This window comes from Cervus canadensis, chromosome 1 (assembly GCF_019320065.1).
Source record: "Cervus canadensis isolate Bull #8, Minnesota chromosome 1, ASM1932006v1, whole genome shotgun sequence".
NCBI classification, from domain to species: Eukaryota; Metazoa; Chordata; class Mammalia; order Artiodactyla; family Cervidae; genus Cervus; species Cervus canadensis.
Genome location: NC_057386.1, coordinates 64381523 through 64669880, shown reverse-complemented (window position 1 = coordinate 64669880; position 288358 = coordinate 64381523). Strand labels below are relative to the sequence as shown.

Genomic DNA, 288358 nt, shown 5'->3' with positions numbered 1-288358 from the left:
AAGAGAGAAGTGGACATGGGCTCGTACTGGCTTGAGGAGCACTTCAGGGGCTATTGAAAGAGCAACTCTAAGTCCTGGACAATTGTCTGTTAGTCACTTGTTGGATTTGTAGGTATCAAGACAAAGAAGACTAAGGACAAGAATCTGATGAAACCCTTGAGGAGAATTGTACAAACACAAGGCAGGACATGACTGGACAAGAACAGTCATGGGTAAAGGGAAGATGGGCCTGAAGAAGGGACTTCCCTGATGGTCCAGAGGCTGACTCCACACGCCCAATGCAGAGGCCTGAGCTCAATTCCTGGTCAGGGAACTAGATCCCACATGCTGCAACTAAGAGTTTGCATGCTCCAACTAAAGATCCCACATGAGGCAATGAAGATCAAAGACCAAAGACCCCACAACCAAGACACGGCACATCCGAATGACTATCAGGAAGAAGTCTGAATGAACCATGACCTGAACCTGGGCTGGCACAGCATGCAATTCCACCAAAACTGAGCAACACAACACAGAAAGTATATGTCCCAAAATCTGACAATATCTTCCTCTGGGAGGTTCCACTGTGGGCTGTTTTTTACTTTTGTGTTTGAAAATAAAATTTTATCCAATGAAAATCTTCTTATTTTGTAATCATAAAAAAAATAGCCTACTTTTTAAAGGTCACAGTCATTTTAGTGGGATTATGAGGCTAGCAAGATCATTTTTCCACCTGAGCTGGTAGCTTAGGTTCCCTCAAGAACACTAGACCATATATTCATTCAGCAGATTCATTGAGAACCTATCAGGGATTGTTTTAAGTCCAGTTACAGATTCTGTGATAGAAGGGACATGAACAAGTTGGGAAAGTTTGAGAGAAGGGTCACTGGAGAATCGAAGTTTTATCAAAGAAGATAAGCCAGACTAGTGCTACTCCCTTTGTGGTCCTAGATGAGCCACATCAGGATAAATTGTTAGACATGCAAATTTTCAGCCTCCTTCTCCCCAAAAGTGCTTATTCAGAGTCTCTGGGGCAGGGCTCTGAAATCTGTATTTTAACAAGCTTTTTAGATGATTCCAGAGCAAGCCACAGAATCGGAGGGGCATGGGGCTAGGACGTGCTACAGTAACAAGTAACCCTCACATCTCAGTGGCTCACGGTGACAAAGGTTGCTTTCTTGCTCACAATCCCTGTCCACTATGGGCTAGTTGTGCTCTTCTCCAAGACCCAGGCTGGCCTGCCACTTCAGTCTGGAAAGCTGCCAGTCATCATGGCAGAGGGAGATGAGAAGGCAAACCATGATCTCTCTGTTAAAGCTTCAGAAGTTCAGCACTGTCTTTACACACATTTCATTGACTAAAGTAAGATATGACCAAATCTGCTATCAATGGGGTTGGGAAATACGAATTTTTCCCAGGAAAGGGCAATGAATTTCCTTTGAAGTTTTTGTTTTGAGATAATTGTAGATGCACATGCATTGTAAGAAATAATACAAACAGATTCCGTGTACCCTTCGTGCAGTTTCCCTCAATGATAATATCTTATACAGCCATAGAACCATAACCAGGAAATCGACATTGAGACCATCCACCAGTCTTATTCTGTTGTCACCAGTTTTACATTCTGTCATCTGTGTTTGTGTGTGTGTTTAGTTGTATGCAATTTTATTACACAGCAAATATTTTTGAAGAGTAATCCAGTCAACCCCACCAGGTAAAGGGTTTGACAATTTAACTGGAAAAGTAAGGTCAACAATCTCTTCACTTAGTATCAGTAGGATTCCTGTCTTTGAAAAATTAGTTTATGGAGAACAATGGGACCAACCAGAGAAAACAAGAAGTTTTTCATCTGTCCTGAGGAGTCTATGAATGCAGCAGGCACTTGTAGATTTGGTGTCCCAGCAGCCATCTCATCTTCTGGTGGCAGAACTTGGGTTTTGCTTGGTGAAACCTTCCTTCCCCCAATCTCAGGCCCCATGTGCAAGTGGTTGGCCCCATTCTCAGCTTTGAGGGGGAGCGATTGGCTCAGACTTGGCCTATCTATCAACACTGGTCAGGGATGGACACAGTAGGGGCAAGCCACTCAGGGTGACTGTTCTCTGGCTTTCTGTCCTTCCCCTGCCCGACCAGTGCCTGTATCCCCTACACCCTAACTCACATGGCTGACCTTCCTCAGTACTTGCCCCAGGCAAGTACTCCTCTACTGCTTTCCCTGGTAACCAAGGAGCCAACCTGATGTCAATTCCTCCCTCTATAACTTGTAACCTCCCTCTAAACCCAAGAACAAAGCCTGCCTACCTCATCCTATCTGCTATCCACCACACACTGTGAGGTGTCGCTCCAGGACCTTACTTTAGACTTGTAAGTTCCCCTATCCATTAAACCACTGATGTCTTTGTTGCTGACTCCGAACTCTGTCTTTGATCTTGAGGCTAGGCAAGCACAGGCCTTGTAAGCCTGGGAGATCAGCCCAACAGACAAAGACCAAGCTGAACTCAGGACTTTTTAATTAAATCTATTGAAAATGACACTCTCCTTTTATTGGAGTGACTAAGCTGGTAAGTGATTACACTAGGGCCTTCTGGGAGCCACCAGGTAAAGAAAGTCTGGCTGAGAATGAAATCAACAACCAAAGACCAAGAAAGCTGACCAAGCCTTGTGGCACTGTATGATTATTGTCTCCTGTCTAGCCATGCCTGAAGCTTCACACCTTTTAGACTCTTCAGTTAAAAGAGCTAAAGAGGTGTGACTTTTTCTTTTCACTGTTGTTTACGCTGGTTTGAATTGGGTTTCTGAACATGTGCTCCTAAAGTCTTCGAATCCTGGCTTCCCATAATTCCCAGTGCTAGAGAGCTGTGGGCTTAGTTGCCCAGTCATATCCAACTCTTTGTGAACCCAGGGACTGTAGCCTGCCAGGCTCCTCCGTCCAGGGAATTTTTTCCAGGCAAGAGTACTGGAGTGGGTTGCCATTTTCTCCTCCAGGGGATCTTCCAACACAGGAATTGAACCTGTGTCTCCTGTGGCTCCTGCATTTCCGGCAAATTCTTTACTGCTGAGCCATCAGTGAAGCCGGGACACCCAAAGGAGGGAGGGGGTAGTTCTCCTCTTCTGGAGTGTTTAAATGAAATAAGTCCTAAAGAGGGACACACATGTACATACACACACATATGTGTCTGTCCATATGTATTTTTCCTACCTACCTAAGCCCTGTTCAGAAACTACCTAAAAAAAATCAGACAACACTCCCAAGAAAATGGAATAAGCCCTCTTCTTGCCCTTTTCTTTGTTTGGTTTCCCCATACCTGTGAGAGAACTTTCAGATCTGGGGAAAAAAAAAATTGTGTAGAGGGACTCTACATGACTAAATGCTGAAGATGAGACAGCTGATTTGACTGGGCAAATTTTGAGTCTAGTAACTAGGAAGGCTATAGAGAAGCCTCAAAAATAAACTTTATTCTCGGAGTTTGCGGTGTTATTTTGTCTCCAAGAGGTTTCCAAAGCAATCTAAGTTTTCACACGGTGACACAGCCCAGACTGACGTTTTTTCATTTTTGAAAGAAAACCCATATGTGTGTGGGATCAATAAAATATGCAAACAAAGCCTCACACTTTGGAGCATGTAGATGCGGTGTTTTAACTTCCCTTGATGTGGCAAATGCAGCTCTGAGAGTTTCTTTGGGAGTTTTGTTGAGGGCTGTTTGCAGAGAGTAGGAAGTTAGGCAGGAATTAGTCCAGGAGAGGGGAGTATCAGCCATCAGCCCACAAAGACCCTTCCTCAGAGTTCAAGGAGGCTGCAGATTCCTGGAAAGTGTCAGCATCAGCCACCTCCAAGCGCACAGATCCTCCCAGAAAGCTACTTGAGAAATGTAAAACGTGAGGTCTACATCGTGAAAGTATACTTGGTTCTTCCACTTGCTCTCAAGAGCAGCTATTTGGCTGCTATTGTGTTTTTGAAACTCATTGTAAGGAACATTTATGCCACTGTAAACTTAATTGTGGCCTGTTTTGAAGACACATCCTTTTGTGGGAAATTACAGCTGAGCTTTCTGAGTCCTGTTTTCGAAGCTCTATTAGTTAAGCAGGGTTTTTCTCCTCACTTGAGCCGTCGGGGTGGAGACAGCAGTGCTGTCGTGGCAGATGTTCAAGGCCCATGGTCTGAGGATACCCAGGCCCAGCCTGGCTTTGCCACTTACAGCTGTGTGATCATGACATGCTACTTACCGTCTTTTTTTTTTTTCTCTATCTTTTTCTTCAAAATCTGTTCCAGGACATTGCAAGGATTTGTTTTTAATTTATTTATTCCTAATTGAGGGATAATTGCTTTACATTACTGTGTTGGTTTCTGCCATACACCAACATGAATCAGCCATAGGTATTCATTTTTTGAGCCTTGATTTTCTTATGTGTAAAATATGTTAATAATACTCTAATACCTATCTCATAGATTTGTGGTAAAGATTAAGAATAGCAAATGGATTCATGATCCCTTTGTAAACAAAAAAGCACCATAGACACAAGAGATATTATTTTGCAGACCCCTAAGGTCATGTTGTAGAAGGTGCCTAGTAGATTTTCATGCACACCCACACACACCCACACACCCCGTGAAACCAGCCATATGTGGGGAGAATGTGATTTTCTATTATGGAGTAAATTGACTAAAAATGTAATGAATGGATAGGGACTTTCCTAGTGGTCCAGTGGCTAAGACTCTGTGTTCCCAATCAGGGGCCTGGGTTCCATCCCACATGTGGCAACTTGAAAAAAAAAAAAAAAAAGATCCCACGTACCACAACTAAAGCACAGTACAGCCAAAATAAAAAGTAAATAAATATTTTTAAAGATACATATATAAGAGGTAGACTTTTATATACCTTAGGGCTCATCTATTGAAAATAATCCAAAGGGACTCAATTTTGAAGGAGCAGAAGGATGCAAAGTGCTTCCCTGGTGGCTCAGATGGTAAAGAATCTGCCTGCAAAGGATGCAAAAGATTTTGAGTTCTTCCAAATGCTGAAAAGGACTAGAGGAAGTTTTGGAATTTACTCTTGTGTTCCTTGTTGTTGGCTAGCTGTAGAACAGTTGTGAGTGCACAATTTTTGGAGCCAGAACAATCAGAGTTTGAATGCTTGCCTGTGTGGTCTTATGCACATTTCCTTCTATGCTGACTCTGAGCTGTTTTCTCATCCATAATGCTGGAATTCAAATACATACCAGTGAGGGTCAGTGTGAGGATTAAGTGAGATAATGCAGGGAAAGCTTTTAGCTCAGTGTTTGGCAAGAAATAAATGCCAAGAATGGGTATTATGTGAGGAAACTTGGGATTTCAGGAGAGTTAAAGAAAAGTAGTTTTTTCAAGGCAAGGGAGAAAATAGAGACACATAAAATCTATCCAAGGGTTGTCAGCAGATTAAGCTCTATCTTTTCTGCTTTTGAGCTACTGATTATTTTCTCTCTCCTTCATTGTCCCCTCAACTGCATGTTGCTCTGATTTTCTATAAACCCTGGATCCCAACAGGGGCACCCTGTGGAAATGAAACACTTAATGATATGTCCTACTTTCAGAAAGATTTCAGTGAGGGCAGCTCTGCTCTGAGTGATGCACTGAGTTAATCTGCTGGATGAAGAATCTATTCCCAGCATTGAGATCGTTAGAGGAAAGGTTTGAACAGAGGAGCAGGCTAGGGAAACTGGATGGATTCCCAGATTCTACTGAGTCAAGTTTTTCCAATTCTGCTTCATCATGTTGTTTGAAATAAATTCCCAGAACATAAGATGCTGCCACACTTTTTAAAAAAGTCTCAAATTCCCATATAAATGTTGTTTGACTGATCAGCTTCTTGAAGATGGTCAGAGCTTTTTTCCTTGCAATCAGGGAGGAAATAATCAAGAGTTAATGCTGGTTAAATGGGGAATATTTTAGAAATTCCATAAATAGGATTTTTAGCATTCAATCTACCCCATTTTAGGATGGCCAAATATCATCTCACTTGCTTTCTTTCTCACTCCATGAACGAGCTAGACATCAAATTTATATATAGTAAAATGACAGGTCTCCCCAGTGGTTTAAGGAGGAATGAAAACTGTATCTTATTTAACTTGATATGCATAGCCCAGCACAGTTGCTTGGATGGATAATAATCTGTGTAAGCAGATAAAAGAACAGTTTTACCTTCAACAAAAATATTATTTAGAAAGAGTTGTATACAGGTAAGCATGTATAGATGACTAAAAGAGTTCCTCAAGCATTTATTGAAAACCTACTTACTATGCGCTACAACTGTGCTAAGCATGCATGCATGCTAAGTCACTTCAGTCATGCCAAACTCTTTACGACCCTTTGGATTGTAGTGCACCAAGCCCTTCTGTCCATGGGATTCTCTAGGCAAGATTACTGAAGTGGACTGCCATGCCCTCCTCCAGGGAATCTTCCCAACCCAGGGATAAAACCCAGTCTCCTACATTGGCAGTTGAGTTCTTTACCACTAGGTCCACCTGGGAGCCTGTGCTGAGTATTAGGGATACAGAGACAGATCTGGCATGGTTCCCGCTCTCGTGAGGTTCAATCTGATAGAAAAAAGGTCAAGGATCTTGGTTGCAGACAATATGATCCACTCTAGATAGCTTAAGCTGAAAGGGGTTAATTAAGGTTTATAAATATCTCACAGAATCTTTGGAAAGAAACAAGCTTCGGGCTGGGCTTCCAAGACTCCACCAAAATAGATTTTGCTAAAAGACAGGCTATCACTGACACAGACAAGAACCTCTGAATTGGAAAACCATGGCCACCACTGCTGGCTCTCTCACCACATCACATCTGTCATTATTTGAAGCAGTAGAATGAATGGCCCATGTTCTGCTTCTTGTCCCATGAAAGTTAGATCCGAATCCAAGTCTTGCAGGAGCGTATCTGACTGGCAGGTCATAAATCAGTAGCTGTATTCTACTGTAAGAGTTTGGGAAATGTAAGACATTCTTTAATGAAACATTGAGATTTATACCATGGGGAATCAGCAGAATATGGAGAAGCAGTTCAAAAGATCTGAGGTCATTGTAAATGAGTCACTCACTACGACGACTGAATAAACCACGACAGTACAAGGAGCGAACATGTGACTGATGCACACCCACAATGCACTGGGGCTCCAGAGAAGCTGAGATGACCAGGCATGATGGCGGCAGCTGGAAGCTCATCTGCTGAACTGGGCTTTGACTGAGCAGGACTTGGCCAAGCACAGAAGCACAGGGAGAAAACCTTCCAGTGGTGTTCAGTATTCCAAAAACTATTTCCGTGAAAGTGAACCAATGGGTTTTGTTCTATAAAATGAGAAGCAGATGAGAGTTGGAGGACCCACGCCTGGGCCTCATGGACCTCAGTCTAGCGTCTCACTAGAAAACTTGAGTGTTCCTGACATGGACCTGACTAATTTCTGGGACCTGACTAATGGTACTGGGCTTAGGGAGATGCCAAAGATGGCTTTATTGTCTTCTGACCTGTGGAGTGGGTGCTGGCCCAAGAACAGCTAATCCATATGTTGGCCTGTAACCTCCGAAGTGACCCAGAGCAGAACATGTCCCAGGCAGAGACTAGTGACCAGCTGCTGAAATCTGAATATCTCTTTGCCAGGATTCAAATGGGAGAAACGAGATAATTCATCAGTGGAGAAATGGAACTAATGCCATATCCAGCCTCTGTACCCTGACATCGAATTAAATCTCAGAGACAGAGTTTTGGGGGTGCCTCAGTGGTAAAGAATCCATCTGCCAATGCAAGAGATCTCTGGGTCGGGAAGATCCCCTGGAAAGGAAACAGCAACCCACTCCAGTATTTCTTGCCTGGGAAATCCCATGGACAGTGGAGCCTCGCAGGCTACAGCCCATGGGGTCACAAGAGAGTTGGACATGACTTAGAGACTAAGCTACAAAAATAAGAAAAGAATAGCATTATTGCTTTGTCAAGCAAAGGTGGCCACAGCAGGCTAATTCTCTCAAAACTGTGTATCCCAACCTGGAAGGGGTAGCGAGGAGTTTTATTATAATGGTTCAAAGAGGAGGCTGTGATCAGCTCATGGACATTTTTCTGAGGGGTTGGTTGGTGAGGTAAGTGGGAGACAGCATCATCAACCTGGTTCCAACTTGTCTGAAGTCCACAGGCTGATGGGCAGCATACAGTTAACTTCTTCTGCCTGGTGGGAGTTTTAGTATCTGCAGAACAGCTCAAAGATATTGTTCTGTGTGCATTTTGAGGGGGAAAGAGGATCCCACCCCAAGGCTGCACTATTGTTTCTTGACTGCTTCTCCCTAGTCTCTGCATCCCCTCCCTCCCTAATTAGCAACTGTTTGAACCTGCCCATTGGAACTCAGGGAAGGTCATGGAGGCTGAAGGAAGCCTATTTTCTGTAATCAAGAGACAGAGGGACACAGAAAGGCTTTGTGCCCAGGAGCCCCACAGTCGCAGAACCAGAAGCAGAAAAGATTCATCTGCAAATCACATAGCTGGGACTGAGAGGCCCAAGTTAGCGTAAAGAAAAGACACAAAATATGCAAGGTATCGGCTCTCCTGGCCGGAGGGCAGGGGAATTCAAGGGAAAGGCAGGAATAACAGACCCCGAGGCAGAGTGGGGCTGTCAGGCAGAGTGGGGCTGTCGGTAAAGGCAGAGGATCTGGAAACTCCTGCTGAGGAAGTGGCGAGAAGACCCAGTCTCAAGAGCTGTGCTGGACCCTGCCGTGTCCTGAGCTGCCTTCCAGTGTCTGCAAGATTTGGCTGTGTGGCTGGGCCTGAGCTACTGGGAGGTCCTGTCTTTCTAATTCCCACCTGCATCCTTTCCTGGCCATCCTGGGAGGTCGCTTCCCAGCATCTCTGTTCCTTGCATCAAAGAACACAGTGCAAGTTGAAAGGTCTGGAACATGGCCCATGCAGCATAGAAGGGTAAAAAGATTTTTCTTCAGATGAAAAAGGAAGTCAGAGTTAAGTATTAATATTACATTTAGTTGTAACTATATTGAATTGGTACCTCTGTGTTTATCTGTACCAAAATGCTGTATCACGTTTATTGAGTTGACATGAAAATGCTGCTAACCAGGAGTCAAATAACGTGTGCTGTGATCTCATTCTCCACTCAACTATCCTTAGACCCCTTGCTTTTTCAGGAGAGGATATTTGAGTGTATAAGGGAGCTGGGGTCACCAGTAAAGTAGAGAGCAGGAAGGCATGTTTTATTCTATAATTGTAAGGGAAACCTTCTTGATATTCACAACAATACAGTCCATCTTTCTTACCCTCAGCCTTTAGTGAAATGCTGAACACATATCTGGTGCTCTTAAATGCACATTGTTTGATAATGTTTAAAATCAAAGGACTTTCAAACAGAAGTTTTTTGCTTCTGTGTGAAGTTAGATGGGAGAAGGAAAGGCTCCAGGTTACTGTTCTAAACAGTGCAGCCTTATCCCATGCCTGGCCCTTTTTCCTTGGCATAGAGTGTGCATTGATCCTCTGCCATGACTGAGCTCAGTCTGGCTGCCTGGCTCCCACTCTTCCCCAGAACGGAGGGCGTGCAGGTCCCGGTGGAAAGCCGAAAGCTGCACATGGGCAACCAGGAGAGACGAGACCCCTCTCCCTGGAGGAATCAGAGCCCAAGGGACAGAGGAGAACGGGGCAAGCGCTGACCCAGCAGGAGTTAGAGAGAATGTGGAGCTGGGCAGAGTTATTTTTTGCATTCGTTCGTTCATTCAGCAGAAAGTAAAAGGCATCATCTCTGTTTTGAGTTGTTAAAAAACAGGGATCTGTCCATCGGGCTGATCTATATGAAGGGGTAGAGAGGAAGAGTCTGGCCTAGAGGAAGGGTGGGGGGATTGTGCTGAGATGACGCCTGGCGGGCTTGCTGTGTTCGTGAACAGGCTTCCGCATATGTGACAGCAGCCCATATGAGAGAGAGAGGTGAGTGGCAAACAATACAGCAAATAGGTACCAAGGATCCCAGATGGAAGGCAGTTAGGACATGTCAGTTACCGTCATCATTATTAGCTATAGGCAATGTTTTATTGAGCACTTCCTCTGTGCTAGTCACTGTGCAGTACAACCACCCTATGAGGTGGGGATTTAGCAGGGAGGTGAGGCCACAAGTCAGCGGCACGCAGCCTGCCAATGCTCAGCAGGAGTCTCCCAGGTCAGGCAGGCTCCCGTGCACCCCCGGGCCCACGGGCCTTTACAAGCACAGCTGGTTCTGATCCCCACTATCTGGTGAAAACAGCTACACTTTGAATATGCTATGGTTACAGATGGGCTTCCCTGATTGTCACAGAGCCTGGGATCAAGGGCAGCAGCAGCTGGGCTGGACGGGAAGCACAGGACAGTTTTTTGAGACCTCAGCTCCCGTCGTCAGTCTGTGCAAGATGTTTTGAATGTTGTGGCTTTGAACTGCATTCAGCCGATCAACGCAAAGCAGGGGGTTGAGGAGGAGCCTAAAACAAGCAAAGTTGTTCTAACTTCGCAGGATTCAGAGGCTGCCTTTCAACAGTTCCATTCCTGAAATGAAAGATCAAAGTGACAGAGAAGGCTGGGGAAATGAAGACTCATGTTGCTGAACAGGACACAGTCAAGTAGCAGAAAATTAAAGGGCTGGATGTTAATTACACCAGAGTTCCCAACCTTTTTGGCACCAGGGATTGATTTCGTGGAAGACAATTTCTCCGTGGACCATGGGGTGGTGGGAGAAGTGGGGAGAGATGGTTCTGGGATGATTCAAGCTCTTTACATTAATTGTGCACTTTATTTCTGATCTATTGCTGCTGCTGATCGGACAGGAAGTATCAGTCCGTGGCCCGGAGGTTGGGGACCCCTGAATTACACAAAGGAGCATCCTGCACTGGGAGCAGAAGGAAGCAGGGGGATGACCCCCTTGGAGGGACACAAGTCTTAGAGATGTGCATGGATGCAGTTAGTTTTACCTTTAGCGCTGACCATCTTCACTGAACTTTTCTTTTCTGCCATATTCTATTCCATAGGGATATTTTATTGAATGCCCACTGTGAAGAAACAGGTATGTTTAAATAAAATTTAACATTAATGTGACAACTGATCTTTAAACTGCGAACTCAAGGGCCAGTTTATCTTGGTCAGTCATGTTGGCATTCAAATGCCAATTTGACTGTGCTTTTTCTGTGCTTTTTCTGTGCTATTTCTGTGCTTTTTCATTCTCCTTCTCTCAAGTTCTATCTAACTAACCCTCTTTGCTAGGATTTCTTATCTGTTGCTCCTGCATCCCAGCTGTGTTCATCCTTTCCGTGGCAGGTTCCATTGCAGGGGTGGCAAAGGTGACTCCGGCCCAGATCTCCTTTCCTAGAAGCCCAAGAGCTTAGAACAGGATTCAGACAGAATGTCGTGGGCATTGAGCAAAGGGATGGTCAGAGTGGACTTCCTAGAGGGGAAGCTGATCATGTAGGGGATTATCCAGGGTAGGAAGATCAAATGTAAGTGCAGGAGGAGAGGAATGGGAGAAGAGTGGGGAACTTGGCGGGAGGGTGAGGGGAACGAGAGTTCAGGGAGACGAGCATTTCAGGGCTGCCACTTGCTCTGGCCATTGGATTTTTTTGTGGTTTTTTGGCTGCACCACACAGCTTGCAGGCCCTTAGCTCCCCCACCAGGGATCGAACCCATGGCCCCTGCAGTGGAAGTGCGGAGTCCTAACCACTGCACCCCTAGGGAATTCCCTTGGCCATTGTATTCTGACTGTGCACTTGGGCCTCTAAAGACAGAGGGGTCAACAACGTCTTTCTCCCAAGTCTTTCCCAAATGGAGCTCCACCAGACTGCTTCTTGCTTTTTTTGGTCTTTCCTAGTCACATCCACACATTTGTTTTCTAAAGTTCTTAGCAATTCGCTGTAGACTGCAGGCCACACAGCACATCTGATTTTCAGACTCAGCAGGTCTGGGGGAACCATGATGTGCTTTTCTGACAAGTTGATCCTGCTCGTCTGGGACACACTTGGAGAAGCACTGCTCTGAAGTCTCCTTAAAGAGGATAAAGGATCAACAAAAGGTCCAAAGAAAAATTATCTTTGTTTTGTCAAGATAATAAATTTATTAGTCTTTTTAAAGAAATCTCATGGAATTCGATGGGCCAACTGAAGTTCCAGGACCTCCTGATCCCACCTCCAAATTCTCAGACTTCAGATGACCAAGTTGGACCTAGAGCTCATCTCCCAGGTGAAGAACACCTGTTGGCTGGAGCCTTTGAGCCAAACAGGGCAGGATATGGGCACCCTGGAGTGCAGCCGTAACCGGCAACCGCTGTACTGGGACATCCCCATCTGTCCACGGGGCGTCAGTGGTAAACTTGGACTTAAACACCTCCAGCACCCAGGGGGCCAGGGCAGGGGCACCAAAGAAGTTGCCAGAAGCAGTATTGTGTCTGGGCCGCAAGGCTGCGCTGGCTCCTGAGAGGGGCGGATGCGGGCCCTGTGAGCCCGTCTAGAAACTTGCCTGCTGCCCGCCGAGGGGAACCTGCCCTCAGTCACCTTCCTCTGCTCCTGTCCACACGTTCTCCCGGATACCTTAGCCTCCGGGACTGCTCCCCGGGGATCTGATTTTCCTTCTGTGGTTGTTCAAGACAAGAAAGAATCCTTTCACAAAAACCTCCCAGAAGCATAGGAAGCGAGGGCCATCTGACAAATCATATCTGACAAGTCACATGATGAAAGAAAATCTCTGAAATGTCTGATAAGGTGGTCACTTCCTTCATGTTTATCACAGAGAACGTTCTCTAAAGCTGTCAGGCCCTCTCTTTCTCCAGTAAGTTCATGAATTTTCCACACACGTTTTATTTGGAGCACATGGGTAAAGGAGATGGAGGGGGAGGGCTTGGGAAGAAAGTTCCTTTAGAAATCATATTTTGAAAAGATAGGAAAACCACTAAGTATGTAGGTTATCTTGTTAGTCGTCCTTATCTCCGGTGGTGGAATTCTGTGCGTTTTTTCTTTCTTTTTTTTTTCTTCCTGGCTCTCGTGTGTGTGTGTGTGTGTGTGTGTGTAATTTGCAGTCGGTTAAAAATAAAAAAGCATGTTTTTAAAATCAGTCTTGGGTCCCACTGTCTTTGGGGTACAGGGCGTGTAGCAGCCCAAACCAGCAGGCAAGGGGTGGTGAGAAAAGAAATTTCAAATAGGAAAAGAGGGCCCAAAGCAGAGCCATCCAGAAGAAATGCATGCCTGCAGGTTCCTCAGACAAAACACAAAACATGTCCAATTCTACTTTTGAAATGAGAACTGGCCTTTAGTCCAGGAGAGGCAGGTGTGGATTGTGAAGTTTTGGGGGGCTTGGAGGGTGGTGGGCTGGAAGTGCCCTCTGACCTCCAAGCTGCCCTCTTCTCCTCTGGAAACGATTGGGTTTCTTTTCCTTCTCTCATCTTGTTCTTCTGTCCTTTTGGGGTCTCTCCATAAGGAGGAAGCGCACCATTCAGTAAAGCCTGCCCTCCTTCGTGTCCTGCCCTTTCCTCTTGGGCTCATCCCTTGCATGTCCCAGACCTGGCTCCACGCCCCTGGGAGATGATGCTCGTACCTGACTCACCTTCTCAGCTCGCAGGCATCCCCAAGAAAGATGTAGGAAGAGGGAGGATATAAAATGTAGTGTTTCACACACACAGCACATTTGGAAAATGCTAGAGTAAATCTAGGGAAGGAAAATCAGCAGCCCATAAGTAGGGTGACCAGCAGCCTGGTCTGTCCGGCACAGTCTTGATTTATACCCGTTACTCTGGCTCCATTACAATCAGCCCTCATATTCACTCTCAGGATGGTCCCAACCAGAATGCCAAATTATATGATCGCCTCCAGTGGGCTGGATGGAAGATTCCATGTTGCTTCATGTTGAATGGTGAAACACCAATCAGATCTTCTCTTAGAGGGTTGTGATTTTGAAACCTAGGAAAAAAGACAAACAGAAGCAGAAGCCATAGTGGCGGAGAGCGGGAGGCTGAGTCCTGAGTCTGATGGGTCACTAGAGGAGGAGCAGCAGAGGTGTGCTTTCCTAAGACTGATAGGGGCTGGAGGGTGGCGGTGTGAGGGAGACCTGGCACTTCACATGCTCAGACTCCCCTGACAATTGGGCTGCTGGGATGCCTTCCAGGAGAACTTACTTCCTGGGTTGCTTGCACAAGTCTCATGCTCAGAGCTCATCTGAGCACATCTGAACAGACCATGGTGGCCTTTCTCAGCGTGGTTCTCAACTCTGGCTGCACATGAGAATTACCCTCTATCCCCTGCCCCTGCTTTTTGATTTACAAGAAAAAATGTCTAAAAAAGTATTTTGAAATCAGGTTTCAAAAACCTGGTTTACTCTAGATGAAGAGATTATAGCATGTTTTAATATACTCTTTTTGGTTGTTTATCATATTTTCCAAAACTTCTGTGGTGAGCAAATATTTCCTATGTAACAAGAAAGTAATAGTTATTTTAAAATGAGGAAGTAGAAATAAACCCTTACATTTATGGTCCATTGATCATCAATGAGAGTGGCAAAATAGTTCAATAGAGGGAAAGAATAGTCCTTTCAACAACAGATTCTGGGGCAACTGGATATCCACAAGCACTGGAATGAAGTTGGATCCCTACCTCACACCATACACAAAAATGTACTTAACTTAAAATGGATCATAGACCTAAATGTAACAGCTAAAACTACAAAACTCTTAGCAGAACATGTAAACATAACCTTTCATTGTTGTTCATTCACTAAGTAGTGTCTGACTCTTTGAAACCTATGGACTGCAATATCCCAAGATTTCCTGTCCTTCACTATCGCCCAGAGTTTGCTAAAACTCATGTCCACTGAGCTGATGATGGCATCCAACTATCTCATCCTCTGTTGCCACCGTCTCTTCCTGCCCTCAATCTCTCTCCCAGCATCAGGGTCTTTTCCACTGAGTTGGTTCTTCACATCACGTGGCCAAAGGATTGGAGCTTCAAATTCAGCATCAGTCCTTCCAATGAATTTTCAGGGTTGATTTCTTTTAGGATTGACTGGTTTGAACTCCTTGCTGTCTGAAAGACTCTCAAGAGTGTTCTTTAGCACCACAGTTAGAAAGCATCAATTCTTTGGTGTGCAGCCTTCTTTATGGTCTAACTCTCACATCTGCACATGACTACTGGAAAAAACATAGCTTTGACCATATGGAGATTTGTGGACAAAGTAATATCTCTGCTTGTTAATTTGCTGCCTAGGTCTGTCATAGCTTTTCTTCCAAGGAGCAAGCATCTTTTAATTTCATGACTGCAGTCACTGTCTACAATTATTCTGGAGCTCAAGAAGATAAAATCTGTCACTGTTGTCACTTTTTCCCCATCTATTTGCCATGAAGTGATGCAACTGGATGCCATAATCTTAGATTTGGAAGTTGAGTTTTAAGCGTCTTCACTTTCCTCTTTCACCCTCATCAATAGATTCTTTAGTTACTCTTCACTTTTTGCCATTAGAGTGATATCATCTGCATATCTGAGGTTGTTGATACTCCTCCCAGCAATCTTGATTCCAGCTTGTGATCTATCCAGTCCTGGATTTTGCATGATGTACTATGCAGAGAAGTTAAATAAGCAGGGTGACAATATACTGCCTTGAAGTATTCCTTTCCCAGTTTGGAACCAGTCTATTTTTCCATGTCTGCTTCTAACTGTTGCTTCCTGACCTGCACACAGATTTCTCAGGAAGCAGGTCAAGTGGTCTGGTATTTCCATCTCCTTAAGAATTTTCCAGTTTGTTGTGACCCACACAGTCAAAGGCTTTAGCATAGTCAATGAAGCAGAAATAGATGCTTTTCTGGAATTCCTTTCTTTTTTAATGAACTGATGAAAGTTGGCAATTTGACCTCTGGTTTCACTGCCTTTTCTAAAGCCAGCTTATACATCTGTAAGTTCTCAGTTCACATATACTGAAGCCTAGCTTGAAGGATTTTGAACATTTCCATGCTAGCATGTGTAGTTGTACAGTAGTTTGAACATTCTTTGTCATTGCCCTTCTTTGGGATTGGAATGAAAACTCAGCTTTTATAGTCCTGTGGCCATTGCTGAGTTTTGCATATTTGCTAGCATATTGAGTGCAGCACTTTAATCGCATCATCTTTTAGGATTTTAAGTAGCTCAGCTGGAATTCCATCACTTTGTTCATAGTAATATTTCCTAAGACCCACTTGACTTCACACTCCAGGATATTTGGCTCTAGGCGAGTGACCACATCATCAAGGTTATCCGGGTCATTAAGACATTTTTTGTATAGTTCCTTTGTGTATTCTTGCCACATCTTCTTGATATCTTCTGCTTCTGTTAGGTCCTTGCTGGTTTTGTCCTTTACTGAGCCCATATTCGCAGGAAATATTTTCTTGGTATCGCCAATTTTCTTGAAGAGATCGCTAGTCTTTCTCATTCTTTTGTTTTCATTTCTTTGCATTGTTCACTTAGGAAGTTCACTTATCTCTCCTTGCTGTTCTTTGGAACTCTGCATTCAGTTGGGTATATCTTTCCCTTTCTCCTTTGCCTTTCACGTCTCTTCTTTTCTCAGCTATTTGTAAGGCCTCCTCAGACACCATTTCCATGATGTTGGGTTCAGCAGTGATTTATTACATACAACACATATAGTATGTTTGCATGCTAAATCACTTCAGGTGTGTCCAACTCTTTGCGACCCTGTAGACTGTAGCCTGCCAGGCTCCTCTGTCCATGGGATTCTCCAGGCAAGAATACTGGAGTGGGTTGCCATGCCCTCCTCCAGGGGATCTTCCTAACCCAGGGATCAAACCCTTGTGTCTTATGTCTCCTGTATTTGCAGACAGGTTCTTTACCACTAGCGCTACCTGGGAAGCCCAAGTACATAAATGATGGATCAGTTCGTAAAGAATCCGCCTGCAATGCAGGAGACCCCGGTTTGTTTCCTGAGTCAGGAAGATCCACTGCAGAAGGGATAGGCTACCCACTCCAGGATTTTTGGGTTTCCCTTGTAACTCAGATGGTAAAGAATCTGCCTGCAATGCAGGAGACCCGGGTTCAATCCCTGGGTTGGGAAGATCCCCTGGAGAAGGGAAAGGCTACCCACTCTAGTATTTTGGCCTGGAGAATTCCACGGACTGTATAGTTGGACACTGCAAAGAGTTGGACAAAACTGAGCAACTTTCACTTTCATCAAAATTGACAACTTCTGTGCTTCAAAGGACACTATTACAAAAGTGAAAAGACAACTCACGGAAATGGAGAAAATATTTGCAAATTAAATATCTGATAAGGGACATTTATATCCAGAATATAAAGAACTTTTACCACTCATCAATAAAAGACAGTACAATTTTTAAATGGATTTTTAAATGGATTTAAAAGGATTTAATAGACATTTCTATAAAAAAGAAGAACAAATATCCAATAAGCCCATGAAAAGATGCTCAACATCTGGTATGATGCAGCTGTAATTGGCTTGGATGTGATCATTATTTCACCATGTATATATAAATTAAAGCATTAAGTTATACATGTTACATATATATAAGTTTATTTTTCAATTATACCATGATAAAGTTGGGGAAAAGAAGGTATTCAACATTAATAGTTACTAAAGAAATGCTAATCAGAATCACAATATGATTCATACCCACTAGGATGGGTAAAGTAAAAAAGACAGACACTAACAAGTGTTGGAGAGGAGAAATTGTGACCCTAATATATTCCCAATGCAAACTCAAGTGGGCCTTAGGAAGCATCATGAAGAACAAAGCTAGTGGAGGTGATGGAATTCCAGTTGAGCTATTTCAGATCCTTTAGGATTTGATTATTAGATGATTCTGTGAAAGTGCTGCACTCAATATGCCAGCAAATTTGGAAAACTCCAAATTTGCCACACTCCAAGTGGCCACAGGACTGGAAAAGGTCAGCTTTCATTCCAATCCCAAAGAAAGGCAATGCCAAAGAATATTCAAACTACCGCACAGTTCCACTCATTTCACATGCTAGCAAAGTAATGCTCAAAATTCTCCAAGCCAGGCTTCAACAGTCTGTGAACCATGAACTTCCAGATGTTCAAGCTGGATTTAGAAAAGGCAGAAGAACTAGAGACCAAATTGCCAACATCCATTGGATCACTGAAAAAGCAAGAGAGTTCCAGAAAAACATTTACTTTTGCTTTATTGACTATGCCAAAGCCTTTGACTGTGTGGATTACAACAAACTGTGGAAAATTCTTCAAGAGATGGGAATACCAGACCACCTGACCTGCCTCCTGAGAAATCTGTATGCAGCTCAAGGCAACAGTTAGAACTGGACATGGAACAACAGACTGGTTCCAAACTGCGAAAGGAGTATGTCAAGGCTATATATTGTCACCCTGCTTATTTAACTTATATGCAGAGTATATCATGTGAAATGCTGGGCTGGATGAAGCACAAGCTCGAATCAAGATTGCCAGGAGAAATATCAGTGACCTCAGATATGCATATGATACCACCCTTATGGCAAAAACGAAGAACTAAAGAGCCTCTTGATGAAAGTGAAAGACGGGAGTGAAGAAGTTGGCTTAAAACTGAACATTCAGAAAGCTAAGATCATGACATCCAGTCCCATTACTTCACGGCAAACAGATGGGGAAACAATGGAAACAGTGAGAGACTTTATTTTGGGGGGCTCCAAAACACTGCAGACGGTGACTGCAGCCATGAAATTAAAAGATGCCTTCTCCTTGGAAGAAAAGCTATGACAAACCTAGACAGCATATTAAAAAGCAGAGACATTACTTTGCTGACAAAGGTCCATCTTGTCAAAGCTATGGTTTTTCCACTGGTCATGTATGGATATGAGAGTTGCACTATAAAGAAAAAATTGATGCTTTTCAATTGTGGTGTTGGAGAACACTCTTGAGAGTCCTTTGGAGAGCGAGGAGATCAAACTAGTTAGCCCTAAAGGAAATCAACCCTGAATATTCATTGGAAGGACTGATGCTGAAGCTGAAGCTCCGATACTTACTTTGGCCACCTGATGTGAAGAAATGACTCATTGGAAAAGACCCTGATTCTGGGAAGGACTGAAGGCAGGAGGAGAAGGGGATGACAGAGGATGAGATGGTTGGATGGCATCATTGGCTCAATGGACATGAGTTTGAGCAAGTCCCATGAGTTGGTGATGGACAGGGAAGCATGGTGTGCTGCAGTCCATGGGGTCCCAAAGAGTTGGACATGACTGAGTGACTGAAAGGAACTGAACTGAACTGAGCTGAATATACTCCTGATTGGATGACAAAACAATGCAACTACTTTGGAAAACAGTTTGCAGCTTCTCAAAATGTTAAACACAGAACTACCGCATGACCCAGTAATTCCATTCTTAGGTATATATACAAGAGAAATGAAAACATATCTTACACATAATTTGCACATGAATGCTCATAGTAATATCATTCACAATAGCCCCAAAGTGGGAACAACCCAAACATCCATCAGCTGATGAATGGATACACAAAATATGATATATCCAAATAACAATATACTATTTAGCCATAAAACAGGGAAGGAGTACTGATGCATACTACAACACACATGGACCTTGAAAACTTTATGCTACGTTAATCGAACCAATCACAAAAGATCATATATGGTATGAGTCCATGTTTATGAAATGTTCAGAATAGTCCAGTTCATGAAGTCAGAAAGTAGATTAGTGGTTGCCAAAGGGTGGGGGTGGGAGGAAGTGACTGTTGATAGGTACTGGATTCTTTTTGGAGTGATGGAAATGTTTTAAAATTAGTAGTGATGGTTATGCAATTCTGAGAATATATTAGGTGATTGTAGCCATGAAATTAAAAGACGTTTACTCCTTGGAAGGAAAGTTATGACCAACCTAGATAGCATCTTAAAAAGCAGAGACTTAGATAGCATATTAAAAAGCAGAGACATTACTTTGCCAACAAAGGTCCGTCTAGTCAAGGCTATGGTTTTTCCAGTGGTCATGTATGGATGTGAAAGTCGGACTGTGAAGAAAGCTGAGCACTGAAAAATTGATGTTTTTGAGCTGTGGTGTTGGAGAAGACTCTTGAGAGTCCCTTGGACTGCAAGGAGATTCAACCAGTCCATCCTAAAGGAGATCAGTCCTGGGTGTTCATTGGAAGGACTGATGCTGAAGCTGAAACTCCAATACTTTGGCCACCTCATGCGAAGAGGTGACTTATTGGAAAAGACCCTGATTCTGGGAGGGATTGGGGGCAGGAGGAGAAGGGGACGACAGAGGATGAGATGGCTGGATGGCATCACCGACTCGATGGACATGTGTTTGAATAAACTCCGGGAGTTGGTGATGGACAGGGAGGCCTGGCGTGCTGTGGTTCATGGGGTTGCAAAGAGTCAGACACGACTGAGCGACTGAACTGAACTGATACTTTAAAGTAGTGAATTTTGGGGTACATGCATTATGTAGCAATAAAGCCATTATTTTTAAAGAAAAAAAAAAAGCCATCAATCAAAGAAGTCAATGGTAAAAGAATGAACTGAGTGCATTCCCAGAATTGCTGAAGTCGCAAGCGTGGGAAGGGATGGGAACAGATCACAGTGAGTGGAGGTGGGAGGGTGGGGGTCGAATCCTGCCTTGTGTGATCCACTGGCCTGAATTCCTTTAACTGTCATGGTGCTCTGGGACATCTTTCAAAATCAGAAGATAATTGAGGGACCAATTATATTTTGCTAACTCATCTGCTCTATTTTTCAAAAATAAGCTATTGTTTTTAAAAAGTTTTAGATTTATGGAAAAATTATGAAGATGGTACAGAGAGCTCCTGTCTACCCTGCACATCTTAGTAACAGATTAGTCTGATACCTTTGTCACAATTAAGCCAATATTGATCCATTATTATTAACTCAAGTCTGTACTTTATTCAGGTGTCCTTATCTAATGTCCTTTTTCCAATCCAGGGTTCTTCTAGGATCCCACAGTTCATTTTACCATTGTCTCAATTTCTCAGGCTTCCCTTGTTTTTGATGACCAAGCATCATCATGAGTTTGAATAAACTCCAGGAGTTGGTGATGGACAGGGAGACCTGGTCAGTAAAGATTACTGGTCAGGTGTTTTGTAGCATGTCCCTCCGTTGGGATTTTTCCAATGTTTCTCTTGTAATTGGACTGTAGTTATAGGATTCTTGAGCAAGATCACAGAGGTGGAGTGCCATTTTTATCACATATCAAGGGTATACATTATCCGCGCGACTTCTCACTGCTGGCGTTGACCTTGATCGCCACCAGGATTAGCTATTATGCATCAGTTTCTCCCCGTGTAAAGTATTCCTTTCCCCCTTCTCCTACTGTTCTCTTTGGAAGAAAGTCACTCGTGCAGCTGACACCAAGCTGGGCTGGTGGGGTTATGTGCTGCTCCTGAAGGACAGAGTAGACATTAACACGTATCAGAATCCTTCTGCGTGGACTATTTATCTGCTCTCCTCATTTACTTATGCATTCAAACATTTTTAAATATCAGTATAGACTTAGGGAAATTTATTTTATACTTTCAATTATAATCTAATGTTACTTTTCTTTTTCTCAAATTGTTCCAACTTCAGCCACTGGACACTCTTTCAGTTAGCCTGATCCCATAATTGATGGTGTTTTGTTTTGTTTTTCTGAGCCCTTCTTTACTTTCTGACAGTACAAGATGAAATTTCATTTTTTTATTATTACAAAAAAAATCTCAAACAGAAGAGTGAATATTAATAGTATAAAGAAACTTCACATACTCACCTTTTAGACTAAACAACTGTTAACATTTTTGACATATCTACCCCACCTGTTTTGTTTTCATTTTTAAATCTAATAAAGACTGAAAAAACATAACATAATATTATTCACTATCACACCCAACAAAAATGAATAATGATGCCTGAATATCACCTCTTACAAGTCAGTGTTTACTTTTCTCTATTTTAACAACAACAAAAAAGCATTTTTACAGTTAGTTTGTTCAAACCAGGTTTACACTGGATTTGGTTAATTGTATCTTCATGTATTTTAAGATGACCCATACATCTATCTTCGGTGTTTCTTATAGAGCTAGATCTAGGAACTTGATTATATTTCCTCCAAAGATGAAAGCACTATTAAGGACAAGTTTGCCTTGGATCAGACCTTTCATGTTGATAGAACTTATCTCCAGTGGAAGCAAACACCCTCTGCTGCTGCTGCTAAGTCGCTTCAGTCGTGTCCGACTCTGTGCGACCCCATAGACGGCAGCCCACCAGGCTCCCATGTCCCTGGGATTCTCCAGGCAAGGACACTGGAGTGGGTTGCCATTTCCTTCTCCAATGCATGAAAGTGAAAAGTGAAAGTGAAGTCGCTCAGTCATGTCTGACTCTTTGCGACCCCATGGACAGCAGCCTACCAGGCTCCTCCGTCCATGGGATTTTCCAGGCAAGAGTACTGGAGTGGGGTGCCATTGCCTTCTCCGCAAAACACCCTCTAGGACCTGTATTTAGAAGAAGGAAGTGAACACCCCGGAGGAGGGCTTGAAGGCTTGCTTTGGGGAATCACAGCTGGGGATGTGTGTAAATGCCAGGGGACCCACAGCCAGGTGTGTATTTTATGAGGGTTGTGATTGTTTCTGCTGGTGGTCTGGTTACCAAGTTCCACAGATTTTCCCAGACTTCTCCAACTCTATTTTTCCCATAAGACTTAGCATTCTTTTAGCTTGCCATCTTGTAGCACTCAGGGTTTTTAGCAATGCATACATGACGATAGAGCAGAAATGTCGGCGCATTTTACTGAAGAGAATAATAGGGAATAGGACAGTCCTGGTAATCTCAGAACACTTGCCATCCCTATGACCAAGATGCCTCTGATTTTGTTTCCTCCTCTGTAGCTCCTGACTGTCTTCTTGGGGGTCTGCTGGGCCAGTGGTTTCCTGGCTGGTCCCCAAGGAGGGGTTCAGGCTGGTGATGCTCCTCAGGCCCTTCTTGGGGTCCCTATCCCAACTTCTCCAGCCTCCCCTGGTTCTACAGGCCCCCAGTCCTCAACTAGAGCTGCAGGACTGGTTTCTTGTACAAAATAGGATGAGTCAGCTGCCTGTCCTGATTCTCTCCAGGACAGAATCAGCTGTCCTGATGCCCAGGACAGCAAACTGAGCGACTCATCCGGCACAAAAGGGCCTTTCAGAAATGATGCAATGAGGCAGACCCAGTCTGAGAAGCAGCTCGTGTGGGCTAGGTGCTGCTGGTCGCAGGCCAAATAGCAGGTATATTGCTGCCTTGGGAATTTTCTTAATGATTCATTTCTAGAACTGGGAGAAAGGACATTTCCTTTGTCTTTTCCCTTGTCTCTTCTCTACTTCATTCCCCTGCCTCCCTGCTTACCCCCATCAGCATTTCAACAAGTGAACTCTGAGTGCAAGGATCTTGAGAGTCACTGAGAAGATGAAATTTAAAACATACACTTTAAATGAGACTTCCCTGGTGGTCCAGTGGTTAGGATTCTGTGTTTCCACTGCAGAGGGTGCAGGTTGGGGCACTAAGATTCTGCACAGCTTGGCCAAATATATACACACACACATGTATGTACATACTTTATAAAACAAATACAAAAGAGTTTATGATGCTCTTAGGTGGAGGGACTTTGGTTGGAATCAAACCACCATTAATGGACAGAGTTCCGCTTTCTGTGATCTGACCCTGGTGGATCCATTTCCTCTCTGTTCCTAAGGCCAGCATGGCCCTATCCCGGGGCCTTCTTTACAGCATGGGGTCAAGCCCACAGCCCCTGGGCGTCAGGATGGCTGCCTGGGGCTGTGAGACAGTGTCAACACGGAGTGCCTCCTGTCCTCTGGGGAGGGGAAACTCGGAGGAGGGTGTCTCAGGCTCCAGCTGGGGTTTAGTTGCCAGGCCAGTGGCCGCCCTACTGCCCTGTGTACCATGACGGAGGAATTTTTTGCATGGTTTGTGCCATGTCTCTCCAGATTCCAACCAGGCCATGGCCCCCATACTCAAATCTCCAGAAGGCTTCTGAGGTTCTTGACTCAAGCAAGACTGGGAGCAGAAGCAGAACTTGGGAGCATAAATTTCCTTTCCTTCCTGACAGCCCATGCTTTCCTTGAGAGCCTTCCTTCTTTTCATTCCTTCCTCACTTTGCTGAATCTCCACTTCTTCCATTTTTCTTCACATTCTTCTCCCTCCCCCAGAGATCATGTCCCAAGTTTCTTCTTGTGTCTTGAAAGTGAAAGTGTTAGTCACTCAGTCATGTCCGACTCTTTGTGACCCCATGGACTGTAGCCCACCAGGCTCCTCTGTTCATGGACTTCTCCAGGCAAGAATACTGGGGTGGGTTACCATTCCTTTCTGCAGGGATCTTCCTGATCCAAGGATAAAACCTGGCTCTCCTGCACTGCAGGCCATTTCGTAACTGTCCAAGCTACAATGTTTCCCAGGTTTCAGAACTTTCTAGAACTCTGCAGGGGTGGGGGAAGTCAGCTTTAGTTTCCTAGGTGGGAGGCTATCCTCCAAGCTCTACCACCCTCTGTTTGGGAGACTTTAGGCAAATGGAAGGCATGCACTTTGCTTCTGTTCACTCATTGGTGAAACAGAGATAAAACCCACCCACTTAAACTCACTGTAAAAAGAAGGTCTCGGAGAGGTAGCTATGATGTCTGGCATTGTTTTAGTTCCCATTCCTGGCTCATTCAGTCACAACAGCATCTTTCCTACCAAGTCAGACCTGGAGGCTGCAGGTCAGGGGTGATCTGTGTGTAACACCCTTGCTGAGTCGGCGCCCACTCCCTAGCCCACTCAGGCTCCTCTTTCAGCCCCTCCAGGGAGCCACCATGCTGCTGCTTCTCTTTCAAGGATCCATTTGTTGCATCCACACTTTCCCTTTCAGTCCAGACCAGCAGGTGCCCTTTTCCACTCAGCAGACCCAAGGAGCTGGGGTCCCAATCTACAGCCTGCCCTCCTGGCCTTCTGGTCTACCACTGCCTTCCAGATCCAAGGGTGGGACTTTCCCAAGCCCTTTCAACTCCCAGTGACTGGAAAGGGCTGATGGGAGAGGATGGTAGGTTGGGGCATGTTCTCTAGGTGCAAACATGACTCAAAATTTCTAGTTCAGCTGCCTGAAAATGAAGTTTTACGGGGTAGGGGGAGAACTGGGTATTTCATTCCTTATAAAACTCTTGGAGCTATAGGGTCAGTGCTACAATATGTCTCTTTGCAACCCCATGGACTGTAGCCCACCAGGCTCCTCTGTCCATAGAATTCTCCAGGCAAAAATACTGGAGTGGGTAGCCATTCTCTTCTCCAGGGGATCTTCCTGACCCAGGAATCGAAGTCAGGTCTCCCACATTGAAGGCAGATTCTTTATCCTCTGAGCCACCAGGGAAGCCCTACAATATGTTCCATGACATTTCTCTTCCTCTGGGAGGTCAATTCCCTTGTCTGTTTCCCTCAGGTTGTGCTTGGAATCCAGGGCAGCCCACATGGTGTGTCAGGAGTCACTGAGAACCACATTACTGCAGGATGGCTGGGTTCAGGGGACAGGGAGCAATGTTTTTTTCCAGCCAAATCAATTTTGCTTGAAGGATGGCATGCCTTCCCATCCTCTGATTTCCAGTAAGGTTCTATCGTGGGTCACAGCAATTTAGCGTCCACTTGATAAAAATAGCTTTTTAATTTATTGACTGGCAAAATACTCTATTTATCAACCCATTCCGGGTTCCTCTAAAGATAAAATGGAGGTAAAACCCAAAAGGAAAATTAAAGCTTTAATGCCGTCTTGCTGGCTTCTGCTTCATTTCATTGTAAATTGAGTGCGATAAAACACTGCATCGGCAGCCTGCATAAAAGCAGCTATATAATTTTCTTTTGTGGAAGGAACTAATTCCGAAGTATAAGACTCTCACCTAAAAGAAGTCAAATGATGGTGGATGGCTCCCATGCACTAATTATGTCTTCCTTTATATCTTTGGCTTGAACTCTAATTTGCTTACAGTTTAATGAACATCAGTTTCCTGCGGCGAAATATCTAAGGCCCTGTGAGACTGAACACTTGGGCAGTCAAATGCTCTCATTGCCAACACTAATCTTCAAACCCTTCGCATTCTCAACAGACTTCTAAAGGAGTGTGGCTCTTCAAAGGCTGGCGACTCACTTTTGAGCAGTAACCGCACACTTAAATTAAAAGCCATGATCCGGCAGGAGACTTGGGCTGTGCTGAAAAAAAAATAATCATTTTTACAAACCACTTTACTACTTTAGGTGCTGGCAATTCTTTGTTTCATGCAAAAGCTGCATGTTTTATGACCGTTTGTTTCCCCAACTTTGGTTCCCTCAGAAAGTCTTCATTACTTTCTTCAGGGGTTTTCTCTTCATCATTGAGAGTTTAGAAAATGAGCAACAATAGAGGCAGGGGAGGGGGTTTCCCACTTGGAGCATGTGGCTCATTTCCAAGGTCTAACACTTTCCCCCTGGAAGCGAGATGCTGAAGCCACTTGGATGGCAGATGATTGGACTTACATAATTACAACTAACAGTGATCATGTGTTTCTCTTCTAACTTCTCAGACTTCAGTATTTCTCATGAAGGACCTTTCAGGTGAATGACCCCGAGGTCATGCGGGTGCTGATCGGGCCTGTGTGGGATGGAGCCCAAGGCCTGCATCTTGGAGCAGTTCACTGGCGATGCTGCTCCTGCTGGCCTGAGAACGCCACTCTGAGTCTCTTCACAGTGATTCCTCAACATCATCTTCGTCACCACCTTTGAGGTAGATGCACTTTTACAGAGGAGGCCTTTCAGCACAAGAAGATGAAGGAATATACCTGAGCTCACCTGGCTGTAGACAGCAGAGCCTGGTTCACACCACCTGAAGCCTGAACTCACGGTTGCTGAACACACTTCCTCTCTTTGTCAGGGGGTGTGCTCATGAAGAGAAAGCTAGGAAGTGAATGTGATACCTTGATCTTCATCCAGAGAGTTCTGTGGTGAACCCTTGTTATAGAAGCCATGATGTCGTCTCTGCGTCATCCTCCCTATGGTCAGCGTCTGCCTCCATCGAGCCCTGACAGTGATGCACTGAGGACACACACGGGCTGCCAGCTCCGGGCAAGGCAGGGAGAATCAGCGGCCATCAGACAGCTCCGGTCACATCTCAGTAACACTTTCAGCAGCCCCCACAGAAACCAACCTTCTCTTGGGGTCAGATTAGTCAGAAGTGATGGCTGACAAGAGATTAGCTTTTGCACTTCAATTTAAAGGTTTCAAATGGCACAATATACCTTCTAGGTGTTGCTTCTCCATTTTGTGGAAATAACCCACCATCCTCTATGGAGTTGAGCCCAATGGAAGAACAACGACATGTGGCAGTGAAGTCCTGCCAGACTGCCTTGGTTCAAATTCTGACTTAACTAGTTGTTCGGAGCTCAGCCAGCTTGCATAATCTCTCAGTGCTTCACCTTGGAGAGGAGAAACGCTGATGTCCACTGTCTGGGAGGAAGACTTATTCTTCTTCCCTCCTAGCACCTTCTGGCTGATCTAACAATTAAACTGATACAAGACAGATGACTAGGAGAAAATCACACCAAACTTTAATAACATGTATACATGGGAGGGACCCAGAGAAACTGAGAATCTCACCAAAACAGCTAGAGTCCTCACATCAAATACCATGTTCAGCTAAAGACAAAAGAGAATGTTGGGGCTACAGGTTTGAGACTTCAGAAGAGGGAGGCAATTCACATCGAGATGGAAAAGCAACTGTTTGGTAAATAAATGTTTGCTGGGGCCTGCAGAGAAAATGGGACACAGAGTGGATCCCGATTTCTAGGTCATGCCCAAGATTTTACACCACACCTCACCCACATTCGTGGCAGAGCTCTCAGGAGATAGTTCTCTCCCAAGACGGCCCTCTGTATAGATTTCTTTAGGCAGTTAAGGGAAAGGTCAAAATTTCTTTCTGAGTCTTTGGACCTTGATTGTTTTAAACTTGAAATAATCTGCATGCCCAAGGGACATTTTAGGGTGGCAAGTGTTGCTCCCTACACTGCCTCCTAAGCTTATTGTAAAGACTACACAAACTGCAAAGCAGGAGACCCCCCCGTTCAAGTCCTGGGTCGGGAAGATCCCCTGGAGAAGGGATAGGCTACCCACTCCAGCATTCATGGGCTTCCCTGGTGGCTCAGATGGTAAAGAATCCACCTGCAATGTGGGAGACCTGGATTCGATCCTTGGGTTGGGAAGATCCCCTGGAGGAGGGCATGGCAACCCACTCCAGTATTCTTGCCTGGAGAATCCCATGGACAGAGGAGCCTGGCAGGCTACAGTCCATGGGGTCTCAAAATGTCGGACAGGACTGAGCAACTCAGTACACACAAGCAAACTAGGGATTCCAGGGCTTCCCTGGCAGCTCAGACAGTAAAGAATCTGCCTGCAGTGAGAACACCTGGGTTTAATCCCTGGGTCGGAAAAATCCCCTGGAGGAGGGCATGGCAACCCTCTCCAGTATTCTTGCCTGGAGAAGTCCATGGACAGAGAAGCCTGGCAGGCTACAGTCCATGGGGTTGCAAAGAATCAGACACGACTGAGGGACTAACATGCAAACTAATTAATTGGAGGTGCCTGCCATGGGCTAATCCCTCAAGATATGTAAGCTGCCACTATTCACAGAGACCCGGAACAGCCTTGCTGAGATTGTCCCCTGAAAATATAGGCGATGTTCCTTTTTTCCTGTTTATATATTTAAGGCCAGGTAGCTAATTTTACTGATTCTTCTCAACAGGGAATTAAGGGGAAAGACCTGCCGCTTGGCACTCTCCAATCTACAACATCTGAAAAGAACTGATAGTTCAAATAGTCCAAAGCAGAGAGAAAAATGTATAGATGGATGCTAGTACTTGTATGAATTATACTTCTGTTTACACACTGAGTCTTGAGGCCAAGACCGTGTTAGAAAACAAAATCCAACTGAGTAAATTTCAAAGATCTTATTGGATTTGATCAACAATTCATGAATCAGGCAGCATCCCAGCTAGCAAATAGAAAGCAGCTTTAAGGAGCTGTGTGAACGGAGACGTTTATAGGCAGAAGGAGGCGGTCAAGGAAGTTATTCTAGCAGAGTGGATTGTTCCAGGCAGGGTCCCAGGGGTGGCAGGGGTCTATCAGGTGAATGACCTCACTAGAGCCGACCAGGAAATTCCAGACTGACTTGGTTAAGATTACTTTGCTGCCAGAGGCTGAAACTGCAATTAGGTTAGGCATTAAGTCTCAGTCTGGTGATATAGGCTTAGCACAAGTGACTCCATTTAGGACCTGTTGTCTCTTTTTTTAACAGCCTCTCCTTTGACTACAACTGTGTGTAGAGGTGATACTTACTAAGCTCAGTTCCTGTGCTTTCAATGCAGGACTAAAATGCAAACATACTTGTAAAGTGGAAACACACTTTTATTTCCTAAGGGCCCTGTAATCAAGGCAAAAGCTATTACTTGATCGCATAATTAACCTTAGGAATAGAAGTGTAAACAGCACAATTCATGAATTTGTTAATTGGTCTTTCTTGCTACTGATATTAGCCCAAGTTGATCTGCTGTTCTCCTCTGTTGATCATCTTAAATGGGAAGTTTTCTAATTTGGGTTTCTCCAGGATAAGCGAGGGAAAAGAGTAAAGTAAGCTTTTCAACAATTTGTGTCTGTCCTGTAGGTGTTTTTTTTTTTTTCCCCCTTAGAGATGGATACAATTGAATTGTTGAATGCCACCCTCCATCTTTGTAGATTTGGACCTCTCTCCAGATTACTGTTCTGTGCGCTGATTAGCCAGATTGCTGGTTACTGATGTGGGAGGCCACCCCCCTGGGCAGTGGAGACATAAAACAACCAGTAATGCTCATCAGCAGTCATGCTTCCAGGACTCTGAATCTCTGTCTCATTTAGTTCTAATTTATTTTCCCCATTGCAGTGACTCCTTAGCTGAGTGGAAATAAATAGAAGCACTAGGGTGTGTGGAGACTCAGGCCCTATGGATGGAGTGTGTGTGTGTGTGTGTGGGTGTGTGTGTGGGTATGTGTGTGTGTATATGTGTGGGTGGGTGTGTGTGAGAGTGGGTATATGTGTGGGTGGGTGGGTGTGGGTATGGGTGTGTGTGTGTGTATATGTGTGGGTGGGTATGTGTGTGTGTATATGTGTGTGTGTGTATGTGTGGGTGGGTGTGTATGGGTATGGGTATGTGTGTGTGTGTATATGTGTGAGAGTGGGTATATGTGTGGGTGGGTGGGTGTGGGTATGGGTGTGTGTGTGTGTATATGTGTGGGTGGGTATGTGTGTGTGTGTATATGTGTGTGTGTATGTGTGGGTGGGTGTGTATGGGTATGGGTATGTGTGTGTGTGTGTATGTGTGGGTGGATGTGTGTGGGTATGGGTATGTGTGTGTGTATGTGTGGGTGGGTGTGTGTGTGTGGGTGTGGGTGTGTGTGGGGTTTTGTGTATGTGTATATATGTGTGTGGGTGGGTGTGTGTGGGTATGTGTATGTGTGTGTATATATGTGTGGGGGGGGTTTGTGTATGTGTGTATATATGTGTAGGTGTATGTGGGTGGGTGGGTATGTGTGTGTGGGTTTGTGTGTGTGTGTGTATATGTGTGGGGGGGGTGTGTGTGGGTGGGTGGATGGGTGTGGGTATGTGTGTATGTGATGTGTGTGGGTAATCAGAGATGTGAAGGCTTTTGCCAGCACAGTACAGGGTCCACCCCTAGGAGTTGTAAAGAATTGTACTCACCAAAGCGAAGGAACTGGTTTCTAAGAGAAGCGGAAACATCACCGCGTTTCTCGCCGTGGTTGTTTCTTTGCCAGCTAGCCGCACCTGTGTGGTAAGTGGGACTGATTTCCAGAAGCAGCAAGTCAATACTGAAGAGAGCCTTTCACTGGAGCCCAGTTATGAAGCAGAGTTGCTTAATTAAATTAGACCCCAGGCCTCTGATTACGGTGTTCATTTAAAATAAAAGCCAAACTCCTCACTGAGGGTAGTGATAGTAGGCCCTGTCTGCTCACACACCCTTAACATTTGAGGGCCTATGAAGCCCCTGATGACTTCAGAAAAGGAAGGAGCCACCCTCTGCAGCTGACAGCTGGTTTCAGTTGTCAATTGATGTCACAGCTCTCAGAAAAGAAAAGCTTGCTAACGGCTGAGTTGCTTTGAAAGCTCCCGGAATCTTGTTGGGTGAGAGTCTAGATCACCAACCAGAAAGCCACCATAAGATGCACCCCAGTGACTAGCCTGGAGCTCAGGGTCTGGTAACACAAGCTGCCAAGTGCGGACATGAATGGTCTGCGGTTGGGAGGTCTTCTGGCCATCTGCGATGTGCTCAAAAGGATCAGGTGGCCACAGTCTGTCACGTGAATCTTAGGACTTAGCCTGAAGTGGTGAACTGACAGGAGCCAGCCCACACCCCCGAGTCTCAGCCCCCCAGTCCTGTGCTTCTCTGAGACTTGCACTGGTTCTAGAGTCTTTAGAGAGAGCAGCCAGGGCCGATGAAGAACTCAGGGCACTGCTGCTGTCTGCTCTGGGCAGGCTTGGACGGCCAAAACAACTCCCAGTGACCACACACTTGTCACAGCTGTGCTGGGCCCAGTACACACCCAGACTGATTCCCGCTGCACACTATCAAGGGAGGAAAAAGCCTTTGGGCTTAGGGGGAATCACACCCACCCTCAGTTCTCCATTCAGCAGGACTTAATACAGACACGAAGTCTTTCTGAATATTCATTGGAAAGACTGATGCTGAAGCGGAAGCTCCAATACTTCAACCACCTGATGCAGAGAGCCAATTCACTGGAGGAGACTGAAGGCAAAAGGAGAAGGGGATGGCAGGGGATGAGGTGGCATTAGATAGCATTACAGACGCAGTGGTCATGAGTTTGAGCACACCCTGGGAAAGAGCAGAGGACAGAGGAGCCTGGCGTGCTGCAGTCCATGAGGTCGCAGAGTCAGACACAACTTAGCGACTGAACAACAAATCCTTCCAACTCAACGTTTCTGCTTTTCTTCTGGCCCCTCTCAGGCCTTTTTGAAACTTTGATCTAGAATTTTAAGGGAAGGGCAGAGTTTCCAAAAGAGATGCTCTGGACTTCACATGACAAAAAGTTTAGTCATTTTTGTTAGAGTATTTCCGAGTAGAGAAAGCGCTTCAGATACCTGAAGGGGAGAATTTGGAGGTAAAACCCAATGCAAGTTAAAAAGAGACGATGGAAAAGCAGGTTGGGGAGGGAAAGAGGGCTATGTACTCGGGGCTCCTGAAGGGACCCGTCCTCCTGATAGAAGATACAGGGAGCTACGACTCAGCTTACCCACCCACCCTGCTCAGAAGTCAAAAGCGCTGGATCCCACTAGTCCCAGATCTTAATGGAAGTTAGTTTCCCCCTTGATACTGAGGTCGGGTGATAAAAATAAATCTTCTTTAGTAAGGACTCACGAGCCTGGGACTTCGCTGTGATCCACTGGTTAACATTTCCCCTTCCAATGCAGCGGGTGCAGGTTTGATCTCTGGTCAGGGAACTAAGATCCCACATGCCTCAGAGCCAAAAATCCAGAGCAGAAAACAACAGAAGCAATACTATAATAAATTCAATAAAGACTCTTAAAATGGTGCACATAAAAAAAAAAAAAAAAAGAATTTCAAAAAAAAAGCCGCTGAGCCAGAGTCTCTGCTGGACACAGGACATGCATCGTGTCTTCAGGCCTCCAGCAGCCTAACAGTTGGGCCCCTAACTCCAACAGCCTTATCAGTGGGCCCCGTTTACAGGTGAAAGTTGGGGACAAAGAGAACCTAGGTCATTTGCACCTTCGTAGTTCTCACCTGTGACCCTCCTCCAGAGGCGCCCCTTACGCTCCTCTTTGTGCCATTAAACTAGTAACTCATGGTGACCAGCTTGATCAGTCCCTTGGCAATGGATGCTGGCTGACATGACAAAAATTTCCATGGGTTCTGAAATCTGCCCTACACATTTTTTTTTTTAGCATTCTGTTAAAAATATATTTTTTTAGCAAAATAATGCAAAAAAGTAAAGTGTATCAAAATGCTCCTTTCTCTGTGAGCACAAAAGCAAGCATTTGTAACTCTTTCAGCTAATTCTTCTGGTGGCTCTCTCCTATTTTTTCATCATATACTTATCTTCTTATTTCTTAGGGTCCCCCCCCCCATTTTATACATTGCCAACTTCTAATTATGACAGAGGAGAAGGATTTAATGATCTTTCCCTCCATCCCACTTCTCTCCCCTCCCCCACATGCATTTTATCACAGTCATCAATCAGTATTTACATTTTTATAGCTGTGTGAATATGGTTTACTGCAGAGCTCTGCAGTGTACTAACTAGGCTTCAGTGTTTTCACACACTATTTTGAACTAATAATTGCCTCATCTGGATGTGTTGCATAGCTTTTAATGTAAGAACCTTTAAAAATTTTTCCAAATTTGTTATTCAATGTCCTGAACTCTGAGAAGCGTTTTTCGCTAAACACTCCGTCAGGATAGTGAGAGGATCTACCATTTCTTTTTGTATTCCTGGGGCCTTTCTCTTCACTCCATCCCTGTGTCCCTGCTCACACCTCAACTGGTAGTTCTTGAGTCCAAATGCCCATCTTTCATCCTAAAACTCCCTCTCCTGTGTAGAAATCCTGATTTTCTGTGTACTATGTTTTCCTCTTTTGTGGTTTATTTCATTGTTCTGTTAGACCATATTGTCCACAGCTTAAGAAAGAATTTGTAAGAGGCAGGGTTTGAGTCCTTTGTCTGGAAATGTCTTTATTCTTTCTCTCTCTCATTTGGTCAATAATTTGGTTGGGTGTACATTGAAAATAATTTGCCTGTAGAATTTCAAAGATCTTTGTCTTCTAGCGTCTGATGTTGCTGTTCGTTACTGTTGTTCAGTTGCTAAGTCATGTCTGACTCTTTTGACCCCATGGACTGCAGCACACCAGGCTCCTCTGTCTTTATCTCCCAGGCTTTGCTCAAATTCATGTCCGTTGAGTCGGGATGCCATCCAACCATCTCATCCTCTGTCGTCCCCTTCTCCTCCTGCCTTCAATCTTTCCCAGCATCAGGGTCTTTTCTGATGAGTCAGCTCCTTGCATCAGGTGAACAAAGTATTGGAGCTTCAGCATCAGGCCTTCCAATGAATATTCAGGGTTAATTTCCTTTAGGATTGACTGGCTTGATCTCCTTGCTGTCCAAGGGACTCCCAAAAGTCTTCTCGAGCACCACACTTTGAAAGCATCAATTCTTCAGTGCTCAGTCTTCTTTATGGTCCAACTCTCACATCCATACACGACTATGGGAAAAACCATAGCTTTGACTAGATGGACCTTTGTCAGCTAAGTGATGTCTCTGCTTATTAATACACTGTCTATGTTTGTCAGAGCTTTCCTTCCAAGGAGCAAGTATGTTTTAATTTCATGGCTGCAGTCAACATCTGCAGTAATTTTGGAGCCCAAAAAAAGAAAAAGTGTCACTACTTCCACTTTTTCCCCTTTTATTTGCCATAAAGTAGAGGAACCAGATTTCATGATCTATTTATTAGTTTTTTGAATGTTGAGTTTTAAGCCAGCTTTTTAACTTTTCTCTTTCACCCTTGTCAAAAGGTTCTTTAGTTCCTCTTCACTTCCTGCCATGAGAGTCGTATCATCTGTAAATCTGCTGCTGTTGATATTTCTCCCAGAAGTCTTGATTCCAGCTTGTGATTCATCCAGTCCAGGATTTTGCATGATGTACTTACCCTGCATAGAAGTTAAGTAAGCAGTGTTGCTTTTGAAAAGTCCAAAATTCTGATTCTCATTCTTTCTAACCCTGATTTTTCCCTCTACAATTTTAAAAAAGTTTAATTAATTACTTATTTATTGACCACACTGTGCCACACATAGGATCTTAGTTTCCTGACCAACACTGAACCCATGTCCACTGCAGTGGAAAGTCAAAGTCTTAACCCCTGGACTGCCAGGGAAATCCCTCCCTCCACAGATTTCTAGGGGCTTTTGTTTAGCCCAGGTGTTCCAAACTTTCATAATGATGAATCATGGTATGGAGTTTTTTTCATTCATTTATTCAAAGGCCCTTTCAATCTAGGGGGTTTTTGTCCTTCAATTCTGGTATTTCTTTCTTACATCAATTTTTGAATAATTTATTCTGTGCTATTTTCTTTTTTGAAAAAAGAATAATATTTATATGTTGGATGTCTCAGACTGATCCTGTCTTTTATGTTTTGCTCTTTTCCATCTTTTCTTTTAACTTCTGTTTGATTTGCTCAATTTTATTTTCATTGAAGGTTTTTCTTTTTCTTTTAGAATTTCCATCACATTTTAATTTTCACGAGGCCTTTAAAATATTACATCCTGTTCCTGTATCATAAGATGCAGTATTTTATCTTTCTGAGGGTATTAATTACTATTCCAAGTTTATTTCACAGGTTTTTGGCATCACTTTTCAAATTGGAGGTCTTTCTCCAGTATTTGGGGATTCTTGGCTGTCTGTTCACATTTAAGTGTCAGATGCTGAGAAGTACTGAGGAGGCTCTCTGTGTTTGTTGGGGTTGCCAGAGGAGGAGTTTCTCCTTTAACTGGGCGGGGAGTCAGGTTTCACTGGAGGAACTCTTGTCTCTGCTGCCAGTGCCAGCCCAGGGAGATCTTTTCCCCTGTTGCTCACTTTTCTGGGAAGGCATCGTCTGGTATATGCCAGACTGTTGGCCTTCCGAGAGAAGCTGGAGGAGAACTGCAGGCTGTGACTTAGTCTCCACTTTCGTTTCTGAGCCTCACCCCTGCTGTCTCTGCCTCCGTCCGGGTGCTCAGACTGGGTCGTATCCCCTCATGTGCTGTGCTCAGGTGCTTCAGGCGTGCCCGACTCTTTGGAACCCCATGGACTCTAGCCCTCAAGGCTCCTCTGTCCAAGGGATTTTCCAGGCAAGAATACTAGAGTGGGTTGCCATGCCGTCCTCTGGGGGATCTTCCCAACCCAGGAATCGAACCCATGTCACTTATATCTCCTGCATTGGCAGGCAGGTTCTTTACCACCTGGGAAGCCCATATCCCTTCATAGTTCTTATAAACAGTGTGCTTGTTGGCGAGGAACTTTTGAGTGAAACCTTTGATCTACTTGGCTCTCCTCTCCTGCTCCCATTTTAGGGTTATGCCTGTTTAATTTCTATACTATTATTTATTAACTAGGTCTTTGGAAAGAAAAAGAGAATTGTCATCTTAAACTGGATTACTTTATAACAGGGGAGACGCTCTCTTAGGTTCCTGGAATATTTTGGATGGTAGCTGGGGCATAGTGTTCTAGAAGACTTAGAGGTCTGCTCTTTCCAGATTAAGCTTGAAATGATGCTCTGAAATGCAGTCACCATTATCTGCATTGTTAGAGGTAGAGATGAAACTAAAGATAACTGGCATTCATTGAGTACATAATTACCCAAGACTGTTGTTTTCAGTCGCTAAGTTGTGTCCAACTCTTTGCAACCCCATGGACTGCAGCACACCAGGCTTTCCTGTCCTTCACTGTCTCCCAGAGTTTGCTCAAACTCATGTCCATTAAGTTGGTGATGCCATCCAACCATCTCATCCTCTATCATCCCCTTCTCCTCCTGCCTTCAGTCTTTCCCAGCATCAGGGTTTTTCCAGTGAGTCAGCCCTTCACATCAGATGGCCAAAGTATTGGAGCTTCAGCTTCAGCTTGAGTCTAAGTTCTTCCAATGAATATTCAGGGTTGATTTTCTTTAGGATAGACTGGTTTGATCGCCTAGCTATCCAAGGGACTCTCAAGAGTCTTCTTCAGCATCACATTTTGAAAGCATCAGTTCTTTGGCACTCAGCCTTCTTTATGGTCCAAATCTAACATCTGTACGTGACTACTGGCAAAACCATAGCTTTGACCATATGGACTTTTGTGGGCAAAGTAATGTCTCTGTTTTTTAATATGCTATCTAGGTTTGTTATAGCTTTTCTCCCAAGGAGCAAGCCTGTTTTAATTTCATGACTATAGTCACTGTCCACAGTGATTTTGGAGCCCAGGAAAATAAAATCTGCCACTTTTCCATTTTTTCCCCCCATTTATTTGCCATGAAGCCAAGACTATACCAGGTGCTTTATGAGTTATCTCCTATAACCTTTACAACTTTTTTCTCTATAGAAGATGACAGAGGCTCAGAAAGATTAAAAAGAAATCTTTCAGAGTCACACAGTGGCTAAGATGGAATTTGACTACAATTGTCTTTATTGATAACAGCAACAACTGCTAACATTTGTTGAGGATTTACATTGTATCAATCCTGAGAGCCAGTCCTTGGTTCTTCTGGCACCCTGTCTATCAGGTATAATCCCGTGAGTCTATTGTCACTTCCACTATATAATTATAAAGAATTTGATTTAGGTCATACCTGAATGGCCTGGTGGTTTTCCCTACTTCCTTCAATTTAAGTCTGAATTTGGCAATAAGAAGTTCATGATCTGAGCCACAGTCTGCTCCTGGTCTTGTTTTTGCTGACCATATAGAGCATTTCCATCTTCGGCTACAAAGAATATATTAATCAATCTGACTTTGGTATTGACCATCTGGTGAGATCCATGTACAGAGTCGACTTTTGTGTTGTTGGAAGAGGGTGTTTGCTATGGCCAATGAGTTCTCTTGTCAAAACTCTGTTAGCCTTTGCCCTCCTTCATTCTGTACTCCAAGGCCAAACCCGCCTCTTACTCCAGGTATCTTGTGACTTCCTCTTTTGCATTCCAGCCCCCTATAATGAAAAGGACATCTTTTGGGGGGTGTTAGTTCTAGAGGGTCTTGTAGGTCATCATAGAACCATTCATCTTCAGCTTCTTCAGCATTAATGGTTGGGGCATAGACTTGGATTACTGTGATATTGAATGCTTTGCCTTGGAAATGAACCAAGATCATTCTGTAATTTTTGAGACTGCACTCAAGTACTGCATTTTGGACACTTTTGCTGACTATGAGGGCTACTACATTTCTTCTAAAGGATACTTGTCCACAGTAGTAGATATAATGGTCATCTGAATTAAATTTGCCTATTCCTGTCCATTTTAGTTCATTGATTCCTAAAATGTCAACATTCACTCTTGCCACCTCCTATGTGATCACTTCCAATTGACTTTCATGGACCTAACATTTCAGTTTCCTTTGCAGTATTGTTCTTTACAGCATCAGACTTTACTTCCATCACCAGTCATATCCACAACTGGGTATTGTTTTTGCTTTGGCTCCATCCCTTCATTCTTTCTGGAGTTATTCTCCACTGATCTCCAGTAGCATATTGGACACCTACCAACCTGGGAAGCTCATCTTTCAATGTCCTATCTTTTTGCCTTTTCATACTGATTATGGAGTTCTCAAGGCAAGAATACTGAAGTGGTTTGCCATTCCCTTCTCCAGTGACCATGTTTTGTCAGACCTCTCCACCATGACCTGTCTGCCTTGGGTGGCCCTACACTGCATGGCTCATAGTTTCACTAAGTTACACAAAGCTGTGATCCGTGCAATTATTTTGGTTAGTTTTCTGTGATTGTGGTTTTCATTTTGTCTGCTCTCTAATGGATGAGGAAAAGAGGCTTATGGAAGCTTCCTGATGGGAGGAATTGGCTGTGGGGAGAACTGGGTCTTGCTCTGGTGGGCAAGACCATGCTCAGTAGATCTTTAATCCAATTTTCTGCTGATGGGTGGGGCTGTGTTCCCTCCTTGTAGTTTGGCCTGAAGCCAAACTTTGGTAAGGGTAAGGGCAACCTTCTCCAAATGGACTTATGCCAGCATGCCATGCCTCCCAGGACTGCTGCTACCAGATTAGGTCTGACGGACCGAGTGCCAAAAGAAATGTGGGTGCAAGTCTGTACTATTGTGCAGAAGATGGCGATCAAAACCATCCCCAAGAAAAAGAAATGCAAAACGGCAATATAGTTGTCTGAGGAGACCTTACAAATAGCTGAGAAAGGCAAAGGAGAAAAGGAAAGACATACCCATCTGAATGCAGAGCTCCAAAGAACAGCAAGGAGAGATAAGAAAGCCTTCCTCAGTGATCAGTGAAATAAATAGAGGAAAACAATAGAATGAGAAAGACAGAGATCTCTTCAATAAAATTAGAGATACCAAGGGAATGTTTCATGCAAAGATGGGCTCAATAAAGGACAGAAATGGTAGGGACCTAACAGAAGCAGATGATATGAAGAAGAGGTGGCAAGAATATACAGAAGAACTGTACAAAAAAGACCCTAATGACCCAGATAACCACAATTGTGTGACCACTCACCTAGAGCCAGACATCCTGGAATGTGAAGTCAAGTGGGCCTTAGGAAGCATCACCATGAACAAAGCTAGTGGAGGGGATGGAATTCTTGCTGAGCTTTCAAATCCTAAAAGATGATGCTATAAAAGTACTGCACTCAATAGGCCAGCAAATTTGGAAAACCTAGCAGTGGCCACAGGACTGAAAAAGTTCAGTTTTCATTCCAATTCCAAAGAAGGGCAGTGCCAAAGAATATTCAAACTATTGCACTCATTTCACATGCTAGCAAAGTAATGCTCAAAATCCTTCAAGCTAGGCTTCAACAGTACATGAACCAAGACCTTCCATATGTAGACACTGGATTTAGAAGAGGCAGAGGAAACAGAAGTCAAATTGCCAACATTCCACTGGATCATAGAAAAAGCAAGGGAATTCTAGAAATGCATCTACTTCTGCTTCATTGACTATGCTAAAGCCTTTGTGTGGATCACAATCAACTGCGGAAAATTTTTAAAGAGGTAGGAATACCAGACCACCTTACCTGCCTCCTGAGAAATCTGTATGCAGGTCAAGAAGCAACACTTAGAATTGGATGTGGAACAATGAACTGATTCCAAATTGGGTAAGGAGTACGTCAAGGCTGTATATTGTCACCTTGCTTATTTAACTTATATGCAGAGTACATCATGTGACATGCCAGGTTGGATGAAGCTCAAGCTGGAATCAAGTTTGCTGGGAGAAATATCAATAACCTCAGGTATGCAGATGACACCACCTTAATGGTCCAAGACAAAGAGGAACAAAAGAGCCTCTTGATGAAGGTGAAAGAGGAGAGTTAAAAAGCTGGCTTAAAACTCAACATCTAAAAAAACTATGATCATGGCATCCAGTCCTATCACTTTATGGTAATAAGAAAAAAAATGGAAATAGTGACAGACTTTATTTTCTTGGGCTCCAAAATCACTGTGGACAGTGATTGCAGCCATGAAATTAAAAGATGCTTGCTTCTTGGAAGAAAAGCTATGACAAACCTAGACAGCATATTAAAAAGCAGAGACATCACTTTGCCTACAAAGGTCTGTATGGTCAAAGCTATGGTTTTTCCAGGAGTCATGTACAGATGTGAGAGTTGGACTATAAAGAAAGCTGAATGCTAAAGAATTGATGCTTTTGAATTGTGGTGCTGAAGAAGACTCTTGAGGGTCCGTTGGACAACAAGGAGATCAAACCAGTCCTTCCTAAAGGAGATCAACCCTGAATATTCAGGAAGGCTTGATACTGAAGCTACAATACTTTGGCCACCTGATATGAAGAGCTGACTCATTGGAAAAGACCCTGATGCTGATTGAAGGCAGGAGGAGAAGGGGATGACAGAGTGTGAGATGGTTGGATGGCATCACTGATTTAAGGGACATGAGTTTAAGCAAACTCTGGGAGACAGTGAAGGACAGGGAAGCCTGGTGTGCTGCAGTCTGTGGGGTCACAAAGAGTCAGACACGACTGAGCAACTGAACCACCACCACAACAAAATGCCTGAGAGCCTAGACGCTTGCTTCTCATTTGCCTAGTTGTTCTGGGGCACATCAATGGTGAGTCATAAAAAAATTGTATAACTAAAGTGTTCATCTTTTGTATAAAAAACATATTTTCCCCCTAAATAATCTAGAAACAATGTAGTTTTTTTTTAATAATACACTGTTTTACCCACTTTTCCTATGTGCTCCTCATTATATGACTCTCTTATACAAAGTCTTCTTTTCAGACAACTCACTCTCTTTTGAGTCTGCAGTTGGAAAAAGTGACTCTAATTTTCCAACAAGAAGGTATCTGTTACAGCCAAACCATAGCAGGAATATACTATGCACTGTTCTTCAGGTCTCCCTCATTGAAATCCAGGCCCATGCCTGCTTCTGTGGCTCTGTCAGTTCACAGGTCAACAGGCTGGGACTGAGACTGCATCGTTTTCTGGTTTGATCTATGACATATTACATGTTCCCAAATTTGCAGGGCAGTTGTGGGTCAATACATAATAATATGGTTAAGAGCTTGTCCTCTGTGGCCAGTTTCTCCAAGTTTTTTTTTTTTTTCCCTTCTGGACTTTGTGACCATGAACAAGTTCCTTGACATATCTGTACCTATTTCCTCGTCTATAAAATAGGGCTAATGATAAGACATCATGGGACCATTGAGAAGACTGTTGTTCTACTGTTGTTCTTGTCCTTTTTAGCCTGTGTTTGTTTAACCTTTTGGTTAAGTTCATATCTTTTAGGCACTGACAGTTTGAAGTAAGGCTCATGATGACCAAGGAATTAAGCCCATTCCAGGAGAAAGTGGCCCAGGTCCCTCCAGGTCCTTGGACCAGTTGGCGAGGGACTTCTGTACCCTGAGGGTAAGCTCGGGTCTGCAGTCCTTGTCTGCAAGGAAGAGCCTCAGAAGAAACCTCAGGCCACTCCCCTTTAAGAATAAGGCTGTGGAGTCTCTCAGGGGGAGTGGGACAGGCTGGGGCCTGGGTCCCTCCACTGCAGCGCTGCAGTGCTTGCACCTGGACACAGCTCTCCTCAAGCAACAGAATTCAGAGAAATGATATGGGACTGAAAACAACACGCCCTCTTTTGACAAATTCCGGACAAAAGAAACAGAGAGACTGAAAAGCCCAACTGCCTCTGCTGAAGAACCTAGAGCAAAACCAGGGTACTGCACATGCTCCCTGAACACAACACACCCAAGCCATCCCTGGACACACCCCTGCCTTCACCCCAAGTAAGGAAGCAGTGGGTCCGCCCCCTCCTTGGGGAGCGAGCAAAGGAGGGAAACTGTCGTTTGCTCTCCCTCTTATGTGCTGCAGCAGGGGTCCTTATAAAGCCTTGCCTGGAAATAAAGAGAATAGTAAATTATTCCTAATACATGTCACTATGCTGAACTTTAATAAGCTCATGACAGCAGCTGGCTATCATGATCACTGGTGATATCTACAGCCCTTCAATGAATCCTTACTACAGACCAGGTACCATGCTAAATGCTCGACACACAGTCTCATGTAATCCCCGTGACATGTTACCCCCTTTCCAGATGAGGGGACTAGAGTTGAGAGAGCCGAAAAAGATTTCCCCTGAAACTGATGAGGCTGAGCTTCAAGCCTCTGAGAGCTGGGGGAGATGGGGGGTGCGGGGCGGGGCTGGGGCCGGGAGGGAGGCTGCAGTCAGAAGCACTTCCATTAAGCAATTCTGGTAACTGCCTAGAGATCTCACAAAACAGGGATCCTCTTTACCAAGTCCTCAGTGAGTTGTTACAATGTTTATCATGCTAAATGTTCATTTTGGAATCTAATTTTGTGAGATGTTTCTTTTCTTTAAGAGGGTCCTTAAGTTTATGAGCTTCAGTCCCCCAAACCTAGATTTGATGCTCAAAAGAGGTGCGTTTGGTTTTACTTTTAACTTCTATTCCACATTGTATCCTTGCTAGATTGATTTTAGTGACACAAAATCCATTCACTTTACAGGAATGGAGAGAATCCTCAAATTGAAAGGCTCATGGTAGCTTGGAATTAGACTGTCTAGCTGCCTACATTTAGTAAGGCATAAGGGTTTGGTGAAGTCTTAATGGGCTTCATCAATACAAGTTTAAAAAGTCTTGCAAGTAACCTCCCTCTTACAGTGAGTAGTGGTTTGATGTCTCTTTTATAATCTATGAATCTCCTAGAAAAGTGTAAATTGGCAATATATTTCTGTGTTCTGTTTGAACCTTTGATTTGCAAGAGTGATTTCAACATAATTTTCCTTTTGCAGAGCATGACTGCTGAAGCAAAACAAAACCCAAGATAAACAGCCTTCATAGGTTTGACCACGATAGATTTTCCAAAGCAAAGAATAAAACATCAAAATGTCCGCTCAGTGGTTCCTTGTCCTTAAGAATCCTGGGGAGAATCAGATCATCTGAAATAGAAACTCTGCTATTTTTACACCCAATTGCAAACTGGGAAGTTGCCAGGCTTTGGTCTCAGCAATGAGTCTTCCCAGGAACTGGGTCTAGAATTTATTTATACTTTACACTTTGGAGAAAGGTACACTCTGAGTCATTTCAGCTTTTGGTACTTTTCCTTTTTTTGAAGAACCTTTGAAATTACTTTTTCATATTTCTGGTCTCCTCCACCTAGAAAGAGAAGGCGGCGGGGGAATGAAACCGGCAAGAACCTCCCTTGGTGGGGCTTCACTAGTATTAATGAATGGACAATAGGACGCATGGGCTAGTGAACAGTGCCACATTATGCTTGATGGCAATTCAGATCGATGGCTGGCGCTCCCCCAAAACGGGAGCTGGGTGCAGGCACTTTAGATCTAACTTAAAATCCATCTCCTGGGCAGTAGACAATGCCAAAATGTAACACTGTGCACCACCTTTTCAAATTACCACACGTTGTCTAACGCAGGACTTCAGCAACATCATGTGGACACACACTCCCTTCACACAGAGGTCACTGAGCTATCACAGAAGTCTTAGCAAACCTTCTCTTGGCCACTAACATCTTCTCTTCATATGGCCCATTCCTTTTTTTTCATGGATGAACCAGTGAAAGGCTTAACAGAAATATTATTATGCATCCCTGAGAACAAGGGCCTCTTCCCAGGATCCAGTATATTCTTTGTTTGTTTGTTTTTTGTCATGGTGCACGTGATCTTAGTTCCCTGACCAGGGATCAAATCCGGGCCCTGGGGCCTTCTGCAGTGGAATCATGGAGTCTTAACCACTAGACTGCTAGGGAAGTCCCTCCAATATATTCTTGTGTGTTGTACACACACACACCCCACAGGGGACATGAAAACAACTTGCGTCAGAAGCATTTATTCACATTCAATCACCAGCAACACTAAACCACTTTCACTACTGGTAGAATTCCAGATGGCTTTATAAACCAGTAGGTTCTCTGAAAATTGCTGCAAGGGACAAGGTTGAATCCTCTGTTGCCGATGAAGCTGATGGAGTAGAGGTTACAATGTGGACTAGTTTTACTGGGGGGGGCGGCGGGGGCAGGGGATGACTAACAGAAGGAAAGTGAATAAAGCTGTGTCTGAGGGAAGGCATCAGTCATTGTGATGCGAACCTAATCTCCTCGCCCTGCGCCAGTAACTTGTTTCTGGTTTCTATTAATACGGGCTGTTAGGAGTTACAGGAGCCGGGATGAAGCCAGGCAGGCGCTGCCAGGCAGCTTCCCCGTCCCCTGTGTCTCCATTTCACAAAGTGCAGGGATTGCATCAGTGAAAGTGCGTGGGAAACGAGGTGCAGCCTGGATCCAGGGAAGCCTTCCTGCGACCCGGTTCACTTTAGGGAAGGGATAGGCAGAGGTCTTCGTGTTGTTACTTGATTGTAGCCTCTAATCAATTCAGAGTAGAAAGGAGACTGAACAGGCTAGCTCAAAAGGCAGAGAGAAAATGGCTCAAACGTTAAATTAACACAATGAACTAAATGTCAATTACCTTTTGAAATTAAACAAGTAGGTAGGTTGAAATATCTGCTTCACCAATTGGTGTGTACTAGCTGTTGCAAATTAATGAAACAGCTTATGGTTCTTAAATAGCAATAAGGGAGCTTCCAAGTGTCAAAATTATAAACAATTCCAAAAAAAAAAAAAAATAAGCCCTCTTTGCTCAGTTCCACAAACTTACTGAGCACCTGCTCTGGGCGTTTATGGGTTACTCTGTGTCCTAATTTTAGTTTTAGTTTCAGGCATTGTTTGATCTTTGGGAACTTGTCACATCTAAATTTGGGGGCTGCCTCTCTTCTGGTATAAACAATTGAAAATTCACAGTTATATAAGGTGGTGAATTTCTTCATTAAGGAGGCCACAAGCAGGGCTCCCTTTATGACCTTTCTTATTTTAATTCCTTTAGGATGAGGTTAAGATTTTCCGTTTCCTGGAACAGATTCACTGTAATGAAGATTATTCATTTATTCATAAATAAAACTTAATGAACACCTAAGTATATACAAGAGCTCCATATTTGCCTTTTACAAGGTTTCTGTAAGACTCAATGAGAAATTTATGTGACTCCACTTTTAAAAAAAAGTAAATCGCTATATATAGAGAAATGCTATTTTTATTACATACCTGAATGAGTCACAAATACATTCAACTGCTCCCAAATATAGCAAGACAGAATTATCTGGGTCTCTTTTCTTAAAGTTTTAAGAGTAGGTACCACTTAGTGCCATTGGTATGCTTTGTAACATTCCATTTAATCCCTACAATAACCTTAGGAGGTGGGATTCTCTGCCTCCTAGAAGATGAGACGCGAGGTCAAGTGATCTGATGAAGGTCCTGTATCCAGACAGAACTGGGCTTTGGAGTCAGACCTATTGGTGAACTCATTCCATCCTATAATGCACATTCATTTTTATAGATGATGTTGTGCTTCAATTGTATTAGAGTCAAGCCACATTTACATTAGGAAAAACCAAGCAGTTTCAGGACTACCAAGCAGAATCACAACTTCTTGATCACGGAGTTGTCTGTGTGAACAGCAGCTGTGGCTCTGGGCTATGCCATGAGCTATAACATGGGCTATGCATGGCTATAACCCTGCAGCAGGCTGGGCTGCTCACCTGCAACTCATAGCCTAACGTGATTTTTGCCATGGGTCTTAACCATGTGGTTTTTCTATCTTTTCCCTTATCCTGTCACTTCTCTCTGATGTTCTCGTGCCTGTAATGTGTTGGGGACTAATACACCAGATAACTAGAGCAGTGGTTCTCAAAGTTGTGTTCACAACCCACCTTATGAGCTAGTTTAAATGCAGATTCTTGGGTCCCATTCATTCCCAGATGTTCTGATTCAGCAGCTTTGGGAAAGTGAGGCCCAAGAACTGCTGCCCTAGGAGTAAGAAATGTATTCTCAAAGTGACTGTAAGAAATGTATTCTCTAAGTAGCATCTGTATTTGTCAACTTTCTGATATGCATCTTGGGCCTGGCTAGCTGGGATTCCTGGAGATGCACCCATGGCAGAAACCTGCCATGGCTATGTAATTGCAGTAACCGAACCTCCTTTTTTTTTCACTTACTGTAAAAATGCTAGGCTTATTCAATAAAGCAGTGACAAAAGAGCCTAAAAGTACCACAAAAATGGCCCCTCATCCCAAAAAACCTCGCTTTAGTCTGTTTAAACTCCAGGTTTCTTTTTCCTTAAAGGGCATGGGTGTGAGTCCTGGTGCTTGGCCCAGTACCTGATTCCTGACAAACCCCTACCCCATGTGAGCCCCAGTTCTGCCCTCATCTGTGAAGTGGGGAGAGTGCTGCCTACTTCTAAGGGGTGTGGGGGCTTCTGAGAGATGTATATGCAAAGTTCCTGGTAAGCGGTCGACATGTGGTCGGACTTTAACAATGAACTTTTCACAGGAATCCTAGCTGTAACTACCACACAGGAGTCTGGTGGCTCTGTGAGGGGCCAGGTTTCATGTGTGTTCACCCCCGCGCACTAGAGGTGTGCAGAGAGGCATGTCTTCGCGGGCAGCCTGTCTGCGGGAGAGATACAAGCTGCTCCTCCCCGTGGTCCCTGCTCTCCCTCTGGCTGCAGAAAACACACTACAAGGGATCAAAGAAATCAGGGTTCTGCTCTTTCATCTGTTAGAGACAAACCCTAAATATTGATAATGAAGTGTTACCACCTCAGTAGAAGAAACAGGCATACTAACATGAAAAAACACATTTTATTGCACTTAAGTTATAAGAAAATAAAATTTCTAAGTGAATCAAACCATAGACACAATCCCTTTAAAGGTTGTTTTCCTCCATCATGTCAGGTTGTTACATAACTAAAATTAACCACTTGAATCTGATTGTTTTAAATCAGACTATAAATAAAACAAACAAAAAATAAACAGGAGGAGGAAAAAAAAAAGATCACTAGGATACAGTGTTAAACCACTTTCACAGTTCAGCTTGAGTTGTGGCTCCTGGAAAATGAGGCAAACCATTTGACTTTTCCATTCATTTCGCTTGTTTGCACGTGACGCCTTTACTACAAAAACTGGATGGTTTCTGCTTTGTCAGTTACTCAGAGCAATAAAACTGTAACAGTTGTTTTCCCAAATACTGTAAAACACTAAGACTGACCAGCAACTTTATTTTAATTTTGTGTTTTATATATTTTTAAAATATTTTGTCAGTTTTACTATGTACGTTCATCCATTCACCACAGCCCTCAAAAAGAAAAGTTTCTCCGCAGAACAGGAGGCAACAGCTCTGTTCCAAGGAATGTGTTTTAATTTTTGCCCAGATAAAAGAAAATAAGCTTTGCACACACTCTCGATTCTTTACTTGCAGGCAAACGTCACTCTTTATTTCCTGAAACTCTCCCATGCTCAGCCTCTTAGAGGCACAGATGGCTCAAGTTTCAGCGGCAAAAAGTCTTTTTTTTTTTTTTTTCCGTAACCAAACTAGAGCAAATTTGGAATTCAGTCTGGGACTAAAACGTCACAGCAGAAAAAAAATAAAAAAAAATAATTTGCTTTTTTTTTCTTTCTTTCATTTAGCAGCATAAATAAGTTTGGCCACTGGGAGTACAGTACAGGGGTGGGACACGATCCCATATTTGAAGACCTACTTCTAGCACCAGCATCAAGAATTAAATCCATCTCGGGACTCACAGAACCCAGGACAACTTGCCACCTTTGAGCAACATAGGCATTAAAGAGTGTATGTGGAAGCGACAGGAATAGATTAACAGAGGCTAATACTGTGATTGATTGACATTGGCAATGGTTTGGCAAAAAAAAAAAAAAAAAAAGCTTTTCATGATAACTGTACAAAAACAATTCACAGTAATTTTTTTCCTTTTTAGCTTTTCCACTCCAGAAAAATAACTTTTTTTGTTTCAGATGCTCTCGGTGAGACAGTCCACCGGTACTGTGTGGGTGTTATTGCAGCTTCCTTCTTGGTCTCAGTGGTAAGAGAACAGGCCAGCGAATCTGTAACGACGTCTCAGCAGTAATGCTGCCCAGCGACCACTGGAGAAGAAAATAAAGAAATAATTGCACCTGGTTTGATTTCGAAAGTCTCGTGTTGCAAAGCTGCCCTCAGTCCAAAGTGAAGCCTCTTCCGGGAAGAGCCGGCAGGCGCCTCTCTTGTCAGTTGCGGTTTGTCATCGCTTCCTCTTTTCCTTCTGCGTCTGTAGGTCTTTTCGCTCTGTTGCCCCAAGCCAACATCCTGCACCACTGAGAACAAGGGATATTTTTTCTTTTTTCTTTTTTTTTCTTTTGCAGGGGGAAGGGCAGGGAGTCCGTCGCCTACGAGTGGGGGCAACGCCCCCTTTCCTGCTCCTCACTTCATGTCCACATCAAAATCCAGCACCAGCAGCTTGGTTTCCTCCGTCCCGTTGCGACTCCCGACGGCACACACCAGCTTTGTGTTCGAGGCTCTGATCCGCCACACAACTCCCCCGCTGCCCCCACTCTCCAATGTGACTAGGTTGCGAATAAATTCACCCGTTTTCAAGTCCCACAGTTTTACAGTTCCATCATCTGAGCTGGTAATGACAAAGTTCTTGTTGAACTGTAAACAGGTCACAGCGCTCTGATGCTTGTTGGGACCTAGGCAAAACCAAGGAATCTCATTACTGGTTAGAAACCATGGTTTCGGGTCAGCTAGATTGTAATTTGTGGAATCTACATTGGAACACACAATAAATGAAATATTTAAAACACTGCACATTTAGAAACTGCGTTCTGAGTATTTTAGAATCAGCAGGGATGTAGGAAAACCTGGTAGCTACTTGTAACTGAAACGTTAGTCTTTGAGGGTTCTGTCTCCCAGGAAGCATGGTTCACTACCAGGCATACATCATGTGTTCTGGTTGTGCTGAAGAAGACCATCAACTCTACTACCCTACCACTCTGAACTGACCAATCAGGGGCAAAAGGCTGAATGAACCCTATTCCAAAACTCTGAGAAAGAGACAAAAATTGTCAATGAGAAAAATGCAGTACCACCTACCAGACGGCCTCACTGAGAACTAACGCTTTCGAAGGGCTCTGACCAATAAAAAGCAGTTAGTCACGACAGAAGAAGTTAACAGCGTCGTGCCTCATTTAGTGCTAGTGGCTTTCAGACGTTTCCCCCTCTAGTTGAGTGGGCACCGTGATGCCCTCCCATCCTACTTAAGCAGATGGTTAAGGGTCTAAGTCAAGGCCAAAGCAATTTCCTATCAGATTAGAGAGGCTTCTCCCCCCCAATAAGGCAGCTCTTTAATTTAAAATTGGACTACAAATTCAAAATAAATGATCACTCAACAAATAAAATGAGCATGCTGCTTCTGTGATACAGCTAAGATCTCTCTTCACATTGTTCTTTCAGGTTAGGTAGAGTTAACCATACATGTAGGAAGTGATTAAATACTTTTATATTAAAAACACAATTTAAAACACTTTCTTAGGGCAGCCTAGTTCTGTCAGTTCAGAGTGGAAATGCTCATAAACTTATCCAAAATCAGTTTTCATTTTGTATGAGGTTAATCATTCTGTGACAAAAAAGTTCCATATTTCTCTTTTGACCAACTCTCTTATTTCTAAGGAATGCAACTAAAGGTGGGTAGCCAGTATTTACCTTGCAATGTTTGTAAACACTGTCCTGTTTTGATATCCCAGATTTTAACTGTAGAATCTGCATTCCCAGAGACAAGAATGTTGTCTTTGAGTTCCATTCCACTTGTTAACGACTGGTGTCCTGTCAACGTGTGAATGCAGTTCCCCGTCTCCACATCCCAAACGCGGATTGATGTATCAAGAGATCCACTCACCACATGGATGCCATCAAACTACAACAGACACAGTTTATTAGACTACAAGTGTAGATATTCTTGATATTATCTATTGACCTTAACCCTAAAAAGGGAGGGGAGCAAGCATGAGAAACAGATAATGCCAGGTACAAAATGAGGTACCAGGATAAACTTCATGCAACCAAGCAGCTCTCCAGTGCATGTTCTCAGAAGCTTCTATCAGAAATGTGAATTTTTTATGAGCAGTGGCTTCAAACTAGATGCAGAAACAATTTTTAAAGAAGCACAATGAACATATTATTGTCAGACCATCTGGCCACTCTCAGTAGCTACATATTATGAATGATTCGATATGGACTGCCATTTGAGTTTTACTTCCCAACAGGAAGTTGAAACTACTGATGTGGTTTATGATACAAGGTGCGCTTATCCACATCTATGGCAAGAAAAGAGCTAGAGATAACTTTCATGATACTTCAAAGTAAGTTCCATTAAACTGTATGTAAAATAAAAATTTCATTTACAGGAACCTAATGATAGTTAGGAAATGTGCCAACAGATAATTAGTCTAGAATTAGAAGTGGTGGCATTTTGATAACAAAAGCAAACTATCTATGGCACCTCTTCTCCAACTTCCCAGCTAGACCAAAAGTCAACAAATATCTACCAATTCCCAGATCGATAATAAAGTTCCTACCTATTTTCTCAATCTAAGGGTTTATTTAAGTGAGGTTATTATATTCATTAAGGTTCTGAACATATCACAAAACATACAGACAACCATAGCCAATTCCCTCTCCTCCAAATTAATAACCTTTTCTAAGTTAACAGACATCTTTATTTTATGTCAATATTTCACGACATAGACATAATCCCATGAAGAAACAAATACTCCAAGGACAGAACTGTGAGCTCTAGGCCCATGTACTAATTTGCTGATCACTAGTGGGCAGTAATTGGTAAACAAGCTACATAAGTAATAATAATAGGAAATACAGCTGACCCTAGCATAACATGGGTTTGAACTGGGAGGGTCCACTACACTTACAAATTTCTTTCACTCGATACCTACTATGTTACTGCACAGTCCCAGGTTGGCTGGACTCTTGGATGTGGAACTGCAGACACTGAGGGACAACTGTAAAGCTATGTGAGGATTTTTGACTGGAGTGGTGGTGGGGGGTGGTGCCTCTGACTCCTACATTGTTCAAGAGTCAACTGTATTTTTTAATTGAAAATGCTGTCTTTCAGGAAACAAAACAAGACGTATTTTTTAAACCTGCTAATAATCGAGTTGTTTATGTCAAAATATGGCAGTCTATTCTAGGATATCAGGCTCAAACAAAAACAAATCAAAAACGTTTAAGACAAATTTCCTCCTTTATGACCACAACCCGGCAGCCCTGTGAGTGCAGAGCAGCTTTGTGCAGAAGCCCCACTTCCACTGTGAATGGGGACAGAATCACAATTACATGCTCCATCAACCTCCAGCTATCAAGGCAAAGGGGCAGCTTCCGGCCAAATTAATCCTGTGCTAAGGAGTTTATTAAAGTCCAGGTTATTTTCCTATGAGAGTATGTCCCCATTAACTAACACAGGAAAACTTAGGGCCCCCAAATCTCAGGTTCCAAGACCAATATTTGATTTTAGAGGAAAATGAATCATAGAAAAATGGAAACAAATCATTTAAATAATTTCAAAATGCATGCTTTCTTCGTGCCAATTTTAAAGTAAATGTAAACAGCAGAATAATTCCTCTGTTTCTGGGCTGTACAGGATCAGTAGTTTGGCAATTACTGAATGAGACAGTATGACGACTCATTACGAGAGCACCGCAGCAGCGCGAGCGTGAGGTCTTACCTGGAGTGAGTAGACCCTGTTGGTGTGGCCCTGCAGCGTGTGCAGACAAGTCTCTGTCTCTGGGTCCCACACCTTCACCATGAAGTCATACGCTCCACTCACAACCCTCCTGCCATCATACTGAACACAGCGGACTGCTGCTACATGACCCATCAACACATGTAAACACTGGCCTGTCTCAATATCCCAAACCCTAAGGGTGGCATCTCGAGAACCGCTAACAACTCTGTGGGTATAACAGAAAAAATATATGAGAATTTAAAATCATGGGAAAACAATACATAAAAAGTCAGTGGTCATTAAAACTTCTTTTCTTTTTCTTAAGCAGAAACCACCTGTTTTCAAAATAAATACATGCTATGTCAAACCTCAGTATATAAACACATGAAAGCTGAGTTACTTTGTTTGGGATGGGAAGTTGGAAAGCCTTGAATTCTACCTGTTTGGTTCCCCCACCTATGAGGGACCCAGAAGCACCTTGTTGTCCCGCGGTTTGAAAACTACTGTATTATAGTTAGATACAATGAAGATGAAGCAAAGGAAGATGAAGATAAAAAATTAGCAGAACATGTGGCGAGTTCTAAATACATACAACAAGATCTTGATTTTAGAAATAAGATGCCAGTGTAGGTAGTACGTATAAAATGTTAATAGGTGGTAGTATTAATATTTTGAAAAATTAAAATTTTTTCTTTATTCTTTCTCCCATTTCCCCAAATTTTAATATGAACACACATTCCCTTTATGACTAGGGAAAAAATTCAATAGAAGTGTCTCAACAAAACAAGCCAGAATTTGGAATTTAAACTGCTAAAGATATGTGCTTTACACCATATCCTCTGGTTAAATTAACCAGTTTTAAATATGTCCTCAAACAAAGGTTGCTTATGCTTACATTTTAAAATATTCAATAGGCTATGAGGGCATTAAGATACACAGATTTTAGAAGATACACATGTAGAAGCAACAGAAATCCCTTAAAAGTTTGACCCAAGATTATTAAAGTGATACTCTTCCGAAAACAAGAGTGATACAAATACTGTAATCACCTCTGGATTACAAAGGAGAGTTGAAAACTCAGGTGTCTTTAATGTTATTCCTAAGAGAGAAAGAAAGTCCACTTTCCATGTTTGGAAGAGTAGAAAATGGAAGCACTGAGGCATTTGTCAGAACATACTGAAAACTGAAATTCAAGGTCTCTTGACACCAACTCCCCCAATTTTAATTGTAGAGCACAACTGTTCAAAGTAGATGCAAATTACAAGTGAAAAAGGCACTTTTCTTCATGTATTACAAACCTAGAGTGAAATAAGTTTAATGTAATGGTTCTTAATAAAGAATGCCACGGACAGAATGAACAGTAAAAACTGGAGTGGATTCACTGTAAGGACTCTTCAGAGAGACTTTTTCTGACAAAATAGAAATTACATCTGTTTAACAGGAGTACCATGAAGAGACGCCAATGGAAGACAAAAAGGACTTTTAATAGGAGGGCTCTGTAGCAGGAAATAAAAGCAACAGCAAAGATGCTGAGAAGAAAAAGGCTAGCAGTCCAGTTTGGCTGAAGCTATTACTCTGAAAACTGGATTTCTTCCTTAATTTAGCGTGCAACAGAAGGCTCCCAAAAGCTCGTGGTCCTACCATAATCAGAGGAGGTTCTCTGCCAGCTGTGTGCAAGGTGACCCAATATGAAAGCTCAGTCACCAGTTCAGGTGACAGGTAATGACAATAAGTTAAAACCCACAGCCTCACTCAGCTTTTGTCTGGACATAGGGGAGACAATAGAGGGGGAGGGGTGGTGGGCGGGTAACTACAGAGACTCAGAGGCTTGAAGCCTGAATAACTGAATTTGTCCTCCCAACAAAAAATATATCCTCCCACCCCAAATATTTTTTTTAACATGATGAGTCATCAAAGATTTAGAACAATAAAGTCTAAGGTATTAGTCAAGATCACAGAACAAGGCATTTCAAAGTGGAAGCCAACAACACCATTAAATGAGGAAGGAGACTTAATGACAACTGCCCGATTTTAAGGCAATACCCCACTGCTTTCCTAGCAGAGAAACATCTGAAGCTGAATAATTAAAGTCTAATTTAAGAGCACATTAGCACTCACCCTCTACTAGACACAGTAAGTATTATACAACCGAACTCTGCACAACAGGCCCCAAGTTCACAAGTAACAGAGGAAGAATTCCCAAGTTCTACAGGATTTCCCCTACCTTTTTTCATGGAGATGCATACAACGCACAGTGGAAGTATGACCATATAAGGTGTGTATACATTCTCCCGTCTCTGCATTCCACACTTTGAGAGTCCGATCTGTGGATCCACTAATGATGATATTGTCTCTCATCTGTGATGACCATACTCCACCTGTGTGTCCCACTAATGTCCTCAGACACTGCAAAAACACTTAAGATGATTACTTTGAGGTAGAAAGAAAAACAATGTAAATAACATTTCAGTAGCTCATTAAAATCTGGATTAAAGTTATTTACTCAATTGGAATGTCTAGCATATCAGAAAATAATTTTTACACCAATATAGCAAGATCCCATCACTATTTTGTTTGCTTTGTTTATTTGGCAGCACTGCATTTTATACACACACACATAATTTAGGAGAACGGATGTAGAAAGTAAACCTTTCTGGCTAAAGTATGACAGCTCTGGCCTGGCCTCTTTGATAATAATACTAAAATTGCAACTTGGTTTGGATTGCAACATGGGAATGGATTCAGTGAAAGAATGCCAACAGGGTTGGGTGTGGCTACATACCACATTTCATCTGAATCTGCCCCAAGGCAGTAGTTAGGAGCCAGGCAAGGTACTTCTAGACAAGTAAAGACAGACATTAAAACTCTGAAATAAATCCAAGACTAATATTACACTATGGAAATATGAAACTGTTTTTAAAAACTGTAACATCTGACTTGGAATATTTAGAAGATTTTTGTCCAAGAATCAACATTTTAAAACATAGATTTTCCCCTGCCAACACTTTCTTCTACTATTTTTTAGGTGGTCAACTGCTTAATTCACAGAAATATTTTCCATTGGACAGATAAAAGTAAATATTCAGAAGAGAATCTTTAAAGAATAACATGTGCAGTGAGCCTGGACTGCTTTGTTTTCTTCAAACTCATTTAACTAAATAGCCCACTCTAACTTCTACCGTATAGGGTTTGAGATAAATCAAAATTAACATGATTTATTTAACTTTTAAACTATAGTTAGGTTATCAACAAAATTTAAAAGGAAAAATACCCCTCAATCATATTTTTGAAAAAAATTAAAAAGGAAGGAGATATAACTTAGATGGTTAATAAAAGTGGGGAAAATTAGGCCAAAAAAAACAAAAAAAAACTGTAAAATCTTAACCTAAGTTACAAAGATAGACCAACTATTCAAATGAAGAAGAAACTAATGACAACCCTACCATGAGAAACATCATTTTCATGCCAAGGAAAAAGCTAAATTAGAAGCTCTTATACTTGCTATCAAACTAAGCTAGAGTCAAAAATGAATCTTTGCTTTCATCTCACTGGTTGATCCTTGCAAAGATATGTACCAAATAGTGACTTTATGAAGTGCAGAAAGAAGTAAACTTACTTTGCCTGTGACTGCTGACCAAACTTTTAAAGTGTTGTCATCAGAACCACTAACTATTCGGTTACCACAAAACTGTAAGCACGTGATCACATGATCATCATGTCCTTTCAGCACCTACAACGTAGATGTGCAGATGAGAAATATGTTAAATACTGGTGAAAAGAAAATGGAGGCCATAAATAGCAACAGGAATGCATAGTCTACTTCTAGAATAAAAATTTATATAAAATATGAAGTATCCTTCCTGGTAGATGAATCAAGTATTAAACATTTTATTGTTTCCATATTCTACTACCTATACATGAGACACCAACTACTAAAATCAATCAAAACCTCATAAAGATGGTCTGAACACACATGTCTCTTATACCGTCTATTTTATCTTTTCAAACCAAAAGAATATGCACTTCAGCCATGCGATTTTGACACAAAAAAAACAAAAGCACCTACTAAGCAGAAAGACAATACTCACCAACCTTTTCAACTTAACAAAAAAGTCTGCCATAACATGTATGTATGAAGACAAAATGTCTCCCCAAATCGCTTTTAATTCAGTTAAAAAAATACAGCCAAGAATTTCAGGCATTTTTGCCATTCTTTATATACTTGAAATGGTATAAGGCAGAAAATCAGAATTAGGCTTAAATTTATAAAATTAAAACACACAAAAGCTACCAAACAAGCCCCCCAAACATGGGCATTCCTCAAAAAATCATGCTTGGTCAGACAGGGAACAAACTTTTAGGTATAAGCATGACACAAAATTCAACAGAATATTCAGAAATTTTCATTTACATACAATAGATAGAACAGGTGAATCAACTCATCTTTTATTCAAGTACAATTAGTCGTCAATTTTATTCAAGTACAAAGTACAGTTAGTTGTCAGACTAGAGAAAAATTAGTAAAGAGGAACACTGTCAGCTACATTTTCTTGTGTTTTAGAAACACACTGTTTTCCTGCTGACGGGCTGTCCACTCCCACCGCGGGCGGGCAGTGAGCACCCTGAGCGCTAGTAACACCGATGAACGCCCCGGTACAGAGGGCGCCCTGCTCGGTTACCTTAGGAGACTTGAGTTCTCCCCGCCGCCAGTTAGTATCGATCCTGTGCTGTCTGATGTATGCGCTTTTCCACGGACTATGTATGAAACCTGGCTTTATTACTTTTCTTCTCTTGATGTGCAATGGTTCATCAATACCTGAAATTCAGAACATTTAAAGAGTGTAACTGCCTTTACCAATAATACAAATTACACATTTTCTAATGTATCTCATCTTCTCCAATGCTCGAAACCACCGAAATGCAGAACACTGACACTGTTCTGACAAAACAATCATGTAAATTTTGCATTCTGTATGGCATGGTGTACACTGACTATTTAATTTCTCTCTTAGAATAATTCTATAAAATGTTGGTGAGGATGTGCATAAATTGGAACCCTTGGGCAATGCTTGTGGGAATGTACAATGATGTAGCTGCCATGGAGAAGAGTATAGCGATTCTTCAAAATAAACATAAAATTGTGACATGACCCAGCAATTTCACCCTGGATACAACACCCAAAAGAACTGGAAGTAGGGACTTGAATAGTTATTTGTCTACCCACGTTCCCACCATCATTCTTTATAACAGCCAAGAGGTGGAAGCAACCCAGTGACCACTGATGGATAAATGGAGAAAAAAAGTGGTATATACATACAATGGAATGTTTAGCCTTAAGAAAGGAGGAAATTCTGACACATTTGGACAAATCTTTAAGACATTATGCTAAGTGAAATAAGACAGTCATAAAAAGACAATTATTGTATGATTATATTTACATGAGGTCCCTAGAGCAGTCAAATGTATACAGACAGAAAACAAAATGGTGGTTTCCAGGGCTGTGAGGAGGAGGAATAAGGAGTTACTGTTAAATGCATACGGAGCTGCAGCCGGGGAAGATGATCAAGTTCTGGCGACGGATGGTTGCGATGGCTGCATGACCAAGTGCAATGTCAATGTACTTAATGCCACTGCAATGTACACTTGAAAACGGTGAAAGTGATAAATTCTATTTTATGCATAAATTATCACAATTTTTAAAAAGGTCATTAAAACAATGATTCTATGAGAGAAAGTAAAGCAAGCATAAGTAATCCTACTTTATGATGACTTGAGAAGGAAGGGTTTCCTGATCAGTCCAAGCCACAGACAGGGCAGAAGCAGGATGAGGAACCAAGGATTCTGGATCTTCACCTCCCAGCTTTACTAACCATCAATGCTGCCCAATCCACTATGATCTCCATGAGGTGCAAGAGAACAGGCTGCGCATCTGTCTTACCCTCCATGATTCTTTCTTAAAAAGTTTGCTTGTTGAAGGCAAATAATATTTTAGCATAGTTTTTTTCAAAAATAGTATTTTTCTAGATGCCTGCTGGAAAAAACATGCTCTTTCTTGAATTAATATGCATGATACCTACTCCATTAGTAAGAAAGGGGATTTGTTTTTTTTTTTTGTTAACAAGTCTCAGAACACAAGCTCCATGGTGGGGAGATTATGAGAGTGATCTAGCACATAGGAGGTGTTTAATAAATATTTGTGGAAGAAATGAATAGACTATAATTTGAGTATGTAATCGCTAATTTAATTTGGGGGTTATGTTTATATTATCTTCATCTTGACTTTCTCACTGTTTATTAATTCTACTGGAGACTAGGAAGCAAATCAGATATATTCACTGTTAGTTACAGTGCTCATTAAAGGGGTTAGTGCCAAGATTTGGCTCATCTGAACATGTGGAATAACCTGTGGATTTAATATATGTAGGTGAATGTAAATGAAGATGCAGTCTTGATTCCTTGTTAGGCTGCCAAAGTTGTTTTTTAAATTGATCCACCACTTTATCCTACAAGCACATAAAACTTACTATTTTTTTGTTGTGTTTTGTTTTCAGAATCACTCTGCTTTTTCAAACCACAAACATTTTCTCTCTGTGATTTTGAACCTTACCCTCTTCTTTGCATTTTTCTCTCCAGAGAAGGTTGTCTTCAGCCAAAATTCTCCAGTAGCGGCAAGTCTGAGCCGCCTGTAGCAGGTCTTTGGGTTCCAGGAATGAAAGCACATAAAGTGCCAGCTATGAAAAGAAAAAGCATAGCATACCAAGCATCTCTTTTTAATTAGAAAATATTCTCTATAGGATAAAGTGCTTATAGATAAATGTAAGATAATTTTACATTCTAATTACTAGTATTATGGAAAGGCAGTACCTTCTAATATTCAATTTTAACAAATACACACAAGATTTTAAAATATGCTATTGGTTTTTATGAACTTGACCCTAGTAACTCCTTACCTCTTCAAGGAATACTTATTAAACCCATCGGCCTTTTCTCCTGCTTTTGCTCTGTGAGCCCTGACTCAAGAATTTTATCAAATCTATTTATATATTTTTTTACTTTATTAGTTCTTTAAATGTTAACTTTTTATGTCCTTACTAAAATATAATTTCATTTAAGAAATGAGATTCCTATATACTCTGTGTGGCATGATTTCAGAATCCTTTGAAATTATATAATTCATAGTTCTTTATCATATCAAAGTGCTTATATCAGAATGATGAACTTTTCAAACATTTACACCCTCTACTTATAAATCACAAAGGCTTATAAAAGTGATTGGGTTCTAATTCCTTTATAAGGCTTATGGGGACTTTCTTGATGGGCCAAGTAGGGTTGTGTATTTGAGCTAGGTCTTTGACATATCACTGATTTAAAACTTTTGTTTATAATACTTGCAAACCATCAATTTATTTCCATTGTGTAAAGTCAAGTCAAATAAATAAAACAGCAGGAAAAGGGGAATGACAGCTTCTGACTATGCTCATTCAATTAGCCTCATAAATCACATAAAAATTCAAATTACGATATTAGGACAGAATGAACTAAACAGAGCAAAAAAGCTGGTTTTTCATGTAAACTAACCTGATTAAGACAAAATATCATTTAAAGGGCCTAGGCTCATATAGGGAGTAAAAGCATATTCTGAATAACTTTTTCATGTTAAAGAGGAATTACATAAAGTAAATTATGCTTTCCCAATGACTTTTTATATATAGAGTTCATCATTAATCACATATTTCTTGAGTACATTCTTTTATAGAAAGTATTTCAACCAGTCAGTATTCAATTTAATACTCCTATTGGCAAATGACAGTGAAAAAATTTTTGTGGAATAATTATTTTTGGTCTATCAGAAAAGACCATTCAGTATTATATATGGAAACTCATTTAAAATAAAAAGGCATAACTATATTCAACAATCTATATATATATATATATGTGTGTGCATTCATATATACATATACACATATACAAATACACACATATATAACTTGACAATATATTTTTAATGGATATTCCATAAACCACTTAATTTTGAAATTATCAATCAATCAAAGCCTAAGCAAGTTTCTTCAGTTCAGTTCAGTCGCTCAGTCGCGTCCAACTCTTTGCGACCCCATGAATCGCAGCACATCAGGCCTCCCTTAGTGTCAGTCTAATATCATACTATTAGTCTTCTATGTGAAATTGATATTTAACATAGAAATTATCAGGTACAAAGCTATATTTGTGGAAAAGAAACGCTACTTAATGCTCAAGATATTTAGAATAGTCAAATGAAAAAGTCTATTCTTTAGTTATCCAGTTGAAGCTGAAAACAGGCAATTTACAGAAACATTTAATGGATCTTAAATGCTAAGAAACAAATCCAAAGTGGCTCAGATTTCAAAGGTTTACCTGCAAATTTAACAGACAAAATTTCCTTTATTACTGGTGATTAAGATATCATTTAGTCCAGTGTCTGAATGCATTAAAAAGAAATGTAAAGAAACACTCAAGTGCTAAAGAAAGTTGAAGTGCTAACTCCATAGGTAACTGGCACCCATTCCTTTTAAAACAGCAAAAGCTCTAACTCAACCATGAACTTCAACTTATTAAATGCTTGTCTATTCCACCAAAACATCCTGATATTATAGAAAATACACATAGCCAAATAGAAAATATTAATAAGAAAATCACAATCAGGAAAAATATAAATCAGAAAAGGTTTAAACTATCGGAGAAGAACACAAATATATTGGCAACAATATTCTATATGGTTTTTTAATTAGGCTGCCAAGCAAAAATAAAACAATAATTAGTTACATCAGTTCCTCAAAGAACACAAGGTTTTGGGTTCCTTATGGGAACAGACAGTGGGCACTGTTCCAAGCCACTTCTCTACAACCCTGAAGAGGGGGGTTACAGGTTTCTGGGAGCCACATCAAATGGTCTAGTGAATGTAATTTTCTATTTATTTGTATTAAAGGTGAACTCTAGACCAGTAATTCTTCCTAAGGAGTACTTCCACACAAGAGAAGCTCTTAAACTGAAGATTTATTTCAGATAATTTTATTTTCCTTGCCCAAACTTGTCATTTCAATTACAGTTGCTAATTTTTGTTTTTCACTGTAACTTATATAAAAGACCACCATGTTATATTTAAAAAGTAGATAATACTTTCTCAGAATTGCTGTATTTCAATGAATTAAACTAATCAAAGAGAAAAAAAAAAAGAACAAACAAAATGTTGGCCGATTCTATGTTAAGAATTTAGGTTTTGTTGTAGATCATCAACTGTTAGCATTATGCTCTTTTTGGCATTTACTTACAAACTAAGTATAATGCCCTTTATCACAAGTCTCCCATGTGAGACTAGTGAGATATTTTGTCAAGGTTTTTGAGAATAGTAAGTGTTGGTAAAGAACTTTGAGATCTGTTGAAAGGAATTATAAAAAATTATTATAGGTTCACTTCCTGACATTATTATTATTAAATAATATTAGTACTTAGTCTCCAATAAGATGTTAGCTTCCTTGACAACTTCAGATCTATACTATTATTTCTTTACATATAAAATAAAGCATTTTTAAAAATAGAAAGTGTTTTTTTTTTTTTTAGCAGTTAAAATTATACTCAACATCCTGTGATAAGCCATAATGGAAAATAGTATGAAAAGAATGTGTATGTATGTTTAACTGAGTCACTTTTCTGTGTAACAGTAATTATCACAACAATGTAATTCAACTACACTTCAATAAAAAATAAATTAGAGAGGGCGGGGGGCAGGGGAAGACAGGTGTCATGCTAAGCCAGGCTCACTCATTCTCCTGTCTAGCAACACTTCTTTGCCCTCAGGCAATCTTCAAATGAACACTTAATCCAAGAAAATCTTTATTGCATGGTTATCAATAAATTATACTTTTTAGATTCTTAGCAATTTTTATAAATCATTTTTTTGTGTGTGTTATGAAGCTACTATGGAAATCCAAATAAAGCAAAAAGCTCACAATCTTTAGAGAAAAGTCTATATTAACAAAAATAAAAAATAGGGAGGATTATCAAGGAAAACTATGAAAGATATATCAAAGGTGAATAAATTCACTTTTGATCAAATACATTAAAAAAGTGTTTCCTATTATTAGCACCCTTCTGGAAGTAAAGAGAGCTTATGTCACTTTCATAAGCCAAATCAATCCAAAGGGTTCAGTTTTAGAATGAGCCAGCAAGAACACAAAATTTTTTTCTGGAACAATGTCATTTAAAAAAATCACTCCAATCCATGGCTGATTCATATCAATGTATGACAAAACCCACTGGAAAAAATAAATAAATTAAAAAAAAAAAAAAAAAATCACTCCAAAGTAGAAACATTTCAGGAAAATGATGTTTTTTTTCCACTTTGATTTCTCCTGGAGTTACACTTAATTTCATCCATTAACTATGATGAAACCAATTTTATAAATATCCAATGTGAAATTATCATCAGGACTATCTTTAATGCCCTTAGGATATGTAGAATGGTTATCTGAAAAAGAAATCAACTTCCTTTCTCTTCAAGTTTGAAGTTTCAGGACTGTTTGCCTTTGTATTTATACTAACATAAATGTTATTTTATATTGTTTTCTTAGCTGATCTATAATTAGCTGATCTATATAAAAATTTTGTGAAAATATAAATCTTGGTAGCATTAATGTTATTTCTGTTTGCTGACAAAAAATGAAACTATGATGCCTACAACCTCAATGAAAGAACTACATCTAAACGATGCCTTATTTATGGTCAGGAATACACATATGATCATAGTCTATGATAAAAAAACAAAGATGCTTTATATTATACAAAGATATTAAAACAAATAGGTATAAGTAATTCTAAAAGAAATGCTCTAAGAAATGTAATTGGTATGGGAAATCTGTGATTTGGCATGTGTGTGTGTGATGGGGTAAAAAGGGAGATGAATAACAGAAGATACACATGTGAAATTTTATATACTTCAAAATAATCACATAATGTAACTCACAGAGAAGTACAATCCAACAGAGTTATGAAACTGTTAGTCTTAAAGGGAGTCAGGATAAACAAACAACAAAATAAGAAAAAATACTGCTGTTTTAATAAAATCAGAATAAAACAAATCTACTAATGTAATGAATACACCAAGACAAAGGCTGGACTTCAAATAAGCTGGGAAAAAAATCTTGGTAAAGGAACAATCAAATTAATGAAACTCAATAGCTTAGTCTCATGTATGACTTATTCCAGCAGTGGAGAGAAGATACTTAGTCCGTAAGTATACTTTAATCTGAAAATTATGCTAAACTATGGTAGCTTATCATTTACAGCAACCTTTAGCACTAATTAAGTGTTAAACTGACAATACTGAATACCGTAATTAGCACAACAACGTCTAAAGAGGGTGGGTAGCTATTGATTTATATTTTCAAATAGCACCAATGAAGAATATAATTGATAATCCTTACCTCTTTAGGGAGCAAGGAAATGAAGTCTCGTTGAAACTGGGGTTCTATCACTTGCATCATATGTTTTACCTGGGTTGGTTCACAACTATCAATAAGTTCATCTAAAGCAAGCAATTTCTCTGGTCCACTCCAGCTCTATCAAAGAGGAATCAGAAATTTTTATTATTTTAATAAATGTCTCAAATTATAAACTCATAAAGGAAAATCAACATCTACACAAAATATAAAAAGTGGCTACTTACAAAAGAAGGCACTGAAGTGATAATCACTTAGCCTCTTCAAATTTAGTAGCTATCTTTATTTTGTAAAAGCTTTGAGTTTGACAGAAAAATATTTTTGCATGTTATTATAATTGTGATATGCTCATCTACCACCAAGATACTGGTTGAGAAAACAAAATTTTATTCAGAAACATTGGTTTGGGCTATTGAGTAAATAGAGAATTTTGAGAGATGATTTTCCTTTCTTCCCTTCCTTTCCAGTGGGCACCATAAAACTTCATGGTTTTAGTAAGGCACTCATCGGAGAGCAGACTGGCAGCATCGACTAGAGAAAAATTAACAACTGGCTAGAATGCCCATCTGACACGTGTTTTCCACAAATTAAAAGGGCTTTGATTTGCTATGTGAAAATAATTTCAATAAAAAACAGCAAATAACAGTAAATGGCAGGTGACTTAACAGTAAAATGAGAATATGAAGAAAGGCTAAAATAAAAGAGAATAAGAAATAAAGTATATATTATGGAAAAACAAAAACAATTATACCTCAAAAATATGAGCTCTATTAAACTATACTAAGGAGTTGCCTAATTTTTCTTTCCCCTCAGTGAGGAACACTTCCCCAGAAACGCCATGATTCTTAAAAGGAAAAACCAGACAGACATGTGAATCATTTAAAATGTCAGGGGTCTCACACACAAAAGTCAAAGAAAACATTTAAGTAACTTTGAAACACTCAGATGAAAAAACATCCTTGAGCAAGTTGATAGAGTACCTTTATGAATTATTATGTCCATTTTGGAAATGGGAGAAGAGAGAACAATATGTGAGGTTTGGAGCTAGAAAAATCTGGATTTTGACATTCCATTTTTTGCTCAAACTAGGAACCTGGATTTTGTAATATGTGAAATAGACAACAGTTGAAAACTGAGATACTCTGAGGTCACTGAAAGCCTTTTTAAAGTATTTCTTAAAACATTTACCCCTTCAGAATCTGCAATGAATCCTCTCTCTTCTTTACGTGTAGACTAAACTAACAACTAGCAAACATTTCAGTAGTGCTTCCATAGTACTACGACATAATATGTCACAAACATTATCTCACTTATTCATAAAAACCCTGGGGAATATCTCCATTCTTACCTTCAAATATGAGGAAACAGAGGCTGTAATAAGCTGTATTTTTTCCTTTTACCTTGACACACATACCCAGAACATTCTCCTTGAGTACTCACTGTGTATCCTTTTTGGTTAGGGTGAAGATTTATACATAGAAATTAAAAATATCCGTATGTGTGTATATGCACATACATGACCAATTAAAGGGCTCCCCTAGAGGTTCAGCTGGTAAAGAATCCCCCCGTAATGCGGGAGACCTGGGTTCGATCCCTGGGGTGGGAAGATCCCCTGGAGAAGGGAAAGGCTACCCACTCCAGTATTCTGGCCTGGAGAATTCCATGAACTGTACAGTCCAGGGGTTGCAAAGTGTCGGACACAACTGAGTGACTTTTACTTTCTTGCTTTCATTTGACCAGTTAAAAGTAGTTAATTTGAAGTTTATTTCACTCTGTTTTCCTCACACAGCTTCAAATCCTGGCTCAAAACTTACCTCTTTGACAAAACTCATGCTGATCAATTGCCACTCATCCGTGACTTAGTAACAGTACTATAAACTCTGAGTTATTGATTTATATTCTTCACAGGAAGATGTAGCTTCTTATAATATGCTGTTCTTCTCTATCTACATGATAAGGATTCATGGACACTAGTATAAAAACATGCCCCTTTTGGGTAACAGATAACTGCTGACTTGTTAATATACTACACATGTTTAATATTTTTCTTTGTTTCAGTTGACGTATTATTTGCTGTTTGTAAAAAAGGAACAGAAAAGCAGTATCAACACAGGTAAATAAGTGCTGTGTATGTATGTGCATGCTTGTTGTGTCCAACTCTCTGCGCCCCCATGGACTATAGCCCGCCAGAGTCTTCTGTCCATGTAATTTTCCAGGCAAGAATACTGGAGTGGGTTGCCATTTCCTTCTTGAGGGGATCTTCCTGACTCAGGGATTGAACACTCATCTCCTGCAAAGTTCTTTACCACTGAGCCACCAGGGAAGCCTCTAACAGAAAAAAAATATATATATCTTTTCAAGGATTTTAGGGGCTGCAGTATACAATGAAAAAGGCTAGATTAGAAGATAACTAATTCAGGTCTTAGGTAAATGTTAGAAACTGTGCCACAAATTTAAATATATATTTAAGGCAAAGGCCATGATGAAAATAATGCCCATACAGCAAAATGCTTCTAAGACTTACAACAGTATTTTTTTGTTTTAAAATATTTGATAAGTTATATAAAATTTAACTTATATTTCAATTTGAATTAAATATACATTCCGCAGATGTTACTTTGTGACATTTTACTGAAACATATACTACCAACAAAGAGTTAGTAACATTAGCTGTAAGCTACAAAATAAATGAGACTGTTTTCAAGGACGATACATATTCAACCTTCCAATGACTTAAGTCACATCTCTTACATAGTTCCAACAAAGGTCTGGACTACACAGGCCCTAGATTTCCTCTCTCCAGCCTGGGTTTCTTCCCTGAATTCCAGACCTGTATATAAAATTGCTTATTCACCATATATTCTTGGGTATGTAACAGAAACTATATCCATGATCTTTCTCTTCAAATCCTCCCCTTTTCAGTAAAATGTTGTTGTTATATTAGTTTGGCCCCAAACTCTGGAGTCATCCTCAACTCCCTCACTCTCACCATCAGATAGCTCTGATCCATCAGTTTATTCTAAGGTCATAAAATGCAAAATATACCCAGAACCTGACTATGACTACAACAGTCTAAGCTACCTGGGTCATTCCTGTGACTGCTTACCTGGTCTCCCAGCTCCCCACCTTTGCCCTCCTAGTTCTGTTCTCCACAGAAAGTTGGAGTGACAGTGCTGAACGTCAGCTCACTCTTCTGCTTGAAGCCCTCCCACTTCACTCGCAGTAAAACCAAAGTCCTTAGGTTGGTCCACGAGGCTCTAATTTCCTATTTCTTTCCCTCCTTTACTCTGCCTTGGCCAGAGATCCTCTTTCAGTGCCTCAACCACACCCAGCATGCCCTGCTTCAGGGCCTTTTCACTTGGTGATTCCTAGACTATTCTTTTCCTAGGCACCCACATGCTTTACTTCCCTAATTCCTTCTCTAACACCTTCTCTGTGCAATTTTCAAAAATTGCAAACCATTTCAAAACCCCCTCTTTTCTGACTAAAGTTTTTCAGAAAAGGGTTTTTGTTTATTTTGTTCATTATTGTATCCCAGATTCAAATTAGGGCCTAGCACCTGACAGTTATTCTGTAAATATTTGTTGAATAAATGAATGAATCCCCAAAGAGTCAGGAAACACTGCACCAATGCTATCTCAAAACACTTCCCACAGAAAGTTTCTATTCTGTATACTGGATGGTATCACTGGGACTTGCCTGCTTAGTCTGCTTCCAAGATTGGTTCCCAATTTTGACATGGAGGAAGGCATCAAGACCATCCCCAAGGAAAAGATATGCAAAACGGCAAAATGGTTGTCTGAGGAGGCCTTACAAATAGCTATGAAAAGAAGAGAAGCAAAAGGTAAAGGAGAAAAGGAAAGATATACCCATATGAATGCATAATTCCAAAGAATCCCAAGGGGAGATAAGAAAGCCTTCCTCAGTGATCAATGCAAAGAAATGAAGAAAACAATAGAATGGGAAAGACTAGAGATCTCTTCAAGAAAATCAGAGATGCCAAGGGAACATTTCATGCAAAGATGGGCACAATAATGGACAGAAATGGTATGGACCTAATAGAAGCAGAAGATATTAAGAAGAGGTGGCAAGAATACACAGAAGAACTGTACAAAAAAGATCTTCATGACCCAGATAATCACAATGGTGTGATCACTCACCTAGAGCCAGACATCCTGGAATGCAAAGTCAAGTGGGCCTTAGGAAGCGTCACTACAAACAAAGCTAGTGGAGGTGATGGAATTCCAATTGAGCTATTTCAAATCCTAAAACACGATGCTCTTAAAATGCTGCACTCAATATGTTAGCAAATTTGAAAAACTCAGCAGTGTCCACAGGACTGGAAAATGGTCAGCTTTCATTCCAATCCCAAAGAAAGGCAATGCCAAAGGATATTCAAACTATCGCACAATTGCACTCATCTCACATGCTAGCAAAGCAATGCTCAAAATTCTCCAAGCAGGCTTCTACAGTACGTGAACTATGAACTTTCAGATGTTCAAGCTGGTTTTAGAAAAGGCAGAGGAACCAGAGATCAAACTGCCAACATCTGTTGGATCATTGAAAAAGCGAAGAGTTCCAGAAAAACATCTACTTCTGCTTTATTGACTATGCCAAAGCCTTTAACATGTGGACCATAACAAACTGTGGAAAATTCTGAAAGAGATGGGAATACCAGACCACCTGACCTGCCCCTTGAGAAATCTGTATGCAGGTCAGGAAGCAACAGTTAGAACTGGACATGGAACAACAGACTGAGTCCAAATCAGGAAAGGAGTATGTCAAGGCTGTATATTGTCACCCTGCTTATTTAACTTATATGCAGAGTACATCATGAGAAATGTTGGGCTGGATGAAGCACAAGCTGGAATCAAGATTGCCAGAAGAAATATCAATAACCTCAGATATGCAGATGACACCACCCTTATGGCAGAAAGTGAAGAAGAACTGAACAGCCTCTTGATGAAAGTGAAAGAGGAGAGTGAAAAAGGTGGCTTAAAACTCAACATTCAGAAAACTAAGATCATGGCATCTGGTCCCATCACTTCATGGCAAATAGATGGGGAAACAGTGACAGACTTTATTTTTTTGGGCTCCAAAATCACTGCAGATGGTGAGTGCAGCCATGAAATTAAAAGACTCTTGTTACTTGGAAGAAAAGTTATGACCAACCTAGACAGCATATTAAAAAGTAGAGATGTTACTTTGCGGACAAAGGTCCTTCTAGTCAAGCTATGGTTTTTCCAGTAGTCATGTGGAGGTGAGAGTTGGACTATAAAGAAAGCTGAGTGCCAAAGAATTGATGCTTTTGAACTGTGGTGTTGGAGAAGATTCTTGAGAGTCCCTTGGACTGCAAGGAGATCCAACACGTCCATCCTAAAGGAAATCAGTCCTGAATATTCATTGAAAGGACTGATGCTGAAGCTGAAACTCCAATACTTTGGCCACCTGATGTGAAGAACTGACTCATTGGAAAATATCCTGATTCCGGGAAAGATCGCAGGTGGGAGGAGAAGGGGAAGACAGAGGATGAGATGGTTGGATTGCATCACCGACTCATTGGACATGAGTTTGAGTAAGCTCCGGGAGTTGGTGATGGACAGGGAGGCCTGGCGTGCTGCACAGTGGTCACAAAGAGTCGGACACGACTGAGCAACTGAACTGAACTGAACTTACTTCTGTAGGCCTTAGCTTCTTTATCTGAAAAAGTGTTGGAAAGTCTGATAATTATTTTATTTCTGCTCTGAAAAGTAGTTGTTCTTATAAAGAAAAAAGCATTTTCCTTTGGTCTTACATGGTAAAGTTAGCGTAACATATTGAAGGGGACAGGAAAAACATTCCAAATTCAGAAAGGATCATCAAGATAAACAAAATTTAATTTGTGTACAAAATTAAAATGCAAACTTGAAAACTCCCCATGAAAGTGTTATTTGATTTCAGATAATTACAGAGTACCTGAAAGTAGCAGAGATGAGTAGAAGGAGCCCTGAACTGTAATCAGGGGCCTGGTTTCACTAGCAAACTCACTGCACAACTGCAGGGAAGCCCCTTAATTAGTCTGCGTCTCGGAGACCCCACCTTGGGTATAATGAGGGGCTTGGCCAGACCAGCGGTTCCTAGGTGCTGGCTGAGTGGTGCAGAATCATGGAGTTCTCCAATCCACCATCAGAGAGTCTGATGCAGGGGTCAAGGTGGGGCTGAGGGCATTTTATGTTTTAAATAACCAGCCTCTCCAGTAGTGATGCGGTGATTCACAAACGAGCTGTGGTTATTGGTTGGGATGATCCTTGGTATCTCATTCAGATACACATACTCTACGACTTTAGGCAATTTAGCACCTGAATTTCACGTGATGAAGAACTCACTTCTCTAGTACCTCCTGAAGATGGTTATCTAGTCTGTTTAAACAGTTTCAGGACTAGAATACTTAGAATCTCGATTCTTCTCTGGGTCAGGTCTAATTGTAAAGTTCAAATTTACATCAAAATCCAACTCAAAGAATATGATCCAGGTTTTGTTTGCTGAAGAAACCAATAATCAGTCTGATTCTACTTTTGCATAGAAGTCTTCAAGATGTTAGACAGAAACATTTTCCCTTAGTCCTCTCTGGCTACATACATGACCTTCTTCCACTCTTCTTCTCACCTAAAAGGGCTTCTTGATCGGACTGTTTCAAATATAACAGCAAAGTAGTTTTGTATTCATTTACTTCTGGCACTATTCTGTTTTAATATTTTGTTAATTAGCAAATAAAAGAGATCCAAATAAGTTAGAAAACATATACAATTTCTAAGTGTTACCATAAAACCTAAGTCCTCCAAAAGAGTAGTTTTTACTCCACTTTTAATTTCAAAACACAGAAGTATTTTCTGTTTTATTATTGAAAACATATTAAGGAGTGTAACAGGTATTTTCAAAGTGCATCATAGTTTTAATACAATATAAATATGCTTTGATGAAAATAATGCTGATACTGTTAATCTGATGACATTTGTTTGAAGCTAGTGTTAATAGCTTCTTCTTAGACTTGAGAAAACAGGCTCACAAAGGACACTTCTTTTATTGAGTTTCTACTGTATTTTCAAGTATAGCTTTAAGCACATTTACACGTTTTCTCTCTTTTGACAACTTTTTAGTGTTATATCTGTTTCACGGAGGATGAGAACAATGGCAAGAGTGGTTACATAATATCAATGAAATTACCCAGTTATTAAGAGGCAAAGCCAGAATTGGTACTAAAAGCTTCTCCTTCTAAGTCAAAGTGCTTCTCATTATATCAGGATACTTCTGAATATCAATTTCAGAGAATGTTAATATAACTTTACCTAGTCTAAAATCTGCAACTGAAAAACCATATATTAACACTCAAATGACATAAATAAAACAAAACAAAAAAAATGACCAATCCTCTGCTCCCAAATTAACAGTCTGAAAGCATCAATCTGGTGTTGCCAAAAAAAAAAAAGAATCAATGGCAACTGAAAATTCAAACAGTACAAAATTTTTGGACTTTTTTAGTTTTGTTTCTAATTGGCACTTCTATTTTAGAGTGGCATTCTGTTTCAATTTCCTTTTATCTAAAATGGTGTATCATTTGTTCTTATTCAATTTATAAATTGAGTACAGAGTACTTTGTCAGAATAGATGGAGCTGGACCAAAATCATGCTGTATCACTGTCTTAGGAGCAATAGCAGAACAGTAAGGGGACAAGTTCTCCCATTTTGCTTGTTATACCATAGAAAAGGCATCATTAAATGCCCCACAGCACATCTGTAGAAATCAAGCCAGTTTAATTATCCCTCAACTATACTACATAGGTCAACTCATGACTCCCCTACTTTACTGTGAAATTATCTCTCTCCAAGTTAAGCATTAAAGCATTGCAAGCCTTTAGGCAAGTGATTCATTCCTAGTTACTCTGGCACCAGCCCTGAAAATAAAGGGCATGAGGCACTACAATGAGGTCGTGGGTGTGTCAGGCAGACAAGGTACTCAAAGGATTAAGGTCTTGATCTATCTAGCTGACCTTCTGTTGCTAGTAAATTTTTTTGCTAGAGAATAGTTATGTGAAAAAAATACAGTATTAAGCCTTCAGGGATAATTCTATATGCTAGTTTACTAAATCTCATTCATTTTAAACAAGTTTTTTTTTTTTTTTTTAATTTACAATTAACATTTCTGAAGTTGGGATGCATCTAATAATCTATGCTATCTCAGATCTGATGACCTAATACAGTACATGGTAACATGACAACATTTCATTAAGAAAAGCATGAGTGAGCTAAACAAGCAAACACTGAACAAAGGACTCCCTAACACACCCTCAATGCAAAATAGAGCACAAAAGCTCCCTACTAGAGATCAGCATTTGAGAGTGTTCTCTTAAAATTGGTAAAACTAAATAGCTAGCAAAGAATATTCTGGAACTCTGAAACACTGGGGGAAAAAAAAGGCCCATACTACATACAAAATAAGTTACAGTCTAGACTACCTTCTGATAAGCTTTGCATATAAAATAAGTATTTTGGAGGGTGTCTACAGTGATGATAAAACCATTACTGACAGTGTAATTTTCCATCATGTTGGTACTTTCCTATAAAAATCACATGAAATCAGCACCTCATGTTCTCAAGTGCTGCGCTGCTCACACTGTATGTGTGTGTAAACATGACAATGCCCACTCACGTTCCTGTCTCCTCGGCTCTATCAGAGATGACACAACCGTTAAAGCGTTTCTTTAAGGCATTGTAAGTGTCTGAGTTCTTTTTTCACCTCTAATGGGGGGGAATACATCTCTTTTTAAAAGGATGAGACAAAAAATTTAGAATTCTGAGGGCATGTTTAGGAAAAGATTAAAATGAAATAAAATAAATCATGAACCTAAGGTAAAAGAACTTAGATGAGCGGAGAGAATAAGTCTTGTGAAAGGTAAGTTTAATTAACAAGTGACTATGAAAACAAAACAAAAAGCTTTGTGATTGTGGTGGTTCATAATATCATAACAGTAAAGTGCAACTTTCATGCCTTGAAGCCAGAGATTCTCAAGTTCAGTAGCTGCTATTCTGGGCTAGATTACTCTGTGTTGAGGGTGGCTGTCCTTCACACTGACTCCACCATCAGATGCCAGCCGTGTCCTGCACCCCAGCCTTGCAACAGCTAAAAATGTTTCAACCACAGGAAAATTTGCCCCCTGTTGAGAGGTGCTGCTCTAACCTTTCAGTTATCAACTGGGAAAAAAAAGGTTATTCTAGTTTCTCTGAAATTACCTGAAGAGTAGAAAACAATTTTAAAAATCCATTTTAAAGAAACATTGCTTCAAGTACATTTTCCAGCTACAGAAGAAAAAAACTGGGACATTTAGTATTTGCTCAAGTATTTAAAATATTGGGATTTATATAAATGGACACTTAAAAATCAGAAATAAACAAAATCCATAAAGTATCTTCTTTTTCAACCATTATTCCCCTAGGATTCAGAAAATACCATCAATCGAACAGTCAGACGTAAGGAAATATATTCATTTACACTAGTATGGTGGCTATAATCAGAGATACCTTCACTTTACATACTTTATATTATTTACTATTTACAAAGAATGTTTAATCCATGCCAACTGCTTTGCTAAATACTTGATTTCTATGCATTATCTCACTAGAAGAGATAAATTAACTTAATATCACTATCATGAGTTAAAAAATTCCTAAGATTCAAGGTTTGGTTGTAACCAATCTTCCTGGTAAACTTCCCCAAACTTTATATGCTAGTAAAATATAGTAATCAGAATTCTGAACAAAATAAGCTACATACAAGCATGGCATCTATGGAAAAAAGCTGCATCAGCTCTTGGAGGCTATGAGGGTAACGGTGATGGATAAGTTACTACCAGTGACTAATACTCCTAAATGCTTAACTTCCAAACCATGCAGTTCAGAAAACAAGTACATTCACTAACACCAGAAATCCAAACATAAAAGAGAAAAAGAAATAACTTATTATCTAAAAAGCAATGAACAGTGCAAATGGACACTTTACACAAAATAACCATTGGACCCTCTTGATTAACACACTTAAAATTTAAAGTTGAGTTCCCTTGTATTTAATAGCATTTTTTAATTGAGATATAGTTCACAAACATAAAATTCACCATTTAAATGTACACTTCAATAGCTCCCAACACAGCCATCCTGCTGTGTAACCATCACCACTACCCAATTCCAGATCACTTCCATCACCCCTGAAAGAAGCGCAGTACCTACTGGCAGTCTATCCTCCAAACATCACCCAGCGATCACTAACTAATCTGCCCTCTGTCTCCCATGGATTTGTCTGTTCTAGATATTTCATATAATCACAGATTATGCGGCCTTTTGTGTCTGACTTCTTTCACTTAGCATATGGTTTTGAAGGGTTATCCATGGTGTAGCATGTTCCTTTTCATGGCTGAATAATCCCTTATTGCCACAGCAACTAAGTGAAGCATTTTAAGTACTGTGTTTAGACATGTCACCTGAAACATTTTCAGCCATTCCTGGAGGCCTGTAGGTGGTTGCACAGATGTAATTCGGCGTCGTTGTTGCCCTTGACCATTGGCTGCTCTCAGGTCTCCAAAAGTTGTTGGTGTTGCTGAACATGGTACAAGCCCAGTGGTGCTACAAAAATACAAGGGTGGAAGCAAAGAGATATTTATTAAGAATTATGGGCTCTAATGAGATGATATGGTATATTTCAAACATCAAATTATTATTTGTATTTGCTTATTCCCAGAAAGCAAGGATACACAAAACTTATTCTGCTATTCTTAGGTAAGTTTCCTCCCTCCTACGTAACCAGCTGTTTTTATCCCAGCACAGCTAATTGCAACCAAATGGTAGAATCTCTATGGCAAAACTGCAAGTTGTTGATAACACACCAATAATGTTAAAATACTTTCTTAGAAGATTCAGGTTCCAATTGTCTTATGACTGGTCTTTAGGAACATTATTAAACAAAAATTTAAATTTCTTTCATAAAAAGGGGTGGAAGACTTATTAATGCTTTAAAATATCATAAGTAGTAGTACATTCAAAGGCTTTAGACATTTCATTGGTCACATTATTCCTTAAGTTTGCCCCTACTGCCTTCTAAATTATTTATATTTGTCTATTCTTCTCTAATTTTCTATCGTTATTATTAAGCTTAGTCGATATAGTATTTGATAAGAGTGAGCCTTGATTAGAAATGTATTTACTCAAATAGGTAGGTAGTGAGAACATAGTATAAGCAAAATTAAGTGAAATGAGATCATCAAAATACTTTTATCCAATAATTTAAATTCTGAGACAGTAAACACACACACACCACAAATCTGAAATTCAATTGATTCTGCCAACTAATAAAATAAGTAAATACTAAACATCTCTATTTTAGAGACGTGTGGAAAAAAGGAGCAGGAAGATTCAGTTAACAAAATTACATTTGCAAAGTAATCTTCAGTTTATTGAGCTAAGACAGTACAGTGTTTAAAATTCAAAGAACATATAAACTGTATCCTAATAGTTAACTATTAAGGTCTGAAAAAGTACTAATGAAGTAACCCCAATTCTTTTCTACCTAGTATATCTCATTATTTTGCTTATAAATGCATCTCAGTCACCAGAAAAATACAGAAAAATCTTCATATCTACCACTTTTAAGTCTTTTAACATTATTCATCTAAGATGGTCTCTAACATAAAACAATTAAATCTATTTTTTCTTCTATCAAATTTGAAAGGTAAGCTCTATTTTCTCCTCTGAAATGAAATAGAATGTGATTGTAACTTAAATTTTCTAATAAAAATAATGAAAAATCATAGTCTCATTTTATTATTAGAAAATCTTTCAACAAAATTAAAGAACATCAAATATACACTGACCAAGTCTCTAAAAAGACATGGCAATCAATATGCTGTCTGGTTTTCTTTAGTAAGACTGTGTTAAAGGTTAAAAATAAAACTTCCTCCTTTGCAGGTACTTTCTCAATAGAAAAAAGTGAGCGACGGAATAAAAACTTTACTAAAATGTGTTCTATGGTAAAAATTCAGCATTCATTTATAAATGGCCTTAAAAACAACTGAACCATTTAATACTTCTGCCCTGGTATTAGTCTTATTAACAGAAGACCAAAATTATATGGTTGACTGAAATCCATACACTAAAAAAATAGCTTACTTTAAACATTAAACTCAGCATTCTCATCCAAGAAACAGTTTACCAAGACCAGTAGAAAAAAGCAAAAATGAAGTGGACAGTTTCACCTATCACTCCACACCCTCTGGTGAAAGTGCCAAAACACAGTGAAATTGTCAGAAGGCAAAGCATAAGTAAGAGAGGGGGGACAGTTAACACGGGAAAATCACAACAAAAAGTATTTTCTGAATAAGCAAGAAATAGCCTTATTGTTCTCTTCTGTATCATTTTTGCATTTTTGGTATATAAACTGTTCTAATTATCATGATTTCTAAATTTCAACCAAAGGCATCTTAAAGGAATATTTTCCAGAACTGAATGAAATAAAAGTATAAACTGTTCCCTGGAAGAAAAGAGATGCAAGCTGTAACAATGTTTAATCACAAGTCTGAGTAATGTTAATTTTATTGCATTTTAAAGAATAACTCTAAATCAAAATTTTGAGGGGAATAAAAGAAATGTCACCATCACAAAGCTCCTACGGTTTCTATATCTAATTTTCAATCAACTATTTGAAGTGACAAATATGCCAACAAGACTCATAAAAAGCCCTTAAGATGCTTTTGTCATTTAAAATTTAAAACACCACATTCCAAATGACATCCAAAGCCATTTTTAATTGGCTGGGTAATAGATATTGTGCTTAAATTAGCCTAATTAGTGTGGGAGAAGGAAAAGTTTTATACTGATGCAAAATCCAAAAATGATGGAATGGTGCAGGAAACAAGACTACAATTGTATTTAGTTGTTATGGAAACTATTCTACTGGTGTAGAAATTTATGTGTTAAAAACATAAGGCTTACAAAGCAAATAAAAGGCGATTTCTAACACAGTAACCTCATGAAATAAGATTTAGTTAGTAATTGTGAGGTCTATTTCACTGCTACTAAATGTATCTTCCGTTACCCGTATATAACTATCCACCCTCGAACAGCTGTTGCTATAGAAACAAGATACATTTGCTCATATCCATATATCAGGACTTACTTTTTAGAATTCCTTCAAAATTATAATTTAAAACTTTTGTTGATAAGAGAACTTCTGGGTGTGTCTTACTTCAATGTATTAGTAACAAAATGTATACCCACAGTGGTAGTCATTCTTCTCCTTATTTAAAATGTATGTTTCCCAGTTTTCAGTGATGGCAAAATGTGCTAAATAGTCAACAGTATTAGTGACATTGTAACTCTATGAGAATAAAGTGAATGAAAGCTTTTCAGAATCATCAACTCTTTAAAGAAACATGAGAATAGGGAGAGAATCAAATTATACTTAATATTACCTTGTATATTCTGAGACTTTGCATGGTTTCTTTCCCAAAGAAAAAGAGCGGACCTCAGAACCATGGTCCAACTTTCTTTTCATCTATAAGGTAAAACAAATGAGATATGTTTAAAAAAAAAAAAATCACCTGTCCAATTATTAAATCTTAATGTTAGCATCAGTAATACTGAAAAAAAAAAAAACTTTAAATTTTCATATGTCTGCAATATTAATTAGGCATAGCTAATTCATATAGAAAATAAATGTTTCATAGTTTCTTCTATTATTTCTACTTTGTTTTACTCTTTAGAAGTGAATTTCTCCCCCTAATATTTGTGCAGAAGAATAAGGTATGGTGGTTTAAAAATTGATACCCATCGTACATATTCCTTGAGAGTAATATACCTTTCACATTTTCTGGTTTAAGGACCAATACATGGGAATATCTCAAGTTAACCCACACAGAAAAGAACCATATTCAACATGCTGTTCTTAGTGATTTTCATTTTCCTTTAAAAGACATATTTAATTTCAAAATTAGAATGGAAGTAACAGTCAGTGATTTAAAACACATTATTACAAAAGGGTAAAGAGAATAATGTAAATAGAATGCTCTTGAAAAGTAATTATGATAAGGCATGAAGAATGACTGTGGGCACTGAGGGCAGTACAAACAGTAAACCCATAATAAGAGGGAAATCTAGAGATAATACAATAAAGGTAGGAAAAAACCATCCATTGATATTCACACAGAATATACAGCTCTACTGACTATACATTATAGATACTCAGGACAAAATATACTAACTTGAAAACCAACAAGAAAAACAGAAAGATTTTAAAAGAATGAGTTATGCATCTTTGTAAGGTATATCCAACATTTGTAGTTTTAAAGTATTTCATTACACTACATAGATATGGAATACTGCAAATATATTCAGAATTACATTTTGTCATCAATATTGAAATATCTACTTTTTATATTTTACTGTTGGTTAATGGAGGTCATCTTACTATAGATATGTTATAAAACTATATAAAATAAGATCTGATGAGATTCAACAACTTATATTTTAGTAATCCTTCTAAGATTTGTGCTTGCTAATTAATTACTATACTATTGAAAATAACGGGAGGGGGGATCCCCAGAGTGATAGAAAGTTATCCTCAATTTTACAATAAGGTGAAACCCTAGCTTTGCAGTAGACTTATTTTCTTACCTACTGCTTCACATGGGAACACCATAACACAGCATGCTACACTGTAAATACTAAAAAGAACCAAGAAGACTCTGAAAATGTTTTTGAATCATATTCTAGATAATAAAAACTGTGTTTTTATCATCATGAAGAAAGTCTTCTAGAACACAGGAATTATTTTACAATGTTAGAGGCAAGACATGAGGGTATGACAAGCTCATCCACAATTTATACCTTAGTTCACGAAAATACCGACTGAAAGAAATGGAACTGGTCTTATTTCAACCCTTCAAGAAGTTTCTGTACTTATAACACTGTTCTAAAGTGACTCCTCTCAAAACCCATTATTTTCTTTCTCCAAATAATTTTAATAAAAAGCAAAAATAAATGCTTCAATATATAGGATAGCCACGTGTTTACACGTATATAAATTATAGACATACACACACACACAAATTTATTTATCAGGAAGGTCAGTACAGATTACCTTAAAAATCTATTTTTTATAACTTCTATGGATACTCATTTTCAAAATTATGTTGATAAATTTTGATATTCATCATAATTAAGTTAGGAATACTGGCTTTCAGAAGTTCTGGGATATCTTGTAAATACAATGGTGCAAATACCATTTGCCACTAAAGGCAAACTTTATTTCCATCTTAGAAATCCTTCAGTGAATAAAAATGCCCAAAATTCATTTCAAGGGAACCACTGAGAAAGGATTTTCAAATTTAGAATATTTGATAAAATAAAGCACTTTCTGTATGACTATATAAGTCTTTTTTTTATTATATTGTTTACTAAAAATACTGACTTAAGAACCAAAAATTAATTCTGCAATTTTGAAGGGGTGCAGAAAGTCAATAAAATCTCTTTAAACATAAATCCCTAATATTCTAGTGATTCTACACTTTAAGAGCGGCAACTAAAGGAAAAAAAAAAACACCCTAAATACAAGGCATAGAAAAATTAAAGGCAAAAAGGTTCACTGAAAGCTAACTAAGGGTAGAGTATTTCCAGGTCAGCATTTAACAGAGCCACGTTTCTAAAGTACGAATATATTTTTAGAGGAAAAATTCTCAGATTAAAATACTCATTTTTATTTTAAATGTAAAGCTTTTTTCAGCTCATGTTGTCTTTCCATTATTTGCTTACATTCATGATATAAAACAGAATACCAGACATCCAGCCACCCACCAAAATTAGAGGATACTGCAGCCATCTCTGATGATACAGATTTTCCTTCTCAGGCAGGCACGCACACACACACACACACACACAGTCACACAACACAGGAAGAAAACAGCTTACTTACTTTGTAAAAAATCATTTTTAGTGTGCCGTAGAAACCCATATTTTCTGGATTTTTCCCCTTCAGTGATTCTGTGCCCCCGTGTGTCCGGCTGCTTGGCAGTCTCTGACAATATAAACCTTTTTCAGGTAGGTATGTCACAGATTCTAATGTGGACATGCTCAGGCACGTCAGAAAAGGAAGATTAGGGAGCAGAACCGGCAACAAAACTCCACAGTAGAGGCAAATGCAGCTCTGTATCAAACCGCTTCTCGGGACACACATACATACATGCAGCTTGACTGAGGAGAACTCGAGGGAATAATGAGAGAGAACCGAGAAGATTATTGGAGGAGACTCTGCCCTGTCAAAGCCTGGACTGGAGAGATTCCTCCCTCAGCAGCAGAGGGATCAGATTACATCTTCCCTTGAACACAGAATGGTGCAGTCCAGGATTCAGCAATGCAGACTGCACATCAATTATATGGTGATCCGCTCCAGGGAACCCGTAAGCACACAGCGCGCTGAACAGAGGGAGGGGGTGGGCAGTCAAGGAGACCGCCCCCACGCCACAGCCCCCCTCTCCCCTTTCAAACTTTCGGGAGGTTATTTTTACATTTTGTAAAACCTGCATTTTTGAAGAGTTTTAAATGGCAAGCATCATTTCCACAAATAAGTCCTTTCAGAAACATTTTGAAAATGGAATATGTTTTCATCTGGTCCTCCCAAAAGAAGCGAAGCAGTCTATGTTCACTAACTGCTACCCTATTGCAGTCCTGGCATAGGCTAATCAGATTTTTCAAGGCGCTTGGACAGTCCAAGATAGGCAGTTGCAAAGGGAAGAATGAGAGATTCTTTGAGGGTGATTTACAGAAAGGTAAACCAGTTAGGAACATACCAGCATTTGCAGAAATTATGTAATAAGTTATATTTCAACCTGCATATTTCTTATATTAACATTTAATATAAATATTCCCTATGCTTTTCCATCCCATTCATTTAAAACACAGTCTTCAAAAAAAATTACCATACACTGTCAGTCCTTAGTAATCCTGAGAATATCTTTCTATGATGAACAAACTAAGTATATAAAGTCTGGCTGAAAGGTTCTATTTCTCCAAAGAGAACAAAAACTGTGCTCATTGGAAAATCTTATAATTATGTGTCCATTTAATTTTGAGTAAACAGCAGGCACTGGACTCCCACTTACACACTTATCTTTACAGAGTATATATACTGCTTGTCATTAAAAATGTATTCTATATAATAATAAAAGGCATCGAAGTTTGCCTGAAGGCAACATTTTTCTTAGAATGACGACTACACAAGTCTAGATATTTCATCTTGCAACTTGCTACAAAACTAGCTTCGTAGGCAATTATGAGATTCTTTGGACTAAAAAGGCCCATTATTAAGGGTCTAGTTAATTAACTCCTACCCTCCCCATTAACGTTCTTTATTACAAGTAAACTGTGTCCCTATAGTTATTTAAGCACTTAGGAAGTTTCTTCAGGAAAAAGGAAATAACATCTTGACTTTTTATACTTTTTGCTATGGTAATAAATGACTTTTGTTAGAAAAATGATTCTAAATGATGCATAAAGTAGTATCATTTTTTAAGTAAATGTTTACCTTTTTAATTAAGATGTTAAGTCAGAAAAAAAGGAAATTAAGTCAGCATAATGTCTTTTTCTTTAAAACATAAATAAGATAACCTAAAATTTTATGAAAATGTATATCTTGGGTCTTCTCTTGGAAGTTATATTCTACATTTTTTTTTTTTTTTTAATCTCCTTACTGGCTCTTAAACTAATTCTTAGCTTCAGAAACAATATGTACATGTACTCAACAAAAGTTGGTCTTCTAAATAAACAATTAACTTACTTCAAAGGAAACTTCCTTTTAAAAAGAAATGTTACTCTTGTCAAAGAAAATTCCAACTATTAAGAATGGACTCATAAACCTTTTTTTTTGTTTTCAGCTTCAGAGCACTCAGGATTTGAAAAAGAAAAAGAACCTCTCCCTATTCTGGACTATCTGAAGAAACTAACTGTAAAAGCAACACCTGAAATTTCCTCTGAAAGTTTGTCAGAGGACAAAGAGACTACCTATCAGTCACGTAACAGTATATACCTTGACTACAATTAAAATCATGTCCTATCTCTAGTTGAACTAACCTTTTCAAATAAAGTCTACTCAACTGAGGACACAGACCAACTTTAACAAACCAGGAACACTGTCTCAAAATCTTGGACAGTTAAAGAAGAAAACATCTTAACTTTGTATATTCAATGGAATGCTCTTCTGGTTTTATGACTTCTATGTATGGCTATGAAGTTACATGAAAACCTGATTCCCACAAATGTATGTTTATATGTAGGTATGTATATTCACTTTTTAAATTTCTGAATAGGCAAAATATTTATATAGCTCAAAAATCAAAATGAAATACAAAAATAAACACTGAAAAGACTTTCCAACACTCACAACCATCTATCATGGTTCCCATTTGGAAATGATTTTTATTAGTTTGTTTATCCTTTATGTGAGAATTAAATATTTGTAAGCGCTCATGAAGACTTAACATTTCCAAATATTTAAACAATTCTCCCTAATATCTTGTTTACAATGCTAATTTGAACTACAAAGAAAGAATTTGTCAAGCAAAAGCTAGTCAACCAAGTCTTCAACTAGATTCCAAATTAACAGAATAAAAATGAATGATTTTCAATATTCTTTGAAGTACTAGTAATAGGGCTTCCCAGGTGGCTCAATGGGTAAAGAATCTGTCTGCAATGGAGACTCAGAAGATGCAGATTCGATCCCTGGGTCAGGAAGATCCCAGAGGAGGGCATGGCAATCCACTCCAGTATTCTTGCCTGGAGAATCCCATGGACAGAGGAGCCTGGTGGGCTACAGTCCAAAGGGTCACAAAGACTCAGACACGACTGAAGTGGCTAAGCACACATTCACTGAAGTACTAGTAATGAAAACTGTGATCTATTACATTATTTTCATCAAAATCTATTTATGAACAAAGCAAATGAAATCATTCTCAAATTCCTATTTCTGAGAATTTTGGCTAAAATACAAAAGTTTAAAACTTTATCCAGAGATTTTTTTTAGTAATACAACTAGTTTACTAGTCATATTAACTAATAAGTGAAATTAACTAGCAAGTGATTAGTAGTAGTAATTAACTAGTAAGTGAAAAAGCCAGAAAATACTTGTGTTTGTCACTCACATTTTTAGAATATCTCAAAGTAGTCAATAATTATTTTTCACTACAATAAACTAAATCTTCATATAATATCAGCTAAGCAATAAATTCCCCATTCTATAAAATATTATTTCTTGTGCTGACTGACAAGTTATAAACCTTACTGAAAATCTATTAGCAAGGGTAATGACTGACAATGAAGCCCTGGATTATAGCCTATCTGCTGATTCAGACCCAGTGCTCATCTCAACACAGATCCACGGAACTAGGTGTACGAGGAGTGCATGACAGCAGTAGTAAAAACTAAAAAACAGCATAAAGATATGAAAATGTACTGCCCCAGAGTATAAGCCTCTGGGGAAACAGTGGTAGAAGAATGATTAATCTCTGAGCTACTGCAAGAGAAATGGCTCTTTCTAAGCAATTGGTGGCAATGACTAAGTTTTCAGAAGGGCAAGTTGTGGTTGACTGAGTTTTCAAAAGGGCAAGTTGCAGTTATTGGCAGAAACAAAAACTGACCTACAGGTAAACAGTGCGAAAAACACAGACAGCAAAACAGTCTTCACAGTATCATGTATCTTCAGAGAAAAACATATCTATATACAATGTGTCAACAGAGGAAAGAGTAGCTAAGAGATTACTTTTCCTCACCTTGACTCTCAGAGTTCATTATTTTCATTTAAAATACTTTCTTCCATTACACTTTTATCATACCTCATTGTAATTATTTTTATACTTCTCTCTCCCCTGCCATTTGAAGGTTCACAGTTTTCTAAGACATAGTACAAAGATGATACAAAACAAATAAATAATAATTTTGAATAAATGGCCATTTAAGCAAGCCATTAGAATAAAAATTTTCTAAAGCATATATATATACCTAATACTAAATTATACTTGGTGCTAAAAAGCCCAACTGTTATAACTAGTTGATGATACTATAAATACTATTGGTACTTTGCATTACTTTGCCAACCTTTAAAATTTCATTTTCATTTTATAATAGTAGGATAATATATTTATATAGATATATCAGTGATTTTCTTTATTAGTACTATAACAACATTCTTTACTCTGATGTTACGTTAGGGATACCACATACCACAGTTAGCTGTCTTGCCCAAGCACAGAATTTAGATTAGAGAGGGTTTGGGATTTCAACATCAAAGAAAGGAATGCCAAGCATGTTGAGGTTGAAACCAACTTTGGAAATCTCACTAACCTACTATCATTAGGTTCCTGGGGTACAAGTTCCTATTAAAAAGTTCACAATTGATATTGGCAAGTTAATAACCCTGTTCTATCACAGGTAAATTAACTATTAAAATAGGATGTATGCTTAGTACATACATTTTCCCCAATACAAGCAGGTGGCAGTACTGATCAATAAGCTATTTTCACATTTATTCATTCATTAAGCATTTACACCTACTGTGTGTCAGGCACGGGATAGCACATAATTTAAAAAACTTATTTTCCCCTCCATTGAATTTATGGTCAATTTAAGATAGAGAATAGGGTTAGTTCCAAAAGTTTTTTGAGAATATGTAAATATGTAAAATGAAACAAGGTGAGCCAGATTTAGTTTGAAATTACCATCCAAGGAAGCATATATTAAAATACTACTACATTAAAAAATATCCCAAACACTATATACTGTAATATATAACAACTTGGTTTAAAACAACACTTGTTGGGAAGTGAGGGGATGCTTATATATAAAATCTTAATCTCAGTAAATCAAAATGTAAATCAAAGTATCATAGCTCAAATTGGTTTAAAATTTTTTTAACATAATTACAATTGTACAAGTGGTACTTAATTTTTTTTTCTTTTTCCTGAAGTTTAAAATATGTATAACTTTCTTTATAAAAATTCAGCCCTTGAGGATCTGACAAATAAATTACAATAGAGATTCAAGATAAAGGTTTTTTTTTAATCCCTTAGTTTGGGCCAAATTACTGATCTGACAAACATATATACAAAATATATGTATCTACCAATATATGAATATACACACATACAGAATTTCACAAAATAATGCAAGTTAAGAGTTCTATTTATAACAGCCAGAGAAGAAAACAATGAAAATGGCAGCTTTGCCTGTTTGCTCTTTTAAATTTTATATTGTTATAGAGCTGGCAGAGACAGTATGCGTACTAAAACATTACTTACAATACTTCTTTGTAGACAAGCAACATCTGTAATAACCTGACAAACTTGTAAGTCACTCTGAAGTTTATCCTGAATTATCTAGAAAGCAATTAGTCTTTAAATCTCATGTTCTAAACCCAAAATAAACTACCAGTAAGCATCTTGAATTCATATCAAAATTTCCTCCCAAATTTTCATCATAAATTTTTTTGTAGCAATGCTTTCAGTCAAGTAAGAAAAATATCATGGGAAACTATTTTTAAAAGGTTCCAGGAAAATGGAACAGCAAATATGACCCAGGAATGAATTTAATTAACATGGAGAAAGAATGAAATCAATTTTCCTTACATGTGCTGCTTAGAACCATATTCACTCTACTTTCTTTATCTAATTTAATATTTACTGCTGCTATCTGTAAGGTTCAAATATATTTACATGGCTTGAGAAAAGTTTCCTATAGATATGGTATATCAATCTTGCATTTTAATATTAAAAATAACTTTTCATTTTAAGGACTGCTTAAAATTCTGAAACTAATTTCTTTTATTAGCTATTAGTCCTTGCTGAAAAGTTTTGAGAAAAGAGATAAAGACTAAGAAGTTATATCCATTGAATCAATGAAAAACCATTAATAGCAGGAAGCCAGACAGTGCAGAACTAGAAGGGTGTCTGGAAATCATCTAATTCTCCTTCATTTGTGGAATGAACCTAAGTTTAGGAATCAGACTAATCTCAGTTTAAAGAAGAGCTATGTCATTATTAGAGTGTAACCTTGGTAGGGGTTATTTGACCACCATGAGTTCCAGTTTCCTTTTATTTGTGCAAATGTAGTTGTAATACCATTTACCTTACCAACCTACGTGTCATTGTGTGGACACAGAGGTGCCTGGCACAACATGCTATAAAATAAGAACTATTATTTACAGGTGAGAAAGGTAAGGTAGAGGATTAAGCGTCGTATTCAGGGTTATACAGCTATTGTAGAACCACAGACTCCAGTCCCAAGTTCATTACTTTTAACTGATTTCCATTATATGTGTGATGGCTCAAGTTGAGCTAAAAAAATTAGACATTACCAAAGAAGGAAAAAAGTACTATATTTTGCAAATAGCAATTAAATATGCAAACCACAACTAAATCTTGATTTATTCAGTTCATGGAATGATTATCTAGGTCTATATAACTATGCTTCTGCTACACATGGCAAATTGGGGGCAAAAAGATGATAAATGGGGAAAAAGTAACAGAAACAAAGATTTAGGTTAAATGGAATCAATCAATTAAGAAATAATCAAGATCTGCAAGGTGCTATTGAAGTCAAATAAAAACATTACAATAATCCTCCACCCTTAAGATATTTAATATCTAACTGTCAAGACAAGAAGCTAATAAAGAAGAGTATATGACTGAATATCAAGTGCCAAACTAGGTAGTGTAAGAAGTCAGAAAATGGAGAAATCATTTAAATAGTCATTTAAGTAGATACGGAATTGCTTCTAAGTTTAAAAGACTGAGTCTGATAGATGTTGAAGAGATAGAAGGGAATTATCATCTGTGGACCTATGATACATATGGAAATGTCACCATCATTAACTTAAAGTACTGTCAATATCTGTAACACTTCTAGCAGTCACTAGTCTTTATAAGGCCTATTTAGTATTATTATCTGGAGAAGGCAATGGCACCCCACTCCAGTACTCTTGCCTGGAAAATCCCATGGACGGAGGAGCCTGGTAGGCTGCAGACGATGGGGCTGCTACAAGTCCGACACGACTGAGCGACTTCACTTTCACTTTTCACCTTCATGCACTGGAGAAGGAAATGGCAACCCACTCCAGTGTTCTTGCCTGGAGAATCCCAGGGACGGGGGAGCCTGGTGGGCTGCCGTCTATGGGGTCGCAGAGTCAGACAGGACTGAAGCGACTTAGCAGCAGCAGCAGCAGCAGTATTATTATCTCCTAATTCAAACACTTAATACTACGGTTAAAATAGTCTTTAACTTACTAGTAATGGTTTCTTCAAAAGTACTTCCTGCCATGATACATACTTCCATTTCAGGGCTAATACATGGCTTTCTGTACAAGAACTTTACTGTGTGGATGTGAAAACTTTAGACTGTTTATTTTAGTTACAAACACTGACTAAGAAGGGGTCCTTCTGTTTCCAAAGGTACGTACCTAAAGGTACTGTTTCCAAAGGTACTTACTTAAAAAGCAGGTTATACTCTTGAATGGGAGGGGGAGTGGATAGTAAAGAAAAAAGAGAGTTCTTGAACATTCAAATGTCATATTCATCAAAAAAACTTTATGAAAAGACAATAAAAAACCAGGGCCAAAGTGGACACCTGACTCACTGATTCTCACCCACATGTAGCCTCTACTATTGAAAAGTGCAGCTCGCTTGGAAAACGAGATACTTCGTCTTGTTCTACTCCCAGTTCCTTCTTCCCATGCCCTGTCCCTCCAGCCTCTAAACTCACAGCCGTCTTCTAAAGAATAGATTTCAGTACAGAGCATTCTGAAGTCACAGAAACTGTTCATCACGTAAGAAAGAACTAAGAGAAGGGTTATGATAAAGCAGGGGATGGGAGAGTCAAACACATGGTAAAAAGTATGATCCTTTTGAAAATGTATACATACATACATATATGTGTGTGTGTGTGTGTGTGTGTGTCTGTGCACTCATGCATGTGTATGGATGGTAAAAGTCTACATATATAAAAATGTGCACAGTGGTTACCTAAGTGGCTTAATAAGAGATTTTCTTTCTTTTTCTATTTTCCTGTTAGTAAACAGGCATTTCTTACTATGTGCTAATAACTGTTCTAGGCACTGGGTATAAGACAGCAAACAATGCAGATGAGATCCATGGTTTCATATGCTTGACATTCTAGAGTTGGGGAAGAACACAGTTGTCGTTCAGTCGCTCAGTTGTGTTCAACTCTTTGTGAATCCATGGAATGCAGCAAACCAGGCTTCCCTGTCCTTTACTATCTGCTGCAGTTTGCTCAAACTCATGTCCCTTGAATTGGTGATGCATACTAATAAATGATCTAATACATGAACAAGATAATTTCATGTAATTCTAAGCTCTACAAGAAAGCTGAATGCCGAAGAATTGATGCTTCGGAATTGTGGTGCTGGGGAAGACTCTTGAGAGTCCCTTGGACTGCAAGGAGATCAAACCAGTCCATCCTAAAGGAGATCAACCCTGAACATTCATTGGAAGGACTGATGCTGAAGCTAAAGCTCTACTACTCTGGCCACCTAATGCAAAGAGCTGACTCACTGAAAAACACCCTGATGCTGAGAAAGATTGAGGGCAGGAGAAGAGTGTGACAGAGGATGAGATGGTTGGATGGCATCACTGACTCAATGGACATGAGTTTGAGCAAATTCAGGGAGATAGTGAAGGACAGGGAAGCCAGGAGTGCTGCAGTCCATGGGATCACAAAGAGTCACACACGACTTAGCAACTAAACAACAGATGTGCAATTGAACTGCAAAAGGAGAACATTCTCAACAGTGGTTCTATGTTATTTTTTATATTTTCAAAAATGTATATAAAATTGAAGACCACTCATAAAGTAATTCTCACATGTTGAAATCAGATATACAGAGAAAATGAATAAAAATCTTTTCAATTCTTTCATGTACAATTACTTTTCTACTTCCCTTATCACCCATCATCTCATACTAATTCTCAAATGTAGCAACCATTCCAAAAGATTCCTAAGCTTGGAAAAGGAAGAGAATTGGAATAATTATAATTGTAATAATTATTCTGTACCATGCACCAAGTACTATTCTAAAGCCTTTATATCTAGTAACTCAATTCTGTAAGAATGAAAGGGTATCTACCATATCATACCTCTATTTCCTTGCTCTTGCACTTTCTACGCCCTGATTCTATCTTTCCATTTGATAATTTACTCTTTTTGAGAAAGAGATAAATACTGGCCTCAGATCTCTACAGATTGTTAATGTATCTGCCAGCCTTACTTTAGCAAATGTCTACCATGGTGAAAGACGTGGTCACCCTTAGTTATTGGGGGCAAAATGATTTTACCCATGGTACACTTTTAAAGACTGCTTCCTCATGATCATAAAGAAATTCAGAACATGATCACAGCACCTCAAGGTTGGAAAAAGCCTTCAAATAGTTTACTACAGCCTCGGGTATGTTCTTAGGTAAACTTTCACTAGCACTCACTGTAGTCATCCGGGATCTTTAACCTTAAACACATGTTATTCTGAACTCTGTGATCCTGGCTTACTCATTTTGATAATTATGTTCCATTATAAATATTTGGCTAGCAGATACATAAAAGCCAGATTCAAACTTATTATACTTTTTAAAACAAAACATCTCTTCTTAAGTACCTTAAATACTTTACAGAAGAATTCAAAATGAGAAGGGAGAGCTTAAACAAATCTTTTAAAATTCTAGTTATGAATCAAGTTTAAGAACTTGAATGTATTTCCCTTATTTAAAAACATTTATTAAGTATCTATTTCATATTGGTGCTAGGCCAGGAAGAAACATAAAGCACACTGCATTCTTCCTCTAGGAAGTATACATCATACTGATCTTTAATCAGTTCTTTCCTTATTTTAGAGTAGCTGGCATGCTCTTTAAGTATTCAAGTGTTTGATGTAGCTGTCAAGCGAGTAGGGAAGAACCTAGTAATCATGCCCCCACTACATTTAAAAAGGAGGATTCTAAATATTCATTTTAGAAACATCAATTTACATTTTAAAGCAATTACTGTATATATAATTTAACAAACTACATTCTTTGCTTTGAAACTATCAAGAATTATATGACTAGCAGAACACTTACATGATCCCTTACCATTTCAGCAGATTCCAAAAGGCTTGAAGAGTCAGTATATAAAATGTGAGTACAAAGAAATATTGCTGGAAATAGTCATGAGTAGGGTTTGACAGATTTTGCCTGTCGTGGAAACATTTTCAAAATAACTATTAATTTGAAAAGGTATCTGATCTACAGTAGTCTTTGATTAGCAGTGAACTATAGGATTGATGTTTAGGAGCACTTTGATATCTTGGCAACACTACTGTAACAGAAATATTTTACTTATAAGTTTATTTTCTTTATTAAAAAGTTTTTTAATATTTAGCACATAACTTAAAAAATATTTATCTATAAATACTCAAGGTCTCCAAATGTTTACAACTTAACTTTGACAGTTTGTCACACTCGATACATGACTCTGTAAACATTTCTTTTTGTAGAATGGATATCATTGGTTTCCCACCAGTTACAAGAAAGTATGGTATGTAATGATGGCATGATGACTATGAAACAAATCCGCATACAACAATTATGAACTGCTCTATGCACACAACTTGTCTGTTGAAAACTGCTACATGGTGGTAGAAGAACATTTCAAATAAAACTCAATCTAAATTTTATTTTTATTGAGTCAATGTGTGTTCAAATGTCCACAACATGGAAAAAAAATTCTGTGAGGAATAACTTAAGTCTCCCAAAGGATATAAAGTCAAAGGTAGCAAAAAGATGCTGAACTTTAGAATATTCTTAAAATTGTAGTATTTTTTAGCTCTTGGGATAAAGACACACACAGACACATACAACCCTCTTCATTTTAAACCTTTCCTTCAAAGTTATTCTATCTGGACACAAAATAGCAAATCAAGAACTTAAAATATTTTTCAAGAGATGTTAAATGAAGACATATTCATCATCATGATCACAATATAAAAAAGCAAAGATTAAAATTAGATGGCATTTTCTAAGATATTTTACTCAACTAGCTTTTATTAAATAATTATAATAAATAGATTTCATTAGGCCAAGATAAAATTTACTCCTCACCAATTAATTTATTTCAAAGACCTTAACTTTGTGAAGTTCACTCTATTTGTTTATACAAAAGTAACAAAGGAAAAGGAAATTACTATGAGGAAAATTTATGGTGATCTTCTAACCCCAAATTTCATTTAAATATTATCAGTGTCATCCAAATGAATCCTGAGTTGTTGAATGGTTCTCTAAACAATGAAATAAGAGAGAGAGAAAAGTGAATAGTGACTTAAACTTTTTATTTTTATAGATCTAGACTACCACATTCTAGAAATAGTTAGCCAAAGTTACTGAAAGCCAGACTCTAAGCAAAAAGTATACAAAACTGAGCAAGATACAGTACCTATCCTGGAGAACTTCCCAACTGAGAAGGACAGAGAAGCCAATAAAAAAATGACAAATCAATGTACCTGATAAATAAAACTGCCCAATTTATATGACAACACATAGACCTAGAGAGAGAAAAAAATAAATGTTTTCACACATGGCAATTTTTTAAACCAAAAGAATAAAGAAAAAGTAACACTAGATTTTAATCTGACTTGAGTGTTCCTTCAGTGCTCGCTATCAAAAATATTCAACTCTGATAAGCAATGTTAAAAAAAAAAAAAAAAGACGTTCTCTTAAGAAAATGAAGTATACAGGGAAGAAAACTTACTATACTCCAGGCACTCTTCTAGGTACTTTACTTATATTAACTCAGTGAAACTGTGCAACAACTCTATGAAGTAGGTATGATTACCACTTCCTTTTACAGATACGGAATAGGAACAGTGAGTTTAAGTAACATTCTCAAGGTCACACAACTAATAAATTGGTAACTGAGATTTAACCACAGGCAGAGTTTGGTCTCCAGTTTGTAGAAAATAAAATAGGGTTTTATACACACACACACACACACACACAGCAAGAAGTAGTGTTAGTTAAGACATTTTTAGGATGCTTTAGCGTTTTATACACACACACACACACACACACACACACATATAGCAAGAAGTAGTGTTAGTTAAGACATTTTTAGGATGCTTCCCAGTCTATCTCAGTGTGCAAACATGTGATGTGTGGATGAAATTTGTGTTAAGATTTGCAGTGGGCACAGCGAGAGAAAGGACAAACTACCCCACTAACTGTGACTCTGGATACGCTTTACTTGTGGGAGTTTACTAAGAGCAGCTAGCAGAAGAGTTAACCTTCCACTGCCGACACGTCCTTGGTGGGGAACTGCTCCCGTCAGCTCGGGCGCTGCACTGAGGCTCCACAGCCATCAACAGGCAGACAGGCAGAAAGTCTGATGGAAGGTGCTCACAATACATGAGTTTTGCCTCCTTTTCCGAAATCCCTTAAGAACTTCTAGCTCCTAACCCTTATTTCTTCATGTTCCATGCTTTATTTCCTCCAAATGTGAAATAATGAAAAAGAGCTGAGAACAGAATATGCAAACGTATCTCCATTGGAAGGTCGTTTCAAAGAAACTACTGGGTTTTTCACCGCTACCATAATGATGTGAACACTATAGCAAAACAGGCAAAAGTTATATATCATAATACTTACTGAAGAAACTGCTTCAAGTGGTCTTTACTATTTACTCTAACCCAAAGACACTTAACAGGGAATTATGACCTTTTCATTTTTAATTTTTAGTTCAGCAGACAACTTAAAAATGCTTATTAACCAAGTAATGTATATGTGTGTGTATATACATACATACGTACATATGCATATACACATACATATGTATATGTGCACACAAACATAGCACTTTTCCACCTGAGTACATCAGAACATACTCTTCAATATGTGATTATCACTCTGGCTGTGTTTCTTAATTTCATCACATGTGACCTTTTTCTAAGAGCCAATCCATCTTAAATAACTATCAGTTTGATCCATGTGTGGTTATCACTTTCTAGCAGTAAACATCATTGGGGACACATGCATATCTCTATGAGTCTATCCTACATTTTATTCTTTTGACTAGTTCTAATTGTCTATATTAGATATACTAGGATACATAATTATATTATCTATACTAGGATACGTAATTACAACAAATTTAGATTTATATGGTTATTTTAATCTCCCAGAGACACTCATTCATCCAACATTCACTTGGTTGCCTATTCTACATAAGCTAAATTAAGTACAGTCTGCTTCATGACTGCAGTTCACAGTGTAGTAGGGGAGAAAGACAATAAAAACAGAGCAAAACTGAAACTGGTAAGTAGGGTTTTGACTTGGTTTGGGGTTCAGAGAAGGCTCCTCTTCTTTAAAGGAACAACTAAGCTGTGTTGAGGTGGGGAGGGGCACGCATAGGGCTGCAGTGCTCAGAATAAAGATACTATGGCAGGCGCAAGATGAAGCTAGAGAAGTAGAGAAGGACCAGACTGTGCAAGATCTCACACAGGATTTTGGTCTCTATAATAAGAGTAATGAAAAGTACAGTTAGTCAAGGGAAGGACATGACCCAGATAAACCTGCAATACTGTTCTGAATGTAATGTTAAGACAGAATGGGGAAGTCAGTGAGAGTGGATGTGGAGACACCGAGGAGGAAGCTATTCCATCAGGCTGTGCAAGAGGAAATGCTGGCCTGGACTAGCCACTATCCACCTCTCTAACAGATGGATAGAAGTGAACAGTTAAGAGAGAGTCAGGACATAAACCCCACAGGACTTGGTGACAGATTAGTCATGGGACAGAAAGGAGAGGGAGTTATTAACGATGTTGACAAGGTTTCTTACACAACTGGATGGAAGATGACACATGACGCTGAACAAGGTCAGTGTTCACTTTTGTTTTCTAGGGCAGGGAGGATCATAAGTTCCACTTTCGTCTTATTTGGTTTGAGGTGTCTTTGAGACATCCAGGTCTCAACTCATTATCACGCTCCAACTGGCTCTGCTGCTGCTAAGTCGCTTCAGTCGTGTCCGACTCTGCGCGACCCCATAGACAGCAGCCCACCAGGCTCCCCCGTCCCTGGGATTCTCCAGGCAAGAACACTGGAGTGGGTTGCCATTTCCTTCTCCAGTGCATGCATGCATGCTAAGTCACTTCAGTCGTGTCCGACTCTGTGTGACACTATGGACAGCAGTCTACCAGGCTCCTCTGTCCACGGGATTCTCCAGGCTCTGGAGCTCAGTAAAAAGGTCCAGATAGAAGATACAATGTGGGAATGACCTGTGTACAGGTCATCTCTAATTTCCTTCACAGAGCCACCTCCTCCCCATTGTAAGGCTGTGAACACAGGGCTTGAACCCCACACCCTGTCAGTGTGGACACATTCGTTGTCTCTCTTCCCCATTAGACTGTAAGTTCCATAAAAGCACTGACCACATCTATTTTGATGCCTATCGTACCTCAGCTTTTCACACACTTTCTGCACATATCAGAGTATCAATAAATAATATTTATATGAAATAATTAAGACTGTAAGATAGCTAATCTAAGACAGCAGAACTACAGAGATTAATAATTGAAAAAGATTAATTCTCAGCATAATTTGAAAACTCATAATTCAGAATAAGGCAAGATGATGTATAAAACATTTCATATATTTATTATTTATTTAGTATTGTATTGGGTTTCCCTGATGGCTCAGATGGTAAAGCATCTGCTTGCAACACGGAAGACCCGAGTTTGATCTCTGGGTCAGGAAGATCCCCTGGAGAAGGAAATGGCAACCCACTTCAGTACCCTTGCCTGGAAAATCCTATGGACGGATGAGCCTGGTAGGCTACAGTCCATGGGGTTGCATAGAGTCGGACATGACTGAGCGACTTCACTAGTATTGTATCACACATATAATTACTTATAATATTTTATATGTTTCTCTTCTCAGGAAAAATAAAAATTTCTACATATTTATCAGTTACACAATTCAAGTATAAATTAAATTGGAAGAAAATAATACAGTTTGAGGAGATGAAAATGTAGTTATCTTTATTGCCTGTGTTTAAAAGGCAACCCGGTTTAGAACTCCCTGTACCTTTAAAAATGCGCAATAGAATATAAACTTTCACCAGCAAAGGCAGCATACAGTTTTAACAATATTTAATGTTCACCATTTACGACAGATTTCACCTATCAAGCGTTCTATTGATTCACAGGTATTAACCTAACAGATAGCATTTTTGTGTGTCTATTTTACTGACATGAAATCTATAGCATGAAAGTTTTTGAGAGTTACCAAAAGCACTATAACTAATATTAGCTTAAAAAAAAAAAAAAAACCTTTGGCAATACGTATCTTAATCTCTATGAACAGAACAACAGGCTGAGTGCTGTTTTCATTAAAATTAAATCGAAAACTGCATATCTTACAAATAAGCCTAGCCTTATTTGGCTTTACCTGCTTTTTATCACCATCTCCTATTGAGACAGGATGTATCAAGAAGCAGTATATTTAACAAAGGGGTCAAAACACTAAGATCCTACTGAAATATCCTTTAAAAACTACTGATATTTTTTCAATTACTACTTTATTCATTTTGGTTTGGTGAATATGAAAAATATACAAGTAATAATTTTAATAAAAGATACATTTGGGGCATTCCACCACTTAATTTTGAATGCAGATAGAATATATCTCATCTTAATTTTCAATGTGGTCAACACCACAAACATGGATTTCCAAATCCTATTTTGTTTTCATCTTCTAATCAAATTCTCATATATCAAAACTGAAGAATGTCATTACATCGCTCAGAGAATGTTTACATGTTCAAAGCACATATATCAAAACACTTTTGTATATAAACATACTCTGGGAACATTAAATATATTTGAAGACTACAAAATAAAGTGCAAGATGATGAAAAACACTAGCTTACAGTTCTAGTGCATTTTAAATTAGATTAAAAAGAAACAAAATACATTAAAATTTTAAAAAGGAAAACTGATAAAAAAAATTTTGGAAGAGGTTGTGGTTGGCCATTTATTACTTTTTTGCATTAGAGTTAATTAATATTCTAAAAAGGTCTACAAAAAGCTGAACAACCTCTCAAGCTCTGAATTCATGGCACTGACCTTAGACTTTCTCAGAATGATTTTTAATGCATTCTGTTATTAGTAAAACCTGTTCAAACACACGCCCCATCTGCCAGCACCCCATCTGCAAGAGAGCCTCTTATTCTTGTAGACAGCGCAACTTCTGCTTGCTTCCTTCTTGTTTCTACATACCAGCTGTATGGTAATGAGCGCGAGCAGCTGAAAATCCTGCATGATAACAAAGCTAATATGAAAACGGCAGAACAACCTCCCCTCAATGAAGCAGTTGTCGCATGAACAGAGCAGATAAGCTATTAAACAGGGAGGTGGCAGTGATGAGAATTTTATTTGTGTGTATTTGGGGGAAGGTGTATTTATGCCTGTGTATGCACATGTGTGTTAAACATGGGGTTTCCACATAACTGAAAAATAAAAAGAAATAAGAGCAGCACAGGATACCAAAGATAGATCTAAAATTTCTAAGTACTTTTGTTAAGACTTGTGAACCCATTCTTTAACTTTTTAAATCTCAATTCTTTTTTTTTTTTTTTAAATCTCAATTCTTATATAGTAATAATATACCAGCTGTCATTTGGGAAAGCCAGTTTTCAAAGATTTTAACCAATTATGTTCCATTTCTTAATTAACATATTTGGGGGCCTTAAGGGAAAGAAATAGAGAGAGAATTTAAAAACCATTATGGAAACTATTTCCTAGACATTTTAGCTGCTAACATGTGAACCAACAAACTATGTTTTTAATTTTGATATAGCGATTTCATTTTTAAAAAGCTTATGATATTTGAAGCCAACACATTTATTCTGAAGATAGAAACTCTAAACAAAATTCTAAGATGGCACATGTTACCTTCTTAATTTAGGAAGGCATACTGGGGTTAAGTTTTACATATATGAGAGTCACACTGAATGAATCTGTGGAATGTAAGTAGATACAAAGCATGTTAATTTTGTATGTGCAGTATCTTTCCATTTAGAGATTAACAGTCACTCAGGAAACTGTTTAAGAAAAATGACCATTTAAGATTAGTGTTATGCATTTTCTCTCACAATCTAAAGAAATGAAAAATGAAAAATATTCAAAATACTAACCATAGTGAAAGAAGTAAGTGCTATTACATGAAAATTAATTACAATTTTTACCAGCACATCTAAATAAGTCTTATGTGGACTTCATAACAGTTACTAAGTTCTTATCATGTAACTATACTTTCTATACATTATTTCATTTAACCCTTAAAACAATCCTATGAAGTAGGTACTATTATCTCCATCCTACAGAGGCTTAATAAAGGGTGAAGCTAGAAACTTCAGCCCAGTCTAAATGCTATCTCTATGCTCTTAAACAGTCTACCATTCTGATATTATCTCCACAAGGGCAAGGATTTGGGTCTGCTTCATTCATTATTGTACTCCAAATGCCTAAAGAAGTTCTTGGCTTATAAAAGTTGTTGAATAGACGGAATAAATAAATGGAATGGATAGAAGAGATAACTGCTCAGTTGTTGTTTTTTGATTATTTAATGTAGATTTCCTTAAGTGAAAAACGCTTCTATAAATTTTGTAACAACCCTTAATCATTTTGTTATTGAAAAATTATTTACATATTAAGGAATCTTAAAGTAAGTGTTTAGGAGTCTTAAATTTTGTTTACTTATCAGGTTGAAGAATTATGATTTAACTTTTAAAACTCTCACGATTAACCATTCATTTTGAAAGGCTGGTACAGAATGAATAAGAACAAAACTGCACTGATTTTAGTATTTCTGTGAATCCATTTGTCCTCTATTTTATTGTCTAACCATAAAAATGCACTTTTCCTGTTAACTAGCTTAACATATTCTTTGACTTCAAATATAAATCAAGGCCATGAGCTTCTATAATATAAAAGCTTTTGTATTATATATGTGTATGTGTGTGTGTGTGTGTGTGTGTGTGTGTAAAAGAAACTGAATTGAAAGAATAGTCCCAACTTAATAAAACAGTACCAATTATCCTTTAAAAAAATAAGATATGAAGTTGTACTTCCTCAAAGAAAAAGCTAACAACACTTACAAGATTTTTTAAAAACTCACAAATTCAGACAAGATTTATAAAAACAGTACTATACTGCCCCTACATGTTCAAACTAGTAGTAACAATGACATTTTAAAATCTGAACTGATAATGTAGAGATTTCTGTGGATTATTGAAAAGCTGTTTAAGCTGTTTAAATTGCTCCCAAGTGAATGATATGAGATCATCCACACATAAAAATGTAATTAAATATAGGAATAACCCACAGGTTTCAATTTTCATTTTCAAGACTAGTAAGGAGAAGAAGCTTGAGAAAATTTCATCCAACATTATCATATACTTTTTTTCTCTCAAAACAGATTTCCCCAACATTACATGTAGTGTTAGTTGCTCAGTCGTGTCCAACTCTTTGTGACCCTATGACCTGCAGCCCACCAGGCTCCTCTGTCCATGGAGCTTTCCAGGCAAGAATACTGGAGTGGGTTGCCATTTCCTTCTCCAGGGGATCTTTCTGATCCAGGGATTGAACCCAGGTCTCCTGCACTGTAAGTAGATTCTTTACTGTCTGAGCTACAGAGAAGCCACAACATTATACATGATCAATAAAAAACATAAATAAATAAACAAATGGCTAATCAGCTATGTGCATTTGATGTCAATATTTGTATTTTAATGTCTGAGAAATACTGTTGAATTGTTTCCCCCAGATCTAAAAAAATTTCAATAAAGTTCATAAATGTATACATAAAGACTTACACACATAGACATTATCAAAATCACAAGAGAAACTTTTCTTAATCTAATCTTAGATTTACTTTTAAAAAACCTACTATAATTATTTTACCTTTTACCCATTGTAGGAATAAAGCACTATGTAGGCAAATAAAGAGATGTGCTGCATTGATACATCCTTGTAAAAGAAACTAAGAATGTCACTGGATTTACCACAAATGGTGGTCCTTTCTAGTATTATTCCTATAGAAAAACATACCACATTTTTAAAAAATCCTACATTATAGTATCATTATTTACATCTACCATAATTATATCTACCATTATTTAACTGATTTATATGTGAGACACATTAAATTATGCAAGTTTCCACAACAAGTCAGGGATATGGTCAAGATCTCTAATTCTGACTTAGGTACAATCCAGGAAGAAATCACCATGGTGAGCCCGATATTAAAGACTGAAGTTTTCTGGCAAGAACATGAAAAACGAAATAGTATGGCATCATATTTAGTCTTTCAGAGCCTCAAGATAATATTCTATACTGGATACTACCCAGCACTATTTGAAAACTTATAGATCATAATATTTTTCAATGAAGTTACCAACAGAATGCTATCAAGTGAGGCAGAGTGTGTGCATATGTATTAATATGTACGTGTATGGCTGCTGCTGCTAAGCTGTCCGACTCTGAGACCACATGGACTGCAGCCCACCAGGCTCCTCCATCCATGGGATTTTCCAGGCAAGAGTACTGGAGTGGGGTGCCACTGCCTTCTCCAGTGTGTGAATGGAGGCGTCCTTATATACATATGCCGAAGCCATAACACAGATAAATGACCAACCGACTTGGAAATGAGAAGAACTGAGGGAAGCAGTCTGGTGGCTCACTCTACATTGCAGCAGACCCAACATGACATCCATGTGCGCCTGCATGCTCAATCCTGTCCAACCCTTTATGACCCATGGACTGCAGCCCTCCAGGCTCCTCTGTCCATGGGATTTCCCAGGCAAGAATACTGGAGTGGGCTGCCATTTCTTCCTCTAGGGATCTTCCTGATCCAGGGATCGGACCCACGTCTCTCGCATTGGCAGGTGGATTCTTTACCACTGAGTCACTTGGGAAGCCCATCCTGTCCACACTGAGGTGGAAATCTCAGGGTCACTGAAATATTAAATTATAAAAATGGTATTTTTTTTTCTGTTTTGTTCAATAATGTATCTAGAACTGTGCTTGGAAATTAACAGATGCTTATTTACTGAATGGATTAATTAATCCATGTTCCTCTGATTTTGATATGTGACCATGGAAAGGAGACAATAAGATAAGTCTTTCAGAGACAGAAAAGCATCAGTGGGCTTCTTAAGGGAAGGTCTTTGCTGCCCTATTCATCTTTGTTACATTAGCATCACATGCAGGGAGGATGTATATGCCTAATACACATTAGCAGAATTAAAATTAATTTAGTGGTGTTAATATTTCGCAGAAAACTGAGGAAAATAAGTGGTTGGAGTGCTCCTTCCTCACTTAAAGTCTGCTAGTATAAGTTGCATTTAATCACTGAAGAAAAATAATATATAAGCTCTGAACTATCATCAAACTATATAGAGCTGCCTGTAACTGGGTCAATAAAATTTAGGTATTAATGTAAAGCATTTAAATATGAATATAGGCAGACTTAAGATAAGGCTTAGGTTACTTTGACATTTCAAAGTATATTCCATTTTTTTATATGTGGATGATAGCTGTAAAACTCAAAGGTCTGCAGTTAGTTCCACAATTTGGAGAAAGCTGTTTTCCTGATTTCAAAACTTTCTGGAGTTTAGAAGGTAACATGGGACACATGCTGTGTATGGCAGAACACTTCTGGTATATCATATATAAAATTTTCTGTAGCAGTATATACAAATATTCAGATAAACAATAAACATGACTGTCTTATGTTAGTCAGGGTTAGGTTTGGATAACTTGTTAAAGCATTTTTTAGTTTTCAGGGCTTACTGGACTCTTAGTCTGCAGACAAGAGACCATAGGTTTATTTCATACTTGTTTACCCAGCCAGAAGCTTCATAACCTGTTTATTTCTAGCATATTTTTCATCTGTCTCCCATACTCCACATCTTAATACTAAGTTTCTGTAAAATATGACCTATAAGTTTAAATAGGTTTGCCCTGATTGTTATCAACAAAAGGGGGTAAAAATTCATGGCAGTTATTTCTATGCTGTAGTTGTAGATTTACAAACAATAATTTTCTTTGCATTAACATCTGACAACTGAGGCACAACATAATACTTTGACATCACAAGATGACAAAAACATCTAGAAAGCAATGTTATTGAGGTCATCATAAATTGTGTAAACAAAATATGAATTACATATTTTAAAATCCAGGATTACATGGCAAAAATTAACCCTTGAAACCATTCCTTCAACAAATCCTTACCCAGTCAATATACCATAGTGTTTAATGATACTGGAGCTAGACACCCAGGTTAGAATTTTAGCTCCATCATCTACTAGCTCTAGGGCAAATCAGCTAAACTTCCTACACCTCTGGATTCTATATCTATAAAATAGGGACAATATAATGCAATCTGTTACTTCATGAGGTAATTTTAAGGATTAAATGAGTTCCTATGTGGAAAGTGGCTTCCCTGGTGGCTCAAGACGGTAAAGCGTCTGCCTACAATGCAGGACACCCGGGTTCAATCCCTGGGCCGGGAAGATCTCTTGGAGAAGGAAATGGCAACCCACTCCAGTATTCTTGCCTGGAAAATTCCATGGATGGTGGAACCTGTAGGCTAAGTCCATAGGATCACAGAGTCAGACACGACTGAGCGACTTCACTTTCAATTTCACTTACGTGCAAAGTACTTAGAACACTGTCTCCCCTGCATCCCAAGTTAGACTCTATTATACTGTTACCCTGCTTTATCAATATCGAAACATTAGCATTACTTTTCTGCTTCCCTAAAGTAGAATCTAAGCTCCATAACGGCATGGGCTTTGTCCATATACTTCACTGTTATGTCTATAAATTCTAGAAAAGTTTCCAACCTTGTTCTAAATTCTTAATACATATTTTGGGACTGTTACTACTATTAATAAATCTCATATCCAGAAATAAGTGAATAATTTGTAGCAGTATAATTAAAGCGAAAAAGAGCCAAGATGTGAGACCAAGCAATAACATAAGTTTCTTCTGTCCACAACTTCTCTGATCATCTGCTTAGCAAACAAAATCCTTCCTGTTTTAAAGGTGCTGTGAAGCCTTTCCTGAGCTATTTGCATTGAGACTAGGGTGGCCCGCTCATGCTCCCACAGGATTTTGTATAGGAGTTCATTTAAGCTATTATCCTTTTGTACTATAAAGGTTTTTTTATGGTTTAACCACTAACTAGAAAATGCTCAAAAGAACTGTGATTTTCATTTTTGTATATCCACAGGAAGAGGGGAAGAATAATCTTTTTATTTACAGCTACTGCCTTGCACAATACAGAAAAATAAGACCACAAGAAAATTTACAGTTTATATTCTGCTACTCATCTTTTGCATGATGTAGGAAACATTCTTAAGAAACTGACAGAATTTAAAACAAAATCACCTGATATGTGGTAACCAGTTAATTCCTTTATTGATAAAATAAAGTGACAATAAAAGATATCAGATGATCTGAAAATGCCAATTTTTCCCCAAGTTCCAATGGAATATATGTGTGGAAAACACTTTAGAAAGCTCCATTTCAGTTGATGCACTTAAAAAAAAATTCAGGGAACCTATTAAAATCACTCTCCAAACTTGCTCATAGCACCCCTCTGTTCTTCCTTCTTTCTAAAGTTTTGTAATAGTTTTCATATTTTCTGACTTTTTTGGCTAAGGTAGACTCTCATAAGTGCCATTTAAATGAGTATACCCTATGTTTGTTTCTTCTTCATTTTCAAAACTGCTAAGTAGTAATTACTTTTAAAATTAAGTGTCAAACTGTATCTGAGTTTAGTTATATTTAGAAAATGAAATATTCAAAATCACAGCTGCACAGTCATTTGAAAGTATTTAGTAAACAAAAACATGTCATATTCTAACAGTATCAAAACTCCTTAAAGAATTTTCTAGACTTAACAAAAACTTCAACAAATTGGTCATACATAAAAAGATATTAAAGATAATTTCTGAAGTCTGAGTTTATAGCCTCAAGTGAGGAGACAAGATAACTAAATGAAGCTGTCAAATAAGACCACTGGACGGTACATATATGTCTAAGAGCCAAAGGCAATGGCAACAACTACAGTATGTTCCACTCATGGACGAGGACAACAGTGGAAGTAAGCAGTGCCAGGAGGAAGGTTCCATCCAGAGAGATAAGCCTGACTGTGAGGTCATGGAAAGGATTTGGAGAAAGTGGCACAAATGTAACTGGCAGATACAGACTAGACTAGTATGGGGGAGGGGAACATGATGCTGGCTTTTTAAAGGTTTCATATTTCTGTAGGTTAAGGAAATATCCATCTATTTCCTCTTGACTAAGAGTTCCATGAAACAAATGCTGAGTTTCGTGAAATCTCTTTCAGGCATCAAGACATTTTAGAAAAGCAGATTTGCTACAACCACTTTAAAAAAAGAATTAATCATAGCTAGACTAGAATTAAAAAATAAAAATAAAAGGTAAACCTGGGTTGGGGCAAAAGGCAAAAGCTATGTCAGAAATGTAAGTCTAAGTTGTGGTGCTTTAAGAAACAGGCGAGCATTTCTGGCAGCTGCATTTGCTAGCATGAACAGTACTCCTGTAGTAGAGATTATTAATAGCAATATCCTTTGGGAGAGGCTGTCATCTAAACTGTACAAACATCACACTAAAACTCAGAAATATAAACGTATAAACTAAGATGACAAAAACTGAGATAACCATAAGACAGTAAAAATATATAAATCAATGATAAATTATAAAACTACCCATATGGATCATCTGTGCAGATAAAAAAAGATGATAGCTTTAAAACTATGGGAAGAGTAGAAGAAAATTATAGCTAAAAATAATATACATGACAGGTCAACGGCAAATATTATTTTCCAGAAAGAAGTTTTAAAAATCTCATTAGCAACAAATAATTTCTTGTTCTATTTGTATATTTTCCTAATGAAGTTTTAAGTATAAACACATATAATTATCTTCTCAAAATGAAAAAACATTCCTTCAATAGAAAACTTAGAACAATAAATACTGAAATATAGTATCAAGTAAGTAAAATTCATAAAACTTTGTCATACTAGAAATAAATTTGCTTAAAATACGATTTCTTTCTCTTGTTAAACAACACTGGAAGTTCCTCATGTTGGTTTTGATTTGATACAGTCTTTCTGGAAAACAATTTAGCAGTATTTATCAAGAATCTAAAAAAAATTCATACTCCTTGACCCAATAATTCTACTTCCATAAAAAAAGCGTATAGGGACATTAAAGTTTTATATATTAAAAAGTTCAAAGCAGGTCACTGACCAAATTAGCAACAGTAGAAAAATGATGATACATCCACTTGACAGATTATAACACACTTTTGAGTAACTACAGCCCTGGGGAACTACCAGCGATATACTAAAAATGAACTAAAGTATCAATTAAAAAATTATTTCCTTATAATTTTTATTGTGGTTATTTGTGAGCAGTGAAATTACTGATAATTTAGGAAAATGTGAAGAAACAGTTCTGTTTTTTACATAATGAGCATATCTAATTTTTATAAAGAGAAGTAAAAGATATTAACTATTGCAAGAAAATAAAAATTCTCTATATCATCATTCAACTCAGAGGATTTTGGGGATTATCAAACTACTCAGGAAGGTAGTACCTCACAAGTTTGCTTAAATAACAGAACTTATGATGGCTTACAAAATCTTCATACAAGTGAAAATTATACTGTAGAGTAAATAATTAGAGAGGTTGTTTTTTAAAACAAAGGCAATACAACTGTATGATAAAACTGGCAGACATTACTGAAAAGACTATTAAAGGAGCCTAATAGGTTAAAATTATAGATAGCTTGAAGTAACTGAAGATTATACACACAAAACAACAAAATAGATTATGCCTGAATGAGAATAAAATTTTGAATACAGGGTATTCTTAAAAATTAGTATCATCAATAATTCAACAATGCAGAAAAAAACTTGAATCCAAGAGAGTATTGAAGCTAAGAGAGGTATAATGTTATTTTAAATTTTTGTCATCACAGTCAAAAGTATTAATTGAACAAACTGATGAGAAAGGAACTGCACTGCAGATAAGTTCAGTTCGGTTCAGTTGCTCAGTTGTGTCCGACTCTTTGCGACCCCATGAATCGCAGCATGCCAGGCCTCCCCGTCCATCACCAACTCTGCAGTTAGAAGATGGTTAATCTGTCAGACACCCTGTTCTGATTGGCTGCCTACCAAACATAGACCCTGCAATATGACAAAGGTTCTCTCCTTAACCAAACTCTAATCAGATTCCTTTGAGCTCTTTTTCAACTAGGCCCTGTCCCTGGGCATGTTCTCAAGAACCAAATTTTAGCAAGAATCCTGCTAAATCATATTAACCAGAATTCCCCAACCTTGATATTGATCACACTCGGGACCTGAACCTCCCCTCCATATCTGCTGGGTTTGCCAGCCTCCTATCCCCCAGGTGATGTCTGACCACCTTGATTAGTTCATTTAACCAGTGTCGTCCTGTTAGCTCTGATACTTCTTAGTAATTATCTACCATTTGACCTCCTTACCTGCTTCATGGTTCGTACTTTTAAGAGTTAAGCCCTATCTGCTTCCCCTATTGCAAGCCTCCCTAGTAGAAGTCCCTTCCCAGGTGGCGCTAGTGGTAAAGAATCTGCCTGCCAATGCAGGAGATGTAAGAGATGTGGGTTCAATCCCTGGGTTGGAAAGACCCCCTGGCGAAGGCCATGGGAACCCACTCCAATATTCTTGACTGGAGAATCCCATGGACACAGGATCCTGGCAGGCTATAGTCCATAGGATCGCACATAGTTGGACATGACTGAAGCGACTTAGCAGCACAGATTAGTAATAGTCCCTACATGTACCATGACAGTCCTCCTGAACATCTGTCTTGATTTTAACAAGGGTTATGAATAACTTTTTCTTTAACAGGTACCATCCCTCAGCTTATAAAAAGACAATAAACATATATACTGTTTGAATATTTCCAGTTTTTTATGACTATAATCACTGAATCATCTGGGGGATAACTTTACAAATGAAACATTTTAAAAAGAGATTACACAAAAAATACTAAATTTATAAATATAGCATGCTACCAAAGTTATCTGTAGGTCAATTATTTGAATCTTTGAATGAATTTTCTCAAAGAAACAATGTCAACATTGATAGGTTCCCAGGTTTACCCTTCAAAATATAAACAGTGGTTGAAAAAAGTTCATTTTAAAAAGAAGGTAAAAAAACATAATAAGAAGAGAATAGCTACTACCTGTAGCACTGGGGAGTCCTGAGGTTAAACATCAGCTTTACTATTTACCAAGAAAATGGGAGAGGTAACTTGTTTGAGCCTTAGCTTTCAAGTATACCAAGTGGAGATAATACCTAATTTACAACATTAACAAACATTTAAAAGTTAATTAGAATACATAAAATAGCTGGAGAATGCACAGTATATTTAGTAGGTTCTTTTACAATGATAGCAAGGCTGTCCTGGGGCTCAGTGGTAATAATTAATCCTCCTGCCAATACAAGAGAGGCAGTCTGATCCCTGGGTTGGGAAGTTCCCCGAGAGAAGGAAATGGCAACCTCTCCAGTATTCTTGCCTGGGAAAGCCCATGGACAGAGGAGCCTGGCAGGCTATAGTCCATGGGATCACAAAAAATTCAGACACAACTTAGTAGTTAACCAACAACTGTATATTGAGAAGGTAAATTAATAAGTAGTATGTTAAAATTCTAGTGATTAGGCACATAAACATTTTTCTCTACATAGCTACAAAAGAATTAGAGAATCAGGATTTCCAAAGGAATGAAGGCTTATGGCGCTAACAAGCTTTCTAAAACTTTACTGTTAACTGAAACTTATATTCAAACAAAAAGAGGTATGCACAAGATTTACTATGGTAGTATTGTAATCCTAAAAACCTATGTCACTGTTTCATGAATAAAGTTTTATTAAAACACAATCATGTCCATTCAGCCACTCCTGTAAGTACTGTCTACAGCTACTTTCAAACAATGGCAGAGCTCAGTAGTTCTATTGTGACTATTTGGTCCACAAAGCCCCAAATAGTTGCTGGCCCTCTGCAGAAAAAGTTTGTGGACCCTTGACTTAAACTAATGCTAAAGAATCTGCCTGCAATGCAGGAGACACAGGTTTGATTCCTGGGTCATAAAAGTCCCCTGGAGGAGGGCATGGCAACCCACTCCAGTATTCCTGCCTGGAGAATTCCAAGGACAGAGGAGCCTGGTGGGTTCCAGTCCATAGGGTCACAAAGAGTTGGACACAACTGAAGCGACTGAGCATGCATGTACTCAATGGTAACAATACACAGGAGTGATATTAACTCAAATATTTTCTCAAATGACACAAATATTCTAATTTTATTTCCATTTTCATTTTAAAGCAAAGTGTTTATTTTTAAATATGTACATGGTACTTTAAACAGAACTTGGTATATAATATAACCACTACAAAATTATTTTCAACTATCAGAAAACTAGTCATATATTTCATTGCTGCCTGAGCTTCTGGGTTTCAGGTGAACAAGTTCCTGTACCATACTGCCTCCCCCTCACCTCCCTACAGCTTCCACCAGCAGTTTCACCCCATTCTCTTACTCAGCTCAGCTGCTGATGCTTATGCTACACAATTGGTATGTGGTTCAAATCCAAGAATATAAATGCACTCTAAAAACATATTTTTCTATAAACCAACAGTCAACCAGGTATCTTTAAAAGCCTGGATATAAACCACGAATTTCATGACATTTGGAAATTTCTACCAAAAAGTAACACTGAAGAATAACCTTATGAGAATATTGTAAATGCTTAAAAGTCTCCAAACAAAAACAAAATGAGTTCAAGATTTAAGCCTGAAAGTGAATTTTCTTTCAACATACTATTTATTAATTACAAGATATTATTATTTATCTTATAATCAGAAAGCAAAAAATGGTGCCAGATAAGCTATGAAATTCCATCAAGACATATCCTAATTTTATATATGTTTAAAATGTAGAAAAATAATGTATCTTAGGATTTAGAAATACAGTATTACCATATAGGCATTCCAATTTCAAGGAAAAATAAAACAATTTTCCAGTGATTTTATAAACTAAGTTTTTCCTGTAAATTTTCTCTCCCTTTAAAGGATGATCAGTTATTTTAGAAACCACAATCATTTACATAATAAAAAATTAGACTAGCAGTACTGGTAGTACTTAATTAATGGAGTAAATTAATTCCCTGAAACCATTTCAAGAGCTATAAATTGAAGTTGTAGTTATAAAAACTATTCCAAAGAAATTTTCACAATTTTAAAAATTATTTTATTGTGCAAACATTCAATAGATCAACACCTATGATGAATGGAGGGGCAATAACATATTTTTCAACTTTTAACAGGTCAAACCTACACAGAGTCTTGTAAGAGGTCACACAGTATTAGCTCACTACTTAGAAGAAAAAAATGGCCTACAAAACAGAGAAGTCTATTCACATGTGATCACTGTATAATAATCTGATAAAAGAGGCTAAACATATCTAATGAAAGATATACTGGATGTTAGATACAAAATATGATTAATTACATATCACACAAGAAGTCTTTTCAAAATCTTCTATAAAAAATACATTTAAAGTGTCTATCATTAACATTACTAAGGGAAAATAAGTAAGTTAAACAACAAAGAGCATGTGAATCAATTTAAAGCTACCTAAATTAACCAGTTGCAAAAAGGAGGGGATGGGGATATAATTACACTAGCCCTCTAATATTTCTAGTAGTCAGAGTCAATGAGTTATGCAATAGTAAATTATTGGCAGGCAGTCTAAAAATGAGTGTTAATTCTGTTTTCTAACTATCTTCACCTAAACTAGAATGATGTTCTAGTTTGAATTCTACTTTTCAAATTTAGTACTCTTCTGTAATTACAAATGCCAGGCTATAATTTAATGTCAACAGTAACCTAGAAAAGTCAAACTGAATAGTGACCCTAGGAAACCCTCAAGGAAAGCCTTCAAGTTTTCTATTAATTTTTCTTAATAGAATCTGCTCCTGATTCTTTTAAGTTTCATGTAAAGAAGATAAAGGCAGAAAATATGCAGTGTGACATAATGAAGTAATCTGTCATACACTGTACTTAAGTTTATTAGAAATAGTCAACAAGAAAAAAAGTATCTTGATTGTCAATATCTTAACCCCTCAATTAAAAAATTCCAATTTCTTTTCCTTAATTTGATTGTTTACTTGTACTGATATTTTTTACAGAAGTATTAAAATAAAAAATTAATTTATTAATGACCTTAAAGAGGCTACTAGAGGCCTCTGTGTAAATGCTTAAATCAGAGCAATGACCTCATTCAGAAGTTATAAAAGTGACAAAGTGAAAGAAGAAAAGATCTAAACAAAAAAAGAAACACTTTCTGAAAACATAGTAAAGAAGAAAATGAGGTGACAGAGAGATTTATATTCAAGGTTTAAATTGTATTACATTTAAAACCTACTCAAAATGCTTTTCAACATGGCTACCACTTATTTGGAGTAGAAGTAGAAACAGTTCAAAAACTAATTAGAAAACGTAATTTTTCAAAGGCTATTTAAGTCCCAGCAAATTAAGAGGAAAAATATTTTTCAGGTATTATAAGTTAACCTATTTGTTTAATAGAATATTTTTCTTTCAGTTAAAAGAAAAGAGGAGAGGGTTAAAAAGGACTAAAACACTAATAGTATGGATATGTGCAAACACTCAATCTCTGACAGGTATTTTTTGGTTTAATGTGTTCAGGATCCTAAACATATACTAGATCTAAAAATATATTAGTTAATAATTAACTAATAAACTAGTAAAAATTAACTAATAACTAGTAAAAATCTAGTTAATAATTCAAAATGGCAATATGAAGTAACAAAAAATACAACAAAACCATTAATATTAACAGGGTCAAAATTTGGCAGGGAGGAGAATGTTATCCTGAAAAACATACAGAAAATCATAACCTGATTATAGATTAGTACAAATTCTACAAAATGTTTGTTACTTCAGGATTGTCTATACATAAACTATATCATAACTGCCACACAATAGCACACTATTTTTATTTTACATAACAGCAAAAAGTAATGTCTCTATTATGTTAAGTTTAATTTAAAAAAGTGATTTAAAAATAATCTAGCTTCAAGTGCCAGATAAACTCTATATAAGAGCTAGATACTCTAATTCCCATGTTAAAGGACAGTACCACTAGCGCTTTACTTTTCCCACAAAATAAAAACAACAAATTTGGGTTTTCAGTATTTGCCAACATATTTCAAAACATAGTTTTTAAATTTACCAATTTTAAGTAAGTTTAAAGAATTCTAATACCATTAAAGTAAGTGAGAGAGACAAAAAGGTAAATTAGGTAACCTTGCCCTCAAGACTCTCTATCATGTTATTAAAACTATCACTTACAGAAGTTTTCAGGGGCTACATAATGCAGCGATAGTTTTAGTTATAAATATCAACTGAAATTTGAAGCATGTTTTCACCAAAAGCAGCAGAAGTAGTTCATTTAAATAAATATTCCTGTTTTTCAAATGTGTGAGACTTACCCGTCTTCGACAAAAGGGGAGGCCTTGGGCAATGATGCTAATGCTAAATATCTTCATCACGGTTTGATGTGGTAGAGGCTCTTTTGCACTTTTAAGATCAACAGGAACCAAGCCATGGTTTAGAGTAGCCTTTCCCGGTTTTGACATTTTAAAACTCCTCTTGGCTGATGAATACTTTCTACATGTAATACAGGCACATTACTAAAAACTCTAACCACCAAATTAAAATACAACTTTCTAATTAAAAAAAAAAAAAAAAAAAGGCTGAGAACCCAAGGCCTGCTGCTTTTGTCTTTCAACCTTCTCCTACCAAATGTCCTGACCTGTCTGAGGCTTGGTGAAGTGCAAACTATCCTAGAATAGCCAGGAATTATAAACTACTGAAGTGAAAGCTCCTGCTCCTGCCAGTCAAACAGCTGGTGAACCTCCCTTACAAAGTCAGTGAGACAACCAGGGCAGAGCTGCGCTACAGGGTCCCTTTGAAAACTTCTCCAGTGACTGACCTAGGTATACGCCCTAAAAGTGAAAGTAAACTTTTCTCTATAAAAATCCAAAAGTTAATCACTGTATTTTCTTTTGAATGTTTATTGCCTTTCTTAAGCAAATATCAGCATTATTATTTTAGGAGTGTTTTGAACTATGCTTCAAATTTAAGGGCAGTATTTATGCATGCTCAAAAACTATAAACATATATTTGTCCTATCTTAGCTATATTCAGAATGAGCACTGTTATCTTCAAGTGTTTGTCTTTAGCAAGCTCTTTTCCTCTTCCATACGTACCATTCTTTATCTCATACTCACTAAGACATTAAATTGACCCTAGTACTGGACAGTTAATAATAAGCACTTCAGGTGCTTATTAAATATATTAATATTAAATACTAAATATTTATATAAATATAAATTATATTAAATGTCATCTTAACAGGTGACATTTTAGTTGTTTGCAAATTTCAGTTCAATCTCTATAATTCTGAAATACTTAGCAATTCCACTTGAAAGTATAACAATCCCATGACTGATTAAATATATTTTAAAACCCAAATATTTATAAATATAACCTGTGATGTAATTATAGTAAAATGAATAATGACTAACCAGCTCATCACAAATCCTTAGGGCCTAATTTCTCTGATATACCACAGTCAGATATATCTTTCTAAAACATGGAGATGGAATGTGCTATATAATCCACTCCTCAAGAACTTTCAATGGTTCCCCAATGCCTAAGATAAAGTCTGGAGATGAAAACTCTCCAAGTGGCCCCAAACTCATCTTTCTAGCATTATCTCAAACAGTTTCCTAAATTAACCACTTATGCCACGTTAATCTTTATGCTACATTTCATATGCAAGCCCATGAACTAGAATGTTATGAAGATGATTTTTAAAAAACCTCCTGTGAGAATGGGTAGTAGTTTTGAAACAGATGACAGATAACAGATGTGAACTGTCCATTCACAATGCTCAGCCACCTAGCTTGTTCTCTCCTTCCATTCTATTTTCTTCTTCCAATAGCCAGTCATCTCACTTCTTGCCCCTTCCAACTGTATTTATAGATTTTCAGAATGTGACATGGAGAGAATTAGAAAAGAGAAATGTCAGAAATGGGTGATTTCTTCTTTGATTCTGGAAAGACCTATCTTACTAAATATTACCAAGTGGGTTGCTGGGAAGGCAATCCACACACAAGAAATACCCCTAGTCCCGCCATGATGCTATTTTCTTAAAGTACACCCTTCTCTGACATCACAATTTAAAATGAATTAATACTTGAAAATGCAAAATCATTAGCAAATGTGACATTTTTAGTTATGCAAAAGTAAACAACTGCATTCATCCAAGCAGATATATATATAGACCAATAAGCACATGTAAAGATGCTCAATATCACTAATCATTAGGGAAATACAAATCAAAACCTGAACCACACTGCACATTGATTAATATGGCTATTACTTACACACACACACAGAAAAATAAGTGTTAGCAATGATGTGGAGAAACTGGGACCCTTGTGTGCTGTTGGTGGGAATGTAAGACAGACATAGCTACTGTGGAAAATAGAGATTCCTCAAAAAATTACTATGTGATCCAGGAATTCCACTTTTGGACATACACCCCAAAAAACTAAAACCAGGGCTCACACAGATATTTGTACACCATAGTCACAGCAGCATTATTCACGAAAGCCAAGGGTGGGGAAACAACCTAAGTAGCCGCTGATGGATGAAAGGGTAAAAAGCGTGGCGCACACATATTCAAAGGGTATTATTCAGCCTGAAGAGCAAGAAAATTCAGACATACCATAGATAAATTTTGAAGATAAGTGAAATAAGTCAGTCAAGAAAGGAAAAATATGGTATGATTCCACTTATATGAGGAATGAGGAGCTAGTGTTCAAAGGGTACAGAATTTCTGTTTGGAAAAGATAAAAAAAAATTCTGGAGATGCTAATGGTTGCACAACTGTGAATGTACTTAAAGCCAATGAACTGAACACTTAAACATGGTAAATTTTATGTTATAGGTATTCAATCACAATAAAAACAATGTTTTAATAAAAAAGCAAATGACTAAGAATACAACTATAATCACTGGGGGGGGGGGGGAACCAATAGAGATCTAGGGATAGGAGAGAAGGTACTAGAAAACTGTAAGCTGATATGACAGAAAAAGCTGAGACTGATATCTAAGAAAAACACGTCTATGGGCCCACTGAACTATTTACTACCTTGCAGAATGAATGTCTCTAGCCTCATTCTAGTCTCAGCATTTCATCTGGTGCTCACTTTATTTCTTAACACAAGTATAATCTTTTTTTAAAAAAAAAATATAACCTTCAGTCATATAGTGTTTTTTCCTCCTTATTAGGAAAATCCCTTTGTCGAAGCTGCTCACGCAGAATGCCCTCCTACAAGTTACTATCAGTGTCTTTGTCAATATTATATACGGCTTTATGCAGACTGACATTATTCTCCAAAAAAAAAAATCTGTCTCAGTGGTATCTCCGAAATCACTTAGTTAATTAACCCCTCAAAATTCATTTCTTGGAACCACATAAAAGATATACTTTAAACTACGGTGCTATTTCAATCCAGAAAAATTAGAAGAGTGTACTACATTCCACTAGTTTAACTATTCTGCAGAGAAAAATGAATCAGATCAACTCCAGTTTCAACTTGCACTTAATAAAGATACCATACTGAAAATCAGTTTTCCGTTTTCTATCTAAAAACTTTGTAATCACATGCATTTACAGGTAGATAGCTGGAAGGTAAGGATGATACGAATTTCTCTAATCTTCTTGGATTCTGATCCTAAAGCAGGGAAAAGGGAGGAGATTTCGAATTGCAAAGAATCTGGACTGGGGAAATTAAAACTAAAACAAACAGGGCTCATTTTACTGCTTTTAAGAGGGCAAAATTATTATGAAGTAAAACTAGTTTTTCATTTTTAAGAGATTATTTATGGTAATGATAGAAATGAACATTAAAGCAGTTTTGCATATTAAATGTTGTGTTTTACACAAGGTATCAAGTTTTGGTAAGCACAAAGTGGTGACATTCTAATTTAACTCAATTTTTAAATCAGTAAGTAGCTGCCCTCCACTGGATAGTACAGAGCATTGCAACTCAAGCAAACACTTAAATTACATGTCTACAACAATACACTTCTGTGAAAAAGAGACAATACTAGTGACTGAGCAAAGTGAGTACTAATTCCCAAACTACTGTTTCCTCTTTTCTGAGCAATCAAGTTAACAGTACTTGTAAAGAAGTATTCTAAATCAGCATGTGTGTGTGCTCAGTTGTGTCCGACTCTGCGGCCCCGTGGACTGTAACCTGCCAGGCTCCTCTGTCCACGGGATTCTCCAGGCAAGAATACTGTAGTGTATTACCATTTCCTTTTTCACTAAATCAGCACGGAAACAACCAAAATACAAAATCTTCAAATACAGAAGAAAACCCTAGTCAATTAAGGAAACTGTAGACAACGTGTAGGAGAACCTCAATGGCTAATATTTTAAAATGCAGCTAGTTCCATGTGTTCAAGAAAAAAAAATTTTTTAGTCCCAACTATGTTTTTAAAAACATTTAAGATAATCTTAATTACGAACCCCCATCCAAACTTGTATTTTTCAAAACAGACAAGCTCTCTTAAAAATGATATCAACAAATATTACAGAAGTATAATATAGTCAGTTGAAATATTGATGCTGGAGTCAAACTGCCATAGTTCAAAGCCTGGTTCTATCACTTGTTAGTGGTATGTCCTTAAATTAATGTCTCTGTGCTTCAATTTCATCTATATTGAACTTACCTCACAGGACGGTTATCAAGATTAAATCAGTTAATGTAAGTGAAACACAGAACAATGCTTTACATTAGTAAGTGCTCAATACTGCTAGCTACCATTACTACTAGGATTAAAAAAAAAAAAAAAAACCGTACAGCTTTGTAAATTACATTTCAACCTTAAAAATCACTAAGAAAGCAAGCAAAGATGCAAAATCCAGCTATGATAATTTGGACTATAATATTTTAAAACACAATCCTCTACAATTTTTAGAAAGACTTCCTAAATTCTTTCAAAATTTTATTTAAAAATTAAGCTGTAACATCTTAGTAGCTGTGTTGTAGCATTTTAAGATTCCAGGTATCACTATCCATCCAGAAAGAACTCAATATTGGGGAACCTGTGATAAAGAGCAGATTCTCTATACAAGATATTTTGCCTGCTTATCACTCTCTGGGTTTCTTTCTTCTGAACATCTGCATTAGCCACAGATTATTAAAATATAAATGCTACATGTAACAAAATACCAATGATATGGCATTTCTAAAATGTATTGTAGCTCCATACACTCCAATTCTCTTACAACAATGATAAGGTTTACAGCAGCTTATTCTGGATTTTGACTGCTTCTTTCATTCATTATTATACAGAAGGCCCATGATTTAACTGCTCCATACCAAAGGCCACAGCGTATGAGCAGCATAAAGATTTTCTATTTTTCATAAACTATTCTTGAATCAGCTAAAACAAATCACTTGGGAAGATACAAATTAACCTAAAAGTATTTCTAATTTTGTACCATAAGTTTTCAAAGTCTCATATCAAAAACTTTTGACAGGGAAACTATCATTTATTATGTCTGTGAATTTAAGCAACAAGTGACTTATTCTTTTGTATTAACAGAAACAGGAAATTTCCAGATTCCAAAAATTATACCACTACTAAAGTGGAATTCAGAATCAATATCCTTTTGAGATGAAAATATGGAATTATAAAGCATACTCATTTATCCTGGGATACAGAGTGAGACAGACTTCTCTCTGTGTCTAAGTCATTGTTCTTTAGTCTTTCCTAACACCTTAGGTTGTTCTTGTTCAATTACTGTGTTATGTTCAACACGTTGCGACTGCAACATCAGGCTCCTCTGTCCTTCACTATCTCCCAGAGTTTGCTCAAATTCATGTACACGGAGTCAGTGATGCTACCTAACCACCTTATCCTCTGCCACCTTCTTCTCCTTTTACCTTGAATCTTTCCCAGGATAGAGTCTTTTCAAATGAGTTGGCTCTTGGCATCCAAGCCAAAGTACTGGAGTTTCAGCTTTAGCATCAGTCCTTCCAACAAATATTCAGAGGTGATTTCCTTTAGGATTGACTGGCTTGATCTCTCTTGCTGTCCAAGGGACTCTCAAAAGTCTTCTTCAGCACCAAAGTTCAAAAGCATCAATTCTTTGCTGCTCAATCTTCTTTACGGTCTAAACTCTCACTCCCATACATGAATACTGGAAAAACCATAGCTTCGACTATACCGACCTTTGTCAGCAAAATGATGATTCTGCTTTTTAACATGCTATCTAGGTTTCTCACAGTTTTCCTTCCAAGGAGCAAGCATCTCTTAATTTCATGTTTACCAAACTGGCATAAACAGTGACATTTGGAGTGCATTTGACCTTTTTTTTTTTTGCATTTGACTTCTTTAAATGAGTAACTGACTTTGGGGTTTGTTCCCATATTTTGCCTTAGAACTTTAGTTGTTAATATCAAGATGATACTTTTCCTCACTATTTTCATTAAACATTTAAAGAAATATTTGTGATAAAACAAACACCCAACTATTGGATTGAATTAAGTATTTCAGAAATGTCTAGTATGAAGTTCTCAATGACTATAACATAACTTGCCTCAAGATCAGCTCTTCTAGTCTGTGCTGGGCTACCCCAGCTGTTAAAACTGGTCTTACACAGCTGCTCTCCAAGAATTCAGCAGATGATTATTATAGCTACACCTTTAAGTCAACAATGACAAAAATGACATAGTAATTACAGGTATTTCAATCATGCAAAAACTTCATGTGATGACAGAGTAATTTAAAAGCAACTTAATTTTCTGCAATTCACAAAATAAAACTTTAATGCAAGAAAGAAGACAAAAACTAATTTCAGCTTTTTAAGGTCCATAATTTAATTTAATTTACTTTCATGAGCAAGTTTAAGCATAAAAGTTTCATTAATCTTTCAGTTAAACTAAAGACATTTTATCAATCATTTACTTCTCTTGTAAAAACTGTGAAAAGTGCTACAGACCAGGGAGTAATAAATAAGGACATAATACTATACTTCTTTAAAGTACCATAAGTAATATAGGGGCTTTTTTCTATACCTTAAAAAAATTAAACTAAGCTATAATGCAGAAGTTCACCAAATTGATGGCTTAACACATTGTAGGAATTTATCCTATGAAAAATAAATGTAAGGTATTTGACAGTGTTAACAATTTAAGAAATTAAAATAGTAAGGAGGGGGGAGATGATTATATTTCCTACACTGTTGAATTTTTGATGCAATTATAAGTAAAAATCAGTTGTTTTGAGTGAGGTGAACATAGTTCCATGGCGTCAGTTATACAGTTTACGGTAATATACTATGACAGCATCTGAGAATTAACAATAGTCACTGAATAATTTATTCACTATAAATACTCACTTATCAATATCCACCTCAAATTTAAGTACAAAATTAGAGTATAGAAAATATTTTAATATCTTGAATGGGTTGACAGCTGATTCCATCAGCCCTTTTACACTGTCAAAATACATACTCAACAAAATACATCGTCTGATAAACATCAACATTAATTTTAAAGCTGAAGTTAAACTAAACTGACAGTTCAAGTTTTCATTCTTCCCAATAAATAAAACACTGTTTACCAAGAAAGATTAAAAGCAAAGAAAAAGACAAAATTCAGTCCCTATAATAATGATTATGCCTGAAACAGAAAGCTCTCAGGATGGAGGGAGGCAGTCTAGGGATGCTAGGAGACTCTGAGATCAACCGGAGATCTAAAGGAAGTTTGCAGCTACAGAGCCTAGAAAAAAATACACGTATCATTTCAGACTGGTACAATGATGTGAGGGAAGGATAAAACACTGACGTGAGTTCCTTCCAAATAGGCCATGATTTCTTTCACTTAACATCACAACAAGACTGTGAGGTATCATTAGCCTACATTTTAAGGAATTACACAAGATACAGATATTACATATGAAATTTGTTTTAGTGAGTCTGATTTTTATGAAGTACAAGTGAAAAACATAAACAATAAGTTATAAGAGCAAAGAAATGACCTCCCATAGCACACTGGGCTTCTTGAAGATGGTCACAGCAATGCCCCCCCATCTTGGCAATCTCTTCTTACAATGTGCTGCAACACTCCTTCCATGAGAAGTGAGTCTATTTCAACCAAGACAGAATGTGACTTCCTAGGATAAGCTGTAAAAAGGAGATTCCATATCCCTCTTGCTTGCTGGAATACTCACAAAGTAGCTCTGCTATAAGCAGAGCTAAGGCACCGTGCCACGAAGCAGCCCAAACTGACCCAGGTAAAAAGACTGCATCGTGGGTAAGTCCCGAGACCACACGAGGACGAAAGACTCTGGGCTAGCCCCCAGCTGTTCTAGATGCCTGGTACTTCGTCTCCAGCTACCATCTGACCTCTACCCTAAATCGACAATGCCCAACGGAGCCCTTTCTAAATTCATAACCTACAAAAACAATGAGACAAAAACAAATAAAATAATTGTTATTTGCAAAGCTTTGGGGTGCCAGTTAGGTGGCAATAGATAATTGAAACATCTTACCCAACAAGGAGCTCCAAGAACACTGGTTTACTGTTGTAACACGATAGTCATCCTAGTAGAACTTTCATTTCAAAATTTAATGAGAATGGAAAAGATAACATGTGAGCTAGAATGAAAATTTAAATAAGTAAGTATTTGGAGATTGGTAAAAACTTTGGTGACAAATTCCCACCTTGATAATACCCATTAGGAAACGTGATGTTTAGCAAAAGTCTCTGCTTATTTTAATAATAAATTTGACAAACTGTTACATACCGGAGAAGGCAATGGCACCCCACTCCAGTACTCTTGCCTGGAAAATCCCATGGATGGAGGAGCCTGGTGGGCTGCGGTCCATGGGGTCGCTATGAGTCGGACACTACTGAGCGGCTTCACTTTCACTTTTCACTTTCATGCAATGGAGAAGGAAATGGCAACCCACTCCAGTGTTCTTGCCTGGAGAATCCCAGGGAGAGAGGAGCCTAGTGGGCTGCTGTCTATGGGGTCGCAAAGAGTTGGACATGACTGAAGCGACTTCACAGCAGCAGTTACATATTACTTTGACTTGGATTTATATCCAAACTAGTTTGATATGTGACTAAGAAAGGAAAAATCAACTCACTTTTTCTGTTTCCTACAACATGCTTTTGTCTTCATTCTAAGCAAAATTCAAATGCCTAGAGAGGCATGCAGGTAAAATAAAGGAGAGAAACAGGTCAGGTTTAAGGACTAGAAAGGCCACTTAAAAGGTATTATAACTGTTGTCATGTAAACACATGAACCCAGTGAGGCCAGACAGTCTATATTTGCAAAAGAAGGTGAAGGATCAATATTTTTTTATGTGAACTTTACAGATTTTCATGTATTTGCAACATATTCAAATTTGTTTTAAAAAAATCACTACATAAGATACTAATTTGCAATCTCTGCTCTGTTCTTTTCTAAGAAAACATAAAAATATAATGAAGATTAAATATAAGATTACTGATTTCTAAATGATATAGAATAATGATTCTAAATGTTTTCATCTTCTTTTCTATAAAAGCTAACAGAGAGAAATAAATAAACCAGAAAACTGAAAATTTAAGTAATAAACCTTATAGATGTACCTCAGCATATTTAAATTTTTCACCCATTAGACCCTAAAACAGATGGTGGTATATTGGTAAAGTACAAACAATTCATTCCTGACAATTAAATTTATAATGTTGACATATAAAGCCAACATCTATAGCTAACCAAATGAATGACTCTTGGCACTTAGTTCTCAAAATTCACCAGTATTCTCTTCATATGTCCATTTTTCATTTGCATCTGATTTCAATAACTAGAAACTGCCATTTAAGGCCAATCAGAAACATAGTGGGGGAAAGCATTTTTCACTTGGAAAGTACAGCATCTTCTAAAAGCAACTGTTTTTCTAAAGCACAGAAGTTATCTTTAATAGTAGCATTAGCAAAGACCACTGAACAGAAGAACATGGTACATTTCAATGAAATAATCCTTTTCTGGAACCATCCTGCCCAAACTTATACATTATTTTTAGCCCTGATGACCTGTAAATATAATCATCATTCTTCTATTTACACTTCATATAATTAGAGGTTAAAGTTTACAGGCAAAGTGCTACTCTGACAATAATTCTTATTATTAGGAGGAATCGAGTCCATGTTCTACACCAGACACATCTAGTAGCTTACACCAACACTTATTTACAAAATGTGTTCGCTAAAATAGATTCTAAGGAAAGATCATTTCCATTAGTAAAGACTGCTTTTGTTTGTTTATAATAATCTCTTACCTATGAAAAATAAAGGTATTTTCTATAGTATCAAGCAGTAATTCTAGAATTTCTACAGATGTACCAAAGAGAATTTTCTCTTGCATATATTCCAGTTCCAGCTATTCAATTCAGGAACTAGCATTACTGAATAGAACTAGTCCTCATGTAAGGACTCCATGCCCCAGGATTACCAAAAGTACTTTTGGATTTTCTTTCAAATTCCTTCCAGGTTCAACATTAACAACCAAATTAGGAAAACAAACAGCTGTCAGAGAACAAAACCACTTCACAGTTAGTACTAACAAAATTTACAGTATCAAACAGCTGAACTCTATGCTAAAAGTCAAAATAACTTAGACAAAAATTAGTGGAATAGTTTCAACCCACCTAAGAAAGTTGACATCTTTGAAACTAAAAATATTTTGCATAGTATACTCTAGCCTGTACTAGTCTGTTAAGCTAGCCTTAGCACAATCTTTTTACATTACAATAAATCTCATGAAATATAATACTTAACATTCATTAAGGATTTATTATCTGCCAGTTACTTTCTAAGTACTTTACAAACATTATCTCATTGAATCCTCTTAATAATACTGACAAGTATTATTATTATTACCAGTATCACAATAATTATGATACAACTATCATCCTTAAAGTAACTGTATAAGAGAGGTTAACAGTTTGCCCAAGGTAAAGTGCCATGAAATGACAGCCCTAGTGTTTAAAAACTTCACAGTTTTGACTTCAGAGATCACAATCTTGTCCTCAGTTGCTGAGTCCTGTCCAACTCTTTGCAGCCCCATGGACTGTAGCCCACCAGGCTCCTCTGTCCATATGATTTTCCAGGCAAAAACACTGGAGTGGGTTGCCATTTCCTTCTCCAGGGGATCTTCCTGATCCAGGGATTGAACCTGCATCTCTTGTATCCCCTGCATTGGCAGGCAGATTCTTTACCACTTTACTTACCAGTATTTAAAAGCATTGATGCGTTTGTTATAGATGTTATGCTATCGAGGGCAGAATCACTTATGAAGCCCCATGTGAGTAATTCTTTTTATATATTATTAGGGAAGGGGGTTTGTGTGTGAGAGAGACTGACATATTTTCCCTTGAGAGGACTCAGCACTTTCTCCTCTTAATTTTATCATAAGGAAGCAGAGAGACCATCCAAGGTTACACAAAGTTTAATCTACATTAAAATCATGTAGGAGTTTGTTAAAAATACATATTCTTGGTTAAGTAGTTCTGGAATGTTAACTCAGCAAGTCGTACTTTTAGTAAGCATTCCAGATGTTTCTGATGGGTCACACTTGAAGGAATACTAGTCCTTATGAGAGGCCAGTTCAGTTCAGTTGCTCAGTTGTGTCTAACTCCTTGTGACCCCAAAGACCAACCTGTAACAGCTTAGTCCAACTCATCATAACCCACTCCTTACCTCTTCTCACAGCTTTGTCTTTATACTCTACTCCGCTATTTTCCCTGGTTCTGACTGTCATGTACACTTGATTATTCTATGTGTTTTTATATATATATATATATATATATGCCACATCAAATTCCTTGTGAAAGTTATTCCTTGTGAATTTCTTTTAAACAGGGCTAATTCATTTGGCAGTTCACTACCTATAAAGGTCCTTGGGTTCCTGCTAAGACACTGTGCTCTCTATATGGTGCTCTTCCACTCCAGCCAACTCAAAACGTTCTTAATGGATGAAAACTATTTTAATTTTGCAATGACTGATTAACAGCACACTCTTCTACCACATGTCATGTCCACTGGAAATGGGTGGTCTATGGGTCAAACCAGCTCACAGAAATGCTTTTGAAAAATTTGGATGCCAACATACAAAAAATTGAGAAATTATCATTGAAAAATCTGGAATTACAGTGAAACTTGAAAAACTGGAAAACAGGCAATATTAGGATCCCAAGTTTCAGTCATCCCCTTTATTTAAAGATGTTTTGGCGCCCCAGGTAGTATACTTAGTCTATTTCATTAATTTCATTCATTTAAATTACCTTTCTGGCCCCTATGCCTCGAGTTTGTGTCTCCTATAAACTGTGATGGGAGAAAGGAGGTTAAAAAGATTTTTTGGAAGAAAATCATTTCAACATAGTCAAGGAATCACTGCTGGAAATTAGTTACAAGACAAGTGAATGTTATTCTAGAAACATTTCTAGTTATCATACTAACCTGATTTTCCCAAACCTTCTGACTTTTTAGAAAATCAGAGTGATCTTACCTTTACACCCTCAACCTCAGACTTGTCCCACCCCCACCACCCTTTTTGAAACATAATGCCCTTATAGCAGATGCAAGCATCTGCCACAGCAATATGCTCCCATGCCTTCCTCTCCCTACTCCCTTAAAAGTTAGTGTTAAATTGTGGTGCATCTTAGAAGAAAAATGGCAATTCTTTGGGTGCTCAATAATATTGCTAAATTGAACCAAATTTTAACTATAAACTAATGTTATCTCCAGATACATGTTAAACAGGCAGTATTTTTATGTCTTCATTCCATCAATAGAATCTAATATCTCTCATTCTCTAGGAAGGAGATCGTTTCCCACTATATCCAGACACTGATCTGTTTCTCTTTTTTTTTTTTTAACACTATTGACCAATTAACAGTCACCAAAATATTAGCATAATTTACTTGGTAAATGTAGTTAATATCATAATCAGAGAAAAAGATCAGAATTCTAGCTCAGTGTTTAATCATTGAGGCTAGTGTCAGCCTGTTAAAATACAGCAGTAAGTGTGATTTTCAAAAACTGGTAATAATCCAAAAAACAGCAAACATTACACAAAATATAACTTTATCAGAGAACACTGTCTATCAGAGCAGTGGATTCATGAGGATTCAAGAGGACTAACTCCTCAATATAATTTAGAACTAAAGATCAAAGTTTTATCACTTATTTATAGTAACTAATTTGAGGAAATAACTTGACATTAAAATTAACAAATATAAGGAAGAGAAACTGAAATGATGGTTCTTTGAAGACTTGAACTATATGGTTGCTCCTTCTCTGTCCATGTTCAGACGCTCCTCTGGGGGGGTGTGTGTGTAAGTCACTCACTTGTGTCTGACTCTTTGCGACCCCATGAACTGTATAGTCCCCAGAATTCTCCAGACCAGAATATTGGGAGTGGGTGGCCTTTCCCTTCTCCAGGGGATCTTCCCAAACCAGGGATCAAACCCAGATCTCCCGCATTGCAGGCGGATTCCTTACCAGCTGAGCCACAAGGGAAGCCCGAGAATACTGGAGTGGGTAGCCTATCCCTTCTCCAGCAGATCTTCCCGACCCAGGAATCGAACCAGGGTCTCCTGCAATGCAGGCAGATTTTTTACCAACTGAGCTAGGAGGAGGTAACACTGTATTTCCCCTGAGTTCACTCTAATCTTCCATTACAAGAAGGGAAGTATCAATACTGGCAGAAGAGAAAATGCCCTTATTTTTTGCTCCAAAATATAATATAGAAATAAATAGTGACAGTTCAGTTCAGTCACTCAGTCGTGTCCGACTCTTTGCGACCCCATGGACTGCAGCACGCCAGGCCTCCTTGTCCATCACCAACTCCCAGAGATGACTCAAACTCATGTCCATTGAGTTGGTGATGCCATCCAACCATTTCACCCTCTGTCGTCCCCTTCTCCTCCTGCCTTCAATCCTGCCCAGCATCGGGGTCTTTTCAAATGAGTCAGTTCTTCATATCAGGTGGCCAAAGTGTTGGAGTTTCAGCTTCAGCATCAGTCCTTCCAATGAACATTCAGGACTGATTTCCTTTAGGATGGACTGATTGGATTTCCTTGCAGTCCAAGAGACTCTCAAGGGTCTTCTCCAACACCACAGTTCAAAAGCATCAATTCTTCGGCACTCAGCTTTCTTTATATTCCAACTCTCACATCCATACATGACTACTGGAAACACCATAGCCTTGACTAGATGGACCTTTGTTGGCAAAGTAATGTCTCTGCTTTTTAATATGCAGTCTAGGTTCGTCATAACTTTCCTTCCAAGGAGTAAGCGTCTTTATATTTCATGGCTGCAGTTACCATCTGCAGTGACTTTGGAGTCCAAAAAATAAAGTCTGACACTGTTTCCTCATCTACTTGCCATGAAGTGATGGGACCAGATGCCGTGATCTTAGTTTTCTGAATGTTGAGTTTTAAACCAACTTTTTCACTCTCCTTTTTCACTTTCAACAAGAGGCTCTTTAGTTCTTCTTTGCTTTCTGTCATAAGGGTGGTGTCATCTGCATATCTGAGGTTATTGATATTTCTCCCGGCAATCTTGATTCCAGCTTGTGCTTCATCCAGCCCAGAATTTCTCATGATGTATTCTGCATATAAGTTAAATAAGCACGGTGACAATATACAGCCTTGACGTACTCCTTTTCCTATTTGGAACCAGTCTGTTGTTCCATGTCCAGCTCTAACTGTTGCTTCCTGACCTGCATACAGATTTCTCAAGAGGCAGGTCAGGTGGTCTGGAATTCCCATCTCTTTCAGGATTTTCCACAGTTTATTGTGATCTACACAGTCAACGGTTTTGGCAAAGTCAATAGAGCAGATATAGATGTTTTTCTGGAACTCTCTTCATTTTTCGATGATCCAGTGGATGTTGTCAATTTCATCTCTGGTTCCTCTGCCTTTTCTAAAACCAGCTTGAACATCTGGAAGTTCGCGGTTCATGTATTGTTGAAGCCTGGCTTGGAGAATTTTGAGCATTACTTTCCTATGACTTTGGTGCTATGACTTTGGTCATAGCAAACACCCTCTTCCAACAACACAAGAGAAGACTCTACACATGGACATCACCAGATGGTCAACACCGAAATCAGATTGATTATATTCTTGGCAGCCAAAGATGGAAAAGCTCTATACAGTCAGCAAAAACAAGACCAGGAGCTGACTGTGGTTCAGATCATGAACTGCTTATTGCCAAATTCAGAGTTAAATTGAAGAAAGTAGGGAAAATCACTAGACCATTCAGGTATGACCTAAATCAAACCCCTTATGATTATACAATGGAAGTGAGAAATAGATTTAAGAGACTAGATCTGATAGACAGAGTGCCTGATGAACTATGGATGGAGATTTGTGATATTGTACAGGAGACAGGGAGCAAGACCATCCCCAAGAAAAAGAAGTGCAAAAAAGCAAAATGGCTGTCTGAGGAGGCCTTACAAACAGCTGTGAAAAGACGGGAAGCGAAAAGCAAAGGGGTAAAGGAAAGATATACCCATTTGAATGCAAAGTTCCAAAGAATAGCAAGGAGAGATTAAAAAAAAAAGCCTTCCTCAGTAAATCAGTGCAAAGAAATAGGAGAAAACAATAGAATGGGAAAGACTAGAGATCTCTTCAAGAAAATTAGAGATACCAAGGGAACATTTCATGCAAAGATGGGTTCAGTAAAGGACAGAAATGGTATAGACCTAACAGAAGCAGAAGATATTAACAAGAAGTGGCAAGAATACACAAAAGAACTATACAAAAAAGATCTTCAGGATTGAGATAATAGGATGATGTGATCACTCACCTAGAGCCAGACCTCCTGGAATGTGAAGTCAAGTGGGCCTTAGGAAGTATCACTACGGACAAAGCTAGTGGAGGAGATGGAATCCCAACTGAGCTATTTCAAATCCCTAAATATGATGCTGTGAAAGTGCTGTACTCAATATGCCAGCAAATTTGGAAAACTCAGCAGTGGCCACAGGACTAGAAAAGGTCAGTTTTCATTCTAATCCCTAAGAAAGGCAATGCCAAAGAATAGTGACAAGTGTTCTCTAAAGTATGTTTGAGGGAGAAATAAAAATTTAACCCAGTCTATACTTCATATTTAAGATGTTGAATTTCCTTTTTAAAAGCTATCAAAGATAATAGCAATTCAGAGGTCAAATGTCACTCAAAGTCAGTGTTTTTTGGAGCCTGCACAATGCTTTTCTTTTCTAACTGAATGTTAGCACCTTTTAGGGAAGGCACGTGTCCTGCAATTCATAAGAACATGAACAATCTTACAGACTCAGTCATGACTTTCTTCACTCATTCATACCACCTGTCTAGGAACTGCAGACCATATTTCTTATTTCTTCACCCCAAGTGACTAAAAGAAATTGAGGAAGAATCATCTGCTCAAATATTCTTTAGTTCAGGATGAACAGGTTATGTGCAAGAATATTACCTTCTATGTTAACAAAAGAGGAAATCTGAACAAGAAGGATAGTCTTTCAGAGGGATCATTCTTTTCTCACATCTACACTGAGGATGCCCCGAGCAACAGTGATAGGACTTTTGTTTTTAATGCACTTAACTGCAGATATTTGAGAGCTTTCCAAGAAACATACACATATTCCCAAAGCACAGTAAGTTTGGGCACATATGTATGGTCATCCCAAGGCTCACTCTTTGTTCACTTTTTGTTATCAATGTTGTTTTAAAATAGCAAAATGAATATATGATAGCTTCTGGTTAAAAAAAAAAAAAAAGGGAAGACTAGGTATCTCACATATTATATGACACTGTACATAACTACTCCAGATATTAGTTTCTAATTCTGAGCAAGAAATAATGTACTAGAACACAAAGTGTAAGATAAAAAGCACCTACTAAATATATTTAAATACATTAAAAGCAGTAATAAGGTACCTTATGGCCCTCTAGTGTTCAGTGAAGAAACAGATGAATTCTTAACTCTTATATATGACATTTCATAGTAAAAAATAATACTTTCTCTGATTTACTAAGTATGCTATACATGTATGACTTATGACTTCTACAAAAATCCAAATAGATTTTATTTTCTATGGTTTTATTCCTACATGCTTTCTTTCATGTTTAGAGTATCCAAAAGATTCTGAAAGAACTGTGAAATGCTTTTAAAGTTTTCCATAAAACAGACATAAAAATAGCCCCTTTCCCCCCCATAAATTCCAATTCTAAACAGAGAAGAGACAACGTCTCTCAACTAAAACTAAACAGTAAAAAAAAAAAAAAAAAACTAAACAGTATTAAATTTAAGGAAATTTTCAAAGAAGAAACAAAATAATAGTGTCATGACTACAAATTAGGTAGGTATTTAGAACACAACTAATCCAAATTAATAACATTTTCTTTTCTCTGTATTCTACTTCTATAATTCACCCAACTTGGTTTTCTCTTACAATAATTTGTGGATGGCAGACATTCATTACAGCAACCAAGGCAATGAAACACATGAAAACTGTATTCCCCAGAAGACAAGTCAAAGACGGGATTGAGATTTAGGACAAGAGTAAAAGTAAAAAAAAGTTGACTTACAGGAGATTAAGACTGCATTTAATCAGTTTGAAGAAATGAGGCACTGGGAATAGGAGAGGGGAGGAAAAGCACAGGTGACTTCCTGGTAAAGCAGTTTAACATTATATTTTACAAGACAGTCTCTGAAATTGCTTCATCTTAAATGAAAGAAGACATTCATGTTTCAGGGAGAGCCAAAAGTGCTGTCAAGGGGTACTCTAAGTAACTCTCTGAAGAAACCATATATTAAACAAATGTCTTAAAAACAAAGATACCATCATTGTAACTACTCCTCCTCTAATAATGTGGTAAGATGACCTTAGAGAATAGCCAGCATAGCACCTGAGTCCTAGGGATGTGAAGAATTAGTTTGAAATCAGGGTGTGTGACATTTCCACCTTTGTTCTTCTTTCTCAAGATTGCTTTGATTATTCAGTGTCTCTTGTGGTTCTATACAAATTTTAGGATTGTTCTATTTTTGTGAAAAATGCCATTGGAATTTTGTTAGGAATTGCACTGAATTAGTAGATTGCTTCCAATAGTTCGGACACTTTAACAATATTCTTCCAACTCATTAGCACAGAGTACATTTGTATTTGTGTTCAATTTCTTTCATTAACGTTTTGTACTTTTCAGTATTCAGGTCTTTCACTTCCTTGGTTAATTTCTAGGTATTTTATTCTTTTTGATACAACTGCAAAAAAAGATTGTTTTCCTCACTTATGTGATATTTCAGTATTGGCACATAAAAATGCAAGAGATTTTGTGCAGTGATCCTCTATTCTGAAATGTTACTGAATTCATTTATTCCAAAAGTTTTTTTAGTAGAGTCTCAAGGGTTTTCTACATAACATGTCATTTGAAACTAGTGGCAGTTTTAATTTTTTTCCCCACTATATTCAGCTGCATTTTCATGAAGAGACTACATAATGTCCTACATAATGTTGTGAGAGATGTCTTTCTATCCAGTCTTCTATTGGAGCATTATACATTACGGAAGCTATCCAAAAAAAACTAAGTAGAATAACAACTGGTTTCTAGTAGATACAGTTTTATAAGTAATAAATAATAGTAATATATGTCTGTTGTAACAAGCTTGGAAAATTCTGAAAAGTATATAAGAAAAAATAAAAATAATTCAACCACATTCAGAGATAATTTCTAACATTTGATTTAATTCTTTCTGACCTTTTCCCATGCATATATAGATTATTATATGTTTGTTTCATAGTTAGAATCATATTATATACATAGTTTTGAGTTCTATATTTTTAGTAAATATATTTATAAAGTTTCCTGTTATTTAATTTCCTTTAAAAACAAGATTTTTAATGACTGTATGAGTTACCTTCAATTGATTTCTGCATCTTTGCAACATGGTTCTTAAATTCTCAGGGGAATCAATTGCTAATTGCAATATTAGCAACTGCTAAATGTAATTGAAAATTATAATATTCCTCAATGTAACTATCTTCATATTGAATATCTGAGCTTTAAGCTAAACTTAAATGGCATGCTTATTTATAATTTATAGTCTAATTTGGGTACATCTTAAGAGGTGAAATGAGAATTGCTCAAATTACAATTTATGAAACTTCAATGTTCAACATGAATCAGCACTAGAGACAAATACATCAAATTTCTACTGCTCAAAAAATAAAAGAAGTAAACGTCAACTCAAGACAACACTTACCCCAAAAGTCACAAGATAACACCAAATGAACTGCATAATGTAGAGATCAAATAATGGGTTCAAGGAATTGAATTTTCTAGTTCTAGGAAGGTGTAAAGATAGAGATGGAATTCGGCCTGGATTCTGAAAGATCTGGCTGAAGCTAAGTAAAGGCAAGGGGGGAAATGGAGATGAAATCAAGTAGAAAGAAATTGGTAAGATTGAGAAAAATCTTCAAATGTTCAACTATGGATTTGGCTTCATCAGCGGGAAATGGAGAACCAGATGCTTAGATTGGGGTTACTGATCCATACAGAACTAAAAACTGATTTTTGAAAATTCACCCAGTCAGGACTTCCTGGTGGCTCAGGGGTAAGAGTCAGCCTGCCAGTGCAGAAGACATGGGTTCTATCCCTGATCCGGGAAGATCCCAAATGCCACAACAGCAACTAACTAAGTCCATGTGCCACAACTGTTGAGCCTGTGCTCCCGAGCCTGGGAGCTGCAGCTACTGAAGCCCGCATGCCTTAGAGCCCATGCTCTGCAACAAGAGAAGCCACTACAATAAAAAGCCCATGCACCACAATGAAGAGAAGTCCCCGTTTGCTGCAACTAGAGAAAAATCCATGCATCAATGAAGACCAGCACAGCCAAAAATAAAATTATTTTTTTAAAATTCATCCAATCATTCATATGGCCAAAAACACTTGTCAAGGACATGGCATTATAGCTTGGTGCAAACAGAAACATTACGTAAAGATGCTTTTAAGATTTTTAAACCTGATTCAATTTTTATCCTACAAATGCCTGGGGGTAAGAAAAAGGAAGATCAAGTGTTCAAATGTCTTAAAACTCTTCACAGATCCACAGAAATAGATAATAAGAAAAAGTCAAACAATTTTTTTCACCAAATGAATTGAAGGCTGAGATATTAAGAGACTAGAAAATCTGAAGAGGAAAATAAGAAGTTGGTAGGAAGAAAGAAACAGTAGTTTTAGTTTTCAGTGGACCACTCAGGTGACAATGTCCAATAGACAGCTAGAAATGCAGGACTGAGGCTTGGGTGAATAATGGGCCCTTGAGACATAATTTTGGAGTTACCTACCAAAGTTAAAAACAGAATCCCCTTAACCTCTTCATGCCATCTTCCCTATCACCAACAAAAACAACATTAATAAAGATCATTCATTTTAATTAAATAGATATAAAATAATCTGCCTCAGGAATATTTTGAGTATAACTATCTGTGGTATTTGTGCATACCTCAGAGAAGTTTATCATTTGCATAAAGTACAAATCAATGGAACACTATGAAAAGTTTTTAAAATTCTCCATTCTGTGGGGAGATTTATTTTGGTCTACAATTAAAATCAATAATTAATTAATTATTTTCAGCAAATAGGATACAGATTTAAATATAACCAGCATTTAGAGCTATTACAGTTTAAAATAATGTTAATAAGTATTTTTTAAACTGCACTAGCAGGAATTAGTCAGAAATTGGCCATAAACTAAAGTTCATTTTGGCATCTAGTTGTAAAATTCACAAAGCATTTAAGTATACAGATATTTGAGAAGAAGAAAATTTAGAGAAACTGACAAATTCTAATAGAAGGAAATGATACATACTTATCAATTAGGAAGAGCTTTGAAAAGCATCCACTTGGAAATGGGTTCTATTTTTATTAGAGATGGGCAAGAGCATTTCTCTGTTTCTCTATTAATAACTTTTTCCACTAGAGGGTGATATGATAACTGAATACTAAAGGTCATAAAAAGCACGCAGATCAGTATCTTGCGTGGCAGAATGAAGTGTATTCTGAGAGATCAGGGATGAGGGATAACAGACAGACAGACAAAATGAGGTTGTATATGACCTGCGTGTTCCAGGCACTACACTACTTGCTTTGTGTAAATCACTTCACTCAATCCTTACAAAAAAACATGTGAAGTAGGTGTTACAGTCTTGTTTTACAGGTAAGGAAAAAACAGGTCAATGAGACTGCATATTTATGGCCATATAATGAGTAGCAAAACCAGAATTCAAGCTCAAGTCTGAAAAGCTCTTTTCACTCTACTATGGTAGGGGAAACTCGTCTCCTCCAATGTGTCCCTTCTGTCCGGGTTCACCACCCTCTCCACATATTCAAAAATGGATTAAACCGGGCTGAGTCAATGTTTTCCAGTCTGTCATCCTCCACAAATGGAGGAGGCATGGCTATTTGTTGGGCTGTTTCCCAGTATATATTATTCAATATAACTGTCCTCTGGACCTCTCTCCAACTAACAGAATTTGAAATTCGGCTCTTTGTTTTACATAAAGACAAGGTCAGGGGCTTTCTGATGTGGTCATTGTTTTCTAGAACTCTACCTAAATACAGGAGAATTCAGAGCCCTATTAGATTTCAGATGTTAGGAACATTGTCCTACAAAGTTTGCCACTTACTCTGGTTCAAGGGAGTAGTTGGAAGATGCTGGACTAAAAACAAATCTGTACTTCTGATTCCCTGACTGGCTAGTGATCCTTGTGCCTAGCTCCTCTATTGTTTAGAACCTAGAGACAAGAAAATGTCTGAGGCCCCTAGACACTAGACATACTGCTTCTTTGAATATAGATAGATAGATGTAGATATATATATATATATTCAAAACATTTATGTCCTATTTGAGGGGAAAAGACCTGAAAAATAATCTGCTTAGGGACTTCCCTGGTGGTCCAGCAGTTAAGACTCTGGGCTTCCACTGCAGGGCATGACTCAGGTTTGATCCCTGGTTGGGGAACTAAGATCCCACACGCCACATGGAGGGGGGAACACAGACACACACACAATTGTTTAGCTACCAGGAGAAATCTAACAGTCAGCATAGGGAAAAGATAGATTAGAGGTAAGGAAGGAAGTTCCGTGAGAACAAATAGAAGGCACCATGATAGACAAGGAAGAAGCACAAATCAGTGCTCAAACATGGTTCTCTGCACAAAAGATCAGGAGGATACAAGACTTGGTCTTACGGTAATCTTATTTGCTTTTCATTTTAGTAGAAAATGACTTGATACTCTACATCAAATATGGGAAAGGAGTGTTTTGTATGGGCTAGGCCTCTCTTCAGAAAATGAGTTCTGTTTTTTAAAAATATGGTTAAGAGTTGACCCAGGGAAGAGGTGGGCATTCGTACCTGGGGAAGCAAGTTGAATTTAGAATTTGCAAGCAGACTAACAAAATTTACAGAAATAGCACACAACCCCTGATTAAAAAGCACACCTGATGGACTCCAGAGAGACTGCTATGTTATCAGCCTCAAACCGTCACTTCTTCCTGTTACAACCTTAGCCTGAGTCCTTGTCAGTTCAATGCTCATTAAATATCACAAAGAAGAGCACCTAACTAAGCAATCTGTACTTTCTAAAGGACAGCTCTGTTGACTTAAAATGTGATATGGTATTAGAAAGCCACCACAATCCAGAGTCTAGAACCTAAACAGACTTATATTCTGAAAATCTTGTTTAGTAACGTTTGCCAAATTCTACCATAGGGGTCAGCACAGCACATGGAAAGAAAAGGTGTTTTTTTAATTAGACAGATCTGACTTAAAATCTCTCACCACTTACACAGTGTAATTTTGGGGTGCTGGCCTCTCTGCCAGCTTGGCTTACTTAACCGTCATAGGAACTTGCATACAATATGGACATAATAAACACCAATTCTTGACTGCTACTACCCTTGACTTTTAACATTATGAAAGTCTGGAATTTCTAACTTATATTATGGAAATAGGGTCCCATTAGAATAAATCTTTGGTGACTAGGCAGAAAACAGATTGTCCTAGGAGTTTTGACAGTTTCCATTATGGTTCAAAAGATCAATGCAATGAAGCACCAAAAATGGCTTTCCTCATTAATATCATATTTGTATATATATAGCATGTTCAGGTATGACAAAAAAGTAAGTCTAGTGGTCCAAAGCTTGTTTAAGAAACTGCCCGCCCACACACACAAAAAAACATTTGAAAGATACGCTGGGTAAAACTATAATGGAATTTTTACAATAACTATTATATCTCTACTCTTCTCTGAAGTCATGGTTTAAGAAGATTTAAAAGAAACCGTGGCTTAGGGTAATATCTGTAAAAGTGTCTTATGTTTATAATGATCAATAGTTTAATAGTTTATAATAGATCAATAGTTTAAAGTGTCATGTTTATAATAATCAGTAATTAAGAGCTGCTCAAAAAATAATTTTGAAATAATGAGTTTTCCCCTATTTACTATATTTAAAGGATTTATACGCATGGGTGACTGATATTTTCTTTTGAAGCAACATAGTACTAGGTGATACTTTTAAAATGTTGAAAAAAAAAAAGTGCTGTTGGGAACAATCTTGAAGAAGTGTTTCAAGAACAAACAAAATGGGAAGCAAGCTAATCTCAGAGTGACATCCCACTTTGTAGAAGGGCACCTCTGTCTCGGCAATCAAACAGTTTTGTATTTTTCTTGCCATGTCTATGAAGGCAAATGACCTACAAGTGAACGGCATATCGAAAGCGTGTGACACAGACACAGACACACTCCCAGCTGGCCTACCGCTGTCACTCCTGTGGCCCTGTGTGTGCAACACGATGATGTGTACTCACAGCTCAAGAGTTACAGGTGGAAACAGACTTGAGTTCAGTACTATCTGTATAAGACATATCTAAAGTCCTGTTTACAGTTTTATCTTGAAGGGAAGGGAAAGATAAAGCACCCATCAAATCTGTGTGCTGCAAGTTTTCCTACTGAACATTATGATGACTTCTCCTTTAGGACAATGGTATGTTTCATCTAGCTGCCTTTCTAGTTTTATATTTAAAATGCAGCAGAACTCATTGATAGCTTTGCATTGTTGAGAAAGGCTTAGCTGTGATTAAACTTTTTTCTTAAATAAGATAATGCAATTAAATACTAAACCCCTCTTCTTCCAACTGAATCCTCAGAAGGTGATATACATAAACTCCCTCTTTTAAGACAGTAACCTTGAGGAAGAGAGATCCAGAGATGGGGACATGAACCGAGCAAACTGCACTCTGAAAGATCTGAGCCTTACCAGCGAAGTGGGGCTGCGCTAGTAGTGTTCAAGCCAAAGCCCCACGCCAACACCTTGAGACAGGGGTGCTAAGAGGGATGAAAACCACCAGCTGAAGCCAGTTCCTTCTTAGATCAAACCTACTAAATAAAATGTAAACCTGCAGACAAGCTAGGGAAATTAGGGATAAACATATTTTAGAAAGAGCTTAAAATTCACAAGGCGAAGCAAAAATGATATAGCAATGTCTATAGCATTTAAGTGTCTAAGCTATTTCATTGCTGGTCAAGTCAGGTTAAAGAGGGTGATGTTAAATCTGTTTGCATATTGTTTATGGGCAAAATAAAATTTAAAAGTAAGCAAGTAAGAGCATGAGGATAAACTACTTCAGTCAATATTTATTTTTAATATCTGTAAAATAAGTATGATATTATTTGAGTTAAAACACTCCTTTCCAAAGATGTGCTTAACTCACAGTCTATTCTATATGGATATTCATGATTTTTATCTAATTTTTAAATAATAAAGAACCAGAAAGCATGCAAACATAAAGATCTATAAGCGAAGAAGCCTGAGGGGAAAAACAGGATAGAAGTTATGCTACATACCTCACTCATTCTCAGTATAATTCTTCTTTTCTCTCCTCTTTATATAGACCATTAGATAGCAACACTGCCTAAAATATTGATTAAGATAAATTCTAACTCCAGCAAAATGCACATGATGTCTTATTGAATTTCCTGTAAATTCAATAGCACCAAAATATAGAGAAAATAAAATTCAATGCAGAAGAGAAGTCAGCACTTTGTTGACGTAGGAGCTAGTCAATAAGACCAAGATACATAAAGAAAACTTCTATTTTCAACTTTGGGTGTGTGTTAAATTTACAACTTAATTTTTATTACAGAAAACTTTAAACATACTTTGTAAACTACGTAGAATAGCCACAAACTCCATGTCCCTGTAAACTAGCTTCAACAATTAGCCACTCATGGCCAATCTATACCCTCCTCCTTTTTCTTCCCTTTGGTATTATTTTGAAGCAAAGCCCAAGCACTGTATCATTTCATTTTGACTATAATTTGATGGGGGAAGGGGAATATAACACAAAGACTGGGAAGTGAGAGAAATGCTGCTTTCTCTCCACAGTCCCTGCCTGCAATTTAAGTGATATACCCAGGAATGTTTTGAGGAAATAAGCCCATATGCCACGGCAAAGAACTGGCACTGGCAATTCCATATTTACTGCAGCTTCCCAAACACTTGCCCCTTCCCCCTCAGACAGCAGCTACCTGCCTATCCAGCAAGGATAACTCTGGGAAGCAGTGATAGTTGTGGACAGTAAGAGGGTATCCAGTCTTTAACTCTGGCACAGCCTCCAAGGACTGTATAAAATGGAATTGTTTTCCTCAGCACCAGATTAGTTATTAAGTCCCTGAATTGATAGGATTCCCCCAGTTTAGACAGGAGTCTAAATGTCTACCTTTTAAAACATGTCTATGACTAATTTCATGAGCTATCACCAGCTAAGTGGGATAAGGAGGCAGATACAACAGATCTATCTCCCAGGAAAGGAACAGGGAAAGGAAAACTATAAGCAAGGGAAACAGTGGCAGAAACTTGACAGAAAGTTGGGAATCTAACTGTATCTTCCTATTATCTCCTATTTTTCACAGTCAAATGCCAACCAAAATGGTGTGGCTACCCTTGAATACTATGGTTAGTATTCAAACTGTGTGGAGAAGCAAATGGAGAGCTCCACTAACATGGAGTCAGGAAAAAACCCAATTCCTCTGGGGTTCCGACATGATTTCATTTTAATAAAATAACCAGAAAAAGAAGAGTAGTGAAGATAGCACCATACATTCTTATTGTTTTATAATGCAGAAAACACATTTTGTAATCTTAAACATGTTGGTGTCTAGAGTATTTTAACTTTTGAAAATACTCCAATTTCCTCAATAAGCAAATACTAATACTCAAACAGCAATTTCATCTTGTTTACATAACAAAGAGAACACTGTTTACAAAGAATATACCTTAATAATCAACATAATAAGAAAACTAATTTAAGGTAACTTCTAGTAACTTGTGCCACGGGGTAAGGCCTGTGAGTACACAGCCCATCAGACCAGCTGCACTTGGTAAATGAGACCCTTCACTACTTGATCTACACAAATCATGTTTCACTCCAACTGCACACAACCTATTAACCCCTGTCCCAGGGACAAAATTGATGATGAGATTTGGCATTAATGATTTTTCATAGTAATAGGAGACTTCTCTCCATTTAATAATACTGTCCCATTACCAGGATTTCTAATATCTTCTATTAAAAAAAAGAAAAAAGAAAACTGGTTCATTTTATTACTGCACAACTGAAGATGAATTTTGCAATGATACAAAGACTGTGAGGCAAGTTTCGCCAAAATTAACACAGATATGTAAAACGTCTCAGGTGGAGAGCAGACTAAAGGTACTCACTTTTGTTGTCTTTGTATAGAACGGGGAGGAGAGTTGGTGAATAGGCAGGTCCACGATACTATTAGAGTTTGTGACACTGTTACTGTGTGTGTGTTCATCTTCCCTGCTGCTGTCGTCAGACTGATCAAAATCATCACTCTCCTGGTCCATTTCCTCTTCCTCTTCATCCTCCTCATCTTGTTCACCAGCATGTTCTTCGTCTTCCTCTTGTTCTTCCTGGTTTCCGGAGGAGTCCTCATCTACCGAAATAAACCGGTTGTTGTTCTCTTCCAGCTGTCCTTGCTGGGAATCGCTTTGGTCTCCAGGCCTAGGTTCTGCTCCAACGACTTCACCATTCCTCACCGCATGCTCCTCCTCTTGGTGTCTGAGCGGCTGCTGCGGCTCCTCCTCCAGCACACGGTTCATCTGCTCCTCATCTGCCTGGCTTGAGGAAGGGTTCCCTCTCAGAGAGCCTCCAGTGCGTCGTCTTTTGCTGCCCACAGAGAGCAGTTCCTGATTCATTTCCAAAAGCCAGCTTGCTACTTCTTGGACCTTGGCTAGGCTATCAGAAGATGCAAAGGTTTTCACATTCTGTAGAGAAAAATGAGGGGGGGGAGAAAGGTTTTTACAATCTACATTATCTTCTACTTTTATATGTCTGTACTCCAAATTTTAATACAGATTGTAAAAAGTATTAGATGCCAATGCAGACATTAGATGTTCTTTTGAATCCAATAGAAACTTTAAATTATAAAAGTTATGAGACTTTATAAAGACACACAAAAATCATATAGTAAATAGCTTTATTTTAATCTCCTTTTAAAAATAATTTTAGAACAAAGGTTTATAGTTTATTTGCTTTGACCAACACAACACAATCTAACCAACAAAATATTCTTAAATTTTAGATCAGTAGATCATAAACTATACCCTTCACCAAACTTCCACAAAATGTTAAAAAGTGTATCACAAAAAACCTATTCAATGCTCAGTTAAGTACAGGAAATGCTGAGATAAACCAAGATTAAAAGACTTTTTTTTGTTAATCTTAGGAATTTCCCAAACTTTTCTGATCACACAAGTTTGCCTTTAGATAGTTTTCTGAGTTACCAAATATAATCACTATGATTTTTGTTTTTCATAATGAATATAAATCAACCAGACATCAAATAAATTAAAAAGTTCATTTCAAAGAAAAGAAAAGAAAAAAAAAATCGTTAAGTTCATACCCTCTGACCCAGTCACTCCACTTCTGGCAATCTATCCTAAGGAAGTATTCCTAAAACAGAAAAAAAAAGTGATGCAGAGGATACTCACTGCAGCTTTATCCACAAAAACAAAAAATAAAATTAAATGCAAATTAAAATAAGCAAAACCCAAATGTTCAAGACAAAGGAGCCCATGAGATAGGATATATTTAGTATATCTAAACTACATACATCTAAACATGCTGCTCATAAAAAAATGTGAAAACATGGATGCTAAGGGTAAAATGCAGGACATTATACAATCATAGAATGATTTTTAAACTGCATAACGACTAGATTGAAAACAATATTTCAAAATATAAACTGAATTTAGGCAGTGGTATGATACGTGCTTTAACTCAATTTTTACTGTATTTCTCAAATTTTATGTATGTATCAAGCATGTTTACTTTTATGCTTTTAACAGTGGCTTTAAAATTTGATCTGATATAGAATCCTTTCATAATGCTCCTTCTTAGACTTCATCCTTTGCAAATATCTATATGGACATAATTGAGCTTACAAAAAATAATGCCAACACATTACACAAGTTCATATAAAATTCCTTTAAAAAAATCTTTAAGGATTTCAAGAGAAGGAAATACAATATTCATTTTCTATCACGTCCCAAGAGTAACTACTTTATGTTACAATGATCTTGAAATAAAACAGCCTTATCCACTTTCCCAATCCTTGCCAATAGATGGTCACTCCCCCAAAGGTCCACAGGTCTCACTGCAAGCTTTAAGATGGGGTCAAGAGAGTCCAAAAGAAAGTTTTAAAACAGCAGTATTTCATTTTCTTTTCTATAATCAACCATTTCTAAGAATAAGGTACAGTGGGGGAGGGGGATTCTTAAATTCTAATTACACTAGAAGTTCAGAAAGAGTTTTAAAGATTGACCCCTGAGACACTCCATCATCCTAAAAGAAGAGGAATAGGCAGCAAAGGTGACTAAGTAGGAAAACCAAGAAAGAGTGGTACTGGTGAAGCCAAGTTAAGAAAGCTTACCCAGCAGGAGAAAGTAAATGATGACAAGTATGGCTGATAGACGAAGTAGGATGAAGACAAAGAACTGACCACTGCATTCAGCAACATGGAAGTCACTACTATAGAAGCAGTTTCTATTAGCTGAAGTCTGATACTGATAAAAGTAGAATTAAGAGACTGGGAAAAGAGAATAGGGATGGTGGGCATGGACAAGGTTGGAGTTTGATGAAAAAGGGAACAAAAGAAAGGGAGTGGAAATTGGTAGGGAAAAGGTGTCAAGAGAAGATTTTTTATTCTTTAAGACTAGAGAACTAGCAAAATATCTATACACTGACAAGAATGATCCAGCACAAAACAAAAAAAGTTGATCATGTAATCAAGATACAGAAGAAACAGTGAAATTATATCCATAGTAATTAAAATGGGATGATGAGAAAGAGTTCAAAAGTTAGAAAAAGGGATAATTTAAAAAAAGGATACTACATTCATGGTGATAGATGGAAAAGCAAAATAGTATTAAATAAATACTTTTAATTTATCTCTTACACCATATTTCTTAATGTGGGAACAGTCGGAAGGAAGCCAGCTTAAAAATAACATATTGAAAAACAGTGACCTACATAAATGAAAAATACACACACACATACACGTGCATGCACGCATGCAGTACCTCTATGTCTCTAACGGTAAATCTGCCATACACAGGTTTTCTTCAAAGTTAGAATCAAATTCTTGCTTTAGTAACTGTGTCTAAAGTTTAGCCCTCCTAACACTAACAAGAACATTTTTCACTTGGATACTGAGGCACAGAGCAGCATGAAGAAAGCGACATTGCCCGGTATAATGCAAGCTCCAAAAAAGCTGCTCTTTGTGTACCCAACCCAACAGGCATGTTTTTACAAGATTGAAACAGGTTAAATGACATATTAAGAAAAACTTACCAAAATAAAAAAAGAGAGAGAGAGAACAATGGTCATAAAACAAATCATAAAGAATGTGTGTAAAGAAGAGAGGAGGCTGTTGGTAAGCAGTTGACCTAAAAACAAACAGAAAGTTTATAACTGGCATTTCTAAAATAGTACCAGTATTGGTCAACAAAGAACACTTCTCAATTATGAACAATAACAACACAAATGACTATCGTTGTATAACTTGAGTGTTTTATTGAGGAGAACAGAGAAGAAATGTGTTAAGCCAGTAAAAATAACTGACTCATATTTACAGTGAGGCATGTAAACAGATTTCAAAGTAATACAGATTCTTATAGATAGACCTGGTCAATAATGGTAAATCCAAGTAGAAGAATCAGATTTAAAGCACAGTCAATAAAAAAATATGTAATAACAAAGTGGAAAGTCAAATTACAAGAATTCTAGAATATCTGAAGAGGCTGAAAATATCCAATTGATAGATTTACATAAAAATTTTTATGCATCATATTTTATTGGATTGGATTTTTTGACTCATTTTGAGAGTGGAAAACAGTAATAAATATATAGAAATTAAGAGAAAAAAATTTCACTTTCTGTTGGTATTAATTTTAAAAAACAGTATTTCAGGAAATTTGTTCTTTCTAATAATAATCTATTAAATAAGTCAATGACCAAATAAATAATAAATATCCAATAATTAATAGGAAATCAGACTCAACTATTAAATACTTTTAAGGGGGGAAAATTTTAAAGATAGTTAAAATCGTTTATTAAAAAAAAAAAACAAAAAACTTAAGCACCCATAATCTGAAACTTGAAAACTGCCATACAGGAAATGTTCATAAATGGGGTATTAATAAAAGCACATTTTTGCTTTTCAAAATTCTAATTTTAAACTTTTTTAGAGAAAACTTTCTGTATGATTTAGGACACTTGTGTCATATATAACACAAACACCAATAAACAGAATCCTATGCCCTAAAAAAAAATTAAGTAAACTTTAAGAGTGTTCTTTTATTTCTGAATCTTACCAGTATATGATGTCAAGATATATCAAATACATGACTTATATTTTTACCAATAACCAGTGAGACTGAACTTGAGGTCGATAAAACAAACTCTGATGGCTAATATATTTTGACATTAAATTTCATGATTTTTTGACAACTTGAGCATGAGACTGGAAATGATTTAAGGTCAAGAATAATACTGATAAAAGAAAACCATAGAAATTTTAAATTGAAAACGCTCCTCACTTCACAAAGTGAAAGAGTTCAAAGAGATTAAGTATTTTTCAAGTTTGCTAGCTTCAAGCTAGTAAAGAGCAAAGCAGGAACCAGAAAAGTGACATTCAACTGGGTTTTCTTTCATGTGCCTCAGTCTACATAACTAAACATGCCAAAGTCCTCACACTGACACTGACCTCTTCTCCAAAACCAGAATCACTACAATGCTAAAATATTACTCTAAAACACTGAGCACCCAATATATATATTTCAGGCACATATTAATTTTCTAGAGCATGTGTGCTCAGTCATGTCCAACTCTTTGCAACTCCATGGACTGTAGTCTGCCAGGTTCCTCTGTCCAGGGAATTTTCCAGTCAAGAATACTCGAGTGGGTCGTCATTACCTTCTCCAGGGTATCTTCCCAACCCAGGGACTGAATGTGCATCTCTTGCATCTCCTGCATTGGCAGGTGGAATCTTTACCACTGAGCGACCTGGGAAGCCCCTAATTTTCTAGAGGATAATGTTTAGAAATGTTAATCGATGACTTTTAACCTGAACCTATGGTAAAATTAAATTTTACAATACAACTCTTTATGCATGTATTTAAACAAATCTCAAACAATGGTTTCAGAGAGAAGGAATGATGAAATGGTTATACCTAAAGTCTCTATAAATCACTATGCTTAATTAAATTTCATTATTCACAGTAATCGTGTTCTATAAAGTTGCCATAAATACCAAACAAGTGTTTCTAACAGAAATACAGGATTAAGTTCCTGCAAGCCTCTAGTCACATTTTTCCAACTGATCAATACATAATCTTTTCATATGTGTATTTCTATTTAAAGACATGCTATTTATTAATAATATGTAATAGATTCATTAACACTGAAGTCAGTCAACAGGACTAGAAACTCGAGCCTGAATGAAGCTTATCTAACATGTATGCTCTCCATAAGGCACATCACAACACCAGGCAGCCCCTCAAAGCAGCTTAGGGATCGTTTTAAACAGCACAATCACCAAAAACAAGCACGGCAAGTTTTTAGTGAAAAATATTTCACTAAACAGACGATGAAATGGACACTTGTTTAGAATATGAAAGCTGAAACAAGAAAGCAGAATGTCACCTTGTTAGATGACATTAGACTTAGATGGGAAAGTCCATGAAGGTGACTCAAATATTTTGCCACTCTGTGCATGCAAACATCTACAAATTACTCTGAAAGTACCACAAGTACTGAATTTTGGTGCTACAGATAAAGTTTAATGAGTAGGCAAATTCACAAACGAAGAACCTTCAAATAATGAGGCTGGATTTACCTACTGTATCTAAATCCTGTAGATGGTACACCGATTGTGATTCAAGAGACACACAGTATTCTGAGATATCTTATCTGTGAAGAAGCCACAGCATTACTTATTTATTGCTACGGTTCTGGTAAACTACAAAGGATAAATGATCAAAGAAATTAAAAGCTCAACATAGGTATTCATCACTAAATTTTTCACATATGAATCAAAAGAGCACATAGCCCATATTAAGATTTTGTGTAAAACAATGGCTGGAGACAGAACAGGGAGCAGGGGTACCACTTCTCCTCCTATTAAATGGAGAGCACAGGCTTCTCCTGGCAACATGAAAGTCCAGAGAGGCCTGAACTAAGGGCATCTAAAGGAAGAGATGCTAGTCAAAGCTACAGTTTTTCCAGTAGTCATGTACGGATGTAAGAGTTGGACTATAAAGAAAGTTGAGTGCTGAAGAATTGATGCTTTTGAACTGTGGTGTTGGAGAAGACTCTTGAGAGTTCCTTGGACTGCAAGGAGATCCAACCAGTCAATCCTAAAGGAAATCAGTCCTGAATATTCAATGGAAGGACTGATGTTGAAGCTGAAATTCCAATACTTTGGCCACCTGATGCAAAGAAATGACCCACTGGAAAAGACCCTGATGCTGGGAAAGATTGAAGGTGGGAGGAGAAGGGGACGACAGATGATGAGATGGTTGGATGGCATCACCAACTCGATGGACATGAGTTTGAGTAAGCTCTAGGAGTTGGTGATGGACAGGGAAGCCTGGTATTTTTCAGTCCATGAGGTTGCCAAGAGTCAGACAAGACTGACTGACTGAACTGAACTGATTATGATAACTGCTATTAAAAAAAAATCAATAATTAGGTTACTGAGATAAAATAGAAATACTGTGACTTTCCGCAAGTTCTAGAAAATATAGGTGACTTTTAGTCATTATAGCTGGTTAATCTAACAGCACTTCAGACCTAATTTCAGTGTTTTTTTAAAAAGTTTCCCATGAACTTTTAAGTTTCTTAAGAACACTATTTCACAAAAGACGTCTGATTATTCATAACCATTTGAACTGCTTATATTAGGCTGCCTAAAGGAGTTAAAGCAGGCACAGTATACCTGTTAAAGTGAGCTCTGAGAGCCCTTTTCAGAAGGAATTAGAGCTGTGAGCCTCCAAAGAAGATTCCCAGGCAAAGACTGACTGTGAAATCGCAGCAGTCACTGAGGAACACTGGTTACCTGACATACACTGGGTGATCTAAGAAACCTGCCAAAGCCTCCGAAGGACTGTGCAACACTAACGTTTTCAAAAACCACTATGATTGATCTACAGTCATTTAAGAAGTTTTAAGACATAGATGGCAGGAAAATCAACCAAATTGTACTGATCATCAAAGCTTGGAATCACTTTCTGTAAGCAAGGTCGGTTTGTCCCTGAATCCTAAAAAAGCCTCCCTAATCACCAAGATTTCTTCTCTGACCACACCACTTAGTAAAACTCCAGCTTCATATTCTGAACTCTCTATATGACAAATTAATATTTATTATTAACCACTATGCTCAAACTGATTAAAAGTAAGTATCTGGGATACATACTAAATACTACTTACTTATCACTCTGCTACTCAAAATCCACCAAGAGCTTCCCATCTCACTCACAATGAAAGTCATTTTTTAAAAAATTGTTGCCTGTTAGGCCTTGTATGATATATGCCATCCCACCACTCTGAGCTCATATTCTGCTATTCTCTTTTTCACCTTGCTCCACTCTTTCTGTCCTTGCTCTTTCTGAAAGAGGAAAATATGCTGCTACCTCAGAGTCTGTGCACTGGATAAAGCTTCTGCCTAATGCTCTCCCTCACATATCTGTATGGTTCTTTCCATTATTTTCTTCAGGACTCTTTTCAAAATCCTCTAACAAATGCACTTTTCCTAATAATCTTACTCAAAATAATCATTCCCTTCAGCTCAGTTCAGTTGCTAAGTCGTGTCCGACTCTGCAACCCCATGGACTGCAGTACGCCAGGCTTCCCTATCTATTACCAACTCCCGGAGCTTACTCAAACTCATGTCCATCAAGTCAGTGATGCCATCTAACCACTTCATCCTCTGTCGTCCCCTTCTCCTCCTGCCTTCAATCTTTCCCAGCATCTGGGTCTTTTCAAATGAGTCAGCTTTTCACATCAGGTGGCCAAAGTATTTGAGTTTCAGCTTCAGCATCAGTCCTTCCAATGAATATTCAGGACTGACTTCCTTTAGGATTGACTGTTTGGATCTCCTTGCAGTTCAAAGGACTCTCAAGAGTCTTCTCCAATACCACAGTTCAAAAGCATCAATTCTTCAGCGCTCAACTTTCTTTATAGTCCAACTCTCACATCCATACATGACTACTGAAAAAAACCATAGCTTTGACTAGACGGACCTTTGTTGGCAAAGTAATGTCTCTGCTTTTTAATATTCTGTCTAGGTTGGTCACAGCTTTCTTTCCAAGGAGCAAGTGTCTTTTAATTTCATGGCTGCAGTCAACATCTGCAGTGATTTTGGAGCCCCAAACAATAAAGTCTACCACTGTTTCCACTGTTTCCCCATCTATTTGTCATGAAGTGATTGGACTGGATGCCATGATCCTCGTTTTCTGAATGTTGAGTTTTAAGCCAACTTCTTCACTCCCCTCTTTGACTTTTATCAAGATTCTCTTTAGCTCTTCTTCGCTTTCTGCCATAAGGGTCGTGTCATCTGCATATCTGAGGTTATTGATATTTCTTCCGGCAATCTTGATTACAGCTTGTGCTTCATCCAGCCTGGCATTTTGCATGATGTACTCTGCATATATGTTAAATAAGCACGGTGACAATATACAGCCTTGATGTACTCCTTTCCCGATTTGGAACCAGTCTGTTGTTCCATGTCCAGCTCTAACTGTTGCTTCCTGACCTGCATACAGATTTCTCATGGGGCAGGTCAGGTGGTCTGGTATTCCCATCTTTTAAGACTTTTCCACAGTTTGTTGTGATCCACATAGTCAAAGGCTTTGATGTAGTCAATAAAGCAGAAATAGATGTTTTCTGGAATAGATGTTTTCTTGCTTTTTTGATGATCCAACGGATGTTGGCAATTTGATCTCTGGTTCCTCTGCCTTTTCTAAATCCAGATTGAACATCTGGAAGTTCATGGTTCACGTACTGTTGAAGCCTGGCTTGGAGAATTTTGAGCATCACTTTGCTAGTATTTTTCGCTCCCTGGCATCACATCATCCCCCTCCCCTTTGCTCTGCTTCATTCTTCTCCATAGTACTGTGTCAAAGCACTGTAATATTGTCTGTTATACACAGTGCCCATCTATCTATCCATTAATTTCTTCCTATATTATCTGCCTCTTCCCACCAGAATTTAAGCTACACAAGGAAAAAAGACTTTCCTTTTTCACCAGTATTTTCAGGACCTACAAAAATGCTTGGCTTAGTAGGTCCTCAACACATTTATTGAGTAAATAGTTATTAAACCTTGTTAAAGCCAGCCATGTGCTGAGCAATTTTTCCTCATTAAAGAAGACCTACAAGCCAGGTACAAAAAAGTACCAATTATTTAAAACGCAGTTTTTAAAGTTCTGATCTGTAGTGAACAAGCACTTACAGTACTCTTGAAACTGAGAGGATATAAATCTAAAACCTTAACATTTTTTATAAATTATCATCCTCTAAGTCATAAAAATAATTTTTATCTTTATCAATTTTTTTGCTATTTTCAGCAGATGCTTTAAAAAATATGTGACTAAAAAGATTAATACTTCAAAAACACATAATTTGTTGAGTATGTCTAGTTCCACATCTCACATAGTGCAGCCGGCTGGGAAATCACATGTGCAGCTTAAAAGTGAAAATCTTGCAGGGACTGCAAAATGGGCTGAACAGATTCTCAGTGCTGTAGATGAACAGAAGCAACAACACAGGGCACATCATGCAGCATCATATAGGCAGCACGCATTCATCAAGTTTCAGGGTTCTGACCTGAACATTTTAAATTCACAAGCCTCATCAATTACATACATCTTTACTAGAGAGGATGCATAACTGTTTCTCAGTTCACGTGACAATATCTACTTTTTATATGTTATTTAAATTATAGTACATATTTTTGTTTGGCCACATTTAATTCCTCATCCCTATTCAACTCCACTACATCTGCAGTCTGGATTTACCACACTGAAACTGAATTTCAAACTGGCTGCCAAATCCCACTGGGTCTTTTACCATTTTTGTAGCTTTTTACATGACTGAACAATGACTCCCTTCTCTTTACAGCTCTCAGGTCTCTTAGTTTCCCTTGATAGCATCCTTTTGTTGGTATTGTTCCACAGGCAGCACCTTTGTTCTCCACTGCCAGCTCCTTCCTTCTCTGAAATTTCTTTGCAACCTTGGGTTTTAAGTATCACACAGAAGTTAATGACAACCAACTCCACTCTCTCCAGCCAAACTCCTCCACTGAGTCCAAACTCCTCCATAGCTTTATCAAGATATCCCACAGCTGCCTCAAATTCATTGTTTTAAAACCCAAATTTCTGTACACACTCTCTCAGAATTCTTAGATCCTCTTCCTATTTTCTAGTCAGCTGCAGATTAAGAAAATCTGATGGCTTGCCCTCTTCAATTTCCTACTATCCTCTCCCCTGAGCAACTCAATTCTAAAGCCATTAAGTGGAGTCAGGTGTATGTGGGGGATGGTGGGAGGAAAAAGCCTGACTAAGAAGGGTGAGGAGTGATCCACACCGTGGAGAAGGCAGGATGCTGTCAAGCGCCCACAGGGATATGCAGGGTGTGGGGGCCGCTGCTCAGATGCCCCTTCACAGAATCTGCTACAGGAGCAGAGCTGCTCCACAGCCCTCAGCCACCTCATCCTGGAATCCACTGTAACAGGAATACCTGCCATGCTTCCTCGAGGCTTCCCCAGCAAACAAACGATGGAGCACGGTAGAAATGCCCCAACAAGCTAACTGTCTGGATGGGACTCCCTGCCCATCTGTTTCTCTGGGGACCCGACCTGACAGAGAAGGTATTCAGGTACTGTTGTCAAAAACACTTGGGATGATATAAAAATGTTCTGGAAGATACCACAAAATGGTTACCTTCATTAAACAAAGGTCATTTTGCTCCAGAATATTTAAAGAATATCTTCTGCTATGTAAAGAAATCCAGTGGCTTAGCTAAGGAAAAGTTCTCAACAGGGTATGTGAGCTGAAAGGGGTCCTTTTAACACAACAGAAGAACAGAGTTTGTTTTATATTAATGCTCTGAAGATGAAGAATGGCTGCAGATTTCACACTCTTCAGTCTCTAATGGTTTTGACTTCAAGGGACAAGGTTTTTGGATTTAAAAGGAAAATGCACTTCTGGAAAACACGTGTTACAAAAAAGAAAACTTGAAATGTTTCCACTGCTGCTGGAGCTCCAGTGAAGAAGATACCTGCAAGTCTCAAGTCTCATCAGAAACCACCTGGGGAAGCTGCAGAACACACTGAACTTATTTTCTTTCCCTTTCAAAACAAGTGTATCAATGAACAGGTTCTCTTTTCCTGAATCATCTGATTGCAAGAAGCTGACTTGAAAAAAAAAAAAAGTAAGAAGCTGAAGTCCAATACATTCAAGATGAGTTTTACTGATCTGCCCAGAAAAGTTCTGGATTTCTGCGAAGAAAAGAATATCCTGCTATTCATAGGAAACAATGAACATTATGCTGCAGTTTCAACTTCTCATACATTTGAACAATCTTTTATTTATTCAGTGAACATTTAAAATAGTAAGCTAAAAACATGCTCTCATTTTAGTTGAAAGAAAAATTTGTATGTGATTGCTTATCTCATGTTTGACCCTGAATGGCATTTCTAAAGCAAAAAATAAGCACATGAGATAAATACAATTTTTACATCAAAAAGGTAAATTTACAATAAAGAGGTAAATATAATTTTTAAGATTCAAAAACAATACTTTCAGCATATATGAGCCTATAAAAGAAGTAATTTTCTAACTGTTTGGCCTATATTTGAACTTGATCATGTCACTGAATAAGCAAATGCTTTTTCAAAGTTTTATATAAAATTGTGTCTACGGAATATTTTTATTCATATTATTTTGGCTTATGGTTTTGGTTGCTTTACTATTCAGCACTGTCAATAAATTTTCATGTTGTTAAAATTAATTTACAACCTTTATTTAAATTAAATCTGCTGAGTCCACATTAAGAAAAATTAAGTCCCATTTTGGTTTAAGCTAGTTACATGAAATTAATTATGTTTCTAATAAGTTCGCAAAATTCATGGAATGATAAGAGATTAATCTCTCTTTTTTTTTTTTGCCACACTGTGTGGCTTGTGGGATCTTCATTCTCTGACCAGGGATTGAACCCAGGCCCTCAACAGTGAAAGCAACGAGTCCTAACCACTGGCCCACAGGGGAATTCCCTAAAATAGATTAATTTAAAGTAAGCTAAGCTTAATTAGCAGGGTGTTGTATTTTTTCCCCTAAGACAAGATGGCTAAAATGTTTAGTCTTGAATACTGGGGCAGAAAGGAGGAATACTCTTACATGTATGGTATTTCATGTGGATTTCAAATAGCAAAAATTTGTGATAACACCTATTTGGACAAGGTTAAGAAGGTAAAGTTGAAAAAAAGAAAAAACTGGAATTTCCTCTGTCTGCTCAATTAACTTGAATTGGAGCTGACATCCTTTGTGGGAAGGAGGAATTACACAAAAAGAAGAGGCTAATAAATTTACCAAATATAAACATGTTCACAGGGGGAAAAAAGCATCCTATACTCAAAAGCGCACTGACAATTATCAATGAATCACTGTATCTACATCTTAACTGTTCAAGCTACCATGAGTCATAGATAAAATAAATTTTAAGTGTTTCCCTAGTATAAGAATACTGAGGAAGGCTGGAAGCGAATATCAGTATTAGGACAAACTGAAATTACGCTTACTTAATAGGAAGCAATGAGAGGAACACATCATCACTCCTGTGATATTCCTGTCAACAAATTCATGAACTGAATCCACAAATGAGGAAACAGGAGACAAACTCAAATTAAGGGTCCTAGTTCAAAATGGCCTGCAATCTTCAAGAGTTAAAGGGATGGGGAAAAAAAAAAAAACAGATCAAGGGACTATTCTGGATACATGATAATAAATGCAACACATGATATTGAATGGAATCTTGGTCTTATATGAGATACTATTTGAAAAACTGGTGAAACTCAAATGAGGTCTAAGGAATAGACAATCTTATATAGTAATATCCTGATTTTAATGGTTATATTGTGATTATTCAGAAGAATGTCCCTGTTTATAAGAAATGCATACTCAAGTGTTTGAGGGTGGCAGTACATCATTTTGATGACTTATCAAACGGTTCTGGGGCACAATATATTCTTAGTACTGTACTTGGAACTTTTCTGAATGTTAAATAGGGAGAAAAGGAGAAATCTGGATATTATCCTGCTTCCTATCATCTGTTACAAACTACCCTTGCCTGTCCCCACATCTCTGTCACCCACTTACTTCATCCCTAAGTCTACCTGAGTCCACCTCTTAAATAGCCTTACACTCAATCCCATCTTTCTAGTACTGTTTAATAAGCACATGCTATCTGCTTCTTGCCCAAATGATTTGCGTAACGTCCCTAGTAATCTCCCTACCTTTGTCTCCTGCCCCTCTCATCTACCCTCTATACTGCTGCCACAAGAGGAAATGTCAACAACTTAGCGGCAGTTTCTGAACTTTTTACATGCTGAACCCTTTGTTCAGATAAGAGAAAAGCATTGAACAGGTGAAGAGAGAGCAGGGGAGAAGAGAAACTGTGCACAGAGAGAATGAGCAACCCTCGGGTGACTCTGCAAAACTTCTGAAAACTACTATTCTGTAGGATAAATCTAAACTCCGAAGCACAGTACGTAAGACACACCTAATCTGGTCTCACTTCCATCCAGCTTCAATATACACTGGTCTGCCTTTATATTCAATAACTTTTCTCACAGACTATAAACTAAAAAGCTTGGTGATTACAGATTTTTAAAACATAAAACTGTAAATGTCCATCTTAAGTTGTTAGCAGATATTTCTATTTCTTTGTGATAGTTTAAGACTGAAGTCTACTGAAAAAACTCTATGACTGTGCAGATATCTCCTACAAGTCTTTTGGGGCTTCTCTTGTGGCTCAGCTGGTAAAGAATCCACCTATGATACGAGAACCCTGGTTTCAATCCCTGGGTTGGGAAGATCCCCTGGAGAAGGGAATGGCTACCCACTCCAGTATTCTGGCCTGGAGAGTTCCACGGACCATATAGTCCACGGGATTGCAAAGAGTTGAACACAACTGAGCGACTTACACTTCACTTTCACAAGTCTTTCAGGGAGAGTGGCTATCATCACTGCTTGGAGCAAGAACGGTGTCAGGTTTGGATACGAAAGCTGAAATCTGGGTTAGAAAGGTAAATGATCACGGAATTCAGTCAATGTTGTAACTGAGCTGTTCACCATTCAAATTTTAAAAGAGTGGGAAAAAATGAGTAAAACACAAATAGTTGACTATTTATCCTCTAATAGTTGACTATTAGAGAGTTGATAAACATGCAAAAATGTACTCAATAGCATCAGCCATCAAGGAGATGCAAATTAAATCACATGCAAAAACAACTTCTCATTCACAAGAACTACTAAAAAAATTAAAAGCAACCAAACACCACCAAATGTTGGGGAAAACAGGAAACAACTGAAACTCTTGTACTTGACTACTGGACTTGTAAAACGGTATCACCACAGTAGAAAACCACTTGGTGGTTTCTTATAAAAATACATACTCTTTGAGCTAGCACATACACTCCTAGGTACTTAACCAAGAGAAACGTCTTCAAAAAAGGCTGGTACAAGAATGCTTATATTATAGCAGCTTTATTCAGAATAGCCAAAACTGAAAACAACTCAAATATTCACTAGCAGAAGAATGGATATACTGAATTGTATTTGTACAATGGAATAGTACACAGAGACAAAAAAGAATGCACTCTGATACATGCAACAACACGGATGACAAAAACAGTATGTTGAACGAAAGAAGTCAAACACAAAGAGCAACGCTATGTACTTCTACTTATATGACATTTACAAATACACAGAACTAATCTACAGTGATAATAATCAGAACAGTAGCTGCCTAAGTGTGGACTGAATGGAATGAGTATGAGGGAAATTTGGGGAGTGACAGAAATATTCTATGTATCAATAGAGGTACTGGTTATGGTTACACATACGTAAGTATATACATTTGTCAAAACTCATCTGTACATTTCATTTTAGATAAAAGCACCTCAATTAAAAGTGTACAATTAACTGAAGACAATGCAAAAACTTCTCTGCCTTCCTTGACGCCCAACGTCAGACTGTTACAGGCTGAAGAAGGCTTAGGTTTTGCTCTGGGCCCTAGTTGAAAAGATAGCAACACATCCAGAAACATCCTGCAGCAAGTAGAGAGAATTTGGAATGAAGAATAGGATATGGCCACATAAGCAACCACACTAGAGGAAACAACATGTGAAGCCACTCCCTACAGAGCCAGTGATCACAGGACCAAAGAAAGCCAGAACTTCCTAAATTTCAGAAGTAACTCAGCATCTTTAAGGAAAGTCTCAACACCATCACAATGAGCAAGTACCAACTCAAATCCTTTACCTTTGGCCACTACTCTGCCTCACTACCATTTTTACAAGGTTTTAAACGAGAAAAAGCATACCACTATAATATAGAAAATGGATTGTCTATAGAAAACCAGTGAGTCTGTTTGTTAAATAGGGTTCCCATCTTGATGAGCATAGTTTTAGCATGGCAACTGTAGTAAGCCACACACAGTAAAAAATGTCATCTTGTTATGTGCTTTTTATAAATTTAAGGATCCTGCTCTCATCTGCTGTTGCTTGATCTCCTCATGCCTGGGTCCCTGGAAATTCTAGTCAGTATCTATGCAATTAGAACCCAGGTACTCTTGCCTGAATTTCTTTTCTTGCTCTCAGGCAAAACAATGACCTCATTTAGATTAATATGCCAGAGAAACACTATTCACAGGCAGACTCTCAGAAACAATCACTCCATCTTCCTCTTCAAATTCCTGGCAGGAAGACTAAGTGGACACATTGGGGGAAGATACTGCCTGACTGCACTGCACACAAGGTGTCTTCAGAAAATGTGTATTTGAACTGAAAAGACACACGATTTAAACTCTATCATGTGCCAGGCACTGGGGATACAATGCGTACCAGAGACATAAACCATGCATCTAAAAATCAGAGTGTAAAGGCACTGCTTATAAAAAATGAGACAAACATCTGCTCTAGCTAAACCTTTGTAAAATATGTGGATTAAAAATAAATAAATAAACTTCTAAAAGTTACATAATTATAGTTGAAACCAGGTAAAATAAACTTCATTCTAGCCTGGTTGCATCACTGCTCACCGATGTCTATAGTGACTGAAAAAGCAAAAAGAATACAGCAAAAACCATCACCACTACCAAGAAACAAAGAAACAATAGTGAAAGTGAAAGTCGCTCAGTTTTGTCCAACTCTTTGTGACCGCACGGACTAGCCAGGCCAGAACTCCAGAGTGGGCAGTCGCTCCCTCCTCCAGGGGACCTCCCCAGCGCAGGGACCGCATCCAGGTCTCCCGCACGGCAGTGATTCTTTATCAGGTAGGCCACCTGGGAAGCCCAATCAGAAATTCAAGAAGAAACAATTATAATTCACTCAAAACTATTCTTTCTTTTTTAGTAATGACTAAGCTATTATTTTTTAAATAGTAAGAAGTATGATTTTCTTACAAAGACCTTTTCTGTGTACATGGAAATAAAGCAACACTGTAATAATGATTAAATCAGTAAACTAGATCCTTATATAATGACCTGTAATTTTTCAGACAAGAAATTTTAAAAATTTTTCAGGTTATAGAACAGCATTTCTGGGCAAACCCAACAAGGCAGTGGTTGTACAACATTCTCAAACTTCCAAACACCCTCAATTTCAGTACAAACAATGCTGTGTTGTACACTCAATCTAAAACTAAGAGGCAGCCTTGTGGGTTAGTCACAACTTGAATTCCTTATCACAATGACGATGGAATAAGGATTTTACCACTAAACTCAGCCATTCAAATAACTGGGAAGTCAATAACAATGGTTATCACTGCTCTCCAGAACTACTGATTTTCAGATCTATTTGAAGGAATATTTCTTAAAACTTTCAAGTTTCTGGATAGGAATCCTTCATACTGAAGTTATTCCTCTCCCCTAGACAAAAGTAGAGGGTTAAGTCAAAAGAACAGTAATAATTAATTGAAAGCCATAAAACATGTCTTTGTTTTTCTACAGCAGCAATTCAATTACTCCAGCTATAAAAAATAAAATGTTAGTGGAGGGAAAAAAAATGTTAGTAGGGAATCTTACAGGTTTCTAAGAAGCCTGTTTTGTCACTTTTTTAAATATTCAAATTAGTAAAGATACTTCCACTACATTCATGTCATCAGCAAACATTCCCAGAGTGTCTACTAGGAGCTAACACTATGCTATGCACAACACATTCATTTAATCTACAACCCTGACATCATTATTTCCATTTTATAAAACAGGAAACAGCCTCGGATTAAGGTAATTTGTCTGAATATTTACAGTCAGTAAGATTTAGTAACATGTTCAAAATTCTGATATATGTGAGCCAAGGTTTATGTTCATTCCACTAGACCAACCTCCAACATAATAAAAATCCTGAAGCACCAAGAAAAACAAAAAGGACACAAGTGACAGTAACATAACACCACTACAACCATCTCTTTAATATCAAAGTCCTTTCTTGTGCTCACTTCAGCAGCACATATACTAAACGTGGAACAATACAGAGAAGATTAGCATGGCCCCAGCACAAGGATGACACACAAATTTGTGAGGTATTCCATATTTTTAAACCCCAAAGTTAGCAGAAGGAAAGACATCATAAATATCAGAGCAGAAATAAATGAAAAAGAAATGAAGGAAACAGTAGTAAAGATTAATAAAACTAAAAGCTGGTTCTCTGAGAAGATAAACAAAATTGACAAACCATTACCAGACTCATCAAGAATCAAGAAAAAGAGAAGAATCAAATCAACAAAATTAGAAATGATAGGCTATGACAGACAGTGCAGAAATACAAAGGATTAAGAAACTATTATGAGCAACTACAGCCAATAAATGAACAACCTGGGAGAAACAGACACATTCCTAGAAAAATTCCACCTGCCAAAACTGAACCAGGAAGAAGCAGTAACTAAGAGCAAGCCAATCACAAGCACTGAAACCGAAACTGCAATTTAAATAATCTCTCAAAAACCGAAAGTTCAGACCAGCTGGCTTCACAGGTGAACTTCACCAAACACTCAGAAAAGAGCTAAGGCCTATCTTTCTCAAACTCTCCCAAAAAATTTCAGGGGAAGAAACACTTCCAATCTCATTCTACGTGGTCACCATCACCCTAATACTAAAACCAGATAAAGATTTCACAAAAAAAGAAAATTATAGGCCAGTTATCTCTGATGAAAATAGATACAGAAATCCTTACCAAACAATTCAACAACACTAAAAAGATCAAGTTGGGTTTATCTCAGGTATGCAAGGATTCATGCAAATCAATCAATATGATACACCATATTAACAAATTGAAAGATAAAAGCCATAGCATTTCAATATATGTAGAAAAGCTGTCGACAAAATTCAGCACCCATTTATGATAAAAATGCTTCAAACGATAGGCACAGAAGGAACCTACCGCAACATAATAAAAAGGCCATATATGATAAACCCACAGCAAACATTATTCTCAACGGTGAAAAACTGAAAGCATTCCCTCTAAGATCAGGAAAAAGACAAGGGTGCCCACTTTCTCCATTATTATTCAACATAATAAACTACTATTATTGTAGTTTCTTAAGTTCTAACTACAACAATCAGAGAAGAAAAAGAAATTAAAGGAATCCAGAGTGGAAAAAAGAAGTAAAACTCATTTGCAGATGATGTGATACTATACATGGAAAACCCTAAAGATTCTATTAGAAGATTACTAGAGCAACTCAATGAATTTAGCAAAGTTGCAGGATACAAAATCAATACACAGAAATAAGAACTTGCATTCTTATACACTAACAACAAAAAATCAGAAAGAGAAAGTAAGGAAACAACCCCATTTACCATTGCAACAAAAAGAATAAAATATCTAGGAATAAACCTACCTAAGGACACAAAAGAACTGTATACAGAAAATTGTAAGGCACTGATGAAATAAATCAAAGACAACATAAACAGATGGAGAGATACTCCATGTTCTCGGGTTGGAAGAATCAATATTGTGAAAATGACTATACTACCAAATATAATCTACATATTCAGTGAGATCCCTATCAAACTACCAATGGCATTTTTCACAGAACTACAACAAAAAATTTCACAATTTGTATGGAAACACAAAAGATCCCAAATAGCCAAAGCAATCTTGAGAAAGAAGACTGGAGTTGGAAGAATCAAGCTTCCTCACTTCAGACTACACTACAAAGTTACAGTCATCAAGACAGAATAATAGTGGCACAAAAACAGAAATATAGACAGATGGAACAAGATAGAAAGCCCAGAGATAAGCCCACACACCTATGGGCACCTTATCTTTGACAAAGAGGCAAGATTATACAATGGAGAAATGATACTCTCTTCAGTAGTGGTGCTGGGAAAACTGGACAGCTACATGTAAAAGAAGGAAATTAGAACACTCCCTAACACCATACATAAAGATAAACTCAAAATGGATAACAGACTTAAATGTAAGGCCAGAAACTATAAAACACTTAGAGGAAAATACAGCAGAACACTCTATGACATAAATGACAGCAAGATCATCTATGACTCACCTCCTAGAGTAATGGAAACAAAAACAAAAATAAACAAATGGGACCTAATTAAACTTAAAAGCTTTTGCACAGCAAAGAAAACTATGAACAAGGTGAAACGATAACTCTCAGAATGGGAGAAAAATAATAGCAAATGAAATAACTGACAAAGGATTTATCTTCAAAATATACAAGCAGCTCATGCAAATCAATACCAGAAAAACAAACAACCTAAACAAAATGTGGGCAAAAGACCTAAACAGATGTTTCTCCAAAGACGACGTACAGATAGCTAATAAACACATGAAAAGATGCTCAACATCATACATTATTAGAGAAATACAAATCAAAACTACAATGAGGTATCACCTCACATCAGTAAGGACAGCCATCATCAAAAAAAATCTACAAACAACAAATGCTGGCAAGGGTGTGGAGCAAAAAGAACCCTCCTGCACTGTTAGTGGGAATGTAAACTGATACGGCCACTATGAAGAGCAGTATGGAGAATCCTTAGGAAACCAGGAATAAAACCACCATGTGACCCGCAATCCCACGACTGGGCATGCACCCTGAGGAAACCATTAAGCAAAAAAGACACACACACCTCAATGTTCACTGCAGCACTATTACAATAGCTGGGATGTGGGAGCAACCTAGATGCCCATTAACAGATGGATACATAAAGAAGCTGTGGTACATATACGCAATGGAATATTACTCGCCCATATTTAGAATGCATTAGAGTCAGTGCTAACGAGGTAGACGAACCTAGAGCCTGTTAGACAGAGTGATATAAGTCAGAAAGAGAAACACAAATATCATATATTAAAGCATATATATGGAATCTAGAAAAACGGTACTGACGGATCTATCTGCAGGGCAGGAAGAGAGATGCAGACACAGAGGACAGACTTGTGGACATGGTGTGGCTGGTGGGGAGGAACTGAGACAGTAGCAGGGCATCGTATACACCACCATATGTAAAACAGCCAGCCAGTGGGGATATGCTGCACGGCTCAGAGAGCGCAAGCGCAGGCCCTGGGACAGCCTGGAGGGTGCGATGGGGCGGGAGGTGGCTCAGGAGGGAGGGGACATGTGCAACCTATGGTCGATGCATGCTGGTACATGGCAAAACCAACACAGCATCCGTGAACCAACCACCCTTCAATTAAAATAAATTAATTAGAATGTTTTAAAAACAAAAAAGCCCCTTCTTAAGATAAAGCCCACTCTCCTGTCTCATCATATTTCTTCCAGTTAGGAACAGGAACAGTGAGCAGGTCAGCGGTCCATTTGGTCAAAGCCAAACTGACAGTGAAAACAGCTGACCGAGGTTTATGACCAAGGTCATAAAACCCAGGGGTTAATATTAATAGTCCATGCTCAGCAGTAGATGACAATACAAATTTTACTTCTACCACTATTCAGCTATGTAAACTTGGACATATCACTCAGTGCCTTTAATCTCAGCTATCTCACCTGCAAAAGGTAACTTAAAATGGCTGCTCTACCTCACAGAGCTATTTTGAGGACTAGAGAGATAATGCATGCAAAATGTTTAAACATGTGCCTGACACATAGTGAGTACTTAATATGTTATTCTTATTAGCTAATAAATAACCTTCTGTTACCAACTTTTAGAACACGTCAAAATAGGTTACTTCATCATGAGTTAGGTATGACATAGAAGATTAGCAGTCTCTCTCTTAGAGATACGCAATTCAAATCTGAACTCAATTTGGGTATACTACTTACAAGGTTAGAGGAAGTATCTTCAAAACCAAAGCAGTTCAAAGGTTCCAAGAGGAGTGTTCAGGGTGGGGTCGGGACAGGGTGGGGGCTGAACAGATCTATTGTACGCTACTGGTGGGAATGCAAACCGGTGTATAGCTCCTATGGGAACCAGCACCATATGCTCCAGAAATCCCACTTCTGGGTACATAGCCAAAGGAAATGAAAACAGGATACTGAAGAGATATCTGCATCCTATGTGCATTACTCACCAATGCTAAGGTAGGGAATCAGCCTAAGTGTCCACTAATGGATGAATGGATAAAAACATGGAATCTTAAACAAAAAAAGCCAAACTCACAGAAACAGAGAAGAAACATGAACGCTAAGGAAGGTTGGTAAGAAGAAGCTTTCAGCTGTAAGATTAATAATGTCTGAGGATTTAATGTAAATCAGGATGACTAAAGTAGACAACACTGTATTAGAGAACTGAAATTTGCTAATGGAGTAGAACTTAAATGTTCTCATGGGAAAAAGAGAGAGAAATAAGTGAGGTGAGATATCGCTGTTGTTTAGTCTTTAAGTCACATCTGACTCTTTTGCAACTGAATGGACTAGAGCTCACCATACTCCTCTGTACATGGGATTTCCCAGGCAAGAATACTGGAGAGGGTTGCCATTTCCTTCTCCAGGGGATCTTCCCAACCCAGCCATCAAACCCAAGTCTCTTGCACTGGCAGGCGGATTATATTTACCACTGAGCCACCAGGAAAGCCTTGGATGTGTTAATTAACTATATGGGGAAATTCATTCACAATGAATACATGTTAATATATAAATGTAGTGGTGACTATACACAGTTTAAATATCTTACAATTTTAGGTGTCAACTATAGCTTCCCTGGTGACTCAGACAGTAAAGAATCTGCCTGCAATACAGGAGACCCCAGTTCGATCCCTGGGTCAGGAATCCAGGGAAGATGCCCTGGATAAGGGAAAGGCAACCCAGTCTAGTATTCTTGCCTGGAGAACCCCATGAACAGAGAGGCCTGGTGGGCTATATATAGTCCATGGGGCTGCCAAGAGTCGGACATGACTGACTAACACTTTCACTTTTTTTCAGACCTCAAAAAGCTAACATTAATTTCTAAAAAAGAACATTCTAACACCCTAGAAATCCCTCTTGGGAATCCATTATATACTTAAATCTATCTTCACCCACAAGAGTAACTATGACTTTTAACGCCATTGATTAATTTTGCCTATTTCTGAAATCTATATAAATTACATAATATACTTTCTACTCTTGTATAACTTGTGTCTCTTTGGGGGGTTTGTTTCTGTCTGCTTTTTCGGCTAAGCATTATGTACTTAAATCTGTCTATATTGTTATCTATGGGCTTCCCTGGTGGTTCAGCAGTAAAGCACCTGCCTGTCAATGCAGGAGACTTGGGTTCGATCCCTGCGTCAGGAAGATTTCCTGGAGAAAGAAACAGCAACCCATTCCAGTATTCTTGCCTGGGAAACTTCATGGACAGAGGAGCCTGGTGGGCTACAGTTCATGGGGTCACAAAAGTCACACACAACTTAGCAACTAAACAACAACATATTGCTGTCTATAACCCTGAACATTCACTGGAAGGACGGACGCTGAGGTTTCAATACTCTGGCTCCCTGATGTGAAGAGCGGACTCATTGGAAATGACTCTGATGCTGGGCAAGACTGAAGGCAGGAGGAGAAGCAGGCAACACAGGATGAGACGACTGGATGGCATCAATGACTCTCTGGACATGAGTTTGAGCAAACTCCAGGAGATAAATTTTTATTCTTTCTCTAATTAAAAATATTTAATTACAATTGTTTAATTACCAATCACAATTTATAGGGTTTTGGCTTTCAAATACAGTCCTTATAGCTAAACCAGTGTATGCTGGAATAATACACCATTACTACCTTTCCTAAATGAACCAGAGCACTAAGGAATCAAACAGCAAATAAGGGAAAGTATTCCTTTATAAAATTATTTGTTAGTAAATGAAAAAGAAATGAGAGAATTAGAACTCTAACATTTTGCAACCTTAAATAAATTAATGGATGGAGACCTGAATATCAAAGCCTTTAACATCACAAAAGGAAGGACATCAGACACTAGGTGACTCCTAAGGAAACAACTCACCACGCCATGACAGAGGGATCAAACCAAGCTTAATAAAGCCTCTGGATCCAGCTGCCAATTTCAGGAAATTAAAAAGGACGATGAATATGTTGAACTGTACCAGGATGTATGCAATTAGTCAAATCCAGACTATGAAAAACAGATTAAACAGATAAATTTTAAGAAAGGTATAGAATATAAATCTGTAGATTGAAATAGACTTAAAGAAACAGTAACTTTTTTTTAAGTGGTCAAGATTAAACAACAGTATCTTGACCATGTGAAAAAAGACTTACTGTTTATTTTTATTAAAAATATTTTAATAATTTAAATATTTAAATGTTAATTATATTACTAATTATTTTATTTAATATTTAAAAATAAGAAACTCTTTTTTTTAAGTAACTGTTTTTTTAAATGGTCAAGATTAAACAACAGTATCTAGGGAGACATAATTGAGTGAGAGTATCATAAACAAAAGGAGCTGATCTCTATAAGAGTAACTTAGAGGAAAGTGAACGTGAAAGTCACTCAGTCATGTCAGACTCTTTGCGACCATACAGTCCATGGAATTCTCCAGGCCAGAATACTGGAGTAGGTAGCCTTTCCCTTCTCCAGGGGATCTTCCCAACGCAGGTCTCCCGCACTGCAGGTGGATTCCTTACCAGCTGAGCCACAAGGGAAGCCCAACGCAGAGGAAAAGAGTTACTTAAAAGAAAGGATGGGGCTATGATTGAGTCAGGGCATATGCAGGTGCTTCTGGGATAGTTGACAAACTTCTGTGTATTGAACTGTGTGGTACTTAAAACAATGTATCATCCATCAACATTAAAAAAAAAAAAAAAAACAATTAAAAAGTGGGCAGGACGTCTGAATAGACGTTTCTCCAGAGAAGATTTGGAGATGGCTAACATGCACATAAAAAGATGCTCAACATCACTAATGCTCAAACAGCTTTACACCCTTCAGGGAAAAACCCTTTGTGCTTGGATGTTTAATGTCTGCCAGGAAACTGGTACTCAAGATGTTGAAGCTACAGTTATTTTATGATAGCACATTTCCCTTATCTGCCTCTTTTTATTCCATCACTACCTTATTTTACAAAATTTTATAACCATACTTATGATGCTCTTGATTTCTTGATTCCACAAATCAATTTCATTCGAATCCAAAGAGTGCCAAGTCTTTACATATATTTTGTATCAACTTAAATTAGAAGACAACAAATTTGAGCTTTCACAATTGCTACAAAGATAAATAATGGAGAAATCTGGTGCTAAACAACATAATACAAAAAATATATTTATTAGCAATATACAGTATAACTAATAAAATTACCTGAGGAGTGTAATGCTTGTTTATTTTGTGTTTATCTTTGCAATCTATTTTATATATATTGACAAAAGAGATTGTGAAATATCTAGCCATGTAGAATATATGACCAGACCAGAGCATGTGTAGGAAGGCATTTTGGTAATCATTAATTGCCCTGAAATGACAGACTACAAGTTATGATGTGGGTCATCTGCACTTCAATCAGTAATATTAGCAAATCTCCAAATGTTAGCCACATTGGTTTGTTGCCCTTGTACATTCTTTATTCATGATATTTCAATGCTGTAACTGGGTGGTCCTTTTTAAACAAAACATTTGCAAAACAGAGGGATTATTTGCTTTTAAAACTTTCGTAAATAAAGGCTTCAGAAATGTTTTTTATTTAAAAAAAAAAAAAAACAGACAAATGCAAATCAAACCCACAATGAGATATCACCTCACATCAATTAGAATGGCCATCACCAAAATACTATGAATAGTAAAACACTGGCAAGGATGTGCAGAAAAGGGAGCCCTAGCACACTGCTGGGGAAAATGTAAACTGGTGCAGTCAACTACGGAAAACATTATGGAGGGGTCTCAAAAAACTAAAAATAGAAGTACCATGTGACCAAGCAATTCTAGTCCTGGGCATATACCCAAAAAAAAAAAAAATCAGACTAATTTGAAAAGCTATATGCACCTCAATGTTCATACCAACATTATTTATAATTGCAAAGATATGGAAACAACCTAAGTGTTTATCAACAGATGAGTAGATAAAGAAGGTATGCAATATTACTCAGCCATAAAAAAGAAATTCTGTCATTTGCAACATCATAGATGGGCCTATTTAACACTTAGTGAAATAAGATAAAGACAAACACTGGATACACATGCACATGGAATCTAAAAAATAAAACAAATGAATGAATATAACAAAACAGAAACAGACTCACAGATGGAGAGAACAAACTAAAGGGGAAAGAAGCAAGATAGGGATAGGAGATTAAGAGATACAAACCACTATGTATTAAACACATGAGCAACAATGAAATACTGTATAGCACAGAGAAATATGTTATTTTATAGTAATTTTAAGTGGAGTATACTGTATAAAAATATTGAACCACTATGTTGCAGACCTAAAACTAAAACTATAAATCAAATATACTTCAACAAAAAAGAGTACATCATCTTATGCACTGAAGTATACATTTGTTTTATACAGTTTCCTGTATCTATAATTTATTTTACAATGAAAAGAACAGCTTAAAAACTAGAAGATTATAGATAAGATCTGTTTATTTAATAAAATTCATCAGCAATGGTCCAGTGTCATCTGAATTAATTTTCATTACAAACTCTTACAATAAATATCATTTAAAAATAAAAAGATAGAAAATTTAGCAAAGTGTGTTAAAATGCCTGTGGTTTAGTTGCTAAGTTGTGTCCAACTCTTGTGACCCCGTGGACTGTAGCCTGCCACACTTCTCTGTCCATGGGATTCTCCCGGCAAGAATACTGGGAGTGGGTTGCCACTTCCTTCTCCAGAGGATCTTCCTGACCCAGGAACTGAACCCAGGTCTCCTGCACTGCAGGCAGATTCTTTACCAACTGAACTATGAGGAAAGCCCTAAAATGCCTGGCGCTTATCTTAATAATTCTAAAAGAAACTACTCGGTACAATATTCACTCATTGCTCCTGTAGCAGTAAGACAGCTGCCAAATTCAGCAAATTTAACAAATTTGGGGACGCAGCACATAGCTTGAAGCCAGTTAATTTACTCCTAGATACCTCTTCATTTCACAATTGCACAAGCAGTATTCAAAACAGTAATTCACTTAGGTAGCTGGGTAACAAGCTACAGCTGCCAGGCTGCTGGGCTTTTCTGGATTTCTTCTACTCTCAAAAAATCTAGAGAAGTCACCTAAATTTCAGATAGTAATTTGAAGAAACCTTTGGTATCTCATTTTTGAGTTACAAAGTTTGATCATGTTCTTCTAAAATTCAAAACTCCTGATTACATTAAAACATAATCATATAGATACTCTTCTGCGGTGGATGTGCCACTCTTTTTTTCCTGCCATTCTAAACTAAGTTCAATTAATCAAGAAATTACAATAAATTACGGAGTATCTGGTAGGAAATGAAGCAGATGTGACACGTAAAAAAGCAATCTTGTCCTAAGATAGCCTGAAATCTAGTTGTAGATGTAAGTATGTATTACTTTATGAAAGTCAAAGTGTAAGTCTCTCAGTTGTGCCGACTCTTTGCAAACCTATGGACTGTAGCCCACCAAACTCCTCTGTCCACAGAATTCTCCAGGCAAGAATACTAAAGTGGTTAGCCATTCCCTTCTCCAGAGCATCTTCCCGATGCAAGGTCTGAACCCAGGTCTCCTGCATTCAGTTCAGTTCACTTGCTCAGTCGTGTCTGACTCTTTGAAACCCCATGGACTGCAGCACGCCAGGCCTTCCAGTCCATCACCAACTCCGGAGTTTACTCAAACTCAGGTCCATTAGGTCGGTGATGCCATCCAACCATCTCATCCTCTGTCGTCCCCTTCTCCTCCCACCTTCAATCTTGCCCAGCATCAGGGTCTTTTCGAATGAGTCCGTTCTTCGCATCAGGTGGCCAAAGTACTGGAGTTTCAGCTTCAGCATCAGTCCTTCCAATGAATATTCAGGACTGACTTCCTTTAGGATGGACTGGTTGGATCTCCTTGCAGTCCGAGGGACTCTCAAGAGTCTTCTCCAACACCACAGTTCAAAAGCATCAATTCTTCGGCGCTCAGCTTTCTTTATAGTCCAACTCTCACATCCATACATGATTACTGGAAAAACCATAGCTTTAACTAGATGGACCTTTGTTGGCAAAGTAATGTCTGTGCTTTTTAATATGCTGTCTAGGTTGGTTATAACTTTCCTTCCAAGGAGCAAGAGTCTTTTAATTTCAGGACTGCAGTCACCATCTGCAGTGATTTTGGAGCCCCCAAAAAACAAAGTCAGTCTCTGTTTCCATTCTTGCCCCATCTATTTGCCATGAAGTGATGGGACCAGATGCCATGCTCTTAGTTTTCTGAATGTTGAGTTTTAAGCCAACTTTTTTACTCTCCTCTTTCACCTTCATCAAGAGGCTGTTTAGTTCTTGGCTTACTGCCATAAAGGTAATGTCATCTGCATATCTGAGGTTACTGATATTTCTCCCAGCAATCTTGATTCCAGCTTGTGCTTCATCCAGTCCAGTGCTTCTCATAATGTACTCTGCATATAAGTTAAATAAACAGGGTGACAATATACAGCCTTTACGTAATCCTTTCCTGATTTGGAACCAGTCTGTTGTTCCATGTCCAGTTCAAACTGTGCTTCCTGACCTGCATACAGATTTCTCATGGGGCAGGTCAGGTGGTCTGGCATTTGCATACAGATTTCTCAAAAGGCAGGTCAGGTGTTCTGGTATTCCCATCTCTTGAAGAATTTTCCAGTTTGTCGTTATCCACACAGTCAAAGGCTTTGGCATACTCAATAAAGCAGAAGTAGATGTTTTTCTGGATCTCTCGCTTTTTCAATGATCCAACGCATGTTGACAATTTGATCTCTGGTTCCTCTGCCTTTTCTAAATCCAGCTTGAACATATGGAAGTTTATGGTTCACGTACTGTTGAAGCCTGGCTTGGAGACTTTTGAGCATTACTTTGCTAATGTGTGAGATGAGTGCAATCATGCAGTAGTTTGAGCATCCTTTGGCATTGCCTCTCTTTGGGTTTGGAATGAAAACTGACCTTTTCCAGTCCTGTGGCCACTGCTGAGTTTTCCAAATTTGCTGGCATACTGAGTGCAGCACTTCACAGCATCAGTTCTTAGGATCTGAAATAGCTCAACTGGAATTCCATCACCTCCACTAGCTTTGTTCGTAGTGATGCTTCCTAAGGCCCACTTGACTTCGCATTCCAGATGTCTAGGTCTAGGTGAGTGATCACACCATTGTGATTATCTGAGTCGTGAAGATCTTTTTTGTATAGTTCTGTGCATTGTTGCCACCTCTTCTTAACATCTTCTGCTTCTGTTAGGTTCATACCATTTCTGTCCTTTATTGTGCCCATCTTTGCATGAAAGATGTGCCCATCTCCCACATTGCAGGCAGATTCTTTACTATCTGAGCCACCAGGGAAGTCCCATATTACTTTAATTACTTAATTTTTTTTAATGCTCTGGAAGTTAGATATGACTGAGCATGCAGGCACTGGGTATATAATAGAAACTCCAAGGAGGAACAAATTTTATGCAACTTGAAAAGTGACACAGCTCTGCACATGAAAAACATTCAATAAATACCAAAGGAAGGGAACAAATCAACACAAAGAATTGATGAAGTTGTGCATATACAGAGAATTGCATAGGCGTCTCAACAACCAGCAACATAAAATTTGCTCCTCACCAAAAAAGCGCTCTAAAATCTGAAAACACACCTGAACATTTCATAGATTCTGAGTGTCACATTTTTTCATATCTTAGCTTCTCTGAAATTGATGGCATGCCACAGTTTAAATGGTAGCATTTTTTCTTCCCTAATAGCTAAAATAATCGTGAACCCCAAGCTTCTTAGATTTGATCAAATATATAAATTGGTTCTAAGCAAAAATATGTAACATGACCTCAAAATTACTTACTTCATGCAAATTTATATACGAATTATAATTTTATTATAAATAACAACTAAAAAACGTAATGAAAGCCAGATACCTTTTACTCTCAGATCAAATCCCATGAGTTCTGATTCTTAAAATTTCAAACCATAAAACATAATAATGGCCACTACAAACTCATATAGTGCATATTCCATAAAATATACAGCATGCATATTCTCTAACAATACTACAAATGGTACTGTGAGGTAAGCAACTTCAGGTAAAGTTTCTCAGTTACAGAAATATTGAATATATTCTTTCTTTTTTACACTAAAAGGCAGCAAGCTTGAGAAAAGAAAATCTTTGCAACTGTATTTTTATCTATAAATGGAAGAGTAAAGTAATGACCATATTAAAGAATAGAAATTTTACTGAAAAACAAATAGAAAGGGAACAGAAGGGGTTATTTTCATATTAATCAAATTAACTTCATATTTGCTTATAAATTATTCCAAAGGAAAACTCACATGATTAACATAATGCAGTAGCATAAAACAAGCAATCTGGTGTATTCTGTTTTGACTGGGGGAAGATGCCATGTTTCTTTAAAAAGTAGCCAGTGCCTCTTCCCGTGTAGCCAGGGCAACAGTCTACAGTCTGCTGGAAGAGTGCAAAGGGGCAAGAATGAAACTGCTGACACAGAGGCTAAGGACAGCATCCTCCCCTTGAAAGCACCACTAGTTCAATCAGAGCACGAACTTACATCAAGTGAAGAGCTTCCCTACCAATCTTTTACCATTATGGCATCAATATCTGACTAGAAAAGATTTGAAACTAATGACATATTAATCAATTAAGGGAAGAATAAACCTTAAATCAGTAGGAGAATCTTTATGTATGTGTGCACCCAAGAGTATGCATATATGCTTGTAGAGGAATTATGATAGTCAGGATAGGAATTAAGCATAGGAATTACAGTAGTCAATGAATCTGACTTTTGCTACAAACAGAGGTAACCTCAGAAAAGTCTTTGCAGTCTCAAGTTTCATCATTAGAAAAGGACATAACATTTGTTATTGCTTTATGCCAGGCACTGTGCTAGATGTTTTAAGTGAATTCTCTCAATCTTCAAAAATACCCTACCAGATTAATTAGTAATATCCTCACATAACCAAAACTCAGTCACCTAAATTTGACTTAATTTAACAAGTCAGCCTAATTCCAAAGCCCCTTTCCTTTACTATACATGGTAATGTACAAATATAAACTTGAATGTACACAAATACAGTTCAGTACATGACTGATAGCAAAGCAATGAAACAACTAGAGACTACTGTCTATTTTTCTACAAAACATCTTTTTGTAGTTGAGAATTAGTTCATTCATTTATCATTAAGGGATGAGGTAAGTATAATGTGAAAGTCACATTGGTCCAGAAAGAATTTTCTCCAGCACAGTAATGTTTTAAAGCCCCTAGGGACAAGCACTCTCACAGAGAGAGCCTTAGCAATATATGATGACCTAAAGGAGAAAAAACTGTAGTAGAGGACAAGTAGAAGCCAGTTAATGACCTCAAGAACTGCTAGGAATTCTACAATGCTAAATTATCTTGCCAGGCTGTGAATACAGATAAATAAACCATGAAAATATTTCCCCATGTTTACTTTTTCTTAAGAAAAAGGGGGTTAGGTAGAGAGGAGTGATAAAGAAGGCTACATCTAGGATCAGAATTTTTAATTTGTCTTAAACAGAACTGAATGCCCTTGTGGACCTACATTTCAAAGGTGAAGCCTAACTGATGTAGCAATGTTAAGCTATATTAATAATTTTATTAGACTTGTTACCAGTAAAGACAAAACGTGTTTTGCCTTACTTTATATAAAGGTCAAGACCTAGTAGAAAATTTTAAAAATCAAGGCATGTAAAGAAACATTTAAAATTATATAATCTCATCATCCAGAGATAATCATTTTATAAATTTGTTGTATTTGCTTCCAGTCTCCCTCACTACAATATGTAACAAATATGTATTTTCAAAACTGATGTCATGGTAGGTTAAACTCCATGAAAATGCTGACATTAAACCAACAGATCTACAAAAATGGCAGTTTCATGCAGTTCAACTTAATATGAACTACATATATATGGACATATATATATACAATTTCATATTCTTTTTTTGAGACTTTATATTAAATCATGATTATTTTTTACATCTTCAATAGTCTTTCCAAATATGACATTTTAAGGCTGGATAGTAGCCCAAACAAATAGATGTAATAAATACTTTTAACCATTTCCCTGATATTTGAAACTCAATTATTTCCAGTTTTTCACCATTACAAATGATACCGCTATGAATATCCGTATGCCTAAATCTTGTGCCTAAATAAATCTCTGACTTATTTCCTTAAAATAAATTCCTAGAAGCAGGCTTACTAAGAATCAAGCTCATGAACAATTTAACAAGTTCTTAAAAAGCCTACCATCAGAAAATTTACATTACCAATTTATATTTCACCACTAGTGTATGGGATTGCTCATTCCATCTCAAACTTTTTCTAACACTCTGAAAAACGATTTTACAAATGATCTATGGTTTGCAAACCTACTTTTAGAGAAAGGAAAACTGACAGGCAATACGTACAGACAAAGTAAAATAGGAGCACATTTCCAATGTTCTCAAGACTTGGTTATACAATACAAATCACCTGAGCGGACTGTTTAAAAATGAAAATCCCTAGACCCCATTTTAGTGATTCTGTCAGTGGGTCTGATGTGTATTGTGCTTTTAACTACCATCCTGAACCACACAGATGCAAGTGTCCTCTGAAGCACACTCTGAGAAACATTACTGCAAACTGACTACAAATGCTTTAAATGAATAATTACTGCAACAATGAAAAGTATATTCCAAATAACCGAATAAGAGGGTAATATACATCACTTTCTTCTTATTCAAGTCATAAATATTAAGTAATCATATAATGTCTTTAGACAAAAACCTGGCTTCATATCTGCAGTCACTGCTTAACTCAAAGTGCAAATACTCTGAAAACATACCAAAATATGTTGTTTTAATTATCACCAAAAACAAAAATATGTAGGTATAAGTTTAAACATTGATTCTATTTTCTAGTTGTGTGATTTAACGTAAGTTACATAACCTTTGAGTCTCAGTTTCCTCATCTTTAAAAATGACAATAAAAATCTCTATCTCATAATGACATAATTAACATAACACTGCTTAGCATAGCATCTGCTCCAAGTTAAAGGTTCAACAAATGTTTGTCATAATTATTATGACATGATCTCCACTTCAAATGTACCTAATTCAATCAACCCACAAATCACTTTGCCCAGGCAACAAAGAGGACTGTGTTCAACTTATCTCATAGGCCATATATGGAAAAACAAATAGCAACACAAAGGCTACCTTTAAAATAAAAATGATGAATAAAAAATATGCTAGGTACTGAAACAAACTCTTTAACAACATTACCTTTGATAGGATAAGAAAAACTGGCAGCTCTAGAAATGAATCCCAAATTTGTTCTTTTAAAAACAAGGATAATTATCTAGAATATTGAATTTTGAGAAGATAAAGTGTTCTTAGCAAAAGCATGTACCTGTCCTCGTGCCCCTCCATCAAAAAAACATGAAAAACATCAACATTACCTAAAACCTGATTAAGAAATTTCATCCTTCCTCCTAACTTCAACTTGCTTCCAGGTCAAGTATTATAATACCTCACACTGGAATGAGTAAATTGATTTCTTTTTGGTGGACATTTTAGAAGCATGCTTAAGGAACCTTAAAAATGTTCGAGTATAAATTGATCAAGGTCATCAAGTAGATCAGTGACAGGAGTCTAATTAAATCCAAGTCTTTTAATGCTTGATCTAGAGCTCTAATAAAAGGCAGTTCCACTAGGGTTAGAACTTCACTAAGTGAATTACCTATTTATTTTACATGAAATACTATTGAATTACAAATCACACTTATCTCCTATCTTTTATAACCAATATTCTAAAAAAGTAGTCAACACTTTTGGTATTCACTTCCTTTCCTCCTATTTGCTCACCCCATTGCAAAAAAAGTTTAATGTACACCGCTTCAGTGAAACTTATATCAATGATTAATTTGTTGGTAATCCACCATTCAACATTTCAATATATGTGAAACTTCAACATATCTTTGACGAAATCTCTTATGATATTCACATCCTTATCTTCATGTTATCAGTGTTCATAGAGGTTTTTGGGGGGCAGGGGGCAATCAATTTGTTACCATTGAATAATAAAAGATTATAAACTCTAGTGTTTAAATTATATTACCATCTTCCATAATTAAACCTTTAAGTATCTGGATTTCAGATAAAGTACAGAATGATACTGGAAATATTTTCATCTTTCAAGGGCAAGTATTTAAGTACATTATAAAGAAAAGCTGCCGTCCCAGGAAGGTTTGACTGTAATATACAGTGGCAATTTTATGCTCAATTTCTTCTATAGCAAATTACTAACATTGATTAATTAATATAAATGTTTTAGATGTGGTTGAAAGAAATAGCATCTCTATAATGGCAAGAACAAAAACATGGCTAAATAATGTAAATTAGGGAAGGAAAGAGAATTCAACACTTCTATATATCAGGTTCTGTACAAAACACTTCATATGTTAGATAGTTAGACAGGTAGAGGAGTTGGTGAGCAATGTAGAGAGGGGAGATAATTTTCTTTCCTCATGTAAAGCCCTAAGCAGAACTTTAATGTCGTCTGAATCTTAGGCACCAGTTTCTGAAAGTCTCTTACAGAACACTAGTTCTATTTTAAGCTTCGGTCTTATACTTCTATATTTATAATCAATTATTTGTTTAAAATGCATAAAAGATGAAAATAAAGATTATTAAACTATAATCACTGAAAATTCATAACTGTGGATAGCAGGTTTCTAATACTTATATCCTTAAACACTACTTTAAAATAACTGCTATGTTTCCATCAGCGTTCCTTAGAGTTGGTCCAACCCAGATTTTCCAAATGTTGTTACGTCTATGAGAACACTAAGAAAGCAAAAGACCAGAGAAGAATAGACAACTCTAACAAAGCACTAGGACAAGAACTTATCACAATGCCATTATCATAATTACAGCTAGAGTTTAAAACTGATGAAATTTAGAAATATGAAGAATATTCTGTTTCACTTAAATGACACAGGTTAACATAAACTGTAATATTTTAGAGATGTGTTCTCATGATCAATACCAAAGTATGTTGATACACATGTTGACGCTCAACTACGAGCAGGGAGCAGAGATTTTATATCATTATATTCAAGGCTACTTTTGATGAATTGATGGATGAAGTAACACCTAATCTCTAAAATTTCATGGGGGCACTCAAACTAAGTATAAAATTTACAAAACTTAAAGCAAAGGAAACAAAAAAGAAAAGCTCACTACTCATTTTAAAAAGACATGCTGCTGCTTTAAGTGGCCAGCAGTCTCACAGCAACTCCGGGCTGCAATCACAACATCCATTAGAGTGCTCCACTGCTCAGAGCGAGCAAGCAAGTGGTTGTCAGTGCAGCTAGTAAATCACCTGATCCTATTACAAAATCAATTACTGCAGTGCATTTCCATTGCTACACAATCTGATGATGACAAAATGATATTGGATAGCTACTGCAAGGTCAAGAAAACTGCTAAGAACATCTTTAATTGATCTTTTATTTTTAATTATTTGGTCCTAGTTATAAGGCATCCATTTTAATTGTATATTTTTATTTGAAATAAATCTATGTAGTTACCTTAGGTTGTCTAGGACATTCGATGGATAATCTCTGCAACTGGTCTGATGTATGGCTACCAGAGAACAGATCGGAGCAGAAGGTCGAACGGCTCAACCTCTTCATTAAGGAAGAAACAACGCTGCAGCCACAGCCACACATTGACTTGTTCATTAGACAAGAATTTAACTTAAAAAATCAGAACTGGTAATGTCCCGTGTATACTCAAAACTGGCTAACTGCCTCATTCTGCAGCCCTCTGGCGGAAAGAAACACTGTTAAAAAAGAATAAAACAATAGCTTCCCTACAGAAGATACCAGCCACAAACTCATTGTCAAGAAGAACTCAATATTAAAAGCAGAAGTCTCCCGGCTACTCCTTAGAAAGAAGGTAAGGTGCTTTAATATTTCAAACTGTTTTATATTAAAGCCCAAGTACTTAATAAAGGAGCAAACTCAAGATAAAATACCCCAAAATTATACTAACCACTCTTTCTGTCTTCCATCAGTTTAGATCTGTTTGCCTACTCCTCCGGCTCAGCCTATCCAACCTGTTCCCTCTGTAAATGCCCACTGTCTCACCAACCAACAGGAACGAGCCCCACCCCTGCTTGTCCCCAAACACTCAGTTCAAGAACCGCTCAATATCTGGAAAAGAACTGCTGCTGCATTGCTTTGAGAAACAACAGGGAGCAAATTACTGGACGGATTCTTTAACTTACCAATCAGAACTGCTGACCCTTTGACTCTACGATTCAAGAAGCCTGCCAAACGCTCAAAGTAAGAATAACAGCTGATTTTACTTCTGTATTATAGATTAATTTATAGGATTGTTTTCAATCTTGTTATTCAGTCTAAAATTTAAAAAACATAGGCATAACTATTTTTTAAACAAAATTTAGACAGTAGCTAATAATAATCTTTGAGTATGGCTTGAAGAGGGCAGGATGATGGCTGATAGGCAAAGTAAAAAAATTCCTTCTGAATACTGCACTTAAAACTTGAGAATTATGGAGCAATAAAATACTATACCAAAGACAGTGGTGTCAATAATGATAGAACAACTAAGAAAGAGAATCCAAGGAGGCCCCTGCTATCATAAATGTTAGAAGAGTTAAAATGAGAAGGAAAGGGTGTGTGACTTTATAGACAGGTATTGATAATGGATGATAAGCCACCAAAAACCTGGTTGCTTTGATACTGAATCTTCTCCCCCCTGCTTATCTGCATCTCATTAAAAAGATTCACAAAACACAAACCACCCTGAAAACATAAACAGTATTAAGTATGTTAGCCATGCTCTAGGATCTCTTGCCAATAATATATAAAGATATATGTATGTATACCATGTTATTATAATCCACATGATAATTTCCAGGACAAGAGAGGGTTACATTAATAAAAATTCTTTATAGTTTCTTCCCAAACAATCAGACTTCAAAACAAATATAACTTAATGAACATTCATAGACCCACAATTATCAGTCTTTGTTAATAGGATCCTTTTTGAGGAAGAAGTCTAAGAACTTAAAAAAAAAAAAATCTTGTATTAAAAATGTATTTAAAATTGTAAAATGTATTTAAAGATTTTTTTAATGTAAAAAAAAAAAGCATTAAAAAACTTCCTGTTTTATGTAGGTTCTTCATTTGTGTATGTCTCATGTTCAATTTATTCTTCGGTCTAAATCTAAAAAGAGCTAGTATCGCCTCTTCCTTCACCTTGCTCTGCCCTTTTGAAATTCATATAAACTTAAATTAATTTCCAGAATATCTAAAAACAGGCATGCACTTCACATTGCATTTTTAAAAAACCTTTTGTAAATAAAGGCTATGAAAACAAACAAGCAAATAATGCAGTAACCTTTTACTCGCCTGCTGGATGTACTGTCTGCTGCACAGAATTTTAAATCCTCATCTGCAGATGCAATTGAGCTGGGATTGCCAAGAACCCTGCTTTTCCCGTACTGCTGCTACACAGCTATTCATCGAAAGAGCGTGTTACATGGAAAATGTGAAGTACTATCAGTTTAAGTTTCTTACATGATTTAACAAAAGAACTTCTAAAATCTAGCTAAAGCTCTCCTCTATCACATTTTCAGAGGCATGTCAGACACGCTGGGGAAAAAGGTCTCACTGCTGCTAATGCAAACATGCGAGATTGGGAAGCTTAGAGAGGTAATGAAAAAAATTAATACATCATCCTAATATAGGAACAATGTATTGAGTGTTAAAACCTCATGCAACTTATATCATCAACAAATATATAGCATGCCCATAACAAACAGGTTTTTCATTAGTTTTATAATTAACAAAGACTTTAAATAAATCATTGTGACTAATATTACAGACAAGCATCGATAAAAATCCCCACCAAATGATGCCAATCAAAGTAAGTTATTTTACTAACTACTCAGCATCAATGTTGTTTCTAAACAAAACCATGAAATAAAAGATGCAAAAGTATAGATTACTACTTGTGAAATAACTTGATGTGCAGTGCTTCATTTCCCTCATTCCCCATCAATACCCTTTGGATCTTACACTATTTATAACTAAAAGAGAATATAAGCAATAAGTGCTATTTTCATTATTTATTATTTTTCCTTCCAGGTCAGCTAATTTAATGTACTATTGATTCTTAGGTTGCATACTGATGGAGGCAAAAGGCAAACCAACAAAGAGAAAGCTTTACAAACTATCAGAAAAAAAAACACAATTTATGGGGGAGGGGGGGAGTTAATAATTATCTCTGGCTATAGTTCTATTCGCCAAGAGGTAGAAAGCAACATTAATATTTGCTCACTAATGACGCTGAGCATCGTGACTACTTTTTAATAAATTGACTGCATTTTAAAATTGTGCTTTCCCCCTTAATTGCAAGTAACTGAATATCAAAAACTTGTTTTAAAAATTTTAACAATTTATTACCACTGAATTAATTTCTAATTCTCTAAGAAATAAGGTGACCATTCTACTACATGGTAGGCTATAACATGAAATCTACAAACAACACTGTAAGTCACGGCACACTTCCTCAATGCCCAAACATACTGATATATATGAAAGTAAGCACCAGCTAACTTCAATAGTTCCCCTAAAGTAAAACATATGGAATAGAAACACTCAATTGGTCCTATCATATTTAAAAAAATTTTTTTCTTTAATTTAAAAGACTGTATTGCCTCATAGAGTAGCCCAGTGAGAAATTATTCCAGCAGTTCTCAAAATATGGACTTAGGGGTGCTCTCTGAGACTCTCACATGGTCTGTCAAAATTATTTTCATGATACTAAGATGCTATTTGTGTCTTTCACTCTCAACCTCTCATGAGTATATGATGGAAGTTTTCCTTAGACTACATGGTTTGTAATATTTTAACAGACTGAATGCAGAAGCAGATAAGAGACTTCAACTGTCTTTCACTAAGCCAGACATATTTGCAGAAATGTAAAATAATGTCATCTTTCTTATTAACTTTTTTTGCTTGGAGAAAATATGGATAATTCCTCTGAAATTTATTAATTTCATGAACATGCCAATTAACAATTATTTTTATGTGAATTTAAAGAACTAATACAGTACTTTTAAAACTTCTCAGTTTTACTTTCTACTAGGATAAATATTGAGAAATATAACCCAAATAAATCAAAGCTCTTAAGGGTCCTAAATAATTCGTAAGAGTGCAATGTGGTCCTGAAATCCAGAAAAGTTGAGACTCCTTGCTTACATTTTTCCTTCAAAGCTTATACTTTGGAGTTATAAGAATGACTTCAGCAATTTTAAAAAGCAGTCATTTTTAAAACACTCATTTTAGAATATCAAATATAAAAAGTTTATGAATTTTCACTGTTGTCATTTTAATACTCAACTTGAAGTCATCTTGATTATTGAGTATAATGATTATCACCTGTGTCTCATAGTAATGTTAAAAACTAAAACATAAACATAATAGATAACTGATAATTATGATGCTCATACAAGACATTAAAATCTAGTTTGAAACACATACACATAGAAAAAGGGAGAAAATCAGTTATTAGAAAAAGGAGAAATGTAAGATTATATATTTTTAACACAAAAAGATACCATACGAACAGTTTCTAAAATTCATCTTGCCCATATAATATTACTAGTTTTAAGTAATTTTTTTCCTGAGAAGCAATACATAACCTTCAAGATATTATTAATATTGCTATATTTGTTATTCTTTATGTTTTTATGAGGTAAATTCCAGACATCATGTCACTCTCTTCCCCCACCCACACACATCTTTAATTTTATCACTCCCTTATATAATCATAAAATCACTGTATTACACATCAAATTAAATTTCCAAGGTATTAACTAATATTAGTCAATACTCAAATTTCCAAGACTGCCTCAAAATGTCTATTTCAGGTAATGTGATCTAAACAGAATCCAAAAAGAATTACTCTTGATAAGTGGTTCTAGGTTTCATACATCTCTGACTTGAGAGCAACTCCCCTACTCCTTATTTTCATGCCACTGACTTGCAGAAACCTCTTTAGTTTCCCTTTATCCTGAAACAGTCCGTATGCTGCTTCGCTATGTCATTTACTTTCTCCCCCAATCTTTCCTATTTCCCAAAAATAATATTTGATAATGACTATTCCAAATTCCAAACTCAATAGAAATATGAGAGATTTAGGTGGCAGACATTCTAATTCCAGCAATTTTTAAACACTTGCTGAAATAAATTTGAAACATTTAACATGGTGCAGTAGCTCAGAAAAGACAGAAGAGGGAACTATAATATTTAGTAATTCTACATTTAAATAGCACTAACTTTTGTTTTAAACTTAAACACTGAGTTTCAACTTGGCAATGGTTAAAAATATAATAGTGATAATTGCTTTATACATCCTCCTACCAAAAACAATACTAACACAAACAAAAAAACCCTAGATTACAGAAGAAAAAGATTTGGAAGAACACAGTAAAGACTGAATGTACAGATATTTATAAGTTGTATCACACTAATAAATAACAACCATTAACAGAAGCTACCATTTAAAATTATTCTATCAAACAATGCACTTCCATTTTCTAAATTATTTTCTTTAATAATAAATGAGCACAAAGAGTAAAACCAATGCATGTTTTATAATAATACTTCAGTCGCTCAGTCGTGTCCGATTCCTTGCGACTCCATGGACTGCAGCACGACAGGCCTCCCGGTCCATCACCAACTCCCAGAGTCTGCTCAAACTGATGTTCACCGAGGTGGTGATGCCATCCAACCATCTCATCTTCTGTCGTCCCCTTCTCCTCCTGCCTTCAATCCTTCCCAGCATCAGGACTTCCCTTGTGGCTCAGCTGGTAAAGAATCCGCCTGCAATGTGGGAGACCTGGGTTCGATCCCTGGGTTGGGAAGATACCTTGGAGGAGGGCATGGCAACCCACTCCAGCATTCTGGTCTAGAGAATTCCATGGACTGTATAGTCCATGGGTTGCAAAGAGCTGGACATGATGGAGCGAGACTTTTACTTTCACTTTGTAATAATAAGTTTAGTTCAATATGTTTTTAAAAATAGTTTTCTTGAAGTTATAAGGAAAATCCAGAAATTAAGGGTTTTACAGCAAGTTATTTTTACATATCCATTTAGTCACAGGGAAAGTGCAAAAAGACTTTAGTAATAATGACATTTCAAGAATAAGCATATTCTACTAAAATGTGTGCTCTGAAAAAATACGATATTTTATTAAAATGTAAATTTCATTTATATAAAAATACAATCTCACTTTAATTAAAGCTGAAGTACTTTATGCAAGTACATAAAAGAGCAAAATTCACACACATATGACTGCTACTCTACTAAGACAAGACACAAGAGAGTTAGCCAGGTAACTACACGGCAAAATTCAGGCAAGCCTTCTGTTATAAGCTAACAAGGATCACCTTTCCTCCAGTTTCCAATAAAACATCCATTTCCTTTGAAACCCCCCCACCAGCAGCATCAGTAACATTCATATTTCCACCAAAATTCTTTTTATGACAACTTAGATATTTCTTTAAGAAGCTACAGGCTTTATTTACTACTCTCTTTTCTTTCTTCCGAGTCCTCACCTTCAGCATCTTTAATGTCCATATTTCTATCAACAATTCGTTCAAGGCAATCTAGGCTTCTCCTATTATGCTCCACAAAATTCTACTCACCACACAATTTCAAAGCCACGTCTATATTCTTAGGTATTGGTTATAGCAGCACCCCCACTTCTGTATTAGCTTCCCATGTAATCTGCTACAGCACATTACCACAAACCTGGTGGCGTATAACAATGAATTTTATCATCTTGAAGTCAGAAGACCAAAATCAGTTTCAGTGGGCTAAATATCAAGCTGTTAGCAGGGATGTTCCTTCTAAAGGCTCTAGAAGGAAATCTGTTTCCTTGCTTTTACTAACTTGTAGAAAGCTGCCTGACTCCTTGTTCCTGGTCAAAGTGTGCCACTCTAAGCTCTCCTCCAGTCTCCCAACTTTCTTCTGCCCTCACCGTCTTACCTCCCTCTTATAAGGAGCCTGTGATATACGAGGCCCACCTGAGTAACCGAGTGCCTGATCAACCACCTGGGTGACCGAGGGTCCTTAACTTAATCCCATGAGAAAAGCTCCTTTAGCCACCTGAGATCGATTATCACAGGTTTTGGAAATTAGGACACGGATATCTTTGGGAATACTCCTCAAACTCCCACAATTTATCACAAGAAGCATGAAATACAAAAACCAGGCTTCCTGGGTAGCTCAAACGGTAAAGAATCTGCTTGCAATGCAGGGGACCTGGGTTCGACCCCTGGGTTGGGAAGATCCCCTGGAGAAGGGCATGGCAACCCACTCCAGTATTCTAGCCTGGAGAATCCCACAGACAGAGGAGCCTGGTGGTCTCCAGTCCACAGGGTCGCAAAGAGTTGGACATGACTGAGCGACTAACCCAACATAAAAGAAAAAGATATAAACTCAGCTTCATCAAAATAAAAAAAAAAACTTTTGAACTTCAAAGACACTTATTTTTTTAAAAAAATGAAAAGGCAAGCCACAAACTGGGAAAAACCTGTGAACAGTTATCCAAAGAACTTGTTTCTTATAAAGCCTACCATACACCTATTTTTTGAATCCACTATTTCACTAGGAGGAAACACAAAAGTGCATGTCCACATAAAAAACTGCATGCAAATGTTTATAGCCAATTTGCAATAGCCAAAATCATTAACAATGCAATGCAGCAACAGGTAAATGGAAAACAATTTGTGATATTAAAAAAAATACTGTATTTCATTAATAAAAAGGGACAAAGTATTGCTAGTCCATCCAAAACTATGGATAAATCTCAGATTTATTAAGCTAGGGGAAAGAAGTCAGATAAAAATGAAACATTATATAATTCCACTTATACACAAAAACGTTCAAGAACATTCAAACTAACCTGTGTAATGACAGAAAGGAAAATCAGTTTGTCTGGAAAGTGGGGGAGGTGAGGAAGGAATTAACTGAATTATAAAGAGGGTTTGGGGGTGACATATTCATTATCGTGAATGTGGTGATGGCTTCATGAGTACATACATGTGTCAAAAACTCATCAAACTATGTGTTTACCTAAATAAAACTAAATTTTTTTAAAATTTAAAAATTAGGACACAGAAATGAAGCAGAGAAATTAAAACCTGAAACCTATTTTCCTGGTAGAATCTTAATAAACAGTCTGGAGACAAAGTAAAGAATCCCAAAGACAACGTGAAAGATAAAACGAGGTAACACTGACACTACAGTGTAATTCAAAATTCATATGGTATATATATTTGTCGTATATATATTTGTCTTTGGCTCCAGTTCCTGGCAAAAGTCCTTAACTTTCCTAAGTGACAGAAATGTCTTTTGTTACTCATTCTCTGACACCAACCAGGTGTCCTACAATTCAATTCTGATAACCAGAGTTAGCTTTGGAATGCGCAAGTTAAAGGTACAAACCTTCAATTTTGACACTAACTCTGTCAAAGTCCCTTTTCAACCAGTAGTGACCCAAAGTGGTATCTACATAGCTTCAGGATGGGGGCTGGTCACCAGAAAACCTTTCCACTCCACCTCTCAATCTCCAGGGAGGGGAGAGGGGCTATAGATTATGTTTAATCACACAAGCCAAAAGTTTAATCAACTACCCCTAACTAATGAGATATTAATACAGGTACTAAACTCTGAGGTCCACAGATACACCAATATGGTAGGAGGTGTCATGCTCAGAAAGCATGAGGGGAGGGCATGGAAGCTCTGTGTGGTCCCGACCCCCACCCCAGACCTTGGCTGTGTCTGAGTTGTATCCTTTATAATAAAAGTGTAAATACAGAGGGCTCAGTGAGTTCTGTGAATCATTCTAGGGAATTATCCAATATTCCAGTTGTAGAAACCTCTGAATTTGTAACTAGTTCAGACAAAAGGGCAGGTAGCCTGGTGATCACACTTGTGACTGGTGTCTCAAGTAAAGGCAGTTTTGTTGGGAACCTTGCCATTTAACTTGTGGGATATAACATTAACTACAGTTAGTGTCCAAACTGAATTAAACTGAACTGTAGGTGACCAGAAAACTGGTGCTGGAATATAGACATTCAGTTCAGTTCAGTTGCTCAGTCGTGTCCGACTCTTTGCAACCCCATGAATCGCAGCACGCCAGGCCTCCCTGTCCATCACCAACTCCCGGAGTTTACTCAAACTCATGTCCATTGAGTTGGTGATGCCATCCAACCATCTCATCCTCTGTCGTCCCCTTCTCCTCCCGCCTTCAATCTAGACATTAAATGTGGAATTTAGAAAGATTTCTGATGAGAGAATAAAGGAAAAGGGTAGTGGCACTCAGTTTCCACTGAACTTCACCACCACTCCTATCCTCCCCAATACCATAAAAAAAGAAAGTTCAAGGAGATTTTTTGTAATTTGAGGCTTAAAATAAACTTTCTAAGCAGACTGACAGAGTAGTCAAAAAAAACTAGTTTATGAAGTACATTTATTTTCACCTTCTAACAGAGTGCCTACTGAATTTCTGACTTAAAAAAAAAAAAATTTTAACTCTCAGATGGTAAGATATACACCAACTTAGTCAGCCAAAAAGAATGACCCAGACGTGCATGATCCATCATAACACTGAGACACTATCAGAAAATCAGCACATCTGGGGTCTAGGTCAGACAAACCTCAGTAGGCAATACCATCTTCGGCAAATCACCTTCTCAACTAACAGCCATTTACTCATTTTAAAATGACAGCATAATAATCTCATGCTGGATGGCTACACTCATTCCATCCTCTGTGTAAACCAGCTCCAATAACAATCAGCTGACTTCTAGCTGGAAAGAGCTGCTCACAGTGGGGATATGACAAGAAACCAGGCCAAAGAGAAGGGAGAGATGTAGAGAAAGACAGAGAGAGAGAGGAAGGTGGGAGCTTGTAACTGGAAAACTACCCCAGTTCTGTTTGGTCTCCTATGTCACTTCTATGGGTCACAGCAAAGTTTTAGCATGTGGTGACAGATAAGAAATTCAGTCTTTTCCATTTTTTGGCACAGCTGAAAGCAAAACCAACACAGCCTGAACATAACTAGCCAACCACAATTAAAATGTTCCTCAACTGGTGTAATCAAATTATGGAAATTAGGATCTAGTTACTCCTCTGCACATTCATCCCAAGGTGAAGTGAAATAGCCCCAAAAGAGAGGCGAGATGCCCCTTCTAGGAAAGTGATATCCTCCACTAACTCACTAGTCAAAATAGTATGACCAGTTCAGGCTATGATATAACTTTACTACCTAAAATAGCAAACAATATATCATTAATGTTGTAAGAAAAATAGTCAAGCCAGAAAGATGTCTTCAGGATCATCATATTCTCAAAACCATCAGCACATCCACTTATTCCAATCAAGCTTTGGGTCAAATCTCTTTGAGGCAAATGAGGTGATACAACACCGTAGCCAAATTATCTAAAAGAGTAGCCAAAACATGCAAAGGGAAAACCCAAGAGACATTCCCAAGATTCTTTTTATAGACAGCAGTTAATTCAATTAACCCTGGTGACAAGTGGGGAATCATATCACAGGCCTCCTGAAGCGAAGAGCCAACTCATTGGAAAAGACACTGATGTTGGGAAAGACTGAAGGCAAAAGGAGAAGAGGGTGGCAGAGGATAAGATGGTTAGATAGCACTACCGACTCAATGGGGACAAACTGGAGCAAACTCCAGGAATGGAGTCGTAAAGAATTGGAAACGACTTGGCAACTGAACACCACCACTACGGTCATTCCAAACCATAGGAGGGGCAGGGAAGGAAATGTAGTTTGAAAAAGCACAGTCAATACGATAGTAAAAATACCACTTTTCTCCGTACTACAAAGTACAATATGTAATACTTTTTAATCCCTAATACTACCACTTTCCAACTGCCTGAGGATAATAATAGGCACGGGTTGGGCAGGGCAGAACCTTCTGCCATGGCTATAAAATGGAGTGTAACAATGGTTTTAGTAAGTGTTAAAGGAGAGGGAAAGGAGGGTATGCGGAAAGAACAGCCTAGGGACTGACATGTCTATTTCTAAAAGTCAGAGAGGAATTAAACTGCAAACTCTCTCTAATAGTATTCCTGTTTAATAACCATGACTCAAGTGGGAAACCCTAAGTTATCAAAAAATAAACTATGATTAGGATATGCTACATTTAAAAAAGGAAAGTATATGATATATTATTAAAAGTCATATCAAAAATATTGAAAAAATTTCTTACTATTCAGAACATACTCTGTGGAATTTATATATTTATTTTTGTATTTATAATAAATAAGGTTTTAATTATATTGGAGTTAAAATTGCTAATTTCCATAACAAATATATTCAGAAAAGTCAGAAATCCTTAAAAGCAAGCTCTGCGGGCACAATATAGATAAATATACATTATTATATAAATACATACTATACGTATCTTGCCTTGAGACTCCCATGAACAGCATGAAAAGGCAAAAAGATACGACACTGAAAGATGAACTCCCCAGGTCGGTAGGTGCCCAATATGCTAATGGAGATCAGTGGAAAAATAACTCCAGAAAGAATGAAGCGACAGAGCCAAAGCAAAAACACCACCCAGTTGTGGATGTGACTGGTGATGGAAGTAAAGTCCAGAGCTATAAAGAGCAATATTACATAGGAACCAGGAATGTTAGGTCCATGAATTCAAGGCAAATTGGAACTAGTCAAACAAGAGATGACAAGAGTGAACGCTGATATTCTAGGAATCAGAGAACCAAACTGGACTGGAATGGGTGAATTTAACTCAGATGACCATTGTACCTATTACTGTGGGCAAGAATTCCTTAGAAGAAATGGAGAAGCCATCATAGTCAACAGAAGAGTCTGAAATGCAGTACTTGGATGCAGTCTCAAAAACTACAGAATGATCTTTGTTCGCTTCCAAGGCAAACCATTCAATATCATGGTAATCCAAGTCTATGCCTCAACCAGTAATGCTGAAGAAGCTGAAGTTGAACGGTTCTATGAAGACCTACAAGACCTTCTGGAATTAACACCCCAAAAAGATGTCCTTTTCATTATAGGGGACTGGAATGCAAAAGTAGGAAGTCAAGAGATACCTGGGGTAACAGGCACATTTGACCTTGGAGTACAGAATGAAGCAGGGCAAAGGCTAACAGAGTTTTGCCAAGAGAACGCACTGGTCAGAGCAAACACTCTCTTTCAACAACACAAGAGAAGACTCTACACATGGACATCACCAGATGGTCAATACAGAAATCAGACTGATTACATTCTTTGCAGTCAAAGATGAGGAAGCTCTATACAGTCAGCAAAAACAAGACTGGGAGCTGACTGTGGCTCACATCATGAACTCCTTATTGCCAAATTCAGACTTAAATTGAAGAAATCGGAGAAAACCGCTAGACCATTCAGGTATGACCTAAATCAAATCCCTTATGATTATACAGTGGAAGTAAGAAATAGATCGAAGGGATCAGATCTGATACACAGAGTACCTGAAGAACTACGGACAGAGGTTCCTGCCATTGTACAGGAGACAGGGATCAAGACCATCCACAAGAAAAAGAAATGCAAAAAGGCAACACTGTTGTCTGAGGATGCCTTACAAATAGCTGTGAAAAGAAGAGAAACGATCAGCAAAGGAGAAAAGAAAAGATATACCCATTTGAATGCAGAGTTCCAAAGAATAGCAAGGAAAGATAAGAAGCCTACCTCAGTGACCAATGCAAAGATGCAGAGGAAAACAATAGAATGGGAAAGACTAGAGATCTCTTCAAGAAAATGAGAGATATCAAGGGAATATTTCAGGCAAAGATGGGCACAATAAAGGACAGAAATGGTATGGACCTAATAGAACAAGAAGATATTAAGAAGAGATGACAACAATACACAGAAGAACTACACAAAAAAGATCTTCATGACCCAGGTAACCACGATGGTGTGACCACTCACCTAGAGGCAGACATCCTGGAATGTGAAGTCAAGTGGGCCTTAGGAAGCATCTCTATGAACAAAGCTAGTGGAGGTGATGGAATTCCAGTTGAGCTATTTCAGATCCTAAAAGATGATGCTGTGAAGTGCTGCACTCAGTATGCCAGCAAACTTGGAAAACTCAGCAGTGGCCACAGGACTGGTAAAGGTCAGTTTTCATTCCAGTCCCAAAGAATGCTCAAACTACTGCACAATTGCACTCATCTCACATGCTAGCAAAGTAATGCTCAAAATTCTCCAAGCCAGGCTTCAAAATACATGAACTGTGAACTTCCGGATGTTCAAGCTGCTTTTAGAAAAGGCAGAGGTGGGAGGGGGGATCAGGATGGGGAATACGTGTAAATCTATGGCTGATTCATATCAATGTATGACAAAACCCACTGAAATGTTGTGAAGTAATTAGCCTCCAACTAATAAAAAATAAAATAAAATAAAAAGAAAAGAAAAGGCAGAGGAACCAGAGATAAAATTGCCAACATCCGCTCGATCATCAAAAAAGCAAGAGAGTTCCAGAAAAACATCTATTTCTGCTTTAATGACTATGCCAAAGCCTTTGACTGTGTGGATCACAATAAACTGTGGAAAATTCTTCAAGAGATGGGAATACCAGACCACCTGACCTGCCTCTTGAGAAATCTGTATGCAGGTCAGAAAGCAACAGTTAGAACTGGACATGGAACAGACTGGTTCCAAATCGGGAAAGGAGTATGTCAAGGCTGTTTACTGTCACCCTGTTTATTTAACTTATATGCAGAGTACATCATGAAAAATGCTGGGCTGGATGAAGCACAAGCTGGAATCAAGACTGCCAGGAGAAATAGTAATAAGCTCAGATATGCAGATAACACCACACTTATGTCAGAAAGCAAAGAAGAACTAAAGAGCCTCTTGATGAAATTGAAAGAGGAGAGTTGGCTTAAAACTCAACATTCAGAAAACTAAAATCATGGCATCCAGTCCAATCACTTCATGGCAAATAGATGGGGAAACAATGGAAACAGTGGCAGACTTTACTTTTTTGGGCTCCAAAATCATTGCAGATGGTGACTGCAGCCATGAAATTAAAAGATGCTCGCTCCTTGGAAGAAAAGTTATGACCAACCTAGACAGCATATTAAAAAGCAGAGACATTACTTTCCCAACAAAGGTCCGTCTAGTCAAAAATATGGTTTTTCCAGTAGTCACGTATGGATGTGAGGGTTGGACTATAAAGAAAGCTGAGCACCGAAGAAATCATGCTTTTGAACCACGGTGTTGGAGAAGACGCTTGAGAGTCTCTTGGACTGCAAGGAGATCCAACCAGTCCATCCTAAAGGAAATCAGTCCTGAATATTCATTGGAAGGACTGATGCTGAAGCTGAAACTCCAGTACTTTGGCCACCTAATATGAAGAACTGACTCATTCGAAAAGACCCTGATGCTGGGCAAGATTGAAGGCAGGAGAAGGGGACAACAGAGGACGAGATAGTTGGATGACATCACCAACTCAATGGACATGAGTTTGAGCAAGCTCCGGGAGTTGGTGATGGACAGGGAGGCCTGGTGTGCTGCAGTCCATGGGGTCCCAAAAAGTTGGACACGAGTGAGCGACTAAACTGAGCTGAACTGAACTGATACCTGTTCCGCGTTAAAGAAGTAACAATACTAAAGAAACAGAAAATGTTTTCATTTATGCTATTCCTTATAAGTGTAAGATAGTGATATTCAACCATTTCTCCCAACAGAATGTTCTGCAAATGAAATCTTATGAATCTACAATATTTGAAAGATATCGACAATATAATTAAAGTTATTTTGAGCTATATTTACTTACATAAGAAAGAATTAAGACAACAATGTGGCTGTTAATGAACACAAAAATATGAAGTCATGAGTTTTAATCAGTTTCAGCAATTTATTTCTGTATTATTTGGGTTAGACTATATTAAGAAAATCCTGTACATAAAGGTAAGTACCTCAATAAGAAATTTGTGTAAGACACATTGTAACAATTAAATCCAAAGCTAAATCACTAACAGTTTCCAACAACTGTTAACGTATTATATATGTGTAAAACTAAATACCCAAAATTTCAAATGTGTATTAATACTATGTGTAACACAACATGCTTGAGTTATTTACCAATTTATTAACTACAAATGATTATATATACATTATTGACAAAGCACAAAAAGAACAGAGAAGCTAATATGTATCTGAGTCTTTTCCACATTTAGCTGAGCCTATACCTGCCAGTCACCTCACCTATGCAGTAGAGTCCCCATTCTTACAACTTTACATAAAGAATATATCCAGTGGGAAAACTTCCTTAAAAAACACTGGTTGAGTTTGAAACTTTGTTTTAAATGACACCGAAAAATGAAAAAGAGCTCCTGATATCCAGGAACCTGCCTAGTACTATCAGCTAGGGTTGGTATTCTTTGTTGAACATGATTTCACAGCACATCTGCATTACACATGGCCATTCTGATCAGGATGGACCACTCGGTGATCACACCTGAACACAGGCAAAACATGAACACTGTCTAAGCCACAGCACTCCAAACACTCTCCGCCTTCACAGAAAGTATGAGTGAATTCTGGCTTCTTCAACAATTACAGCTTCGTCTCACTATATTCTGCCCTCCCGATACGTAAGATTTATTGAGATACCAAGCCATAAAACTTTTCCTACTTCTTGACAGTATCTAATGCAGAGTGGACTTCTGCTACCATGAACCAGCCCAAAATCACTCAGACAAAGCCTAAATCCTTTAAGTCCTTTCTAACACCCTCTTACTGGCACCCCCATGGTCTTCCATTGTGTGTGCTCTCCCTTGCCGCAATGAGTAATACACCCAACATGTCCAACTCCAAGTGTGTTCCTGGTGCTCTTTGCTGGAGAGCACTGACAATGTATTTAGAAGAAATAGGCAGTGCTTTTAAAAAGCTGCTTTGACAGCACAATGTACTAGTAGTGTCTAACACTTTGAACTGAACTGAACACTTCATAAAATTTGATATACCACAGCTGCTTTTTAAGCTAGAATCAACAGATGATAAAACTGTTGGATGAAAATTTGGTAGGAAACATATTCACATGGCCTCAAAGTATCACCCTCAAGTTACCATAAACAGTAAGGGAGAAGTACCTTAACAATGAAGAAATCTGACCATCACCACCTTAAGAAAATGATCAAACTTATCATGAATAATACTGAACCAAATTGGTATGTGTGATACACAAGAAAATCATACTGAGTACAGATACACTGAAAACTTGATACTCTATCAACCATGTTGTAGTACTGTCAAAATTGTTTTAACCTGAATCTAACCATGAGGAAATAATCAGAAAAATCTGAGAATGTGAAACTATCTACAAGGCAACTAGTTGGATGCTTTAAATAAAAAGTCAGTGTCATAAAATACAAAATAAAGGCAAGACAAGTGTTTCAAATTAAGAGAGACTAAAAAAAAAAAAATTTACAGCTAAATATAACGAGTGATCCCAGATTAGATCATAGACTGGGCAGGCAGCAGATGGGGGTGGGGATTATTAAAAAAAAAAAAAAAAAAACTTTAGAAAGCAATTAGGAAAATTTGAAAATGGACAGTATTATTAGATTTTTATCAAATCAAGGCTAATCTTCATGGGCATAATAATGATACTATTGTTGTACATTTTCATAAATTTTATTTTTACATCATACATGCTCATATTTGGAAGTTAAGTGTTAGAATATTTAAAACTTTTTTCCTTCCAGTTTTGCGATATAGTTGACATATGTATCATAAACACCACAGAAGTTTAAGATGCACAGCAAAATGATCTGAATTACATACATCATGAAATGATGTTCATGACCATACACCATCTCCTACAGTTGCAAAATTAAAGAAACAGGAAAAAAATTTTCCTTGTGATGAGAACTCTTAGGATTTACTCTCTTAACAATTTTCATATGTAACACACAGTGGTGTTAATTATATTTATGTTATACTCTATACCCCTAGTACTTCTTTTTCTTATAACTGGAAGTTTATATCTTTTGACTGCCTTCATCCAATTAGCCTCCCCACCTCTGGTAACCACAAATCTGATCTCTTCTATGTATGTATGCTTGTTTTTGAAGTGTAACTGAACTATAGCACTATGAATGTTCCTTTTAATACGTGAACCAATGTTTCTATACATTTCAGAATGATCACCATGTAAGTCTAGCTACAATATGTCACCATACAAAGATATTACATAGTTATTGACTATATGCCCCATAATGTTCATTTCACACCCATAATTCATTTATTTTACAACTGGAAATTTGTACTTCTCAATCTTTCACCTAGTTCTTTCCTCCAACCCCCTCCCCTTCTGGCAACCAACTATTTGCTCAAAATTTACTTTCTAAATGTGTAATCAAAAGAAGATTATATGTATATATGTAAATGTAGATATGGGTATGAAGAGAAAAAGAGATACAGCCTAGAAAAAAATGTGGCAAAATGTTAACAATTGGTTGAGTCTATGTGAAGGGTATACAGGTTTCATTATAATAGTTTCTCAACTGTAGGTTTGAAAAAAAATTTTTTTAATCAGAAAATAAATAAACATCAAAAATTTTTTATCTAGAAAACTTTAGTCTATAGAATCTATATTTTTACTTCCACAGAGTAGTTTGGAAACCAGTAATATAATTTATCAAAAGTTCCCATTTCTATATTGAACAATATTAAACACCATATACAATATAAAATACCATTTAAAAAGAATTTAACTGGCAAGAAACTGGGACAATGTTTTTGAAAGTGACGTAAAATCCAAAGTATTAAAATGATAACCAGATTATATTTTTGAAAGACAATTTTAATAGAAAAAATAAGAATATATAAATAGTTCACAGTAGAAAGAATTACCAAAAACTTACAAAAAGATGTCCAAAACTTACCCCAAAAATGTATCTATCACATTTTTTTAAAGGCTTGTTATACTTTTTGTTAGCTATCCTAATACTGAAGAGTGAAAAAGTAAAGTTACTCAGTCGTGTCCGACTCTTTGCAACCCCATGAACTGCAGCCTGACAGTCTACCGGGGAGGACAGCCTCCTCCATCCATGGAATTTTCCAGGCAAGAGTACTGAAGTAAACCTAACAAGGTTGCTTACTCCAGCCTTTTTTATGATACTAAGAACTTCAAAATTACTTTAATCTAGCACTAAGAGGATGGATAAACATCAAACTATAGTACAACCTTCATATGGAATACTAAGTACAAGTCAGAATAAATCAGATCCTAGACCCTTAATACCTAAGTGTTAATGTGGTAGTGACACCAACTTTTCTAATCAAAATTCATCCTCACCTTCCATAGTAAAAGCAACATAGTAGAGCACATGGATCCCTTACAATTACACCTAAAATTCTCATCCAAGGAAAATGAATTTTAGAAACAATGTGTACCCTTCTACATTGGGCATTTTAAGAGAGTGGGTATGGATGAAGAACTGAAAAGATGAAAGCAAACAGGTCCCAAGAAAGCACTTGAAAAAGTTTCATTGCCAATTTGAAAACATAAAGACTTCTCCAATCAGTATCTAAATTCCTTAAATTTTTATCCAAACCATATATAATTGCTTTAAGTATATAATTGCTTTCCTTTTCAATCTCATTTCCAATCACTGCACTCCAAACTTATAGCCTTCTCTTAATAACCACAAGACTTATTCCCACAACAGGTTTTAAACTTATGGTGCCCTTCCTTGAATTGCTCTTTCCACCAAACACTCACAAGGTTCTCTCCATGCCTTTAATCAGGTCTTTGTTCAAGTGCCACCTCTTCAGAAACACAGTCTCTCAAAACCATTCCCCACCAAGCCCATCAGACCCCACTTGCATCTGAGCTCTACCCCCTTAATATGGGCACATCTAAGTTTCAAGGGTCTTGAAGCCTCTAAAACTTAGAGGATTGAAAAGAAAGGATATAGAATTATAAGTACAAAATTAGAAATGAACATGAATACATATTAGAAATGTGAAAAAATAACAAAATATTAAAAAGACTGACAAGTCCATAAATAAATCCAGAAAAAGAGCATTTTAATTAAATGTCTGACACAACTCTGTTATGCCATAGTTCCTATATTTTTTGGTTGAGTACTCTTTCCTCGGGGCTTCCCTGGTAGCTCAGCTGGTAAAGAATCCACCTGCAATGCAGGAGACCCCGGTTCAATTCTTTGGTCAGGAAGATCCCCTTGAGAAGGGATAGGCTACCAGACAGCAGAGAATCCAGAGGGAGACCCAGGTTCGATCTCTGGATTGGGAAGATCCCCTGGAGAAAGACATGGCCACCCACTTCATTATTCTTGCCTGGAGAATCCCCACGAACAGAGGAGCCTGGAGGGCTACAGTCCATGGGGTCACAAAGAGTCGGATATGACTGAGGCACAGCGCAACACTCTTTGCTTGGCTTTTCACGTAACAAAAGCTTATAATGTTTCCAGACATTAAGAGGAAATAATTTAGTCTTTCCTCTAGCACAGTTGAACAAAATTTATTTTTTATTATTCAAGCTTATAAACCAAGTTTCACAACTTGTTACTGGGAATGTCACGTAAATTTTTGAGAGAGTTGACAAGTAGGAGGAAACTATCAATCCTCTCTCATATATAAACGAGATTTTAATTCATGTTTTCTTGTGCAGTAACTAATCTTACATACCCTAAATTTAAGGCATTCAGAGATAAAACAGTGATCAATGTCATTCTTGGTGGGTTATGAGTTTTATGCTATATTCACTGATCAGAGAATTTTGTTTCAAATAAGTAAGTCATTTAAATATTTTTCCAGTATTTTCATATGATTGCTTTTTTCATTAACTGTATTATCAAAAAACTAAAAGCCTATTACTTCTTTTTATAATTTAGTTTTTCCTCTTAAATGAATTACTACTTTTGCATGATCAGAACATTTTTATGTCACAATTCACTTTACAATGTCAGAATAACATTTTAATTATACATGGCACATCTTTAACCATTTTTGTTTCACATTCTATTAATTTAATCTGAATTTTATCTTAACTCTTAAATAAATGTAAATGTAACAAAAGAATACACCTTTTACTTTCAAATCAGAAGTCTATCATTTCACACTTGCTTTACTAAAGTGCTCCAATAAGCAGATGAAATCACATATTTTAATTTTATTAAATATGCTATTTCAACTAAAATAGGAAAAGCATTTGGTGATTATACAATCATACATATTATATTATTAATTATTTTCTATACAGAAGGACCAACATGTTGAATGCATAGGATGAAAATGTAATCTTACAGTTTCAGATAGGTGTATCTGCAAACAGTTCCACACACTTGGTTCCAATTTTGTACATTTCAAATTTCAAACCTGGTGTCTCCTCTGCTACTACTGGTATTAGTGTACTCATACTTTTAGCAGTGGCCATCAAGGACACTTTCATACTGTATACACCCTCTATGTGTATTTCATACTGTATATGCCCTTTATGTATATTCCTGTCATGATGCCCAGAGCCACTGGAGGTAAGGACACCTGCCTACAATGGGAAAGGCAGCACTACTTTAACACGGGCATCTTAAATTTAACATGGTCGTGACTGATCTCCATGTAAGTATATACCACTACACTCAAATTAAATGAAATATACCCCCAACTCAGACTATTTTAGCCAAAACCAAACAAATTATCTGCTAATTATACCTACAAAAATCTTCAAATTTGTGTTAAAACATCTTTTCAGACATTTGCCAGGAAATAACTATGTAACTGAATAAGGGAAAGAAGTGGTAATATTAAAAGAATTACCCACTACTGCCATAGTTTTGTCCCAGGAATTCAAATCTTATGTGACATTAGAAGAAGAAAAAAAAAATTACTGACAAATTTCAAGAAGTGTAACAGCACATAAAGAATAGATTTAAAGATTTAAACTTTCAAAAAAAGTTTTTAAAAACCTTTAAACTTTGCAATTTCAAAACAGGCAATAACAGGAATTTTTTAAACTTATTAAACTACTGAGAACATATACTAAATAATTATTTTTTAATGATCTGGGTATTTTTCAAATTTCCCTACTGTGTATACTGTGAGTTAGGTTAAAACTATTACAGATCATCACAAGTTCACATCACAGTTTGGGAAAGAAATATGTTTTGATCAGAAATGAGGTTGTGCTGGGGTAGCAGTAAATGTATTGGGCAGGGGTGGGGGTGGGGGGTGTCTGGCATCCACCTATCTTAAATCAAACAAAATCAAGTGTTTTCTGACAAGACTATACTACAACATAGGAACCCCCCCCCCCCACACACACACACAGAAAGCTACTATAAGGATTCTATAGTACAAAACTACAATAAAGTTCTCCTTAGCATTGAAACCAAAATATTAAAACATACTTTATTGTTTTTAATCTGAATCTCAAAATTCAAAGAAAGTCAAAAGAAATTCAAAACGTAGGTGACATATGTGTGAACAGAAGACAATTCATATACATATATATTTACTTTAAAAAAAAAATTCACTAAAGCTTAAGATGTAGTTCTCTTCATTAGTTTAACCCAATGAAACTAAATGAGTAAAATTACTATTTTAAAAGAAAGAAAAAAATCCAACCCAGTAACCAGATTACATAACAGAAAAATGGATTAACTATGAAAGCATCAGTTACTCAAACAGCTGACTTACCCATAAAAAAATAAAACCATTAAGAATAAAAAGTCCATAAATCTAAAACTTCCCATCAAAAAATATTCCTGACCAAGATTATTTCACTGGTGAATTCTATCAAACAGTTAAGGAAAACATATACCAGATTTATACAAACTATCTACTTGGCATACAAATATTCTAGTATTACACAAAATAGAGGAAAAGAGGACAATTTCCAGTTCTGACAAAATTTTCAGCAAATCAAATTCAGTGATATATAAAAACAATAATACATTCTGACAAAGTAACATTTATCTAGGAATGTAGGGTTAACATGAAAAATAAGTAATGTAATTCAACCACATTAATAGTTTAAGAGAAAACCTATATGATTGTGGCAACAGATGCAGGAGTCAGTGATAAAATCAAATACCATTAATGATTTAAAATAAACAAACAAAACCAAGCAACAAAGAACTTTTTCAGCCAGATAAAGAGTATCTATGAAAGCCCTATCTATGATTATAAAAAAAAAAAAGACTGAAAGGAAGTAAAACTATCTCAGTTCACATGGCTGTTTTTGTTTATGTAGAAAATCCTAAGGAATCTGCCCCCGAAAGGTACTACAGACAAGAAATAACAAGCACTGATGAGAATATGGAGAAACTATAACCCTTGCAAATCACTGACGGTAATGTAAAATGGTGAAGCCACCATGCAAATCAGTTTGGGAGCTTCTCAAAAAGCTAAATAAAGAGGACTCAGGTACTTGTAACACCAAAGTTCACTGCAGCAGCATTCACAATAACCAAAAAGTGAAGAGAAGTCAAGTGTCGAACAATAGATGAACAGATAAATAAAATGTGGAATATTGCAATGGAATATTATTCAGCCATAAAAAGGAAGGAAATTCTAACACATGCTCCAACATAGATGTACTTCGAAAACATTATGCCAAGTGAAATAAGCCCGACACAAAACAACAAATACTGGAGGAGATTCCACATATATGAAATCTAAAATAGGCAAATTTATACAGACGGAAAGGGCAGTATTTTTTTAGTTTTCTGTGGTTCACTTGCTTCCGGATTTCCTTCAATAAATTTCCAGCTGCTTGGCGAGGTCTAACTTCTGTTCTGTACAACTGGAACTACACAGGAGGCTGGGACGAACCCAAAAGCAAGGAAGCCACAAAAATACAACTCAGACACATTTTCAGGCCTTAAAGTATAACTTCTCTTCTGACTTTTACCTACTTTCAGTCATTTCCTGCTGCTTTTAAATAGTTTTTCTTTCAATATTTTATCAAGATTTGATCATTGCTATCTGAGGTTTTCTGTGAAAACCATAAGACATGTGATGGCATCACTTTAATTTTCAATTTCACCATTACCTGTGAAGTTATAAGCAGATCATAGCCTCTGTGAACCTTACTTACAGAACCTTAAAAAATATGATAACTAATATTAACAGGTACAGACAAGAGCTGGTCAAAGATGCTATTGGGCATGTATATGAGATCAAGTAAATGGTTAAAACTGTTGTCTTAAAAAAAAAATAGAATAGACTAAACAGATTGGGAAACTTAGATAACAATTTCATTTACTATTTACATGCATATATCACGGCAGTATTGCAGAAGACAACAGAGAAGTGAATGGTAAGAAGCAAAATACCAAATAATGGAAAAGATAGGATAGGATGAGAAAAGGAAAGACACAGAGTAGCAACTGGAACTTAGTCATATCTTGGGGATGATAGAGAACACTCTCATCAGCCTAACCAACGTCTTCCTACCTGGGTAAGGTAAGAAAACTGGCTTAATTTCATCTGAGGAACAGGAACTCTAATAGAAACAATAGTCAAACTGCAGACTAGAAAATGAGAAATTGGATACCTAGAGTCAATTATAAATCAAACAAGCTCAGTGAGAATGCGAAGGATAGAGAAAGAGAAGAAGATATTTTTCAAGATTAAGTGTGATAAGGCAGAGAACCTGGCATGAAGTTAAGTTCTTAAGTAAAAAGCTTTTAAGAAAACTTCTCTGCATAATGTGGTTACTACAGTAACTGTATTGGGAGAAAAAAGCAGTCAATACTACTGTGTGATAGCTTTCAGACATTTGTGCAAAAACCAGTGTGACATTTAGAATAATTCAAGTCCAGCTGAGCTTTCCTGAGTAAGATTAGAGAGCAGTGAAAGGCACTTCTGATGTAGAATAGTTTATACCCATATAACCCTGACCAATATCTCCAAGGTGCTATTAGAGATCAGCAGAGGGGCAAACTCTAGCACATGTGCTGAGAAGCCGCCCCCTGTAGAATAAGGCAGCCCCTACTGACTTCAGTGACAAATTACGGATTAACTAAAGGGCAATTCTTCAAACCCTGGTAAGAATAAGATGTCTCTACAAATATTAGAACCTCATTTCAAGTATATATACTAAAAGAGAATTAATATGTATTTAATGATCCTGTTAGTAAGCTTACAGAACAAGAGAAGGGAAGGGGGAAAGAAGAGTGCACAAAAGACATTTTGCCTTAATTCAGTCATAAAAGAGGTCATCAAAATCCTCTTAATCACCATATTTGACATACAACCACAGGAGGAGGTAACTCTCTCGGCTAAATCTTTTCCTTATTTTTTATCACAATTGAAAATTTAACACCACTATGACTGAGATTTCAGTTTTTGTTTCCTATTCCATTGCAACATGTCGGTGGATAGTATATCCAACATATATAGTATATATAGTATATAAACATATCAACGAAAAGAAGAGAATCACCCATCCAATGGGCACTTAAGTGACTGTTCACCAATGAACACTATGATTAAAAATCAACTAACAAAAAGAATATAAATGATCTTAGCTCTATAAAATTTCATTAAAATAGACTTTTATTTGCAGTTAACATAGAATAGTATTAATTAATAAGGAAGATACAAAAGTAAATTCCCCAAATAAAAATTATTTGTTACACTATATTACAATCTTGCCATTACACAGAAAACTAATCTAAGAGTAGTGACACTCCACTGTTACATGCATTTCTCTAAAAAACTAAATTAGACAACATTATAGGCTAATACATTTTGAAATATGCATTCAATTGATTAAAAAAAAAACCCATAATGTAAAAAAGTAAAAAACTAAAATGGTTCAATAAAAAAGACACATACTTCATAAAGCAGAAGAAAAACATACATATTCCATTTGTAAATTTATAAAAACATCAAAATATCACTGCTACAAATAACAAATAACAAGAGTAAAATCAATACAATTCTCAAAATCTACTTTCTCCTCACAGGAAAGATTAAAATAACCTCCTCACAGGAAAGATTAAAATAACCTTGATAATACTCTTAACCTAAAAAGCAATAATTTATTAAGGTATGAAACCAAATATGCAATAAATACCATGGTAAACTATTTAGTTCTCCAATCCAAAATATTAACTATGAATTCATGAGACTTTTATCAATATACATATCACACACAGCTAATGTTTTCATGGCAACATATGAGATCAAAACATAACGTTTTGCTTAAAACAATTAGCTGAGGAACTGAAGCACAAATACAAGACTAATTGCTTCCTTTGGGATTTGGTTGTCAAACACAAGAAATGTTGATGCTTTACAGCCCTGGGATAATTAAAACCTTGTCACAAACCTATACTATCAAATGAATATTTATTTAAATATAATTTGAAATATGAAACCAAAAGCATAAGCAACTAAAGAAAAAAGATAAATTAGACTTCATCAAAATTAAAAATTTTTTGCTTCAAAGGACACCAGAAAGAAAATGAAAAGACAATCCACAGACGGGGAAGAAAGTATTTACAAATCATGTTATCTCATAAAGGGCTAGTTCCTAGAATATATAAAGAATGTGTATAGTTTAACAATAAAAAGACAACCTAACTAAAAACTGGACCAAGTATTTGGACAGACATTTCTCTAAAAAATATATGTAAATGGCCAATAAGCACATGAAATAATGCTCATCATTAGTCATTACAGAAATGAAAATCAAAACCACAATGAAACGCCATTTCGTATCCAACAGGATGACTAAAATACAAACAAGACTGACAGCATAACAATCAATGTCTGAAAAGAGTGTGCAGAAACTGGCACTCTCATACACTGTGGTGAGACTAACATCCATTTCAACAGTTCTCAGAGTGATACACAGAGTTACGATACTAACTTGTAATTCTGTCCCTTACAAGCATACACCCAAACGAAGTGAAACTATAGTGCGCATAAAAACTTACATAAGAATGTTCACTGCAGAAGCATTCCTAACAGCCTAAACATAGATACAATTCATCAACTGATAAATGGACAGACAAAATGAGGTATATAATGGAGTATTTTTTGGCCATAAAAATGAATGATACACATTACCACATGGGTGAACTCTGAAAATATTAAGTGAAAGAAACCAGACACAAAGACAGATACTGTATGATTCTATTTACAAGAAATGTCCAGAGACTTCCCTGGCAATCCAGTGGTAAAGGCCCAATGTTCCCAATGCAGGGGGCCAGGTTCAATCCCTGGTCAGGGACCTAGATCCCACATGCCGTAAATAAAAAAAAGAGTTCTCGTTCAGCAACTAAAGATCTTGCACACCACAATTAAGACTTGGTGGGCGAGAGAGGGGAAGAGAAAGAGAGAGAGACAAAGAAAAAAAGAAAAGTCCAAAATAGGCAATTCATAAATAACTATATTACTTGTTGCCTAAGGTATGAGAGGAGTGGAAACACTTCTAAAACTAGACAGCAATGATGATTACACAACTCTGAAACTCTGAATATACTAAAAATTTGCTGAAATAAAATACATGACAAAAATACATACAATACAAAGATTGCTTCACTCAAAGTAACTCAAATTATTTGCATCAATGGGGAAAAAAAATGGCCATAAATTACTTTTTCCATTTAACGGGAAAGTGTTAGTTGTTCAGTGGTGTCCAACTCTTTGTGACAATGGACTGTAGCCCACCAGGCTCCTCTTTCCATGGAATTCTCCAGGCAAGAATAATGGAGTGGGTTGTTTTCCCTTCTCCAGGGGATTTTCCTGACCCAAGGCTCAAACCTAGGTCTCCCACATTGTAGGCAGATTATTTATCATCTGGGCCACCAGGAATTCTTTTTTTCTACTTAATACATCTCCAGAAATCAATTACCACACCTCCAGAAATCAATTACCATATTTTAAGTAGTAAAATTTTGTATAAGAGACTTTTGTAGCATCATTTGCTCCTAACAATGTTACATTTATTATAAATATTCAACAGAGTAGTATAATTTGTTGAATATTTATATCAACTATGAATATTATTGAATTTTAAAAATATCACTTGGTTGAAAATTTGTTTTTTCAAACACATTAAAAAGTATAATAAAAGAAATCAATGCTTATTATTAAATATCTCTTCATGTATCTAGGAAATGTTCTTAGTTAATCAAGATACTAACATTCTTAGTATTCATTTTAAAAATATTTAATTGACTATATTAAAATAATCAAAAACTACATATGCCACTTGATTAGCAACCAATGCCTCAGTACTTCCCTCTCATTGTTGATGTACATCTAATAATTTTTAAATCTATCATCAGTAACCAAAACATTGTTAAATGTCTATATAATCACCATAGCACAAAAATCTAAAATACTATACAATGAAGTAAAACACATTCTAAGATTAATTCTACTTTCACTCAAAAATAAAAAATGTAAAGCACCATCTCATGAAATCAAAAGTTTATGATTTTGATTTACAGGCACCTATCAAATATTCATACTAAAATGTTTATTACTAAGAAACAGTGTAAGGTCTGATCAGAGTCTTCACATTGGCTTATTGTGATGAACTGGACCTAAGGTAAGGAGTAAAGTCAGGTATAGCTAAAGAATCTTTATGTTTGTACTAGTATCAATAGCTAGTAACAGCTATTACAAATATCTTATGAGAGGAAAATCCTGTTTCATTCACAAAATATATTAGTATGTCTTTCCATGAAGACTATTTTCTTTGAATTCTTTTAATACTCAGCCTGCACACTAGAATTTTCTTGATACAAAGAAAGAATCAGAAGAAGATCAGAATAAGTATAAAGAGAAGAAATTCAAGTACCAGGTAAAAATTAAAAGAAATATGTTATAATTTACACAGGCTATTATTATAAATGTCATTAATGTAATATACATGTAAACTTAAGTAACATGCAAAGTATTTAACATGGAGAATACAGACTTACCAAATACTTGATAGCCTTTTAAAAATCTCACTGATGGTTGAGACTCCCTAAAATAATAAAAAAAATAAACAAATACATGAGGAGTAATTTCTCAACTTCATAAGTTACCCCTGATCTATAAAGTCTACCCAGGAATCCCATTTACATAATAGCAATTTGTTTTTCCACACTACTTTAAAATCCAAAGCACCTGCTGAACTTTGCCAAATGATTAACAAAATTTTTCCTAAACTTATAAATAATTCAAGGTTTAAATGGAAAAGCTAATGAATTATCAGGATATCGACAGCTCTATAACGAATCAGATCTTAAAAATTACAGACCAAGACAACAGCATGCTAACAATTTCTTAGAAAAGCATTCATATATTAAATTGTCCCTAATTATCATATACTATGTCAGCTCTGCATCCTAATATCTAGGTACCAACACCTTTTAAGTAGCAGCTAGAAAATGTAACTCTAGCACCTACAGAATTGGGGACAATGAAACAGAAGGGGCTTCCTTGATGGCTCAGTGGTTAAGACTCCACCTGAAAATGCAGGAGACCTGGGTTCCATCCCTGGTCAGGAAGACCCCCTGGAGAAGGAAACGGCAGCCCACCGTAGTGCCCTTGCGTGGGGAAAGCCACCAACAGAGGAGCCTGGCAGGCCACAATCCACGGAGGTGGCAAGAGAGTCAGACATGACTTAGTGACTAAATGAGATGGAAAGATACTTCATAGAGTATTATATTTTACTTAAAAAATCAGCATAAGGAAATATTTTAAAATCTACCCTATGTTGATACTAAAAAAAATTAAAAGATTTCAAAGAAGGCATAAACTTACAAATTAATTTTATGACTTACAAAAGTTAGTTGTAAATAATTTTATAATAAACATAGTATGTATCTTTTCTGTCAAGTTTCAAGTCAAAATAATTTTCAAAACAAAGTTCAAAAATTCAAGATTAAGCACTAAATATTATAGTGCTCTTGTTTGCCAGGCACATTGCTCAAGATTTGAAAAAGGTTATATATCTCTTTTTTAATCACCTTATTAATTCTCCATTTCACAGATTACAAAACCAAGTCTTAGAGAGATTCATTCACTTGCTTATATACAGTAGCTGTCATTGACTGCACAACCCAATGTCTTTAAAGCATCATACTATGACTCCTCAAACACAAAACAAATAAGACAGAATGTGACATAGTATATAGTAAAACTGCCTCTTTTAGAATTAGATTTTTTAAAAGATGTTTTTAAATTCCTTTTTAAAAGAACCAACAGAATAAAAAAATCATCTACTTTACAAGCAGAAAATGTTACCATTCAAAAATTACAATACCACAAATACAAATAGAATAAAAACATTTTCTATCACCACTACTGTTAAAATCAAAATCAATCAAATCGATCACATCCATCCACAGGCCATGGAAAAGGAGGAAGAAAAAAGTATGTTAGAGACCTAAACAATGAAGTTTAGAACAATAAAGCTGTGAGATGACAGGAGAATATCATCATGACTTTGAGGCAGATGAAGATTTCTTAAACAAGACAAAGATAAACACAGCAAATTGGACTTCCTTAAAAAGTTGTGTTCTTCAAATGAAAATGCAAGCTACAGAGTAGGAAAGATATTCTCAATGCACATGTCCAAAGGACTCAGGTACAAAATACTTTTTTAAAAAAGAGGAAAAAAAAAAAACCATTCTAAATCACCAAGAAAAAGACAACCCAATTTTTAAGATGAAGACCAAACAAAATTTTATAAAAAATAATTTCAAAAACCAACAAACATATTGAAACAGTCCTCAACATCACTAGTCCTCAAGAAAACACAGATAACCAACACAAGATACTTCTACCCACCAAGATGACTGGGTTTTAACTGAAAAATCAGGGAATACCAAGCGTAAGCAAGCATGTGCAGCAAACGGCATTCTCATGCACTGCACGGAGAAATGGAAATTGGTATAACCAGTGTGGAAAATTATTTGGAAATATCTATTAAAGGTGAAGGCTTTAAGGGCTTCCCTGGTGGCTCAGATGGTAAAGCATCTGCCTGCAATGCAGGAGACCTAGGTATGATCCCTGGGTCGGGAAGATCCCCTGGAGAAGGGAATGGCAACCCACTCTAGTACTCTTGCCTGGAAAATTCCACTGATGGAGAAGCCTGGTAGGCTACAGTCCATGGGATTGCAAAGAGTTGGACACAACTGAGCAACTTCACTAAAGGTGAAAATACATATACCCAATAACTAAGCAATACAACTCCTGGGTATATAGTCAATAGAAATGTGTATATTTGTGCACAGAAAGATATGTACAAGATTTATCACAGCAGCATTATTTAAACAGTCCAAAACTACACATGACCCAAATGTCCATTGGCAGCAGACGGGAGAAATAAATTTTAGTATATTCATACAAGGGTATCCTAAACCTCAGTGAAAATGAGAAAACTAATGCCATACACAAAATAGGATACATACACAAACAGCACACATCTCACAAACACAATGCTGTTTGAGAGAAGCTGGGTGGGCGGAAAAGAAGCGCATATATAATTCTAGCTGATCAAATTCGAAAACAAGCCAACTAATCTCTGATCACAAAGTCACAATAGTAAACTCTGCGGTGAACGAGTTATTTGACTGGGACAGGTCACAAGGAGGCTTTAATTGATATCTTGAACTAGGGTATGGTTACAAATTTGTGTGTGTGTGTGTGTATATTCACTTTGCAAAAGTTCATCAATATACAAAAGCTCATCTGTACTTTTCTGTATATAAATTATACTTCAATTATTATTTTTTAAGCTTATTTTTATAAAATAGATGAAAAATCACTTCTCAGTTAAATAACTCCAGGTCATCATACTAATGGTCTATACCTCAATAATTTGAAAATCTGGATCTCCTAACAATGTATTTGTTTCTATAAGCTGCATAAAAGTAAATTAAATGCATCTAGTTATTTTGTGTTAATAAGTTCTAAGAACAGTTTCAATGTAAAAATAAACTTTACCAAGAAATGGTTCCTTATGATTTTCTACTAATAGTAAATGAAGTTTTGCATGCAGTCCTGCTAATGAATATTTCTACATTGGCTCAACTTACGTTCACAAGTGTATAACTTCACACATATTATAAGTGTTAATAACTAACTCTGAAGTTGATTCTAAAAGCAATCAGGTGGCCAAGCCAGGAATCCATAAAAATTCATAAAACCTTTAAGGCACACTACTTGGCCCAGTTTCTCAGAAAATTTTAAGACTTTTAAAAACCAATAACCACTTGAAGAAAAGTCTTTTGGGTAATCATTCCTACATACCTAAAAAATTTTACATTGATACTTACAATGATACCTTCTTTAATAAAAATATAAAGTTTTATCTGTGTGTCATTTTAACTATCTTTCCATTATACTTACCTAATAATTTTTTTAATCTTACCAACTTCTCTCTAAATTAAATATCATTATTTGGTCAGATCTGAGAGCTTTTATCATTGATGGAAAGCCATCTTATTACTCACAACAACCTATTTGTCTTTAGCCATGGGGTAGAGTTGCCATATCAGAGAAGGCAATGGCACCCCACTCCAGCACTCTTGCCTGGAAAATCCCATGGACGGAGGAGCCTGGTAGGCTGCAGTCCATGGGGTTGCTAAGAGTCGGACAGAACTGAGGGACTTCCCTTTCACTTTTCACTTTCATGCATTGGAGAAGGAAATGGCAACCCACTCCAGTGTTCTTGCCTGGAAAATCCCAAGGAAGGAGGAGCCTGGTGGGCTTCCATCTACGGGGTCGCACAGAGTCAGACACGACTGAAGTGACTTAGCAGCAGCAGCAGCAGCAGCAGAGTTGCCATATAAGTCTCGAAGATAAAGTTCAGAAGAACAGAATGGCATAGGCCCCAAGAGGTCAGTTCCCCGAACAATTCAGACAAACTTTACTCAAGATGACTCAGTGAAACCTCACAGCAACCCTCCCCAGCCGTGGGGTGCCTGACAGCGATCTCTCCAAACCTCCAGTCAGCACTGAACTGTGGCTCTGAGACCCAAGGTGGCACCAGCAGCACCTTCCCCAAACTGGCTGTTTCCATCAGTCAGCCCGCTCTCGGCCAACGCCTGCTTCTTCTAGTTCAGATACTTACCTCTCCAAACTGCAAGTGTTCACTAAGGACAAACTAAGACATGCGGTTTCCACTCTGGGTAACTTCAGATATGAACAAAAGAATTAACTTGAGAGGCACTTTAGAACATACAGGGGAAAAAAATCTCCCTCAAGAGAAGTTTGTCTCATCTACCAAAAAGATGACCAAATGACTGAATGTAAGGAGACCTCCCCAGAGGTCACACATCTCACCAAAACAAGAGAGACAAACACCAACAGAGGACCTGAATCTCCCTTAAGGGTCTATTTTGAAGCAGAGAGCCAAGAGAGCTCACCCTAAATCTAAAGAACCTACAGGACTGGACACAGGTTGGCTAGGAAAACTATCTAACTTCACAGTTCCTGGTAATATACTAATGATCCCAGAGAGGACAGTAGAATAGTCTTCCCCTAAAGCAAAAAGGGATCCAGTGAATTCAGTGACTACACACTGTTCAATCAGCAATAAATCTAATAAAAATTGCTCATGAATGGTAACTATACTTATATAAATACTGGTGTTTGAAAAACTAGCATCTTTATATAATGCTAATGATATGTCTTCTTAGGATTCTGTTATTTTTCATTGTTTTCTACTTTAATTTTAGAGGTGGAAAAGTTAGAGTCAGACTGGTGCAAAGTACTTAAAAAGCAAGGTTATAGCTAGTCAACATTTGTAAGTTGTTACATAGATATCAGATCTTAAATTATCTGAAACAAAGCATTTCAAATCACTTTTCAAACTGCCCACCACACATTCAATTTAGTCAAATTACAAACCAACCCAGTCCAAATTAATAGTTTACCCCTACCTTATAGAGAACTAAATGCTATTTTATCTTCCACGTGTTCTAAAAGCTTCAACTATTATAATTTTTTGTAAAAGACGTAAATTTCTACTTTAAAAACCTCATGCTGTACTTCTATTTCCATAATAAAGACACAGCACTCAGTACTTATCCTCTCAAGCTTCTTGCCTGATGGCTGCAAATCTACAAAGGATTGCTTACACAATACCTCAAGAAGTTTCAAAAAAAATCTCTCAAAGTTCTGATGACAGTCTCATAGATACTACCAACAAATTTAAAGAGAAACTCTAAAGTTATGCTCTGATCATTTTTCTTCAACATTTCCACAATCTTTAAAAGTATTTCTAAATTCCTCACAGTTCTAGTCAACTGCCAATTTTTACAGCATACTTCTTATTAAGCCTGGGTCTTCTATCTTTAATAACCCTTAAATCAACACAAGTCCCAGCTGATCATTTTATTGCAGTAACATATAACCACTGTAGAGAACGTCCTCCTTTTGCAGTTCAATTGCACAGCTATTATTTAGTTGCTAAGTCACATCCAACTCTCTGTGATCCCAGGGACTGCAGCACGCCTGGCTTCCCTGTCCTTCACTATTTTCTGGAGTTTGCTCAATCTCACGTCCATTCAGTCAGTGATGCCATCCAACCATCTCATCTTCTGTTACTTTCTCCTCCTGCCCTCAATCTTTCCCAGCATCACGGTCTTTTCCAATGAGTTGGCTCTTTTCATCAAGTGACCAAAGTATTGGAGTTTCAGCTTCAGCATCAGTCCTTCCAATGAATATTCAGGACTGATTTCCTTTAGGATTGACTGGTTTGATCTCCATGTAGTCCAAGGGACTCTCAAGAGTCTTCTCCAACACCACACTTCAAAAGCATCAATTCTTCACCACTCAGCCTTCTTTATGGCCCAACTCTCATATCTGTACATGAATACTGGAAAAATCATAGCTTTGACCATCTGCACCCCTTTGTCAGCAAAGTGATGTTTCTGCTTTTTAATACGCTGTCAAGGTTTGTCTTAGCCTTTCCTCCAAGGAGCAAGTGTCTTTTAATTTCATGACTGCAGTCACTGTCCTCAGTGATTTTGGAGCCCAAGAAAATAAATTCTGCCACTGTTTCCATTTCCCCCCATCTATCTGCCATGAAGTGACGGGACCAGATGCCATGATCTTCATTTTTTGAATGTTGAGTTTTAAGCCAGCTTTTTCACTCTCCTCTTTCACTTTCATCATCTCTTTAGTTATTGATATTTCTCCCAGATTATTTATTATTATTATCAATAATAATTGATATTATTCTAGCTTGTCACTCATCCAGCCCGGCATTTTGCATGATGTCCTCAGCATATAAGTTAAATAAACAAGTTAACAATGTACAGCCTTGATGCACTCCTTTCCCAATTTTGAATCAGTCCATCATTCCATGTCCAGTTCTAACTGTTGCTTCTTGATCTGCACACAGGTTTCTCAGGAGACAGATAGGACGGTCTGGTATTTCCATCTCTTTAAGAATTTTCCACAGTTTGTTGTGATCCACACAGTCAAAGTAGCAACTATAAAATAAATATGGCAAAAAACACCCTTTGGAAAAAGGGTAATTACCTAGCTATACATAGAAGAGAGGAAACAAAAATACTACCAATACTGTAAAAGCTCCACAAAAAGGAAAATTTAATCGTAGTGCAATTTAGTTTTGGTACACTATTCATCCCTTTTGGGATTCCCTGGTGGCTTAGACGGTAAAGCATCTGCCTACAATGCAGGAGACCCGGGTTTGACCCCTGGGTCGGGAAGATCCCCTGGAGAAGGAAATGGCAACCCACTCCAGTATTCTTGCCTGGAAAATCCCATGGACGGAGAAGCCTCGTAGGCTATAGTCCATGGGATGGCAAAGAGACAGACACGACTGAGAAACTTCACTTTTCACCTTCTTTCCTTCATCCCTTTTACGGATCACAGTCTTGTTGTGGCAAAAGGGCTTGCATAACTCAATGAAGCTATGAGTAATGCAGTACAGGGCCACCCAAGACAGACAGGTCACAGTTAAGATTTCTGACAAAACATGGTTCACCAGAAACAGAAATGTCAACCCACTCCAGTATTCTTGCCTGGAGAACCCCATGGACAATATGAAAAGGTAAAAAGACGTGACTCCAGAAGATAAGCCTCCAGGTCAGAAGGTGTCTAGTATGTCACTGGTGAAGAGCAGAGGGCAATTACTAATAGCTCCAATAAGCATGAAGCAACTGGGCCAAAGTGGAAACAATGCTAAGCTGCGGATGTGTCTGGTGGTGAAAGTAAAGTCCTATGCTGTAAAGAATAATATCGCATAGGAACCTGGAATGTCAATGAAGGTAAATTAGATGTGGTCAAACAGGAGGTGGCAAGATTGAACATCGGCATCTTAGCAGTCGGTGAACGAAAATGGATGGGAATGAGAGAATTTAATTCAAATGACCATCATATTCTTGTTTAGTCACAAAGTCATGTCTGACTCTTTTGAGACCCATGGACTGCAGCCTGCAAGGATCCTCTGTCTATGAGATTTCCCAGGCAAGAATACTGGAGTGGGTTGCCATTTGCTTCTCCAGAGGATTTCTCAGACCCAGGGATCAAACCCACATCTCCTGCATCTCTTGCACTGGCAGACAGATTCTTTATCACTGAGCAACCAGTTGGTACAAAAGTAATTGTGGTTTAAGACTGCAAATTTTAAATCATAACTAGGTTACAGAGTCAGACATGACTCAACGACTGAACAGCAACAACTAGGCTCAAACACATCTTTATTAATCAAAGGAGAAATCATTCCAATCAACACATTTTTGCCAACAGGAAAAAAGTTGGTTTATTCCTGTAGCTTAAAATTCTAGGCTCTGGATTCAACGAACTCTTGGAAAGCATTTTCTGCCACCTGGTCGTTGTGGAAGCGTTTTCCCTGCAAAAAGAGTTGTCAAGATGCTTGAAGAAGTGGTTGTCAGTTGGCAAGAGGTCAGGTGAATATGGTGTATAAGGCAAAACTTCACAACCCAAGTCATTCAACTTTTGAAGCACTGGTTGTACAACACGCAGTGGGCCATTGTCAGGGAGAATTGGACCCTTTCTCTTGACCAAGACCGGCTGCAGGCATTTGGAGCATGTCATCAATTTGCTGAGCATACTTCTCAGATATAATGGTTTCACCAGGGTTCAGAAAGCTGCAGTGGCTCAGAACATCAGCAGATCACCAAACAGTGACAGTGACCTTATTTTGGTGCAAGCTTGGCTTTGGGAAGTACTTCAGAGCTTCTTCTAGGTTCAACCACTGAGTCGGTGGTTGCTGGTCATTGGATAAAATCCACTTTTCGTCTCATATCACAATCCAGTCAAGAAATGGTTCACTGCTGTTGCAAAATAAGAGAAGACAACACATGAAGATAACGATTATTTTTTCTTTTTTGGTCAGCTCATGAGGCACCCATTTATCAAGCTTTTTCACCATTCCAATTTGCTTCAAGTGCATAATGACCTTAGAATGGCTGACACTGAGTTCCTCAGCAAATTCTCCTGGAGTTGTAAGAGGATCAGTTTCAATGATTCTCTCAATAGGTCGTTGTCACCTTCCTACGGCCAGCCACTGCACTCCTATCTTCAAGGTTCTCATCTCCTTTGCAAAACTTCTTGAACTACCACTTCACTGTACGTTCGTTAGCAATTCCTGGGCCAAATGCACTGTTGATGCTGCAAGTTGACTCTACTGCTTTATGCCCCATTTTGAACTCAAGTAAGAAAACTGCTTGAACTTGCTTTTTGTCTAACATCATTTCCATAGTCTCAAATAAATATAAACAGCAAGCAATTCCATTAACAAAAAAATACAAGAAATGCATTTTAAAATGATGTGTTAACATAACCACATTTACTTAATGTATTCCAACATCAAATGGCAAATTTCAACAATGCAAAAACTGTAGTTACATTTGCACCAACCTAACACACAAAAGTTGTAATGCTGAGCCAAGAAATGAATAGATATAGCAGACAATACTAATTTTAAAAGCTACTGTAAGAACACAGACATTCCAAGTCCAAATACTCCAGCTAATGAAAACTCTCACCAAAGGGAAAAAAATCCACAAAACATAAAACTGTAAAGTAATATTCCAAAATAAAACTGTAACAGCCTTTATACATATTTTTAACATCTTGAACCAAAATTCAAAACTATAAATGGACAAAACACAACAAGATATGAAATAAGAATTGACTGCACTCAGGCAGAGGGGATGGAGAAAAAGACAAATCACTTTTAAAATAAGTAACAAAAGGACCTCCCTGGCAGTCCAGTGGTTAAGACTCCAAGCTTTCATCACAGGGGCCACAGGTTAAATCCTTGGTTGGGGAACTAAGATCTCATCCACATGATGATATGGCCAAAAAATAAGAAATAAAAAGGAAGGTTGGATTCAAGTAAAAATACAAAGGAAAATAAGGAACAAGAGATCAGCCAAAAGAATAAAAATATTGAAGAAAAAATGACTGGAGAAAGAAATTAACATAGATCTGTAAAGAGGCTGTAACACATGTATAACAGAAAACTCTGAAGAATAGAAGTAAAATAAAAGAACTAATATTTAAAACTATAACTTATAAAGTATCTCCAAAACAAAAACAAATGTGTATTTACTTGTAAGCTGTGGTGGGCAGGAGGAACTACAAGATATGTGAATTTTAGCAACAAACATACTGTATACTTGGAAAAACCCAGAATAACAAACTACAAAACATAGCCTAGTAAAACTTCAAAAGGAGTAAGGAAAAAAATCTTTAGATCCTCCAGACAAAAACACAAAGCCTCTTACACAGGACAGAAAGCAAGGTTGGCATCAGGTTTCTAAATAGCAACATTCAAAGTAAAAGTATAGCATCTTTTTCAAGAAACCCAAGTAATGAAAGTATAAACCAAGGATTTTATATCCAGTCAGGTACCTGTATAACTATGAAGGCTATTACAGAACTAGAGATTTAAACATGCAAGAACTCTGGGAATGTATTATTCAGAGCCTACTCAGAGCAATCTACAAAAGAATGAGATTTACCTCATTAAAACTGGACAGTGAAAACTTTGGCAAAAACGTTACTCAACAATGGGATAAACACTGAACATATTTAATTTTAGATATATTACTAAAACAAAGATATGGAAAAAGAATGAAGATGGGAATTTAAATATTGTATTCTCTGACAAATTTTAATGGAAATTTTTTTTAATATGAAGAAAACAGAAGTAAAAAACTAAACAATCTGCTCATTGGCATCAAACAGGTAATTACTGAATGTCAAAGGATATTCATTTAATTCAGACAAAGCAATTATCAGCAGTCTAAGTTCTTTGCCTAAAGGGACCCTAATGATATTATATGAAAATATTATTATAAAGTTAGCCATTAAAACAAAAATATCAACTAAGAAAATAATCTTCAAAAAGAGGAAAGAAACAGCCCATAGGAAAAGAAGAAAAAAAGTAAATATAGCATAAAACAGTAAATGCAGTGTATAAATTAGAAGAAATACTGTCATGTCAAGATATAAAAATAGGCTTAACTCTATTTCCCAGGTGGCGCAGAGGTAAAGAACCTGCCTGCAATGCAGGAGACATGGGTTTGATCCCTGGGTCAAGAAGGTCCCCTGGAGAAGGAAATAGCAACGGTAAAAGCATCTGCCTACAATGCGGGAGACCTGGGTTCGATCCCTGGGTGGGGAAGATCCTGGAGAAGGAAATGGCAACCCACTCCAGTACTCTTGCCTGGAAAATCCCATGGACGGAGGAGCCTGATAGGCTATAGTCAGTGGGGTCTCGAAGAGTCAGACACGACTGAGCTACTTTACTTCACCAGTATTCTTGCCTGGAAAACCCCATGGATAGAGGGGCCTAGAGGGCCACAGTCCATGGGGGTCACAAAGACTCGAGCAACTAAACAACAACAGCTCTTCTATTAAAAGGAAAAAGCTTCAAACTACTTATTTGAAAACAGTATTTATAAAAAGAACAAATATATATATACATTTAAGATTAAACATAAATGTGTAAAATTTCTATAAGGAAAGCTATAAAACACTTCTGAAAGATACAAATGAAAAGACATCCCCTATTCTTTTGGAAAGGATGACTAAGCTTCATAAAGATACTGATTTCCCTAAGTTGGGCTTCCCTGAGAGCTCAGTTGGTAAAGAATCCACCTGCAATGCAGGAGACCCCGTTTGATTCCTAGGTCGGGGAGATCTGTTGGAGAAGGGATAGGCTACCCACACCAGTATTCTTGGGCTTTCCTCGTGGCTCAGCTGGTAAAGAATCCACCTGCAATGTGGGAGGGATTGGGTTGGGAAGATCCCCTGCAGACGGGAAAGGCTACCCACTCCAGTATTCTGGCCTGGAGAAGTCCTATATAGTACATGGGGTCATAAAGAGTCAGACATGACTGAGCGACTTTCACTTCCACTTTCCTAAGTTAGTGATCAACATTATACAAATAAAAATACCAACAAATGTTTTCCTAGAGCTCAACAAGCTGATGTTCAACTTCACTCATAGAAAATATGTACACATAGTATTCTGCTTGTATAAAATAATAGGAATAAATACACAAAGAGCAATGCATGAACATATAATATCTTTTGCTTATAATATAAACATATAATGTTTATTTTTATAAAAGGAAACACAAGGATAAACCAGAAACTAATGAAATCGGTAACCTACAGAGACAAAAGAGAAAACAGGGAAGGAGAAGGAAGTAAGACTTTTGAGAATGCCTTTTTATATAGTTTTGACTTAGCCATTTTACTATTTTATAAGTCTCAAAATTTTTTTTAAATGACTCAGTGATGGAGGGAGGGCTAAAACCAAATACAGGCAAAAACAAATGAACCTTAGGGTTTATCAAAGTAGTGACATAAAAATATTTAATTAGTTAAAATAATTTATGAGCACAGTACTCTGATATATACCTTCACTAGGGAATGACATGAACAACACTACACAGAAATCTTAAACTGTCCTCATTACTAGGTTTACTGCTGGCAGTGGTTTGGTATGCCAATTTCAGTATTATGATACCATGTACATTACAGGACAAAGAAAATGAATAAATGTATACTGATGTTACTGTTGACCAAGATCCTCACCTTGGGAGAACGTTGGGTACTGGGTACAATCAGTACCCAAATATTATATTAGTAGTTTTTTTGAGTATAATTCCTGGCTTCCTGTCCCATGAACAGACTCCCCGGAAGCCTGACCAGTAATACATAACACCTTCTGACCTCACAAGGCAGTTTGTAAGTATTTAAGAATAGGAATGGGGATTCCTGGACAAACAGCTGTTTCCAGATCTAGGGGCAGTGAAAGCAAAAGGTAATAAGAATGGAACACTTTGTTATGCCAGAAAGTAAACAGTGCTCTAAAATAATGGGGCATATCAAAGAAACATAAAAATCAGATTGAATGAGTTCCTACTACTAAATTTTAACATTCTGAGACTTGAAAAGAAATATAACAGTAACAGATCTCAAACCCACTGAACAAAAGAAGAATCCATGAACCCACAAATGACAGTTAAGAAAAAGGAGAGCACAAACTCTGCCAGCTAATAAATGTGGGAAGAATAACAAACTAGAAAATCATCATTTTTCAAGCATCAATATAAACAATGGTTCAGGTAAAAATTAACAAAGGATATTAAAATCACTGGTTAAAAGGTTATTTAGAAACAGTACTAATTCAGCCTGAAGGTATGGGTTAATTACCAAAGGGAAAAATACCTTTGTAATACCTTTACAATAGAGAAATTTGGCAGCACCAGATAAACTAATCTACTTTAATCACATAATACTTTTACAATAGAGAAATTTGGCAGCACCAGATAAACCAAATAATCTACTTTAATCACATAACACCTTTACAATAGAGAAATTTGGCAGCACCAGATAAACCAAATAATCTACTTAAATCACAAATAATGGGACAAACTAATAATACAAAGGCTAAAATAAGCAAACTTTAAATGCATACATGTATCAACAGGCTTCCCAGGTGGTTCTAGAGGTAAAGAATCCACCTGCCAGTGCAGAAGACCCAAGAGATATAGGTTCGATCACTGGGTTGGGAAGATCCCCTGGAGGAGGATATGGCAACCCACTCCAGTATTCTTGCCTAGGAAATCCCGTGGACAGAAGAGCCAAGAGGGCTACAGTCCATGGGGTTGAAAAGAGTTAGACACGACTAACTGACTGAGTATGCAATAGGCGCACACCAATGGGGTGTGTGCTAAATCTTGCAGTGAACACTGAGTGAAAAAAGCACAAATGTATGTAAACAACATGATACTACTTATTTACATTTTAAAACCAAATCAATACTACTTTATACAAATGTGTGCATAAAAGTATAATAAACTTATATCTGCAGACGAGCAATTGCAAGCAAAAGAATGAGAGTGGTAATTTTCAGCCATCAGTTCAGTTCAGTCACTCAGTTGTCAGAGTCACTCTGACTTTTTGCAACCCCATGGACCACAGCATGCCAGGCCTCCCTGTTCATCACCAACTCCCGGAGTTGACTCAAACTCATCTCCATCGAGTCGGTAATGCCATCCAACTATCTCATCCTCTGTCATCCCCTTCTCCTCCTGCCTTCAATCTTTCCCAGCATCAGGGTCTTTTCGAATGAGTCAGTTCTTCCCATCAGGTGGCCAAAGTATTGGAGTTTCAGCTTCAACATCAGTCCTTCCAGTGAACACCCAGGACTGAGCTCCTTTAGGATGGACTGGTTGGATCTCCTCGCAGTCCAAGGGACTCTCAAGAGTCTTCTCCAACACCACAGTTCAAAAGCATCAATTTTTTGGTGCTCAGCTTTCTTTACAGTCCAACTCTCACATTCATACATGACCACTGGAAATACCATAGCCTTGACTAGTTGGATCTTTGTTGGCAAAGTAATGTCTCTGCTTTTTAATATGCTATCTAGATTGGTCATAACTTTCCTTCCAAGGAGTAAGCGCCTTTTAATTTCATGGCTGCAGTCACCATTGCAGTGATTTTGGATAAAGTCAGACAATGTTTCAACTGTTTCCCCATCTATTTGCCTTGAAGTGATGAAACCAGATGCCATGATCTTAGTTTTCTGAATATTTAGCTTTAAGCCAACTTTTTCACTCTCCTCTTTCACTTTCAACAAGATGCTCTTTAGTGCTTCTTCACTTTCTGCCATAAGGGTGGTGTCATCTGCATATCTGAGGTTATTGATATTTCTCCCGACAATCTTGATTCCAGACTGTGCTTCTTCCAGCCTAGGGTTTCTCATGATGTACTCTGCATATAAGTTAAATAAGCAGGGTGACAATATACAGCCTTGACGTACTGCTTTTCCTATTTGGAACCAGTCTGTTGTTCCATGGCCAGTTCTAACTGTTGCTTCCTGACCTGCATACAGGTTTCTCAAGAGGCAGGAAGGTGGTCTGGTATTCCCATCTCTTTCAGAATTTTCCACAGTTTATTGTGATCCACACAGTCAAAGGCTTTGGCATAGTCAATAAAGCAGAATAGATGTTTTTCTGGAACTCTCTTGCTTTTTCGAGGATCCAGTGGATGTTGGCGTTTGATTTCTGGTTCCTCTGCCTTTTCTAAAGCCAGCTTGAACATCTGGAAATTCACAGTTCACGTACTGCTGAAGCCTGGCTTGGAGAATTTTGAGTATATCTTTATTTTTAAAGTTCTGAAATAATTATGTGTTGTGTGCATGGTAAGTTGCTTCAGTTGTGTCTGACTCTGTGTGACCCCAAGGACTGTAGCCCTCCAGGCTCCTCTGTCCATGGGGATTCTCCAGGCAAGAATACTGGAGTAGGTTGCCATGCCCTCTCCAGGGGATCATCCCTACCCAGGGATCAAACCAGGGTTTGATCTGTTACACTTCCTGTTTTGATAGGCGGGTTCTTTATCACTAGCCCAACTAGGAAGCCCCCTGAAACAATTATAGCAAAATATAAATATCTTAATTTGGTCAGTATGGATACATGAGTATTTTATATTCATTCCTGTAATTTTTACACTTTAAAGTATTCCACCATTTAGAAATGTAAAATTTTAAATGAATTTTTACTATACAAAACTCGGAATTCTGTCACACACGTATACAATACTTAGCTCTGTAATTCTTGTTGTTTAAAACTACTGTTCTGAAGAACTTTAATTTAGAAGCAGGCCCCCGGTGTCTCCTTCTGCTTTACTATCTGATGTAAATTAACAGAAGTAAACCAGTCCTTTCAAAATGATTCTTAAAAGCAAAATGCTTTTCATTTACCTGAATAAAAAATAACTTGGAAGATATGACATCTGAGTAGCATTACACCATCTCTAAAGCTAAATAATTCCTGTAGCTCATATTGCTCTCAATATATATCACCATTTTGAGAACTGAAAGTTTATCCATTCTAATAATTCACAGTATTTTAAATCATTTTGACCTAAATCTACCTACCCATCCTATTAAAGTTATTACTTTAAATACCAATTAATAAGTCCAAAAAAATCTACTGTTGTAAACTGGTGCACAAAGATTTTGAAAATTCAACTTTTAAGTCATCTGGTAATAAGTTAGTTCTTCATCACATTCCTTATAATGCTTTCATCTATTTGTAAAAACTTTCTATTTTTTGCTTAAGAGAAGGTCGATGGCTTTCACTTCACTACTCCAACATAATCATGAATTGAAATAAGAACTCTAAGCACTCTGCACCGACAAAGCTACCAGTATGCCTAAGCCAATAAAGCAATTCGTTCATTAATGCAGCTAATAAAGCAACCTTTTGTTAGTCTATGAAACATCAGAAACCTCAGAGACTCTAACTTAGCAATTTTTCCCTGTTTTTGCTGTATGAACTTGAAAATTCCCTTACATGCCATTTGCTTTAACAACTAAAACTTAATCATTTGAGAAATTTGATCTTCCACTCGAGGTAATTTAATAACATATTAGTTCCAACTTCGGAAAGCTGTTCCTAGATGAAACTACTTTTCTTTTATTTAATTACTCTCTTCTGTTTTCCCATAGAGCCAAGTTGTGTAGACGTCTGAGTCATGTGCTCATAAGCAACTAAGCAACAACCTCTATAAATATTCTCCAAATGAAGAACAAAAATGTTCATTTACCCAATCAGCATTAATCAATCAACTACAGTAAGCAAGGCACAGATGATACTAAGATTAATATATAATCCTTGCCCTTGAGCACTTAAAGGAATAAGACAGGCATCTTAAAAAAACTACTATAAGGTAGCTTATAACAGTATTAACTACTAAATAAAATAGCATGAGGGATATAATTCATTGAGCTTAGATGAGATAAAAAGCCTACAAGTGTGGGGACTCTTGAAGCTAAATAAAGAAAAGTATACCTTAGGCTTAGTGAATAACTTATATACAAAAAGATACATGAAATAGCACAGTTAATTCAGAAATTTTTCATTTAGTAAGGCTAGAATGTAACATACATGTAGGAAAATGCATGTCTTCTCTTGAAAGGTCATATTTCTATTCTCTAGAATTTAGACTTTATTCTATGTAATGGGTAGACATTAAAAGATTTTATGAAATATAAAATTGTAAGGCATATGGTGTTCAGCATTTTTTTAGAACGTTTACTCCTAAGATACATAAATGACCACAAGCTCCTATTGTCAACATCTTTAGAATATATAATGCTTTGGGGCATGCAGGGTATCCCAGGAATACAGGAATGCTATTTTCCAATGCAATTCATGCTCAGTATAATGTTCCATTGCTGATGCTGCTGTTTAGTCATTAAGTCATATCCGACTCCTTGTGACCCCATGGGTTGTAGCCTGCCAGGCTCCTCTGTCCATGGAATTCTCCAGGCAAGAATACTTGAGTGAGACGCCATTTCTTTCTCCACAGGATCTTCCTGACATGGGGATCAAACCCGTGTCTCCAGCATCGCAGTCAGATTCTTTACCACTGAGTCACCAGGGAAGCCCATAATGCTCTATTATGTACTGTTAATTTAACTTTAGCATTTTCTAAACTAATTACTAATCAAAGAGGACTACTGATGAATGAAGTTAATATTTTACCAATATTCTAATAGGCATTTAAAACCCCTTCAAAGTATTAGAGAAACATTAGTTTTCATGCACTGTAAAGCAATGTTGTTGGTCAATATTGCGAGTTTCAGTTGAAGCCAACAGGCCGCATTTAGAATTTGTGAAGTAATAAAACCTGGCCCACTGTACCCTTAATGCAAACGCCCAGGGTGCTGCCTGCCCAGCACCCTGCCTTCTCCCAAGCGCTCTCTCTCACCCCCGCTGCCCTCTTCTCACACACAGTCCCGTAGCCACCCTGAGAGCTCGGTGTGCTCGCCTGACCCTGGAGGACAGCGAATCAGCCATACCAGGGTGTCCGTTAAACCTTCAACCTGGGGCTCAAAAAGTCACCAGAACTTCTCTAGAGACAGATGCGATAAGGTAAAAAATTCACACTGGCTCTTTCTACAGGTTTCCCACCATGCAGAAAAACCAGTCTATGCTGAAAAACATGAAGGAAAAAAGTTTACAATTCTGTTTATACTGTGTATGTTTGAAATTGTCCACATAAAAAGGTTTTTTTTCCTGAAAGTTATGAAGACACATAAACAGTACCTAAGTTCTCACCATCAGTTTAATGGATAAAACTTTACCAATATAATTCTCTTCCCTATGACCCACACCCTGATTCCACCCCCCCCCCCCAACCCAACCCCACAACCACTATCCTGAAGCCCTCCTCTCTCTTAAACATTCTCCAAACATCAGTCCAAACATCACTTCCCTGGGGGAGTCCTTCCTGACTTAAAACACTCACTAGGTTAAGTGTCCCCGTTACATGCTTTCACAGCTTTTACCATACCTTTGATTTATTTGTTTGAATACTTTTTAACAAGCTCTCCAGTAGACTTACTTCTTCCATGAATTCAAGAAAATCTCTATTCAATTCTTAGCTGACTACTCAGCTAACTGAGGAGAGACTTCAATGGCTTCATAACAGAATTCAGAGTTTACAAAACTAGTTGAGAAAGATCATTTTAAGAGAACAGTAACAAAAACAAATCTTGAGAGGGAGAAGAAACTGATTTCCAGAGTTGCCATGTTATATAAAACGTCCAATTTCCAACAAAAATCACAAAACATGCAACGAAACTTGAACGTATGGTAATGCACAGAGAAAAAAGCAGTCAACAGCAACTAGCCACACGGAAAGCCCTGCACTGGACTTACTAGACAAAGACTCTCACCCAGCTCGTGCTCGAGCTCAGTCGCTTCACTCGCGTCTGACTCTCTGCGACCCTGTGGACTGTAGCCCACCAAGCTCCTCTGTCCATGGGATTCCCCAGGCCAGAATACTAGAGTGGGTTGCCATTTTCTCCTCCAGGAGATCTTCCTGACCCAGGGATTGAACCTCCACTTCCTGCAGCTCCTGCACTGCAGGCAGATTCTTTACCTCTGAGCCACAGGGGAAGCCCTTCAATCGCCGATTTTCAATATATTCAAAGAACTAAAGGAAAGCATGCCAAAAGAACTAAAGGTGAGTTAACAGTATCTCAAAGATAAAGAATATCAATAAGGAGAAAGACATTTTTAAAGGAACCAAATAAAAATTCTGGAATTAAAAAGTACAACAGCTGAAATGAACAACTCACTAGAGGGGTTCAACAGCAGAATTCAGCAGGTAGAAGAAAAAAAAAATCAGCAAATCTGAAGACATATCAATGGAGATTAAGCTACCTGAGTAACAGGAAAAAAAGAAAAGAAACATGAGCAGAAGTCTCAGAACCTCAGGACACTATCAAGTTTACTAACATACATAAAATGGAAATTCCAGAAGGAAGTATAAAAAGAAGCAAAAAGAATATTACAAGAAATAACAGCCAAAACTTCCAAAATTTTATTTAAAAAAGTAATCTAAACAGAAGCTCAATGAGTTCCACCTAGAATAACTCAGAGAACCACACTTAGCTGCACTATTATCAAACTGTCAAACACCAGAGAGAAAATCTTGAAGTGACTCGTGTATAAGAGATCCTGAACAACATCAACAAACGTATGTATCATCAGAAACCAAGGAGGTCAGAGTGCCAAAAGAAAAACTATCAACCAATAAAGGAAAGAAAGTGAAGTCACTCAGTTGTGTCCAACTCTTTGCGACCCCATGGACTGTAACCTACAAGGCCCCTCCGTGAGATTTTCCAGGCAAGAATACTGGAATGGGTTGCCATTTCCTTCTCCAGGAGATCTTCCTGACCCAGGGCCTGAACCTGAGTCTCCTGCATTGTAGGCAGACGCTTTACTGTCTGAGCCACCAGGGAATATTCAGCAAAGTTATCTTTCAAAAATGAAAGAGAGATTAAGGAATTCCTAGATAAACAAAAACAGTGAATTCATCACTAGCAAACCTGCCCTGCAAGAAGTACTAAAAGAAATCTTTCAGGTTGAAATGACAAGTAAAGGTTCTCTTCATGTAAATTCAACTAAGTGTCTTTTATGTCAACCTGAAGTGACTGAACAGATATCCATGGAACACCCCACCCAACCACAGTAGAATACACAGTCTTCTCAAGAATTCTACATACATTAAGCCAAGAAACAGGTCTCAAAAATTTCAAAGAGAATGAAATCACAAAGCATCTTCTCCAATCAAAAGAGAATGAAAAAAAAAAAAAAATCAAGGGCTACAATACATGCTACAATACAAATGACCCTTAAAACTGTTATGCCAAATGAAGTGAATCAGTCACAAAAGGATAAACATAAGGTTCCACTTATATGTGGTTACCATGAAAAGACAAATTCATAGAGACAGAGTAGAATAGTGGGTATCAGGGACTATGCACACTTTAGTGTGCAGAGAGCTTTCTTTAGTGGTTTGTGTTTGGGACAATGAAAAAGTTCTAGAAATGGCCAGTGGTGACAGCTGCATGACACTGAATTTACTCAATGCCACTGAACGGCATCCTTAAAAACAGGAAAGAGGTAAACTTCTGCTTTACGTATGCTTTACCACAGTGAAAAAGAAAGGCAAAGGCGTTACTAGGTTCCCCAGAAAGCAAAAAGTAATAATTCTCTAACATCCATTAAGCATCAGTCACTATCCATACCACCACATATGATTCCCACAACAATGCTGCCAGGTACTATTAATATGCTTTAATGATTAGGAAACTGAAGCACAAAGCAGTTAAGTCATTTAGTTAAGGTCACACAGCTAGGAAATAGCAGAACAAGAACTCAATACTTTGGCCACCTGATGCAAAGAACTGACTCACTGGAAAAGACCCTGATGCTGAGAAAGACTGAAGGCAGGAGGAGAAGGGGACAACAGAGGATGAGGTGGCTGGATGGCATCATCGACTTGATGGGCATGAGTCTGAGCAAGCTCCAGGAGTTGGTGATGGACAGGGAAGCCGGGCGTGCTCAGCCCATGGGGTCGCAGAGAGTCGGACACGACTGAGCGACTGAACTGACTGAAGAACTCAAACCCTGGCAGTCTTTCAGAGACATCAAAGCTTAAAAAAAAAAAAAAAATAGCAAACTGCCTAATTATTCATGTAAATATGAAACAGCAAAAATCAAAACACAATCCTTCCCCTCCAATATTTTAATGTGTATCTGCATTAATGGCAACATTTAATGATACCATTATACACAAAGCATCTTTATCAATCTTTATTAGTTCATGCTGTCATCTGGCAGTAAGGCATATCAAAATTTAAAACATACAGTATCAGTAAAAAAAATAAGAAAACAACAAGCCTTTAAAGATCATTATCCCTGACAAACACCAATAAGCAAAGGAGGAAGCACATTAGACAAGAGAAAAAGAAAAGGCATTTAGAAGTATCTTTGTAGTCTTTCACTCACATGGCTTCCAAGTAAGAAAAAAGACATCATAAAGCTCAGGTGCTTTTGGGACCCAGGTGGCAGGCCTTTGGGACATGGTTCCAGATCTCAGGATACAGACTACTGCTCCTTTTTTATCTGGTGCCAATTAAGTCAGAAAGAATTACCAGCTACCAATCATTCTCTCATACTCATAACTTTTTATAACAGACTGATCCAACAACCCAAGGATGTAATAATAGAACAGTTCGTCCATTTTCAAGATACTTTTATAAAAAAGAAAAAGAAAAAAACTATACCAACATAGTCATTTAATAAATTTATCATGCCATGCGCTAAGACAGAAAAAAAATAAATATACTCTGCCCTCTGAAAACTGGAGAGATTAATATGGAGTACTCAAAAAATCACAACTGTAATGCCATGAAAGCACACAACAGGGACGCTTAACTGAGTAAGTGTTTTGAGTCAGAAAAGACCTTTCCCCAGGGAAGCAACACCTAGACTGATCTGGAGAAGAGAAGAGGGCGTCTCTGGTGGCTCAGATGGTAAAGAATCTGCCTGCAGTGCAACAGACCTGGGCTAGATCCCTAGGTCAGGAAGATCCCCTGGAAAAGGGAATGGCAACCCATTCCACTACTCCTACCTGGGGAATTCTATGAACATAGGAGCCTGGCAGGTTACAGCCCATGGGGTTGCAAAAGAGTCAGACACAGCTTAGCAACTGAAACATACACAGACACTAGTACAGGAAAAACTAGTAAGATTACAGGTCGACAATGCTTCCGTCCTGGCATGGGTTATCAGTCTTAGCCTATTTGGCCTTTAATTCACATGTAGGGATTGTAGATGAGAATTTCAGCCTTTGGTGAGAGACTTTAGAACTCTGATCCCCCTTCCTCTTCCATACAGTAGCACACATATACAGCCAACACCCATGGAGGGCTGCGATTTTAGTAAAGCTGTCCTGAATAGCTCAGTAAGAAAACTAAAGAGGGGCAGGCATGGAGAGCAACAAAAACACTATTATTCTTTGATTATACAGTTACCAACACAGGGTCCTCAAGAGAGTCTAACATTAGAATTACAGTTTAGCAAGGTTGCTGAATACAAAACCACTATACAAACAGCAATTTGCTTCCAATAGTCATCGGTTACTGGTGGTTACTAATTTGTAACCACCATTTGCAAAATGCCTATTTATAAGTATATATCATTTACAATAACAAAAATTCATTTAAAAAATCTAAGAATAAGTCTAAGAATAAATCTAAGAATAAGACTTCATGAAAACAATACACCTGTATTGAAAAATATTAGAGTATGTAAGTAGAGATATACACCACAGTCATCCAATAAGGTGACAACTATCCCCACTGTAAACCTGCAAATTAAATGAAATTCTAATCACAAGCCCAAACAGGGTTTGGGGATTTTTTTTTTTTTTTGGTCAGACTTTCTTTGAGGTGGAATGAAATTTGACAAACTGATTAAAATTCACTGAGAGAGAAAAGGTGCCTTATCAGACATCAAGACACCAAAACTGTTGTAATTAACACAGTATGATAGTGACATGAAAGTAGACAAATCAAATAAGACTGTGGTACAGACCAAACTCTAGAAATTGTCCCATGTAGTAAACTTAAAACTTTTAAATAAAGTTAAAAACAATCCACAGACTAGAAGGTTACTTTCAATGCATATTACCAAAAACATTAATATCCAGGTTATAAAAAGAACTGCCACAAATCAATATAAAATCCAATTCCTACCAGGAAAAAAAAAAAACTGCAAAGGATACTGAGAAAAGATTCACAGAACAGGATATCAAATGAAAAGATGTTGAACTCCACTAAAAACACAGTAATGAAAGTGAAAACTATGAAACTCCATATCTTATCTTCAGAGAGGCAAAAACTAGGAGCTAGGTAAAAATAAAAAGTCAGTAAGATGTGGGAAAACATGCTGGTGGGTACAAAGAAGTACCTCTACTTTGGACTGGAGCTGGTTTTACTCTGTGAGATAAAGTGGCACCTATACCCTGTAAGCCAGCAAGTCTGGCCCTGGTGTCTGTACGAGATAAAGTTACGTGGAGACCAGGTATCTATGTACAAGTCTATTCCTTACAGTACTATTTGCCAAAAGGTAGGACCCAGTTATTTCTCAGTATAAAACTGAGTTTCATTAAACATGGACTACCAAACAGCAGTTAAAAAGAATGAACTAAATCTACATGTGAAAGTACAGTGCAGAATGGTGCACCAAGACTTCAAGATAACAGGTACTTCTGAAGAAGTGGGAAAAGGATGAGGAGAAGAGAATTTTAAAGGAAGAGAAAAAGCAAACAAGGGAGAAAGTTAACATGCTTGAGGCCAGGCACAAAAGTGTTTGCTATATTACTTCCTGTAAGTTTTTGTATATTTGAATTATTTCATAATTTATGCAAAATTTTAAATGATTAGAAATAGCTTGATTATGAACAGCAATTTCAGAGGGTACAATGGAAGGAAATGGAAAGAAATACATAGAAGGCTTTTGTCAAAGCAAACAAGTGTAAAACATTTTGAAGACGGTAATTTAAAAGATATGGCCACCTACTGATGAGAACAGGGATGAGAGGCAAGTCTCAGATCTCTTGAGGAAGACAGAAACTGGGCTTCGTGGCCAGACAATTTTGTCTCACTAGGACAAGATAAAGTAAGTCTAATCAGTTTACTATCTCAGTTCACTTGGCCTGACATCACTGTGATTCTCAGTAACTCTATGAAGCATTATGAAAGTGACTGTGCTGAACTTTGAAACAAATAGGTACAAGGCATTCTGCTAGATACTGCAAGGGACAGAAAGAGGAATGTTACCAGTTCTCAGGAAGCTGACCACTTAGTGTGAGAGCCATGATGCATACAGAAAGAAAGAAAGAAAGAAAGAGACAAAATCTGACACTTAAGGCCTAAATAAGTGCTACTGGAATTCAGAGGAAGAAAAGAATCCATCAGGGTGCTGGGATTTTAAAAAAAGGTTTCACCAGAGCAGTGGAACTCCTGAGTTGTGAAGGACAGGAAACAATTTAGAAGGTACAAAACTCAGCATTCTAGTTCTAGGTAGAAAAAAATGGTAGACCTCCAGGGAGGAAAAAGTAAGAGTGCAAGCGCTTGGTAATTTTGGGATCTTAGAAGAACAAAATACTTCGACAATAAACAAACTCTTTTCAATCAGTTTTTACCTACAAACAATAGAATCCATTTCCAGTAGTCTCATCAGAAAAGGAATTTATTAAAACACTTTAGGTGACACACAGAATTCCCTTTTGCAAAGAGCCAAAGAATCAACCCAGGGGTATACAGCCACAAAAATACCTGAGTCACCTCACCAGTTATTTCCACTCTTTGAACCCCTGGTGCCATGAGGGTGAAGCCTCAGACCTAAGACTCACCAGAGAGTTTGCCACACTACCTGTAAAAGCCCACTGTCTCGGTCCCCAACATCCACGTCAGGAAGCAACCCAAGCAAGAGCGGCTGCCCTGCAATTCTCCCTTCTGAATTCATGTCTTCCAGAGACGCATCTCATCAGCAGAATCTAGGTCACATGCTCATGTCCTAGATGCAAAGATGTTAGGAAACTGAGTCCTGCCTTCTACAATACTCCAAACAGACCGATTTCTCCGACAGTGAGGGGTTATTTGAAATAAGACCAAATACAGAGCAAGTCTCGGCTATCGAGCAACACACATATTTATTCCAAACTTCAAGCACCAAACAAGATTCTCAAGCCCAACAGATTATAACCAAGCCTCATATGGACAAAACTATTTTAGATCTAGAGATTCCATGATCATTTAGCCACAGCTAAAAAGAAGCATTCAGGTCACTGCATCTCTGATCATCAGGCCAGTCAGGCTACCTTATGAAAAGGATGCCCACTTTGCCTATGAAAGTAAGCGGCATCCTAGACTCCCACCATCTGAAATCAGAAAGACAATTTCAATTAGTTAAATGTAGGTAGGTCTCCCACCTACAGACAACAGCTTTTCACAAATGTTGGCACTGTCCTGAAAGTATGCTTTACCTTTCAGGTGAGTAAAATGTTCTCTGGACCTCTTAGTGGACAATAGTGGACGGAGAATAAAGAGGTGAATAGGCACAAAGAAAAATCCACTCCATCAGTCCCATGACCCTTGATCTTTTGACTTCTTCCTCTACATATTACCATGAGTTCACAGGCTTTCAACTTTACTGACTATAGGCCAATGCTGAGACTAATCAAAGAAGCAAACAATTATCGATACCTCTCTTGGCTGCCTGACCTGGAATACTGAATCCAGAATCTCTGGTAACTGCACCATGCCAATACACTCTGCCAAATGTAAAAGTGGGCTTCTCTCTCATCATCTATACACAGAACCAACATCCACATATAGAACCAACATCTATACATATCCCAGTTTTTGCTATGTTGGCCAAAAAAAAAAAATTTACATTGACACATAATCCCTTTCTTCTCATTTTGACTACCCAGAAGTACAGCATGCTACACTGTGACTCCAGGCACAGGTCTGGAAACAGTGAAAGTTATGGACAGGAGTCTGAGGACACTGACTGCCTTTTGAATAGTAACTGTTATAAGCAAGCTTTTACAGGTCTTCAAAGAAAACAGGGAAAGACTTCTGCCAGCAAGAGAGACTTCATGTTTGGAGACTTGACTTGTGTTTATAATTCCCTATATAAAGAAAATGTACTCAACAGATTACTAGGAGCCATAGATAAGGCATATGGCCAAAAAAAGAGGGGCATATGCTATACATTGCTGTTCTATCTCCTGAAATTTTCTTAAAATTAGACAAAAATAAGGTTTTCCTATTTTACGCTGCTACGTATTTAGTATTTATCATTATAGTTTGTACACACTAAGACAAGGTAGCATTACAGTACTCAAATTCAAGAGCAATTAAATTTGTGCCTCTAGAGGGCAGCATTTCTCATAGGATAAACAGGTTAAACAAAAAAGGAATTCCACTGTCCGAGTTAAAGAAATACAGGGTAAACAAGCTTTAGCAACTTTCTTTCTTTTAAGATGTCTCAGAGTCTTTCATATATCACCGTGCATTGTGAATCTTCAACAGACCATTATTACCGTATACAGTATTTCTTCAACCTTAATCACAGAAACCATTCTGCAAGAACCATCTCTAGTGACTACTTCCACAGAACACAATTGGACAAATTCTCTTAAGACAAGACTCACTTCCTTTTTAATTCAGACACTTGCTCCTCTGGTCTTTAAAACAAGCCTTAAGAGATCCCTTTGTATTCACAGATCACAACTAAGAAAGGAATAAACACTGGCATTCGTTTATTTTGCGAAAATGAGAAACAGGGATAACTTACTACTTGGCTTGTTCAAAGGATAACAGCCAAAAAAAAGAAGGAAAAAAGTTAGATACATCCTCTCCTAGCTTTAAAAACCACAAAAGAGTTGAGGTATACTTAAAAAGGAGCTGAGGTATACCTAATAAAACATTTTCATATTTACCCAATTCAGAATATTCATTAACAATTCATTATCTTTCCATAATCCATGTCAACTGAAATTAATTTCATAATATAAAGATATGTTGTAAACCTGATGAGACCTCTACATATCTCTATAAATGTAATGTTCTTAATTTTTTGTGAGGGACCAGTTAAAATAGTTCCCCCTTTTTTTTGTTGCTTTTTGGTCTTTTCGCCTAATTGATGGAACAGTTTTTAGAATATAGACATGTTCTTATTCTCCAAGTACTCTTGCAGAATACTTGAAGAATATTTCAGAATACTCTTGAATAATAAAGGGGGGAAGGAGACGGAATGATTTCATATATAATACATGTATCCAAGTGTCCAGTTACTAAGCATCCTTTAATCCATAAACAATGTTTGAAATGTTTTTCTTTTTAAGAAAATGCAAATACAGGCATACCTCAGAGATAATGCAGGCTCAGTTCCAACCCACCACAATGAAGTGAGTATCACAATAAAGCAAGTCACACAAGCTGGAATCAAGATTGCCGGGAGAACTATCAGTAACCTCAGTTATGCAGATGATACTACGCTAATGGCAGAAAGCGAAGAGGAACTAAACAGCCTCTTGAGGAGGGTAAAAGAGAAGAGTGAAAAAGGTGGCTCAAAAACTCAACATTCAAAAAACTAAGATCATGGCATCCAGTCCCGTAACTTCATGGCAAATAGGTGGGGAATAAATGGAAACAGTGACAGACTTTATTTTCTTGAGCTACAAAATCACTGAGGACGGTGAATGCAGCCATGAAATTAAAAGATGCTTACTCCTTGGAAGAAAAGCTATGACAAACCTAGACAAGAGTATTAAAAAGCAGAGACGTCACTTTGTCAACAAAGGTCCAGATAGTCAAAGCTATGGTTTTTCCAGTAGTCATGTATGGGTGTGAGAGTTGGACCATAAAGAAGTCTGAGCACCAAAGAATTGATGCTTTTGGACTGTGGTACTGCAAGACTCTTGAGAGTCCCTTGGATTGCAAGGGGATCAAACGAGTCAATCTTAAAGGAAATATTGAATATTTTTAATATTAATATTTCCTGAATATTCATTGGAAGGACTGATGCTGAAGCTACAATACTTAGGCCACATGATGCGGAGAGCTGACTCATTTGAAAAGACCCTGATGCTGGGAAAGATTGAGGGCAGAAGGAGAAGGGGGCGACAGAGGATGAGATGATTGGATGGCATCAACAACTCAATAGACATGAGTTTGAACAAACTCCAGGAGATGGTGAAGGACAAGGAAGCCTGCTGTGCTGTAGTCCTTTGGGTCACAAAGAGTCAGAGACATGACTTGGCAACTGAAAAACAACATAACGCTATATTTACACTACAGTCTATTAAGAGTGAAATAGTATTATGTCTAAAAAACAACAATGTACATACCTTAATTTAAAAATACTTTGCTGATAAAAAATGCAAACCATATCTGAGCCTACAGTGAGCTGTAATCTTTTTGCTGGAGGAGGGGCTTGCCTCCCTGTCAGTAGCTGTTGACTAATTAGGATGGTGGTTGCTGAAGGCTGAAGTGTCTGTGGTAATTTCTAAAAATAAAACAATGAGTTTGCTGCATTAATTGACTCTTCTTCTTACAAATGATTTCTCTTTAGCATGCAATGCTGTCTGATAGTATTTTACCCACAGGAGAACTTCTTTCAAAATTGGAGCCAGTCCTCTCAAACCCTGCCACTGCTTTATCAACTAAGTTTATGTAATATTCTAAACCCTTTGTTATTTCAACAGTCTTCATCAGAAGTATATTCCATCTCAAGAAACCACTTTCTTTACTCATCCGTAAGAAGAAACTTCTCATTTGTTTTATCATGTGTGCGTTCTCAGTCATGACTGACTCTTTGCAACACAATAGACTGTAACCTGCCAGGTTCCTCTGCCCAAGGGATTATTCCAGCAAGAACAGTGCAGTGGGTAGCCATTTCCTCCTCCAGGGGATCTTCCATACCCAAGGATCAAACTCATGTCTCCTGCATCTCCTCCTGCATTGCAGGCAGATTCTTTACCACTGAGACATCAGGGAAACCACAGAAGTTACAACCAACAACACAGAAATACAAAGGACCATGGTGGTGGTGGTGGAAAGTCGCTTCAGTGGTGTCCAACTCTTTGTGATCCCAGGGACTGTAGCCTGCCAGGCTCCTCTGTCCATGGGATTCTCCAGGCAAGAATACTGACATAGGTTATCATCCCTTCCTCCAGGGGATCTTCCTGACCCAGGGATCGAACCTGAGTCTCTCAGGTCTCCTGCATCGGCAGGTGGGTTCTTTACCACTAGTGCCATCTGACTGCAATTCACGTCTTCAGGGTCCACTTTGAATTCTAGCTATCTGGCTATTTCCACCACATCTGCACATCTGCTATTTCCACATCTGTTCCTTCCTCCACTAAAGGCTTAAACTCCTCCAATTCATTCATGAAGGGTGGAATCAACTTCTTCCAAAATCCTGTCAATGTTGATATTTTAATCTCTTCCCATGAATCACAGTGTTCTTAATGGCATCTAGAATGGTGGATCCTTTCCAGAAGGCTTTTTATATACTTTGCCCAGTTCCATCAGAGGAATCACTATTTATGATAGCTACAGCCTTATGAGATGTACTTCTTAAATAATAAGGACTGAAATCTACATTGGCCCTTGATTTATGGGCTGCAGAATGCATGTTGTGTTACCGGCGTAACAGCATTAATCTCACTGTACACCTCCATGAGGCCCCTTGAGTGACCAGGTGCACTGTCAGCGAGCAGCAATACTGTGACTCTCCTTTTCTTTCTGGGGAGCAGTGTTCAGTAAACCCTGTTGCAAACAGATGTGCGGCCATCCAGGCTTTGTTATTCCATTTACTCAGCAGAAGCTGAGTAGACGGAGCAGAATTCTTCAGGGCCCTAAAATTTCAGAATGGTAAATGAGCGATGACTTAACTTTAAAGTCACCAGTTACATAGACTCTTAAGAGGGGAGTCAGCCTGTCTTTTGACGCTTTAAAGCCAAGTATTGACTTCTCCTCTCTAACTATGAAAGTCTTAAACGGCATCTTCTAACAGAAGGCTGCTTTGCCTACATTTGAAAACCTGTCGTTTACTGTAGTCACTGTCATTAATTTTCTTAGCTAGATCTTCTGGGCAACTTTCTGCAGGTTCTACATTGGCACTACCTCCTTCACCTTGCACTTTTGTTACGGAGACAGGGTCTTTCCTGACATAGCTCATGAACCAACCTCTGCTAACTTCAAACTTTTCTTCTGCAGCTTCCTTACCTCTCAGCCTTCAGGGAACTGAAGAGAGTAAGGGCCCTGCTCTGGATTAGGCTTTGGCTTAAGAGAATGAATGTTGTGGCTGGTTTGACCTTCTATCCAGACCACTACAATTTTCTCCATGTCAGCAGTAAAGCTGTTTTGCTTTCTTATTCTTCTATTCACTGGAGCAGTACTTTGAATTTCCTTTAAGCACTTTTCGTTCCTCACAACTCGGCTCACTGACTCAAGAGGCCTAGTTTCCAGCCTATCTCAGCTTCAGCATGTCTTCGTCACTGTGCTTAATTGTTTCTATCTTTCAATTTAAAGTGAGAGACATGCAACTCTTCCTCTTCACTTCAACACTGGAGTCATTGCAGGCTTATTAATTGGCTGATTTCAATACTGTTGTGTCCCAAGGAATAGTGAGGCCTGAAAAGAGGGAGTGAGGTGGGGGAATGACCAGTCGGTGAGACAGTCAGAACACATAGCATTTATCTCTTAAGTTGCCATCTTACACGGGTGTGGTTTGTGATGCCCCGAAACAATTACTTCAGAGATCACTGATCACAGATCACTATTACAAATAAAGTAATGAAAAAGTCTGAAATATTGCAAGGACTGCCAAAATGTGACACAGAGACATGAAGTAAGGAAACACTGTTGGAAAAAAGGCACAAACAGACTTGACGGACTGACTCAGGGTTGCCACAAACTTTCAGCTTGTTTAAAAATGCACACATGGTATCTGGGAAGCTTAACAAAGCAAAGTGCAAAAAGCAACTCCTTCCAGGATTCTTAATTCATACGTCCTTCTGGTGCGCCTCTTATGATATTAGCATTATCCAAAAAGCCTAATTCTCGGCCTCAAGTCATCAAGATATTTTAAGCAAGTATATAACCAACTCCCAAAGTTTAATTTCTAATATATTAGTCATTGGCTGCATATACTGGTGAACATCTAAAATGTGACTAGCATTACTGAATAACTGAATTTTTATTTAATTGTAATTTTATCTAAACGGAAAAGCTGAAATGACATAAAATGTCTATTAAAGAAAACTTTATTGTTTTGATCTAGATAGCATCAATTAACTACTAAACTGTCTTTTTCTACATATCAATATAATAGTAGTGTAAAGCTTTTGCTTAAAGATTTTTTTTTCAAAGATCACAAGCTGCAGTGATACCTATGTAAATCATAACTGATAGTCAAATGGAGATACTTTTTCATTTTCATTTTTACTTTTTAAATTTCAATATATTTTGAACATAATTGTTTTCTTTTTAAAAAATGGATGAAAGGTTGGTGAGGTGAACAAAAATTTTAAATTAAAACAAAGACATTCTACTCATGAAGAATCAAGTAGAGATACAGAAGTTAGTGCTACAACTAGAACAATGAAGTGAGACTGGAAGAAGGTAATCCATAATTCTAACATGAATAATAATCACAATCAGCTGCAATAGAGCAAAACTAAAAAGTTGTTTCCTGGGTAGAAAACTTTTTAAATCAAAAGGTAGACAAAATTAAGACACATTTTCAGCAAGTATATTATTTTTATAAGAAGTTGCCTAAGTCAAAATAGAAGCAACAAAGTTAGTCACCTGGTGTAAGAATTAAAAGTCCCACAGACATTTTTAAAAGATTTTTAAGGACTTGGGCTTATGACTCTGGCAAGCTATAAAACGTGTTTAATTCTAAGAAATAAAAGAGAGAAAGAAGCGGGGGAGGAGGGAGAAAAGCATATTTAAGTGGAGAGAAAGTAATCATTTCAATTACAGGCATTTTGTTAGAAAATTATGAAGAATACTAAAAAAGGTATTTTACCAAAAGTGAAAGGTCTTCATTTAAGCCACAAAACAACTGTTCATCATATAGAAGACCATTCTAACAATATCAAAAATCAATAGAGTTTGAGAAATTACTTTTCTTCTACCTTTAGATAAACCATGTGATATAAAAGACACTGTCAAATTAAAATTTTTGACATTTTATTTGAAAGGACTTCCAAATTTAATAAGAAATGTCAATATGTAGTTTTAAAAAACCAAAATTGTGGTACAGACTGTTTCTCATCTTTTACATCTGTCAAAGATTTTCAGCTATATATTAAAAAATCAGTTTCTATCTCAACAGACAGCTCCAGCCATATAAGGTCAAAAATTCAGCTAACTGGAATTTTAAAAGAAACCAATGCTTCTCTTATTGTTTTATTCCACCGTATGATATACATTAAAAATATTTGTGCTTAGCTTTCTAAAGTTAACTATGAAAAGTGTCATGGACTTAAGTGTTTAAAATTGTTAAGTGTGTACACACAAATAATATGAATCCTAGCCAGTTTACACAGTTGTTGAAAAAAACAGAAGACAATACATTTAATAATCTTATATTATTTGTCAGCGATTGAGTAATGGAAGAATTTCACAAAGGTTTACTATATTACTGTATTAACTCTTGTTCAAAAAATATTGCTTTTCAATATTCAATAATGAAAAATAGCAGTATTCATTATGTTTTTTTCATTGATATCTCACTATACGTACAACAGCTTAATCTCAGTATCAAAAAGTTTTTATGACCTAGCTATAAGGTATGGAAATCTGTGCTGAAACTGAAAGTTTTCATAAAACAAACCAATAAAGATTTTACACTTTTTCCTAATATGAATCAATGTACAGAATACTTTAGTTACAATGGACAACGTGTGGAAACTGCAAAATAACAAGAAATAGTTGAACACTTTGATACTGACTGAATTTAGAGTTGCTTTTCAACTTATGCAATATCCTTTAGAATCTGATGCTAATACTGAATTGATACAAGAGTCAGTGAATTTGCTTGGTCTGAGTAGCACAGTTATGAAACTGTTAAGCTTTTGTTTCAAAGTCTAATGAATTCTACTTTTTAAAAAAATGAAACAGTTTTATCAGTTTGGATGTAAATACTAAAAGAAATTCATTTTTCAGGAGTTAAGTTCAGATACTGAAGAGCTTCCCTGATAGCTCAGTTGGTAAGGAATCCGCCTGCAATGCAGGAGACCTGAATTTGATTCCCGGGTTGGGAAGATCCCCTGCAGAAGGGAAAGGCTACCCACTCCAGTATTCCGGCCTGGAGAAATTCACAGACTGTATGATCCACTGGGTCGTGAAGAGCTGGACATAACTGAGCGACTTTCACTTTCAGATACTGAAAAGCATAAATTTGTTTGGAACGACTTAAGTATGTGAATCTACTTTTTCAATCATAAATTTTACACTCTAAACACAGACCAGTATTTCTGATTAAAATTTGGTGATCAAATCAAATCAAACACCCACCAGGTTTCGGAGAATTGATCCAAAAAAAAAGGCAAAACAGCTCAATATTTTATATTATTTACATGTTAAGATGATAATATTCTAGATAAGTCAGATTAATTAAAGTATATTAATCATTTTTCCTTTTTAAAATGAGGCTCCTAGAAACTTTTAAATTGCATATGTGGCTCAAATTATATTTTTATCACACAGTGATATTCTAGGCAAGATTATCTGAAGATGAACAAAATTACGTTCTTACAAGAAGAGCACATTCTTTAGGATGTCACTATCAACACCTAAAAATTCACCCTGAAGTTCACATTACAATAGCCCATCACAATACATGCACAACTCACTATCCAATAAATAGTGCTGGGACAACCAGATTTCCACACATAAAAGAATGAAGTTCATCCCTACTTCATATCATATGCAAATAATAGCTCAAATGGACTAATGATCTAAATATAAGAGCTAAAAACCACACAACTGTTACACAAAAACACAGCATAAACGTATATGGTCTTGGATTGATATACTCATCAAAATGGATTCTTAGATATGATACCAAAGTACAAGCAACAGAAGGGAAAAAAAAAAGATAAAATGGGCTTCAGCAAATTTAAAACTATCATACATCAAGGTATTATTAATAAAGTAAAAAGATAACCTAACAAATGGGTAAAAATATTTGTAAGCCACGTATCTTAACAATGGTTTAATATCTAGAATATATAAAAAATTCCAATAACACAACAACAAAAAGACAAACAACCCAATTTTTAAATGGGCAAAAGATCTGAACAGATATTTCTTCAAAGGAGATATATAAATGGCCAAATAAGCATGTGAAAAAATGCTTAACATGGTTAGTCATTAGGGAAATGCATATCAAAATCATAGCTTCACAGCTATTAAGATAGCTAAAATTATTTTTAATTTTTAACAAATTTTTTAAAGGACAAAAACACTAAGTTCTAGCAAGGATATGGAGAAACTATACATTGTTGGCGGGAATGTATAACAGTGCAGCCACTGTAGGGAACAGTGTGGCGGTTTCTCAAAAGGACAAACAAAATTACCACATGACTTGAAATTCCATTTCTAGGTATATCCAAGAAACCCATATGCAGACCAGGAAGCAACAGTTAGAGCTGGACATGGAACAACAGACTGGTTCTAAATAGGAGTACATCAAGGCTGTATATTGTCACCGTGCTTATTTAACTTATATGCAGAGTACATCATGAGAAATGCTGGACTGGATGAAGCACAAGCTGGAATCAAGGCTGCAGGTAGAAATATCAATAGCCTCAGAAATGCACCACCCTTATGGCATAAAGTGAAGAACTAAAGAGCCTCTTGATCAAAGTGAAAGAGGAGAATAAAAAAGTTGGTTTGAAAAAAAAAAAAGTTGGTTTAATACTCAACATTCAGAAAACTAAGATCATGGCATCTGGTCCCATCACTTCGTGGCAAAAAGATGGGGAAACAATGGAAACAGTGACAGACTTCATTTTGGGGGGCTCCAAGATCACTGCAGATGGTGACTGCAGCCATGAAATTAAAAGACGCTTGGAAGGAAAGTTATGACCAACCTAGACAACATATTGGAAAAGGAAATGGCAACCCACTCCAGTATTCTTGCCTGTGAACAAGAGAAGCCTGGTGGGCTGCTGTCCATAGGGTCGCACAGAGTCGGACATGACTGAAGCAACTTAGCAGCAGCAGCAGACAGCGTATTAAAAAGCAGAGACATTACTTTGCCAACAAAGGTCCATCTAGTCAAGGCTATGGTTTTTCCAGTGGTCATGTATGGATGTGAGAGTTGGACTATCAAGAAAGCTGAGCACCGAAGAACTGATGTTTTTGAACCGTGGTGCTGGAGAAGACTCTTGCGAGTGCCTTGGACAGCAAGGAGATCCAACAGTCCATCCTAAAGGAGATCAGTCCTGAATATTCATTGGAAGGACTGATGCTGAAGCTGAAACTCTAACACTTTGGCCACCTGATGGTAAGAACAGACTCAATGGAAAAGACCCGGATGCTGGGAAGTTTGAAGGCAGGAACGGAAGGGGACGACAGGATGAGATGGTTGGATGGCATCACTGACTGAGTAATCTCTGGGAATTCATGATGGACAGGGAGGCCTGGCATGCTACAGTCTGACTCACAAAGAGTAGGACAAGACTGAGCAACTGAACTAAACTGACACTAGATAAGATAGATAAACTATACAAATATTTCCATGCCCTAAGCACTGAAGAAAGCTCTTAAGAAGTTTTTACAATGTGACTTAGGAAGAAATCCTCAGGTTCTAATTAATGCAAAATGAATTTGCTGGGAACTAAACAGAGTCTGCTACAAAGAGTATGATTAAATATAAACTAATTTCCATAGAGTATGATTATGTGTCCACATCATCCAAAGTGGTTTTAAGTCAGAAAAATTTTTTAAGGACAGTGAGATACAAGTATCAGGGAAAAAAGCATGAAAGAATTCCAATCTTCAAAAAAGGAAATGGTGAAACAGCTGATTCCAGAGTGAGGGTGGGGAAGGCACAAGATGAGTTGGGAACATCTTGTGGTACTAGAAACTAAGTTAATCCTCAAAAAAATGATGGATGAGGAGCATCCTTGAGAAGAGGGCTCCCAAGGGCCAAATCTGGAATAATTAGAGCACCAGAATAAATAATGGTAATAGATTTAATCCATAAAATAAAAATATATAAGTTCATATGAAAAGTAGAATAAAAAACCACGAGTTTGTTCTGATATAAACTTAAAAATTGAACACATAAATAAGAAGGAAAAGCTTTTCCTTACAGGAGAATTCCATCCAATAAATGTGAAAGGAATGATGGAAACAGAAAATCACCATTTGGCAAACACCATAAAATAATTATTTCAGGTAAGAATAATCAATGTAAGTAATAAGTAGAGAGTATGGTGAAAAATGAAAAATAAGATAATTACCTGGTCACAAAGTATCTTCCCATAGAATACCTGTTACTTACAAAGGAAAAGCACAGCTACAGCAGACAACTATATCACCTTAACCAATAAACAACATTACCAACGCTGGTAATTGTATAAATCAGTGTTATGTGCCTGTTACTAAGCTTAATAATGTCACTCTATAGTATTCTTAGCCAGAAACATTCAGCATTAATTGAATCATGGGGAAACCATACAAATCCAAATTGTGGGACATTCTACAAAATCACTGGCCAGTACTCTTCAAAGTGTAATGATATGAAAGGCTAAGATTCTGGAATTGTTTCAGATTAAAGAAAACTAAGCAGAGATATGATAACTAAAATACAACTGCATTAGATCCTGGACACTGGTGAGACAACTGGTGAAATCTGAATAAAGCTTGGGTGATGGTTTCCTTGCTAAGTCTTGTCAAACTCATTGCAACCCCATGGACTGTAGCCCGCCTCTGTCCATGGGATTTCCCAAGCAAGAATACTGGAGTGGATTGCCATTTCCTTCTCCAGCAGATCTTCCTGACCCAGGGATTGAACCAGCATCTCTTGCATTAGCAAACGGAATAAAGCCTGGAGATTAGATAACAGTACTATGTCAACATTCATTTCCTGATTTTCATGACTGTCATTGTGTAAGATGTTAACATTCGGGAAATCTGGATGAAGGCTGTATGGCAAGTCTTTGTAGCATTTCTGTGATTTTTTTTCTCAGTTTGAAAAAAAAAGTAAAACGATCTATTAAACAAAGTTAACAAATCAGAACACAGTCCTGTTTTTATATCAAATTATTAATGTATCTGTGAAGAAACTATAACGCTTGACCCAGACTTTCATGGGAATAATAAACAAAATAACATGTTCCAGGGTAGATACTGAGGTCAAATAACTTAAACTACTATTGCTTCTTGCTAAAAGAATGAGGAGATAAAGAAAAGCCAATAAAAATCGGAAATAATCTTATATAAATCCTGCCCAAATTTTTTACAATAGTAGTTTTCAACTGGGAGCAGTTCTATCCCCTTAATGACTGCTAAAGTAGCTTTTTGAATCAGTAACTATACACAGTTGTAGCACCATGACTTCACAATGGAGAAGGAGACCAGAAAATCATGGGACTATCTCACCAATGGATTGGCTTATCCAAAATACTAACAGCACCCTTACTGACACATGCTCCCTACGGGGCAGTAAAGAATGCAACAGTGGGCCACATGAAGAGTGCATTTGTTACAGCTGTTAAATGTCAGCCTGAGAGGCCCAGGGCTGCAGAACCTCCTGCTCAGGAAGGTTAAATGCTTTTCATAAAGTCACACACCCATCTAGACAATTAGCTGTGATTTAAACTGTAGTTCCCTATGCTCCCTCAAGCATGAAGGGGGAAAACGTAAAGAAACATTCTCAACACTCATGAATAAGTAGCATAAACATGTTCACTGCAGCATTTTTTAATATTTAAAAAACAAACAAACTAGATACAACTTAAATGTCTAGTAGTTAAATTATAACATACCTCACCATTTTGCTGGAAGAGCTGGAAAAAGTTTAACAGCTCTCTTGTTCATAAACATTAAGTTACAGAGTATAGTTTTTCTGAACTTCTATTAGAACCAACAAGGAATTTTCATCTCTAATAGACTCACCTTTCACACAAAGTTGTGTGAGTGTATCTGTAGTACTAAATTCCTGGAAGTATAACTCCTGAGTCAAAGGGCACATGAACTTTATTTCCACACATGTCAAACTGCTCTCCAAAAAGGCTGCATAAATTTGCACTCCCAACAACAGGGGAAGGAGTCCAAAACAGTACGAGAGATCCAGGTCAAGTCTAATAAGGGACAAGAGTAGAACTAGACCTTTTGTAACTAAAAGAAAAATACTGGGAAAGCTCTGAGCTTGACCTTAAGTGTTAAGGGGCACTTAAGTAAAATTCAAAAAGACATTGACTGGAAAAAAAATGAAACTTTCATGACTAAACTCCCTGGGTTCAGTCTTTTTAGTAAAGACTAATCCCTCACAGAGCCTCTTTATATTAGCATTTGTTTTAATTTTTAAACTACTTTTATGCAAAGAGTAAAACAATGAACAGTTGTCCTGTTGTTGTTCTTGTTGCCAAATGATTAGAAAGTTGTTGCAACATAAATTACCAAATCAGTCATCTTTTCCCTCTCCAATTTGAAATGCTGCCTGTGATAAATACCTACGTACACTGGGGTCTCTTTTTAAGTACTTTCTTCAAATTCATCCTAGAGTGTTTTTACTATCATTTCAGGATACTTCTTAATATCAGAAATAGTTCTGAAAATTGAAAAGCACACTTGCAGGCTTCAAAATGCAAAGCTTTCTTAAAGGCTGCTGCTGCTGCTAAGTCACTTCAGTCATGTCCAACTCTGTGCGACCCCATAGACGGCAGCCCACCAGGCTCTGCCATCCCTGGGATTCTCGAGGCAAGAACACTGGAGTGGGTTGCCATTTCCTTCTCCAATGCATGAAGGTGAAAAGTGAAAGTGAAGTCGTGTCTCACTCATAGCGACCCTATGGACTGTAGCCTACCAGGCTCCTCCATCCATGGGATATTCCAGGCAAGAGTACTGGAGTGGGTTGCCATTTCCTTCTCCTTTTCTTAAACGACTGATCCCCAAAATAAAGTTTGGAATTCTATTATTTCTCTCCAAAAAGAAGTTGGCATAACTTATCTCCCCTTTTGTTCATCAAATGCAATACACATATAACAGGAAGGTCAGGAGCTCTGTTAAAATCAGAAACATGTATATTAGCAATCTGACCTTGCACTGGTTGTGTGACCATGGACAATTACTTAAAATTTCTGATCCTTCACTTTTTCATTTGTAAACAAAGTCCAAAAGTCCATTAATGGTCTCCTTTTTTCCATTTATATTTTCTTATCTCTTTTTCTAAGTATAAAGGGAAGTCGCTCAGTCGTGTCCGACTCTTAGCGACCCCATGGACTTCAGCCTACTAGGCTCCTCCATCCATGGGATTTTCCAGGCAAGAGTATAGGTAATCAAATTGCAAATGGATACACCTTGAGCCAGTAATTTCACTTTGAAGAAATTATTCTGCAAGGGAAAAAAAAGAGAGAGAGAGAATTCTCAATGTATCATTATGAAAAGACTTCTAGGATACACTGTGACATTATTTTCATAGTTTGTATACTATGCTCTTTCTCCTGTAAATTGGGAGGGGATGCTACTATACATCTGTGTTTGTATTTCTGTGTGCCTATGTCTGTGTGTACACGCACATGTCACATAAAGACATTCTGGAAATAGTTTTTAAGTGGATGTAAAAGCATTTTATTTTTTACTATTTCAGATGTGTTAAAAGTAGAAAAACACTGAGTTAGAGACCGCTCCTGGAAGAAGCTATCTAGACGAGGTGGAAAAAAGACTGAGGCCATCCCCCTCAAAAAAATTTGCTAATGGTGCTAACCAGGAAATGAATGATCTGAATGAGTTCCAAGTATCAGAGGCTGATTCAAATAAGGTGTTTTTTCACATTATATGAAAATGAATAGACCACTGACATTATGGACAAACCCAGGAAAGGAAAATTCTGTTTTACTATGTTTCTCTTTGCTCTGTTCTAATAAGTTGCCTTTCTAAAATTCTCCAAACTATCAAAATGTCTATCTAAATCTGTCAACGAAATTGTCATTCTCAAAAATTTACATCATTTTAAAATGAATTCAACTGACGAATTTATATATTAGTCGTGTCCGACTCTGTGTGACACCATGGACTGTAACCTATCAGGCTCCTCTGACCATGGGATTTTCCAGGCAAGAATACTGGAGTGGGTTGCCATTTCCTTCTCCAGGGGAATCTTCCCAACCCAGGGATCGAACCCAGGTCTCCTGCATTGCAGGCAGATGCTTTACCATCTGAGCCACCAGGGAAGTTCCATATATATATATATAGTCTGCATAATCTATCATTCATGAGTAGCACATATTTTAGAAATAGTAAAGCACAACACAATGGAAAAGAAAGTAGCCTAAGGACACACTTTCTAAGAGTTTTAAAACAAGCTAAGTATCATGAATTATGTTGTATAACCAACAGGGAGCCGCCTCCAAGAATGAAGGATGATATGAAGAAAGTAAAGTTCTTGGAGAATGAGAATGAATGCAATCTCAAAACCTGGCGGATTATTTGTAATATCAGAAAATTGGAAACAACCCAAATGTCCACCAACTGAAGAATAGATGAACAAAATGTGATTGGTTATCACCATACAATGGCATACTATCCAGCCATAAATAAGAATGAAGTATTGACACATGGTACATACACAGAAGAACCTTGAACAGTATGCTATGTGAAATAAGCCAAACACAAAAGGCCATATATTATATGACTCCACTTATATGAAATGTCCAAAGTAGGCAAATTCACAGAAATAGAAAGTAGATTGGTGGCTGCCAGGAACTGGGGAGAGGGGAAATGGCAACGGGCTGCTAATGGGCAAGGGGTTTCTTTTGCGGTGACTAGAATGCCATGTGCTTAGATAGTGTGATGGGTGCAAAACTTCAGGAATACACTAAATACCACTAAACTGTATGTATTTCAAAAGGGTAAATTTTCTGCTATGTGAATTATATCTCAATAACAAACAAACAAAAAAAAAGCCGGGGGCGCAGTGTAAAAGACTGCAGGCAGGAAAAATAGAAAGCAACTATGCTTGTTTGGAGAAGGAAATGGCAACCCACTCCAGTGTCCTTGCCTGGAGAATCCCAGGGATGGTGGAGCCTGGTGGGCTGCTGTCTGTGGGTCGCACAGAGTCGGACACGACTGAAGTGACTTAGCAGCAGCAGCAGCATGCTTCTTTAGTCATGAGTACATAAAAGCCATCGGGTTTTCTATTATTAACCCCAATCTAGAGAGCACCATTCGGGTAACGGTGCTCCTCCACAGTAACACTCAAGAGAACCTATAGTAGGATACAGCCTGGGACTGCAAATGAATAAACGTAAGCAGAGAGGCAAAAGGACTGTTGACAAATCTTAGTAAATGTCTGAATATGAAGAGGAAGAAAATAAAACAAAGAAGAAATCTATTTTCTCTTTGGTTTAAAGTGAAACATTAATAAAGAGGAAAGTCAACAAAAGTTTAACATTTGTTATCTTTAGATTGAAGAATAAAGGCAATTTGTAGTCTCTAATCCAGACTTTTCCAAATTTTCAACAATGAGATTACCTATATAATGAAGAAAATATATAAAAATATATTTGGCCTTATAAACAAACAACTTTGTATCTCAACCACAGAAACCATTCTCTTAACACTCAAGCCCTAACTTACTAAAGAGTGAAGCTTCGTTAAAGCCAATTTCTTCTGGATTCCACATACTACTGTCTCTAACAAGAAAACAAAAAAGAAGTTCATAATCTACATCTGCACTGTTCAAAATGCTAGCCACTAGCTAGTGAGCACTCAAAATATGGCTAAGCCCACAATGAGATGTAGTGTAAGTATAAACTATACACCAGATCACAAAGAATTAGTACTAAAATAAAAATCTAAAACATTTCAATAATAAGTTTTCATAGTTTTCATATTGATCATATGTTAAAACATGATTTTGATATATTATGTTAAATAAAATGTGTTTTAAAATTAATGTCACCTGTTTCTTTTTAGTTTCTTTAATATAGCTACTAGATCATTTAAATTTAGATATTTGGCTTACATTACATTTCTATCAGACAATGGCAGCTAAATGAGCTTTCTGAAGGCTTCATGAATCCTTCCTCAACTCCTTCTTTCTCAAGAAAAAGAAGAAATACTTTTCCCAGACTGTTCCCTACACTGGAAAACACTGCAGACACCAAGCAACATAAAAGAAGCAATAATCCTAAGAAGTGACTAGGAGGAAAATCTCTAATGTTTCCTAAAATTCAAATTCTATTATGAATCTTAAGAAAAACTGAGATAAGTACGTTTTGAGATTCTCTTGAGAGTTAGGACTATCCTGAAAGTTGAAGATATAAATAATAACAAAGGGAAATATGTTAGGACTTAGAACTTAGGACTTCTAGCTGGAAACTGCTTCTGTTTATTACCAAGATAGTTAGCAGAAAAGTGGACCAGGGAGCCATGCAAGCACATGTGTGGTTTAGGCGAGCCAAGCATGCTTATGCTGGGAGAAATACCCAAGCAAAGCAGGAGTCAAGAACATCCCAGAGTTTTAGTCAGGAAGGTTTGAGGAAAATCATTTTACCCTCACAATGAAGGAATAAACCTAAGATCTAATAAAGAAACTATTTCTCTAACAATGAGAGGGATCCTAAGAAAACACAAAAAGTAAGAATACTTTCTCCAAATTCTTTTTTTCTCACTGCTTAAAATACCAGAAAAACACGAGAAAAGGCTAACTAATCTATATTAACAAAAAAACAGATCAGAGACTGCCTGGGCTGACTTTTTGAGGCTGATGGAAACATCTTGACTGATAATGGCTTCATATATACACTTCTCAAAATCCATCTAATGAAACACTTTAAATGGATACAGTTTACTGTACATATTATACCTCAATAAAGCTGATTGAAAATAAATAGGAAATGAAAGAAAGCAATCGGCACTTGCCCTGTGGCAATCACAATGTAAGGGCCATTCCCTGTGCATGTGGAAATTCAGTCATGACAGTTCCTATCATCATAATTTTTACTGAATTCTATATACTTTTGGTACACAAACGTCAAGTTTACTTCCCAATTTTAAATATCCCCTAAAAGACTACACTGATTCAGCTTCCCTGGTGGCTGAGTGGTAAAGAATCCACCTGCCAAAGCAGGAGATGTGGGTTCCATCCTTGGGTGGGGAAGATCCCCTGGAGGAGATGGCAATCGACTCCAGCGTTCTTACCTGAAAAATCCATGGACAGAGGAGCCTGGTGGGCTAGAGCCCATGGAGTCACAAAGTGTAAGACATGACTTAGCAAATAAACAATAACAAACAATGATTCAGCATTAAAACAAAAATATTATGCTTGCAAAAAAGCACAGAAACAAAAGCAATGGGAATTAAATTTGACATTCATGAAACAAGAATTTTTGCTGAGAAGAATGACCAGAGTACCACTTTTTTTTTAACAAGGCAACATTCAAGTACTAATAATGCATTGTACATTTTAAACTAGCATTTTCTTCCTTAGTGATACATAAAATAACAATTTGTCTTATAATTTATCACATGGTAGAGAGAATTCTAAGATGCCCCCAAGATTCTAACATGTTGGTATACACGTTCTCAAAGTTATTTAACCAAATATTGATCTAAATACTGTTGCAAAGAGATGTAATTAATTTCCTAATCAGTTCACTTTAAATTACTAGGATTATTGTAGTAGGTCTGACCTAAAGACATCGGTTCTAAAAAGAAAGCAGAAAGTGTCTCCTGCTATCCTTAAAGTAGTGAACTGCCCATACAGAAAACCACAGGGCGAGAACCCAAGGGTGACCTCCAGGAGCCTCTAGTGGACTGAGAGGTCCATGACAGGCAGACAGCAAGAAAACAGGGGTCCCATTCCTACTAATGCAAGGAAATGAACTCTGCAAACTGCCAGCGAGCCTGGATGAGGATCCTGAACCTCAGAGATCACAGCTCTGGCTGACAGCTTGATTTCAGTCTAGTAAGACCCTAAGGATAGAACCCAGCTAAACTACGCGAAGACTTCTCACCAACAGAAACTATTAAACTGCTAAAAGTTGTGGTAATCTGCAATGCAGCAATGGAAAACCAAAGGCAATACAAATGCCTTCTTATTTTAAGGAAATATACTTTATATTATTTGTCATAAGGCTTGCTAATCTGATTCTATCATCAGAACAGTGTCTTGTATTTCACATTATTATGAGTGTTATTGTTCAACTTCACAAGTCAGTAGGACAAGGTAATACTATATGCACAAAACTTTACAGACAAAAAAAAAAAAAATACTTTATAACAAGAATTTATTTCCGTCATCAGCTGGGCATACAGTTTACCACATTTGCTTCTGTCTCTCTAAATCAATGACATACCATAAATAAATAAGTAAATATCTCAGTCCTTAGCCATTTCTAAAGGAATGAAAGTAAAGTTGAATTTGTGATGATTAAAAACTAATCTTAAGATGTAGCAAGGCCATATAATTTGGGACAACCATCTAATTTCTAAGAACCTCAGGGAACTCAGCTATCAAAAAAAAAGAAAAAGACTAACAGAAACCTAAACAAAGTCTACAGGCTAATTAATAGAAGACAAATATACACACTTGCATAAATGGCTAATAACATATATGCTCTGCTGACCTTATGTAGTATACAATTAAATGCCACTGAAAATAGCCTGCACTTCTACAGATCTTACTGTGTGCCAGGCACTGTTCTATAAATAATACATAAGAAATAAATGTATAGACAATAAATATAATATAGAAGAGTGAACTACAATATTATAAAGTAATTAGCCTTCAATTAAAATGAATAAATTTATTAAAAACAAAACAAACAAACAAAAAGAATAGTGATCAGGATCCCAGGATGTGGAACCAGAGTGCCTAGATATAATCCCGGGTCCACTACTAATTAAAGGTGAGTTCTTGAGCATGTTTACTTCTTAGGGCCAAATAGAGACATTAACAAGACTTAACCTCAGTGGGCAACAGTGAGGACAGAATGAGTTAATATACCCAAAGGACACAGAAGAGTGCCTGGCACACATTAAGCACTCAAATGCTGACATCAGTATTATTTTTATAATAATACCACATTATTATAACAGTTACATCTACAAGAGGCAAACTGTGTATTTGCCAAGGATACTGCTGTCCCCCTGTGGTGGCTTTTAGTTTTATTTAACTGTATGAGTCTGCCAGGGCATGGTTTAAAATTATTACTGTATTTTTTAGGCTCTTCCCTGGTGGCTCAGCGGCAAAGAATCCGCCTACCAATACAGGAGACACAGGGTGTTTGATCCCTGGGTCGGGAAGATCCCCTTGAGAAGGAAATGGCAACTCACTCCAGTATTCCTGCTGGGATAATTCCATGGACAGAGAGGCATGGTGGGCTCCAGAACCCAGGGTTGCAAAAGAGTCCGACATGACTTAGCAACTAAACAACAAATAACAACTGCATTTTTAACCTTAACGACATGTTTACAGGTTCAAGTATTATGTCTGCTCCTGTGTTAAATACTAAGTGAAACCTAAATGGAAACATTAAAGACTGACATTCTAGGGCTTCCCTGGTGGCTCAATGGTAAAGAATCGGCCTGCCAATGCAGGAGACATGGGTTCAATCCCCGGTTCCAGAAGATTCCACATGTACCACAACTGCCGAGCCTGCCCTCTACAGCCCAAGAACCACAACTCCCGAGCCCACACACCGTAACTAGAGAGTAGACCCTGCTCGCCTCAACTAGAGAAAAGCCTGCGCAGCAATGAAGACCAGTACGGCCATAAATCAATCAATCAATCAAAAGAAAAAATCCTGATGTTTTTGGGCTTTGCTTTGCAAAACAGCTTTGGAACCACAAAATCAGCATCACCTAGAGGCCTGTTAGAAACACTCAGTCCCAGAAGACCCAGCGCATTTGGCCAATACAGTTTATGTTTCTTTTCATGGAGTGGATAACGTTTGAGGCTTTTTTTCTTATTAATACTCAGTACTTCCTTTTCTGTGCCTTGAAGGTTCCTGGATGCTATTCAGTCTTTTCAAAGCAGGTACAACACTATTTTTCAGGATATTTTAAAGAAAAAAACACATTTAGGCCACAGAATTCTTTCAAACAATATTTTATAAAAATCAGATACTAAAATGCAATATTCAAATCCAAATAAATACTGGTTTATATAGCTAATGTTGTTGCTTTATAAAAAGTGATAGAAATCACCAAGAAGTGGGATTAGGTCACAACTGCAACATGAAAACTTGATGTTGGGACATCCCTGGTGGTGCAATGGATAAGAATCTGCCTACCAGGGACATGGATTTGATCCTTGGTCCAGGAAGATTCCACATGCCAAGGAGCAATTAAGCCCGTGTGTCACAACTACTGAGCCCGCGCTCTAGAGCCCGTGCTTTGCAACAAGAGAAGCCGTCGCAAGAAGGCCACGCACCACAACTAGCAAGTAGCCCGCATGATCTTTTTTTTTTAATTCATGTCTACAACTGGGTACTTCCCTAGTGGCTCAAAGGGTAAAGCATCTGCCCACAATGCGGGAGACCCGGGTTCAATCCCTGGGTCGGGAAGATCTCTTGGAGAAGGAAATGGCAACCCACTCCAGTATTCTTGCCTGGAAAATGCCATAGATGGAGGAGCCTGGTAAGCTACAGTCCATGGGGTCGCAGAGTCAGACACAACTGAGTGACTTCACTTTCACTTTCAATTAACGTTACAAGATCAAGCCCTTAATCTGTGTATGCAGGTTCTTGAACTTTTAAAATAAGTGATTAATATAATGATTCATTAGTATAATAATACAGTGGTTCTCAAAGTTTGGTCCCTCAATCAATAGTATCACTTATGAACTTGTAAGAATTATTTATTACATTCCTGGGTCTCACCCCAGACCTACTGAATCAAATATTAGATTTGGGGACCAGCAATTTATGGTTTAACAAGCCCTCCAGGTAATCCCGATGCATGCTAAATTTGGGAACTCCAACAGTGGTTCTGGTATAGTAAGTTAGTATACTAAGTTTTCCATCAATAGCTTGAATTCAGTTCCACCTGATCAAGTCTGAAGAGGTATGAATGTTGGAAGCAGGATACTAAAATGCTGAAACCCAACCTTTACGCCTGGAGACAAGTGCACCTATGACCAAGCCCATGAATTACAAAGAAACTATGTGATTTACAGCTGATGTAGTTCAAAGTTATTGCACTTGACTATCTACTATGCATGGTTGCAGGGTTATTTATAAAGTTTGTATAACTTTAAACTTTTTACAAAACAACATTTTTTATAATTATGCAAGCTTGCAAAGTGAAAATAAAACCTGTTTGTCTGAAAAACAGAAAGAAAGTCAATCTGTGGTAGATAATGTGAAGGTACTTATGAGCCTAACTAAGATCTTGAATCCTAAAATCTTGACACGATTATCTTATTTTATTTTTAATTAGAGGATTATTACTTTAAATATTGTGATGGTTTCCACTATAGATCAACACGAATCAGCCACATGCATACATATATCCCCTTCCCTCTCAACCCTAAATTCTTACTTACCAGAACTCAATTACATTCAGGCATTTTTAATTTTTAATGGAACATAATTCAGTACACTGCTCTTAAGTGTTTACACATAATTTTTGATAAAATTTTACAAAGCAATGAATTATATAATCCTGAAAGGAGCAAAGTTCAAATATATGTAACTATAGGTACAAATACAGTATTTAAAACACAGTCAAAGAGAAAAGAGAAATTCTCTTAGGGAACTTTTTTAAGACCAATATCCAGGTTTAGGTCTTTTTAAGGTAACAAAATAAAATTTAAAAGTATTTAACACCTGTAATGAATAATAGTACACAGATGTCAAGACTGTGTTCTCACTATACTGATTAAATGTAAAATACCTCTAAATAAACTAACTGGGTAAGGAAGAGTCCTGTACATAGTATGAGAAGGAAGGAAAAAGGAATTTTTTTTTAATAACAAACACTATCTCAGGAAATGAAAACTTTAAGAAATCACATAAAAATAAACTAGATATCTATCAACTTAAATAATTTATATGTTAGAGATTAGAAGTGTTGATTCTCAAATTACCTGCTATAACTTCCAAGCATACTAAATCATAAGTTTTCAAGTCCTAAACAACATAATTTTGAGGCTCATCCCCTAAGCAAGAATCTCTTTCAAAAGACTTAACTCTTAACTACAAAACACATTTTACACATAGAAAAAAACTAAAAATCACTTTACTTACTCCATGATCTTTTTAGATTTTACCTATATTGATTTCTTCTACTGCTAAAGATGTATCTAAGACACCTGTCCTGATGGTGATACCAAGAGGAAAATTAAACTTAATAAAACATGTAAGGCAAGCTGCTTAAATCACAGGTTTAAATTTCGTAATTATTTTGTATAAGGAACATAAACCTGGGAATTGCTTCTCCATGAGTCTATTAGGCTTCTCCCTTCTAACATCTGTACAGGATGAAATTCCATTATTTTCACCTCCTACCTCAGTACTACCAGTTACTCCTCCACTGAAACTTAGAAGGCAGCAGCACAGTAATTAAAAGCAGAGACCACAGAGTTGATGGATCTGGATTTGAAACCCAGGTCTGCAAGTTCAAATTGCTAGCTATATGTTCTTAGAAAATTTTGTGAAGCTGTTTCTTCTGCCATGAAACTGGCTTATTACTACCCATGCGTAGGGACTGTTGTGAGGAATAAATTTAGATAGCAGTAAAAATCCTTAGCACAGTGCCTGACATATAGCACACCTTATGGAACAATGATAATCAAAACAATGACTGTCAACAGAAAGATAAATACCACATGCTATCACTTATATATGGAATCTAAAACATGACATAAATGAACTTATCTACAAAAGAGAAACAGACTCATAGGTATCAGACTTGTTGGGGGGGGGGAGTGGGGATGGACTGAAAGCTTGGTGTTGGTAGGTGTAAACTATTATATACAGAAGAGAAAAATAATAAGGTCCTACTGTACAGCACAGGGAAATATATTCAATATCCTTTGATAAACCATAATGGAAAAGAATATGAAAAAATAAATATATACACACATGCATAACTGAATCACTTTGCTGCACAGCAGAAATTATCACAACGTTGTAAGCCAACTAAACTTAAATAGAATAAAAAAACAAAGATGACAAAATAATACTCTTTTCATGTAGAGCCTATTAAAAAATCTTTCCAGTTTATTTTTCTCTCTTTCATTCATTTCTTAACTTAATATACACCTACTAGGCTGTATAAATTGCCAATATCCATTGGATCATAGAAAAAGAGAATTCCAGAAAAACATCTACTTCTGCTTCATTGACTACGCTAAAGCCTTTGACTATGGATCACAACAAGCTGTGGAAAATTCTTAAAGAGATAGGAATACCAGACTACCATACCTGTCTCCCATGAAACCTGAATGCAGGTCAAGAAGCAACAATTACAACCCGACATGGAACAACAAACTGGTTCCAAATTGGGAAAGGTGTACCTCAAGGATGTATATTGTCACCCATGCGGAGTACATCATGAGAAATGCTGGGCTGGATGAAGCACAAGTTGGGATCAAGATTGCTGGGAGGAATATCAACAACCTAGAAATGCCGATGACACCACCCTTATAGCAGAAAGTGAAGAGGTACTAAAGAGCCTCTTGATGAAGATGAAAGAGTGAAAAAGCTGGCTTAAAACTCAGCATTCAAAAAATGATGATCATAGAACCCAGTCCCATCACTTCATGGCAAATAGAGGGGAAAACAATGGAAACAGTGACGGGTTGTTTTCTTGGGCTCAAAAATCACTGCAGATGGTGACTGCAGCCATGAAATTAAAAGACATTTGCCCCTTGGAACAAAAGTTACGACAAACTTAGACAGCATATTAAAAAGCAGAGATAGTACTTTGCTGACAAAGGCCCGCGCAGTCAAAGCTATGGTTTTTTTCAGTAGTCACGTATGATTTTGAGAAAGTTAGTTGCTCAGTCGTGTCTGACTCTTTGCGATCCCATGGACTATAGCCTGCCGGGCTCCCCTGTTCATGGAATTTTCCAGGCAAGAATACTTGAATGGGTTGCCATTTCCTTCTCCAGGGGATCTGCCCAACCCAGGAATTGAACACAGGTCTCCTGCGTTGCAGACAGATTCTTTACCATTTGAGCCACCAGGGAATCCCAGATGGATGTGAGAGCTATACCATAAAGAAGGACGAGGACCGAAGAATTGATGCTTTTGAACTGTGGTGTTGGAGAAGACTCTTGAGAGTCCCTTGGACTGCAAGGAGATCCAACCAGTCCATCCTAAAGGAGATCAGTCCTGGATATTCATTGGAAGGACTGATGCTGAGGCTGAAGCTCCAATACTTTGGCCAGAGCTAACTCATCAGAAAAGACACTGATGCTAGGAAAGATTGAAGGCAGGGGGAGAAGGGGATGACAGAGGATGAGATTGTTGGATGGCATCACCAACTCAATGGACATGAGTTTGAGCAAACTCCAGGAGATAGTGAAGGACAGGGAAGGCTGGCGTGCTGCAGTCCATGGGGTTGCAAAGTCGGACACAACTGAGTGACTGAGCACACACGTGGCAGCCAATGTTAGGCATTTAGGGGGAGAAGATACTTATTGAAAAATGAGGAAGAAAAGAACCCTTGTCCTCAAAGAACTGACCAACCAGTAAAAGAGAAAAATAGAAATAACTACGTTAAGTGCTATAAAAGCCACATAGATACCATGGGTAACCAGAAGAAAAAACATCTGATCACACAGCCAGGACAGGTTTCCTAGAGGAGATGGTAGTTAAGTCTTAGATAAGTATTTCACAGATGAAAGGAAAATAATACTCCAGGCAGAGAAAATAGCAAGACACAGAGACATACATAAAAGTATATACACGTGTACACACTCACCAAAAAAATGCATAAATATATACACTGCACACAATATCAGTTTTTAGTTATAAGTGAAGGAAGTCAGTATTTATACAGAATCTAACTAGCAAAGTACCTTTTACTGCAAAGATAATAACCAATGAGAAACTGCTTAATGATAAAGCAAGATTTCCCAACCTTGGCACCACTGACCTTTTGGACCAGGTAATCCTTAGTTGCAGGGTGCTGTCCTATACAATGATTACACCTGGCCTCTACCCACTAGATACTAGTAGTACCCTCACACACACTCATCCCTGACTTGTGATCATCAAACACATCTCTGGATATTGCCAAATGTTCCCTGCTAACTGCTAAGTCACTTCAGTCATGTCCGACTCTGTGCAACCCCATCCCTGGGATTCTCCAGGCAAGAACACTGGAGTGGGTGGCCATTTCCTTCTCCAACATATAAAAGTGCAAAGTGAAAGTGAAGTCGCTCAGTCATGTCCGACTCTTCGCGACCCCATGGACTGCACCCTACCAGGCTCCTCCGTCCATGGGATTTTCCAGGCAAGAGCACTGGAGTGGGGTGCCACTGCCTTCTCTGAAATGTTCCCTGAGGGTACCACTATGTGCTAGGCAGTGTTCTATGCTTCTCATTGATTATCTCATTTAACCTAACAACACAGTATCAACTACACATATCATAGTATCAGAGGTAGTTTTTATTTTCCCCATCTTACAAATAAAGAAACTGAAGCCAAGGGTTAAAAAACTTGTCAAAAATCACACAACCAGCCTGCACGGAACCCCACAGTAGAGCTTCAGTCCCTACTATAAGCACTGTTTTGTTGTCTCTTATTCATGTTTCAGCCTTTTTCATCTGATACTTGAAAATATTTTGAATATTATCGGGAAGTAAAAACTGTAATAATCCACACAGTTCAGTTCAGCTCAGTCGTGTCTGACTCTTTGTGACCCCATGAATTGCAGCATGCCAGGCCTCCCTGTCCATCACCAACTCCCAGAGTTTACTCAAACCCATGTCCATCCAGTCGGTAATGCCATCCAGCTATCTCATCCTCTGTCATCCCCTTCTCCTCCTGCCCCCAATCCCTCCCAGCATCAGGGTCTTTTCCCATGAGTCAACTCTTCGCATGAGGTGGCCAAAGTATTGGAATTTCAGCTTCAGCATCAGTCCTTCCAATGAACACCCAGGACTGATCTCCTTCAGGATGGACTGGTTGGATCTCTTTGCAGTCCAAGGGACTCTCAGGAGTCTTCTCCAACACCACAGTTCAAAAGCATCAAATTTTCAGCGCTCAGCTTTCTTCACAGTCCAACTCTCACATTCATACATGACCAATGGAAAAACCATAGCCTTGACTAGACAGACCTGTGTTGGCAAAGTAATGTCTCTGCTTTTTAATATGCTATCTAGGTTGGTCATAACTTTCCTTCCAAGGAGTAAATGTCTTTTAATTTCATGGCTGCAGTCACCGTCTGCAGTGATTTTGGAGCCCAAAAAAATAAAAGTCTGACACTCTTTCCACTGTCTCCCCATCCATTTCCCATGAAGTGATGGGACCAGATGCCATGATCTTAGTTTTCCCAATGTTGAGCTTTAAGCCCACTTTTTCACTCTCCTTCACTTTCATCAAGAGGCTTTTTAGTTCCTCTTCACTTTCTGCCATAAGGGTGGTGTCATCTGCATATCTGAGGTTATTGATATTTCTCCCGGCAATCTTGATTCCAGCTTGTGCTTCATCCAGCCCAGCATTTCCCATGATGTACTCTGCATATAAGTTAAATAAGCAGGGTGACAATATACAGCCTTGACGGACTCCTTTTCCTACTGGGAACCAGTCTGTTGTTCCATGTCCAGTTCTAACTGTTGCTTCCTGACCTGCATACAGATTTCTCAAGGGGCAGGTCACATGGTCTGGTATTCCCATCTCTTTCAGAATTTTCCACAGTTTATTGTAATCCACACAGTCTAAGGCTTTGGCATAGTCAATAAAGCAGAAATAGATGTTTTTCTGGAACTCTCTTGCTTTTTCGATGATCCAGTGAATGTTGGCAATTTGATCTCTGGTTCCTCTACCTTTTCTAAAACCAGCTTGAACATCTATAAGTTCACGGTTCACGTATTACAACACAATCCACACAAGTGTTAAGTTAAATAAAAAGACTCAACCTCAACTCAGGACAAATTAACAAGTATTTTTTAAGCACTGACTATATGTATGCCCAGTACCAACTTTAGGAACTGGAGTGGTTCAAAGAAAACAAAGCTACATTTATTAAGGATTTGGCTCAGGACCTTTTCAACACATTATCTCTCTGAAATCTCACAACATCCTGTGAGGTAGGTATCATCTTATTTTCAAGTGAGGAAGCCAAGGTTCAGAAAAGAAAAGTGGTCCCTGACCGAAAAAGGCTTACAATTTAATTGAAGATATAAGAAAAGTATTTTAAGACAGAGAATACCAAGTAAAATACCTCCGTTAACACACACAACATGAGAAATTAAAAAAGAGCAGGAGGAAAGCTCCTTTGTGGCTTCCCTTGTGGCTCAGCTGGTAAAGAATCTGCCTGCCGTGCGGGAGACCTGGGTTCAATCCCTGGGTTGGGAAGATCCCCTGCAGAAGGGAAAGGCTTACCCACTCCAGTATTCTGGCCTGGGGAATTCCATGGACTGTCCATGGGGTCGCAAAGAGTCGGACACAACTGAGCAACTTTCAGGAGGAAAGCATAGATCACTAGTTAGTCAGAGAATACTTCTTAAAAGAGGTTTCCAGTATCCCCCCTTTGAAATGAAATGGATGAGCAAAGTATGATAAGCTGGAGAGGAGTAACACTTCTGTAAATAATGTGGAGCAGAAGTGCGGGGCCTGAAAGGAAGGCTGTGTGACAGCCAATGTAAGCAGCAAGCCAAGGAAAAAATGAGTAAAAAGCCTGCCTTCAAACGAAGACCGCGTGGCAGCTGGAGAGCAGTGAGACTAGTGACGTGCCGTCAGGGCGCTCCTGCCACAAACCCTCTCAAGCACAGCAACAACGCCAAAGACCCGCAGGCGGACTCGCAGGGCTGGTCAGTGGAGACTCAGACATAGGAGGTCAAACACCAAGTTTCACAGGATGAGACACAGGTCATCTGCTTTGCTTTCATGTATTCTGTACCCTTCAACCAGAATGTAAGTCTCAAGAGGGCAGGGATTACAATGTTCTGTTCACTTAGATCAATGCCTAGCACGGTAAGTGTTCAATGAACATCGCTGCTGAGTAAAAGCAGTATTCAAAGTAGTGACATATTCAAAAACAAAGGTCACAAAGGCCTTCAGCAACACAAAAATAACAATAATAGTGTAATATTTACTACTCTTGCAATAATTACCATTTATTGAGCACTAACTCTGAGCCAGACACTGTGATCCATTATCTCAACCCTCTCAACCTCTAAGAGAGAGGCACTACTATCATCACCTGTTTTACAGGTTCATATACTGAATAAATAACTTGCCCAAGGTCACAAAGCAGCACAGCTGGAACCTGGGTCTGTTAACGCCAAGGCCTAGCTATCACCTACTCTGTCACACATACAGAATTACAAACACCCTTCTTGGGCAAAGCTAGGGAAATGCAGCCAATGAGGGGAACGTGGCCCATGAGGAAAAACAATGAAACAAGACAAAAAAGAAACTCCAACATACTCAAAAACTGTATGTCTGCCCCCTCCTCTAGCAGGTACTAGCAGGAAATTTTCCCACCCTAGAATACACAGATTATCCCACATAGATTAAAACTTCAATGGCTTAAAGAATCCAGATGTTGAAAAGCTAGGAACTAGAGTCAATCATGTAATCAACATTTCAAAGGGTGGTAGATAACAAGTGGTAACACCCCAGGTCCACAACCCAAAGAAATAACAGGGTGTGAGCTCTGACTAAGGCTGACCTCAAAGCTTCCTGAGCCACTCTCCCCAGTCTGCTGCTTCGTTCCCTCCTTCGCTGTGTCTCTCCCCTCCTCTGTACATCCCATCTCTCCTCTCCTACTAACAGGCCTTTACCAAAACTTGGGAATCATTTGTTTCCTACTCTAAATTTCTAATATAGTGAGTTACCATTTCCATATTTCTCTAATAAAAGCAAGCCTACCTGTGTAATATTCAGGTAGAAAAAAATGTTCCCCACTTATTACAGCTGCATTCCAAAGGTTATATTATCAAAGTCACACAGTCAATGAAGAGACCACCAATCATGCAAAAGAAAGCTGATGACCCACGTATTTATTTATATAGCCTCTGGTATTGCAGACATAATAAATAAACAAGAAGAAATTAAACTCACTAGAAAGACTGTGCTCTTCTTCCACCTACCCAGTAACCTATTCATAACCATAATCCTTTCTGAAAATCTCTAAAATGGAAAGTAGCATAACTCCAGAATTAAAACTCCAATTGCAACCACCAAAGAAAAATATTTAAAAGATTGAATTTGTTTAAAAACTGAAATATTCGTTAAATTATTTAACCAGAGATCCACTAATATATAAGTCAATCTAATTTCTGCATAAGAATGAGGACAAGAGTTGGCAAGAAAAATAGTGCTAAGAAATATATCTCAATCTTTTCTTTCTGCCTTCAGATTTTTTTCATACTTATCTTAAACATACAGTTCAATTAAGTAAACAAACTATGAAGACATAGGCAAACTGTTCTCAAAATAGAAATACTTTCCAAATACAAAAAAACTATCAAGAAGCATTTATTTCTTGAACTGGCCAATAGAACAGTGATATGCCAAGCTTAAAGGAAAAGTTATCTCTGAAAACTGATCCTGCATTTAATAAATATTAAGCATGAAAAGGGAATATCCCTTCCTCCCTCTCATCATTTTAGAAAAAGGAGAAAGTTAAAAATTTAGTAAAAGAAAATCACCTAAATAAAATTCCTTCCATTTTAGCTTGAGATGTACTCACACAAATAAAACTTACTAAACTTCATGATTTTTTCAAAGTTTTTTATTCTCAAGTGTTAAGAGATGGACAGTTAAATGGCTTGATAACACAATTGAAAAGTGAAGTGAAGTTGCTCAGTCATGTCCGACTCTTAGCGACCCCGTGGACTGTAGCCCACCAGGCTTCTCTGTCCATGGGATTCTCCAGGCAAGAATACTGGAGTGGGTTGCCATTAACACAATTACATACTGCTACTACTAAATGGGCAATTTAAACCATAGTTACTTTCAGAGATAATCAATAAATTATTCAAAAAAGAGTCCTTTCTAATCTAAGCACTATTGAGGTCTTTAGGGATAAATTCAAGTTCTAGTTATGTTTAAGTAAGTCTTTCTTTTCTATAAATAATAAGCACAGCAGTTCTGCCATTTCTTTAAGATTTTTTTAAATAAAAATGTTAATGAATCATACACTGTTTCAGAGGCTTTTGAAAACACTGCAGAATTACTTCAATATAATTTGTTAAGCTCAAGGCTGAATTTAAGTATTGGGCAATATAAAGCCTGACATTACCCTTCTGTCTATGTTATACTTTAAAAGATCTTTACCATAATAAGTTAATAGTCATGGGTCATCTATATGCCAGGCACTGGAAGAGCTTCGCATACATTTTACATTATCTCATTTAATCCTAACAACCCTGTGTAAGATATGTCCCATCAACAGGTGATGGAGCCAATAGTTAAAGGCTAAGTAGCTTGTCCTAGGCCACAAAGGCAAGAGAAGTATTGCCTAACTAATGGGGCTTCTGCCTCCAGAGCATCAGTGTATTTTATGAGAGAAATGAGAAACAAATTAGCAACACGTTGCTTGTTCCAAGTATGTATAATAGTTTCTACCATTAGACAGTTCTAAATTGCCCACCACTATAAGTGGTGTTGGAAAAGACTCTTGAGAATCCCTTGGACTGCAAGGAGATGAAGCCACTCAATCCAAGAGGAAATCAACCCTGAATATTCATTGGAAGGACTGATGCTGAAGCTCTAATACTTTGGCCACCTGATGCAAAGAGCTGACTCATTGGAAAAGACCCTGATGCTGGGAAAGATTGAAGGCGGGAGGAGAATGGGATGAGAGAGGATGAGATGTTTGGATGGCATCACCGACTCAAGGGACGTGAGTTTGAGCAAACTCCGGGAGATGATGAAAGAAAGGAGCACCAGCATGCTGCAGTTCATGGGGTTGCAAAGAGTCGAACATGACTGAGTGACTAAACAACAACATTAGTGGGGCAAGTCCTCCTCAGACCTAGAGATGTGCAAAGGTCTATTACTACCCACTACACTGCCCTGAAAAGCACGCTGTCCTACAAGTCTCACTAAGATACATACTTTCTTTCAAAAACAAACCAGCAATTTGTTTTGACACTTCACATCTAGCCTAACATATATTGATGGGTTCAGTATATTGTCCTATGGTGAACCTCTCAGAAGAAAGCCCAAGTGATATTAAAAATACTTTGCATCACTATCTTTTTAACAGTTCCTAAATTCCACAGCAGCCATGAAGGAGCATCTAGCATGACTCGTGTGCACACAGACATACACACAGCTCATGCAACCTCCTGCCTAAAGACACCAGATTTCCAGTAGCTAACCTTCAGCTGGAAAAAAAGGGCAGAGGTGAAACAGCAAAGCAACAGAAACTGAACAATACCTGACTGAGCTACAATCTACTCCTTAGGTGAATGGGAAAAGAGAGCAAAAAACAAGATACCAAGCAATAACGTCTCTTGCGCATTTTTATTCATTACTTTTCAACCACCTGCATTGCAGGATAATACAACACAAACATATTTTCTTCTATTAGCTTACAGTTTCAGAGAAATCAATTGCTACTCAAAACTTTTTAAGGGAACATGTTAGAAAAACTGCTATACGTTCTGTCACTCAATATCCAGATCAAGCACAGATATTCCCTCAAATATTTCACAATTCTGAAGATAGACTAGGAGGAACTACTAACTATACATGTGTGTAAAAGTGTAATTATTAGAAAATATATATCCCATAGTGTTCAGAAAATGTCAAGCAGATTTAGAAAACACTCTAAACCTGTTGTGAAAGGGATCAGTGAGACAGTATCAATGAGGTATCACAAGAAAGTAGCAAAAATCTACTACACTAAGGCATCAGACAGACTGGCTTGACACCTGGTGAGGGAAAGACACAAAGTAGAAATGTTTAACAGCAGGAGTCCATTATTTGGAAACAACTTTACTCATCTGTTGGTAATGACAATTCAGCTACAAGTAATTAAAAAAAAAATTATACACCTCTCTTTTCCCTAGTCCACTGAAAGTGTCACCAATATAGAATATTTCTATTTGGAATATTTGCAGATAGGAGACAGACATCTTGTGTCTTTTAAACTGCCACTAATCCTTAAACTTGAAATAAAAGGAAGACTTTTAAAAAGAGCAAAGAAACAATCCTCTCCTAATGAACGAGAAAGCAACTTTAAAGTGACCTTCTTTCTAAAAGGTATACTAAAATTGTCAGGCTGTGTAAAATTGTCAGACTCCTTTTTTTAAAAGAAGAGGAACTGAAGTTATCAATTATATGTAGAAACATTATGTAAAGTAAAAGCAGGTTTGAAACCAAAAAGTGGTCACTACTGCAAGAATAATCCCTTCCCTTGCCTGAGATAAATAACTCCTATGAAACCAGGGTAAAAATATACCACCATCCAATATTAACAAATGAAACAAAAGTTTTGATATTAGCTATGATGTAACATTGAACAAAATGAACTGTCCTTTCTAAACAACACATTTGAGATTTATTTGTTGGGTGAATCTATTAAACCATGTTACATTTACCCTTAAGAACACAGCAAAACTTTTTAAAGTACACAATTAAATGATGTAAGTGATCTGTTAAGATCAAGTATTTTCAAGTATTAACTTGAAATTAACAAAAATTGTGGAGTCAGTAATTCTACCCACTGATGGACACTGCAAAAGATCACCAAAGCTTTAAGAAACAGAAGGATCAAACTTTATTGATCTTAAGGTTTGACTAGTACTTTCACCTGATTCAAACAAACCATGAACAATTCTAATTTTACATCTAAAGTAAATGCTCTACAGCTTATTTTCAGAACCTTTCAAAATTATACTCACAAGTTTCTTCAAAGATACTTCAGAGATGCTTCTGGCCCTGATACACAGCCAATATATCACCATATGGTATCTTATATGCTATGGTATCTTTGAAAGAGAAATCCAAGCAGTCCCTACTTTTTAGCTGCATCCCTTTACAGATGGCATTGCCTCTGCTCCTCAGTCCATAGTTTTTCATCACTATGGAGGCAAAAGGACCTTTGAACAGAAGACTGTGCAGAACCATTTTAAGACAGCCTCAAAGATATATATCTCATTTAGAAAACAGAGACCAGCTAAAATAGCCAGTCCCAGCTTTGTAGTGGAAGGAAGCTCACACTGCATGTGAGTGGACCTGGCAGTGTTTTATACCAGGGATCCGTAAACTACCAGTCAAACCCAGTCCACTTTGTTTTTATGTATACGGCTTTATTAGAACACAGGCACACACATTCACTTACATATTGTCTGTGGCTGCGTTCACACTTCAACAGGAGAACTGAATCTTTGCAACAGAGACCATATGGTTCCCAAAATCTAAACTATTTACTAATTGGTCCTTCACAAAGAAAAAAGTTTGCCAACCCCTCCTCTGCACAATGAGATGCTGGAGGAAACACAAGATTTCTTCAAGCACCACCTTCAAGTACACGAACTGGGTGCCTGCTAACTACATGTGGGCTTTGGGATCATCCAGTGTTTAAACACACACACACGACTCTTTCATTCATCCCAAATGAGTCCCAAAGTTGCTAAGGCAGAGCACACGAGGTGATCATTCCCTACTATGAGCCCCATCTTCCCCACTGTCTTTACTAGCAGATCAAGTCAACCCAAAAAGGCCCTTTAAAGTTCATCAAAACATGGTTTCACCTGCAGAAAAAATGTGGAAAATAGAAGGTGAGAAGAGAAGGCACACATGGCATATATTCCAAGTCCTAGACCACCTTCGATCTAGCTCCCTGTCTAAATAGCTATGGCCATTTCAATTACTGCTCTGAGGAAGAGGCCAAAGAAGCTACTAAGAAGGTGAATTCAAACTAAGGAACGCAGAAAAGTGTGAAATATGTATTTCCTACCTCATAATCCTTAATCCTTGTTAGATGCTGATGATACTGTGCTCTGGTCAGTCGTGTCCAACTCTTATGAGGCCCCACAGACTGTAGCCCACCAGGCTCCTTTGTCCATGGCATTTCCCAAGCAAGAAAACTGGAGTGGGTTGCCATTTCCTTCTCCAAGGGATCTTCCTGACCCAGGGATCACACTGCATCTCCTGCATTGGCAGGTGGATTCTCTACTATTGCATCACCTGGAAAGCCCTTGTTAGAGAACACCCTATATGGAAGTTTCACCACAAAAATTTTAAATATTTTTAATTTCTTAAAGATCAGTCTTCCACTGTCTACAAATGCTTCGAAGATGTCTAAATTCTTTTAAGTGCCAAATTGGTTTTTGCTTGTTTTTTAATAGAAAGGTTTTTAAGGCATTTTCAGCATGCTGTGCCAACACAGGGATATCCCCTCCATTGTATGGGACACAAAGACACGCACCAACTGCAGCAGGGGAAGTAGCCTTCTCTGCCAGCTATTTTTAGCCCCACTTCGTCATGTTAAAGACCAAACTTAGGATAATAATGAAAGGCAAACTTTTAAAAAGATGAGTTTGATGAAACAGATCTGTCCCTTCTTGTACAAGTTCCTTAAAACTGAAATTTTATATATTCTTCTGAACTTAATCTCAAAGGACCTATATAGCCTATAAAAAGCTTGTTAGCTATTTCAAAGATAATCATATGCCCTAAGACTGAACTGGTGGCCATGTTTAAAGGTCATTCCTTCCTTTTCAATTTCAACTCTCATTCACTTTCAGTCTCATCCATTCTTTGTTCTTCCTCTATCTTTGCTAACTTTAACAAATTCTCCTCCTCCCAAGTAAATGTACCCATTTTTTGGCTCATTCTCTCCATAAACACTATACAGAAACCATAGTACTTAATAATGACTCCCAGTTTTCAGCATATCACTCATCATTTTACTGTTTTGAAACTGAATCAGTATCCAAGTTTAACCCTAAAATTTGATGTCCAAAACAAAGTCCATTGCCCCATTTTTTAATTACTCTTTTTAAGAAACCACTGCTGCTGCTGCTAAGTCGCTTCAGTAGTGTCCGACCCTGTGCAACCCGGCAGACGACAGTCCACCAGGCTCCCCTGTCTCTGGGATTCTCCAGGCAAGAATACTGGAGTGGGTTGCCATTTCCTTCTCCATAAGAAACCACTAGTACCATACTAACATACTGGGAGCATCTTCTTTTTCACTCTTGCATCTGTTATAGCCCTTCAGTTAACTGTGGTATAAAAATGTTAGTTCCCTAGAACACCAAAATCCTAATCCAGGTACAATGCCTCTTGGCCTAAAATACAATTTATCCTCAATGGTCTAAAACTACCCTCTAAAAAACACTTCTCTCAATTCATTCTTCAGGCTGTAAACATGTATCCACACAAACTGACCCTAAGTCTACTCAACAAATTCCCGCTGTATTCCCATAAGTTAACTTCCTAATTACATCTGTCCCTCACACCCTCCAGTTTCAAGAGTTCTAAACATTTTATCTCCACTTGCTCTTTTCTTCCAAAAAAACAAAAAAACACCTTCCCCTGACTGAGATACTCCAGTAAGTTTTGTATGGTCCAACATCAGTATTTCTCTAATGAAACTGGTACCAACAGCAGCCAACACAGCAGTCACAGATGAAAACTAGTCCATTCCCCCTTTCCTGTGATTCTGTGCAATTTGTGTTTCACTGCCTCTGCCACCCAGACACAAACGCATCTCAAAGGCAGGGGTCCCCAAATACTTTGCTGTTTCTTTGCTGCTCAAATATGCAATAAAACAATACCATGATTTTTAACCAATGTATAGTCGAAACAGTACAAGTCTTAAAGCTGTAAACAACTTTGATGGAGCATAATCTACGCTCAAATTAGCTTGTTGCTGTCCTCCTTTCCTCCCCACCAAAAAGAGCCTATGCAAAACTAGATTCCTCTTTCTCCTAACTTTGTAAAGTATGGAATACATGACTTCCTCAAGGTCACAAAATAACAGATATACAGACCTTCGGTTTTGACTCCACGTCATTACATACTCTGCTCAATATTTTGATGTCAGTATCTATTCAAAAGAGAATATAAGACTTCTAACAAAAGCATAACAAGAACAAGGCATACAAAGAGAAACAAAACACCTGGAGAAGTTCCAGAGGAGGGCAAAGTGATGATGAGGATGGAAAAAATTATTCTAAGACAGACAAAAAGTCAGGAAAGATGATGGTAAAGAGAAACAATCAACATCTACAAAACCAGGAAAGACGAACTCCAACTTGTTGTAGCAATTCTCAAAACACAAATTTGGGATGTGTCTTGAAACTTGAGACAGGTTTGGGAGAAATAAACGAACTGTTACATAGTTCAGGGGCTAATAAACTTGTAGAATTCATTTCTTCAAAAGAGAAACAATTCAGGATGAAAAGTGTTTTGAGAAAGTTTTAAACAAGATCCTGAATGAAAAGAGCATAGATAACTGCATTCCCACAAAGTTTCTACATTCATTCCCAATAAACTTCTCTCAGCAGTGGCTTCAGAGAGTCTGAGCTCACACAGCTGTCTGCAGGGGCCCTAATTCTTAGTACTGCCTATGTTCTGTTAAATAGAATTCCACCATATGCTTATGGTCTGTACAAATATATGAAATGTTAATTACTTTCCTGCACCTTAATTTGGCACACGGAGAGGATACCTAAATTACAAATAAAAGATTTTACAGATTTCACTTTTAAAATAAGAGGAAGAACATTCTTCTTCAAAGAATTAAACATCAGAAGGTTCTCCTCACTGTATAGAGAAACATGAGGTAAATAAGCAAAGCTTGAAGTCATCAAGCAGGACATATGCTACTAAAAAAAAAAAAGCACTTAAGGAAAAAATTTAGTAGCTTTCATAAACTGGTTAAAGTACTAAATTCTCTCCCCCAAATCAGTTGCGATTCATAAGAACTCAGAATTTCCTGAGTAACTGCAATCTGTTAGTGTCCTCCGGATACACAGGAATTACACCCAGGAAATGAGAAGGTAAAAAAATAACTCCTATACCAGTTGCTCCTGAAATGAAATCTCTCAAAGAAGACTGACCAAAAAAAAGTTTTACTTTCTGGGGTTCACAGAGTCAGAGGTTCCCACTTGGGAACCCAAATGAGTTGCCCAGGGCCAAAAACTACAGCGCAGTTTCCCACACGGTGTACCGGGAAAAGAGATATTACAGAGATGTCCTTTGTGCGCACATAGACTCGGGCTTCCTCAATTTCCTTTTGCCAATTACTGACCAAAAAGGTATAAGTGTTCACTCTGAAGAAAGACAGAACTCCTCGAAGAGAAACCTGTGTGTACCCCACGTATCCAGCGCTAAAGGTCACAAAACACAGGGCTGCCGGATGCCTCTCCTGGCAGCGAGGACCAAGGTACCCCTCTCATCTACACACTCCCAACACTCCTGGAAAACATTGGCCCAACTCCAGAGGACGCCCCAGCATCCTCCCCCTTTCTAAATACCCCCCACCCCCGCCACTCCCTTTCCCGGGGAACTCACACTTTAGAGAAGAACCGGCGGCGCTGAGAAACCGGGCTGCTTCCTGTCCTCTTCGGGACCGAGGCGGCAGCCGCGGCAGCTCCGGCACGTCGCTGAGCAAGAAGCGGGGCTGGGATCGCCAAGCCGGGCGGCCACCCGGGTCTCTTCCGCGCGGCCGGAGCAGAGGCGGCGGCGGCGGCCCCGCTTACCTCCTCCTTTCCTCTTCCTGGGTCTCTTCAGGCTGGGTCTTCTGCCCGTCCCGGGCCACTTCTCCCCGACAGTCCCGTTTGGGAGGCTCCGGATTTTTGTCTTACAAAGTTTCTTCTGGGCGGAGGCTGCGGCCGGCCCCCCGGTCCCCCCCGGCCCCGCCGCCCTCGGGGCTGGGGCGGGGAGGGGGCTCTAAGAACTCCTACCGGAGTCCCGCCGAGGAGCCGGGGGGCCGGCGACGGGCCGAGAACGGAGACCCCCCCCGAGGGGGCAGAGGGGCGGGGGAGGGAAGGGAAGGACGGCGGTGCCGGTCCCGCTGTCCCCGCCGCCCCGGCCGCCGCTTCACATCGGGGTCCCCGCCCCCCCGGCCGGGGGGCGTCTGCCCGGCGTGGAGCCCCGGCTCATGCACTCCGCGGCGAGATGCTACGGCCCCGGGCGGGTGGCCGAGGCGGCGGCGAGGTGGGGGACCCGGCCGGCTCCGCTCGGCGCCGCCCCCGCTCCCGGCTCCCGCATGTGTCGCTGCGGCTGGGACCCCCTCCCTCCACCTTGGGGGTCCCTCGCCCCGCGCCCCGGGACCAACAGAAGCTCCGGCCCCTCCTCAGCGTCCTCTCCCCGCCGAGCAGCGGACTAGTCCCGGCCCGAGGTAGCCACCTCCCTGCCCCCCAGCCACCGGCTCCGGCTCCGGCTCCGGCTCCGGCGTGTGCAGCCGCGGCTGCCGGCCGGGAAGGTGAGGGGGGGAGAAGAGAGGTGGCCGCGGCTCCCGCCGGCCCAGGTCAGGGCAGAGGTCCTGGCGGCGGCCGGTGCACGGGCGCTGGGTCTCTCAGATGCTCCCTGGCTCTCACGCTCGCGGCGGCGGCGGTGGCGGTAGCGCCCGGAGCTTAGCTCGCTGTCTCCCTCGCTCAGTGCGGGGCTCTCGCCTCACTCCAGAGAGAGGGGCGGGAGGAAAACGGCGCGCAACAATGACGCAAGTCACCTAGCAACCGCTCCCCCCACCCGCCCTCCCTTTTCTCTCCGCTCGGAGGCTCACTCCCCTAGTCTTTTTTCACCTTTCCGATCACCCCGCCCTAGGCGCCTCTGGCGCGCTCTGATGACGCTCCAAGGGAAGAGGAAGTCGGGCTCCGCGAGCGGGTGGGTGCGCCTCGGGCCGCGGACTCGGTGTCGCTGCCGCCGCCTCTACGGCCGCGTCAGAACAGAAGAGAGGAAGGGGAGGAGCCGCGTGGAGCCTAAGCTGCCGCCTGAGCTTACCCCTGACCCGAGGGCGGTGGGGAGAGCTTGCTCTGTAGCGGTTTCCTTCAGAGCAGGTGGTGACTGCTCCTTGGGGAGTAAGGAGGAGGCCCAGGCCGCGCGGCCTTGCTCGGGCGCGCACCACCCGAAGGTGAGGCATTTGGCCCCAAACGGGCCTTCGGAAAGCCCAGCTGCTCGAGAAGTTATCTTACATCTTGATCCGCCGCACCTGCTGGAGGGCGCGAGCGCCCCACCCTTCCCCTGGTGTGGAGCCACACCAGCGCCCGGTGACGCGTGGTCAGGCAGAGCAAATGTTTGATGAATGAATGAATGGCTCCCTCACTCGCGGAGCTCAGAGGAGTTTGACGGAAGTCCAAGCGCTTTGTAAACTGCGTAGCATTGTAAAGATACGAGTTGTAACACATTGCTCTTACCCCTCTCCACCCCAAGGAAATGGGGCTGCGGCTGAAGTGAGGAGTCCCAACCTAAGTCTTTAGTGAAAAAGGAGGCGAATTGTTGGGACGAAGGAAGGGAGCCGTCCTCCCAGGGATTTTGGAAGGATTTTTGACGTTTCAGGAGGAGAATTTAGTACTGCCTCCCTTTTAGGAATCTTTCATGTTTGTGGCTTGGAGCTTTGGAGAGCTGGTATTGGTTGTTAATCAGTGTCCATTACTGTAATCAAGAAATTTTGGCCTGTGTTTCAGGTCTGACTCAAAGGCTATTTCCTTTCTAAAATAAATATTATTACTATTTATACTGGTTTTCCTACAGGTGTTATCCTGGAAAGTAAATTCAAGTAAAAACTCATGAAGTTGACAGTGTAGTTCCCTAGGACAGGAAATTTTAAGATAAAACGATTTCAGAATCCTCAGAAATCTGTCTTGCACCTGTCCTGATGAATAGTGTGAGAAGGAGATAAAAGCAGGGACGAAAGGAAGCAGATTCCGCAGTTGGGTCTCTGGACTGTGGCGCGCCTTACCTCTTCCGGAAGCAGCGACAGTGACTATTACAGATCTTTCTACCTCAGGGGATAAGGGGCAGGTTTTTATATAAGATGTGAGGAGGTCAGAATTTCTGCCCCTTCTGCCACCACCATATGCAGATACATCAAGGAACCTTGTAACTGGGTAAAATACACGGGCTCATTTTTATTAAAATGCTGCAGAAAAAGTAATGGGAGGAGGGGGAGGGGTGGGGACGGATATTGCCAAAGCAAGAAGAGACTGATAAAGTAGCCTTGCCCATCTCTCGTTCATCCAAGTTCTAAGAGCCAGGTTAACTCTCCTATGTTTAAGTTACCCTAGATTTGACTTCTTATGACCAGTCCCTGCCAGATCCTTCCAAATAAGACTCAGAAGGAATCTGAACAGCAAGTGATGGCCCCACATGGCTACATGTGTAAATCATTTTGGGTTTTGCTCCTCTTCCTAATTTTTTGATGGAAATTGAAGGAATAAAATAACACAGATTGAGGGGATTTTGTAAAGCCTAGCACCACAGATTTTGTTAACTTTGGCTATAAAGAATGCAAACATCAGAGCTCTGCAACGCAGCAGAGGACACCTCCAGGGAAGTGTGTAAACCAACCACATGGAGCTTTTCAGCAGCCTGATTGGTTTTCCTTGTCAGTGGTTCCACCAGAGAACCTTGGTGCTGAGGGGCAGAATAGCGGGGAGGAGAGCCCTCAGCCAACTACTGATCAGCTTACAGCTGCACTAGCTTACTAGGCAAGACCCACCCACTTCACCACCCAGTATGCTAACTGGAGGAAACAGCTGGAACTGGCGGCTGCAGAAAAGGAAGCTCATACATTGCAAACTTGGTCTGCATCTCTTCAGTGCTTTCATTTCTTATGGCTCCAGAGAAGAAAACAACTGGTTCATTCGAAATTCAAAAAAAGAAATCTGAAGTTTTAGGTAACAGAGTTCCTTCCCTGGTTCATCAGTTTGTTTATAACAAAGATCTGCATAGTATGTTAAAATATAACAGAAGGATATTTGTATAGGATTCTTTTCTACACTTGGAAGTGAGCTCGTATGAGAAACTATTTTATCAGCTTCATTATCCCACATCAGTAGTTTTTGCTGTAAAAGATTTCATAAGCTAAATTCTCTAGCAGTATTTCTTTCTAGAAATTCCATCTACAATATTCAATTACCTTTAGTGGTTTGATTGTGAAATATGCTTTAAAATGCATAAAGCAGTTACTCAGTAAAATGAGTAATTGTGAAAGAAGCCTCCATGTAACCAACCAGATCAAGAAATGGAACATTTCCAGCACCCCAGAAGTACCCCAGTGACCTTCCTGAATACCTTTCCCTCCCTTTTTGAGGTAACTATTATTCTAACTTTAGTGATAGCCATTTCTTTGCTTTCCTCTATAGTTTTATTACAAGCATGTATATCTCTAAACAACATATTATTTGGTTTTGCCCTTTCTCTTGGAACAACAGTATGTAACCTGTTTTGATTACAGCTTTTGCTCAACATCTTTTTTGATCCATCATACATTGTTTGAGTTGTTCATATAACTGTAGTTTGTTCATTTTAATTGCTGAGTTTTGTGGTGTTCCATTATAGCAGTATGGCATAATTTATTTAGCCATTCTATTGTTGACAAATACCTGGTTGTTTCCAGTTTGAAATTATTGTAAATACTGCTATAAATATTTCTTACATATGTATTCCATCACATCTGAGTTTCTGTATGGTATATACCTGGGCGTAGTCATGTGTGTTCTAAATTTGAATGAATGATTCCAAGCTGTTTTCTAAAGTGTTACACTCACACCAGCATTGTATGAACCTCATGGCTCCAACCCTCAACCACGATTGATAGTCAGTCCTCTTCTGCCTTGCCAGTCTAGTGGGAGTTTGAGCTTGCATTTCCCTGATTGCTGATGCTGAATGAGGACCTTTTCATATGTCAACTGGCCATTTGTATTTCTTTTGTGAACTGTGTTATCATTTTCATGCCTAATCACTGAGATATCCAATTTTCCAATATCCTTTCCAGTCCATATTTGAATAATATATGTCAGGTAATACTACCAAATGAGTTACATTTGGGACAAATTCTTTCCAAAATAAGAATAATTATATTAATAGTTTGTCTAATTATCTCTTACGAATTTGATGATAAACTTCTTAAAAGTGGGTCTATAAGGCTATTATTTTTTGCATTCCAAAATAATGTCATGCTTTGAACTATTAAATTGTTGCTGGAATCCCTCACGGTACTTTGGTGTGACTTAGTTTTCCTCAAGTATGTAGTCAGATATTTATTCAATGAACCTGTGTAGCTAAACTCTTGCTTTGTATTTTATAGGCAACTGTGTAACAAACTGTTTCACCTGCACAAATTTTTTTTCATTTCCAAGTTTCATTCATTTTATGAAAGTTACAATGGCTTTTTCTTCCCTCCTAAAATTCCTGCTAAAATACGTTTTGTTTTTCTTTTTAATTTTACCCATTAATATCAAATACATACCATCCATGTCACTATCTGACAAATTTTCCCAAGGTATTCTATTTGACTATTTTATCATGTTCTTCTCTGTCAGTTCTTTGTTTAGAGAGAGTGATATTTTAAGATTGGATGAAGACTCACAGAAATTAAATCACTTAACCAGGGTCAGAAGATTAAGTAAAAAGGAAGCCTGGACTCAGCCCCAAGTCTTCAAATAGATTACGCTTGCTATTACATCATACTGACGCTCAGGCTTCTGGAGCAGCAAGGTAAATTAGTTCCCCTGGTCTATGGAGTGTTGTTCACATCCACATGGCAAACCTCATATTCTACCACTGGATAAGGTTATTTTATTTTAAGCATAATAGCTTTAGAATCAGATTAAGATTGGTACACATAAAAATAAAAGAATAAAAATTTTAAATATTAATATAAATAAGTGCTAAAATGGGGCTACATGGAAACCTGCTTTTAAAAAAAGTTTGGCCACTCTCCCCTTCATCCCTTATAGCCAGTCTATCACTTGACCCATGGCCTCTTCAGAGAATAACCATACTTCCTCAACATTTGAAAGAACTACAAAATAAAGCAGTGGTTGGTCATATCAAATGATGCAGCAAAGGCCCTTGGATTTGGTGATCGGCTCCTTAATAATATCATAGTGCTGTTAAAAATGTTGGAAGATACCAGAGCTTGATGACATTGTTAAATACAAGAACACATCAGTCTAGAAAACTTATCAACTGTTTGATGAGATTGTCCCTGTGTGGCCTTCATCATCATCTTGGTTTGCAAAAAGATTGATTCTGAAAATGAATGATAGTTGACTACTAGTTATAATGGAAAATTGAATTAATAAATTTGAATCACTTGTTATATTTGATAATTTAGCTTTAAAGTTTCAGAAGAATCTTTCATTTGATTTTGTCGTTAGTAGTCACTATCTTTAGTAAAGTCTAGCCATTATTTTTAAAATAAAATATTGAGTGAAACAGTTAAAGAAAATGACTTCATAAAAATATTAAGGTGTGCTTACATGTAACTTAACTTTGAAAAGGAAAGGTTTCTAAATGTTTTGGCTTGAAATTCAAAGTTGATTTATTGAGTTAACAGTAGGGAGTTGCTAAAGGTACTAGGATCCATAAATATTATTTGTATATTTTTGGTCTTCCAAGGAGTAATGATATAGAGAAAACATAAAAGGATTAGAATATCTATCCAAAGCATAGAATTTTCACATTTACTTCCCCATTTAATGAACAGAAATTTACTTATCCCCTGTTTCCTAGCACTGGACTAAGTGCTGAACATATAATGGTGAAAACAGTGGTGTCCGGGCTCCCTGGAGTTTGTAGTCTGGTGCCAATATGTCCTTGGCTTCCCTGCTGGCTCACAGCAAAGAATCCACCTGCAATGCGGGAGACCTCAGTTTGATCCCTGGATGGGGAAGATCCCTGGAGGAGGGCACGGCAACCCACTCCAGTATTCTTGCCTGGAGAATCCCATGGACAGAGGAGCCTGTGGGGCTACAGACATTGGGGTTGCAGAGAGTTGGACACGACTGAGTGACTAACAGCAGCAGCAGCCAGTGTGTCCCAAGCTTGGTACTTCACCTCCGCTAATACCATCTAAGCCTGTGTGAACTCTCTGATGATATATTCTTTCCTTTCAGCTGGGGGAAAAGTGCTTCACAACACTGTGTTGGTTTCTGCTATACAACAATGCAACCCAGGTATATACCTCTGTGTGTGTGTCACTCAATCGTGTCCGACTCTGTGTGTATGAGTCGCTCAGTCGTGTCTGACTCTGTGTGTCTGTGTGTGTGTGTTACTCACTCAGTCGTGTCCGACTGTGTGTTTGTGTGTGTGTGAGTCACTCAGTTGTGTCCGACTGTGTGTGTGAGTCGCTAAGTCGTGTCCGACTCTGTGTGTGTGTGTGTTACTCAGTTGTGTCCGACTATGTGTGTGTGTGTGTGTCACTCAGTCGTGTCCGACTCTGTGTGTGTGTGTGTCGCTCAGTCGTGTCTGACTCTGTGTGTGTGTGTGTGTGTGTGAGTCACTCAGTCGTGTCCGACTCTGTATGTGTGTGTGTCACTCAGTCATGTCCGACTGTGTGTGTGTGTGAGTCACTCAGTCGTGTCCGACTTTGTGTGTGTGTGTGTGTGTGAGTCACTCAGTCGTGTCCAACTCTGTGTGTGTGTGTGTCAGTCGTGTCCGACTGTGTGTGTGTGTGTCACTCATGTCGACTCTGTGTGTGTCTGTGTGTGAGTCACTCAGTCATGTCCGACTCTGTGTGTGTTTGTGTGAGTCACTCAGTCGTGTCGACTCTGTGTGCATGTGTGTGTGAGTCACTCAGTTGTGTCCGACTCTGTGTGTGTGTGTAACTCAGTCGTGTCCGACTCTGTGTGTCTGTGTGTGTGTCACTCAGTCGTGTCCGACTCTGTGTGGGTGTGTATGTGTGAGTCACTCAGTTGTGTCCGACTCTGTGTGTGTGTGTGTGTGTGTGTATGTGTGTGTGTGTGTGTGTCAGTCACTCAGTTGTGTCCGACTCTGTGTGTGTGTGAGTCACTCAGTCGTGTCTGACTCTGTGTGTCTCTGTGTGTGTGAGTCAGTCGTGTCCGACTCTGTGTGTGTATGTGTGTGTCACTCAGTCGTGTCCGACTCTGTGTCTGTGTGTGTGTCACTCAGTCGTGTCTGACACTGTGTGTATGTGTGTCACTCAGTCGTGTCTGACTCTGTGTGTGTGTGTGAGTCACTCACTCGTGTCGACCGTGTGCATGTGTGTGTGTGTCAGTCGTGTCCGACTCTGTGTGTTTGTGTGTGTGTGAGTCACTCAGTCGTGTCCGACTCTGTGTGTGTGTGTGAGTCGCTCAATCGTGTCCGACTCTGTGTGTGTGTGTCGCTCAGTCGTGTCCGACAGTGTGTGTGTGTGAGTGTGAGTCACTCAATCGTGTCCAACTGTGTGTGTGTGTATGTGTCACTCAGTCGTGTCCAACTCTGTGTGTCTGTGTGTGTGTGTCACTCAGTCTTGTCCGACTCTGTGTGTGTGTGAGTCGCTCAGTCATGTCCAACTCTGTGTGTGTGTGTGTGTCAGTCACTCAGTCGTGTCCGACTCTGTCTGTGTGTGTGTGTGTCAGTCGTGTCCAACTCTGTGTGTGTGTGTCATTTAGTCATGTCCGACTCTGTGTGTCTGTGTGTGTGTCACTCAGTCATGTCCGACTCTGTGTGTGTGTGTGTGTCGCTCAGTCGTGTCCAACTGTGTCTGTGTGAGTCACTCAGTCGTGTCTGACTCTGTGTCTGTGTGTCTGTGTGTGTGTGAATCGCTCAGTCGTGTCCGACTCTGTGTGTGTGTGTGTCGCTCAGTCCTGTCCGACTCTGTGTGTGTGTGTGTGTGAGTCACTCAGTCGTGTCCGACTCTGTGTGTGTGTGTGTGAGTCGCTCAGTCGTGTCCGACTCTGTGTGTGTGTCGCTCAGTCGTGTCCGACTCTGTGTGTGTGTGTCACTCAGTCGTGTCTGACTCTGTGTGTCTGTGTGTGTCACTCAGTCGTGTCCGACTGTGTGTGTGTGTGTGTGAGTCGCTCAGTCATGTCCGACTCTGTGTGTGTGTGTGTGTGTGAGTCGCTCAGTCGTGTCCGACTGTGTGTGTGTGTGTGTGTCTGTGTGTGTTAGTCGTGTCCGACTCTGTGTGTGTGTGTGAGTCGCTCAGTCGTGTCTGACTGTGTGTGTGTGTGTCACTCAGTTGTGTCCAATTGTGTGTGTGTGTGAGTCACTCGGTCGTGTCCAACTCTGTGTGTGTGTTAGTGTGTGTGTGTCAGTCGTGTCCAACTCTGTGTGTGTGTGTATGAGTCACTCAGTCGTATCCGACTGTGTGTGTGTGTGTGAGTCAGTCGTGTCCGACTGGTGTGTGTGTGTGAGTCACTCACTCGTGTCGACTGTGTGCGTGTGTGTGTGTCACTCAGTCGTGTCCGACTCTGTGTGTGTGTGTGTGTGTGTGTGAGTCACTCAGTTGTGTCTGACTCTGTGTGTGTGTTTGTTTGAGTCACTCAGTCGTGTCGACTCTGTGTGCATGTGTGTGTGTTTGAGTCACTCAGTCATGTCCGACTCTGTGTGTGTGTGTGAGTCGCTCAGTCGTGTCCGACTCTGTGTCTATGTGTGTGTCTCACTTAGTTGTGTCCGACACTCTGTGACCCCATGGACTGCAGCCCGCCAGGTTCCTCCATCCATGGGATTTTCCAGGAAAGAATACTGGAGTGGGGTGCCATTTCCTTCTCGAATGTATATGTGTGTGTGTATATATATATGTATACATATACATATGTACATATACATATATATATACATATGCTTCCCTGGTGGCACTGGTGGTATAGAATCCACCTGCCAATGCAAGAGGCGTAAGAGACGTGAGTTCAATCCCCAGGTCAAGAAGATCCCCTGGAAGAGGGCATGACAACCCACTCCAGTATTCTTGCTTGGGGAATCCCATAGACAGAAGAGCCTGGTGGTGGGCTGTGGTCCATAGGGTGACAAAGAGTCAGACACAACTGAAGTGACTTAGCACATAGGCATAGACAGATAGATAGATGACTGCTTTATTGTCTTGATAAGCAAATAAGTGATCACAGGCTAGAAACCTTCAATCTTACTGTCATTTTTCAGATTTTTCACTATGACAGTTTTTTTAAATGCACTGAAAGAATAGTATAACTTCTTTTCATACACCTTCCACCTAGATTCAGTCATGGTTAACATTTTGCTATATTTGCCTTATGTACTTTTTCTGAACCATCTGAGACTAAATTGCAGGCATCCTACTGCTTCATCCTTTTCCTTAGGTAATATTTCAGCAGATATCAATTAAGAAAAGAATATACCTAAGCCAAACCTTTAATCAGACCTAAAAAATTAACAAAAATCTATATCTAAATTTAATTCCCATTTAAATTTTCCTAATTGTCCCAACAGCATTTTTTTCCAGCTTTGGTGGGATATAATTGACAGATAGCATTGTATCACAGTAAGATGATTTGATGTGCCTACAAATTGTGAAGTGATTACCACAATAAGGTTAACAAAGTCATCACCTCACGTAGTTCCCTCTGTGTGTTTGTTGGGGTACTTAAAAGTAGTTTAAAATCTTTTTTTAGCAAATTTCAAGCATAAAATACCAATAGTATTTTTATCGCTGTGTCCTGCCCCCAACTTGATCCAATCAAGAGTTCACATATTGCATTCTTCAGTTACATTTAAATGTTTAAATGTAAGTATTTTTAGGGAAACGAAAAACTGGACTCTCTAATACTATTTGGCAGTAATTGCTTTACATTATATCATTTTTTTAATGTTATATTTTAAGTCCACTAAGAGCATTCTATAATTTTAGTAAAGGGTGGTCTTTTCTTCAGTTGCTTTTTCACTTGCCTTTGACTCCATGCAGCTTTAGTAGTTGGGGGCCACTCACTGGGGTACTGAGCACTTCCCTGTCTGCCAAAAGTAATCTGTACATTTTCTCAGATGCTGTTTCCTTCCACCTTTGTCCCTCAGTGCCTGCCCTGGAAGGCCCTGCCCTTGATCCCAGCCAAAGTCCTCATTACCTGTTTCTCCTCTCCTTGAATTTGTCCTGACTTTATAGGCACCCTTTCAAGAGCATCTAACTCTCAGTCCTTAGGTTCTCTTATTCTCTACCTGTCTTCCAGGTTACCACAACCTCTGCTTAACTCTACAGGAGTCTGTACCTGATTTTCTTCACCTTCACCAGAGTCCTTTGTAACAGAACCCACCACCACTGCAACCTGTCCCCAGTAGTATGTGCTTAGCTTATTATAAAGCAAGGAAGAACATACTTGACAAGAACCTAGAATGTGCTGTCCCTTCGTTTATCTTCACAAAACCTTCCAAGTAGATGCCAGAGGCTCACATGCCTTTTTCCTCTTCCTGGTCACAAAGGAGGCCTTTCCCAGCCTCCCTTGCATTTAGGCTGGAGCCACATGATTAGTCTGGCCAGCAGAACATGGGCAGAAGTAATGTCTGTCATGTCCAGGCTTGATCCCTAGTTTCCCATGGGATAATTAGTTCCTCTGTCTATAGGCTTAGAGGCAAAGGATGTTCAGATATTGGCTCACATGCCAGTTCAGTTCAGTCGCTCAGTCGTGTCCAATTCTTTGCAACCCCATGAATCGCAGCACGCCAGGCCTCCCTGTCCATCACCAACTCCCAGAGTTTACTCAAACCCATATCCATCGAGTCAGTGATGCCATCCAGCCATCTCATCCTCTGTCATCGCCTTCTTCTCCTGCCCCCAATCCCTCCCAGCATCAGGGTCTTTTCCCATGAGTCAACTCTTCGCATAAGGTGGCGAAAGTATTGGAGTTTCAGCTTCAACATCAGTCCTTCCAATGAACACACAGGACTGATCTCCTTCAGGATGGACTGGTTGGATCTCCTTGCAGTCCAAGGGACTCTCAAGAGTCTTCTCCAACACCACAGTTCAAAAGCATCAAATTTTCGGTGCTCAGCTTTCTTCACAGTCCAACTCTCACATCCATACACGACCACTGGAAAAACCATAGCCTTGACTAGACAGACCTTTGTTGGCAAAGTAATGTCTCTGCTTTTTAATATGCCATCCAGGTTGGTCATAACTTTCCTTCCAAGGAGTAAGCGTCTTTTAATTTCATGGCTGCAGTCACCATCTGCAGTGATTTTGGAGCCCCCAAAAATCAAGTCTGACACTGCTTCCACTGTTTCCCCATCCATTTCCCATGAGGTGATGGGACCAGATGCCATGATCTTAGTTTTCTGAATGTTGAGTATTAAGCCAACTTTTTCACTCTCCTCTTTCACTTTCATCAAGAGGCTTCTTAGTTCCTCTTCACTTTCTGCCATAAGGTTGGTGTCATCTGCATATCTGAGGTTATTGATATTTCTCCAGGCAATCTTGATTCCAGCTTGTGCTTCCTCCAGCCCAGCATTTCCCATGATGTACTCTGCATATAAGTGAAATAAGCAGGGTGACAATATACAGCCTTGATGTACTCCTTTTCCTGTTTGGAACCTGTCTGTTGTTCCATGTCCAGTTCTAACTGTTGCTTCCTGACCTGCATATAGGTTTCTCAAGAGGTGGGTCACATGCCAGAAGGAGTCCAGATTCCTCAGCTGCCTCTTGGAGAAGCACTATCTGACCTAAATCAAACAGTGAACAGAGCAAAACATAAAGTTAAAAGTTGCAGAGTTTAATAGCAAGTCCTAAGAATGCAACCCTCTTTTGTTATATTTTTTTATTGAAACAGGAGTTCTGAGTCCAACTCAAACTATAAAAGGACTTTTAGGGAAAAGAAAACAAAAACACTAGGGATTGACTTTTCTGTCAATCCACATATGAGAACCACATATGAGACCATCAGTCCCCTCCAGATAGGTGTTCAAGGCTTCCTTTTCAATAAACAGGTTTCCATTTCAAGGATGAAGATATCCTTAGGTTCTTCAGCCTTTTATTCCTGGATTGACATTTCTTTTAATAACCAAACAAAATATTATGACCTACCATCTTATATGTCTGTATGAGGAAAAGCCGATTCTTCTCCCAGCATTTCCAGCACATCCCCATTTAGGTCTCATTGACAGAGTGGTGCCTTGGGGCCACACATAGATCTAAAGAAGACTTGAGTGGTATTTTAGCTGGGCAGGTTGTCCAAGGAGAGGTTGGAGTTCTGTAAGGAAGGAAAGTGGGAGGAATAGACCAGGAGAGGGAAACTAGCAGTGTCTGACCCACTTTGTCTTAGTCTGTTCTGACTGCTATAACAAATTACCATAGACTAGGTGGCTTATAAGCAACAGAAATTTACTCCCTACAGTTCTGGAGACTTGAAGCTTGAGATCAGGGTGCCAGCATGGTCGGGGGAGGACCTTCTTCCAGGTCACAGACTGCTGATATCTTGTGTCCTCACATAATAGGAAGCAGAGGGCAGCCACCTCTCTCCTAACTGTAAAGGGCACTGACCTCATTCATGAGGGCTCCACCTTCATGGCATCATCCAATCCTCATGACCTGGCACCATCACGAGAGGGAAAGGGGAGGGGGTGGAGGAACAGAATAGGATTTCATCATGTGAGCATACAGTCTGTAACTCCCTTAAAGAGGTTTTTCTTAGAAGGACCCCACCTATCCCAGAGACAAAATGCCGATGTCAAAACCCCAGAAATAACTACCCTGGTTTTTATTTCATATAGCAGTTCCCCCAGTGCTTGGCATGCAAATATCAGTAATATGTCAAGTTTTCTTTTTGGCTTCTTACAGTTTAAAAATTCTAGCAACATACTTCAGGTGCATTTTTAATAAATTAATTTGTGATTTCCAGATGGTTGGCTTTTAATCTCTTACATCATCATTGCAAAGCACATTTTATTGGTTGCATTTTAAGCTCTTTTTTTTAGACCCAAGTGAGTGATTAAATATTCATTTCCCTTTTAAAATCCAAAATAAGCATTATTTTTATTTAGTTTAAAACTACCTGAAATTCACAGAAAATTGCAAATACAGTATAAAGAACTTTTTTTTAAATCTTGAGCTCCCATTTGGGAGTAAGTTGCCAACCAGATGCCCCCTCACCCCCAAATATTTCCTGGGGTGCTATCAGTCACTTTCCCACATAATCACAATATAACCATTAAAATCAGGAAATAAACACAGACCATTTATATTACCCAATCCTAACACCCCCTCATTAAATTTCATTTTTCATCCCAATAATATCCTTTATACCAAAAAAAAAAAAAAAAAAATACAGTTCAGAATTGTCACATGTCTTTAGTGTCCTTTAGTCAAAAATCTTTCCTCAATCTTTGTTTGACTTTCATGACCTTGATACTTTTGAACACCACAACTTCTGTGGGGCTTCCTTCAGTTTAGGTGTGTTGTGTTTGGCAGCAGTACCACCAAAGTGATGCTGTATTCAGATGACTCTCAGTTTTGATTTGTCCCATTACTAGCAATGCTCTCTTTAACCACTTGATCAAAATGGTTGATCAAGCTTCTCCACAAGGAAGTAACTCCAAAATAAAGTTACTATAAATTTTTTTCTGTTTTGAATTAACAAGTATTAATTTTGTGAAGAGATAAAGTTGTTGCTGTTTAGTCGCTGAGTCATATCCAACTCTTTGCGACCCCGTGGACTGTAGCCCACCAGACTCCTCTGTCCATGGAATATCTCAAGCAAGAATACTGGAGTGGGAAGGAAAGTGCCATTTCCTTTTCCAGGGGATCTTCCCATCCCCGGGATCAAACCCACATCTCCTACACTGGCAGATGGATTCTTCACCACTGAGCCATCAGGGAAGCCAGAGAGATATATTAGCTCTAAATAAATACTCTATTCTTATCAAGCCTTCACTTTACTTTTATTCACATTAGTGTGGGTTCCTGGTTTCCTATTTTGTTCAATAGATTTTTTTATTATTTGTTGCAATGCTTATATTGTCTCATATTTCACCAGCGGGAACCCTTTCAAATTGGCTCATCTGTCATTCTGTCCCATCCTTCTGTATTTTCTTTTTTTCTGGCACAACAAAATGTTCCCTGCTCATGTTTTTCCCTGCCCCAGTGTTGCAAGTGGCCATTTCTTCAAGGCATAGGGTTACCAAATATAATAAAGATTAATAAGGTAAATTTGCATTTCAGATAAATAATAAATAGTGAAGATATATCCCATACAATAATTTCTTGTTTACTTACAGTTTGCTATATTTTCATATAGTAAATCTGGCACCCTACCAAGAAATCCTGGTTCCCTGACGTGGCAAATGGTATTTAGAAAACCACAATCAGGATAGGTCCTCTGGTTGCAATTTGAGTTCACAGCTCTCTCGATGGACAGAGGTAGGGAACATGTATACACACACACATGTACACATTTGTATCTATATTTATATATCAACATTGATGCCATATAGATATACATACATTGCAGTCCATGAGTTCACACTGATAACTTCTAATTCCAATCCTGAAGGTGCATCCGGGTTCTCCCTCTCCATGTTTACAACTTCATTCTCTGAGGGCGAGAACCCTGGCTCTCATTACTGTTAATACGTACTTGTTTGATCAATGCCTTGGTGTATACCAAACTCGCATCACCGACCCTGCCCCCTCCCCTGGGAGGATGCCCTGTTTGCACTCAGATTCCCGTGCTGGCTCATCCCTACAGATGGATACTCTCTCACCCACCTCAGCACATGCCACCCCACAGTGGGGGTGACCTCTTCGCTTTGCTGAGATCTGCCACACCCCCGTGGGGAGCCTCACCTCCCTCCTGTGCCCCCACCCCACACTCGGCCAATCTCCACGTGACTCCACACCTGCCCTTTGTGGACACACTCCCCACCTTCCTCTAAGGACAAACATCTTCAGATACAAATGATACTTAAGTAAGAAGCTTGTGTTACTTTTCTTATTCATGACACTCATAACTCATAACATGGGGTTTTCAAAGTAAAAGAGGCTTTGACAAAGGCAGCTGGAAAAACAAGGATATTTTTATTCTTTTGCATTGAGCTGATGCTAACCATTACTTACTGACTAATAGTAAAAACCCAAGAGAAGTCAAAATTAGAAATGCAGACCTCTGTTTAAAAACCTGTTTGTCTCCACTTCCTCTCAAAAACCCCTAAATTAACAGGAAAGGAATAAAAAGGCAGAAGAAATACAAAGAGCACAGGAGATGAGAGCAGAGAGGACATTATCAGGAAATTCTAGAAGATAGAAAGATAGACAAGGAATGACTAACATAGAGAAAATGAGGCTAAAACTTACGTTCCTTCAGCAGACGTTCCTTCAGCAGAGTGTCCAGCAGTAACCAACCAACCCCTCATGTGAAATCCTAGAAAATGTCAAAAATTGAAGTCACTGGTTACTCTGACATACAGAATAAAGTGAAAAACAGGCTTATTCTTAAATGTGAGTGACCAATCAAGAATCACCAGACACTTGAGGGAGGTCTTATATGAAAGCAAAAATGAAAATTAACCTGGAGAAACCTGAGACAATGCAGAAGAACAAAAATACCAAAGATAGTGGGAAAAAGATGAAAGTCATAGGATAGTGATTGTGTCTGTGTACAGATTATTAAAACATCTTTAGTAACAGGAATTCATAGGTGATGTCTTGGTTTGAAAAACCATGACATATCTGTATCAGCATGTTATTTAGTCACATGTTCTAGGGGAGAAGCACCTAAAGAGTTAACAGTGGTTACCTCTGGGGAAGCCACATTAGATAAGGGAAAGACAGGTGAATCTTGATATTTTCAGAAACCCATATAGTACTTTGTGAAAAATAAGGGTTTGATTTAAAAGCTGTTTGTATGAATTGAAACATCTTTAATGTCAGAATCTGACACCTAGATTCAATTCAATGAGTACGTCTGCACTTTTACTGTTTACGTAATTCTGTACAGATCTTAATCCCTGAAACTCAGTTTACAGATTTATAACTTGGGGATGATCTCTTAATCTGCTTGGGCTGCCGTAACAAAATACCACAGACCAAGGGGCTTAAACAACAGTAACGTATTCCTCAGAGTCCTGGAGACCGCAAGTCCAAGATGAAGGTGTTGGCAGGTTGTTCCCTGGGGTCTCCCTCCCTGGAGTTCTCCCTGGGGGGTTCATTGCTAGGGTCTCTTACTCTCCTTATAAGGACAACAGGCATGTTGCATAAGGGCCTACGCTAATGACCTCACTTTAACTTAATCACTTCTTCAAAGACCTTGTCTCCAAATACAATCTGAAGTCCTGAAGACTGGGATTTCAACATGTGAATTGTGGGGGGAGCACAATTCAGTCCACTCTACCTACCTACTATGATTCATTCATGTGCCAAGATTTAGTGGGATTCCTTTAATGTTCCAGCCTGTGCTAGAACATGTTCTAACATGTTCCAGCATTCCTCCCAGTTTACTGACCTGTCTCTCTCTCTCTCACTCACACACACACACACTGAAATGTTCATTTTCTGTGTGTGTTTTGTTTGGCTGCGTGGGGTCCAGGTTGCTAAGAGCAGGGGCTGCTCTCTGGTTGTGGCGCGTGGGCTTCTCATCGTGCCGGCGTCTCTTGTTGGGGAGCCCGGGCTCCAGAGCAAGCAGGTTGAGTTGGTGTGGCGCACTGGCTTAGCTGCCCTGTTCACTAATTACTGTGGCATCTTCCCAGACGAAGGTTTGAACCCATGGCCCCTGTATTGACAGGCAGATTCTTAAACACTGGACCATCAGGGAAATCCATTTTTTGTGTTTTTAGAATCTAAATAGCTTCTGTGTTTTTCAGGGACTCACTTTACCCCCATCAATATCAGGCCCCTAGGACTTGTTCAGGTTGATATATGTGACCATAATTATCTCCCTGTTCTGACTATCTGTTGCTGCCAGCCTCACCCCTAGAATCCTGTCTTTCCCATTCATGCTGAGGCAACAGTCTTAATCCAGCAGCAGTACCCAACCTTTTTGGCACCAGGAACCAGGAACCGGTTTCGTGGAAGACAACTTTAACATGAACCATGGGTGGGGGGTGGTTTCAGGATGATTCAAGTGCATTACATTTATTGTACGCTTTAATTCTATTATTATTATATCAGCTCCACCTCAGGTCATCAGGCATTAGATCCTGGAGGCAGGGGACCCCTCATCTACAGGACCAGTAATTCTGAGATTCTCAGAATTTACTAGCACTTTCCATATTTTAGTGAAGGTTGTGCTAAATTGCTTCAGTCATGTCCAGCTCTTTATGATGCTATGAACTGTGGCCCACCAGGCTCCTCTGTCATGGGATTCTCCAGGCAAGAGTACTGGAGCGGGTTGCCATGCCCTCCTCGAGGGGATCTTCCCAACCCAGGGATCAAACCCACGTCTCTCAATGTTGCCTGCATAGGCACATGTATTCTTTACCACTAGCGCCACCGGGGAAACCCATTTAGTGAAGGAAGTGCCCTCTGAAGCCCCCACCCCAGGGAACATTGTTAGCAGGTGGGTTCTCTGGTATTATGTAATAAGTGCGGTCTTAAATCTAGTCTGTTTGAGTAAGTTTACTCCTTCCTCATCTTTCTTCTAAGAAATGCAAGCACCTCCATTCAACTATACTGTTTTCAAGTTTCGAAGAGCAATTCCTGCTATTTACTATGGACAGTTCTAGGCATCCTACCAAGATACTAAGTTTTGAGTCACTAAATAATGCACCCATATTAATAAACTCTCTTCTGTCCAGCCTTATAGTCTGTCCTCCCTGATCCACCACCTTTAATATCCATTTCTAGGCAAATTCTTCCAGTTCCTGGTGGTTCATAACACTGCCAAGTTCTGCAGTGCTCTTGGTGAATAATCTCTTTCTTCACACAGCAGTATTTTTCTGCTTGGCTCACAATAAGGAGCAATAGAGAGAGGCAAGGAAAGATCTTACAGACATGCATCATCTTGCAAGGCATCTGCCCTAGTGAGGCCTTTGCACAGTCTCCAGGCAGCTGGAGACTGGTTTCCTCTGGCAAGAGGACGGGCTCCCGACAATTCTGGCTCAGGCTATTCAGAGGAAACTGGGTAATCGAGTCCTCAACCCCATCTATCCAAATGGGCTCCTCTCCTTCCCTTTCAGTCTCCTGACTTTAGCATAAGAGCCCATCTGGGCTGTGAACTCAACCTCCTTTTTTCCTTTTTAGCTCTGCTGTATTTAAGATCAAATTTGAAATCTTACTGTTCAGCTCAGTCTACCTTCTGTCTACAGGAAATGAGACCCCCTTTAAAAGATGACATGGAAGGTTTTTGACTTTGTTTCAATCCAAATTTTAAACTAATGGTTACCTGTCCTGGGTCTGTTACTTGCTTCTTCCATGCCTCCTCTAGCAGTTGATAACAAACCAACTTCAAAGTCCTAATAATTGCTGTTGCCCCCCATCTGGTTCAAAAGCTACTCTCTAGGCCAGGACATTTTCTTACACCGGCACATGAGCCCGGTTACCACAGGGGAGACTTAGCAGCAGTGATGCTACAGCACGCCAGACATCATCCTGGCCTCACTCAGCGACAGTAACAGGGTCTTAGTTGTCATCTGACCAACAAGAGATCCAATTCTAGAATCTTGTTCTGAGAGTCCCCCTTTATTACCTCACTTCTAGGACCTACTCACTTAGGCGAGGTTCCTCCAGAACTTAGGGATTTGAGTTTGCAACTAGTGTGCTTGAAGAGTAAAATGTGATGCCAGGAAGGAGCAGGAGAGGAGTGAAGAGGAGACAATCCGGAGCACTTTAATGAGCCGGGTACCGCTGACAACCGGGGCTCAGCCCACAGGAGCCCGTCCCACCCCGGGGGCAGGCAGGAGGCGCAGTTTGTCCTTCCGCGCCTGCTGGCCATTGGCTAAGGACTGTTTGTCAGGCATGAACCTGTCACACAAACGGAGAGAGACGCCCTCAGGCCACAGGCAGGGTCACATGCGCTTCCAGTAAGATTGAGCTGAACTGGATCGTTCCAGAATGCCTACGGAATGTGGGCCCGGCACCAATGGCTGTCAGCTACGCCTTCCCTGACTTCCTCCTATCTAAAATAACACACACCCCATCATGACCCTTTCCTCCTCCACTGCTTTCCTTTTCTTTACAGTAGTATTTCTACCTGGCATTCTGTTTATTTACAGTTTCCTTCATACATACACCACAATGTAGGCCAGAGACTTCACGGTTTTGTTCACTACTATGCGCCCCATGCCTGCTGCTGCTGCTGCTAAGTCGCTTCAGTCACGCCCGACTCTGTGCGACCCCAGAGACGGCAGCCCACCAGGCTCCCCCATCCCTGGGATTCTCCAGGCAAGAACACTGGAGTGGTTGCCTTTCTCCAGTGCACGAAAGTGAAAAATGAAAGTGAAGTCGCTCAGTCGTGTCCGACTCTTAGCGACCCCATGGACTGCAGCCTACCAGGCTCCCCCGTCCATGGGATTTTCCAGGCAAAAGAGTACTGGCGTGGGGTGCCATTGCCTTCTCCAACGCCCCATGCCTAGATGGTGCCTAAAACACGGCATGGACACTAAGTATTTTTGAATGAGTAAGCGAATGAAAAAAGGTAATATTTGCGACATGGCTTAAAAACACTTAGTTTCTGTGTTTAGGAAGCTAGGAAGGAGAAGATTAGGGGTTCAGAAAAGGGGCTCACTGAAGGATGAGCTTGATGTGTCCAGAGAAATAAACATGGGAAAGTTGTTGCATTCAGAACCTTTTCAGTCTCAGCTGATTCGGAAGAAAGCCAGCTAACTCATTGAGGAAGAATCATAGAATTTTTTAAATTAATACTTTAAAAAAATTGTCCATGAATACGGATGAGATGTTCACTTGTTGCTAACCTATAGTCTATAAGTTACTTGCTAATTGCAAAGGAAAAACTATACCTCATGGAGGAGAGATCTGGCATTCACCGTCTTAAACAAATAATCAAATTGAGAATCAAGTAGTGGAACAATCTACTTACCTCCTTACATGATGTAGTATGAAGTACATAGCATGACTGATGAAATATTCTTGCCAAACATAAGCCTTTAGATTAAACTTCCAAAGCATTGAGGTATAAGTTAAACACCACCAGAAGGAGATAATCAACTAAGTCTTTTTTTGGTCTGGCTTCTTTCACTTAGCATAATTCTTTTTTTAATTCAACTTTATTTTTTGCAGCAGTTATAGGTTCACAATGCAGTTCAAAGGAAGATACAGAGATTATCTATATACACCCTGCCCTCAGCATACACAGCTTCCCCCAGAATCAGTATCCCCCATCAGACTGTACACTCGTTACAGCCGATGGATCTGCACTGGTGTGTCATAGTCACACAGGGTTCACAGGTCACATCAGGGTTCACCTTGGGGCCATGTATTCTGTAGCTTTGGATAAGTGTCTAATGACATGCATGCACTGTCATCACATCATACAGAATCTTACTGCCCTAAAAATCTTCTGTGCTCTACCCATTCATCCTTCTCTCCCTCTCTCCCTACTGAATGCTAGTAACCACCGATGTTTTTACTGTCACCATAGTTTTGCCTTTTCTAGAATGTCATATAGTTGGAATCATACAGCTGGTAGCATTTTCAGATTGGCTTCTCTCACTTTGTACTAAGCATTTAAGGTTCTTTCATGTCTTTTCATGACTTGATAGATTGTTTCTTTTTTGCGCTGAGTCATACTCCATTATCTGAATGTACTGCAGTATATTTACCCAGTCACCTACTGAAGGACATCTTGCTTACTTTCCGATTTTGGCAGTTATGAATAAAGATGCTATAAATATTAGTGTGCAGGTTTTTGTGTGAACATAAACTTCCAGATCCTTTGGGTGAATACCAAGGAATGCAACTTCTGTATCATGTGGTAAAGAAACCACCACCAAACTGTCTTCCAGAGTAGCTGTATCATTCTGCTTTCCCACCAGCAATGAAGGAGCATTCCTGTTGCTCCACATCCTCGCCAGCACGTGGTGTTGTTGTTGTTCCAGATTTTGGCCTTTCTCATAGGTGTGTCGTGGGATCTTGTTTCAGTTTGCAGCTCCCTGATGACATTATGATGTGGAGCATCCTTTCATATATTTACCTGCCATTTGTATGTCTTTTTGGGTGAGGTGTCTGTTAAGGTCTTTGGGTCATTTTTAACCTGGTTGTTTGTTTTCGCGAGTCCTTTTATATTTTGGATAAGTCCTATATCAGATTGTCTTTTGCAAATATTTTCTTAGTCTGTGGCTTGTCTTTTCATTCTCTTGATGTTGTCTTTCATGGAGCAGAAGTTTTTAATTTTGATGCAATACAGATTATTATTCTTTCATGATCATGCCTTTGGTGGTATATCGAAAAAGCCATTGCCTTACCCAAGGTTATGTAGATTTTCTCTTGTATAATTATTCTGAAGATCTTTTTCCTTTTCCTGCATCAACAATTTGTTCTTTTTCATTGTTGAGTTCCATTGTGTGGGTGTACCACAATTTGTTTATGTTTACCTGTTGATGTATATTTGAGTTGTTTTCAGTTTGGGCTCTTACTATGAACATTTGTGAACAAGTTTTTGTCTAGACTAATGTTTTCATTTCTCTTGGGTCAATATCTAAGAACTGAATGAGTGAGTCATTTGGTTGGCACATTTCTAACTTTTTATGAAGTGGTTCAATTGTTTTCAAACCAACATCCAGTCAGGTTTCACGCATTGTATTTGTTTGTTATGGCTCTTCAGTCTCTTTTAATCTAGAACATTCCTCCACTTTAAAAAAAAAAAAAACGCATCTTGTAGAATGAATTATATTCAGTATATACTGTCTAATTCCATATATGTAAAATTCTGAGAAATTCAAACTAATCTATGGTGATAGAAAGCAGATCAGCAGTTCCCTGGGGATGGGGCAGAGGGTGAGTGGAAACGGGATGTGTTCCCCAGGTTTCTGAGGAAACTTCTAACATGATGGTACATGCGTTGTTTGATTGTAGTGATGGTTCCATGGTTGTATGTATGTGTCAAAACTGATGAAGCCTACATTTTAGATTGTACATCAATTACAACTTAAAAAGCTATTAAAAAGTTGGGGTGAAAAAAGCAAAAACAAACTAACTGAAGTTGGCGGTGAGCAGAATGTACTAATGAAAGTGCTAGGACAGAAAATTTTGAACTGGGAAAGTTTAAAATTCAGGCTACATGGGAATTGAATTTATAATCAATCACAAAGGCTTTATCCAACTTGTTTCTAAGTTTCTCTCTGATATCCTATTTTTGGCTTCCCTGGTGGCTCCGTGATAAAGAATCTGCTTGCCAATGCAGGAGACATGGATTCGATCCCTGGGTTGGGAAGATTCCTTGGAGGTGGAAATGGTAAACCCACTCCAGTGTTCTTGCCTTGGAAGTCCCATGGACAGAGGAGCCTAGTGGGGTGCAGTCCATGGGGTTGCAAACCGTCAGTCAGGACTTAGTGACGATACGACAACAACAGCAAACATCCTAAACTCGTTCACATCGTTTCATGCTGCTTTTAGAAGAGGCATGCATCTTGAACGATAGCAAAAATATATTTTGAGTTTTAAATGACTTCTATGAAAGTGCTTGAAAATAATTTAAGAAAACATTTAAGATGCAACTTAATTTAAAAGCCAAAGGAAAAAATTGTCAGTAGCTCCCCTTTGCCTCCTGATTTAAATTTGGTGGCAGTTCACTGAAGGATCTAAGTGTCTCCTTTCAGCTTTTTTTCTCGTCACTGCCTTCTCTGTAACCCATTCCCAGAGTGACTGGCCTGCCTGCTATTCACAGACAGCATGCCTGTCCATCCTGTTCTCTCTGCGGGAGACGCCTCCGCTCACACACGCCCCCTGCTTCACCTGCCTCTGGCAGGCAGAAGTGCTACTTATCCTCTAAGGCTTCTGAAAACCTTGCTGATAACTCTTGGCAAAAATGAGTCTTCATCTTCACTAGGTTTAGCCTAGTGGTTGGTGCTGCCCGAGCTGACCAACTCCAGGCTGAAGCAAGTGAGGTACTCACCTGAAATATACATTTTTAAGAGGATACCAAAAAACTCAGGAATCAAGTATTTTCAAATGAGTACCCAGTCAAGTTTCACTCTTTGCATTTGGTTATCTCTTCAGTCTTGTTTTAATCTGTAACATTCCCACCACCTCTTAGAACATGTAGCTTATAAGAATGTACCATATCTAATATACCTTAAATAGCTCCACCTTATAATATTTATTTATGTAATATTTTATGTAAACACTTGGAAAATAAAGATGCAAAGCATGGATGATGATATTTGATGATGTCAGAATTTTAAATAAAGACAGGATCAGCATGCCTGACTTTTCCTGAACCTCGGGCTCCAGCATGGCTCCAGGCACACCGACTCATTCCCTGCTGCTCATCACTGTGCATCTCCTCAGCACCTCTGTTAGGTCTGGCAGGTCCCAGACACCCATCAACTGACTGCAATTTTCTCTCCTTCTGTATATTACTTCCCTCATTAAAGGAAGGATGGTACAGGTGATCTTATTTGCAAAGCAGAAATAGAGACACAGACGTAGAAAACAAATGTATAGATGCCAAGGCGGGAAGCAGAGGGTGGGATGAAGAGGGAGACTGGTGTTGACACAATATACACTACTATGTCCAAAACAGGTAACTAATGAGTTCCCTGCAGAGTGCTCTGTGGTGACTTCGATGGAAGGAAATCCAAAAAAGAGAGGATATATGTATACATATGGGCTTCCCTGGTGGCTCAGATGGTAAAGAATCTGCCTGCAATGCAGGAGACCTGGGTTCGATCCCTGGGTTGGGAAGATCCCCTGGAGGAGGGCATGGCAACCTGCTCGAGTGTTCTTGCCTGGAGAATCCCCATGGACAGAGGTGCCTGGTGGGCTACTGTCCATGGGGCTGCAAAGCGCCGGACACGACTGAGCGACTAAACACAGCACAGGCTGTGTGCATATAGCTGGTTCCCTTCGCTCTGCAGCAGAAACTGAAGCAGTGTGAAGCAATTATGCTCCAATAAAAAAGAAAAAGAGGAAGGAAAGAAAGCAGCAGCAGTGATTAAGACATCCAAGGACAGAAGGCTAAAGAAGGAAAAAGAACATTTAACAGGTCTGTAAGCAAAAAATAATACAGATTGTCTCCAAGACAAGGAGCTTCAGCTGCATCCTGCACATTACAATAGGCCACGAGGGAAAAAACAAGCTATTATCTTAAATATGTCTTATTTTTAAAATGTTCTTTTTATATTAATAATTATCATCCTGAGTAATTGAAATCATCATGTCCCATTCTTACCCTTGATGCAGAAATTTTTAAGTCATAAACAGATCCACATTCTTTGTATAAAATGAATACATAAAGCCCCTTTCCAGGGTTTCTTATCTTTCAGTTAAAGATTTCTTTCTTGCAGTAGAAATGAAAAAGATTGTCTGTGGGCGTTCCTGTTCTTTGTGGTTTAATAACCATTTTGACAGTCCTCTTTCATGGGCCTAAGACTTTAAAATAAAATCCATGAAAGTATGCAGTGGCAAGTAGGGTATCTCAGTATGACCATCATGGTTGTGTATTAATCAAAGACTTAATTATTCATTTTTTCAGGTATCATTATATCATCATATCCAATCTATTTTCTAACCTGGTTAAAACTAGTTTGGTTCTCATGACTCTGTCAATATACCTTATAGTTCAGAAACCTCAATGCATAAAGAGAAAAAAAAACCTAACAAACACTGATCTGCTTGCTGTATATTTTCATGTCCTTAGCAGTAGTATTTCTAATTGTGTATGTAATACTGCTTTGTTTGTTAATATGTTCTTCTTTTTTTTTTTTTTTAGCATTTTTGGTCTTATCAGAAGATAAGTATCTTAAATTGGGGTAAATTATACCCTACATTCACTGAAAACTTAAACTACTATGAACTATTATTTTTATTGGAGTGTTACTGTTTACAATGGTGTGGCACTTCCTGCCGTACAACGAGGTGAATCAGTTGTATGTATGCATGCATTCCCCTCTCTCCTGAGGTTCCCTCCCTCCCCACCACCCCACCCCTGGGGTCCTCACTGAGCCCCCATGCTATTACAGCAGGAAACTGCTGCGGATTGCAATGGAGGGTCGTCTCTTTAGTTCCATCTTAAGAGTGAATAATAATAAACAAGCAAAAATCTTTATTTTTAAATGAAATAGAACTGATTTGAGCCTGGGATTAGATTCCTTATTTTGTTAACCCAATGAAATCTAGCACATACAAGATGCATCTTGCCCATCTCAGAGGAAGGGGCCAGCTCATGAATGTGGAAAATGCCTTACATTTTCATTTGCATCAATATTATTGGTGATTCATAAATTATCTTTTTAAGTTTAAGTCCAAATGTAGACTTTATTACTGACTATAAACAGAAATAGATTTATATATGTTAGCCATTTGGTAGGAAAAAAGATCCAGATGTATTCCAGG

The 288358-nt window shown here is 38.2% G+C and overlaps 2 protein-coding genes and 1 non-coding gene across 7 annotated transcripts; 2 read left to right on the top strand and 1 right to left on the bottom strand.

Moving 5' to 3' along the window:
* Positions 1–46887: 46887 nt before the first annotated feature.
* Positions 46888–263621, bottom strand: FBXW7 (F-box and WD repeat domain containing 7). 4 transcript variants are annotated; one of them, XM_043484526.1, is made up of 14 exons: positions 262522–263621; positions 199197–199243; positions 137671–137720; positions 136463–137032; positions 76799–76881; positions 73817–73958; positions 63294–63428; positions 58442–58565; positions 56514–56650; positions 55451–55564; positions 54059–54240; positions 51835–52060; positions 49800–50010; positions 46888–48787 (listed from the first exon to the last, which is right to left on the bottom strand). In XM_043484526.1, exons 4-14 carry the CDS (start codon positions 136961–136963, stop codon positions 48519–48521), a joined length of 2124 nt encoding a protein of 707 aa, XP_043340461.1. In that variant the 5' UTR covers positions 136964–137032; positions 137671–137720; positions 199197–199243; positions 262522–263621; the 3' UTR covers positions 46888–48518. The 4 variants fall into 4 exon arrangements, with proteins under 4 accessions (XP_043340461.1, XP_043340453.1, XP_043340481.1 ...); XM_043484518.1 differs by lacking the exon at positions 199197–199243; XM_043484546.1 differs by lacking the exons at positions 136463–137032; positions 137671–137720; positions 199197–199243; positions 262522–263621 and adding an exon at positions 110049–110385.
* Positions 154034–154140, top strand: LOC122425063. Its single transcript, XR_006264672.1, has one exon. It is a non-coding gene; the product is annotated as a U6 spliceosomal RNA (small nuclear RNA).
* A 173-nt stretch (positions 263622–263794) lies between the features above and the next one.
* On the top strand, positions 263795–268276 carry LOC122451659. Of its 2 annotated transcripts, XR_006272497.1 has the most exons (2): positions 263795–266263; positions 267495–268276. XR_006272497.1 is itself a non-coding variant. In XM_043484558.1 (1 exon), the coding sequence occupies exon 1, from the start codon at positions 263795–263797 to the stop codon at positions 264248–264250; it is 456 nt and encodes a 151-aa protein (XP_043340493.1). In that variant the 3' UTR covers positions 264251–267162. The 2 variants fall into 2 exon arrangements, 1 of the variants encoding a protein (XP_043340493.1); XM_043484558.1 differs by lacking the exon at positions 267495–268276 and having other exon boundaries at positions 263795–267162.
* The last annotated feature ends 20082 nt before the right edge of the window (positions 268277–288358 follow it).

What these genes read in the sequence shown, in the direction of transcription:
- FBXW7 (XM_043484526.1), bottom strand. Translation starts at nt 136,963, where the DNA reads ATGAATCAGGAACTGCTCTCTGTGGGCAGCAAAAGACGACGCACTGGA. An exon ending in AGAAAAATGCAAAGAAGAGG is followed by an intron (nt 56,651 to 58,441) that starts GTAAGGTTCAAA and finishes TCTGAATTTCAG; the next exon opens with GTATTGATGAACCATTGCAC. An exon ending in GGTCAGCAGTCACAGGCAAA is followed by an intron (nt 54,241 to 55,450) that starts GTAAGTTTACTT and finishes GTGTTTTTGCAG; the next exon opens with TGTCTGAGGACATTAGTGGG.
- LOC122451659 (XM_043484558.1), top strand. Translation starts at nt 263,795, where the DNA reads ATGACGCTCCAAGGGAAGAGGAAGTCGGGCTCCGCGAGCGGGTGGGTG.